The sequence below is a fragment of the Chaetodon trifascialis genome, chromosome 4 (genome assembly GCF_039877785.1).
Source record: "Chaetodon trifascialis isolate fChaTrf1 chromosome 4, fChaTrf1.hap1, whole genome shotgun sequence".
In the NCBI taxonomy this organism is placed as follows: Eukaryota; Metazoa; Chordata; class Actinopteri; order Chaetodontiformes; family Chaetodontidae; genus Chaetodon; species Chaetodon trifascialis.
The window spans coordinates 1,968,875-2,245,950 of record NC_092059.1 but is presented as its reverse complement, the minus strand read 5'-3'; the positions used below and the strand labels follow the sequence as shown (position 1 = coordinate 2,245,950).

Sequence of the window (277,076 nt, the reverse complement as noted above, 5' to 3'; positions counted from 1 at the left end):
ACTGTATTTGACAGGGAGTGTGGACGGAAACGTTTTAATGAGATGACAAAGACGGTTTGTGTAGAACGAGTGTGACTTACTCCAAAACTTAAAAAGAATAAGATTGGGATGTGCTCTAGAAACACAGAAATCCTGATTGTGTAAACAGACACTGAAGCTGGAACAGTCCTCCCGAGTTGGTGGCTGCTGCTGAAATTCATCCTATTTAGGACGAATCATTGCTGCTGCCCGAAGTCGTGCCGCAGCCCGTCTGAAATGTGTTCTGACGCAGAGAACAAAAGCTGTTTCGGGGACTTCCTCCTCCTCCTCCAGATGTTGAACTTGATTCGAAAAGAAAAGGTGATTTTGAGGGGGTGGGGAAAAGGGGGTGGGGGGGCACAACGGCAGCTGCTGTAAGAAAGAGAGCGTTACAGTGAAACGCTGAAAGGTGAGAGAAAGAACACAAAACATTGGAGGGCAGCGGCAGCATTGGGCTAAGTGTGCGCCGTGTTTGTCAGATGTTGTTGTGTTTGATGGATTCTTGTTTTTCTCTCAATGCGTCCTCACATGCAGGAAAGCCCGCACAAACACAGCAGTCTGGAGAGATGGCTGCTTGTTGTTTGATACTGAAATACTTGCAGTACTACAGTAATGCAGCTTGTCGATGAAGTATTGGGAGAATAAAAAGCTGAAGGAGTAGAAGACTGACTGTAGAACACTTGGCCTCGTCCACGCCCGTCCTCCTCACCTGTGGTGTCCCTCAGGGTTCAACTGTAGGTCCTCATTTATTCCACATTACATTAACTCTCATGTGTATGCTGATACGCAACTGAGCAACGTCCTTCTCAGTGGACTGTAATTCTCTTTCCTCGGCCTGAATCGTGCTCGCCTGCAGCTCGTTCAAAATGCAGAAACGATGTTAAGATTTTAACAGTAACATTTAAGGCATTTTTGCATGAGACTCCCAATCACATGATTGATTTGTTGTTCCCTGTTAATCCACAGCGCAGCCACTCACCTTATCAGCCCTCAGGTTTGGAAATCTGCACCATCTTTCATTTCTCTTCTTAAAACTGAAATAAACTGGACAGCTGTTCTAAAATTCTAATTTTCTGTAAATGTTTTTTACGTTTTGTTTTTCTACTTTTTATATGATCCTCATTGTTTTACAGTTTCTGTTTCTTCTTCTTCTTCTTCTTGAATTGGTCATTCTTCCATCTTGTTTTCACTGTTTTACTAATTCCTACTTTGCTTGTCTTTATTACTGTATCACTTCTGCTTTTATTTATTATTTATCTGATCATTTCTATTTTTATGTCTTTGTAAATCACTCTCTCTCTCTTCTTTCCACCTATAATCTTTTGATAAAGTCTAAATGTGTGACAAACCTACAACAGTATTAGTATATAAATATATTATAATGTAACTGGAGATTTACTGTAACATCCCTATTTTGCTACAATTAATAATTTCATGACAAGTTTGATGTGAATATTATTTTGTCGGATGTCAGTTTGCCAAAGGCACAAATATTCTGGAAGTGTGAAATGTCAAAAAATGAACACAGTTTGAGAAGCAGAGTGTCCTATATATATCTCATATAGTTTAATTAAATGACATCCAGTGATTGAAAAAGATATAGTTTCAATTAAAGAGCTTTAATTGAAAAAGGTCATTTCAAAAACTAAATGTTCTATTAGAAATTCAATTACCTCGCAGAGAAAAGGAATATAATATAATTCTTCATAATGGACTCTGGAATGTAATAAGTCGGCCAATTAACTATTTTTTATTTGATTTAGGTAGATTTTATGATCTTTGTTCACAATATCAATTACATGGAGAGCTTTGTGTAGGCAATGTTCATAATGGCTGCAAATGGCAGAGGAGGAAAGAACCCTTGACTAATTAATGCATCCCTAACCAGCTTTCAATTATAACACAAATCATGCACTAACACACATCTAGGTCAGGATTCTCAGCCTTTGTTCAACATTTCCTCCACCTGAAACTTGTCGTTTTCCAACCGAAAGCAGACGTTTAAGTGGAAATAGAAACATTAGAGCAAAATGTGGTAAAGGTTATGAGGCTGTGTGTGCTGGCACTGCGCTGCGCTGGGTTGGCTTTCAGAGGTCGCAGCGATGCTTTCACACATCGTCAGGTGAAGCTTTGCTCCGTCTGGCTGCTCCTACACTTTTGACAGATATCAATCAATGCGACAGATGAGGTCAGCTGTTTTAATTTGCTCACGCTGCGTCCTGGGAAATGAATATTCAGCACTCTGATGATAAAGCTTTGCTGTTTATGCACACTGAAGACAGTAATTTGCTGGCACTGTTACTTTTTTTTTACTGCAACATGCTGTACAGGCCAATTTTTTTCAAAAAGCAGAAAATGTGGACGTTTTGTGGTGGATGCTTTGCTCCTCTTCAGCAATGCTCTGTTTCAGACACTTCAGCTCTCATGAAAACATCTCGCTCAGATACATAAAATCTGAAAGCTGATCGCTAATACAAAGACTTAAGCCACCAATAACATGCACAAGTAATCTTACAGACCCACAAATCATCTGCTTTTCATAGAACAGATATAGTTACTGCTTATTTTTCAGAATAAATGAATAGATTTTTTATTATTGCCTCATACATACATGTCCGTCCTGTGTCGGCTTACAAGACACCGTACATTCATGTAAGCCTGAAGTGGTTAAAATTAGCACATACCTCAACTTTAACTGATGATGTAGATGTGACAATAATCCAAAAACATAATATATAATATAGCCATAGCCTGCTTCCCCAAGTCTGCATGTGTTTGTATTGTTTCTATTAAGTTCAATTCAATTCAATTCAATTCAATTCAATTTTATTTGTATAGCGTCAAATGACAACAGAAGTTGTCTCAGGACACTTTCCATATAGAGCTGGTACAGACCAAACTCTTTATCTACAGAGAACCAACAATTCGTGTTATTTCCCAACACTAAGGTCTAAATGCAGTTTCAAAGCATATGGTAGAGAAATAATTAGCTTTTTTTTTTCAATTATTACTTATCTATTGATTAAAAAAAAGTCAAAAATACAGAGGACATCATAACCTCAGTGTTCTGGGTGCTATCAGTCGCCACTTTGAGTGCTTTTACTTGGGATGTACTTTGCTTCTAATGCCCCTGAACCCTGTTTTTACAGAGTGGTATCACTCGTACACGAGCTGCTTCCACCACAGGTGTGATGTGCCAGAAAGCCATTTTCACTGTGAGAAAACAGCCTTGTTAAAGACATCCTCTGTGACTGCGCTGGTAAACGTGCCGTTCAAGCGATTAGCAGGTTTTGTTTCAAGGCGTTGAAACACGATGAAACACGATGAAACACGAGGACAGCAGAGAGAGATGTTTTAAAACCTTAAGATTTGATCAGAAACTCTCATTTGACCTTGTGCCTCCAGTTAAGTCTTCACAAAAACAAGTCACTTATTTGAAGATATTTAAGAGAAACATGCTCGATTATAGTCAGACAATTAATCGATTAGTGATGGACAGAAAATGAATCTATTTTAATAATCAGGTTTGGTTTCAGTTATTCATTCATGACAGCATCTCAAGTGGGAAGATTTAGTCTTACATGATCATAAATTGAGGGTTTTGGGCTGTTGGCTGACCTGAAGACATCACCTGGACTTTGGGAAATGGTGATGGACAATTTTCACTCTTTTCTTACATTTTTGGACGTAAAAATAAGTTGATTAACCAAGAAAACAAAACATCTCCTTCACTCTGTTTGCAGCAGGTGAAACTACAGAACCAAACAACGGCAGCATCAGTTGTTTTCCAGCAGGGGGCAATATTAACCAGGGAGGGAGGGGGATCAGGGCACGAAGGAGAGGATTTTCTCCTACAAACCAAAACAGTGGAATAAATTTTATGTTGCATGATATCAATTAAACTGTACTCCAGCAACAGAGAGAGATAAACTGTAACGCGATGGGTCGACAAACAGCCGACAAGCAAAGCTTCCCTGATTCCAGCGTGCAGGAATGATGCACAGAATGCAGCGAAGTGCTGAGGATCCACCTCAAACTGCTGCAGCAGAGTGAAGACAGCTTCAAATGATCAGACCTTCTCTGTGAGAAGCAAACAAACACCTGCTTCACAGGAAAGAGGCGCTTTGATAAAGCAGATCGACTGATTGATGCTGCGCACAAACCAACTTTATTACACGTTTAGTCTCAAATCCCCAATGTGAGCATCCGTGTTGTTTGAAAGATGTGTCACACACACTCACACACTCACACGCACACAGTGTGACACTACAAGCTGCATAATTTCATTGAGCTTCCTGAGGCAAAAGGAGTGAGACTACCACATGAGCAGTGGATTATTATCACTGCATAATGTGTTTTCACCTTCGCAGGTGCAGCGAAAGTGTTGTGAAATTATTCTGAAGTAAAACCACCAAAATCAGAGCAGGAGTCCAAAACATGACCTGTGATGAGATGAAGGAGGTGAAGCAGGCTGCTAGCCCTGAGGAAAGCGTACTTTACAATCATTTAAATATTGTACTTTTTATCTGAGCTCTAACGCTCACATTAAGGATTAAAATTTTCATGCAAAACATATCATCATGTATAAAATATGATGCATTTTTATGGAGGAAAATAAGCCCAACACTGCACTAATTAAGTTTAGCTCCATTTAGCTACACATTAATGCATTAATAATAATAATAATAATAATAATAATAATAATAATGATCCAATAATATCATATGAATAACAAAGGTCTCCTCTGAAAGGGACCATTCTGCATACAGAGCAGCCTGCCTACACTTGTGGTACCTTCAGTATTCTCGTATACGTTATATTTAAATTGTAGTAATGCCGTTATGTAAAGGACGTGTGTACTTTGCACATAAATGCCTCTGCGTGATAATTTGACAAAGTGCTAAATACAAACAGAAATAACATAAAAAATACTAATTGGACAGCATGTTTGAATGATTCATGAAGTGAGGCGGAGGTAACATTTTATAACACCTGTGATCAAACTGCCAGTTTTACTCCGAGTGTGTGTTTTATTGTTTCTTCTTCTTTGTTCAGCCTCCATGTCTGAGCCAGGCCACGGGGCGTCTATCACAGTTAAGTTGTGGAGGGAGATTAAGCTTCTGTGTGTGTGTGTGCGTGTGTGCGTGCGTGTGTGTGTACACTGTGTGTTTATGTACTCCTGTGCCTGTGTGTGTGTGTGTGTGTGTGTGTGTGTGTGTGTGTGTGTGTGTGTGTGTGTGTGTGTGTGTGTGTGTGAGTGAAGGGTTGGGGCGGCAGCTGGCCGGGGCTTTTTTTCTGTGCACCCGCCTTGGGGAGCCCCCACTCCAGCTGTGATTGATGCGCTCCTGTTGCTGACCGTGCAGAGGCCAGAGCACAGGGACCCGCTGAGCCTGATGTTTATTTGTGGTCAGAAACCGCCTCGGTCAGGGGGCCCTGGTCGTCAAACATCTTAATCCTCACAAACACAGCTCTGGGTCTGATTTTCTCCTCTGAAAGGACACATCAAGCTCTCTTCGTGCTGTCGACTGGAGCACATGGAGCTAAATCTCTGCTAACTGTAGGCTCAGTGCTTGTTTCCCACCATTATGTGAAATGGGAATAATCTCTAAGACATGTAACAAGGCTCAGGACATAAGCACGGTGTTCTTGGTATTTGTAGTTCTGGAAAGGAAATTGTCTGTATTTAATATTCCCTTCACAAGAAAAAAGGATGTGTGGTGAGAAAGCTTGTGTGTTTTGCTCTGACGCAGCCAGATATAGCAGCAGACAGTGGAGTCTAAACACTCAGGACTTATGTTTCTGTGGGAGAGTGGGAGAGTGCCAAATACACTCTCGTCTCTTTGATCTGAGTGGACGCTGGGCTCTCGGCGCTGAATGAAGAATGCTTTTTGTATGTGACATTCTGGAGCACTTAAAGGAAATGATCGGTCAAAGTGCAATCAACAGGCGAAGGCAGAGCTTCGTAACTCCCTGCGGGGCAATAGAGGTAAAACCAGCAGGTCCCAGTTCACCGGGGGGGGGGGGGGGGGGGTCGAGCTGCGAGGCTTGTTTTTCTTTAAGTCAACTTGTGTTCAGACGGATGGAAGAGTCCATGTTTGCGAAGAGCTGCTAATTATTCAGCTGATAAAAAAGATTCATAATACAAAATATTTCACTGTTTTCTCAGATAATGAGGAAACCGACATGATTATAGTCACACAGTGTGCTGGTCTTTATGTCAGTAGTACAAAGTAAAAATATAGAAATAAATATAAAAAATTGGTATGTGAGTATGTTCAGGTAGTTCTACTTTAGTTTTTCCACTCCATCATATAATGTAATGTGTTAATATAATAAACATATTATACTTTATAATTTTACTCCATTAACCTGCAGAGAGAAATCTTAGACTCATTTCACAGCAGAAGTATTCTGATCCTTTGCTTAATTACAAGTAGAACTACTCCATTACAAGTTAAGTCCTGCCTTGAAAATATCACTTGTGTAAAAGTATGTAAGTATTATTAGCGAATGTACTTAAAGTACCAAAAGTAAAAGTACTCTTAATATGGAAAAATGCCCCTGTGCGTGTTGGGCTACATACTGGATTAATATTACAGGTGCATTAATGTGTAAGTAGTATTTTACTGCTGTAGTTGGTCGACCTGGAGCTCATTTTAAATATTTTATATTCGGTTGAGTAGTTTAATCTATCGCAGTGTGTCATATTTTATAATCTCATCACATGTTTTATAATTTTAAATACGTAAAGAAACTTGTTAATAAAGCTGTCAAATAAATGTGGTGCAGCAGAAGTAAAAAGCATCACAGAGGGAAAATACTCAAGTACAAGTAGCTCAAATACGTCAGCATACTCGAGTAAATGTAATAAGTTACGCTCAAACAGGCTACGGCCACTTAGCAGATTCAGTTCATCACATGTAAAATCTACAGTCATACTATGATGTAAACTACCAGCAGCACAGATACGTTTAAATGCTTCATGTACTTTAAGGCTCCAGTAATCTCTGGATACTAACTGGACCCTCGTCACTGAGTATATTCTTTACTGTAGTATTTGTACTTTCCGCAGTGCTGTGTGCACGCAGAGCGTCTCTGTCTCCTGGTGGAACATCTGCATGTTTGTTTCCACAGAGCGCCGCCTGGCTGTCCCTCTCTCATCCCACATTACGCTGCAGGTTAATGGTTGACTTTTAAAATTAACGACCCCTAAAGACATACAAGCTCCTGAGGTTAAAGGCACGATGTATAATTTCATGTCTTCATTACTGTTGGCCACAGTTTCCAGTCTAACCTCAAAGCAAAGAGAAAAACGTTGTTATTTTGTTTTGTTTGCAGGGTTTGTGTTATCGTGCAACACAGAGATGCTAATTATTTTGCACATTTTGTGGCTGAAAGTGAAGCTGAATATGCATCCGCTCACCTCTTGCCTTTGATTCCCACAACTGTTATCTGCATTGAGTAAATCCTTTGGAAACAAGGGGCCGGTGTGATGGCTGAAATGAATGCAAAGTGATTTCAGCAGTGTGTTATTGATTGAGATCACACCGGGCCTCGATGCTGCGCGGTGACAACAGATGCTATACATCCTTCCAGGTTCAAATTAAGCTTCCTCCTCTTGGCGTGCCGGAGTGTGACAGTGATGCTCTCACTACACTGTCTGAAACATTCAGTGGATTACCAGGAATAATAAAACCAACACCCTGCACTTTAAACTGGATGTGCCTATCTGATGCAAGGGGGGAGATTGATCTCCCATAATGCTTTGTCTTGATGAGACAATGAAAAATGGCCCTAGCCGGCGACATGTCAATATCAGGGCTGGAGATGCACCGACGGTCCTAGGTTCTTATTTAATCCGGTTTTCTTTAAGATGATAGCTCTTGTTACATTTTCACTGCCTGTCTGTCAGCTTGACATCGCAATATTCCCCCTCTCCTCACTTTCCTGCTCGGTTTCATTTATTTTAAAACGCCATTTCACACACGGCTGACTTTAACAAGGCATTATACAGCACTGAGGGAAGGTCTGGGAGATAGAATTGTGACAGATACAACATTTTTTATGGTGGAAAGACAGAATATTGTAAACAGCAGAGTGTATAAATGTGGCAGAGTTCACAGAGGAAAGCTATTCATGTATGTATAGATGTCATTCAGCCTCATCTTCCAGGTGGAAATGACGTCCGCTGTCAATACTCCATTTCTTCTTCATTTAGGGTTCATAAGCAACAGCGGCAGCAATTGTTCAGGCTTCATTCATTAAGATGCAAACGTTAGAATTCAGACATCGCTGATTACTGACTATTGATTATGTGCCATTTAGTTACAAGGTGCTATGGGCAAAACATAAACTGTGTCACACAGGCAAATATATGCAAATTGGCAATTTCACCAGCAGATATTCTACGACATGCAGCATTTTTTCCTGCCAAAAAGCAGCCGATCTACAACAAACACACTGAGAATGAGTGCATACGAGCAATACATGCAAAGAATTCTATATTGTATATGCCATTAAAACCCTGCTAAGACAAAGAGGCGAAACATATAATATTAGTGTTAATGCATAATATCTTGTCAATAATGTAGCAGGTCATAGCAGATTTTCCCAGGAAAAAGCTCCACCTGACGTAGTATTTTTCCCTGTCTGGTCTTGATTTAACCACTGTGAGAGTGCAGTGACAGTAGGGGTGTAGCTGCTCCCTGCACCCTCCACGATGCAGCTGTGGGTGAAACATGCCGTGGCTGACATATCAGTGATGTTTATTAAGAGACGAGTCTATCAGGTCTCATAAGCCAGTTCTCGCAGGCGGCAGATCTTTTGTTTCTTCCGGAGGGTGTCATCAATCTTACGTGGCTGCGCTCTCCTGAGCGCTTGATGGGAGATCACGGATTCCTCCCTCCCATTGCAATGGGTTCAGTGGTGGAGGCAGGTAGACAGTACACACACACACACACACACACACACACACACACACACACACACACACACACACACACACACACACACACACACACACACACACAGAGTGAAGCCTACATGCTCTGCAGAGCACCTCCATTCAGGGATGGAAAACACTGAGGGAGGCTGCTCTGTCGACATGACACTGTATTCTCTCTGTGCTGCTAAGAGGAATAACCTTGCCAATAACAAACAGTAAAAAAAAAAAAAAAAAAAAGAGGCAGCACTTAAATTTGTGTTTTGACACACTGTGAGGACTTTGCTTTCAGTACCAGCTCTTATATATTCAAAAGGCATTCAGTTTCATTTTCAGTGCTGTAACTGATACTGGAGATTTCATACTTAATATATGACTTTCATTTCTTCGGCTGCTGTCTATCTGCAGGATTTTCCTTCCTTACGAGACTCCTAGAATTTTTTTTTGTAGTTACCAGTTTAGGCATCGTCAACTGATCTCGACCCTTCTGCTAACTGTAGGAATTTCATCATGTCTTGCTGAAATGTTGTCGTGGCCTTTATAACGCAGCATCTAAGATGACTTAAAATACAACACTCTGTTATGAACACACTGGACTGTCCTTAAGAAATCAAAAGAGGAAAATACTGTTTCCAAACTGCTGCTTAACCTTTTAAAAAATACTCAACTACATCCATCCAGGAGCTGATCTGGAGCTTTTGACCATGTGACATGTTCTTCATCAGCAGATGTCTTCCCTGCTGTCCACTTTTCTTTTTAGTGTGAGTAATTTTATCATTTCCACAAATGGTCAAACTCCACCTGCTGACGGAGATCACAGGATAAACGGACCAGCTTAATGGAGATTTTATCAAGCTGTTAAATTAAAACCCTAAATTGAAAATAAATGTTCAAAAATTAAGAATGACGCTCGACAGCCTTGGCAAAGTCCACATGTTCAACCAGTCGATGATTGCAGAGATCTGGAGAAAACATAAACTGCAAATATGAAAGGAAGTAAAATGACCTCTGTGGTGCTGTGCTGCTCATCTGCACGGTCACGTGTGAGGAACATATATTGATCATACTTTGCCTCATGTTTTGAGAGAAAAGCACTTAAACTTGGACAAACTGTGTGACTGGGGAATGAGATGGAAAATGATTTACTGATAAAGGTGTCGGTGCAGACTCGTAGTACATCCTGGTCTAAGGCTGGATCAGGTCCTTGTAGTGTGACTTTAGTTATAACATGAGATCTGTAGTGTTTTTTGAGCAAATCCTAAATAAATCCATCTTAATTAGAACATTAGCAGCTCCAGCAGTTATCAGCAGTTTCATATTTTTAAGAAATCAAGTCTAACAGCTCTTTTGCAAATACCAACAGAACGAAACCTAAAGCAGAGAACTTGATATATGATAATATATAAATGTCACATACTGTTCTGGGAATATTGCTCCAATGAGAATTGAGCCTACAGCACATTAATGGGTTCACAGAATATGTTAAAATAAGAAATATAATGTTTAAGTGCTAGTAAAATAGAGGTACATCCAACTAAGGTAAGTACCCATTGAAATGTTTTTATGGTGTGGCCCTGCAGCGAGTGTCTCTTGGCTGTAATATGAAATTGATATACTTGGCATGTAGAGACTGGGATAAAAAGTGCCCTCTGCACCAGCTAAAACCAAATGAAAGTAGATAACAGCATCGACTCGGAGCCTTCTGCAGTGTCATAACTTGTATGTAAATCTCTGTGGCCGGGATCGTAGACCTTCATTAAGTGCGCTTTAGTAGATTTATGAAGTGATCTGTGCAGAAGTCGTTTGTAGACGCTGTTCGCTTTAGACCCGGACATGATGAATATACTCCACTTGGCTCTGGCTGGACTGCTGAATCTGAAATTGGTGCTGTCCAGAGAGCGCTGCTTGTTTCCAGAGCTGGATGGAGCACTCCTGTTTATTCTCTGACTCTGCTCTTCCCCGTTGACCTTTAACAAAATATGCCACCACTCTTGCAAAGGGCATTCATTCCTTTAAGTATTTTTTGCCATTATGATTCTTTTACAGCCTCTGCTGCTACAACATGGTTACCTTTGTCAGGAATATTAACTGTGTAACATTAAGCAGCTCTTAGTGCTCCAGTTCTAACTACAAATGCTATTCAAACCACAGAGAAAGGTTACGTGTTCGCCCCTGATTCCTCATCCTCTCCCAATAGTAATGAATTGAAGGGATCATTTCATACTAATTGCTTTTTCAGGATGATAATCCAAGCAATAAACTGCAAAGAGGCGTTGCTTGTCTGCAGGGAAATACGCCCAAATGAAATAAACACGCGTTCGCTTTTGATTCGAATCTGTTCAGCCTCAGAACAGAAGACACGCCGGTGCCTGGACAGAGCGAAGCCGAGCGAGTTTGAATCAATATTTCCTATTAGAGACGCTGATGCTTAAACCAACAATGACCCGCGCTGAATGAGGTCCAAAGCATTGTGAGTTCAGGTGTGTTGGAGTAATTGAATTCTCTGTTGAAAAGGCTCCTCTGATTAAACTGAAGAATAAAAGGAAAATGCAATCAAAGAGACGGTTGCTTGGGACAAAGAGTTACCTTCAAAGTTTGTCATCAAAGTTATTTTGATTAATGTGGGACTCGGTTCCTCCGGCGGAGCTATGAGAGGAACATACTGGAACATATTATTTCTGCAGACATGGCTGTTTGTGACTTTTTCTATACTCAACCATTCTTTTTTTTTCTTTTGCAAGTTTTTTCCTGGAGTGCATTTTGCACAATGTGCATGCACGCGCTGTGTTCTTATTCATGTGTGTTTATAGCTACCAGGTGGTGTATTGTGTTAATAGACGGATAAAAATCAGCGAGGAAATGGCCCTCCCAGCGCTGACCCTTCCACCACCCCGACTCTATCTGTCAAGCTGTCCTCCCTCTGACTTTTCACCCTCTGATCCCCATCTCCTGCTTTGGAGTAAGAGAAAACAGACCAGCGCTCCCAGAGCACATTGTAAGCCCGTTTAAGAAAAGCCTCGAAACACACTTTGGTAGACACATATAGCACAGCCTGGTCAGGAAAACACGCAAGCATTTTAAAGAAAACTGAGATTTTAAGTAAGCTTTATGGTGCATTAGATTAAAAGTGGTTTGTGATTTTTTCGTGTCCCCCCCCCCCACACACACTTTCTGTGAAAGGAAACATTCGCTTCAGTAATACTGCAGCTATGTTGTATATTTTTCCATCTCTCAAAATAAGGCAAACACATATTCGTGGAAAATGTGTGGAAAATTCAAGCGTCTTGGGAGGGTGTTTCCCACAGCAGCGGCTGACTGACATTTGAGAGCCGGCGTTGCTAGGGGACACGCTGTCAACCACCATGCTGCGGAGTGGAGAGCGTCATCGCCCTGCAGAGCCCACGGACGTTAATACAAGACACTGTCGCCCTTAAAGAGACCCACACAGTGTCGGTTATCTTCGCTGATTTAGACGCACTGCGAGCTAGTTAGCAATCTGAGCTAAAAGGTCCAGTTGGAAAGAGGGAGCTGGTTGTGGTGACGGCAGCTGACCTTTGACCTCAGCTCTCCATACATACATCCGGTGATTCAGACGAACTTCCCGTGTGACCGCAGGAGCTGATGCGACATTACTACACTGATATTATTATTAATTTAGTGCCCACCCACACAGATATTGCACAGCTCAAATCAGACATTTGGTGAGTTCCCATCCACTTAACGTCAGTGATAATTTCCATTTTCAATTTGACCCTGAGTGAAAATGGTGATAATTAAAAAAAAGAAATGTACCAAAACAGTTTTTATGTTTAAGCATTGTGGAAACATTTCCGCTGAATTGGTGAAAAATGTTGGCAGATGAAAACATCAGATCTGTGTGGAGTGATGAGGAGGCTGGAGTCTTTCTCAAATGGACACATGAAACAAAGAAATGCCATCTGTACATTTAACTTCAACATTTTTTTCCCAGTATTTGAGCTTTGACTCTTTTAACCACGTCAGCTCGCTGCACCCTCTTCTTCTGCAGTGGTATAATGACACCTGACGGGAGCATTAGCGCCACCTACTGCTTATGAAGCAACTCCTCATATTTAATATTTAATAGTAGTGGATAAAAACAAATAATCTGTATGAATTTTCATTGTCTTTCCCCAATTTTCTGAGAATTTCAAGATTTGAATCTTAACCTGCTATCAGCTGGAGGCGCTAACGCTAACATGGAGGGAGCTACACGGCAGAAAAATGAGTAAAACTAATTCCTATTTGACTTCAAATGTGCTGCAGTGTTGAAATTGGACTCTGAGGAACAAGGGGCTGACAGTATGTAGCATGCAGTTGTTATTCATCCAGTGCATGATGTGCAGGTAAAATCTGATTTGATCCCAGCTGTGCATTTTCAGTAATCTCTCCCTGTGTCCTCAGCTCCTTGGATATCTCTATATCAGCTGAAGATAAAATTTGCTGTGATAAAATGCTGTGCAGGAAAAAGGTAAGAACTGGCTGCTGTGCTGATTGCTTTCCCCTGCCTGTGTATCAGATAGTGGTCAGCAAGAAACTCTTCAGTGAGCTTCATCCCGTCTCCACCTGCCCATTGCTGTCCACCTGTCCGTCTGCAGCTCCTCATTCTGTCGGCCTGGCGGAGCAGAGAGGAGAGGAGCAGGACTGAATGGATGTCTTGAAAGCTGAGGGAGACCTCTCTTTCTAAACTTCCATCTGATAGGACAGGAACAAAGGAGCCAATCGCGGTTCTGCTGAAGTCAGTATATTGGAGACACATACATTACAAGGTTAGCAAAGTGAAGGTGAGGAACAGAGGAATCAGACAGGCTGCTTTGTAACCCTTTCTGCTTCGGGAGTCCCTGTAAACTCAAACCGAAAGACAGTTTTGATTATTTTCTTCCTCTCGGCTTCTGCTCTGGTGAAGCAATGACAGCGATTAGCAACATGGAGTCTCTGATGAAAGAGCACTGACGTCTTCATTCACAGCCTCACACTTTCTTTTTGCCATTTTTTTAGTTAATGTCTGACCTTGTCTGTTCCATGTTACACACAGTTGCCTCAGGTGGCTCATGGGAAATACTGTGGGAGTGTCTGAGATACAGGTGAAGCAACTGTTACATGAGACAGTAGTTATTTAAATCTTCTTCTCCTCATTATCACAATCACCTCTAATTAAGAGATATACATCAGTTCATTATATATGTACACGTGTGTGTATGTGTACACATATACTGCATAGACAGATTGGTAGATGCTCTTTTTAAATCTTAAAAATCAGTGGTGCTTTTGGCTTGTGAATAAATATTTGTATTATGTGAATACTTTAAAACCTCCTGACTACCTTTCCACGTCTGTGGCCAAGTTACTGAATATGTAATCTCATTAAGAAATGTGCATAATTGCATCGTTTCTCTTTCAAAAAGACATTTTAAAAAACAGCTGGGCGCTGTAGCTTTTGGCAAACTTTACTATAACAGGAGTAAAATGTGTTTGTGCTTTTTGAGGACTATTTTCAGCAATGGATTAATACACATTTGATGCTTTAGTGGGTATTTATGAAAGCAGGACAGAGTATGTGGGATTGATTAGAAATAAACAACAGTGCCCACGTTTGTCGTAATAGAGGAACATGTCACCCAGTACAACAATGTGGCTCAATGATGGGTTTTTCTGACAACAATGGAGCTCTATGGAACACAGCAACAGAGGAAGAAGATATATCAGACTTTGAACACACAGATATCACTCGCTAGTTAGATTAATTCTTCATTGGTTTTAGTCTTTTAATTAAATTTGTTGACTGTGAGATAAATAAATATAGACTGCGGCAAAAGGCTTCCCTCAAGAAATGCATTTGGTGAAACAGGAATATTATGCTGCTTTTAATTCACAGCTCTCTGTAATTTTCGATGGAAGCGTTGAGCACTACAGTATATAATTAAAAGTAATGTGTCGCTAAAGGGTTATTCATTAATAAGGGTGAACTGTTTAAATTCAGATATTTATTCTTTGTACTATGAGCAGCACAAACAAAATTCATTTCACCTCTGTCTTACTGGGACAGAGTACTGCACTGCCATAGCAACCTTCTGGAAATTTAGATTTTTTGAATTTTATGTATGAATGTTTTTGATAGTTTGCTATTTCAAAAACGATTAAAACAAATAAATAAAAATTATTGGATTAAAAAACACGATGAAAACACAGGTGACCTGATTCGGCCAATCGGAACAGCACGTATTGAACTTGTGACCTTACGTCCACTTCCTGTTAGCCGAGGCGCGAACTTTTAGTGGCGCATTAGCAAAGTGATATGACAGACTAACGGGTCGGCTTTTATCACATAACGTCCGCGTGTGGAAACTCAGTGAAATTCTTGAATCGAGGGTGACAGAGAACATAACAGGGCTCAGACAGACGACGTTAACAGGCCCAAAAAACGATATATCTCACGGACCAAGACCAAAAGAAGACGCCATCATGGAAGTCATGTCAGTTATGAGGCCATATATAGATGCGTTCACTGACTTGTATAAACTGCATATCCCTGATACTTCAGTGAGGTTTTCTCGTTTTGAAAGACTATTTGCGGAACCGCAGTGACCGTAACTAGTAACCCGGGACTGTTGGCTCTAAACACGGAGAAAGAGGCCCCTGGACGGCGACAACATCAATGACTCAACCACAACAACAGACGCATCGTTTTGTTTTAAGACATCTAACGGTGAGTTTCCTTTCCCTCCTCTGTTACCTGTTCAGAATTTAATGCATTTGGTGTTTGGGTCACAAATTCTTCTTCCTCGTATGAATGCTGTCAGTTTATTGGTCGAGGCGTTAGTAACGTTGCCTCTGTGGCATGGTTGTGTTGATTTGTGGTGCGTTAAGGGACACAGGCTTGTGGTCCTGTCATCCCATGAGCTGAATATCTGCCTTTGTGTTTCACACAAAATGACACTGAGAAGTCCAGCAACCCCACCGGCAAGAGAAAATCTCTGATTTCATAGTAGATATTTCAAAATCTGGGTCAATTTAACCGTAACTACACGCATGAATACCACTAGAGGCGCGTTAGAAAACGTTTTCTTTTTTTTTTATTTGAGTGACCTGACTATTTAATTTAATTTTATGCTCTTACAGTCACAGTAGCATTAATGATGATAATAGCAGGTATCTATAAGCAGTGTAGAAATGGTGGTTCTATCATTCAATTTATTTTTGGATACAGCTGTAACATTTTGAAATTATACTTTAAACATATATAAAAAACATGCATCTGAATCTCTGGCACACTGTCATGACTGAATTCTTCAACAGACAGTCAGCCAGCGTTCACTCCCAGCCACATCTGAGCTGCCTCTGAGAGGAAATATTAGGCCGAAGCATCTCAGGCGTGATGTGCCTATTAGATTATTCCAGAGACCAAACAACAGAGCTGGGAGAGGGTGGCAGACTGGGAGCAAAGCCTCTCTGAGCGCTGGCAATCAGGTGGTATTAGGCTCTACCAGTTAGAGGCATCAGTGAGGCAGACACAGCTCAGTGTTAGCCGTACATGTGTACATACTCTCAGCCATCATCCCAGACACAATAATGGAAAACCAGATACCTTATCAAGCTCAGCTGTCAGGCTTGAGGCCGAGCCGTGGAGATTAAGTGTAGGATATGTGTGACGGTGCGATGCATGTGGTCGGGAGTCGGGGTGGGAGGAAGTGTATGTGCATGTGAGTGAGGGGATAGAGGGTTTACTTGTAACTTCCTGAGGTTTGTATGGAGAAGGGTCCCAACTGTATTATGTCTGCTTTGTTACAGAGACAGTGCAGCGTGGTTTTGTTCTCTTTATCCTACTGGGAGATCCTTAGAGTGTTTCTTGATTGACGCTGGAGATCCACCCACTCTGGGTTGCTAATGAGAAAAGCCCCGAGGACACAGAAATTCAGCAGACATTACTCCCTGACCTTTGTGAGGTTTGCTGGGGACGCCGCGGCAAGGCGTTCATGCAGCCACGGCGGCGTACGCGCGTCAGGCTCCTCGGGGCTCCGCTCGGGGACGGGGAGTAACACTAGGGAGCCTCGTTATGTGCGCAACATCAAAACGAATCAGGCTCCGTCCGCCACCCCTCATCTCAGGCCCCCACTGCGGGCTGCAGGGTGAGTGTGTGGAGGTAATGAGACCATGGTGCTCCTCGGCCCCCACCGCCACCTCCACTACGAGACACTAACAACTACTGGTGCCCCGGGGATGTCCGTGAGATAGGCAGTGAGAAAAAGAAAGAGTGAAATGGGGGGAAAAAAGAGTGTGAGAGAAAGAGAGAGACCAGGCAGTCCACCTAACCAGCTGAAGTGGAAGTTATCCTTATGAAGTGTGTGTGCATGTGTGTGTGTGTGTGTGTGTGAGTCATGCACTGCCAGGGGTTTTCAGAGGTCTTGAAGGAGCTGTGCCAAGTTGTGTGGAAGTTTCTCTAGTTGCCAAAAGGCGCTGAGCAGTCAAGCCTCCTCCCTACAGTCACACAGAAAGCATTTATGAATCTGTTAATTATTAATTCATGTGCACAATTGACTTTACTGTATTTTTGCTTTGAACTATTGTAATATTGCACAGAATTATCGACGTCCTCTTGAATGCTTTGTTGTGTCAATTTCTGCAACTGGGCGAAGAAATCAGATGTTTAGCTTATTGGAACGCAGTCCCAGGAAGACAAATGAGCACCGAAACCTCCAAAAACATCAAGCCCAGAGTCTCTCGTGGTCCCGAACAGACAATGCATGTTTGTGCCAGTAACAGGCTTGATTACTTCAAGGCTCTTTGCTCTGGTCTAATCAAGAGAGCCTTGGATAACCTGCAGATCAGCCAAAATGCAGCAGCGTGTTTGCCAACCCAGACCAGAAAGAGAACAACACATTACTCCGGTTGCAGAGTCTCCTCAGTGGGTGGACCAGCAGCAGTATATGCTTTTAAGACAGACTGTGTGTTTTATGTAGGATGAAGGTCTGCAGAGAGACCGCTTTAAATCTCTGGAGCAGAATCAGTGCTGTGCCTTTTAGTTCATGCTCATATGGAAATTACACCATTACAGTTTTCTAATTTGTAAATATTATTCTTAACATTTGAACAGAAATTGCACACATGAACATCTATTTTTAACTCATCTTAGCCAGAGCCATTTGTTAAGATAATAACTACATCCCTAATGCTTTTTAAATCACGTTGACCAAAACCCTGGATTGTGTTCATTTTACATCCAATGCCACTACTTTTAAAATTCTCACTTTCTATGCTATCTGCATGTGGAAACTATTGTATGGTTAAGGTTAAACTAAGCTAAACCACTTGATTAAGGTTAGGAAAAGATTGTTAAGGCTAAGAAATGATCAATTATGGTTAATAAAAATGCAAATTTTAATGTGTCTGTGATGGGATGCATGCTGCAATGCCCTGTAGAATATTGAGACATTACACACCATCTTACAATATGCAGTTTGTCCATGTCCTCTAGAATGACCCAGATAAGTGACGCTGCTTCCTGACATACAGCCAGCGAGCCAACTCTGCGGATGGAGTGCCAAAAATTGTTCAGATACGCTACAAGCGATGTTTCAGCGTGAGGAAGGATGAGGGTTTTTTTGGATTTCAGATGAGTAAGCCAACATTCGCTAAAGAACGTTAGCTTGCTGACACACGCTGCAGGTGGAGACATCGTCATTAGGGAAAACTGAAACAATCTGATGTTTGCTCATTAGCGTTGCTTCCCGTGAGGAAGCAGTGTGACGGCGCTATCCGCAACATCAGACATTAACCTGTATTAATGTCTGATGTTTTGTCGCCCCATCCACCTTATCACTGTCTAAAAATGCCGCCTGACTTCCTCTTTTTGTCACAGCCGCTCGACGACTTCGTCACTGGATCTTAAACGCTTTGCATTTTGGGATTGAAGTGACTGATGCTGTGGTTCTTCTTGGGAGGACAGTTCTGACAAACTCTGCTTATCATTTAACTGTAGCTCATCCACGAGTGAGCAAATAACACTGGCAGTCACTATCTTTAGTTGCTCAATAACATGAGTCACAGCTGTGGGAATCTTTTCTATTGCTCGCTGCCATCCCACATGAAGTGAACGCAGTGCTGGCATTCACATAATTAAATGGTTGGTTTGCCCAAGTCACAAAAAACAGATTTTCTCACTGCACCATGCAGATAATTTGGGTGTTTTTGCTCAAGTTTGTGGATATCTGTCTCTGAAATTTCTACCTAACCCTCCAAACCCCAGAATCAGCGATGTGTCGCTCACGAGCAAATCCTTCAGCTGAACAATGGGCAACGTTTTCATTCATTTCTGAATTTTTGTAAATTAATTCAAGACAGAATAACAAGATGACCCTTTCGCCTCGGCCATGCACACGCTGTGCAGTGACTGAATGTCCCTGTGTATGGGCGTTAGACCAATCACATGTGACGATAGAGATCATACCATCAGGCTCAGTGCAGGCAGGGGGCTGAAGGCCTGCAGTTCTGAGGGACTATAGCTGCCCTGTGCTGTTTCCTCTCTGATTTAGCTATTTCATTTAGCATGTTTAACTCTGGCCTGACACTCGGGGCCAATCAGCTTGCCAAGCCAAGCATGGTGGTACTTTTGGATGTTGTGCCGGTAACCCTCAACCGCGTAATTGTGCATGTCTAGCCATGGGGCACTACACGACCGATAAACAGAGAGGAAGAGCAGCAGAAAACAGGATGAGTGAACTCCACGCATGCGAAATGAAATTATATTGGCTTGCATTTGATCCAGATCTTACCCTGTCATTATCCTAGAGATTATTTCTCAGATAAACCTTGTAACCCTCCTAAAAAAGAAGATCTTATGGCTCCGTTCCTTTCTGAGAAGATCTGGCTCCCTTCAAAGAGCCGTAATTACAACCACTAGTGCCAATCAGGCTATTACTGTTGTTAGCTTTGGTCTGTGAAGGTCATAAAGTTTGATTTGTTTGGATCCTTTCTTCTTCTTCTTCCTCATTGTTGCTCTTTTCAGAGAGCAAAAGCCAATCTTGCCCTTGGTGAGTAAGTCTTGGCACACTGTACAACTGGAGCTTTTGTTTGTGTCATAATTAATGGGCAACCGTCTGAGAGGGAGAGATGGCACTGAAAGGCATCTTTTGGAAAATCTTCCCACACATGGTATGTCATGTGTTTTCTTAGGGTACGCCTCTGCTCATCTGACAAGTCATTAGAGATATAAACAGTCTAATGCGATTTATTTATACAGCACCATTCAGGCTGTAGCGTTTTAGTGGATTCATTACATTCAAATGACTCTCTGTCTAGCAGACATCATGTCATGTTACTGTATGACCATCAGGAAATCACATAATGATAGTAATATTATTCTTTATTTGATTTCATATCATATGTACAGATTGTAACTGCGGAAATGCTTCGCGATGCTGTCTACAGTATTATGCCAGCTTTTAAACAGGCATTCTTGAGTTCTTCAGTGTCATATTACGATATACCAGAACACATTATTCTTAAATTAGTTTTGATAGCATGTTATTTCCCTCATGGATACAGCATGGTGTGAAATATACAAGAAAGACTGAACAAAGCAGGAGCCTCGCTCCACTTATCGTAGCTCTGAAGTGTTGAGGGTGAACAAATACGAGATGTTGACGTTAGAGTTAATGTGGAATAATTCAGAAAACTGTAAGCTTTCAACCCGAGTCCTGCTACAAGCCACGTGTTTACTCGCCAATTAGGTAAAGTGGGAGCTAAAGTAACTAACCAGAGCAACTTCAGTTTAAATTAACTGTCTAAACTCCACATCTGTAACCTTCTTTAGTGGTTGGTACTAAAATATTGTCAATAACACGAACAACACTTTGATTTAGGCTCTGTTAATGTGTCTGCCGGCTAACAGGAAAACCAGGACACTTAACATTAACAGTGGCTTTTATTACATTTACCTGCATTAGTTACACCTGTGTTTTTTCTGCTGTGAAGCAGATCTATTGAACAAGACTTTCAGATAATAGATCATAGATAGGAAGAATCATGCTGTCCAAAACACCCAATCTGATGAGCTAAAAGCTTTCTATATATTCAGCGGCTTGAAACCATACATTTTGAATTTCGGGTAATTTTTAGCGTTATTCCACAGTTTTGTTTTACTGTCACTGGTGTCACTGACACCTTGTTTACAGCGGACATTTGATTGCTCATAGCAGAGGAAACACAGGTGTACAAATAACATTAATAATGAGTGGATTCCATTCAGATTTGCCCGTTTTAGGGTCCTGGTATTGTGCATGTGCTCGCAGTATTGTTTACTGGGGCGACTAAACAGAACCATCATTAATATTATTAGCAGCACCTGTGCCTTACCTGGTGAGACAAAATTAAATGTCTGCCTGGAAAAAATGTCTATTTCATTAGCCTGTTCAGTTGGTTTCCAGTTTGCTTCAGCTCTAATTTTGAGGTCTTCCCAAGCACAATCCCTCAAGATTCACCATAAACCACCAAACAGATTGGTAAAGCTTGATTTCTTATTCTATAATACCGTGTTATATATTTTCACGTGTTGATTGTGAGGCTGCACCGTTCATGCTATCCTTACTAATAAACGTTCACGTGTGAATCTGTTGTGGGAGAAGCAGTGGTGTCCTGAATGTGGCTTCTGAAAAACACATCTTGAGCTGTGGAACAATAACCTGCATCCTTCAGACGTTTATTCTCGGTCTATTGTTCAGTTTGCATCGTGGCCTCTGAACGAAGCTCTTCCTGCCGTGAGCAGTGGGACAGTGACAGCTCTTTATTGCTGTGCTGTGGGATGCAGGAGGTCACCGCAGGTCTCACATTTCATCTTCTGCGTGTAGAAGCATTAAAATGAAATTAACCACAAAGCTACCACTGAAATGTGAAAAGTGTTTAACTTACAGAATATGACTGGCCAGTCATTGTGCACCTTCTTCAGCCAAACATCATTGATGAGACACTGGTGGATGTCTGGTGGGTTTTACAGGCACAAGTCAGGCTCGACAGTCAAAATCTGTTTTTCACCCTCAGTGGAAATAACCGGCGTTACCACATTAATTAATTATTTATTAGAATATGAAAAAAATGCTGTCACGTTAACATTCGCAGCTGTTATCTATGTTTCTTATAGGAATGAGAAAATGAAATTTCACTAAAAAACAGATAATTCCACTAAAAGCTTCTGTGCAGCTGATTCAAACATACTGATTCATGTTTTCTATCCATCACATACTTGTACACTGTGTGTTGTACACAATAAAACAGACATACACTAATAGCACCAAATGCAGGTTTTTGAACCTGGAAGGGTTAACGTCTGTTTTTTTGATCCGGTCACTCGTTTTGAACCTGGTAGATTTTGGCTGTTCTCTAATTTCAGCACAAATTAAACTGGCGAACAGGAGGAAGTGTCTCCAGCAGCATGTGGCACAGCAGCTCAAGCTGTTAGCAGCTGAACAGGCGCAGCTGAGGAGCAGTCTCCCCGGGTCTCAGGGGGCTACTGCAGCAGTCTGTCTGTCCTTACCTATTTCACTTCTTCTCTGCTCTCTTTGGGGACTTCTCCTGTTAGTGTAGTGTTTGCTGTAAGAGACGCGTCTGCCTTTCCATCTGTGCCCAGTTTGAGAGTGAGCTAAACTGCAGTCAATGTCACACAAGAAGTTGCTGAATTATTAAGAGTTCCAGATTTGCTGTGCACTGCACATCTTTGATCCATCTGTTGGAGGAGTATTCATATATGGCAAAGTGTACCTGCTGCAGTTGCTGGCAATCTGTCGCGGATCAAAATTTGATGGTTCATACATTTGTTGTCACCAGAAAGAAGTTTGGCTCTCATGGTGTTTGACTCCGTGTTAACCAGCTAGCTGTGCTCCCATTTTCACTGTTCCACAATAGCACTGTGGGTGAAATCCTTTAACTCGGAATATTTCAAAAAAAGTCACCCGAAAGACCATTATCCCACCTTCACCAGCACCTATTAAGAATTTGTTTCCTGAAACAGGGACAAAGAGATAATAAGACAGACAAGAAGGAGAAGCAGACGAGTAAAAATAGCATCCTGCTAACACCTTCCTAATCATCTGGCCCATTTCCTCAAGGTGATATGGTATAGAGGTTCGTGCTGTATGTCCTCACTGAGAGCAAGGGGACATTGTGTCACCTCTGCTTTAATCAGTACGCCTTTAATCAACAGTTTTTTATTAAGTGAACAGCCTTTGTGGTACAAGAGCTGCAGGGTACATCTCAGCTGTCTTAATGGCGTCTTCTGACCTGTTTCTATTGTATGCATCGTTTTAAACAGAAGAGGCAGTTTAGAGGAGTGCAGGAGATGTCTGTTATAAGGCTGAACAAGTTAGCATGAAAAACCTTTCATATCATACTGGATGGCATTTCTGTCTGTTGCTTTTTTTCAGATAATAAGAGACCAGTCATATGTCATAAAAACTCTACAGAAAACAAAAACATTTCAAAAAATTAAACGATTAGAAAACATCACAACAAGCAATTCTTGGTCATCTGCTGTAAATTAAACAGCAGGGGAAAATTTTCTGTCTCTAGTTTTATTCTATTTGGGATCACTTAATTTGTACTCAAAAGACATTTCCTGGACTTGAACACTGAAGTCCTTTTTTGACTCTCTGGATCAATACATGTGACAAAGTAATCGCAGCTCGGGATCTTCATCCGAGCTGTCTCATGAGATCCAGGTGAAAGCTAACACGTTGAGCTTGACCTTTATTTTTGTCAGTAGACGTAATGATAAATCTCCTGGTTCAAACCCTGTTTATATATGACTAATTTGTAACAGCAGATATATTTTAAAGAAACATAATGCAAATTACGTTTTCTATCAGCAGTGAGGAAATGTTTTTAGTCAGTGAGCAGACTGAATGTGAAAAACTTTTCGAAGTTATTTGAAGTACGTGGACATGTTTTCTGTCCTAACATTAAACTGATCTTTCCCAAACCTTAAAGTGCTTTTGGACACACGCCTCGGTCTGCGGTGTCAAAGTCATGCACTTTGTCCGTCCACACTGACCACCTCCCTACAACTTGGCCGAGGAGCCCTTCCCTGGCTGGAAAGCATGGCTAGTAAACATAGCGATTCTGTTTTCCATCAAAACACAACTGGCCAAACAAATTAGTAGCATATAAATGCAATTTCTGCGAGACATGTCCCATGATCTCCAGCATGAGACACAATGGATCAACCCAGCAAACAGGGTGTGTCAGTAGCCAAATGGTTACGCTGCCCACCACATAACCACAGAGTCTGGTTTGATCCCAGCCGGCAGCCATTGTTGCATGTCGAAGCACTCTTGATTAGCCTTCATCACACACCTCTGTTTTGCAGTTTTCCTGCCATCTTCTACTCCTCATTGTGTATTTGTACACACTGAAAGGAAGTGTACTTCCTTTGCATACAGAGACACATTTGGCTTCCTATTGACAGCACTGTAACCCTGCTTCACAAAATCTCTTTTTTTTTTTAAGGAAAAAGAATAATTGAGATAATTATTTCCGTAGCTGCACTGTTGCCGGTGCTGTGGTGGTCTCTGTGCTTGAGTGTGTTGCCGTTGGTGCATCTCAGTATGGAGGCTCTTCGCTGTGTTCTGTGGCAGACTTTGTACTTGACATTTCCATGATTCATGCCTGGTGTGATGGCTGGCCTGGAGGCTCACAGAACCTTTGCTGAGACAGAACCAGGCTGCATTTTTTTTTGCATGGCCAGAGAGCATGGCTAAACCTCTGTATACTGTGTGCATGCACATAATACTGTACCCGTGCTTTAAGACGTGCATTTGGATACTTATCAGTGTTTAAACCTGATCTGTTTTGATCCAGTGTGTAAACCGTATTGTTGACTTTAATTTATGGCTTTATCCCGGCGTGCTGTTGCTGTTACAGTTGGAGTTCAGCACATACAGTTCACAGTGAACTTTTTTCTTTACAGAACTTGTGTTCAGAGTGAGACTCACTACTTTTGAGAAACCCACACAGCGTATGCTCTCTTTTCATGTTTTAGAGAAATCATGAAGTCAGCTCCGCATGCATATGTTTCAGTGCTTTGGGGAAATGATAGTGGCTATGAATAACAAATAGATGTGAGTCAGTGCAGTTGAAAAGCCTTGGCTTTGTTGCCGTTATTAAAGCTGTGGTAGCTGGAGAAATGGATCCAAAGTATGCTGTTGATCTTTGTGCGAGCAGATATCAAAGCCTGGACAGCAAACGAGTGGTAAGTACTGGGGGACAGGGGTGATCCCTGGAGCAAACCGAGGGTAAAGATGAAGGGATGTGGAGGAGATGAAAGAGGGAGAAGAGAGAGAGGGAGGCAGCGAGAAAACTGAGGAATAGAGGGAGAGAGCGCCTTCGTGCCTTTGTGTGTCTGTATACCAGTGTCTGCTGGAGGAAGGACTTCAAAGACCCAGCAGAGCAAAGGCTGCTTCGCTTTTTTACGTTTTTTTTTTTCCACCAAAGCTCCTCTCGCTGTGGATCCCCCTCCTCTCCTTTCTGATTATTCATCTGTCTCTCCTCAAAGGCAGCCAGGCCTATTGGATTCTGTAGGGCACTACTGACATGAATATTTCTGCTGCATCAGAGGCATTGGCTGTCGTTGCCTCACAGTGCTTCAACTGTAATTGAGCGCATGATCCCTGAAGCTTCCTGCAAAGTTTATTGACTGCGATATTGGCTGCATTATAGACTGCAATGCTGCTGTCTGTGGAGCTATTAAAAGGGCAGCCTCAGTGCTAAAAATGCTTTTTTTTTTATATATTGGAAGAATTGTGTTTTTGCACAGGTTTTACCAATTCACAGTCATTTGTGAAGAATGACAAACAGATCTTATCAATGTGTCTTCAGCAAACAGGGTTTGAGTCATGGTGATGAAGACCCCTTTAAGACATTATGGGCCAGATTTAGCTGTGCAGCATTGTCTGCACCTGCATCCTCTCTCCTCAGCGCAAATGTGTTTATCCCACAAATAACAAGTGACTTTTTACTTTGTTTGCATTTGGCTGCGTTTACCTCAGTGTTAGCATCCATATCAATGTCATCTCCACCTCCACCTGCACCAACTGTCTCTCCTTCTCTCTACTCATGAGATTACTATTGTTTTTTTTTTGGCTGGTGACTACAGCAAATCTACCAAGCACCATGCTTTTACTAGCATTTGGCTGGTGGGTGGTGCTAATTCTGTGCCCTGCGATATTGTGATTTATTTTCTGAGCTTAGTGATATAATAGAAATTCCACCTCTGAACAGTATGAGCTCTCCCTCACTGGCAGAAAGCCTCTGGAGGGCAGTACCAGGATCAGTCCAGGAGCTGACTGCCTAATGAGCTGCTGCTTTAAATCCACCACTGAATTCACACAGATTTTAGCCACAGAATCAATGAAACCTGCGGCACATTTGTTCTTACCCATTTGCGCTATTTTCTAAGTGAATCTGGCCTTAAATGTCCCATCATTAAAACCTCCCTGTCCCTCGTTGTCCCAGTGAAATCAAGGCTAGGATCTCTGCTGTTAGGCTCATTTTAATCTCTACGAGCTGCATCAACATTTATTTTGTAGCTAAACCTAGATATATATAAGGCATATATTTTATTTTCTTTCATGTTAAATTTTAAACAAACAAGTGTTCATTGGGAGCATCTCTATGTTCATCCAGTACAAAGATACGTGCTGAAAAAGGAGATGAAAAGCAGGCTAGAACAGGTGACATCCCAGCCTGAATAACAGGACAGAATGCGTTTAAAGTTTTTAGGGGCTTACAGCCTTGCTGTGGGTGTTGACGTGCCTTTTTCCAAGTGTGTCAGTCTTCAACTATGTGACTGATTTACTCTCCCCAGTCATGGAGAGAGTCTTTCAGATGCCATAATGCTGATCATGTTGCTCTTTGAAGAAGAAGAAGCTTCCCCGGAGGTACAGATGGCTACGCGCCTTCTCAGATTGTGTTCGGGGAGATGAGGGGCGGGGGGGTGGAGTGTGTTGTCGTCGTTGTGGTACGCATAGAAAGAGGGGGGTTTACTTTTTGGGGAATTTGAGAAAATCAAAGCTTTGTTTGTGCTTAGAGGCATAGGTGAGTGGGTACAACTGTGCCTGCTGCTGTCATATAAGGATATGCTGTCAGGGCTCTGATGGAGCTCATGGTTGTCTAATTTTGACTGGTTCTCCTTTGCGACACACTCAAGAAGTATTTGTGTCTCCTTGTCTCAAAGCTCGGTGTAATTTTTTATGTCTCCTTACTCGAGAGTCAAAAGGCTCCACAAACCAGAAAAGTCGCAATGTAAGTGGGACTTGAAAGGGTGTCGCAACCAATTAACTTTCCAAAATGTTGAATTCATATGTATGGGCGTTAAGTATCTTTATTTGGCACACTTGGTGCTTTTTGGGGGGAATTCAAAAGAAAGACGTAGTTCGATTTTATGGAATTATCAGTTATTTTCAAATGATTTCATGGCTGCAGCGCTGGCTTAACAATGTCCTTTCAGTCGCACGCTTGCATCAAAAGTCAGGTTGTACAGCAACAGTTACGCTTCCCACAGCTTCTTCTTTCAGCAAGCCGTCGGCCTTCCCAGGATGCAAAGTTGCTGAAGAGCAGCGCAGGCGATTTATCAGGGCGCCTCTTGGGTGTCTCAGTACGGCCCTTGTTCAAACAGTCTGACAGATAGATCTTCACCCATAAGTTTTTAGAGCACTCAAAGGACTTGATTGACTTGTGAGTGCAGTATATTGGCCCTATGAATTTACTTTTAAGACACCGCTTGTCAAGGTGAAACACTCGCAGCTCATCACGCCGTGCACGCTCAGATTGTTATTATATTGCAAACCCGTGAAGATGGGGCTCATCACTGCGGTGGATCAACAAAGGGGACGGGCCATATAGCATGAGTGCACAGTTGTTAACATTTAGAGGGTTGAAATACTTACGAGCGTATAAAATTTGATTGCCCCCTTTAGAGAACTTAGCAGCAAGTGTAAAGTTTGCACTCCATGGGATCAATGGCCCCCTTTTTCTATTGTACACTATATCTCAATATCCGTCTGGTGCTTCTCTCTGGTGGGTTGTAGATCTGAGTTCGTGTTGAAGTAATAGCTCCCTCTCTCAGAAATACTGTCTTTTGATGCTGCATGCTTTAGATCCACTGTGTATTTATTATGGTGAGGATGCTGTAAAACATATATTCTGGGAGCAGGGAAGACCTCTTCCTTGTTTCTAATATCAGTTCAAGTCAAAACCTTAATATCAGTGTGTGAAATAACCATAATTCCCTCTCATTGTCTATAAAGTGATATCTATCGTCTTTATGGCATGTTCGTGCCACAGGCGTGAAGTACATCATTGCAGGGTTGACAAATGAGGCCCTGCGGCTTTGTAAAACACACTACCACGTAGTCAACCTGGGTGTGCCCGATTCCACGCTGTGTGTACATGTTTCCTTCCCATGTGGGGCTTGTAAAGTTTTTATTTGGGAAGGTATGACTGTAATTAGGGGTGAACACAAAGGCAGTTTGAGAGGGGGGCGACGTGTTAATGGGTTGATGTGCGGAGAGCTAATCACCGCTCGGCCGTTAACCACACGCCGGCACCACCGGGCTCATTCCAGGGGTTAACTAAACTGAGCCGTGACACATGGCTGGGCTTTATGGGGTCCAGGCTGGGAGAGGAGGCCCACGGATGACGCTAAAGAGCCCATAATAATGACAGCAATTACCACAATCCGCTTAAACAAATGGGAGCGCGCCGAAACCTCATCATACTCTGATCAGATTGGCCCTAATGAGATAAAGATGCCAATTAATCCTGTGTTAATTGCTGTGGCGCGTTCTCGGAAAACACTGAAATATGCACATGCAAATGTAAGACAGGGCCTGCTGTGCCGTCCAGGATCCAAACTGCTAAATGTTGAGAGCATATTTACATAATGATTATGATGATGATGGTCGTGTGGGTAATGATGATGATGATGCAGCAGATGAGTGTTCATATCAGGGCTGTATTTACTGTAGATTTTGAATGATGACCTTCCCGAACTGATCGCTAGCTGCTCTAATCCGAGCGTCTCAGAGCGATGAGCTATCACGAGACAGAGACATGCCCAAAGTCAGAGCGACATTTGCATTAAGGTAATGTTTGGTGAGTGATGCCGTCTTCTAATGATTCAGAACGCCGGGTCGGGTAACCTCTCTCAACACTGTGTCTGAACCCCAAAGTGCTGAGATGACACTGTACGGTTGGTGACCTCATTATCGCTATTACTGCAGTCAGGAAATTTATAACATACATGTCTGTGATGACAAATTCTATAAATCACTGCATTACCTCCTGCTCAGAAGTCCTCTGCTGTAACATTCTCCTCAGCGCTGATGCCGCCACGATCCATTTTCTTTCATGTTCTCTAATTGCCGTCCTCATAGTTTTGCTCTTTTTCTTGCCTGTGTTGACGTGCAGTAATAGTCAGTCCATCCAAAGTGGCTGCGTTGTCGCTTCTGCCATTATACGGGCCATTTTCATTTCATCTGCAGAGGTCCTGGCTCCTCACCACAGTGACAGCATCCCCTTAAATCATCCTCACGTGTAATTGCTCCCTACTTACCCAAATGGCTATGGCCTTCTCTATTTGCCTAAGAGCATTTACTCAGGAATTCATGTTCCTGGTTCAAACCTCTTTGACTAGTCCTCTATGTCGAACTCGGTGTCAGTTGCTTCATTACTATCATTCATTGCGATGTCAACCTTAATGTGTTGTTTTGCATGTTGTGTCTGTTGAGGGAAAACCTTGAAATTTTCATGTTTTACCCTGAGGGATTACAAGGTCCTTAATGGGTTAAGATGTTTCTACATTGCTATGTTTATGAAATCTTTGCAGAAACCACCCAAACGATAATCCTTAATGGAAAACTATGGTTCTTTAGGACTTCTGCTTTCACAGCTACAGTAGTCAGTTCGCTTTACATGAAACATTGCTGAGGTCTCCTAACACAATATCACTAAAAATAATTCCAGCGTGGCAACAAGCATGAGCTGCAGTGTCGCTAATAATACATTATTGCACAGGAAAATGTTGGATGTTTTCAGTCGACAGATGGTTGTAATTTCACCATTTTCTGTCGCTTATTCTTTGAAATACATTTGAGTTACCGATGGGTTCGTTTTCACCCAGAATTCATGTTATAATGTAGTTTTCCTGAGTATAATTTAATATTTCAGTCCGGGATGATTCTCTGACACCTGTGTTTGCTGGTAGCAACTGCAGGTACGTTTTAGTAACACTGGTCTTGGACATCCATTAGAAATTGCTTTTGTGTCAAATCCAGGGGGCAGCACATACAACGTCAAACGGTCGTATGAGTTAAATGTTCAATGTCAGAACATTTTGGAAAGGACCGCTTCAAGTGAGTGTAAAAACAACAAGCACATCCACATTTAGGACGCGATTGGCCAGGTGCAAAGACATGAGACTAAGCAAGATCTGACCTCTATCTCAGGCTTTTATATTCTATTTCTCACACAGTTACTTCTGTCGCTTTTCGTGCGTACAACCAAGTGCAGTGCCATGAATGTCTTCCAGAAGTGATTGCCATCTGATTGTAGGGTCTTTCACTCCTCCGTGACTACATGCTTGTCACGCTACATTTGAGTATGGCCATTCAGCAGAGCTCTAAACATTTTTACCTGACTGGTTCATTTTGAGCATACTGACCCCTTCAGGGTCTGTGATGTCACGCTGCTTCCATATTTGCTCATGACGGGCAGTAATTCTCGTGGCCTGTTGTCCTCTGTCTTGGGAGTGCAGTTGCAGCTGGAATGACAGAAGGTGAACATACACTGAATGGCTTTTGCTTTTGTGTTAAATCTTAAGGATTTAAACTTAAAATTAACTGGCACCTCCTGTCAAGTTGACATTTTGGAGATTTTTGGCTGACGGCGGTGACATTTGTCTTGTATTTGTGTTTATTCATTAGATAAAAGGTGACACAAGGGAAGAGACAAAGATGGCCCTAACACACACACACACACACACACACACACACACACACACACACACACACACACACACACACACACACACACACACACACACACACACACACACACACACAGCACATCTGGCAGATTGTGGTTATCCCATTACAATGATAATAGCTATGTCCATTGTGATGTCCCACTTTTTAATTTTTATTTCGGGACGTGCGTGAAGTCATTATGTTGCAGCCCTCGCTTGGTCTTATGAACAGTCCGATGCCCTAGAGACTTCCTCCTCTACACACACACACAAACGAGCGGCCATGCGTGGACAATAGACAGGCACACACACATTCGTCCACACTCACACACACGCACACATCACACCAGAGTCAGTCCCTTTCCCCCCAGTGATTTGCCCTGCCATTAGGCCCACCAGTTCCAGAGGGCTGCTGAGCGAATGGGGTGTCCCAGCCCCACTCAGCGTCAGAAACACATCACTTAACCCTAACGCTCTTGCTCGCCTTCGCTCGGCATGAAAAGCCAAAAGCCTTTTCCAGTTAGGCCCTGCCTGTCTTGCCTCTATCGATTTTGTGACAATGGGAAAGTCCAGCGTCAAATCAAGTAGCAAATCATTGAGAGAAAGTTTCAATTAGGTTTTTTTTCTTTCCTCTCTTGAAATTAAAGGCTACAGCGGATTCTGCTCTGTCCTCCTCTGCTCCGGCCTGTCACGGGTAATGGGCTGATGGCAGAGGCTACACAGGAAGAAGAAGAGGTAACAAGCCCACAGGCCAAAACCTTTTGGAAAACATGCTCGAGTAGCTCTGGTGTTGAGAAATGTTCACAGCAATCAGGACATTCATCAGTGAAGCATGTAGCCAACAGTGATTTGCACAGAATCATAATTAGAGACCAGCGTAGTGTAATCTGTCACAAGCGAAGGAACCTGGAAATAAAACCAATATGAATCCGTGGCATTGCTTCTGGAAGAACAATCCAAGTAAAATAGAACCAGCGAAGATAGGAAGTGGCTGAGGTTCTGAATCTGTTTGCGCACACAGTTGCATTTGATTATTTGTCATCCTCACATGTAACGGCACATAAAGAGGAGTGTGGGTTCAGCAGTGATTGGATTAGTCGAGGTTCCACGTCTTTTGACTTCGACGTACTTCTAATGGAGATGGAGCTGGCTCTAAAGTGATTACTGTCTTATTTAATCATTTCAGGAAAAATTTGTTCTAATCAACTCTGCGAGTGTGCAGCCAGATGTTTGGAGTTTCTGTAATTGAGTTATTTCAGTCAGACAAACAGAGACGTGTTTGGTCTAATTAGACTCCGTTGTCAGGGAAATCAAAAATTCTTCAAGCGGGAGCTGAATGCTTTTAATACGCCATTGAGTGATGTATCATTTTTAGAATTAATTTCTGATGCAATAAAAACTTGTCTGATCTTTGGATGTTCCTGTTCATCAAGAGCTGTCAGTTATTTCTGTCATAATTCTCTCAGAACAAACTGTTTAGAAAGTACATTGTTTGTCTCCGTTTGATCTTCCCAGAGCAATCAGGCAGTCACAGATATTTATAGCACTCTTCCTCAATCTTGGAGGGAATTAATATTCGTACAAATGAATGGGCTCTCTGCTTCTGTCAGCGTATGTTGGGATGGAGATGATTTGTGTTGTTGTGATGTTAAAGCGTATCTGAGCATCTTATGGCGTTCTCTCAATGCCTCCATCCGTACTGTACATACAGAGCTTTGAAGGGAAACCATCTTTATTCGAGCTGGAATAACGAGCTGATTTTCTTCCTGGCAGCTCTTAGCCTGTGTGACTTCATTACCCCTGTCAGGCCCGCCAAGCACATTGGCTAATTACTCAGTCAGTCCAGCATTGGCAGGTAGTTGCACACATATTGATCAAAGTGCTTAAGGCTGGACTTTCAAGCAGAAATTAATCAGGCATTATTTTTGCTGAGGGAAAATATTAAATCTCAAACTGTTCCATGTTTGTGATGTGGATGATGTGGTGTTTTCAAAGCATTTTTTTTTTTTTTACTGGATTAATGCCTGAACATAAGATGACATCAGGGAATATGAATCACAGTGCAGTGACGAGGAGACGTGCAGGGTAGAGGAGTCGCTCTAATCACAGTCCAGTCAGGAAGTCAGAGGCTGCATTCAGAGCCGCCTACTGCAAACTACCAACGAACGCAGTAAGCTGAAGGTACTACATACTGCATACTCTTCCTCATAGCAGTATGAAGCTGTTCAGTTCATTTATTTTTCAGTCTGCCAGGCCAGGCTTTGCCAGTTGACGATTTTGGAAAGCTAACTGCAAACCATCGCTAATGTACAGCATCCCCTTTAATTTCTGAATGATTTTCCAAGAGATAAACATTTACCTGAGAAATACATAACGTCTGTCTGATGATTGGAAGGAACCACATTCGCTGGCGTTTTGTCACGTTGCTGCACTTCAGATATAATGTGTTGGCGCTCGTCCTCTTGGATTTTTGTTGCTTTGGAAGCCAGACATCATCCTTGTTCTTCGTCTTTCAGTCAAACACTACGTTTTGGCCAAATAAGTACATACTGTTAATATTGGAGGCAGTTTTGAGTACATCCAAAGAGCCAGATTTCTGGAATTGGACTAACTGGGTCCAGAATCACCACAAACCACCGCCATTGATATTACTATGGAGCTAGTGTGTATTTGGACCACAGCCACAGTTTGTTGGACACACAAAGTGGAACTGAATATAACATTGTGATTTTAACACAATAATTCAAATCAAACATTTTATGCAGTGTGCCATCCTTCATCCTCCCAGACAGATGCACTCTGGGTAAAAAGAGCGTTTAACCCAAACATGGGTTGAGGCTTTTACTGCGGCATGATGCCGATTAGGTCTTAGGTCTGCCATTAAGAGTTTAATGAACACTTTGACACAAAGTAAGTGAACTGATCATCACAAGCTTCATGGGCTTTACTGCTGGGCTGTTGTACAGGGTGTACCTGATAAAGATCGGGGCAGAAAAAGCATCAGAGAAAACAAACTCTATTAGTCTGGAAAGATTTCTGCCATTGTTGTGTTTTGTTCAGAGCCTGTTTGTGTTTAATTAGACCACAGTGCAGTGCATCACATTTTGTGGATGCAAAAATTACAGTTATGCAAAGGCTAATTTCTGAATGTCTAAAATCTGAGTTCACTTCTCACCATAGTAAACAGCTGATTGTTGATCATGAAGGAATTAGTAAACATGAGTAAACAAGGAGCCAATGTATCGTTCGAGTGCTTCTTTGAAAATTGTTCCCGTTTGTTCCGACTATCAATGCAGTTATTGAAACTATTCATTTATTGATGATATTTCCAAAAGCTTCTGGAAGCAGATTAGAGTTGGCAACAGCAACAGCAGCAGGTATCAAATCCAATTTCAGGAAGAACTTGTGATCTCTGCAATTTTCCTCACATCAAGAAGTAAGTGAACTTTTCTGAAGATGGAGGTAATGCTGCCTAAAAACCCGACATCTCCACAAACAAACACAAGATTTAACTTACAGGCTGAAACCTGATTTCTTACTTTAGCTCCAGTCAGAAGTTCAGCAATGCTGCAGTTTGCTCAAACATTCAGCCTTAAACTCTTGAGGAGACTGTTTTGGGTAACGTGTACTCACGTTTCATGTGTGCAGTTTTTAGTCGGTGTCATAATTTGTAGGCTGTGTGCATCTGTCCTGATAAACGGGATGACGAGTTTTAGTGTGCGAGTTTGGTTGGTGTCTGGGTTAAGATGAAGGTATGTGCTCTGTAGCCCTGAGGATTTATCTGAGGTCATTTATGTAGCTTGGTGGGCTGCCAAGAAGCCTGGATTGAAAGGTACGTCAGCAGCGTGATTAACGGATAATGACAGGCCCGGGTGTCGATATGTTCTGCACTCAGATTTGTAGTGTGAGCATTATCACAGGCTCAGGCCCAGTATATCATCCAAAGGGAGTCAGGAGAGAAGTGTGGCGGGAGAGCGGTACAACTATCCTCAGGAAGGGGAAAAAATGAAGAGGAGTCGAGGCTCCCCTGGTGCCGTGTGGAACTTATTTCTCATTTTGGTGCACAGACAGTAAATACCTTGCTTTTGCGCTCGCGCTCCTGACCTGAACCTGTGACCTGCCCTTGGTCTCTGATCATACTCCCATGGTCCCTCGCTCAAGGCTGCCGAGCGGGCGGCACGGCCGGATCCAGGCCTTGTAATTCACAGGCTTCTAGATCGCCTGCCACAGCGTATTGATTTTTGTTTCCCCAATCTCCAGGAGAGAAGCAAAGAAAAGATTAAAAACACTGTCAGTTTGAAGTTGAATAAGAATCCTGCACAGGGGAGATACCTCGGAGAGCAAGGGGTCACAGCTGAGGTACGTATATCTCTTTATAGGTTTAACCCTTCCTTGGCCTGTAATCCAATTATCAGTACAGAGAAACGGCACGGGGAAAACATAATTATTATTTTTGGTATCTACATTTTATCGTCACTAAGGAAAATAGCAGCCATTCATGTCCTGTAATACTAAAACACGCTCTGGGTCACATTGCAAATCTAATCTAATCTGTGATTTAATATTCTAATAAGAGTTTCTCAAACCTCCTAAAATTCTCATGTCACCAGTAATAATGGTTGTCATGTGAGTTTGAGATCTATTAAAGGAGCATGGAGGGATCTTAAAATGAAAAGAATATGTTTCAGAGTATTTAATACAGTTTGTGCTGAAATGGGACAAACAGATGTGAATATCAACCACAGAATTCTGTAACGTGTCAGCAGATCAGGCGACTGCACTTTTTACATTAATAAGTGACATTTTGAAGAAAAATCCAGAAATTTCAGTTTACGTGTTGCTATTTTTAAGAGTCATATTGAAATATTGTAAGTATTTTAAAGCTGCAACAGTCTTTTTTATGTTGACAGTGACTCAAAGGATTATATGTAATGTGAAAAGGTCATTATAGTGGCAAACCTACAGTGAGCTCTTAGAGAGTGAACACTGGACTAAGCAACAGGTCTGATGTGTCATCCACCTGGACCTCCTCTCTGTGTGGACTTCTGGTGACACCAGACGGGACCAAATGAATGCTCATGTTTCCAGTGTTTTCCACCTGCACAGCATCGCTAAAGTCAGGCCTTTTCTGTCTTTGGCTGATCTGATCTGACCTTGATTCACCCTGTTTTTCATCCAGATCTGATCATTGTAACTGTCTGTTATCATGCTGGTACTAAATGGTTCAGAATATTGCAGCTAGAATCAGAACTAATACTAGAAAATTTGACATTTTTCCACTAATTTTGGCTTCCCGTCAGTGGCTCAATTATAAATCTGTGTGATCTCCTTAAGTCTTATTTTGTGTCCCGTGCTCTCAGAGTACAGGGCTCCTCTCTGTGTTAAAGACAAGTCAGCTGGCTCCAGGGCCTTTGCCCATCATGCCTCCCTCCTTGCTGCTGATATCACACAGTCTGACTCCTCTGAGGTCTTTGAAAACCAAAGGACTCACCTTTGTTTACAGTTAGCTGCTTGTTTTTGGTTACCTTCAGCCTGTTATCATCATTCGCTCTGCAGGTCAGTCTCTGTGACCTCATCCTTACACTCCTCCACTCTTTGTTTTCTCCTCCTCCTCTCGTCTTTTCATCTTTTCACTCAGGCTCTCTGCTGGAGTCCTGAGACCCCTCAGCTGTCAGTGCCTCATTCCAGATGTTTGGATCTTTGTCCTCCAGGAGACCTGTCATCACCGCGTGACCACAGTGAGTACCTGGCTTTAAACTCTCATCGATCAGGGCTCATTGAAACAATTCTTTTCAGAGTAGTGTCAAGTTAGACTTTAAGTAGAACTTTATAGAAGTGATTTTAGGACAGTTTAATCACCAAATGTGCTTGTGGCTGCGCTTTAGCTCTAAATCTTGGATTCATGTGATGATATGGAAATCTTCTAAATGCCCCATGCCATTTCCAATGATTTGAAACATACATAAACAGACTGTGTTGCTCAGCCCTGGGATATATTTTTCTTAATCTAAATCTACAGTAGCCTTCAATAGAAGGTCACATTAATCAAACAGGCCCATAAAACAGCATCATTAAATTTATCTGACGCAGAGAGCCAGCAGAGATGTGGCCAAGTCTCAGTGAGAGCTTGAGGAGGGCCCTGAAGAGTCGCCCCTGCCTGTACGTACTTCCACCTTTCTATATTACAGCAAAGTAAGCCATCGTCATGTCAGCTGGTCTCCTCAGTCATCTCCCAGCCTCACTGTTCACACGCTGACCTGATCTCACCCTGTCAGTCAGTTTGTAATATAATGTATTATCCTCAGTAAGTGCTCTTCTTTATCCCACCCATGTGTTTTACATTCCCCCTGTCTGTGTGTGCGTGCGTGCGTGCGTGTGCGTGCGTGCGCGTGTGTGTGTGTGTGTGTGTGTGTTCCTCAGTGTGCACATGGAGCTAGCATTTTGATCATGGCAGTCAGGCCCTATTCATCTCTGTGGTGTTGAAAAGGCTCCTTATTGGCACTGACCCTACATGAAATATTGTCTTATCAGCTGAGCATGAGTTGCCATAAGGCATTAGGGCTGGCACATTTCTCCTGCTCCCCTCCCTAACAATCCCCATCCACTGGAAAGAGATCACAAATACAGCGCTGTCACTGCCTGTCTGCTCTGTTTACTTGATTTCTATCCATCTATGGTCAAAACAAGGATGTCAAATCAAGTCGGGCTCTACGGATGTCTCTTAAATAGTACTGTAGTTTTTACATTATTGAACATTATTAAGGAAGGATGCTTTCCGGTCTTTCCAGATGTAAATTTAAAATTCACAAGCAGCAGGATTAAATGCCTGTGCACCCTCAGTTTTACAGTAACCGCAGACCTACTGTACTCAGGACATTTCAAATACAGGTGATAACTAATAAAAGATGACAGAAGACATAAGAAAACAAATTAGAGGGTGACAATTTCCTCAGATGCTGTCACCCAAGGCTCAAATGGCAGGCACTGTGTTCTATTATTTATTGAGTTAGTTGATGAAATGTCATCTTTGATGATGTGATGTTCACAGGGAAGGCTGTCGTCTAAGAAGTTTAACTGACACGTGTCGCCACAGCCTTGCCAAAAACATGCACTCTTCTTTAAATATTGAAGGCCTACATGAGGAACATGGACTGCTTTGTGCCGCCTGTCATTATTATACACACGTCGGCTGATGTAAATTAATTGGCTGGATAGCGCTCTTTTTTGTATGCTGATTAAAGGAAATAGGATACCTTTCAGAAACGGCTCCTGTGCAGCTTTTCCCAGAAATCACAAGACCAGAAACACGCTGACATTGAGCAGATCACTGCTGTTCTCGTGTGCACTGCCTAATGCATTGCTTTCTGTACCAAAAGCTTATAAATCACTTGAAAAAATATTGTTTTAGTTGTTGTTGTTGTTGTTGTTCATGAATTTGTCAAAAACACTGACATTTAATGTTAAAATTTGTAGTAAATGCTCCAGAAATAGGCAGCAGAGCGCCAAAGGCAACTGACAGGATACGCGGCAGCATAAAATTTCCACAATGTACACAGTATGATATTGTATTTTATGTTATTCATAGGAATTTGCCTTCAGGCAACTTGGTGAGCTTAAAGTCTTGCACAATATGCCGGGCCTCCTCAAAGGGCATATTAGTGTTTGCTGTTGCATATTAATTTAGCATCCAGAATGACTGACTGGATACAGCCCACCATGCTCCTTTATGCCTTCTTCTCTCACCCTGGAGGGGTAATATTGCAGGATTATGAGTCCTGTGTGTTATATTTATACATCCCCTTCTTTCCGCTCCTTTTTATCTCAAGCAATTATGTCTTTCACCCCATCAATCTGTCACTCAACATCTACTTACACCCAGCACTCTGTTTTGCCAGGAGACTCGTCTGTTCATTCACTTCTAAACACTCGACTTTTTGATCGTTTACTTTCCTGCGTGTGGCACACATGATCAGCGGGCTTGAATGGAGGATTGTTATATGCGAGTCATTAAAAGTCAAATCGTATCTTCTTCTTCTTTTGGCTGCTTTCTGTACGGGTCGCCACAGTGAGTTGTCTGTCTCCAGATCGCTGGCAACCCGAGCCCCGCCAGCCCGGCGTGGAGATCTGATGATCCGCATGTTTGACTTGGCATAGGCTGGATGCTCTTCTGCATGCCGGGGCTCAGTGTCTCGCCCAAGAACACGTCCGCATGTGCACATGAGGAGGCTGGAATCAAACCCTATGATCAGTAGATGGACCCGCTGAACCACCTGAACCACAGCCATTCCTCTAAAATCACACTGAGAAGTAAAGAAACACATTTCCTTTGTTGCTATTAGCCAAAAGCTACATTCAGCATTTACATCATGCTCGGCCGTCTCACTGAAAAGTTATTTTCTGCCATGTTGACGTGCCTCCATATGGCTGTACAGGTGTGAGGGGAGAATATGTGAGGAATCTATCACCACTGTACCACAGCAGCACCAGTTATTTTTGTTCGTCCCGTCCTCTTTGGTAGAACACGGGGGGCTTGGGGAGCGCGCTGAGCGGGAAACGTGCGAGCGGAGGATCAATGGAAAAACGCATAAAATGTGCATGTGCATAAAAGAAGACAAACCGCAAACAAAAACACACACACCGTCACATCATAAAGACACACACACACATGCAAACATTATAAATACACAGCATAAGCCCAGGTGGATTTGGTGCAAGCTGTTTTCACTGGCAGCAACCTCCCCCTCCCCAGCCCCCCCGCCCCCATCCCGGCCCTGTTCAGCAAAGCTGTCACAGCGGCAGCACTCATAATGAAGGGTAAAATATTTTATTCAGATTTATTAATTTGAAAATGAAGCATGCCTGTCGACAGAGGGACAGTTCTTCTCAATCTGTCAACGCGGAGCCACTCGGCGCTGACACCAGGATTCATTTGTCTTGTCGGCTCTGACAGTCGGATTCTCCCAGTGCTCTACGGAGAGGGATCGCCCAGGGATTTTTTGAGCTGGATAAAACACATTCCGACAAGGAACAGCCTCTTTATTAATGCAAATTAGGCCAGAAAAATTCCAGCAACAGCTACTTGGCTCCAGAGCCCTGGCTTCCATTCTCTGTTATTTTTTTGGGGGGTGTTAATAAAAGCAGCCTCGGAGTGTTTGTGAGAACAGGGCCTGCAGGAGGACCTGTCACACCACAGCTGTGACACTCTCCACGCACATGGGACCGAGACCAAATTTTGGAGCCTTTCCTGCACTTCTAGGTGTAACGCTCCACTCCAGGTATAATACCTCAAACTCCACTTTCATGAAACATTCCAGAGGCAGAAGATTAAAATCCCAGAATGTGTTTATATTCATTCGCAGCTCACACTCATGCATTCGTTAGGGTTAAGCTACTGACTCGCTCATGGTAAATAAGTCCATGTTAGTCAAACCCTCTGCGCTCTATTCTTCTTTGCGTTCAGATTTATGGATTCCTTCCTCTGCTGTGTCTCCGTGTGTCTTTTTAGACCAGAGGCCAGGAGACTCACGAACTGTGGCTGACTTGTGCTTGCCTGGATGAGTGCAGGCGAGTTGTTGTTTTATTTCGCCGAGAGTCCTTTGACATTTATCTCTCTTCACCTGCTCCGTGATGGTGATTCCAAGTGACAGGGTCTCCTCTTTCTCTTCCGTCTCTGTCTTTCTGTCTGTCCTCCCCCCCCTTCTTCCTCGCTGTTTCCATCTCCCCTCCTCTTGTTCCATCCCCCCCAAGCTTGCCGTTCTCGCTGCAGCTTCGGCTGCGTGCATCGTAACCCCGGCCACTATCCGCACCGCACAGAGTGAATTGAACTTGGTGTGCTGTGGGACCTTTGAAAAGGAAATGCTGTCGGTCAGGGACGTTTGACGGCAGACGGCACAGGATGGGACAGCGAGGGTGAAGACGTGCATGATGGGATTGCTCCCTGATAATGTTTAAAATGAGACAACCTCTCCAACCCTTAATTTACTTAAATGGACGAGATAGGGAAGGAGCGCTCGCTGCCGCTGTAGCTCCACTGTAGCGCTCAGATTAGTTAATTGCTTATCCTCTGGAACAAGGTGGAGGTTGTATTTCACTCAAGCAGACAGGAGGCATCACTTATTCAGAGTCCTCCCACTGTCAATACACTGTAACAGAGAAGGGCTTCTCTCCGGCCTCCTGCAGTGTGGGTTTACTCTTGCTGGAAGATGGATGTAGCCCATATGTAACCACCACAGACTGGAGCTATTTCTGAGAGGCTCCATCGCGGCGCCCGCTGCTGCAAACATTGGAATAAAATGTCAGCAGCAGAGGTGGCTGTTTCAATTTGTTTTTACCCCGTGTATTGACCAGCTCTTATGGGAAAATTCCCCTTAATTGCAAAGGCTTCAATACTTGACCTCACCATCAGTTCATTAACCCGGCAATAAAAGAAGCCCTCATTCTGCCAGAACTGCACCCGGTCTGCCCATTTGAAAACCATCTCACTTCCACAACCCCGTTTCCCCCCAGAGTAAACGCTGGTGCTCGCCACCCACTTTATCAATTGCCTTCATAATTTTAAAAGCCTTTTTTATGTTGTTGTTTTTCTCTCATATAGTAAATGGAGCCATAATTTAATATTTTAATGCATGTTAATGTGTTGTTTAACCTTCTAGCAACAATCAGGCGTCTCTAAAAGGTTAACCTTGAACGTGAGCCAGTGCAGACAGCAGCACAATAACGCGTCAATCTTTGAAAAACATCTCTGTCTAATGGATTAGTGGTTGATTGCACAGCCCCATCTCGAGGTGGATGCCGTATATATTGGATAGGCATTAAAACGAGCATTTCTCAATTTTCTCGCTGCCGGCCCTCAGGGTCAATGGATCGCTGGGGCAACAAAACGCTGAGTCAACGCTTGCCTCTTAATTTATCTTGGGGTTTGATTATAGCTTCATTTAAGACTCCAGCAGCCCACCAGCACAAACATTAAACAGGTTGGATTTAAAAGAAAGGAGGGGGGTCTCTTCAAAGTTCAGTTAAGAGATCTTTTCCCTTTTGTAACACCTCACCGCTTAGAGTATAAGGTATTGTGAAAACATGCCAGACCTGAGCTGACATGAGAGGCAAACAATGTGAGAAATATGACAGGTAGCTAAAAAAAGATGTCTTAAATGAATGAAAGAAAGGGCGTGCTGATGGCTACTGGTGTGTGAAGGGTAAGTGGACTGTCAGTAACCTTTATGTGATGGCTTGACACTGTATCTATCACATTAAGGACTGGTCAGGTGTGGAAAGCACTGATCAGGCACAGACCAACGTGTTGCTCTAAAAAGCAGAACTCTACATCCGTTTTTCTGTACGATCTGAGACGGTTCATTTTAACTGTGCTGGTCACTGCGCTGTGTTTCTACTTGTACCGTCTGAGGAAGTTTAAGGCCTTTGTGTAGCCGCACCTGATTCCTTTCGCCGACTCGCCTGCTGTGAATTCTCCTGACAGCGGCAGGGTAATCCAATCAATGCCACTCTTGTGACGTATGGTAAATATAGAGCTACTGCCGGCAGCAGGTTAGCTTAACTTAGCACAAAGACTGAAAATCAGCGAGCCTGTCTCTATCCAAGGGTAACAAAATCCACCCGTTAGCATGTCTGAAACATATCAATTAATATGTTATGTGTAATTTGTTAAACGCAGACAGATTACAGTGGTTTATGTGCCGGACTGTTTTTTTTTTTTGATCAGGCACGGCTGCTTTATAGTGTCTCCAGTGATTGGCTGGTACAGTGATGACAAACGTATTTATGACATATTGAACATGTGCTGGATGCAAATTTACAAAGCCTACCCTCCTCCCCTCTGTCTCTGATTGGCTTACCCTCATGTTCTTACCAATCATCACTCCTCATGCCTAAACCTGACCAACCCAACCAAGGGGGGCTACTACTACTAGCCAATCAGAGGCGGAGTAGGGCGGGTCATCCCTTCACCATAATAGAATTCATCATTTAGCGTCCTGGATCATGACCAGATGAAATTTTTCATCGTCTCATCCAAAGTGTCAAAGTAGCATCCATGACCAGGAGCAGTGACTGAAATTGTAATTCCTTACACTGCTCGCCACTGAACACAAGTAATCACATTACTCTAACACGTTACTAAATAAGGTTTTATTGGCCAGCCTCGGCTTAAATACACTTTAATTGTGACACAGACTCTGTTCCTGAATACTGTTCTATAACAAAGTCAGCGTGTTAGCCAGAGTAGCTGTTTGTCACAGGAGTCGTTTATCTGTTTATCTGCTGGTTGTGTCCCAAGTTTCCACAGTTTATCCACCCGTCTTCACATCTGTCTCCAGCCTTGTTCTGTAAGACGCATGTGAGATGCCTGTGATACACTGCTGTGACAGTGGCTGAGCAATGGGCTTGTCTTGTTCTGGGGCCCCCGCTGAAGCACAGTTCCCCTTTGTTCTGTGATGTATTGATCCATTCAGACCTCCTCCCAAATGTACTCCACTCTGCTCAAACCAGCTTGTGCCGTGGATCTTTGTGCAGCGCTCGCCTCTGAAAAACCCAACCTTCAAAGACTCTGTTTTCTACTCAGCTGTGATGACTTAGTGCGCAGTTAAAAGCTGGCCAATATAAAACCTTCTTGCTGTCCATCACATCATCTGCATCCTTAAAAGAATGACTGCAGCCGGATCGATTGATTGACTCCTCCATGGCTCCACAGGAATGTATCCGACTCTAGTATAGAAAACCTGAGAGGATTGTCAGACGAGGGCTAATTTTTGAATGTCAAAGTCTTCACACTTTGTATTCTGACATAAAAAGAAAACATGTTGTAAAGCAGCTCCTGTCGCTCGTTGCCAGGCCACTAAAATATCATGTCGCTGCAGCCATGGTGGCTTATTGGCAGTGTTGCACAGAGGCAAATGATTTGCTCATTTAGATAAAAAACACAGGTAACAGTGCAGCCAAACCGTCACCTTCTGCTTCCTCCAGCTCTCTCCTCGTCATTCGCTGCTGCACAGATCCATGCAGCGCTGTGTGTTTGGAAACAGAGCGGACACGGAGCTCCCATGCATTCGTCTCTCAGTCCGAACCTATTAGAATCAAAGGGAGGGTTGTGTGTATGAATCCCTTCCATTAGCGCTGCCTCCACACAAGCCAGAAGCCGTGCAGGATGAAAGGGAGGATTTATCTTCACGACCTGGTCACATGGTGTGACCCGGGGACTGGAGCCGAGAGGTCTTTCTCTCAGGTGCCATGGAAACCAGCCCACCTCTGGCTGCTTGTCCTGTCCTCCAGCCGTCCTCTGTGCTTTTCCTGTAGATATCAGGCCTGTTGAATGTCCGACTTCCAAAGCTGTGAGAACTCCGCTCTGTCGGGTTTTAACTCTTCTGCTGATCTCAAATTGAATGTGCCTTAAGAAGCTACCAGTGCACTGAGCTACTGTGCTAATTTTCATAGCCAACACATTTGTAGACCCTGAGCTGGCCCTGTGTGTCTGTCCCAAATACAGGATTTCAGTCAAGAGGATGTTTGGCTCTCAGCTTCTATGTCGAAATAAAAAAGGGTGAAACCACAAGCTGCCTATGGAGGACTGAATGTGGCTGAACAGAGAGAATAAATAGTTGCTTGTGGATATGAATGTGTCTGTCTGTGTGTAGTACCCACTCACATGATTTAGACAGAGAGGACGGGGTCTGATATGAAACATACAAAGTGTAATTGCAGCTGATGCTAAACCTGGAGAGCAGCAGGTCTCTGAAGATGAGCAGAGCTTTTCTTTGTGGTTATAATTCAGCCATGGTTGGATTTTTCTCAGTGTTTTTGTTGTAACTTAACTGTAAAAGGTGTTTTTAACTGTTAGCAAACAGCTCCAGGTGCATTATCACCACTTTCTGACTGGAGTCAAGTCTGGAACATCAGGACAGATGCAGTAAAATTTATGATGTAGCCAACACAAATTTGGCTAAATGTGAACAAAACTTTATCAAAACACTTTATCAATAAGTTACACCACTGATTTTCTTTCTCTTTGTCTATTCATTTGATAAAGACACTTTGTTTTGGCTGTGTTTTCATGTATGTGGTTTGTTTCCAGTCGAGTTTTGTTGGCTCCACGGCAGCTCTGGTGGATCCACAGCGCAGAGGTGTGAGGGCCAAAACTGCTGCTCTGTCTTCACCTGGGCGTTATATTTGCCACTGCTGTTAGACTCTGCCTTTGTTGCTTTTAATAACTGTGACAGTATCACAGAATCACACTCGTGTGGATGGTGCTCTGCCATGGGAAATCCATGTATTCAGCATCACGCTCCATAATGTACCGCTTATCATTTCTGATGCAAATTTTACAGGACGTCTGTGAGCATTTCCCGCGTTCTGGCGGGTGAGTGGCTGATCATACGTAAGCCTGACAATGAATGGATGAACATCAGCTCTGTGATTTGTTTGCCTTGCCATGTAGCCTGAAAGTATCAGCATATATTTAGATTCCTAAATGCCCCGCTAACGTAACTTAGCAGATGTTGGGGAGTCATATGGATGTTGGTGTAACAGAGACCCCCTCAGGTATTCTCATTATTCTACTACTGAGCAGATGGCAGGGAAACTTACCACACTTACCATTATCCATCATACATATTCTGCTCCCAATTTACATAGCCAGTGCTTCACAGGAGCTCCTACAGGGAGAGTACCTAGCTCCAACATTGCACTGCAGCTCCACCTGAGGCTTGGGAAGACAGTCTGAGATGTCACTGCCACTTCACCTCAAAGTCAAATATGCTAATGGTTGAACAGAGGAATTCCAATGGGTGCACCCCAGTTGTATATTTTGAATGTGAGGAACTAAAATCTGCAGCTTGTTGATTTTTAAATAGCTTAATATCAATCAGGAGATATTTCCCTGTGAAACTGCTTTAATAAGATGGTAAAATAGTGGCTTTTATTGTATTCTGCAAATCCAGCCTGTCACTTATCAGAGTTTCAGAATTGATGCTTTTGCATGTGCTGCATTTCAGCAATATCCTGCAAAATGTGTGAGCCTTTCGTCCTCATGGTAGGAAACTCGCGTTGTCATTTAAAGACACTGAAAACCTACTTCCTTGGTTAGATGAGAGAGTCCCCGTCCTGTTTCTTCTGATGCATGTGCACAACAACATGCGCTGACAAATACAGGGAAGAAGACTTTTAATAAATAAACATGCATGTAAACAATGCACTTTTCAAAATGATCTAAACAATAGGCTCTGCAAATGTTTCATGTGCGAGGCAATGCGTTCGACATGTTTGTTAGGCCTCGAGAACACAAGCTGTTCTACTGAGATACTGTGCATTGAATTTTCAGTCACAGGTAGCATCATCAACGTCTCGTTTAACTCTGCTTTGGTGTTCTCCTGTAGGTCTTTGGTCCCACAGCAAACATATTAGCACTGTTAGTAACGTTATACCTTTAGCTACCTTATAACTAACAGCTACTTGCCAGTCAAGAAAAAAAACTTCATCCCTTTACTTGCCAGAAGTCATCTCCAGCAGTGGAAAGGTAACGCCCATGTTAACTGCTGTTCTGCTTCGGTTTCGTCTCGCCGGGGCAGGTGTATGAGGGGTGGAAGTAATGAAAATTACCTGACGAAACTGGAGGTGATGAAAATGCAGGTGACATGAAAAAAACAGAGGCTAAAAATGGATTTGAAATGAGAAATGGGGCGATAAGATGTCAAGTGATTTTATTAATTGAAAGCCGACTTTCAGTTCACATGCATTTTCATCACCTCCATTTTTACCAGTTCATTTTTGTTAGCTCCACCCTGCATACGGGTGGAGGTGCTGGTGGTGGTAACAGTCGCTTGCTCAGCTCTGACGCTACAGTGACTCACTAGCGCCTCTTGAGGTACAAGTGGTTTTAAGGGACAAGATAGGATGGGGCTAACTGGTTAGCATGCTAACATCAGCATTTATCTCTGCACCACAGTTCATTGATGTCATTCAAAGCTGTTGTTTCTTCTTCTGTTGATAATTTTAGTTAATTTTTGAACTGAAATTCTTCTGTATAGCTTCTTTAAGATGCTCACGATGAACCTCTGTTCCTTATTATGTGTATCACACATGTACACATGCAGGCTGATGATTTGCACAGCACTGTTCATACTTTAGTTCCACACTGAAGCTTTTTCTCGCCCCTCCCCCCCCCCCCCCTCCCCCGCCTCCCCCACCTCCTCCACCTCCTCTCTTCCCTCTGAATGGCTCTCAGTGGCAGTGAGGCAGCGCTGGGCCTGAAGGGCACTTTTCAGCCTGGCCAGACACACTCGGGCCTTGCTGCTTGGCTGCGTAACATGGGTCACCGCCTTACATTAGGAGGACCCTGCCAAAGTCAGCCAAGCGGAGCCCTGCAACATACCTGAAAATGAATGAACAAAGTCGACGCTGCGCTGCCTGCTGCAACAAAGAGAGCGCGTTGTGTTTATGGTGCCGTATGAAAATGAAATAAATGAAAGGTGTTTTTCATAAGGTGTCTCATCAGTGGATGGATTTTTCCAGCCATAAATCTCCACTCACATTATCTGTCTAATAATTATATTAAATGAAAGGGCTGGCCAGTAGTTTTGATTAGTGTGCCTTCCATCTTGGCACTGCCTGGAAATGAAATGGTCTCCTGTGCAGCCAGCGAGGCTCATACCGAGGTCAGGGGGGGGGACTAAAGCAGACCACTGGTGTCAGCTCTGTTATTTATTGGAGTTCAGGCTGTGTTGCCGCTCCTCAGCGTCCCCCTGCATGTAAGCCACATCTCCCAGCTTCTCCTCTCCATCCCACCTTTACAGTCCAATGATCGACGTTTCATGAGAGGCACCTCAAGGTGGGGCTAAATGGTCTTATATTCCCAATCATGTCGCGTAGGCGGAGTCTGGGACTCTCACGCTCTGTGCTGCTGCCTGCCCAGCCTGTACTGTACATGACAAAAGCAGGAGGATGGAGAGAGTGAAATAAACCCACACTTCTTATTTCTCACAGACACTTTTTTCTGTAATTTGGCAGGAAGAGGGGGTTTTGGATCACTGCGCCACATTACGAGAAAACGTGTCCCGGTTCATGTTAGTAGTAGAAAGCAGCAGCCTGTCTGTGTCTGCGCACACTCTACTCCAGAGCAGGCAGCAGCAGTTCAGATCAGATTTCACATTCAGCTCCGACCAGCTGGGAGAGACAGGCAGAGAGCAGGAGGACGCGTATCTCCGCTTTCCCCTCCGATCCCCTCTCTGTGCGCCACAAAAAGCGCCTGCGAGGAGACGCCGAGTGCGCAGCGCCAATATTAAAGCACCACCGGGATTTTTCCCCCCTCCTATTTTTTCTTTTATGTATTTTTGCAGGATTTCAGCAGCGAGAGCGCCACAGAGAATTAAATAGAGAGGGAAGAAGAGATGGACGAGCAGCCGAGGTTGATGCACTCTCACACGGGGGTAGGCATGGCAGGGCACCCCGGCCTGCCGCAGCATATGCAGGAAGGCACCGGAGGAACGGACGGCGACGGGAGGAAACAGGACATTGGAGACATTTTACAGCAAATTATGACCATCACGGATCAAAGTCTGGACGAAGCCCAAGCCAGGTAAAGCCACGCTCCGATCAGCCTCCTCTTCCTCTGTCAGCGGGAGGCGGCGGCAAACTAGAGAGAATTAAAAACGAGGGAATGAAAATGGAAAAAAAAAAAAAAAAATGCAGTGAAATTTCTGAATTTACAATCCAGCGCGCCGTAGATGGAAGGATGATTTTAAAGGTTTTTACAGGTCAGACAGAAACTGGAAAACAACGACGGCGTGCGTGAGAGAGCCGCGCGCCTGGCAGACAAAATCAAAGTGTGTGAACGTGGTGTTTATTACTGAGAGCTGCCAACGTGTCGCACTTTACACCTTCACACGGCCGAGACCAGAGCAGAGCTGAGGATGTTTTATTTTCTAAAAATGAACCGTGATGGCTGAGCTGCAGCTCGGCTGAGCTTTGAGTGGCTCCCAGCCTGTTTACAGCGGGGGTGCAACTTTCCCAACAATTCAGCATTTCATCCGTGTTGTGTAATAAATGTTAAATTCAGAGAAGCTGCCAGTGAGGAAAGTTATGCTCTTAGAATATTTTCTTTTATCGATGCAGCTGGTCAGAAATAAACAACTCATGTATGAATTGTGTAATTTGATAATCGCAGCATAGACGAAGGTTAATAAAATGTTGATCTGGATGTAGCACATGCACAGGTGTTATTCAGCCATCTGAACACAGTAATTGTACTGTAGCATTTATCAAAAAAAAAATCTAAATAAAATGATGCAGTGCAGGCATTTAGAGGCTGAATAAGTCTTAGGTGTAATATATTTTTGTGCGCTTTGCTCATGGAGCCACTCTTCTGTTTCAGGAAACACGCTCTGAACTGTCACAGAATGAAGCCAGCTCTTTTCAATGTCTTGTGTGAAATCAAAGAAAAAACAGGTACGTTCATGTTAATTCTGCACTCCAGCCAGAGCCCGAACCCTGAAGCACCGCTGCTGTCTCCACTCTGCCCGCGAGACACACTCCAAGTGTCTTTAAGCAGGTTAAACGCTGCACACTGTATTTTCCACTAATGGAGCATGAAGCTAAACAAAAATCCACAGAGGCACAGCACCGGCTCTGTGTGGGCTATTTTATCATCAAAGGGTAATTTGCTATTCACACTCTAAGTCACAACCTGATGCTGGATTTTCAGTCACAACACAATTCACCATATAAATTTCACTGACATGTAAGACATGTGTTTCCTCCTGTAGCTATGAAGTCTGCGCGTTTTAACTATTTCACAATAGGAACTGTGGACAATTACCTCGAGCGGTCCTTATCAATTATTGTGTCAAAATATGAATGAGGTTTTTTGATGCTATTGTGGAATAATAGAGAGTATTGAGCAAAATTGTCACAAGCACGTTGATGTCTCCCCTTGTGAGTTAACTGTCAAGTCTGGTGAATACGTCTCTTTCTATTCTGTATTGTGTCTCTCTATTAAAGCAGTTGTGAGAGAGCATGTCAGCAGAATAATTGCTGGGAAGAGAAATAACGTAACATAGGAGGCGTAAGTCATGTTTCCAACTCATTTTCCCGGTGACATTTTTGAAATTGGCACAGATAGAACTCAGTGCACTCCAGACTGATAGCGTGCATCTCGTCTTTTATTTCGCTGTCTTCACGCTGACGTGCTGCAGGACTCTTCAAAACTTGCACTGTTGAGATGTTGAGCCTGCGAGTTTACTGCGAGTTTCACACTCATTAGTGCGTGAAATCACATGGAATGGACGGAGGATGAGGAAGGTATTGTTCTCATCGTGCCCAAAGTTGCACTTGCTCATACTTGACCTTTGTGGCAGCGTCGGCTGGTGCTGCCTTTGTTCCTCGTGCGTGCTTCCACCTTCGCCTTTCAGGGATGTTTTCACTGAAGTTCACCTCTCTGCCTTCCCTCAAGCCCCGCAGTTTATCTTGAATCGGCCACTGCCTCAGGAGAGCAGGGGGCCGTTTGAAGCCTGCTGGCTCGCTCTTCTTTTGTGTTGTCTTGGTAGGTTTTTTGGAGGGGGAGTGACACAGTTATGCGTAGTGTTTTACTCCCTGGCGCTCCTCGGAGTTCATCCAAAGTTCGGCTCTGCTGAGAGTACAAAGTAACTTGGACCTCTTCCTGCCTGCACACCCGCTCTTTCTCTTTCAGCTGGCAAACTATAAATACAAGGTGCAGCTAATGGAGCTCCACTCAGGAGATCTGCGGCTTGTCTTGTTTCTACACTCCAGTTGGCTTTGTTGTAAGTTTCTGGGAGAAACAGTTCGCATTTACTGTCAGTTTCTCTAATCCGGGCCTAATTTTAAGATTGATTGGTTTCATATCACTTTAAATTACACAAGGAGAGTTAATGAAACATGTTTGGTTGCTTGTTGCCACGTTACAAAAACCATCCAGTGTGTTGGAGTAATGTGCCTCACCTTCGTCAGCTCAGCAGTGCGGTGGGGTTTAGTGTAAATAAAACCTGGAGTGTTAAAAAGATCCATTTCCCTTCCAAAACTTGGAAAAAGTCAGGATGCGAATGTGTTGTGTCACTCCTCCTTCACTGGCTCCACTCATCAGACAGAACATGGGCTGGTAATTAATAATTTTTAATAATATTTCACTCTCCTGAATGTTGTGAAGTTCACTTCCACTGGAGACACAGTCCAGATTTTGGCTTTCTCAGTATTATTTTGCTGTGGAAAACCTGCCATCCCTGAACTGAAAATCAATATTAATGGACGTATCTGACATTTCAGGAGAGGCTGCAGCTGCTTGCTCCCTCTAGCGGAGGTCTCCTGTCGAAACTGAGCTAAAACATCTTTTTAAGTCGCAGACGAGGGTTAAGAAATGTTTGTGACTTATTTCAGTTTTTGTTCAGGTTTTCTTAATTTATAGAAATGATGGTTGTGATGGTCAGCGGCTGTTCAGCTTCTCTAACGTTGGCAGTTGAAAGCATCATGATGTTTGTAATTTTGAAGTGGGGTTTCACTGAATTAGTGGAGGAAGTCAGATTTTCTGTCTATATACTGACTTTAGATTAAAGCTTTGACTGAAAATGGAAGAATAAATGATGCCACCTGGTTTGAGGGGTTTACACCCAATTATTAATTTTGACAGATTAAAGACAACATCAGCTGTAATTTACTCTCCAAATGCTGTGTTTTAATTTTGTCAGTCAGTATTTCAGTATTTTAGTGATGGGACTGATGTCACACAGGAAACAAACCTGGAACAACCGTCAGCCGGACTTTCCCAGTTCCACCTTTAAACATGTCAGAGTGCGTAAACCAGCCGAGTCCAGCAGCTTCAGCTGCTCGTCAGAGCTGCAGCCGAGCCGCGGTGACTCTGTCCTGAGCCTCTGAGCGCAGAGCAGTGTGTCTCCACAGAGCTGCTGTTGGCTTGTGTGTGTTTTCCACCCCTGGCTGTCCCCGGAGCAGCTGACAGCACCTGCAGGACACAATGCCAGTGTTGATCTAGGGCCTGAACTTGTGACCTGCTCTGTGTATTTTTACTGGGATGAAGTGAAGGATGGCCAACAGAAATATTGTGCAGCATAAACAAGCACAATGGTTCAGCAACACCCGGGAGGAAAGGACGAGGAAGGAACACTTTATTTAAACCAATGCCTTTTTTGTTGTTTTTTTCCTTTTTTTGACAGATATCGGCTTCGTCTTTACCCGCTTTCATTCCAGGAATATTTGGGTTGTCTTTTTTACTTCAAAGGAATGCTGTTTTTCATACGCCGTGCACGATTGTGCGCGTGTGCGTGGCGTAGTACATTCCTGAGAGGAGACGAAGCATAAAATATATAAAGCGTTTTACTGTGATTGCTCGACGTGTCCGATGTGGAGCAAAGGTAGAAGCAGTGGCTTTGGTCTGTGTTACTGTTGGTCCTAGCAACGCAGAGCGCTCTGTTATGAGAGGCTCTCCAAAAATATATCCAAACAATTTGACTCCACTGCTGTCGGCCCATGAAACCTCATCCTTCCACTAACTGGATGTAAGTTAGCAGGCTGGTAAAGATAGGGATATCAAATAATATGACACAGCTTAATCCACCTCTTGACGTTCTGCATGTAATCCACCTCACCATGCAAAAAACTGCTGTTTTTTAAGGTGGACTTTTTGTCTTCGCCATCAGTTTTTTATGATGGATGGAAAGGCCTCTTTAGATAAGCAAATGCTTGACAAACTGATTTGGAAAATGAGCCGCCTTGACCTCTGTAAACACTTCACCAGCATCATAAATCTCCAGCAGTGTCAAACAAAACCACTCCTTGACTGAGCTGCTCAGTAAATGTGCTGCTCTGACTCGCTGTTTAATTTTTTTCTTCTCAACCTCAACAAAAGGCCAGCTTTCTTGTGGCCCATGTTTGTATAGTATTAGGTTTCAAGCCTAGGGGATCCTCCATTTATAAAAATGACTGGCCGAGTGATGTAATGTTATTTTTTGAAGGGTGAAAATAGGGTGTTTTACAGAGGGCAGCGAGGAGTGTTTGACAGGATGAAATGAGCCAGAGGTCTGATTATGGAAGGTGCATGGAAGCCTACACTGCATTGACTTGTCAGTCCTCTCAGATACTTGGCATCTGCCTATTTGTATTACAGAGGCTGAACTCAGCTCAGCCCTGCCGTCACTGTGCAGACACTCTGAGGCAGCCTTCATGGTGTTCAGGTAAAATCAGATCAGATCAAACGACCCGGTGTGGTGCTGAAACAATTAGTCGCTCGCAATTAGACAGAAAATGAATTGGCGACAATTTGGATGAGTGATTAATTACTGACGACGTTTGTGAAGAAAAATAAATATTCTGTGATTTCAGCTTCTACAATCTGAGGATTTATTGCTTTTCTCTGCTTTCTGTAAACAGACTGTTAATTGGATCAAAGTAGCACTACAGCTAAAAAATATTTTCATTATTGATCTGCTAGTTATTTTCTCCATGAATCAATTCGTTGTTTGCTCAGTAAAACATTTAGAAAAACGGAAAGAAGAAAATCCTGGAGCCCAGCGAAACGTCATCAGATGTCCTGTTTGTCCCACCAACAGACCAAATATTCAGTTTATTTTATCAGTTTATTCAGAAATATTTTAATTCCCACATTTGAGAACCTGGAATCATTTTTTTTACTTACTGTAAACATTCAATTTTCAAACCAGCTGCTGATTAGTTTTCGACTAATCAATTATTTGACTAGATGTTTGAAGGCATCACCTCGGCCTCTGGAATCCTGTCATTGGTGTTTAACAGAAATCTCAGAAATTATTTACAAATTAATTAATATTGATAATAAGCTTAAGAAGCGCTACAATAGTTATTTTCATTAACCGTCAAGCTGTTGATTATTTTATTGATTGATTAATCGGTTCATCTGTAAATTCTCCAAATTTGAGAATTCCTTTGAAGGTGATGTCTTGAGATCAGTCAACGAGGTGACCCAGGACAGAAGTCATTTGTTTAGGACGTCCAGGTTAGCTAACAGCTAACTGGCGTTCTGTCAAACCTCCGTCTTCAGGAGGGTCTGCTGTGGTTCTCCGGGCTCGTCTGGACTCACTGTAAGCCAGCAGGTAGTGAATGCCTGCGTTAGCCTCTCTGTGTTACGAGCGACGTGGATGTCTGCTCTGATAGCGAGTGGCGTGTCACAGGGCCGCGCCTCCCCTCTCGTGCCGTCTCTCAGCGGACGGAGACGACTGATTCGTGCAGCTTTTGTCTCTTGTCCTTCCTCCTCCGTGCTGATGCAGCAGCATTTGGGGGGAGAGAAACGCCGAGCTCGCCGCCACAGCTGTTTCCCCAATCTCTCTGCTTAATCATCCACTGAGGGAGAGGAAGAGCTGAAGTCTAATTCTGCTCCGAGGATGTCAACAACTGTGGAAAAATGTGCTCTGATTAAGTGGCAGAAGGCACGAACGGACTTTTGACTGTATGTGATGCAGAGTCGTAATCACAGACTCGTCTGTGACTGACAGCGTTGTAAATGGCGTCTTAATACTATTACAGTATAGAACAATGTGGTTACATTATACATTATGCAAATTGTCAGTCGCCTAATTGATACATGTTAATCATATTAAGGAGCTTAATTATAGAATCTTACTGTGCTGCGATTTGTTAATTAACACTGACATCACATGTAGAAGGAAAGTGATCTATTTTTTTTTCCAGGCCAAGTTTCTGGTCCTTGAAGGAGCAGCAGCAGCAGCTCTCCATTGTTTTTATATTTCTAACTGATATATTTCCAGAATTTCCTGGACTGATGAATGATTTCTTGCCTCCTTTCTGAAGGCCACTGGAATGCAGTTTGTAGAGAAATCACATTTAGCTGCGAGCAGCCCTGCCAGTGTGGAGATTACAGAATGAAGGCGAGATCCAGGCAGACTTGTAAAAGAGCGCCGGCCTCAATCTTTTACCTGAACGTCGACTCCCGGGCTCCACGCGTGGCTTAAATATCACTGTTCTGCCATTTACCTCGCTCAGGCTCTCTTTGCAATCTCGGTCCCTGCAGGTTCGGTCTGCCTTTTTTTACACCGGCCTCCTTAATATGTTACGAATTTAATCAAGTCTGCAAATTTGTTATGCACGTTAAATTGAACATGCGATGGCACATTTGAATGTGGTTGCCATACCAACCCCCCAGGAGTTCATTTTCCATAATGTAGTGTTTGGAATCTCATTTCCTCCACTTTCCCCCGCCGCTGCTTGCAGACGCCACCTCCAGGCTTCCACTGTATGTTCAGTGTGAAAGAGGCTCTGCTGCCACGGCTTTCAAACGCTGGAGAGGGAGAAAGGAAGGGGAGAGGGAGAGAGAGGCCTCTCTCCACGTAGTGGAAATGACACAAATTAATATACACTACTTAAACCAGACCAAGATTAATGGTTCCCTTTCGCTGCAGCTTAGTCCCACTGTCAGTTGCCGGGTGCTCGTTGGACAAAATCAACACTAATCAACATTTATTCCACTTTTGCCCTGGGCTCTCAGGAGTCTGGCAGGACTGCGCCCCCCCCCCCCCCCCCCCCTTCCCTCCCAGCAATCCACCCCTCCCTTCGTCCGTCTCGCTACGCTTTTCACCTCTCATCCAGCTCCTCCATACATCACCCTCCTCACACCGCTCGGCTCCTCAGAGGAGAGTGCGCCCCCTCCTATCAGGCCACATTAGAGTCATGATAGATTTTCTCTTTTCATTTGCATCTGATATTTAACACAGCAAAGCAGTTGCTCTGTCACTTTACAGTACAGCTTTTGTGCGTGTGTGTTTTTGAAGCAGTCAATTCAGTCAGTAATCTTATCTGCACTCGGTCGCCACTGCATTATGGGAAACAGGATATGCATTCACTGTTCTGTGTGTGTGTGTGTGTGTGTGTGTGTGTGTGTGTGTGTGTGTGTGTGTGTCAGGTAGTGTATTCATACAACACTTCATTTCTGGAAAGTTGCATTTTAAAATACTCGCTGCCAGGAAGCTGAAGTCAGGGTGCAGCTATGAGACCTCAACCAGTGTTTTCTGAAGAGCTTGATGTGTTTTAATGGTAAAAGTACACAGTGTTCACCCCCCAGTTCAAACCAGTGCTGTGGAATATTCTCTTGATTTCTCTGACTGGCAGCCGCGGCGTCCACAGATCTGCTGACTCTCCTCTCAGCAGCAGGCCTCCTCACTGAGAAACATTAAACATGCAGCGGAGGCTCGTAATTGGCCGAGCTAATGCAGCCGCTCTTCCTCTGCTGCTACTCATCTCTTTGTCGTTCCATCAGCTGCGATAAAGCAGGCTCAGAGGGACGATTATTAAGAAATACGCATAAAATTTAACGGTGTCTATATCCTCAGTGTAAATGTACAGTAGATGTAGTTTCCACTCTTTAGAAAACAGCGACTGCATTACGAGTCCTGTCAGCTCCGAGCGTGTTCAGAGAACATCAGCGTTTCCGTTCTGTGACTTTGATCCGTGTTAGTTATTCTTCACTACAGTTGGTTTCTCAAATTTCGTCATTTACGATTTTTGTGCTGATAAACAAAGAACTCATTCAATCAGATGGAGAAGATAACTGTGATGCGAGCAGAGCCAATTTGTCAAAGTAAAAATGCACATTTTCTGGTGTGGTTCTGCACCATCACAACATAAAGCACAGAGTTATTACGTCTCTGCCGCAGTGAGTTCTTTAAATGAGCGGACTCACTCATGCGGAGCCACCGTCGATAAACAGAACGTCAATTCTGCGTTATTCAAATACATTCGAATGAAGAATATTTTGCTTTGAATCTGCTCAAATCTGCTTTTTGATGAAGCATCACTTGATATCTGATATTCATCCCTTCTCTTCTGATATTAAGAAAATGAAAGCATGACGGATTCTACAGTTTAGCTTTACTTACTTTCAGATTTTTTTACCCTCTTGTTCCTGTTAAGGGAGCTCGGTGTGCTGGAGCTATTCCCAGCATGCACTGGTTGGAAGCCAGGAAAACACCCTGAACCGGAGAGCAGTCCGTCACAGCGGTTCAGATTCACGTTCAGTAATCTCAGGTGGAATCCCTCCTGTCTCAGACTTACAGATCGCGTGTTGCTTTATTCCCCCGTGAAGATGAAATTGTGCAAACAGCTGATGCCTCTTTTCCTACTTTGCCAAGATATGCAGCGCAGTGTTGTCCATCTTGTAGCATTGCATGGCCAGCGGCATTGTCATGGCACCAACTGGCCTCATTGAAGTGACACCGAGTGCTTTGTCAGCTTTGTGTCTCAGGTGCCAACCTGCGCTTCCCAAAATAAACTGTCATGCAATGTGGCAGGACAGAAAAATGTAGGAGCATGTTGGGGCCCTGCGCCCCCCTGAAAGGAAACAAATGTTCCATAGCAGAAATGCATTGTGGTTTTGGACGCCTTCCCGGCACCGACACCGGCGGCACGGTGGGGAACTGGAAGCGTGGAGTGTGATTGTCTGCAGCGTCAGCGGGGGTCACAGCAGGTGGGATCACAGACGTAAAAGTTGGCGTTTGTCTGCATTGACATTAGCCTTTTATTCATTTTTAAGTGTTTTTTTTTTCACAGTGGACCTGTTAGATTTTGACAGCTCTTTGTTTTTCGCCGTCATCCTCCTCCAGAAATAGCTTATGCTTACTGTAGTTAGCTCCTCTTCCTGTTTTATAAATGGTCTGTCATTTTCTCTCCACGGTGCGACATTACACCACCAGAGTAAACGGAGGATGTGCACTTGGTTGAAGTCACTTTCAGGCTGATGTCAGGAAGTTGGAGAGGGTGAGCATGTCGAAAGTCACATGCAGAGATTCCTCACGGAGCTCCGACTCGTAGCCACTGGCCCAGTCTGCCCTGTTGGATTTGCCAGCGAGCGTGTGATTCCTGTTAGATCTCGGTGTGCCCTGCGTGCTCTGTGGCTGCCATGACATTTTTATGACTACTGGACTGAGGTAAAGGTGGGAGTCACAAAGGCTTGAAATGGAAGTTCAGTCCTCACATCCATAATGAGGAACCAGCAGCTAATCATGCAGACAAAGGGAAGGATCCTGTAGCCTGACAGTGAGAGAGGTATAATGATGTTCCACCAAACATGGAGCTGGATAGACTGTGATGTGAACAGTGAGGAGAGGGTCGCTGCTCAGTGCAAGTAGGACAGTAAGCCATACTGATGAAGCTGTACATCCACTGAGCTCCACAAGATGAGCTTAGCACGAAATCAGACCTGACGTCACTCATTATGTATGAGCTCATGCTAAACAACTGCGAACTTTCAGGAATTAAAAAAATCATGTGGATGAAAAACAATAATTGATCTTAAATTCATATTTGTGAGACTTTGAATTTTTTTATCTAATCAAAACATTGAAAGGTGGAATTAAATTTACTTGACTGCTGTGAGTTAGCTGCTGATGTTTGAGAGATTCTGCCTGTTATTTGCTACCTGCTAGCATTAGCTGAAGGCTAGTCCTGACGAGCTAAACGCACGGGGCTGCAACATGACGAGCTGATGTCAGAGCATTTGTTGACCGACAGACTCTGCCTCTCTCTGTTGTTCAGTGGCTCAGAGTGATGTTAGTGTCTGACAAAGCAAAGCAAAGCAAAGCACGCTTACTCAGTAACAGCCGGACTTTTAATTTTGTAGAAAGGCTAATTCAACAAAACAAACAACAGCAACAAACTGTTTTATGTCTGCCTTTATGACATGAGCTACAGACATGTCAACAAACTGAATGACTGTATCTGGTTTCATTTTAAGCCAGGTCTGGTAACGCAATGCTGCAAACACATAACACAGCAGAGGAAGCTAATGTAGAACGTTAGCTTCAGGGCTAACACTCTGAACAAAGGCTGTTTTTCCTGTTCTGCTCGTTCTGCCACGCTGCAGCATCACTCAATCAATATTGATACAGCTAATATCAATATAAGAATAAGGCGTCTGCTGGCTGCTTTGATTCTGCCCTTGAATGTTTGGGGAAATGTTGGGACATTTTACGTTTAAGGGGCTCGTGCTGGAAATGTAAATTTAACATGTTTGAATCACATCGCCACTTTTACTATTTTCTGACACTTTATAGATTTAAAGATTAATGAATCGATCCAAACTAAATAATCTGGAGATTAATTGGGAATCAAACAATGATTATTTGCAGCTCTAAGAGCCAGCTGGCCGCCCTGTCACCGCTCCTCCTGCTGATAAATTCACATGGCTGCTGCCTCTGCTGTAAAGAGATTGTGTTGATAAGTTAATATTCCGACAACAGAGATGAGATAAAGAGGTTTTAGGAGTTTGGAGGATAGCATAACCTTGATAAAACGCTCATCTCAGTGACATTGATTTTCACCATCCATCTTCATCTGATATGAAGTATGCAAATGGTGGCATCGGCTGGGAGTGGAGTACAGTGCTGTTAAATGGGCCATTTCAAATGTTCTTTGTACTATGCTGACTTCCAAAAAATTCACTGTCAGCCAGCTCGCCGCCTGCTGAAGTCTATTTGGAGACGTTTTTCCACCTTTACTCTGCATCTCCTTCCATTCCTCCCACTTCTCTTCCCCTTTTTTCTTCCCCTTCCCGTCGTTTCCTCTCCCCTCTCCTCGCATGCCATACAAATTAGGTATATACTGACAGTGTCAAAATGGCTACTCATGAAATATTAACAGCTTGTAGAGAATTTTACATTGCTGCATTTCTCTTCATTTTTAACTATGTCAGCACAGGCTGTGGAACATTTATTTGAGTGAGTTCAGGAAGGCTATTACTCTACCAGCTTTTTTCATGTTTTAGATGGTATCCGTCAACCGTCTTCCACACGCGCCGAGCCGGCTTCACCATTTCCTTTATTCCAGTGCGTTTATTTGTTACATCCCTGCTACATGATGTCAGATCCAGGATGTAACGAGGTGTTTATTGCCTTATGAAGCTGGTAATTATCCCTTTATGAGTAAGATAAGACCAAATACTTTGCATTAAACCACATATGGGTAGTTGTTAAAATGCCTGCATGGAAGGTAAAACCTGAGCTGACAGTGATAAACCTTGAGTCCAATTACAAGCTGCAGAGGATCGCTATTCCTGAACGTAGATGAGAATCTGGAGGTGTGAGAGGCATCATTTTTTTTCTCATTTGTCTTTGAGATGGCTTATTTTGCTTTTTAATCTCAGCCATTCACCGCTGCTCTCCAAATGCATTCAGCTCATTGGGCGGGGATGGCCTCTCTCTTTCTGCCTTTTTGTCGGATGGCCCCTGTAAAGATGGAGCTGTCAATCATCTGCAGGCTTCCTGAGTCCTGCGAGGCGGCATCACTTCTCAGCGAGGGACTGGAACAATGACTTTTGTTGTCACACATGTGCTTTTCTGTCGAGCGTTCTGTGGACAGTGTGCTACCCTTTAATTAAATTCATTCTTTGGTTCTGAAAGAAGCTGAAGGAGGCACGCAGATGGTTGTCCAAATAATTCAACTGATTGAATATAGACATGCAGAGAGAGGCCGTTTAGATCCTGTGATTTGGGCTGAATGCTTTTTTTAAAGGATAATTCCAGTTTATTACCAGTTGGGTCGTATTTTCATTTCTGTCTGTTATGGTAATATTGTTCTCGCTAAACTAACCGTTGAGGTCTGTTAACATGGCTGCAGCGCTACCACAAAGAATCACATCCGGACAGCAGACGGCCAGACAGCTTCTAAACAAGCTAACAAGCTAGCCAGATTGTTCAAACCTCTTCATTTTGAGGTGAAACTGAATGTGTGCACACCCACCGTGTCAGTACTAATCTATTATTGCACAGGGAAACTATGGTGAGCCCAGTAGGTCAAAATTTAACCAGTTCCTTCAATGGATGTTTACTAATCAACGGACAGTTTGGTAAATTCATTTTACAGCTAATGCTAATAATTTTCTCTCGTCATATTGTATTTTTAGTGATTTTTGCCACATTCACAAATCTGCATTTACCTCATTATAGGAATACTGGCTAGAACTTTAAATAATGTTGTAATAAACCAAAAAGATTTAGGGTTTGAAACCCTACAAAGCACACAACAAAGCCAGTTTTCACTTGCAGTTTTCACGGGTTAACAGATGGGAGTGGGTGATTTGGACAACATTTGGACATCAAATCTCAAATGCTGACGAATTTCATCTGTTGAGGACTTTATTAAAACAAAGGAACCTGAGAACATCAATCATTGACAACCCTAGAGGAGGAGCCACGAGTACCCATGGCTGGACTGTAACGGGCCAAAGAGGCAGTGGTCTGATAGACCCGCAGAGGAACGTGTACCTACGGTGCTCTAAAGGGCATAAATCTCTGAAGATGTAGGTGTAAAGTATTCCGTCTGTGATTGCTTTGTTGCTGGAGGAAATAAATGGAGGAAAATTAGTTGATGAGGTGTATCCTCCTCTCTTATCATATGTAGCTGGGGCTTGCTCTCCTCTTGACTAATGATGATGTGTGGCACAGGTAGCTGTCAGCAAGGCATGATTAATTAAAAGGGAAACTAGGCCAATTTGTCATATTGTTCTAACTGTGGTCAGAGAGCAAGGCGAGTCGCACCGCCGATGCCGCCGCACCCTCCGCTCCACCTAGACGTCCATAATGTGCAGGCTCTGCAGCTATTTGTGAAGGGTCTCATCAGCTCCGGGGGAGGTTTTATCAGCGTCTCTCTGCTCAGACTGTCTCAACACAGACCTGACGACAATTAGGCGTCTGCTTTGGAATGGGGGTCAGAAATATGAGCGTGCCAGGCGAGGCTGACACGATGAACAGATCCAGCACAGAGCAGAACTCTCGTGTCTGCAGAGTTTAGAGTCCGAGGAGAAGAGAAGCACGGAGCTTTGTGCCACAAACATAGAGTTAAAGCTGCATTTGATTTTCTGTGTTTGTGTTTTGGAGGTCCATCCACGCAGCAGTGATTAGCATTGTTGGGAAGCCAGCGGCTCACGGCATTGCTTTCAGTGCACACAGGCTGAAGCTTCTCAGCTGCCAGCTGTGGGTCTCGCTGCAGGCCCACCGAAGAGAGCACAAGTCTTGTTTGTGTTGGACTGCAGTGTTGCTCCCAGCGTGCAGCCTGGCCCTTGTCAGCGGCCCTGTCATATCTGTCTCGGGCCTGTCCCGACAGCCAACCCGGACTCCCACGTCACAAAGGCGGGCTCGTCCTGGGAGAGACAGGTGTCAGCAACCCCCCTCCTCACGCTCGTCCAGGCAGATGCCTGCTGCGACGGAGCCACATATTTGAAGCTGAGCAACATGGAAAGAAGGGTCATCTCTGCCACCCATTCACAGTCGCCATATCGCAGGAGACTCCATCAGCGTGTGAGAGCGCTCATGTCAGATATGGAGCATCCACCAGAGGAGACTGTCCCAGTCCAAGAGCATTACAGACTGGGGCTGCGTCCTGACTGACTGACACACTGACTGACAGCTTTATTGTGTCCTTTGAGGAACGGGGATGAAAGGCTCTCATGAAGAGGCCTTACAAACACAGACCATACTCAGTCGTGCTCAGGAGGAATTACCCGTTCCTTTGTATGCATTGTTGTTCCTTTGTATAGAGTCCACGTCTTTTAGCTGACAACACTCTTTCTCTAATTGTACAAAAGCAGCCATGGAGGAATCTGACATGTTATATTCTGACTACAAAGCTTCAGCCTGAGGACACGGGAATCAGGAATTTCATGAGGAATTCTTATTAGCTTGCTAGCTTCTTTTCCTGAGAACTTCCACTGAAAATTGTTCTGCTGTTATTCCAGATAAAAGCAGTGTAATGATGCTACAGTCGTTACAGTTTCCATATGGGTGGGGACACGAGCGCTGAGCCAAGCTACGGTTTGAGAAACCATGTGTAAAATGGATCCAGTGACAAAATAGCCTCAAATATGTCCATATATCATTGTGTAAACCCTTTTTTATTGAGCAGCTGCACTGCTAGCGCAGCATCTCAGTTACATACAGAGTATTTCATAAAGCGGCTTCACAATAACGTCTCCCAGTGGTTCCCCTGCGGAAAGCTTCAAACCCATAGACTGCGTAAAACCTGGATGTCGTCTCCGTGAGATCAGCCGCAGGTTTCGGAGGAGCCATTGTGAAGCTCAACGAGAGTGACTCCGGCCGGCGCCATCTTGGGAGTGCCTGCAAACTCAAGGCAAGTCCAAAAATGGACAAAGAGGTGGAGCATGGGTGGAGCTGAATGGGGCTGGATGGAGCTGAAATCTAGCTGCTAGCTGTCACTCAAAGCTATGCCGAACTTTAACCCTTAAAACTATTTAAATGAGTGAGCTATATAAATACATACAGCTGCCATGAATGGTGAAATTAGCAACCAAAAACTGTTTTTTGTACCGGGCTGTAAACATGTTTATTTCTGCTGTGATGTTGGGCATTTTAGTATGGAAGTCTATGGGGATTGAGCCTAATGGTTGCTAGCATTAGCCTACATCAGGAACCGTAAGCCACTGGTCACACCAGACCAAAAAGACTGCAGCAGCAAAACTCCTGAAAGTTTCATTGCTGATTATTTCTATTTTCTTTTGTAAGAGGAAGATGTGCTTTCTGACACAGTCTTGGTTCAAAAGTGAAGCAGCAGTGGCCGACAAATTACTGCAAATGCAGCTCAAACGTGGCTTTGCAGTAAAGCTAATATCTATTAGACACATACACTAGAACATGCATTTACTGGAACAATCAGGTTAGAAAAGCCGTGAGAGCTGCACCGACTGCAGAAGCATTTAAAAATGTTGCTTTGTCTCCAGCAGCTAACACGACCACTTGTGAGATGTGACAGTGCTGCGATGCAGTGTGTCCATCACTTAGTGGAGAGCAGGAGTTTGTTGTTCAGATGTGGGACACTGGACACCACTTACAACGTTGGACACTAATTTTCTTTTTTGTTAAAACTTCACTTTACCATCGGCGCATATGTGTAGAGGCAAAGAGGGAGAAGGATGCGGAGACGGATGTTCCATCATTTTACAGGCAAATTTGTCCCTATTTTCCTGCTCTTCTACCTGCCAGTATGTGACATTTTATTCAAAGAGGCTTCATGAAACGGTGAAAGCCAAATGACGAACGTCCCCTCTTCTGTCTCTCGTACCTGTTTCCTCACACTGTGGCGAGCATCCCTATTTCCTCTCTGTGTGTTATTTTTGTAGTCATCTAAATTGATCCGCGGTGAAGCCAGACAAAGATTGCTGTATATTTAATGTCTTTCAGCAGCCACATTAAGAGTGCAGTCTGTATGGGGGGGGTGCTTTGACATTAATAATTTAATTGCAGTCGTGTATCTGAATGCTGCAGGAGCGCCAAGTGATGGATATTTTTAATGATATGAAGAGTGAAGCCTAGAAAGATCAATGCAAGCGCACACACACACACACACACGCACACACACACACACACACACACACACACACACACACACACACACAGATAGTGTCTGTCAGTGTGAATCTAAGGGCCTAGTGAGGATGATTGTGCTCCCACACTAATATTGTTTTGGTCCATAACCCGTCTGGTCTGATCTTCCGGGCTGAAGGTCTCCGGCCCAAATGACTCTGTCCCCTTTGCTGCTGCTGTCAGAACTGACAGTCCTCATGTTTATTTCATTTTGCGTCTGGGCTGTCTCGTTTCCCTATCCTCCAATGTCATTAACGCTGCGAGCCAGGACCCTGCAGTGGCGCGCCTAATGAATTCCTCTGCGGCTCCTCACTCCCCACCTAGTTACCCCAGCTCAAGGTGTCAAATTAAAACAGCCCGGGAAAAGAGAGGAAGCCGCTCCTGTTTGTATGTGTGTATGTTTGTCTGGTTGCATGCGTGCCCCTCTGTTGCATTATTGAATTTGTTCAGCGCAGCAGTTTGTTTTAAGAGGTTTGAGAGTGTTGCTTTTGGCCCCGATCATCAAGAACAAACGAGCAAAAGGAACTTTTAACCTTTCAATTAGAAAACGAGGCAACAACAATAGACAAAAACACCTCTCTGCTGTAGAAATGAGTTTGATCTTGCAATACAAGAGCTGTTTCTGATGTCGACGTGCCGCTTTAACCTTCCTTTTGGTTCGTGTTCGCCGTGATCATCGTGCATTACTTGATGAAGAATTGTTGCTTTTAACATTTGGGATCTCTGGGATAATTTGGGGAATGAAATTAACAGCAGTGAGGATGCCTGGGTGACTGCTAATTGTGCTTATTTAGTTGTCATTGTGATAAGCGTAACGAGGCCAGACGTGTTATTGAGCTGTGAGGCTGCAGTGGGAAAGCAGATTTCTTACATTCACCCCACATTAATGGAGCCTTTATGACGAGCATTTATCTTTCTGGGAGATGTAGCGTGAATAATATTTCTATTGATCTGAAGCTGATCATTGTTAAAACATGTATAGCAAACATGCATTCTGTAGAATAGCAGTCACTGGGTTGCACCAATATTTCCGTCCTTCGTGATTATATAGCGTGCACATTGAGGTGAAGCGGGGCCAGTGCCGTCTTATTCAGTGTATGTCCATTTCCCAGTGGAGGCCCTTCAGAAGTGACCACAGAGCTGCTGCTGCCAGTGTCAGAGGAGCAGGCCTCCCTGTGTGGCTCTCTCTCTTTCTCTGACAGCACTGGAAGATGGAAAATGGTGTCAATCAATTCATCAGAGCAACACGGGTGGCTGTGCAGAGAGGAGAGCTGGGGGCGTGGTAATGGCAGCATGCAGGAGGAGCGCAGCACATGATTATGGCTCCCTGCTGCAACTATTTCCCCTCTCCGCTGTAGCTGATGCTGCAGTGCCTTAATGGACTTTTGTAGCTGTGCGCCGTCGGTCCACAGCTACAAAGACTCCTGCCGAGCGTCCTTATTGGACCACGATTGCAGTCAGTTGTTTAGTGGGGGTGTCTGAAGGGCCTCCTTGCCTGCATCTCTGCCGTGTTTTGGACCACCTTGGCACTCAAAGTCCACGGCTTGTTAGACTAAAAGAATGTGCTGCGTTAATTAAAGATGTGTAAATATGCTTGAATGGGCCGCATCTTCACATTAGGAGAGATTTGCTGAATCTGCGCTGTAATATATTTTAATTAAGGATTAATTAAAAAATAATGGGGGTTTTATTTTGCCTGGCAGACTGGGTTTGGACATGATTCTGGCGTCTGCTGTGAGCTCATCAGTGGAATATTGAGCACCTCGCCTGCTTCTCAGGAGCACGGAGAGACTCTCAAGGTCTCCTGAAAACAAAAGCTCTGCCCTCACCTCTTTGAAAAAAAAGAAAGAAAACAGACATTTACTGTGGGAGGGAGTGGCCAACGCGTTGGCTTAATTAAATTTTTTTCCACCCCCCCTCATCCTCAGCATCACCCATCCTCTTCTCTCTTTTTCGGCTGGCAGAGCAGCAGAGTGGCTCTGAGACACGGAACACTAGTTGTGCTGGCAATTATGTTAATGGGATGCTATTAGGCCATGATTCCGTATGAGCGATCGGGGAGAAGAAGAGCCCCGGCGGCAGAAAATGATAACGGAGCGTGCGCCTCGTTGATACCGCTCCAGCAGGATCATTTGCATAATGAACCCTCCCCACTAACGAGGGGTGTGGCCTCGACACTGAGCTACTTAGAAAGCTCAGGAGTCGCAGCGTGAGGCGAGCCGACAGTGAAAGCACCGTGTGACAAAAAGATTCATGGACTTCACTAGTCGTTGCGAAAGCCATTTTGGCACCAATGTAACTGTAGCATGCAAATTCCTCAGTCGGGTCCTTCGCAAACTCAGTTTACAGGCTCTGCTCTGTGTTTCCTGCTGCAGAGAGACATGACAATGCAATTTCTTTGTCGAGCACTCTTGAAGAATGAATGAGGAAATCTCCATATTGCTGGCTCTTTGGTCTAATTTAGTCATGTGTCTTGGACTGACTGAAATCAAAGGTGTTCTGCTGCCTCTGCGTCGTGTTGGCACATATGGCTTGTTGTTATTTCTGGCAGCTACATCCTAAAATGTCTTCAGCTTCCATAAATAGTTACAAATCAAATATTCATTATGCTGCCATTGTCAATTTATTCATTTTTAACTTTGAACCTTTCTGTTCAGACATTTTGCATTCCTTGTGCAGCGTGCACGCTCTCACACACACACAGACGTACCGACACAGTGTAGAGTTTTTGGCTGTATGATTCACTAAGCATTAAGAAGGAAACTACCTTGGGGCACTGAAGCCCTGTGGATTCCCTCAGCAGCTAAAATAAAACAAGCTGAGCAGGGATTGCTCCACTTCATTCACGCTGCTACATTTGCAGAACATGCTGCATCCATGGTCGCCTTTTTTGCCTCGTTTATACAGCTGAGGTTATGCTCTGCTGCTATTGATCCCGATCCCAACAATTTATTATTAATTTGGTTGCACAGTGCAGCTTCTTTATTTATGCATCGCTCCTGTCTCTGGATGTCTTGATGTATTATTTGTGTGTCCACGCAGCGTGCGTGTTTTCCTGCGGCGCGGCCTGTCGTCTTTAGACACAGCCTCAGGATTTGATCAGAATGATCTCGAGGCCCAGGGGAAGACATTAAACACCCAGAATGCCCCTCAGGCTGCTTTCCCCTCCTCTCTTTCTCAACCTTTCATTCTCCCTTAATGAGAAGTCCTCCTAATTATTTCAGTGGCTGGAGCGTGGGGACACAGCCGGAGTTAGATCCCCTGCGCTCGGACGTGACTGCTATGCTGATGAAGGCAGGGGATCAATAATTTAGGCTCTAGCCTTAATGGCGGGGTGAGGAGAAAGCGATACATCTGAGTCAGAGATTACATTTTAAAGGCACAGCCCGAGCTCTGGCCGGGCTGCCGGAGTTAACTAGAAGCCCCTGAATGTGTTTGCTGTAAACAGCTGACACGTTTATGTTTACTGGAATTCTTAGCGCTCTTCCTCTAAAGCTAAGTCTGTGTCTAAGTGCTTGTTTACCTAGCTTTGTATATCCCGCATTCAATTATTGCAGTCTGCAGAGTCACTCTGGAAACGTTTCGCTTGCCAAATGATTTGCATTTGAAGTACATGGGGATATAATTGATTTAGAGGCATGAATATTGATAGTATCTTATCAGCTTGGTGCCCATCCCTCAAACCGCTCTGTGGAGAATAATGGTCCTCTGAGCATTTTTCTGGTCATCTTGCTTTAGCGGATGCACACATAATCTTTAAATGTATAGAGCCTTGGCTCCATGAAGCCCTTCCATCTCCCTCTGGGGAGGCATCCATGCATCTTTTAAGGACTCTTCACATCAAGAAGGCCTGAGCAGAGTACCCTGCAGTCTCTCCCTCAATTATTAAAACTGGGATTTTGATGCTCTGTTTTAACTTAGCCTTGGAAGAGGAGAGAGGAGAAGGGAGCCACATGCAGAGGACAGTAGCCTCGCCAAGCCTCACATCCCTCCCCTGAAGGCAGAGAAGGATGGTGACAATTTTCTATGGCAATTTATTAGAAGATTCTTTTTTTTAGATGGAAACTTGGAGGAGGTCTTGAAACATTCATATGGATTTCATATTGCAGACATTCCCTCTTCAAACAGAATGATTCACTGTGGGTTGCATTACAGTTTTCCAGCGATGCATTCACTGTCACTGTGTGATAGAAAAAAGGGCTGCATCCAATTATAACAGGGGACACATTTGCTCACAATGTTTCCTTTGATTGATGTGTGAGGGCTGCGGTCGGAGCTCTAACGAAGTCCAAATGGCTCGGATTGAAACGTTACTTATTGACTCAGCCTGACAAACAATAACATCAACAACAGACATCAGTGTCCTTGGCGCAGGAGTGGGAGAAATGAGTGATGAATCAACTAAACACGAGACAGGATCTCACGTTATTCTCATCATCACTTGTAAAGTATGAAAACGTAGTTATTGTGCACGGGCTCAGGGTACACAATCCCACTTGGCCTTGATTTGATGTCATTGTTTATTTTTTCATTTAAGTGCCAAGGAAGTCATGCAGACTCCACAAATTGTTTGGCTGATGGCAGTGGCGCTCCATATAAACTCCATCCATTGTCTCCGTGAATTGCAGCTGCCTTTAACTCTGATTAAATATTGATATCCATGTAAACACTCGTGCCATATTGAGTAGTTTATTCAGAGTCACAGTCTCCCTCCGCAGTGTGGAATGAGCTGCTGCTCGCTTGAGAAATAGGCCCATTGTTTCTGAGCTCGCCGTTGATTTATGGTGACAAAATAAAGTGTTCTGACACCGAGCTGAAATTAAGGCACGACCGATTTCCAACTAAGGTGTTGATGAATCTGAATAAATCCTTCTGTGAGCGCGAGCTAACACGTATGTCCTCGCTTTGCGACACGCATGAAGCCGCTGTGAGCAGCCACGGCTGTCGCAGTAATTTAATATTGTCTTCCACAGGCATAAATATTCTCTGGTTGAGAAAAGGCAGAGGATTAGTACTGCCTAATTGATAATTGACAAGATTTATTCAGCATCCACAATCAATCAACACAACACCCTATAAAGTGGTTTGTTAGATGAAAGCCAGTCGTATCTTTGATTATTTGATTTGCGGGCCAAAGTGTGCTCCACACGCTCGTGATCAGAGGTCTGGAGGATCTGTACATTCATCTGTCTTCCTTTACTTACACTCAGCTCAAAGGTAAATAGATGTTCTGTTGGTCATTTAATGCTTTAATGCAAGTACCATCAATCAACAGTGAGTTATTCAGAGTTCAGTTCAGTACATCTTCTGCTACAGTCACACTGCGCTGCCCTGACTTTCTCTCCTTTTAGTGTCATTTACTAATTCATTTCAGTCACTTCTCCTTTTCTGTCAGTGTTAAGATGTGGTCAGTGAAACTCAACACGTCCTGCTCAGATGTTCCACCTTAAAAGCATTACAGTGGGTCAGAGGGCATAGTCCACCCATCCCAGCTCAGTGCTTAATGTGGGAGGTAGCGCAGGAAATGTTGAGTTCTTTGACGAGAACTAGTAATAGTAACAGTACAATAGTAAACTGTAACACACCGACGCTGCAGAGGAGGTTTTCCTGTAACGACAACCAGCTGAGCTCGTGTTGCAGCAAGTGTTAGCTCTGTTAGCTAACGTTAGCTCTGGCTATGAGGGACAACACAAAAAGCTGCATGTTTCCACATCCAACCTGCTGCTCTGGTTATTTAACTGCTTTCAAATGAGACTGAATGTTCACACAGTTTATCTGACTGTGACTGTCCCTCAATATAAAACATACCAACATGGCTCCAGCCTGTGGCTCTGCAATGGCCACAATAGACGTGGAACATGCCAACACCAAATTTAACAGGCTAACCAGCAAAAGAAACACTAAAGAAACATAAAAATGTCAAAACTCACAGGTTTTAAGTTTGAAGTCAATATTGATCAAGCTTTGAGCCTCAGGTTTGAAGTGAAATGATTAGCGCACACATGGCCTAACAGTTTTCCTGTTGTTGTTGTTGTTGTTGTTGTTGTTGTTGTTGTTGTGGGGACATTCCCATCGCATTAATCCACTCTTCACTTCATCTGATGGTGGGACAGATGAAGACTTTTGTGTTGGTTCTTGCAGCCAACAGCAGAGAAGTTTACATGCATTGCTCATGATGTTACTTCCACATCTTCCTGCTGCTGGAGTCGATGTTATATTGAGGAAAATAGTAGTTACTGCATGTAACTCCAGTTCTAAGAGTACATGCGTAGTCCTCTACCTGCATGTTACCACAGCCACAGTACAGCATATTATTTTTGATATGCTAAAATTTTTATCTCAGTAATGAAAGTATTGCAAAATCCAAGCTGTGGCAGAACATGACACATGACAGGGATGAAGCCGATTCACCGCCGACCCCGAGCTGACAGAAGTCTGATTGAAAAAATGGCAATTAGCAGTAATTAGTGAATGAAGAGTTCTGATGAAATCCGTGCGGTGGAATTAACCAGTTTCATTCATGAAAGCCACATTTTCTTCACCCGGCCTGCATTAGCAACTGGCCTTTATTTGTTTGTTTGTTGCTATAATGTGAGAATTTGCTGCACTCCACCATCAGGCAAACTGAGAGAGGATCTGGGGACATCCTGGATTGCATCTGCAGATTAGCTTGAGGCACTGTGCAGCTCACTGCCACCTGCGTCTTTTATCCAACACTGCAATAGTTGCCACATACTGAGATAATTCTACTGCGAGAGGAGACATTTTGCTTCCTGCCTTCTCTCTGTTTTTCTCTGTTTGTCTTTTCTCTGAATAATAGATCTCCTGGCAGTGGAGTTTCTTTTTCATTCCTTGATGTTTGCCTGATATCTCAGGGTCAACGCAACAGCCATGTGGAAGAGAAACAGTATAGACTCTCACTGTGAGACGGTACAAGTGCATATGTGAATACAGTATACCGTGAGCCGTGTCTGAAATGCCATGCTCTGAGGAGAGGGAAGCTATCCACATATAAGAAATGAATGAGGTAATGTGCTGGGAGGTAATGGCTTTATGCAACATACTGGAACAGAGAAGCTCATTAGGAGACTGGAGCCTTAACCCCAGTGCTGCTTGCCTTTACTCCCTTTGTCATAGCAGACTGGTGGAAACCAGGGAATTCAGTGCTGGAGGGGGGGAATCCATTTTGGGAGGTGGAATTCAATACTGGGAGTCTTTGCACTGAGGCACAGGTGAGTTACTTTATGTATGAAATGGCCTGTCTCCAAGCAGCAAACCAGCCATGTCGCTTCCACTGGCAAGGAAGCACAATCAATAGGAAAGCACTCGGTATTAATACTATGTAAGTGACCTATATTTCATGTTAAATGTGCAGAAAAGTCGAAGGCAGTAGTGACTCAAATCTAAATCCTAAAAATGAGTCCTCATGAGGGCCGGGTATTGAACCTTAATGCTTTAAAGGCACCGACCAAAATGTGTCCAGAGCTCACAGATAGCCTCGAACGTCTTCACTCATTCTTTGATGAGTTTGTACTATTTTATTTCTTTAGACGTTTAGCATTCGAGGAGCGTAGCCTTAGTTCTTGTATTAGCTGATTGGCATCAGCTGTCGAATTCATGCTTCACACTCACTGGTTCACTCTAAGATGTGTGGCTATCAGCTGATTGGTAACCTCCAATCACATTCAGATTATCTTCAGAAGCTGGAATTAGTGAGCCTTTGTCGTTTTTGCTTGGAAAACAAACCATTTATTGATTATCACAAAAGACGGAAATGATTTTTCTGTCTACTCAGTAATGGACTTATTGCTTCAGATAATATTCATATTAAATCATCTAATATTTTGGCATTGTTGATTTTACTTAGATTTCATGCTTACGTGTTTTGAAAGAAGTTGAATCCTTGATGCTGCCTTTTCCAGTTTCTAAGGAGTATGGAACGCCTTGTCAGTTGGCACCAAATTTCAATACTTCAGGAATAAATCTCCTCAGTGTCAGCGAGCCAATAAGCATACAGCATGTTTGTAAGATCTAATGTTTATAATGCTGGTGATTGGCTGAGTCCGTTCGCCCCATCGTCACACCAGGATGGAAGGCCCGGCACATCCTGTCCTCGTCATAGCAGGTCTGCATCACCTGGAGCCGAGGCGAGAAGCAACACACCTGAAGTTGCCACAGTGATGGTTGTCAGACCCGGCTAGCTGCTCTTTAGCACCGATAAAGCAAGAGGTCTCACTCCGCCACCACTTCAGAGTCACTCCCTTCTTCTTCTTTGGATTAGGAGGACTTGACACTTCAATGGCTGCTGCATTTTGTTATTAATGTTCCTTTTGACAGTTATTTATATTTTTATGTAGTCCAATACTGTACAAATTGACAGCTCACTCCTTTGAAGAGAGTAATGGGACCATAATGTGTAACCTTGTTTTTGATTTGTTAAATTGATTTGTGGAAGTGGTATCAAAAAAAAAGGATCCTTCAAGAACTGGTGTCCATGTCAACATGTCAGTAACGGTACCAGCATAGAACATTTTTAAGGATTCTCAGCTCTACCTGCAGCAGAAACATCCTCCCGGTTTGATGAGGATTTAGTTGTACAGCGAGTGTAGTGTTTGGTTGGTAGCTGCACACAACACTGAAAAAAATCCAGGGATGGGCTTTGTGCCATCTACAGTGTTATCACACATCACTGGACAGCACATCAGCTGACTGAAGTGTGCTGCAGTGTGTGCACACTCAGTGATGGTGTCAGCATTATAACCCAGTGAATAACATGCTTCGATCATGTTTGCTCTGTATGATTGAGACGTAGTTGGGGGTTCGTCTCTCTGCAGTGGCAGGATTTGTTTGGCAGGCAGGCAGGCAGGCATCACCAGGTTTCTGGCCCGCGTGGAGGCTGACTTTCCGGTCTATTTCCAGCGCTGCGTGTTCATTCTAGGTGACTGGGGGGACTGTGTGTCATTAAAGGCCCGTCCTCTGCCTCTACCCAAGTGTGAAATGCTGCGCCTTGGAGATGCTGGTCTGCTTTTGTTTGTTCGACCAGTGTGTCGCAACTCGGAAATCCTGGGCAGAAGGTTAGTGCTGCTTTTAGAGGTCGAGAACACGGCGTGTTGTTTGAATCCAGCGTTTCTTTGGGATTTTCTTTCCTTTTCTTAGACAAACACCAACCTGAGAGTGTATCTGTGTTATATGTCTGCAGTGATTTTGCTTATTTCCGCTCAAAATATCTCATTTTAGCCACATCCCAAACTTGATATATACATTAATTTGATTAATTCAGACTGATCAGGCTCATTGAAAGGCTTCATTGTATAGTGTACCGTTTTCTCATTTACTGTCAGAAGAGACAAATGAGCCTGTTGGGACAAATCACCATAACAATAAAGTCGGCCAATTATCCCCTTGTTGACAGTTTCCAAACCATTTTATAGTTGATTCAAAGATATAAAACTTTATTGGATAAAAAGATAAGGGACAGAGCACATTGTGGTTTTCTTGGCTCTGGTTTATACTATCTATATTATAGGTCCTTCATGACATTTAAAACTTTATTGGACAGGACTTGGAAATCTGGGGGCAGTATATAAAATGAGGAATTTATTAGACTTTGTGCCCTTTTGTGTAGGCTGTGTTTGAAATATCGTGTGGAGAGACAGATGAGCTCAGTCTGTGTGGTTTTAATGCTGCAGTCAGCCGGTAATGATGTGCAGTAAAGAGCAGGTAACAGATGCTGAAATAAAGGGAGCATGATATATCAATATTTAGCATAACAGATGTGATGTGGCATTTTATAATGCCACTAATCCCCCGCTGACCCTGTAAGAGCTGAGTGATTAGTAAATCTGACAATACGATGGTCCAAAACAGGCTGGTTGATGTTTGTTTTCTGATATCAGATACACAGGAAGTGATTTTTATTTCCAGGGTCATCTTCGGATAATGCACCGAGATGAGGTGTACGTTTCCTGCTCTGAGAGTGATATGTTCTGGACGTGGTTCAGGGAAGGCTATAAAAGCCCCGCGTTAATCCGGAGAGTTTTTTTCCTGAGGCAGGTGCACATCCTCAGCCACGAGAGCAGAATTTAAAAGGAGCCGGGGAGGTAGGCTCTGCGGGGAAACCAAAGTAGGAAGTCAATAAGGCCTGAATCTTTTATGAAGGCAGAGGTATTCAGATCACAGCTCTGCCGACAGAAAGAGCAGCCTGCTGCTTATATGAGGAGACAGAGAGTAGTAGAGGGTCTAAATCTCTCCCTGATTTACCTCAATCCTCATTAACGCAGGAGCTGCTGCTCGTTACGCCTCGTGCCTCACGGAGGAAGAGGTGAAGGCGCGGCGTAGTTTTCTCACACCGTGATGGAATACCAGAAACACTGTCATAATAATAAACCAGTCAGTGTGTTTCTGTGTTGTGTTTGGGTTTTTTAGATGTCATGAGCAAGGTTCAAAGGATGGTCTGTTTTTTTTAAACGTGCCCTGTACTTTGATAGTTCAAGCATCCATCATCTCTGTTATGATAACGACTGCAGCCTCTTTCATTATCAAATAAACCGCTCATTGTTTTCTCGTTTAACTGTATGGTTTATAAAAAACGGAAAGATGCTCATCACAGCTTCCTAAAGGCTGAGGTGACACGTCTTCACTTCTTGTTTAGTCAAAGCCTTCATGCTTCAAGCTGCACTGATCAATATTTACATATTAACGCTGCGTCACATGTTAAGATAAAATGTGTACGAACCCACAGAGAATTATCACCTGACCCTGCAGCTCCCCTCAGATCTACGGAGCGTTTTAGCATCTTTCAGCTAAAAACATTTAGCATTGAGCAGCTGAAGACAGAGTCAACAGTGGACTTTGATGCTTCAGGTGGAGGCAAACATGAACGCGGGTGTTGCTCTGTCTGAACAGTTTGCTAACAATCAACTTTCTAAGATGACGATATGTCAACATTGTGTTCACAACTAGTTCTGCTGCCCCCAAGTGGCCAAAACATCAGTTAGCGCAGGATCAACCTCGACCTCCATTAAAACTAATTGGAACAAAATGATGAGGTAATCCTTAGCCTAAGCTGTAACACTGAAGTAGAAATTAAATTAAAGTTGATTTGAAATATTAAACATGTGCACGGCAGCTCCTGCAGGGCTGAAGTCTGAACTCACCCTCCATCATCTCTGACCGCCGTGCTCAGACTTCCACCGAGTGTGTGTGAGTGTGTGTTTTGTGCTGAAAGACAGAGCATCTGAGCGGCTCTTGTTTACTAAGAAGCATCCGGAGAAGCTTAAGTTTGTTATTGATTATGGGGACAGAGTGCACCAGAGGACTGACGTTCTGTGAGGCATCAGCTGAAGAATGGCCCGTGTTGTGTTGAGAACTGAAAATAACCCATCAGCGCATAATCAAATTAATGCATACTTACTGCTGCCAAGATCTAATTAAGCATGGCGGCGAAATGCACAAAGACACCAAATGACATCAGATGAAAAGGGAAAATATTAATTTGAGTGGGAAACAAATATCCAGCAGGGCTTTAATAGATTCCTGGAAGCGTAATGTCGACGCTGCCCTGCTCGTTCACGCCATCGCCCGAGCGCACAGGAAGGAGCAGGTGCAGCACTGCGGAAAGGTCGAGGTTGGTCTTTGTGAATGTTGGCCAGCTACACCGGGGCTGGGACATGTCCACAATAACAGACCTTTTTTATGTCCTTTTTCTCTCCCAGCGATGCTCCGCTGGCTCTCATTGCAATTAAAACCAAGTGTCCATCAGAGGCTATCTCTGCTCTGTGTGGCCCATATGTTTGGGTGCTGATAGAGCGTGGATTACTCTGTTTGGGACACAGATAACAGGCTGTTTATAACCTTGGCAGAGTCTGGGGCCTAATCTGGCAGGAGCATATTTCCCCTTGCTCCCCGATAAAGGCCTGTTAGCAGCTTTATCACACGGGCAGATAGAAGTCGAGCCAGAGCGAGACGAGCACAGCACTGAGCCCAATCTGGCACCACACACACGGTTCTGCTGCTTTATTTTTAGAAGCCTTGTCACACCCCCAAACACACACACACACACACACACACACACACACACACACACACACACACATTTACACGAACACAAGCCTCGCTCCTTGTCAGAAAGAGCAATTAATTTCTACATCTGCCTTCTTGGGCAACACAAGACCAACAAACAAATGAAAAGGACAATGTCCTCATTCATCATCATAGCATTTGGAGTTGCATTATGCCTGTGCGTGAGAAAAGAAACAAGAGCAGGGAGATGGAGGCCATTCTCTCTTATACGTGTCATTATGTTTGGATGTAGTTTGTTATATGTAATGTAGAAGCTAAAGGTAATTAGCCCGAGCTGGGAGACACAGTGTACCCAAGCTGCTCGTGTGTTTGGGTGAGCCATTCTTTCTCTGTGTATAATTTACAGTATGAATGGGCATCTCCGTTTAAATAAAAGGAATCTTTTATAGCTGTTTTTCTGCTTATACCTCTAAGTCGCTCTGGGATGTGTGCTAGCCTGCTCTGCTATTTTCTGTATCCCCATCTTGATGGCTCTGCGTAGGCACAATTAGAGAGAGCACTCCTTTCACAGCCAGAGAAAATTGTCGTCCTCTGTAAATTGCTTTTGCCGCAGCTTAAAGAAGATCTCTTGTTACCCTCTCATTCAGTCTTTCTCGCGGCCCGCTCTCCCCCTCTTTCAGGAAAATTGCTTTCTCGCAATCAACAGATTGCTTGCTGCACTTAGGGGTAAATACAGGTAGACTAGAGCATTAGCATAACATTATTCAGACAAGTGTCAACCTCTAGGCAGTTACCGCTGCATCTAAGCTCAGTGTGAGGTGAAATGAAGTGCTACAGAGTCGGAAGAGCCGCCGCCGCCGCTGCTGAGAGAGGAGCTGGAATTGGCCAAAAGTGTGAGAGTAAGAAAAGATGATGTACTTCAGCATTTCTGCACTTAAAGGAAAAAAACACAAGTCATCTTAAAGGAATTCAAGCATGGAAATGTGACAGCCATCTAGCTTCAAGGTGACTTCACGTGTACAGTTTGCTCCCTCTCAGGCTGCTGGAGGAGTTAGATCCCGGACTCTCTGGAGGTCTGCAGCATGTAGGTCAGACCGGCCTCATCATCCAACTGCAAAACATGCAGGATCGGCTGGATGTGAGACGCTTTATTGGTGCGGTGGTGATATGTGGTCTGGTGGCACGAGACTGAAAGCAGAGCTGGATGTTGGATCTGTCCCGCTATGGAAAAATGTGAATGCTTTTTCACTCGCGTCAGTAGCTCAAATTAACCTCACAAGCATGAGTCTAATTAAGTTTCCTCATTGAAGCTTAGCACCACTCCCCTCCTCTGCGTATGATTTGATACCCTCTGTCCTCGGGGACGGGCTGTGGAGAGCAGCAGGCACGATCCTTCACCGGGGGAGACTCTCGCTCTATCCTCCTCCGTTACTCCACCCTTTTCTCTCCTCTTCCTTGATTGACAACAGGGGTTCCTTCTGACCTACATTTGCATCTGCTCCCTGACCCAAATAGGACCCACGTAATGAGCCACTCGGCCATTTTCTTGCATCCTGAGCAGGAACTTGTGTGGTTTTCATCCTGGCTACAGGGGGTTGTTTAGCTTTGCTGCGCTAGCTGTGTCCCCGGGGGCTTTGTGTCTGGAGCTGCAGGGCTGCACAAAGACCCTGTCCCACCCAGACCCCCGCCTGCACGGCCACCCGGCCATTCTAGGTCATCTGATTACTCTTCATGGTGATTACTAATCAGCGGCTTGTGCTAATATGCTGTATCACCGAGGCACGGAGGCGAAATCATCAGACAGATTTCAATCTTGTTTGTCAGGCGCGATGTCATCAGTTCTCCTGAAGTGTCGTCCCAAATATGGCAATAAAGCCAAAATCCATTCAGAGTCCTCACCGTGCAGAGCTGTAATATAATCTGACTGTGCAATGAGGCTGTTATTGTTTCCTCCCAAACACCAGGAACAGTCAGGCCTGGCAGCAGCTTGTACACAAACAGAGAGAGATCCCCTGGGATCCCACTGTGGATTCCACGAGCGAGCGTGAAAGCCGTTTGGTACTCTCAAGACATGTAGCTCGTGTTAGTGCAGCAGCCATCACAGCGAAACCTGTCTGATAAACAACCATCACACCGGAAATATGAGCAGCTTCCTGATAAAGATGCTTTGTCAAAAAAATAGAGTTCAGTTCAGAGACACAATAAAGTGTATTCAGAGAACATATTGCCCTTTTTCTGTTCTCTAACAACACTGTCAGATCATATATGTGAGCTTTAACGAGGCTTCACAGTGTTGGACATGTTCCTGACGCTCTAACATTCGTATTGAATACATCACAGTAATGCATGCACACTCATCACACATAGACATGCTGAGGAGATTGAATTCTGCTCCAGCAGAAATATAAATTTAGACTCAGAGGAACAACTCTGGAACTTGTTTCCTGCTTTCATTTCCTGTCTCTTCACTGTGGGATTTTCTCTTATCAGCCTGTGTGATATTATGTGAATAATCTCATTTTCCTGCAGCTTCTTGCTGCTTTCATAATGACAATTTCCCACATTCCTGATTTTGATGAAACACCGTAACACGCCGTAAGTGTTACAGCTGAGCAAGATAAAAACCATCCCTTTTGAGTGAGACGGGAATGAGACGTATTCACCTAGAAATTGCCATTCTTTTCATTCATTTCACTCCTGTTTTAGTCCACCTCATTTCAGATAATATTGCTCCCATCTGTGCTGAACAATCAGAAAGGAAACCTTTCCTAGCGGCTGCGTTAGATGGCCTTTCATTTTCCTCGGGCCTGCAATCATAATGACATAACGTGCACGAGCCTCTGCAGAGCTCTTCTCTCTATCTCTGACTGTGGATTCATACTCAAGCAGCTTCACTGTTCCTGATATGTAAAATACCAAATCCTATTATTTCTCCGGCTAAATAACACCGCTCCCACAGGCGTTGTGTGATGTTTTAATGAGAGCCCTGATTCCCGACGCTCAACGCTGTCTTCTCCTCTGCATTTCCTTAAACTGCCAAGTAAGAGCCCCATTAATAATTCAGCTCATTAAAGTGTGTAATTAATCTGGAGCTGTGTAACAGGGAGAGACTGGGGTGCAGGGAGAAAACTCTCCAGGGGGCACAAGAGAAACATTGGGCTAAGAGAAACAGCACACCCGCTGTGATGGAACCAGTTCCCCGGCACACAACCAGTCCGCCTGCATCATTTATCTGGCAGGAAAAAGCTACAGAGAGGCGCCGCCACCGCCGCCGCTGCTGCACACGAGACATCTTCAGGCAACTCAGCCAATCAACAATGCAGCGCGGGTACACACAGGACGCTGGGGCTGTGTGTGCGCGCGTGTGTGCATGTGTGTGTGCGCGTGTCCTTGTGAATGTTGGGAATCTGCTCTGGTGTCTGCTTACTGTAGATGTTGAAGGTCAGTTTCTGGGTTTCTTGGAAGGCTGTTTTTTAAAGTGTACATCAAAATGTGAGCGTTCAGAAATCACTCATGTATTCATAGACCTCAGCTCATCATTATTATATTGTCAGTCAGAGTCAAGGTGCTACGTTTTCTGCTCATTTTTTCTATTGTGAAATTGTTCTACGTCGATTTATTAGTAGACTTAAGCACAAATAAGGAATAGAGACGTGCAGCAGTTGATTGTAGCACGTTGAATAATCAAAATATATAGAAATGAACTCTCACGTCACTTTTCTAACAGCAGAAAGTACTGAACGTCGTACATAAAACATGTTTTCAACTAGTTTTATAGTCAGTGATCCACAACACACAGCAGGTTTTTTAATTTGTTCAGGTAAACAAGGTCATGCTGACATTTGATTGGCTACAGCAGAAAAAAAGGTCAGGATAGAAACCACCATCTGTATCATCTTACAAAGACGTCCCTCAAAAGATGTCTTTGAAAGAGACACATTTGGACTCACGGCTGGACATCTGATAACGTCCAGCAGGTCGTCTGTGTTACAGCTGAGTGATAAACTGCTGAGGATGATGTATTGGTCGATATTAGCTTGTCACAGATATATTGGTATCGTAGTCCAATAAATGACACGACGTTATTGTAAGAGATGCTAAAGATATGTTTGAGGTCATTTAGAAGCAGCGTCTCCATGACACAGTTTGGAAAGTGTCTTGCTCAGGTCGTTTCTTGGCCACAATTCTCAAAGAAACGCATTAAAAGATGCTTATCAAAATGCTGCTTGTCAAAAATCCTTTATCAGTCAGACTTAAATCAGTTTGTTAGAACAATAATTATCAAAAATAGCTGCACAAACATTTGGGATTGAGTTATTTTCTATTCTATTATTGTCTGTTTTCGGACATTCTGCACAGCTATGAAAGGTTTTTATAGGTACCAGCTGAATTAACACACCACTTAAAGGCCCAGTGTGCAGGATTTATTGGCAGGATTTGTATATAAAGTACATGTTTATGTAGTTGATTTTATTTTGGATGCTTTTCTATCTCTCTTTTATTCCAACCAAATTTCCCTGCCGTGGGATCAATGAAGTTTTATCTTATCGACCTGAGGGGTATTCAGACCCTTCCCGAGTGTGTGGGAGAACCTGTGGTGGTCGTGTAACTCCAAGAACGTGGACGGCGCTCTGCAGAGCCAGTGTTTGGTTTGTCCCTTCAGGGCTGCTGTAGAAACATGGTGCTGCAACATGTTGGTATTTATTATTTTCCGGTGATTCTGCACTATTGAAAACGTACTTTTCTTGAATATTCTGGCCGACGGTCTGCCTCGCACGCGGCCCTTCCACAGCACAGAGCTCAAACAAAGCCGACGACGTGCTGTTTGCGCTCAGATGTTCAGGTAGACCTCAGTAAACAGTGGTGTTCACACTCTGCACGCCTGCTGCCACTCTCCAGCCCTCAGCTGCTCCAGATGTGGCTTAATTTACTGCGACTTGGCTAATCATGGTGATTAAGGATTAATTACTCTTAATCACTTTTACATAAACTGGTTGGCAGTAGGAGAGCTGCTCTGTGAAAAATGCCACACCAGTGTGTGTGTAGTCGGTTAGATGGGATGGGGCAGAGCTGGAGGCTGCCAGGCTTCCCGCTCGGCCGTTTGTGTGGGTTTATGCTGTAGCCTTTTCACTCATGAGCACACCAGTCGGAGGACGTTAACCTCTGATAACTCTCTGCATCACTTCATACTGGTCAACTAATACAAGGCCAGTTTGTATGGAAGCTGTGTGCTGATTGGTTGAGTTTCAGCTCACCTGAAAAGGACTCACCCCGAACATATTTCTTGCTGACAGGGGAGACATTGTCAATATTCAGCGCAGCAGTTGCTCCTGGTCAGCCGGGGCTGAACAGACACCGCTGGGCTGTGCGACCGTCCTGCTGCAGGAGATAAGAATGTGAAGGAGCATAACCACTGCGAGTTCCATTAACACAGACTGACAAGGGAATCACAGGGACATCAGGGGGTCCGGGATGAGGCTGACAACAAAGCCGCTGCTCTGCGCTGCGCTCGTACCCCCACCCGCCCACCCCCACCCTGCACAAGCTGAGGGTGGCAGTGTGGTCACCTTCCCTCCTTGGCCTGGTTTCACACTGACATGCTCGTCTGCTCTCCTGAAGGAATGGCTTTAATAAGGTAGAGCAGATCAAGGCGACTGTTAATGACATGGCAGGCCCAGTCAACACACCGCCCGGGGCCATGGATGGCCTCAGTCTGGTGCATGCTGCTGGACGCTGCTATCTCATGTGGGACACACAGGACACTTGTCTGGATGCTCTTTAACTGCTACCCATCCTTTATGTGGGCTGAGAAGTTGCACAGTGGAATGAAGCCAACCGGACTTCAGCGAGAGATGAACCGGTTTTACTTCTTAATCCTGTTTTATCCTGTGTTTGATCACATGCGGTATAACAGGAACGTCTCACCTGCTTTGAATAAACTTGGGCAGTCCCTTTTCTTTTGTCAGTGTGCATTGTCAAAATTGAGAATTTGGAGACTGATCACATGGATGAAGACATGTTTCACAAAGCCAATCAGAAAGCAGAACAGAGCACCTACGCTGCGGTTTGTGAGCAATACTTTTTGCTAATTTTGGCTCATTTCTGCCTTATATGGACAACAGATTCTTTCGATTCCCTGAGCAGAGGGCTGGTTGTGTTGAACATTCCCATACCCTCAAATATATTTGTCATAGAATATGTTAGAGATGCTCCTGGTAAACGCTGTAAAACAGACTGTAGGAGGGCGATAACATTGATATTATGCAGAAACCAACAGACCCTCTGCTTTATATTCTGCTGAGCTTCGTCCACAGATCAGAGCAGAGAGCCAGAAACAGTGAAGCCAAGTCAAAGCTTTGCTGCTGTTGCATCATCAGCCAGCCAAAGGTCATGATAGCCAATAAGATCGCAAAGTCAGTTTGCCTTTGACAGATGCTACCGGGTCCTGCAACAGACATGTCCACAACTTGGCATTTCAGTTTTTATTTTTGTAAGCTTTTCACCGCTTTGTGTCCTTAATCAGTGACGGCATGATGATGGTAGGCTGGTCCTTCAGTCCAGTAATTCCCAAACTTGACCCGAGAATAAATCTGAGGCGTCGCAAGATAATTAAAATGATAAATGAGCCTTTTCTGCATCAGTGGCTGGAGGCTGAGGAGGACCCAGAGCTGCAGCTGAAAGCTTGTAAGTGGACCTTTAGTCAAGATTATTTTATCAAAGTACGACAGATCAAGGATGAACATTTCTGATACGCTGTTTTTAAGTGCTTATTTTACGATCTTTGTTTTGAGCGGTTGGACAATTTCTCCTCCAGAAACTGAAAAATGAGATCAGAGGAAGGAAAATCACTTTTCAGTCAAACGTCTGAGCTCGCATACAGCTGGTGACAACGAGCCGCGAGAATGTAAAGCATTGATTTTAAAGCTCCCTTACCAAAAAGGTCGATGAAGCCCGGTGCAGTCAAAAAAAAGAAGCACTCTCCTTCTAAAAAATAGTTTTCGCTCTTTGTGGCTCTGCAGACACGAACAGAACAAAGGACAGATGAGAGCCTGAGGCTGATGGCGTCTTAACCTCATCCTGAACACACTGAGATTGGTCAAGCATACTGCTCTTTCATTGAAACAAGTGTGAATGAGAACTATTAAAAAGCATTTTTCATGCAGGCTCCAACAGGAAGTGAATATCCATTGTGCTCGTGTCGTTACCAGTGGCCCTGAGGCCGTGGTGGACCTAATTGTAATTACCTTCATTAGTGGTATCTGCAGATGACAGCAGTGTGTGTGATCAGGATTTCTCAACAAAGGCTGTGCCGCCTCGTTCTCCTCTGAACTGGTGGCTACAAAGTGGAGGGGCCACATCGAGGATGAGGAGGAGGCAGAGCACTTTAATGTGAAGGCTGTCAGCTCCGCTCCCCTCAGTTTTCACCCTCTGAAGAGCACGAGGCCTTATCGCTTTAATTGACTCTTTATCTTTTTGTTAATTTCCCCTTTAGTGCAGTAGCTCCCATTCTACCTTTTGATATGTCATTTTACGTTGGCTTTTGTAGGACTTACAGGAAGTGGCTTTATAAATTACCATATTTCATAAAAAGGCACATTTCTTTGTAGCAACACTGGTAAGGAGCTCACTTCTTCTTAATTGTCCTCATTGTCCATTAACCTCTCTGATATTTGTCTGTTAACCTTTTTCCCTCAAAATGAACTCCATGACTTTGTGTCCACGCTTTGAAAGTGAGTGCAGTGAAATTATTTTATTTTGTACACATCCCAAAGCTCTGTGAGCAAGTGAGGTATAATTTGAAATTGCTGGCAGGAGTTTAAAGACTTGAGTCTTTACAAAGGCAAACAGAGGGGACTTAAGGGGAGCAGGATTTAACAGTTTGATGCCTGTCGTCTTCCTCCTGGTGTATGTTGGTTCTCTTTCCATTCCACTACACTTGCGACTGTATAATGAATTATGCCGATGTTGAATTAGCATGTAGCTGTCGCTTCGGCGCTGGTGCCTGCCTTGTGACAGGACCACCGTAGCACAGGCTGGCGTCGAGAGAGGGGGCTTCCACTGTGATTTATTAACTGCTGAAGCCACAATGAAGTGTGCCCACTGAAGCACCAATGCAAACAAATAGGGCCAGGGCTGTCACTGTAAATCCAAGCAGACAGGGCGACCGCAGCCTCACCAGAAAGGGTTAATTATGCAAAAGCATTTTTGGCTTTCCAGTCAAGTTTTTAAGGATGGACTGATTATTCCAGACAAGGTTACATCACAACCCTGTTTTGCACTGCACGCTGAGGATCATTGTCTTTTAGCCCAATGCTGATTTTTTTTTAAATTTTCTATTAATCAGCAATAATTTTAATACACGTGAAAGGAAATTACTCAAATCTCAGCTGGGTTATGCACTAGAATTTTAAGTGTCACTTTACACTTTTACTGTTGTATATTCCCAAAACAACATAAAGCTATATGTCAAAAATGAGTAACTATTTTCACAACTGGGGAAAAAATCCCCCGGAAACACCAACAATGATCACAGCTGCTGGTGACGACGATGGTGCAATATTTTTGTTCTGATGTGAGTCTCATGTGAAAGGACCAAAAAGGACCAATGTTATAAAATGTTAATATGCCAGATACTCTTTCAGTTTTGTTAATATCTTTAATAAATATAGAATATTATTAGCGAACATGCCTGAAATGAATGCTAATGTCTTTTGACGCTGCTCTTCAGACAGTTTGTGTATGTGCCTCCTTGTTTTTCCTTCTGTTGAGTCTCTTGGGTCCAGTTTTCCAAAAACTCAAGTATGAAGAAATTCCAGCTGACACACAATCAACCCACATCCTAAACAATGGTGCAGTTTTGACGTGGTTCTGGTCATCTGTGGTGCCACCGCTGCCGCTGAAAATTCCCGCCATTAGCCTTGTTTTTCCATCAGTGTGGTCGGATCCGTAATGCGTCCATACATCGGTTGAAAATTCAGTTTTTGTTTGTTTGAAGAGTAGTTTGAGTTTCACATAATAAATGACAGCCCTGTGGGTGAGCTAGCCTAGCAGCAGGCCGGCTTTTAGCCGTCGTGTTGGTTGCAGCTAATGGAAACACCCGACGTCTTTCCCCCTAAACGAGCCACCTTTGCGGCTGCTGTTCAAACACAGGAAGCATCACTTCTGTGCACTGAAGGATTTCTGGACAGCAAATGTTTGAATATACTGAATTTCTGTTGGTGGCATTGCTCTCAAAGAAACATCACAGGTTGTGAGTTTAAAGCCTTGCGCCCGTCACCTTTCTAATGTCAGGCCTGGCAGTTGTTGATCTGCCTGGACACGCTGTCACCTGACCGGCACTACGTGTCACTTTTGGCTGACTCCCCCTGCACCGCTGCCCGTGATGTAACTCTGCGGATCGCATTTCAGCATCTGGGTGCAGAACGGAGGGCCTCCGAAGGTGTCTGCCAGTTTGAACCGAGGCACCCAATCTCTGTCAGGGGCCTTCATGTTTGACCGTCCATCTCGCTAACTGTGACAGAACAGCCCAACATCATTAATTAAACATCAGGCTTTCCCACAATCACCCGATCGCCATGACAGGCTGCCATGCCAACAGTCCCCGTCGACATGCCTTCGAAATCTAGAAGGGGATTACATATGGTAATGGTTTTTGACAGGCTGCCATTTGCCTCTGTTAATCTGATAGGATGGGAGATCTGGACTGCAGAGCATGGTGTGTTGTAACTCTTTGAGTCTGATATTGTTATGCCATGAAAAAACTGAATCATTTTGAAGATGCAGGCAGTGTCCTGGAAGAAATCTTAATCCCCTGACAAGCTTTTGATAGGATCCCAAATATTGTCACTGACTCAAAAGTGTATTTTTAGTCCTGGATCTTGTTTGTATTTGCTGTCAATTTTAATAAGTCTCACTTTCGTGAACTCCTGTCATGTATGGCGAGATGATGTGACAATCTATAACGGACCTGTGTCCTTCCCCGGTGATAACATTTCTCCAAAGAAGCTAGTTATGATGCTCGCCCCGGGCTGCCAGCCCACTTTTGTTTCGCCACGGTTCATTCCCCTTCAGAGAGAAGACAGAGTTTATTCTCTGGTCTTTGTTCAATTGAGACTCACCCCAAACGCAGAGCTGTGATGTGATGTATCTCTGTTGCTAGTCGTTCACTTAATATTTTAATACCCACACCCATCTTCATATGAGGCTGCGAGCCAATCTTCTGGAATGACTAATATATGGGCAACAGAGAGTCTTACACATGTGCTGCCTGAAAACAAGCAACGAGGGGGGAGAAGAAGTGGGTTTAGGCAAGCTGCTTTCCCCCCAAATGGGGACGTAAATCATCTCCGAGCATGATATTCCGAGCTTATCCTAACAGGCCGAAAGCTTTTTCCCTCGGCTGTGTGAGAATGAAATGAATATTTCCAGATAAACAAGTGGACAGTTAAACATCCACCCCTCAAAAAGCCAATTGCCCCGAGCTTTTATTAGATATCGATTTGATTTGCAAAAGGCCAGGTGCAGCGGGGTTAAATAAACGTCGTGTTCTCCCGTTCCAGTTCACTTTTCTGGGCTTCTCGGCGGATGACGTTCTGTCTCGCTGTGTGTGCACGCAGAGCTGCGAGGCCAGCGGCCGCCGCGCACCCGCGCTGACCTGGTCCATCCTCGCAGAGACGCGTGTCAACACGCGTCGAGGCTTCCTCCCAACGTTACACCACAGCCCTGCCTTCTGTGTGTTATTAGCAGATTCATCAGCAGCCCGAGCCGATGCAAGAATCCCATGTTTTTATTCACATTAGCGCACGAAATAAAGAGCGCCATAAAGCCCAGCGCACCTCCTTGTGAGAATTGCTTGTCAACAACAGCAGGGAGGAATAAGGCTTCGTCTGACAACAAGCCATCTTTGAAACGCCTCCAAGAGGGAAATGGCATCCATTAGAGACATACAGAAAATGTGTGTTGACTGTGGGGGAGGGAGGTCCGAATCACACACACTCACATACACACAGATAATTGTTTATCCCTGGGAGAACCTTCAGCGTTTGTCTGCGGGTGGCTAAGTAAGTTCAGCAGCGCTATTGGACAGGGAGTGCCCAGCAGACCCAAGGCTCGAAAAACATTAGGATGAATCAATTAGGCTGCCATTAGCCAATAAAGTGGCCCTCACTGAGTCGTGTAATTATGACCCACAGCAAAGCCAATTTTATGGAGGCACATTATCCCTTTCTTTTCTTTATTAATTTTATTTGTTTGAGATAATCCCTCCATGGTTTTAATTATGTGCTTTAGGTTCAGGGTGGAATAAATAAATCATCATTTGCTTCCATCACTTCTGAACGCTGCAGGTCTGCGGTTTCCTTCGTGCAGGGAAGCTGCCCATCGCAAGACACGAGAGCGCTGCCGTCACGTCTGTCATCGCTGTAAGGATCACACCGATTAGTGGCCTAGATTAAAAATGAACACGGTGGCATCCTTTCTGCAGAATCCACATTAACCCCACTCGGAGCAGGTTCCCATCAGATTGTATGATAAGAGGCGGCAGGAAGAGCTCGTATTATAGGCAGCAGCTACTTAGCTTGTTCCCAGCTCAGAGGACACTGTGTAAGTGTGACAATGTGCTGTCAATGAGGGATGACAGTACACAGCCAACATGGCATAATGCATTGTTCCTTCCTGGGTCCCTCCTGACAGATGCTCTCCAAGACAGCTGGATCAGCAGCACGAGCGGAGCTGGGATGTGGGCTGCGTACGAGCCGAGGGTGTGATGCGCGGCAGATTAGCGACGGTGTACACGTGTCAACACGCTCGGCCCGGGATCACAGCGGAGTTTGTGTTAATTGTCTGTTTACCTGTTTATTTTCAGCGTGGTGCTCGGCTTCACCTCGCCCCGTTGAATGTAGTCGTTTGCTTTCCATTTGTCCGTGACCTTTCTCGTTCCATCTCTTCTAAAATACAAAAAGTCAGCCCGCTGGTTTTTTTTTTTTCTCTTTGCCTTCCAAGAGATCTCCTAAGAAATGACCTTCTCTGCAGCAGCGACCGGAGCTGGAGGTGCTTCAAGCCAACTAAAATAAACACTTGGTGAATGTTAAGCTGGAACTTGGCAGACGCGAATCGAATCTTTTCTGTGGACGCCGGGAGTTTTTATGTTCCATTTTCATTTGACAGTCTAGACGTTTTATGACTTGGGGAAGAAACCTGGCCTCGGTTTTTTGGGAGAAACATCTGAGAAGAGCTTCCTCCCTTACATTTTTGTGCTGCTGCTCTCTGAATTGTGCTTTCGCTCAGTATTTCGTGACATTTTCTGCCTCCACCCATGTATTCATGTTCCAGGGTCAGGTGAGTCGTCCAAAGCAATAGGCCGGATTTAGAGAGGAGACTTTCTGTGAATCCTCTGAACCTCATTTTCTCACCCCTGAAACACTAAACGCAGCTTCTTATTGTGCGCTTTCATCACAATTGTCAGTTTTCTTTCTTCCTCTGTGAGCACAAACTGCCACGAGGTCCTTCCAACTGAAAATGACTTCCAGAACGCGCGGCTCGTTTTCCTCGTGGGATATTGTGGTGTGCTCTCGTTTTAACACCCACTTTAGTCTGGTATTTATGAGGTGGTAACTACAGAGAAAAACTGCCTCTTCGTGCTCGTGAGCGCTCGGGAGCCGGGGAGCGGCGGGGGCCTCTGCTGATGCACGTTAACTAAAGCAGACAGGCGGGTTTAGAGTTTCTGATGGAGCAGGTTTTATCGGGTCATAACGCGGCTGCAGTCGCGGAGGTAAGACGGGTGTGAAGCCATCCGAGAGTTCCCCCTCTAAGCCCGTCCATACATTACAGGAGTGATGAAGGAGTCTGGGTAATGAGACAGGATGTTTGTACAGTCCTGCCATCCCAAGAGACCCCCCCGCCTACCCTCCTCCTCCTCCTCCAACACTCCTCCCACACTCAATCTACCTCCCGCTGAGCCTGTGGCCTGAACCCCTGACCTCTCCCACTCGCCAACAGTTGCCATATTTGCATTTCCAGTCCACTTAAAGGCAGGCGGGGGTGACTGAGGGAGCCCCCTCCTCTTCCTCTGGCAGTACAGCAGGCCTCATTCTCATCCCAGTGACCCCCTGCCCAGGCCTACCAACCCGGACCGCAGTCTGGGGTTAATGCACCAAGCGCTCCCTTTGTCTCTGAATTAATGAAGTGCTCCCTGCCTGTCCCTTCTCATTCAGCGACAACGAGTCAAATGACGAATGGTAACGTTTTAAATGGCTATCGACACACGCGGGGCGCAAAGTCACAGAGTCAAAGCTCGTGTCGGCGCCGCGGCCGAGGCCCTGCGATAATGCCGGCTGGCGTCGATGCGCTTTCGATGTCCACTCTGGGATCAATTTGGATCCTGGCAGCGCGGCGCTCCGCTCAGGAGAAGGTGTTTTATATTGAAATGGATGGCTCTCAGATGGAGGAGGAAGAGTCGAGCCTGGGAGTGTTTTCACCTCAGAAAATGGAAGGTGGGACTTTAATCCTTAAAAGAATGGCAAGGGAGACCTCTAGTGGAAGGCCGAGGCGCTCATCCAGATTATTGTTGAGGAATCTGAAGATGAACGTTTGTTGTGCAGAAACGCTTCACATTGTGTTTAATGTGGCTTCGTGTGAATCACACTGTGCTGCTTCAGGTGTGAATCCGGCTCATAACGTCTCCTCTGTCTCTGTTTGCACATTAACCCAACATGGAATGTTTGATGCACACAAATACCAAATTATTGGTTATATATATTGTATTATTATTACCAATTAGAATTATTATAATAATTAATTAATTAATTAATGATTATGCTTTGTGTCCACTCACTGGACTTTTCCAATTCTTTAATTTTTTTTAGTCATTTTTATTTTTACATTTACGTTTCATGAATACAAAAGAATCACACACTGAAAACTACACCTCATCAACAACTCTGGCAGGTCAAAGAGAAAGAAATAAAACATAGAGTAATAAAATAATACTAAATAAATAAATAATAATAAATTGGAGAGAGAAAGAAAATAAATAATTAGGAGAGCAGCACGGAAACAAGTGAGAAAGTTTCCAGAATAAATAAAAAAATCTGTTCCCAAATATTGAACCTTAGTTTGAGGATGAAGACGCAGGTAATGATTATTTTCATTATTTATTGTTTTCATAAATTTATGATTGCTTGGTTTATAAAATCTCATAAAATAGTGAAAAATATCTCCCACAGTTTCTCGTTTTGTCCAAAACCCTCAAAAACCAAAAATTTCTAAGAATTCTAAGAATGATTCATTGATTGTAAAAATAGCTGCCGATTATTTATTTTGTAGATGAAATAATCGATTAATCAACTATTTGTTTAATCAGCGTCCAGTTGATGTGGAAAGGTTTCATCTTGTGCCCGATGTTATGGATAGAATTAAAAACACATTTCCAGAAAGAAAACAAAATGGGCAAAAATAGAAATGTGTTGAGCTGAATGACTGAACTTCTTCCCGCTCGTCGTCATCAAACCTCCAATCAGTGAGAGCGGCAGAGTCCAGTCATACAGCACAGACGCAACACTCATGTCTGAAACGCCGTCGAGCTGCGTTTCTGGAGGAATTTGTGGGAAATTTGTCCTGAATTCCTTTAAATGTCAGCGCTTTGTCATTAAACAAACAGTTTGGGTGTCTGCGGCGGTGCTTCAGTGTTTAGTCATCAGCTGTGGATGAATCGTCCTCACGTCTCGCTAACAGTCTCTGCTCGTGTGTCTGCGCTACGACAGACTGCATCACTCACAGCGAGCCGGTGGATGCGAGGGTGCAGCATGGCGGCATCAGCCGTGCGCTCGGGCTCTGCAGCTGACAGCTTGTTACGGCGCATCACGCCACCGTAGGTGTGACCTTTATGGCTGACCTGTGACCTCCTCCTGTCATTGCAGTGCTGAGTATCCGCGGCGCCCAGGAGGAGGAGCCCCCGGATCCCCAGCTCATGCGGCTGGACAACATGCTGCTGGCGGAGGGAGTATCCGGTCCAGAGAAAGGCGGAGGCTCAGCGGCGGCGGCGGCTGCGGCGGCGGCCTCGGGAGGCGCGGGGGCCGACAACTCCGCAGAGCACTCCGACTACAGGGCCAAGCTGTCCCAGATCAGACAGATCTACCACACAGAGCTGGAGAAGTACGAGCAGGTGAGAGCCGCACACCTGAACACCTGACGTCTCGTCCAGATGACACGAAGCGCTGAGTGTTACACTGTGATCGTTTCCAATGAGACCATGAGACAACAACACTGACACTGACAGTCCTCTGTGCTCCTGTAGTCTGTCCAAAGGCACGTCTCTGTAATAACAACAGAGTTTAACAATCATGGACTCATGAAGTTTGCAGACTGTTAAAGAAAGAAATGATCAGACTTGATGCAGCAGAGGCTGAAACACGTCTGTGGGTCACATCCAGATTGACTGAAGCCTGTTTTCCATAAAGTGCCTGACCTTCATCTTCCTGTTCGACCCTCGTCACCGTGCAAATATCTTTCAAACACCTCGGCCCAGTTTTTAACGCTGGCTTCCTTAAAATGTGCTTTCTGAGCTCAGGCTGAGACAACCCTCGCGACCTCGTCAGGGTTTAAAGCAGCAGCTGACTATTGCTTCCAGTAAAGATGGATCTGTTTTCTATTAATATTTGTAATAACATAAAACAGAAAAGCAGCAAATCCTCAGAGCTGTGAGTCTGGAAACAACAAATGTTTGTTGTCTTTGTCTTGATGCTAAACTCAGTATTTAGATAATGATGATGTCACGTTGGCCTTTTGGGAATTCTAATGGTCATTTTTCCCCCTCTGATTCTAAATAAAGGTCCATTAACAGCTGCGTTAACATACAGTAGGTTTCGCAGACTGAGCTGGGATCAGCCGTAAATCAAAAGGTTTCCTCAATATGTGTCGCTGTCAGTAAGAACTCGCTTTCGATTGTGTTGTCACCCCAGAATAGTCCAGCACACGCAGTGCGCTGTGTCTGTGTCTATTCCAAGCATAGTGTTGAAAGTCTGGTGGAGGGGGGGTGATTTCCTCTCATTGCCTTGATAACCGATGCATTCATGACAATAGCATCCCTCTCAGATGAATGTGAGTAAGACAGATGAACACGCAGATAGACAGACACACACAAAGCCTGACACGGCTAAATCCAGAGAGAGATCGACAGCAGGAGCGCAAATAAAGAAGTGGAGACAGTAAGAGACACAGAGTCGGAGTGTAATATGGTGGCAGATTCACGCCTGGTGTCACACGGGGGGATGAATAAAACGTCGTGGCATGTTCGTCTCTCAGGGTGGCTACGCTGTGAAAGTGTGCGTCTGAGAAGGGAGCAGCTGTCATTGGCTCCTCTCAACACACTGCCATCACCACTTCTGTTAAATATGAAATATATCAGCGCTTATATTCCCCTCGGCTCTGCGAGGAAGCTTGGCCCAGAACCACGCGAAGCGAAGCGCCGGGTTTTAGGCTCCTTTCATCTGTGAATTTTAAATACTGTACGTCACCGTGTGTGTATGTGCGTGTGTGTGTATGTGTGTGCGTGCATGCAGACGTGTGTTTGGCCTCACTGACAAATTAAAGTCTCACGCGCAGTGTTATTGACCTCAGGCGGAGTGTGTTTATGTGTGTGTTTTCACTCCTGGGTGCGTGTCCTCCTCACAGGCGTGTAACGAGTTCACCACCCACGTGATGAACCTGTTGCGGGAGCAGTCACGCACGCGGCCAATTTCGCCCAAAGAGATCGAGCGCATGGTGAACATCATCCACCGCAAGTTCAGCTCCATCCAGATGCAGCTCAAGCAGAGCACCTGCGAGGCCGTCATGATCCTGCGCTCCCGCTTCCTCGATGCCAGGTGCGTGTCCTTGAATACAGTACACACACACACACACACACACACACACACACACACACGCTCCATGCTGCAAAGAACTCTGCAAATCATCATGTGCTTCCCTCTCAGCCTGATCTCCATATGAATGGCTCATGTAGGAGGCCTATCATGCTACGAACGTGCTGTAACACATGCTATTTTGCTTCTTGCCACACACACTGGGCTGGTTTGCATCTATACGTGCCATTTGGACCAGCATACCCAGTAACACTGGCCAATAAGAGTTTCCTGCATGTTCCATAACGCTAACTGTTTCCCTTTTTTAATGTAATCGCTTGTTCCTTTTGATGCGTGCTCCGGATTTGCATACATTTCTCCAAGGATAAATGTCGCTCAAAGTCTGAGTTGGAGGCATAACATTTAAATGAGGCATGCGCTCCCTCACAAAGCTCCCTATCTATTCTCTTGCAAATGATTGTGGTGGTGCAGCAGCGAGGGGAAGGGAGAGGAAGAGGAGAGCTTTCACTGGTTGAGAGGCACTGCCATGCTCGGCTCCGCTGATTAATCTACTGGCTGCTGGAGCCCATGCTGTGCACATTTACATATTCTCGAGCAGGCTTTTGGAGTGCGGGACAGAGATTTTAGCACAAATCTCCTCACCGGTGGATGCACGCATAGAGATTTCACAGGGTTCCCCTCCAGCTTATGTAAAGCCCCCTTCAGATGTGGCACATGCACGCATGACCTGATAGGTGCAGGAGATAGAGGGTCAGTCACCTCACGGGCGTCAGCCTGCGATGGCTGCCAGCTTTAAGGTGGCGGAAACCGTGAAAAATGTATGTTGGTATTTGATCTACATAGATTCACTCTGAGACGTCCAGGTTGTAGCTGCTGAAAGGGTTTATTAAAATCTCTGGAGTCAGTGTTTGATGTCTGATCAATCAGCCTCGTTTCTGTGCCGCTGTGTATTTTTAGCAGGCTGACACTTGATTTGGATTATCTGTGTTTTTACATTAGACACAATTATTCTGAATCTTTGAGGTCAAACTTCTTCTCCGACAAACTTTGAGTAACATTACAAGTTTTAAGGCTGCTCTAATTAATATGTATATGATAACAATGAATTGAATGAGTGTTTAATGTCAAAGGTTTGATATTTACTCAAATTATCACCTGACTCCTTCTTTCAGCTCGTTGTTTTGGTTGTACAGGCTACAGTTTAGCAGTTAGCAGCTAGCCGGTGAACACAGTGGAGCATTTAGCGGCTGCGTGCCCACATGATCCCCTCAAACATCTTTATGTAACCACAAGGCCTAAAATCAGATCTAAAATTAGCAAAATTGTTCATTATTATAAAATTTGGAACAATCTAAGGATCAGAAAATGAGGGAGAAAGATTATGATGCCGCCCACAGACACCTGACCTTTCAGTACTTGGTGTTACTGACATTTTATTCAGCACTAAAAACACATAAAGTATATGGAAGTACCACAGTTTGGACCCTGTTCTAATTGGCACATACTGCTGTTAAACCTGACTCTTTCAAATGGAAAATGACTGTAAATCGTTTCGATTTTTCCACACCTAATAGTGTATTTTGAGTAGATTATTATGGCCGTCTATGTGCTATTATTGCTGCTGCTAATTCCTTTTTCAGTTGCTCATAAACAGAGCTGTAGTGAAGCAGTTCTGGACCAAATTGTCCTCTGGAGTCCTCACAAAGTGTCTCAAAGCAAAACTGAAGCTAAATCGTACGTTTCTAGTGTGGCAGAGCAACAAAGTAATGTTCATCCAGAGCAACAGCAGGCAGACCTACAGAGACCAAGACGCTATGGAGCTAACGCTAATGCTAAGCCCCAGTTAGTAGAAATAGAGTTCAGATGATTGAATTTAACTGGTGAGTCGCAGCTTTCAAACCACTTCTTCAGCAACAAAACAAAAAAAGTTTAAATCTTCCGAAATGGAGGCTGAATTAAAGCTGCAGCGGGAGACAGATGTAGCCGTCTGAGGGGATGCAGCCAATAGGAACAGCTCTCTGAAATGACCTGCGACTGGTCAAACTCTGCCGTCGCTGCCCAGAAAAAAGCCATGAGCAGGTGGAGAAGTGGAGTTTTCTCTCAGACCTCTTGAGTTTCAGCCTGCTCAAAGGTTACTGTGAAATTTTTGCCCAACAGCAGCAAAAACAAAGTGACTTCTGCAGCCTTAAAGCAGGCGAATCAAACTGTAGCGCTGCAGTCTTACAGGACACGACTGTGTTCATGCAGAAGGGGATAAAATGTTTTCTGGAGTCTGAGACTTACTCAGAATCAGTCACAGCCTCAGACAGTTATGATGAAGGTTAACTGAGTTCTGCTCCTCTTCTCACTCTCGATGCTCCTCTTGCAGACGGAAAAGACGAAACTTCAACAAACAGGCGACAGAGATCCTGAATGAGTATTTCTACTCACACCTCAGTAACCCTTACCCCAGCGAGGAGGCTAAAGAGGAGCTGGCAAAGAAGTGCGCCATCACAGTTGCCCAGGTACGCCCCAGACCGGCCATCAGCGCCGCCCCACCTGTAGGAAACCTGCACACTGAGCAGTGAGACGCACACGGCTTCTGATGCGAAGCAGCTGTGAGCGTCTTGGCAAGAAGAAGTTTCTGAGTGTCACCAGTACAGACAGCTCCTCTAATCTTTGAGCGGTACCTTTCAGCGAGACAACAAAGGGCTCAAAGTAGAAATATGCCATGTCATGAGTCTGTTGTCGTGTAATTCAAACCAGACAAAGCTATTTTGGACCAATGACTGTTTGTTTCTATTGAAGTAACAGGAGCCGGAGACAGCGGTGCTGTCACAGCTCTTCATATGGTGGAATAAATTTTCTTAAAATGCACAAAATGTACAAAATCCAGATCTAAATTTAACCGCTTGTTTTGGTAATTGCTCATTATAAAAGACTTTTCTTTTCTTTGTTTTCACACAAATAAGTCAAAGAATATGACAGCAATATGAATTGATTAATAAAACACACGCATAGGTTAATTAATTGTGAAAATAATAATCAGCCCAACAGTATATGGAAGTAATTAGCGAGACCATTAGCGCTTGAAAATTAGCGCCGCAGTCATTCGAGGCATGTGCAGCGCCGATGATTTACTACAAATATTACAGTAACTTGAGATGTTTGTGCCGAAGCTGCTGACGAGCAAACAGTCAAATATTTAGGCGCCTTGTTTTTGTCTTTGCATTCTAGTTGTTTCAGTTCTGTGAGGGTTGATAATAAGGAAAGCAATGACAACGCCAAGGTAAACAGCAGTTTGTGTTTTGAATCCATCATTTGGGAATGGATTGTTTCCTCAATTGGATTCATTAATTTATACCAAGTGATTTGAGGATGCATCTGGACCTGATTGTGGAAGCTGCTCGGCGGCTGAATGATTTGTAGAGTTTCCGTTTCTTGGCCATAATAAAGGAGAATGTTTACCTTCTCTGTGTATTGGAAACTTTGCAGGATTGATTTGGTTTTCATTTTAATGTTGTTTATCATTAGCGCTGGGATTACCCCCCTGGCTTCATCTGGGAGTCCATTAGCAGTAATGGGTGTTAGCGGATGTTGACTGATTGGTGCTTGCGTGAGTTCTGATGATAGCTGCAGTCATGGTGACATAATGAGACTGTTATTGGCAATCATTCCATTCTGGCACTAATGCGGATTCGCAGCTCCGGCCTGTGCAGCCCCCTGCCTCTGGTAGAGGTTCACGCATGCCGTGAAGTCCTGCAAGCTAAAGGCCTCCCTGGTCCTCTGACCGCTCGCCCTCAGATGTGCAGAGGCTCCGTGTTTTCATGGGAAAAATGTAACTACCTTCTCTTGTTTGTCTGCTCAGGTTTCCAACTGGTTTGGGAATAAAAGAATCAGATACAAGAAAAACATTGGTAAGTTCCAAGAAGAAGCCAACATGTACGCTGCGAGAACTGCCGTGAATGCGGCTAATGCATCCTCACATGGAAGCCAAGCAAATTCACCCTCAACTCCAAACTCTGCAGGTGAGACAGGAAGTCCCTGGCTCTGCTCAGCTATTAGACGTGTACCTCCTCTCTGTGCATTACTCCAACTAAGCAGCGTTACAGTCTGAGGCTATTTCAATGCTGGTGCTGGTGATTCGTAAGGAATGAAAGAGTTAGGGCTCATGAGAAGGCAGTTCCCGTAGCAGGGACGTGTCTATCACCTGGTAATGCACCATTATTACTCAAACTATGCTGAACAGGTCAGACGTTTCCCCTTAACAAGTACAGCTACCGCTCCAGCGCGATGCTGTCAGTGATTAGCCAACCTGAGCCCCATGCCAAGTCTCCCTATGCTTACTGTCCTTTTGTCTTCATCTCAATTAATCATGTTCCTCATGTGTGACTGTTTAACTCATCGTGTTCTGCTGTACTGACGTTCAAAGGATCCGTCTGGTGGTATTCTGTGTTTCCTTCTTATTGTCAACAAATCGCATAAAAAGACAGAACCCACAATGAATTGACTCCAGTAACAGATACAGCCGGACAGACGTCCGTCCTCTGTGCGATGGAGCTCCACTCAAAGTCACCTCAGCGAGCAGTGAATGTAGTTTGTGTTCAGTCTCATCTGGACACACAGAGCAGAGAAGTCAAAGCTCTGAAAGATAAAATAACTGATTTTTGATCTTTTTATGTGACTTGTTGACAATCAAAAAAAAGAATAATGCTAGTCTTATCCTTTAAAGCTACAGTCCTTTATTTGTAGAAATCTGTGTGTTTGCCATTTCACCAGGAGTCAGAATGGGAAACATGTTTAGCCTAGCATAGAACGAGTGATGGGAAGCAGATGCAAACAGCTAGCCGGCTCCTTAAAAAGTAAAAAATACGCATTAAACCACCGCAAAGCTGATTTATTCATATGTTGTGTCCTGTTGTCCAACCCTGGGTCCAAAAAAGTCTGGACGCTGTGTGAAACATGAATAAAAGCAGAATCAGTCGCTAACAAACACGCTGTGTCCACTGACAGCAGTTTCCTGAAGTGTCCCTGAGCTCATGTGTTCATCTCCTTCATCCTTCATGTGTTCACAAAGTGGTGAACTCGCTCCATCCTCCATGAACGACTGAGCCTTTCCAGGACGCCCCTTTCATACCCAACCATGATCCTCTCACCTGTTACCTGAGCCTGTTTACCTGTGGAATGATCCAGACAGGTGTTTTTGAAAAAGATCAATGAAGCTGATGAGGAAGAGCATGAAATATATTGACTTTGACTGTTTGCTTTATGTTTAACACAGCGTCCAGAGACATTCAGGAGTCCTGCAGGTTTTGTTGGAAGCTGCTTTTTGTCACATTTGACAGAGCTAAGCTAGCGGCTAGCAGTTAGCCCTGTTAGTTTCCCCCTGCGTCTGCTGCTTGTCCTAAGCTAGGCTAAATGCTACTTGTGTGTCTGCCTCTGAAATGAAGTGTTTGATGATATGACCTTGGGGTGGGCAGCAGGGAGGGACATTTAAACTGCTTTTCACCTCTTTCTCCTGGTTGTAGCGTAGCCATGAATGACCTCTTCAGAGCACTAACTTACTTGCTTATTTCTGTGTTTGGAGGTTAAAACTTCCGCCTGACACAAACGCCTCTTGTGTCGGGTTCCAGCTGTGCCTCTTCTGTCCTCGTGTGTCCATTAGTTTCCTCTTGGCTCTGCTCCCCTGGTTCAGAGCCTGTCTGGCTGCTAGCTAACCCCCCTGCATGGCGCCCCTCCAGGCCGCCGCCTGGGCCGGCCATCTTGCTTAGCCTGCTTGCTCTCTGTCTCTCTGTGATTCGACTGCTCCCTCTCTCCTTTCAGGTTCTGCTGGCTCTTTTAACATGTCAAACTCCGGGGACTTGTTCATGAGCGTGCAGTCTCTCAATGGGGACTCGTACCAGGGGGCTCAGGTGGGAGCCAACGTGCAGTCACAGGTAGGGCCGCGAGCAGCGCAGCAGATAATACAGAGGCAGGCCCACCTCACCTCCCACCTCACAGCAGACATGTTGGCTTGTCATGCACAGGTGTAAGTCATATTGTCATATTCAGATAATATCAGAACTGTCAGTCAAATCGGCGTTAACTCATTAATCAAGCTAATTCAGGCTGTGACTGCGAGGCTCACAGTAGCGGTAGCCATCTTGGAAAAGCGCTGCCTGTTCAGAATAATCGAGGTTTTCCTTTTTCCCATTCTGACAACATCGCACGAACACAACATTAAGTGTTTGCTGGATTTTGGCTTTGACTGAAACGTTTGCCTGATGAGTGAATTGACTTCATTTTGCGAGCCTAAACATTTCAACCCCTGTTAGCATGAAATCACTGCTGTTTGTTTATTGTTCCCACATGAAACAGATTCATTTCCACTGTATGGTGTCACCCCAGCACCCGCCTGCAGGCCTGCCCCGCCCCTCAAAGGGAGCTAAACCAGCAGGAAACCGCTAGCTCGGGCGGACCTAAATGGAACAGAGCCGTCAGTAATGTTATTAGCTGTATCTGAGCTTTTCCTGCTATGACAAGTCAAGATGTCTGCGTGGAAAAGGGAGCGCGCAGGCTCTGCTGCAGAGCGTCTTCAGTCTCAAGGGCAGACTATTCTCCAGACTGTCTTCAGCACGTCAGTAGTTTTTATTTCAGAGAGCGAAAAGCCAAAGTCGTAGCTAAATCTCCTCTTTGTGTGATTGGTCCTTGGATGTGCTGCAGCAGAGCTCTCTTGTCGTCTCTCTTGTCTTCCTGTCTCTTGTGTTGACTCTGACCTTGCTTTGTTTGTTCTCTCTGAATGTTTCAGGTGGATACCCTTCGCCATGTTATCAGTCAGACAGGCGGATACAGTGAAGGACTCACAGCCAACCAGATGTACAGTCCGCAGGGCATCAATGTAAGGATTCCTTTTCCTTCCTCTCCCTACCAATTATTTCAAAGCCACGGGGCTCAGAATGCCACTTAGTAGGACTTGTCTCTGCTCCATGGTCACCTAGTTGATTGTTTCTGTGCGGCTCGCGCCACCGGCGGCGTGCCGGCTGGCGTACGCGGGCACGCGGCCGGCCGCGCACATGCCGAGCCTGTCACGTCGGATCAGGTCTGCCGCTGCACCTGCAGCCACGTACAGTCGCCCGTGAGCGAACCGCACGACCAGGTGACACCTCCTGCTCCGGACTTCACGTCTGACCACCTGACCTGTGATTAGCAGCCCAGAGGCCAGAAGCTCCCATTAAAGCCTCCCAGCGGACGCCGCCGCCGCCATCCCGCTAAAAATAAAACCTCACAGCTCCTCGTGTGCCACAGGGGCGCGTTCTCCTCCTGCTTGTCTTATTTTGCAGCAGAGTTCGGGGGTAGAAGTGGGGGTTGTGGAGGGGGGGCGGGGGTTGGGGGTTTGCTCGCTGGCGGCTGCAAACAGTCGGGAAATTCACAGCGACAAGCCGTGTCGTAAAGGGGAAAATCGATAAGACAGACACAAGGAGAGCAGAGTGTGGACTTGGGACAGCAATCCAAGCGCATTGCTCAGATCATGTTCCCGCCACACTAATGGCCCTGACAGCGAGCCGCGCTGAGAGGACGAGGACGGTCACAGCCGCGGCTGGGTTCCTCCGCCGCCGCCGTCGTGCCTCAGTGGCCATATGATAATCAGATGAAATGTCTCCCGCATAAAAACATGTATGTGTATTCAAATGGGCTTCCCGGCTGCTCGGAGCACATCCCGCAGCCAGCTGTGCGAGCCCTGAGAGGCCGCTAACGTATTCAGGCCCTGTTCTTCCTCAGTCCTTTGACCTCACCCATGCGGTTCTCCTTGGACGCCTGCTTGCTCTAGCACATCTTACACTGCCACAATATGCTGTGTTATTCACTTTTCTAGCCTGTAAAGAAGCCCTGCGATGCATAATGTAAGAGCAGGATATCTGTCTGCCAGCCTGTTTGCCTGTGATTTATGTCGCTGAGGCCCGTGAGTTCGGATTCTGGCTCCTCCGTCGTGTTTGATATATTTTTCCGAATCGCGGTGTTTCCTGTCAGATTGTTGGTCTTGTAATGTTTCACGCTGCGTCGTCATCAGGCCTTCTCACCCTTCAGTTTTAGGTCCCAAAATTCAGACAGAGGAGCTTCATTCTGTGGAAATGCTGCTTTTTAAACATTTCTTTCTTTTCATTTTTGTTTTTAAAATTGAGAATTGATCAAAAAACGACATCACATCAGCACTGAAGCAGAGGAATTCTGCTCTGTTTTCTGGTTTCTCAGCCTGAAGGTAGATTTTCTGAATGAAGAGTGGAGCAGCTGATGAAGGTTGAGGGAAACTGAGGTAGACCGCCTGGATAATGACGGAGCAGATACGTGATGCGTGCTGTGGGTGATTACAGTTTTGAAGCAGGCGGACCTTCTCCAGTCTGACCTCCGCCTCTGATGACACGCCGCCCGCCGCCTTAAAGACCGCCTGTGGAATGAAAGGCTGTCGTGTTTCCAGCCTTTCTGATGGCTTTAAATTTACTATTAATATCCGAAATGCTCAAACGGGGCCTGTCGGCGCTCGAGCCGTGGCCTCCGTGGATCTTATTGTATGTTAATTCCTGCTGTCATCTTTATAATTAGCGCGTGTGACGCTGATTGTGCTTGTTTTGTTTCTTTTCATACAATTTACATACATTAATCACATTATTTAAAGCGACGGTGACGGCCGTTGGTCTGCAGATGAAATCTGGCGCGGCTCGACTTTCCCTCGCCGTGTGAATCTGAGCGTGATGAGGGAGAGGCTGGAATTCACTCCGTTTCTGCTCGGCTGGAAATTTTCCATCTTATTCTGGAATTTTCCTCCAATCCCAGCAGCAGTTTGGCTTCAGGCCGCGTGCGGCCGTGTGCTGAAGCGCTCGCAGCTTCCCAGCATTCCACGCTGCGCTCACACGCCCTCAGGAGCTCCATCCGCCGCGCCTCCCGGCTGCTGTGAGTGATGAAGGTGAAAGTAATACTCTTCCTCTCCTCTCCCCCTCAGGCGAACGGTGGCTGGCAGGATGCTCCGACCCCCTCATCAGTGACTTCACCCACAGAAGGACCTGGAAGCGTTCACTCCGACACCTCCAACTGATCCTCCGTCCTCTGCTTCCCCACCCCCTCCACCCCCGCACCCCCGGCCGCATCCCCAAAACTCAAACCCACCCGGCCTGGCCGTGGCGTGCTGTATGCGGTCACGCGGTCACGCGGTTGGGGTCCGGGACGACTTTGCCACCGTTACGGACAAACCTTTCACCTCCCGCCTGGACCGCGGCAGCAGCGGACTCACGCTTCACAGTTTGTACAGTTTCCACCTGATGTCCATGTTGCCTCTTTGTATTTCTCTCACGTCACGTATCCACACCGCAGGCACGCCGTCAGCAGCGTCACGCCGTCTGTAGGCACACCGTCTGCAGGCACGCCGTCAGCAGGCACACCGTCAGCAGGCACACCGTCAGCGGCGTCACGCCGTCTGCAGCGTCACGCCCCTCCTCTTGTAAATTGAAATTCACTCTACCTCGATTCGAACAGAGAAAACGACGTTTCAGACGCTTCGGTTTACAAAATTTTTCTAATTATTGGAGTCTCACTGTACGCCGCCCCACGCCCTCATCACGCCTCTGTCTTCATCACTGTCTCCTCACAGTTTGCGCATCTATAGTGCCAAAGTTCAACCCTGGAGGTGAATTTTGCTATTTTACATTACACGTTTTTATGTCACGTCTGTACATTTTTCATGCCATACTTTATGAAGTATTCTTATGTTAGTCCAGTCATGTTAGTCAGGTAATATCCAAGTATTCAGCCTCAATTTATATAGTTTGTATTCAGAACTTCTACAACAGACAAGGACATGTAAGGCATTTTATATTTTATCGCCAGTCGTCGGTTTTCTGCTTGTTTGCAGGACAATAAAGCAAAGAATTCACAGTTTTTACGCAAGCAGTTAACAGAGCGAGCGTCACGGCGAGCGAGCGAGCGCTGGCTGCGTCCGCAACGTTCAAGGAAAAATTGACCTGAAACTAGAAGGATGACGACATCAGCAGCACTTAGGACGCGTTGATAGGTATTAAAGCACAATAACAGCGAGCGATTGAAGTGGAAGGGTCGCCTTTGGAAACGTCTGAGGAGAGAACAGGAAACAGGAAAGTTTAAGATTTAAAGTCATATATGGAGGAAGGAGAGAGTGCGTCCAATCAGAGACGCATCAGTGAGATCAGTATCAACCAAATACTGCTGGAACCAAACCGTGCTGAACTCCGTGCACGTCTTTTCTGGCGAGGCGCGACGGGACGTTCGGAGCACAGATTCTTGTGTTTGCTCAAATTAAATTATTCCACGCTATGTTTCAGCGTCCTCAGAGGACCCAATCAGACGCTGCGACAGAAACATGCTTGTCCCGCCTCTGACAAACAGAACGTCTGAAAGAAAAAAAAACATGTTCTGCATCCAAGAGTCCACGTTTTGATTTGGAGTGACACTAATCCATCAACACAAACGACCCAAAATGTGAAATTCGATTTGTTGTGTGTACAGTTCAGTCTGTGGTTACAGTAGTCCTCATGAGAGATCAGCATTTACATACTTTGATACCAAAAAAGGCAGAATTTCTATCCTGGACGTTGGGATCAGCTTTATCCATGCTTTCTTTTCCTGTTTTGGTGGGATTTAATGATCTGGTACTAGTGAGCGTCACCGTGCGCTAGTGCTCCGCATCCAAAGCCAACCCTGCAGCTGGACAGTCCGTGAAGTGGAAACAACCCTGATGGCACACAAATCCAGATACTGTTTGGATATATTTTTATGTCTCCATTTTGTGAATATCTCATTTTTTGGTTCTTTTCATTTGGTATTATTTCACTTTGCTTTTCTTCTGCTTCCATTATATGTGAATTAGCCCCAGAATGCTCTATATACAGTATGTAGATATGCACCTTTACTCTTCTTTGCATCTTTGGGTTTGGACAGTAGCCATTTTCACACAGACTGATGGATTTGGATTTTTATTTTGTACTCAGACCGCCGAGACGAGCCGAGGTGGCTACTGTCCGAATGAAGGTGACGTGAAAAGTTAGCGTTAGCGTTCAACCTGAGATCCCAGCGGCTCGCAGCGCAGCCCGCGGCCAGTCGGTCTCTGTTTACTGCACACGTATGAAAAGGTGGACGTTTCAGAGCCGCGGTCCGGAGGTCGAGCCCGGCGCCGATCCACCAAACCGACTGGTTTGGACTCACCTGCTCAGCATTGCAGCGGAGGGGCCGTCGAGGGGCCGAGCGGCGCTGAAGTGATTCACAGAAGCTGCCTCCGTCGTGTCTCCTCAAGTCATTGGAGTGAACTGACAGCGGCGGCCATGCAAAGCAAACACAAGGATTGTTTTTGCTTCCCTCAAACAAAGGCTTAACTCTACTTTTCACATTGCCTGTCAAATATTATCGAAGCTTCATGTAATGATGCTTTTTAGTTTTTGAACATAAAAGGAAAAGAGACATGAGAAGAAAAAGGAACAATTTGTAAAACATAAAATGTTTTATTTGTTGCATGTCTTTTTGTTCTTCAATAAAATAACGTACTGCAGTGTTTTGAATGTTAACTTCTTTTTTATAAGGATTTCAGAGTGAAATCGTGGAGCCTTTTTCTTGACAGGTTTTAACTTTTAAGATCTCTGCGTATGTAAAAAGGTATCAAATGGAAAACTATTGTCTTTTTAATTCCAATTCCAAACCTGTTTTCTGTGGAGAAAAATAGCTGAAAGGTGTAGGTTTTATGGTCTCTTCATTTGTACTGGCAATGCGTATCCCAAATAAATAGTTTCTTTTGTTGCATAAACGCGCTTCTGTCATTTTTCCTGTCGCTTTGGTGTTCTTGAGCTTCCTCCTGCAGACTTGTGGAACAGGGTCAGGGTCAGGAGTCACTGTAGGATACAAGTTAACACGTTGTTGACTTGTCAGTCCAACACCTCTGGTTCCCTCTGCGCGCCTCACTTCCACCGACGCTGCAGCGCGCAGGCGTTTTATCAGCGCCGACACACCGCGGAGCTCGGCCGAGCCGCCGAGGGTGTGAAGGGGACGTTTTCACAGTTTCTGAAGTGAAAAGCTGTGTGCTCCCGGCAGACAGACCCCCCCGCCCCGCCCGCCGCCTCCCTCTTTCCTCCCCACACCCTGCGCTCCCTCCCAGGCATAGTTAATGTGCGTTCCCTGAAAGAGGCGGAATCCGCACTTATCTCTCTCCTCCAGATAAACCAGACAGGATGTCTGATTCTGCGCCTCTGCGGGAGGACGGGGCTCCAACACTAACTTGTGGATTAGGTTCCCAGGAGCATCTAAAAAGCAGAGAGCGTGACAGCGGCTGTGGGAGTGACATATGCAAACATGATCAAGTGTAATTACATGGAGAAGCCTCGTTGTTTCTATCAAAGCGCCTCTTTTAGCCACTGTTTGAGCAGTGAAAGGCAAGAAGTGCCGGACGTGTTTAATTTATTCATGTGCTCCTGCAAACCAAAAGGCATTGTGAGGCTGATTCAGTCATTACATGGTGAAAAGGTGTAAATCCCATTCTGAGTGAGATCAGTGTGCGCTCCTTACAGCTGAACAAACGGCGCCTAACGCGCAGCGCCGTGACAAATGCCGCGCGGCTTTTTAAAAACACTGCGCTGATTATTATCCGTTTCACCGTGAACAGATGCAAATCGGATCACAGCAGAATCAGGACGTCTTGCAGCCTTTCAGCCATCAACGAACACCTTGGCTCAAACTGAGGTGGAGAGTAATCAGTGAGGTCGAACCCAAAGAAAAGATCAGACTTCACAGCTGGATTCTGCTCATGGAACCCGGATCAGCTGGCAGATGTTGACGTGTTGATCCAAGCCTCCCCAGAAATCACTGATTTGACGATTTGCATGTGAAAACCTGCTTTGACGTGAGGCTTTCAGGAGCCTCGGGTGGTTGAAAGGTGGATGTTTTTCACTGGTTTGGGTTAAAAACTGTGAATCTGGATTCCTGCGACTCTTCTTTATGTACTGAGGAGCTTCACGGTGAAAAGATGCTTTTAATGCAGCTGAAACAACAGAAACCTTCCAGCCACACTGAGTCAGGCGAACGGTTCAGATGAATCTTGGATGCGCTGAAACATTTGTGCTCGTCGTTGATCTTTGAAGCAAACGTAAAGCAGCTTCACTCATTTTTCCACTTTATGTTCAAGCACCTTTTTCACCAAACACAGTTTGACTTGTCACAGCAGGAACAGACACAAACAATCACATGAACGATGGCTGAATTCCATTTAGCTGTTCAGTCTGAGGGTCCTGGTGTTGCCTTCATGGTCTGCTCTGACATTACACAGACCAAATATCTTAAAACCTGATTTGTTTGAGGCAAAAAATAAATACGTTGATAAAATGATCTAATGTGTGTGAATAAAATGCTATGCTAATGCTAACAGAAGGCTATGAAACATTTGTACTTTGATGAATTAACCGTCAATAATAACTAATGAAACGTTTGGTTGCTATGAGGAAGTGAGGTCAGAGGTCACCTGGGCATTCCTCCACAGTCTGGACGTCATTGTCTTCACGCTCGTAATCTTTTCTGCCCAAAGACAGAGCGAAGCTGAAACCTGCAGCTTAAAGTCCAGCCGACATTTTTCAGCAGAATTTAAGGCCTGAAGGTGAAACCTCGTCATCGTCAGTAAGTCAGAGGTCCAGTTTAGAGCCAAGAACCTGCGTAAGGCTCGAAATGAACTGAGGGTGAGAAGAAAGAAAGAAAACAACCAGATCAGGAGTTTTAATCTGACATTCATCACCCCCCCCCCCCCCCCACTCTGATCGAGACCTCAGTTAAACCACAAAACTAAATTAACTAAAACTGCAGCTTACAAACAGCAGTTTGTTTGTTTATTTATTTATTCAGTATTTATGTTTTTATTCCCCTTTAATGAACACCATTTCCCTGTAGTGGAGCTGATTGTCCTCTGAAAATGGACTGTAAACTTAAAGCTGATGGGGCCCCTGTGTGTTGATGGGGCCCCTGTGTGTTGATGGGGCCCTGTGTGTTGATGGGGCCCCTGTGTGTTGATGGGGCCTGCTGTCACTCACAGCACAGGCAGGCTGCAGTGGTTCGTCCATGTTTTCAGCTCTGGTGGGTTTTTGTCTGGATTTTAGATTTTGAAGAAGCTTCAGAGAAAGAGAATAAATTGGAAAAAGTGAAGATCACAGCTGCTCTCACACTCTGATGTGACGTCACCCACTCATCACTGGAGTTTCATATCAGTTATCCTCAGCGGACCACAGCGTGGCACGTGCAGCACAGCCCAGAGCTCACATTATATCAATGACAGTAACAAGGCTCATGAAGAGGCCGGCCTCACACACACACACACACACACACACACACACACACACACACACACACACACACACACACACACACACACACACACACACACACACACCTGAGGGGAGGGAGGTCTGAGGGCATCACGGAGAGGCTTCGTCTCAGGGAAACCTTCTGCATTAATGAGATGAAACGAGTCTTCCTCTTCTTCTGATAGATGAAGAGGAGCTCTGCAGCATCAGGGTCAGTCGTCGGCGCTCGTGGGCCGCTCAGGCAGCGCCGCAAAGCTCGCATTTGGAAACGGTTCAGTTTGGCTCGGGCTCTGCTGGAAAGCCTCAGCCTGCTCCGCCACCCACAGATCTCTAATGAATTCCTCTGATCCCAACTTTCAGAAAGACGACATTTGGAAAAGATTTCACAGATCCGCGTGCGTCACCGGAGCCTTTCAAGTGACTTCCACCGCGGAGTGTTTCAATGAGGAGCCGCAGAGCGTCTGAGCGTTTGGGTGTGGGAGTTTAAGGCTGTTAACTGTTTCTGAAGATTTGCCTAAAGCCTCCATAATGAGCGAGATACGGACCTTATCATGTCCTTCAATTACGGAGGAGAAGCCTTTCAGACGGTGCCAGGAGACGCTCTTATTAAAGGAGGCAGAAAGTTATCTCTGCAAAACATGAATCAGAAACCAGACAAAGAGACACTTCGCGCTGATGATGGAGGACATTCACAGACGAGGCTGTTCCGATAATTACGGCGCGCGCGTCCAACAACAAAAGTGGGATCATCCACGTCGACGCTCGCGCGGCCGTGGGCTGATTTGATTTGAGTTTGAAATGTTTCCCTGAAGTCATCCGACACGTTTGGTCACTGCGGTTTGTCGCTTTCCTGTCTGTTCATGAGATGGCGACGCTGATTGTGTTGTCAGGATGGATTTGTGTCAGGTAGAAACTGCCCAGTCCCCCCAGTTCCCCCCCAGTTCCCCCAGTTCCCCCCCAGTTCCCCTGCTCTATATATTGTAATTTAGGAGGCAGCTGTCATATTGAGTTTTGCTATTATCCAACATGTACAGTAGCTCAGATTCAGCCCCCCCACACACACACACACACACACACGAATCCACATTAATATTCAGCAGTGGAAACAGACGGTGGTCAGAAATCTGCGGCCTGTGGACGTCTGTGACCCCTGATGGTCTGAGGGCCTGGGGGGTCGATGGGGGGGTGTGAAGGCTCAGTGAACAGTGTAACAGATACACGAGCTGTGAAACCTTCATTTTCGACCTTTTTAAGCAGATTCTTAATTATAACAGACATAAAACATTGAGATTCAGCTCAGGACGCGAGGTCTCAAACAGCCTTGACCGACTGAAAAATAAGAAATGAATGAACTTAATCAATTAGTCTGTAATTAAATGCACGTAAATATATATATTTTTTAATCACATGAAATCATGGAATTGCACCAGAATGAGGCCGTAGTTTTCCTTTCAGCACATTGTTTGACTCACCGTCTGATTCATGTGAGGCTCATTTTCACTTCAGGAAAGAGGAAAAAGTGACGGATTAGCTCAGAGTTGTTTGCTCTGTATCTGTTGTTTGGCTCTAACGGGCTGAATTCACGCCGCTCTTCCGCCAACATGACGCACTCTTCGGTCCATAAGCTGAAGATGAGCCGTGCAGGCCGACAGACTCGCAGGCCTTTCAGACCCGGACGCAACACGTTTCATGACAATGAGCGCATTAATATTGTAATTGCACGACGCAGAGGAGACACGAGTGTGACGGCGTGATGTGACGTCTGTGCTCGAGCTCTGCAGGGAGCGTCATCTACATCACGGCCTGCCGCTCTTCCTCCCCAGAAACGACCAGCTGATCTGTGTTCCCTTAATTGCATCTGTCACTAACGTTTAGGACGCGACAAAGGAGACAACAGAACATGAGGAGAACACGGGAAGCGTCCGACGACCTTTGACCTTTCCACCTTCACTTCTTAACTGTCTGACATGAACGATCAGCGAAGCAGGAACTTTTTGAAGACGTGAAGACGAAGATTTATTGAACACGTTTGCTCGAATGCAGCAATAAAAAACACTTTTACATTAATGTTAAACCAAGACTTACATTCATAGACATTTATATTGATTATTTAGGAAACTATTTTCATTCAGTATCAAATTTGATGAAATAATATTCATGAAAAATACCTGTTGAGTGTAAAAGTTGATTCTCGTCCTCAGAAATAGTTTAAAAACAGCTTCAGTGATTGATAAATGCAGAACTTTCAACAAAGAGACTGAAGTTTGTGTTCTGTTCAGGATTTATTGTTATTCTGTTGACTGATTTTTAGATTTCTCATTATTTATTATTTTCAGGTCAAAGGTCAAGTTCGGTTTAAATACACCTTTTCACAGTGTTAAAGCTCATGTTTTATATCCTGAGTCTAAGCTATGACGTCAGTGTGATCGCTGCTTTTGATTGGTCCTTTTTCATGATCCTTCACTTACAACCACGTGCTCCAAACTACAAAGCCCGGCCTGCTCAGGTGTCCCTGCTGTCTGCTCTCCTCCCTGAACCTGAAGCAGCGAAATGGAATTCAGCCATTTTATTCACACCTGTGGTCCTCTGTGAGGACGTCTGTTATTTAAAATGCACCATAACTAAAAAATGCTCATATCAAAAATCAACTCATGGCAGCTTTAAAGCTTCTCTGGACATCAGACCAGAATTCAGTGTTTTCTTAGAATTTTCTAGAAACTGTGCGATGAAAGCCAAAAATGACTTTACTTCAGTGTTTCTCTGCTTTTTACGAGTAAACATGTCAGAAGAAAACTGTATTTTAATTATTAAAAGCACATCTGTAGTTTGTAAGATGTTCATCAAATGTTTTTTTCTTTCTGGTAAAAGTGTAAAATAATCAAACAATCACTGAATAACATTTGAGCTTTTAGAGGAAATTTACTGCAAAGCCAGTGAGCTTCACATTTCTGATCATCAGTTAACAAAGTGCACCACAGTTTTTCTAAACTGATTGATTGATTGATTGATTGATTGATTGATTGATTGATTGATTGATTGATTGATTGATTGATTGATTGATTGATCGTTGTGAAAATCAACTTGAGCAGCTGGAAAAACAGAAACAGATGCAGGTGTGACTCCGGTGATGGGTTCATGTTTGGTGTACTGACATTAATTTACTTCCTGTGAAGTAAAAAGAAACACACGTGCGCTTTGGAAGCGGTCAGATGCTCAGTGTGTTTGCACTGAAAGCCTCCCGGTCCTTCGCCTCTGCCACAGACCGGAGGCCAGCCTTCTGGAGGCTTGCAGCACGTCGCCTGCTCGCGCTTTGTTTGCGGTTTGGAGCTCATCTGTGGAGCGCAGTGTGACCTCGCGCAGCTTTGAGCTGTCTCAGCAGAGCGTCTCTGCTCGGCGGCTGACGCAGCGAGACGTCCGCCTGTTCGGGGACAGAGGGTGTATGTAGGTCAGCCGCGGCCGCGCGCCGTGACAGCAGCACGGTCACTGTGCCGCGCGGCCGGACGCGGATTGGAGTGGACAGAGAGAGCCGGCGTGGAGAGAGGCCCCCCTCACACGTCAGCACCGATACTCCCTCATTTGGCCCCTTAAACACTTTGACATTATCAGGCCACACTGAGCGACGTCCGCCCTCATTACTCTCACCTTTGGTTCTGCAGCAAAATGACCACAGAGGAAGAGAAACAGCAGAAACGCTGAAGCCGTCGGATCACGGCGAGTTCAGATGGTCATTTGGTGAGTTCTGTCCAATCAGAGAGGAGAGAGGAGCAGCGCTGATGTTCAATCACAGCAGGTTTCCAGCTCTGACAGCACAGAGCTGAAGACTGCAAGAGGTCAACGGACACTACTGACAAACCACTGACAAACCACTGCAACGACCACTTCTTTAAAATAAGATCAGGAGATTGTTCTGAAAATGTGCACAAACAAACAAACAAACAAACAAACAAACAAACAAACATTCACTATATTCACATTTAACATTATAACAATTTCAAATATTACACGACAAAAAAAAAGTCCATTTAACACATTTTTATTGAAAAAGTCAAAGAGCTCCAGAAAACAAACTGTCCCAGAAATGATGACATGCTGCCATCTAGTGGCTCCAACACAGAGTGCATATCAAAAATAAAAATATGTGACCTGAAGATTCAGATTTCAGATCTTTAGAGGAGCAGAGCGACGACTTCACGGCTGATTTAAAGCTGACGAGTGTTTTCTGTGGATGCTGTCGAAGAGTCTCTGATGAGGAGACGAAGCGGCTCATCGGTTGTACGGGTGCATCGAACCCGACGCTGACTTGATGTTCGTCTTGATGCTGCTCGGCATTTTTCCTGAGAGAGAAAAACATCAAAACACAGAAACTAAGATGATCCGAGCAGGAATCAACGACGAACATCTGGAAGCAAAACGTGGCTGAAGAGTCAAAGCGGGATCGATGTGGAGGTGAAACAGAAGCTCAGGAAGCTGAATTTAACATCAGTGTTCTCAATGTTTGACGGGTTTAAAGGGTGAAAAGAAAGCATCATCATCATCATCATCATCACTTTATGCAGGAAGTCACACAAACATTAGCTGAAATGATCTGTAATGAATGAATGAATGAATCTGTAATCTAACATTCACACTTGTAATTCAAACAGTCAACAAATGGTCCAAACAGTCGTTCACAGGAGACGAGGAGCATTCAGGGTTCAACATGAGTCCACTCACACACTGAACGCTCGGAGGAAGGAGGTGAAATACTAACCCAGCTCTCCAGGTCTCCTACCTGGCTGCCCCTGCTGCTGAGGGGCCACCGGTCCTCCCATACCTGCCTGCTGGCCGGACCCGCTGCCGATGGTGACCTGCTGTAAGGTCGGACCCCCGCTCATCATGGGCCCCTGTCCCGGATGTCCGGGGGCCACCGGACCCGGAGGCCGACATTTGGACAGCCCCTTTCCAAACGCGACAGCCCCGACCAACGCGTTAGTGTCGGCGGGGTTGAAGGACGGTTTGTTCTGTCGTATTGCTGGAAAAGGAAAAACCGGTGAGAAGACGTTTGAGTGCAGAGACGGGCTCGAGGTCAATCAGCTGACGGCGAGGCGAACCTGCGCTCTCCGCGTCTCTGTCGTCACGAGGATTGTTGAGCTTCTCCAGCAGGTTGGAACACAGTTTGTTCAACGTCTGGATCTGTTTCTGTTCATAAGAGTATGAGCAGAGGAGTTAAAGCACGTCCTCAGCTGTCCACAACAGAAGCTGAAGGACGCTTTACAAACTACGTCTGGATGAGAGTAAACCAGCGTCTCTGCATCCGTCCACACTGTAACTGACCTGCGCCACCTCTGGGCCGATTCGCGCTGCCTCGGCACTCAGCTGTTTCTCCTGCTCCTCCACCTCTGGATCGGGTTTGGTCCGCAGGTAATCTGGCACGATCTCGTGGCTGAAGACGGGGACACGCTGCTCTGTGAGTTTCTGCGGGGGACATGAAGACGAGGTTTCTTAAAAAATGCCTCTGGGAAACCGACAGGTCGGCCGGCGGCTCCGACACTCACCGCTAAATCCTCGTCTCGGTCTGGAGACAGAAGCAGCGGTATTATGACCTGGTTGCGAAAGGATGGCGTCTTCTCGTTCTTGAGTAGTTTGTTGATGGTGTTCAGCTGACCAGACAGAAGAGCGAAGTTGTCCAAAACGGACGGCCTGAAGGACACAAACACACGTCACACAGGACAAATTTAAAGCTGTGATCGTCATCACGTGTCAGGCTGTTTCACCTCATTGACTATTTATGTTCAAGACGGATTTAAAACCACCTGAACTCTGATTCAGACGTTGTTTTAACACAGACAGAAGTTTGTCTTCCAGAGACAGATGGTCAAACTGAATGTGAAAATGGCTCTTTGGACACTGTTGCTGTGGTAAGGGGACAGTTTGGACGCTCAAATCCTCATTTTAAGAGATATAAAACCAATAAAAACGCTTAAAGCCTGAACATCAGTCATGTGATAACAGCTGAGCCTGAAGTCTTACTGACAATGACTGACAACCTGAACAACACTGTTAGCTGCGGCGCTATCAACATGAAACTGACTATTTAAGAAAGACTTGTCACTTACAGCTCAGCAGGACATAAAATCTACCTTTAATAACTGTTTTACTCACCACGTTAATCGCTCGTATTCGTTTTCCAGCTTATAAATGAAACTGTGAAGAGCGTTTTTGACGTGAGCGACCCGAGAAATGAGAGACTCCACCGACGCCTCCAACTGCTTCTCTTCTCGTTGCTGAAACACAGAAAAGACCCAAAAATCACACCAAATAATCCCACTGACAAACGGACAAAACCACAAGGCCGTCACATTAATAATAGTTCAAGTTTACATCTATTATTATGTCAACAGAGCAAGCCAAACGCTGGTTAGCTGTTTTAGCTACTAGCTAGCGAGCTAGCGTTAGCTACAGCTAGCCCAACAAGGAGGAGACCAGAAGCACCGCGTTTACGAAGAAAATGTTAACGTGACTATGAGTAAAAAATCCAACAAAGTTTCATAATGTAATTTATAACACAGGAGCTTTAAGACTACATTACCTGCATTGCTGAGCCGCAAACAAACTGACAATGGTCACAAATCAATCGGGATAGAAGCACTTCCGGTTCACGTCGTCAAAATAAGAGCATATCTGAATTTGTCAGGAAAACCGTGTTGGGTTTTTTGTTTGTTTGATTTTGTGCGACACTGCAATATTCATATGCACTCAGAACAATAAGCTCAATATATAAAATGACACGTGGGCATCAAGTTTCTGCTGACAGCTTGCAGGAAATACGAGGCTTGGACAAAAGTACAGCAGGACAGGATTTCTAATCGAACTCATGCCTGATATGAGGATCAGTGCTGGTGCATAGTTTTAAATATGTTACGCCTGAATAAATGCTGAGCAGTAATGCAGATTCAACATTTGAGAAAAAGCAGTTTGTGCTTATTTTAGGTGATGGCGGTTACATGGAAACAGTGTATGAATGGTAATAAATACTAATACATCAGCACAGGTACTTACAGTTCATTGGTATAAAATAAATGAGGACAGGTGAGAAGTGTTGTTAAGCAATATCCACCTAATCAGTTACTACAGAGCAGGTAAAACACAGCACTGGAGGGTGAATATGTGCTGATAGAACTGTCACATAACATATTAAACATGCAGATGATCAGCTACTGGATGTTTGTAAAATAATAATTTATATCTGCCCCCCCAACCCTAACCCCCCCCATCACTTATTTAATGAAGAAACAACAAAAAAACAGAAGCAGAAAGTTTTTGGCTAAAACATTTTATTTTGGAAAAAAGAAAAGAAAAAGGTGTTAGCTGTCCAACAGTGAAGCTTTCAGTATAAAAGTTTGACACCAAACTGTGTTAGTTATATTCTTCTAATGCAGATTCACAGTTCACAAACTGCAGCTCTTATTAAGGCTCTTGGTTGTAACACACGCACGCACGCACGCACGCACACACGCACACACACACTCTCTAAGAAGCAGCTATTGGTCTCTAAGTGTGCAGGTGTTCCCGCAGACGGAGCGAAGAACGGAGCGCTAACGGTGCTCGTGTCAGGCGGATGGCGTGTGGCCGCAGGGAGAAGTCTGTTCACAGTTCACAGCCGTGTAAACTCGGCGGCAGGATATTAGAAGAGGCTGTCGACGTCGCCCATTTCCACGACCACCGTCTTCAGCTGGGAGTAGTACTCGATCGTCACCTGTCCGTTCTCTCTGCCAAAGCCTGGAGCAGCACAGCAGAGCTCAGGTCAGGTCTGCTGCCTGCACACTGATGAAATGTTCATCCTGAGCATATTCAGAGTGAAACATCCTACCTGAGCTCTTGTATCCTCCAAACGGCACTTCCACTGGGCTGATGTTGTAGTTGTTGATGAAGCAGGTTCCTGCCTCCAGGTTAGCAGCCACGCGATGGGCTCGAGAAATGTCCCTGCAGGCGGAGGTTTCAGATTTAAAGCACAGAAACGTCAACAGTTTGCAACTTGTTCAAAAGCATCCGTCCTCTGCTGACCTGGTGAAGACTCCGGAGGCCAGTCCAAAGGTGGTGCTGTTGGCCCTCTTGATCACCTCCTCCTCCGTGTCGAAAGGCAGCACCGACATGACCGGGCCGAAGATCTCCTCCTTCACACAGGTCATGTCGTCTCTGCAGTTGTCTGAGGGGGGAGGAAGGCCTGGATGTGACATGTGCTGCATAGATGGTGTGACGGCGCGTCCACAGCAGCTGCACATGAGAGTCACAAAGAATAAAGACACTGGACAAGCTTACCGAGGACGCAGGGTGACATGAAGTAGCCCCCTTTCAGTTTGGGGTCGCTGGGGACGAAAGGCTCTCCTCCACAAAGCACTCTGGCTCCCTGCAAACAGACACATCCATCAATGCTGTGAGGTGCGGTGAAAGTAGCAGAGGCGCCATCGCAGCTGATTAATCCTCAGATAAATGCTTCACAGCTGCTCAGCTCTCCTGCAGGGACCATTAAAGCTTCCTCTCCTCTGACGTGTGACAGGAACACACCTGTGTCTTGGCCTGGTTGACGAATCCCAGCACTTTCTCCAGGTGCGGTTTGGTGATTAGCGCCCCCATACGGGTGCCGTCCAGCAGAGGGTCGCCCACAGGGATGGCCTTCGTCCTCTTCACCACCTCTTCCAGGAACTGGGGCAGGATCTCTCTTTGCACGTAAACTCTGGTCCCGTTGCAGCAAACCTTTAAAAGGCAGAGAGAGATTTGAACCAATCAGAGCTTCAAAGAACGTGTTGATCATCGTGAAACGCGTTCACAATGCTAACGCCTCACCTGTCCCTGTGTCAGGAAGTTTGCCATGAGCGCTCCCTTCACGGCGTTCTCCATCTCGCAGTCTTTGAAGATGAGGAGGGGAGATTTCCCTCCCAGCTCCAGAGTCACCTGCTTCACCCCCTTTGCAGACATCTCCATCACCTGAGAGCGACAGGAGCACACAGGACGAACAGAGCAGGTAAAGAAAGTGTTTACACAGTGTAACACTGAACATTACTGCCATACTTCTTCCAGTACCACTATTCTTTACTGTGGACTCGGTACCTTTTTGCCTGTCGGCACGCTGCCAGTGAAAGAGACCTTGGCGACAGTCGGGTGATGGCAGATCAGGGTGCCGGTCTCTGCTCCACCCTGCACCACACAGAAGAGCCCGTCGGGAACCCCCGCCTCTTTGTAGATCTCGGCCAGAATGACGGCGGTCACCGGCGTCATTGGAGACGGCTTGAACACCATCGCATTGCCTGAACACAACGGCATTTCAGCGCCGCAGGTTATGGTCTGCACGGCCGTTCGTGGGCGAAGGACATCAGAGACAAACAGGCGGAACGATGTCAGCTCTTATAATAACGTGGCTACAAACTCACCACAGGCCAGAGCGGGGGCCGACTTCCAGGCTGCGATCTGGAAGGGGTAGTTCCACGCACCGATGCCCGCGCACACACCCAGGGGCTCCCTCCTGGTGTAAGCAAACGCTCCCCCGGGAAGCTGGACGTGCTGGCCTTCAGTGAACCAAACACAGCGAAACTTTCAAACTCTCAAACCTTAAAATCACGCTGTTCTGACGAGAAGAGGCGCGTCGGTCGGTCAGTGCGCACACCTGCGAGCGTTCCAGCCAGGCCGGCGTAGTACTCAATGCACTGCCAGGCGATATCGATGTCCACCAGAGCCTCAGTGATGGACTTCCCGTTGTTGATGACTTCCAGCTTTGCAATGTTCTCCCGTCTTTCCTGTTTTCAGAGGTACAACAGAAACAAGTTGAAAGATGTTTTTAAAATGACACTCTGCGGTAACGTGGTGTCATTACATGAGTATATCTTTGAGATTATGCAACCACAGAGACAGACTGGGGTTAACATCCTCACCCGCCTGACATAAAAGAGGAAACAGACACACAAAAGGTTTATTTTGTGCAAATGTAGGCCAGCAATGAGGGAGGGGGGAGGAGGGAGTCTGTGCTTTTAATGAGTAACCAGTGTCTTACTGCGTCCGTCAGCTCCAATCTGTGTTGTGCAACCCTGAAATCTGCCTGGCTACTCCTCAGCTATGCAGACGCTCCTGACACAACAGCTCCACCGTCTCACCCTGATAATGCGGGCGGCCTCCAGCATCACCCGGGCCCTCTCCATGCCTGCCATCTTGCTCCATATCAGGTAGGCGCTGTGGGCGCTCTTCATGGCCTCGTCCACCTCCTCAGGCCCGCAGGGGACCATCTGACACAGGACGCGGCCTGCAGGCAGCGACACGTTACAAAAGCCAGTCAGTTATCAGCGTTCAGGCTGTCGATGCTCCGAGAAGAGGAAAATATTCTATTTTGTGAAGGACTTTTTTTCATGCTGCCGTGTTTCTTAGTACTTCACCAGAACTTTACAATTATGAAATCTGACATTATTTACAACATGAATCAGCTAACAAATGCAAAAGGAAAACTTTAAGATTTCCCCTTTAAATTACTTTCACTGATTCAAAAATACCAAAGTTGCTCCACCAACGAAGAAGAAATAAGGTGGGGTTTCAGTTACATAACGACGCGTCCTCATGACCCCGCTGGCTGCACAGAGGAACCACTAACCTACAAACCTGAGAACGGGGCTTTGACATTTGTCCACAAAGGTCTTTAAACAGAGTTCAGACATGAAACATTAACTAAAAAACCGGACTTCAGTCCTCACCTGTCGCTGGTTCAAACACGGGCTCTGCCTTCTGCTCCTGCCTGGGCTTCACTCGCTTCCCTCCCCAGAAATTCAGATGATCCGTGACCACCACGGTCCCCGTGGAGGCTCCGGGCATGGTGTCAAGAAGAGACTGGGACATTGTCTCAGGGAAGTCCAGCAGTGTGTGCCTGAAAGTGACTGTGCAGAATAATATTTCAGAGTTTGAGAGCATTCACTGCAGACCGTTAACTAAGCTAGCGCTAACCGTTAGCTGAGATAGCATTAACCGTTAGTTAAGCTAGCACGAGAGCACGCGCTGCTCTTTTTGAATATATTCATTTAATTCACGGACAGAAAACTGCTGCTAACTCACCGTTAATGTTCCTGCAGGGTGTCTGGAAGAAATCTGAACAACAGGTCTCATGAGAAGGACGTCCCTACAAACGGGGAGGACACGCCTCATTCATCCTACGGGACGCTTTCGGCCGCATCTCATTTCTATTGTCTGTCTCCTCCGAGAGAGACTCAAACACGGAGACATGTTAGTTTTTTCACTTTATTCTCAAAGTAAATGGTTCAAGTGGTACAGAAAGACTTCTTACAAGCGTCCGCTCATCCATTCATTATCTAACCCGCTCACCCGTCCTGTTCAGGGTTAAAGTCTGCAGCATGAGGGACGTTCAGCGGTTTATTAGATTCAGGTTTTCTCTTCACTCTACGCAACATTACTGAAATGTTTTTTTTATTGTTGGCAAGAGTCAGAACGAGGAGAAAAAATTAAAATGTTTACATTCATGATTAATAAATTATGAAATGCTTAAGATTTCATCTCCTGTGATTAAAAAAACATTAATTTATTCGAAAGTTTGTGGATTTGCAGAGTTCAGTCAGTCCGTGAACGTCTCATACCAAAACACCTCAAACAATGGTGGCATGTGACGAAATACATTTACCAAAGTACTGCAGTAAGTGCAACTTTGAGGTACTTCTTGTACATTTTACTCCACTACGTGTTTGGGCAACAGTTAGTCATGAGCTATTTTGCAGCATCAGATTAATATAAAATGAAATAAACGATGTATTTTTTTGGATTAAACCACTCAACAGTACATAAAGTAGTTAAAATTAGCCTTAACCTTTACCAGCTGCGACATTAGTGATGCTTATACAGTAACAAATCATTAATTATGGTACAATAATTTTGTGTAAAATACTTTCACTTTTGGCATATTAAAAATATTCTAATGCTTCTGCTTTTGTACTTTTACTACAGTGAAGTTTTCAATGAAATGAGAAACAAGTCTAAAGTGTAATCATAAAACTTTATTAATATCTAAGAAAGGAGGATACATACAATAATACTGACAAATGGATCAGATGTTACTTTGCCAATTAGTCATTAAAATCCATAAACAATATACGGCATGTTCCGAATACAAGGTAGACGTTTGCATCCTTTGGTAATCAGTGTAATTAAGAACAACTTTTCCTCCTCTAATTTAATGACACAATCAAAGTTAAATAAACAAAACATGACTGAGAAATCAACGTAGCTGCAACGGATAACACGTTCGCTCCAGTGCTGCAGAGGCAGCCATGACGGCATGAGGCAGCCATGACGGCACGTGGCGCCCAGCCAGCCGAGCATTAGGAAAACTTAGCCGCTTGGGGAGGGGGTCCCAGGAAGCCTCCGGCCTGCTTGGTCGCGGCTCTGGAGGGAGCGAGGCCAAGCATCTTCTGAATGTTCTGGAGGAAAGACACGACAGGAAACGCTCAGGACAGAGAGACAGACGTGACACGCGCCAACAGACACACTGGCAGCCTGTGAGGCTCCTGATCCTCATCACACATCAGAAAAAAACATTGGCTGGCTATGAGAAAACTGGAGACAATGTGCAGAGACAATGCTTGGCCTGAAGGTGGCGCCACAGGAAACAACATGTTAGGAAATCAAATCAGCCGCACAGACTGGAAAAACCAGAGGATGCCCCTCCAGAGGTTTATCCTGAGATGTTTGAGTATCTGTCCTCTGAGCTTAGCGTGTCAGCACATGTAGCATGCTAACATACCGACTGTTAGCATGCCTGCAGTCTGTGTGCGCTGGTGCGTTCACTGCTGCTCAGAAACGGTCGTGTTTCCTCTCTAAGACAGCTCTGATCCCGTCCAGCACAGCTGTCCATTAAAAGGCTTCAAGCCACCCTGAGTGCGAGGTCAGTGCGAGTGTGGACGTTACCTGTCTGATGGACATGGTGCAGAGGATATAGAGGAAGATGAAGGAGCAGTCGGTGTAATCCTCGCCCAGCAGGTTGCGGTGAGACAGTCCCTGGATGTAAGACAGCGGCACGAACGGCAATTTGGCCACGACTCGTCCGTCAAAGCTGCACAAGACGAAAGGAGACAGAGGTGAGAGCTCGAAGGCTTGTTGAAATGAAGAGGGGACAAGAGACAGACCAAAGACAGATCTGCTGAAATTTCAATGAAAAGATGAATCCGCTTACATGGAGTTGAACATGCCCATCAGAGCTGTGAAGCAGAAGCCGATCGCGAACATGGACTTCATGCGAACCTACAAACAAACACAGAAGATTAAAATGAAAACCACCAATCTGATTCCCTTTGACTGCTGACGCGTTCACTGACACTGGATTTTCTAATACTGATGATGAGAAAGTGTCAGTAAACCTGTTAATATATGACAATGCATTGATGGATGAGCTACGGATGAATATGTAACGTGAGCTAACACGTTACATATTCAGTGAAGACAAATTGTCTCTCACCATGGACAAGTCTCTGTTGTTGTTCTTCAGCTTCTCTTCTTGTCTTTCTGTAAAATATTCAGAACACTGATGTGAGAAAAAAAGGGCTGTTCATGGCAGCAGAGCGTCTCCAGGTTTTCTGTTCAGTCTATTCATGTTGTTTAAACACGTCTTCTTCTGTCACTTTGTTTACTGGCGTCTTACCAATTTTCTTCTTCTGTTGACGTCCTGCAGATTCTGTGATGGTTTCCTTTTTCTTCTCAACTAAAATAAACAAAAACAAACAAACAAGACAATTAATTAAATATCCCAATAAAAATAATTAAGCATGAGGTTCACGTATGAGTCACTCACGTTTTTTGCTTTGTTTTTCCACTTCAGCCTTTAACCTCTTGTACTTTTCAGTGCGATAGACTAAAACCCAGGTAATCCCTGAGGAGGACACAGGAAGAAGAGGTTAGCTTGTGTGTAAATAATAATAAACTTGAACGATTTTTCTTTTCATTTCTGCTCTCCTTAATTAGGATGGGTCCAATGCAGAGGACAAGTGTCCCAAAGGGAGTGAATAAAGCCTAATTCAAAGGTTTCAACAGGATTCTTTTAAGACTTTTATTGTGGATTTTTTTTTTTTTACCGGAAGTTTTATCTCTTGATCTCTCTGGCACTTTGACCAGAATTAGCACTGTTAGCTAATTTCGCTGGCTAGCTCTCAGAATGCTGGATCTCAAATGAACAGTTGATCAATATTACAAAATTATTACATTTCCTCGCCGTGTGACCCGGAATGGTGTAAATATGAAGTATAAGTGTGTTTCCTGGACGGCAGGACGATGCCTGCCTGTTCAAACAGCCTGTCGAACGGTCACGTTCACTCACCTTCGGCTAACAGCGCCGTACAGACCGAGATGAACACGATCAGAATCGTGTCTGCAAACATGGTGCTCATGGTGGAGGCGTCCCGTTTAGCCGACCGCTGAGAGAAAAAGCAGATTTTAAGTTAGAGGTGATGTCCTGAGCACATCCCACGGATCAGCTCCAGCTCCGCTGAGCTCTGTCAGCATTAGCCACAAGACACGCATGAGAAAAGTACTTCCGGTTCAAAGGCCTCAGCGGAAAAATGTGCTTAAATATTCATAAAACACAGTACTGCTGTGCTAAATATTATTGTTATTATTCTTTTATGTGACACTGGGTCACATAGGTGTTGATTTAATCTTTGCTTATTTTTCAGACCGGTTGTGTGGTGGGGGGCTATTGGATTTTGTTTTATTATACTGGAAGGTGTTTCTATTGTCCTCCTACTGGGAGGTAAAATGAGGACAAACATTTTGGAGGAGTGAAATATTAAAAAAAAAAAAGAGAGAGAGAGAGAGAGAGAGAGAGAGAGAGAGAGAATTTTTTTGAACAAGAACTACAAAACTACTGCAATGATATACTCGGTATTTATCAGTACTTAGTTGTATGAAATTTAGCGTTATTGCAGACAGAATACTGTTGACCAGAAAGCAATAAAATAAATGTCCTAATTTAAATTATTTTATCTCAAATGTGGTAATGGAGACAGGCAATGAAAGAAGGCGAATGGAGAGCAGAGTTTAGCTCATATTTTGGTTTATATTCCAAGAAAACTGTTAAAAATCAGACTCACTATCGCTTCACTGTTTTAATCCACAGGTGAAACAGCAGACTGCAGCTTTTATAATTCAACAATAACTGAGTCACAATTTAAATGGACCATACTCACCTCTGATTTCATCATCATCATCATCATCATCATCATCATCATCATCATCATCATGAAATGGGAGGAGCGCACGCGGAGCGCAGACACCCCCGCGTGTCAGAGGGCCGCATCGCGCTGCAGATGAAGCATGACAGGCGACAGCGAGACAAAGCCAGGTGACCAAGCCGAGCACGAGAGCTCCAGCCGGGAGCCCTTCCTGATCGGCGTGGCCGGAGGGACGGCCAGCGGAAAGGTTGGTGTTTTATCACAGCGGAGGGCTTTTATTTCCGGCCGTGTGGAAGGTGTTTGCTGGGTTTGACTGTGTGAACCGACACGGGTGGATGTGGAACATTTGTTTTGTGGAGAATCAGAGATGACGAGTATGTTTTTTTTTTCTTCTTGTAGAAAACCGTCGTTTCTTATTCAGCATGTTTCTGCTGGATCAATCAGACTGATCGGTTTGCCTGATCAGCAGAGAGCTGAGTGCAGGCCGCCCTGTGCTGCATGCCCAAACAGAATAACATGCATTTTTAAAACAGGCTTTTTCCTAGAAGGTTAATAATAAAACACATGTCTGAGAGATGGAGATTAGACCTCAGGACTCTCATCTGTCTTTTACATTTCACAGTTTTCAACTTCAGGGGACACGAAGGCTGGCGAGTGAGATTTCAGTTAATTGGCATCAGCTGCACAGTCTGCAGGTACAAACTCATGAAAATCAAAAATTCAACTTGCAGACATCCAAAGATCAATAAACTCCCCAGTTTAGCAGAACAGGCTGTTGAATGTTGGCGTGATGAAGCAGGATGTTTGTTTCTGGATGTTAAACATCCAGATGTGTGGATTTCTCTTCTTTGTGACGCCGATGTCACCGCCGGCTCTGCTCGACTGTCTCCAGCTCCCTCATGATTTTCATTCCACAGACTGCCTCATCGGCATTATAACGATGTCCTCAGGGCCACGAGAGGCCGAATATCTGCATTATCATCCTCTATTCTGCACCCAACGCTGTGCAGCGTGTCAGGACTCTCCTGAAGATCGGACGCATCAGCTTCAGATTTTGCAGAGTTGCTCTCGGGTCATCAGGGTACACACCCAGAGGCAAAATCAAAGTCTTGATTCATTCTTCTTAATGTGTGACAAACGTGGTTAATGAAATGTCAGAGAGGCAGCGAAGCCGCTCAGGTGGTCGAGCCTCCAGGCTGCAGCGCGTGACATTTCCAACACCGTAAACCTGGAAGGATCTGTTCCCTCACGCTGTTGTGGAGGTTGATTTTTCAAGGTGAATAAATAACAGAGTTGGGGTTGTGGTTCAGCAGACAGTTGTGGTCTGACTTCCTGTTTTTCCCATAGGAGCAACTGCTCGCAGAACCACCTGTTCTCCCACACGTTATCTGAGCGGGGAGTAAACTGTAATCTGTAGTGAGAGCATCTGTCTGCCAGGCTCAGATGTGATATCACAAATCCACGTCTGCAGCTTTTAAATTGATCCTGATTCCTAATTACAGATCAAACTGTTTCCAGTCCACAAACACACAAGTAAACTGAAGTTAACGTTTTTGTGTTGGTTTTGCACAGACGACGGCTCACAGAAGGCCTTTGAATGTCATCATGCTGCTTGTTTCCTTCTTCTTGTGTGGCCAGTCGTCAGTGTGCAGTAAGATCATGGAGCTGCTGGGCCAGAACGAGATCGACCACCACCAGCGGCAAGTGGCCATCCTCAGCCAGGACTGCTTCTACAGGGTCCTCACCCCGGAGCAAAAGGCCAAGGCGCTGAAGGGCCAGTTCAACTTCGACCACCCAGGTATGTGAGTCAGCCGGCCTCGAACAGCTGCACGAGTCCGCCGGGAGGCTCCGGCCTCGCTGAGTCAGAGGCCACTCCAGAGGTGCATCTGTGTGGGAGTCAGCATCGTGGTGTGAGGTTTGCTTGATGACGTTTCATCCTGCTGGAGAAGTGATCTGAACCGCTTTGTGCTCTTTCCTTCTGTGTAGATGCGTTTGACAACGACCTCATAATCGCAACTCTGTGGGACATCAAGGAGGGAAAAACGGTTCACATCCCCGTCTATGACTTTGTTTCCCACTCCAGGTGAAAGAGTCTTATCAGATCCACAGAGGGACGACATTAGAGGAGATGTTTGCATGTTTCAGCACACGCAGCTCACATGTCCAGTGCATCATAATGCAGCAGTATCTGTAAAGATGTGGAAGTGATAATAGTCAGTTTGCTGGCTAACGTTAACATTTCTAACCGTCATTGTCTTTGCGTGGCAGGAAGGAAGAGACCGTGACTGTGTACCCTGCTGATGTGGTTCTGTTTGAAGGCATCCTGATGTTCTATTCTCAGGAGATCCGAGACCTTTTCCAGATGAAGCTGTTTGTGGACACCGACGCAGACACACGTCTGTCCCGGCGAGGTGAGACAAACGGGCATGGCTCAGTTTTCAAACACAAGAGGTTAAAGGCTCAGTTAAAGAGAGTTTGGCGTTTTTGGGAAATGCGCTCATTCGCTTTCTTAAGAATTAGATGAAAAGATTGATTCCACTAAACATGAAGCTGCTGGTTAGCTTAGCACAGCCCAAGCAGGGAAACAGTTAATAAAATCCAACTTAAATCTTTATTTAATCTGAATAAAAACAGTTTACGCTGACGAATTGTGGTTTATTGATGAACTGAGATATTTCTTATCCACACGCAGTAAATTTGGGACCTCGATCAAACAAACTGGTGCAGCTTCATATTTGCTGTACAGACACGAGCAGGTTCAGTCTCGACAAACTTTCAGGAAACGAGCGAATAAATGTTTCCCAAAAACGCAGAACTTTAATTCAAACTTTCCCCTGGTGTCATTTCTCCAGTGCTGCGGGACATAAGCGAACGTGGACGGGACTTGGAGAGCGTTCTAGCACAGTACATCACGTTTGTCAAGCCTGCGTTTGAGGAGTTTTGTCTGCCGGTAAGTGCTGCTCCTCACAGAGCTCAGATCAGCTCCGAGTGTTGACTCACGGTCCAACCTTTCTGCTTTCCATTGACTCTGTTTAGACGAAGAAATACGCTGACGTGATCATACCGAGAGGAGCTGACAACCTTGGTGAGTATTTGTGCTTTTGTATCCTGGAGGTTCTTCAGAACATTCCAGATGATAGCAAAGAAATGAAAAGCAAATGTTGGAGACACTAAACAGCGTTATCATAAAGGACGCAGCTGTGCGTGTTGTTGACCTCTGAGCGTCTCTCTCCAAACTCAGGAAGCAAAGTCTTCCGCTGGGAGGACTAAACAGTTTCGTCTGTTGATTTGAGAAAAGAGCTTTAAACCACCCAAAACAAACTGCGAAAGAACAGCTGCGCTGCACATCTCTGACTGTCTCCAAGCAGGATGCTCACGCTGACCTCGCCCCAGTTTGGGCGTCTCACGTGTCACATGGTTAAACCTCAAGCTTCTCCACACTTGAACACCTGGCAGTCTTTGAACAAGCAGCCTGCCGCCACTGCTTTGGGCTAAATGCTAACACCAGCATGCTAACATGCTCACAGTGCTAGTCATGTTTACCATGTTGGTAATGTTTTTTTTAGCCTGTTAGCATGCTAACATTTGCTAATTAGCATAAGAAACAAAGGGCAACGTCACACACATAAAACAAAATGTTGGACAAATTTCACCACAGCTGTTTTTGTCAAATGATCTCATTGTCTTTATTTTCATATATCTGCAGTGATGCTGATCTTTGACTCCATCTCTCTCTCTCCCTGCACAGTGGCCATAAACCTCATAGTTCAACACATCCAGGATATTCTGACTGGAGGTCTGACCAAGCGGCTGAACGGGTGGTTTCATGGCTGCGGAACAAAGAAGCAGCCGAACATGGAGTCCAGCAGTCGGCCTCACTGAGCGCGGCGCTCCCCTGACGAGAGGACGGACCCGTCTGAGCCGGATGCGCTCGACGTTGTGGCTGACGAGGCGGGAGCGACGGCGAGGAGCTCAAAGGCCTCCCGCTGACCTGATTCTGCTGGAAGCGAAGAAGAAGAAGCTGGTTTGAAGCCATTGCGTTCAGTTACGTTTGTCTCTTTCGCTTGTGTGCTGTATGAGATGGGAGGGGGAGGAATGCAAAGGGGCTCATTTGTAATTTGATTTAAAGCTGCTGCTTGCCTTTCCCACAGCACTGCACAGAGCCGTTACCACACAATAAACGCAGCGTAGCCACATGCTGTTTACTGGCAGGGCCTTTAAAGGTGCACCCTCCCACCCTTTATCAATGCAAATCCACCTTTTCAGCTCTCTGTGAAGCTTATTTTCACTTATACATAGATTTTGGAACAGAGCTCTGATGGGTGGTTTCTCATGTCTGTCGTGCACCTGCTTTGTCTTGTGTCAATCTAACGAACCGAACGCGTTATCAGTCAAATAAAACAACCGATTCCCACCTCAAGTTATCTGATGTACGACATCATCACCAAAGATCATCGTCTGTACTGTCTCTGTGGAACACCGGTGTGTTTTCATGTGATACTGACATACTGTGACTCATCGAAACATGTCGGCGACAGAAAGCGATTGATTATGTTATGATTTACCACAAAGTGTTTTCTTTGACTTGAATCCTTGGATGCACGTGTATGCAAGCAGCGTTTAAAAGAAGTGAAGCCACGCTCTGAAGTGGTGTCAATAAATGCATCGAGCTGTGACACGTCACCAAGGACAAGGCGCCCGATGTAAACGTGTTCTGTAAATGTTGTTTGATGGAGTTTTTTTTCCTGTTTTTCTTACGATAAACTTCTCAGGTACTCTTTGTTTGCTCGACTTGACACATTTGTTACTTGCATTTGACTTAAAAATGAATTTTGGGTTTAGTCCTCATCGATGCTCAGTGTTAATTTATCCAGAAATGTACATTTTATTAGAAAGAAGCTGCTTGGTCAAACACTGGATGCCCAGAAGGGGCCTGGTGGAGGACCCCGAACGTCACCTCAGACCTGGACCCTGTGATGCATGTAAAATCTGCGGCGGTGTCCCAAATCCAAACTACTTCTAAACCTGACAAATAAAGCATTAGCATACAGCCAGTATGCACACTGAAGAAAAAAAACTTGATTTTTATTTGTATGTGCTGCTGATGGACGTTTCTCTCCCAAAAACATGCAGATCATGAAACACATTTTGACGTCTCACTGAAGTTTCATTAGGTGTCTTCCTAAATTACAGTTTGATTGACGTCTGACGGTGAGAGTGCTGCGTCATTTCCTGTTAGGAAGCAAATATAAAGACCAGCATGCTGAATGCAGCTGATGTTTGTACAGAATTGGGACACAACTTGTATTTTTGGGGCTTTTCACTATTTTAAAAAGACCATTTGAAGTCAACAAACTATCCAAATACCACTCAGATGCTCTTTGTTTTAGTGGAAACGCTCATGTTATATATTTTAATTACAAACGGGTCAACAGGCAAACACAAAGTGAAAATGCTGCTCAGTACAAAGTGTCCATAAAGGTGTCCTCTGAGTCCATATTCTGTCCAATCAGAGCACCAGCAGTGTCGGCCCAGTCTCTGTCTCACTGCTGCCATGCCGCTCCTCCTCCGTCACATCACTCTGGCCGAGCTCTGAGCGAAGAGGCCGCGGTACAGTTCGCTGCGAGCCTCGTCGCTCATGGAGCTGTGATCGATGGGAGCCATGAAGTTGACCAGCTTACTGTGGATGTGGAATCGGACTTTGCGGCCTTTGCTGGCTTTGGTGTCGACCTTCTTCTTGATTTTGCTGCGTAGCTTCTGGATGGCCAGCCACTGCTTGCCCATAGCCACCTGGTCATTGGGGTCGGCCGCGCTCGTCTTGCGCTCGATCAGCTCTCTGAGCAGCTGATGGTAGAAGTCGTCGTCGTCAAATATGTCCTCGTCCAGATCCTTCAGGTGTGTGTTTGCTTTCAGCTGCTGCTCCGCCTCCCCTCCCTCTGTAAAGATGCCCTCGGAGGTGAGAGCAGACGCCTCTTTTTTGCCCAGGACTCTGTACTCAGAGCGCCGGGTTTGGGTGCGACGCACCAGCCGGTCGTTGTCCATCAGCACCTGCTCCACCTGCGTCAGTATGTTCCTGTCGAACGCCCCGAAGCCTTTGCTGCTTTTGCCCATCGTCAGTCTGGTTTTGTCGTGCCACTTCTGGAGCGTGGCGTTCTGGTAAGGCTGGAAAGCCGCAAACCGTTTGGCCATGAAGTCCGGGTACTCGGCCATCTCCAGTTTTCGTTTGGGCGCTCCACCCGGCTGCACCGACCCCTCTTCACCCTCCTCACTGTTTATCTCCTCGTCTTCGTCCTGCGCTCCCGTCCTCCCCGCGGCGATGGTCCTGGTGTCGGCGGTCTGCAGCAGCAGCTGATCGTGCAGCTCCAGCAGGGACCTCTGAAGAGCCTTCAGGGCCTTGTGGGTGTTCTTCAGCCGCCCCGCGAGCTCTGCTCCACCCCTCCTCTTGAACTCTGGGAGTGTCTCCGGCTGCGGAAGCTGGTTGGCGGTCATCAGAGCTTTCTGGATTTTGATCCGACCCTCCAGCAGCTGGTCCCACAGGTCCAGCTGGTTCGTCACGGCCTTCCCTTTCTCCACCTCCTCGTCTACTTTCTCTTGAGAAAACGTGCGGACGGTTCCCTCGTCCTCGCCGTCTTCATCAGTGTCATCGGAGCCGTCGTCTTCATCGCTGCCTTCGGCCTCCTCGCCGCTGTCATCATCTTCTTCACTCACTCCCAGGTCATCCATGCCCTCTGTCAGCTTGTGGAAGTCCACTCCCTGAGGAAAGGTCACGCCCTTCGTCTTAGATGCCAGTTTAGTATCTAGCTCTGCATCACTGCCCACCAACTCCTCCTCCTCCTCCTCCACCTCATCTTCTTCTAAAGAATTTTCATCATCATCATCTGCCTCTTCATCCCCCATAGAATCCTCTTCATCTTCCTCTGGCTCTTCTATGCTGCCCTCCTCCTCCTCCTCCTCCTCCTCCTCCTCCTCCTCCTCATCATCATCATCCTCCTCAGCAGATCCCTCAATATCCATCAGCAGCTGTTTCCGGGAGACCGCCTTCCCCACGTACCGTCTGTCCGTCTCCAACAGCAGGGATGAGTTCTGCTTCCGCAGGCTACTGGAGACGACCTCATCTTCGTCGTCGTCCTCGTGCTCGTTGAACCCTTCTATCACTCTGGCTTTGGTGGCTTCGTCATCATCATCATCCTCCGGATCAGCAAATTTAGGCAAAGGATTCAACAACTCCTCGAGCTCCTGAGAAAAAGAGCCTGCCATGGCGAAACGTTTACAACCACACGTGTGCTCTGCAGTCTGGACGGTAGCTTAGTGCGGAAGGTGATGACGACAGTAAAATGCGACGAGAGGGTAAAAAAACAAACCCTGGGTAACGTCTTTAAGGCGGAATATTTGTCGCGCTGCGTATATGAACATACTCAGACCCCTGAATTACAAAAACTACTTAATCAGAGAAACTATAACATTTCAAGATTTCTGGAAAACCAATGAAATAAGCAAATATTTTTAAAACTGAAAGGACAACACAAAACAGTTCTATTTGGAAGAAACTGAAGAAATCTGAAGATCTAACTTTCTGTGATAAGCAACAAGACATTTAATATTTAACTTAAAAACACAAAAGTAAACGTTTTAAATACAAAAAGAAAATAAACAATAAATAAAAGCCCGTTTGTACAAGAAGCATTGATGAGAAATATCGGATCAAAAGTATATTAATGAAAAAACATAATTGATTGTAGGCATAATACGTCCGCAGAACAGGAGCAAACACACCTGAAAGACAAACCGCGGGGCAAAAATGTCCCCTCTAGAAGGACCCTTTGCGCATGCGCACATGAGTGGCGAGGGTACGAGCTGCTCTTGCTAAATATTGTTACGCGGATTTCACCAGAAAGAGGACTTTCTGGACAGTAAAATGTCGACAAGTGACTTCTATTTGAGATATTATGTTGGGCACAAGGGGAAGTTTGGACATGAGTTCCTGGAGTTTGAATTCAGACCCGACGGTAAGTCCAGTTTGGCGGTAATTCACACGGGTTAGCTTTCCTGCGCCTAAGCTAACGTCTTTAGCCACCCGGCAGTAGCTAACTGTTAGGCCGCAGCGGACACAAAACGAGCTGCTAGCGCCAAACTGCCTCTTTGTTTTCCACTTAATTATGCGTGTTATAAAACTTATGTTCAGTCTGAATTAAAACCGCAAAATGTCTTAATTATAGTTATGTCAGTCTTTGAAATATTAAAGTTTGAGCGTTTAAGCGCCACGCGGCCTGTAGGGATGTTAGCAAACTCCTCTAACTTTGGCTGAAAATGAGCCGTTTTCTCACATTTCTCCTTCACACTGATGATTCTCTTGCAGGTAAACTGAGGTACGCAAACAACAGCAACTACAAGAACGACGTCATGATCAGGAAGGAGGTAACTGATTAGAAACACGTTACTTCTGGAGTAACGTTACTCTTTATCCAGGCCATGCTGTTTGGGCGATTTTGGTATAATTTTAAGTTTATTGTCACCACGTGATGGCAAGATCTCAACAATGAGACCAGAGCTTTTGGCTTTTACTAACAGTCAGTGCTTTCCTGCAGTATTGTATAATAATCTTAATAATAATATGTTTTTAAAGCTTTTCTAGACCCAAAACAGACATGTTTACTGTGTGTAAAGCAGGGTTGGATGTTGTGATCGGTCTGTGGTCTTGATAGTGAAGATCAGCGAAGTTCTCACATCATATCTGCATTTTAAACACTTGTCACAGCTCTTAACATCTCCAGAATCTAACCTGGTTCGCCTGTCCTCTCTTAACCATCTCAGGCTTACGTACACAAAAGTGTGATGGAGGAGCTGAAGAGGATCATCGACGACAGTGAAATCACCAAGGAAGACGATGCACTGTGGCCGCCTCCTGACAGAGTTGGCAGACAGGTTTGTTGAGGCTCCATCCGCAGACAGCGACCACATTATTTTACGCGTTAGCCCAGTTTCCATTATTAGAATAGGTTCGTTCTAAAAATGGTGGCTCCATAGGACATTTTGATAGCTGTGACCACGTTATGACCTGATTTCAGTTAAATAGGGTCACATATTTTGAGAGTACATACAGAGCACCCAACTTATCAATATATGGTCAATCCATTAGTATTTTTTCCCATTGATCACATGGTCAGGGAGTGACAGGTCACGTATTATGATGTCACCAAAGGCACTGCTGTAAATCACCTCTGCGTTGATGAACTTGGCTGAAAACGTCCTTGAAGCCTGAGGAATAACCTGCCTGTCGTCCTGATTTTCACAGGAGCTGGAGATCGTCATCGGAGACGAGCACATTTCATTCACAACTTCCAAAATCGGCTCCTTGATCGACGTCAACCAGTCAAAGTAAGCGCTCAGTCCAGAGCTTTGGAAGGCAGACGATGTGTGTGTGTCACTGACGAACACGTCTAACTTTTAAAACGTGCCGTTTCAGGGACCCTGAAGGCCTTCGCGTGTTCTACTATCTGGTGCAAGATCTGAAATGTCTCGTCTTCAGTCTCATCGGTCTACACTTCAAGATCAAGCCCATTTAAATGTGATTTTGTCTTGTTTTAATTGCTTTAGCTGATGTTTCTGTTGTTGTACTACCGCATTTGTACATTTGCTTTTGGTGGAACCGTTTTTTATTTTGAATAAAGGGTGAGAAAAACAGTTTGTTGCTCATATAAACTTCATTTCAACTATCCTCTGCTGGTGTCAGCACTGAGGAACTGTAGTCTGCTTTAGATGATATTGTAGTGTACACTGTAGAAATGGCATTTTACGTGGGAAGATGTTGGAAATAATAGAGCAAATGCAATTAAATTAAGTTTTATTTCAAAATACATTCAACCACACCAATAAGGCTGTAAATGAGTGATGATAGTTAATTACAGTGAGTCAACAAATGGTCTGTTAAATTCACATTTTAATAAGGCACAGAATCTGACTTCGCATTCTATTTTTATTGCAGAGAAGTTGGATATCTGTAAAGCCCTACTGCGTAAATAATGGGACCAGCGCTCCTGATCTGAGCTGTCACTGTAATATGTAACCCTGCAACTACAAACACAGCGGACACTTGACATTAGGCTTCATTCACTGCTGTCTGAAGCGATGTGGCTGGAAAACTTCAGACTGATGACTGAAAGCCAGCGGACTAAATCACATTAAACTTCTTATGAAATCTTCAGTGTAATAAATGTCTAGTTGATGAGATCACTTGTTTGATACCAAACCGCCTCAAACAATATATTCTTAACCACTTCCTCCCTTAAAATAATTACATTTAAGCACCATGAATCTCCATGTTTCTTTAGAGGTGCATAAAAAATATTACTCCTCACTTTCTTCACGTTTGCCCAGATAATTAACAGTCTGAGGGCTGAGAATAATGATCACACCATTGCTGTAAAATTAGTTTTTTTTCTCTCTTTGGTGACAACAGACACTTGTTTCTTAGCTGAGCGGTTTCCCTTCCAGGACAGTGAAAATGTCTTCTAAAGACTTGTGGACACACTGCAGGAATTCGTGGACGTTGCGAGCCGGGTAGCTGGACACGTTGCAGCCGATCCAGTCGTCGTGGACGCCGTAGCCGACACCAAACCCATCGGGCACCACCGGGGCAAAGCCGCCGAGGCTGACGGCCGGACTGGTGAGGGTGCTGGTGGAGAGGACGTTGTGGTTGATGGCGGCGTACGCTGGATCTGTGTACAGGCTGTGCAGAGCTTGGCCCTTTGAACTGGCCAGGTACCGCAGGGCAAACAGGTGACGGTCAAAACCCTGGCCTGGCGAGAGGAAGTACAGCCAATCACAGAGTGACATGTAATAAACACTCAGTCGTTTGGTTTATAATGAGCAATACAGGTAGTGTGGCGTGGCTGAAAAGCAGTGCATTATGGGATTAGAAAGAAATGTACAAGCTTTTCTTTGTTTCTTCTCTATCTTTAAATGTCACAGGATGCAGGTATGAGCCTAATCATTGCACATTTGCACAGCTGAGCATGAACAGAACTGCAAAATGGTGAGCAGAGACAGTTCCTGTCAGGCTCAACACTCATTCCTGTTAATAAGCTACCAAAGCAAATTATCAACAGTGTTCTGACTGCACAGAGGGTTTGTGGCATCACAGACTGATCATTTACACATGTAGAACTGTCTCATACGCACCCATAGCTGCTTCCTTGGTGAGCTGCCCGTGGTACTTGGAGCACTCGTTGAGCATGGCCTTCAGCTGCTCCACGCTGTGTTGGCCCGGCTGGCGGACAAAGGCGTGCGAACACTGTTTTGTGTGCATGGTGGCCGGCCGGATGGTCTCTGTGCGGCCATGCTTGAAGGCTGCGGTGCTGCAGGACTCGTAAGTTGCCGTGGTCTGCCCATACTGCCTCAGGAAGCCCATCTGGAACGCCAGCTGTGCGATAGCATCTGGACTCAGCTTGCTCTTCTTTAATTGGTCTTTCCCGCCTTTTCTGAACTCCATGGCACCAATGGTGAGTTTTGACACAGCTGACTCAAAGTTCTCCTTGGCTTTTTTGATGCCGTTCTCCAGCTCGCTGTCCAGTTTGAACTGCAGCCTGTGCACGGCGGAGGCTGAATCCACGGCGGCGGCAGAGCCCAGGTGAACCAGCGGCTGCTCCGTGGTGTCTTTGAAGATCTCATTCTGGAAGCGGAGCACAGCTACGCCGTCGCCCCAGGAGTGCTCAAAATTGATGGCTGCCTGTCCGTCTTTGGTCAGAATGACGCTGAAGGACTTGTCGTACCACCGGTTGCAGCCGTCGCCGTGCAGCATGTTGTGGGAGATGTGGATATGGTCCCTCATGCTTTCGTCGTCCAGGCAGAGACAGAAAAGGGCGCTGTCGACAACGCGCAAAACCTCTGCATTTCCAGCAGCTACCAGCTTGTCCCTCAGCCCGGCCCACACATCCCTGTTCTCGCTGGTCAGGACCCCGAGAGGAAAGGCAGGTGCTGGCGTGGGGTCCGACAAAATGTACTTCAAATGGGACTGGATCTCTGCAGGCTTCACCAGGTTCCCGTCCCTGTCTACAATGTCAAACACATACATGTTGCCTTTCCTCATGACTAGGAGGTGTCGCCCTTTGTCATCAGTGAAGAGCTCATCTCGGCCACGCTTGGGAATCCGAGTGGAGTTAAAGAGGCGAAAGTACTGAGACATGTCCAGGGGGTAAGCATTCACCATGTAAGCTCCATACCAGGACAGCGAGGACGGGACCCAGCGGATGAGCTTCTTGAAGCCGTCTGTGTCGCTCTTTGCCGGGTTGAGATGGAAAACCTCCGGCTCCAGAAGTCCAGCGCGCAGTGTTTTCATGAAGCGCACCGCTGAACACACGATATTGGTCGCCCGCACCAGCTGGTCATTGTACTCCGTCTTTGGGTCGGGGTTGAAGGACATGAAGGGGTTGAAGTTCAGCACCACAGGGTCACGAGCAGAGAGGTACATGTCAAACCACGGTCCTGAAAGAAACAAAGATATTTATCAGTGTTTGAGAAGCTCGTTCAGATCAGTAATCATCAGGCAGGTGAATTCACCTGAGATGTAGCTTGTGTGCTTGTTGTTTTTGTCCTGAGCTTCCAGCTCCTCGTGCAGCTGTTTGCCCACGCCAGCCTGGAAATCCTTTGCAAGCTTCTCCGTCGTTCTAAGGAAACACAATAAAGACTGCTGTAGGTAAGCTTTGAACAGCATAGTATTGGTATCAAATAATGAAATGAAAAGGTTTATTCTTCTGTGAGAACTTACCCAAACTGGTTATCGTCCAAGAGAGGCCTCTGGGCGGCTAAATACCTGCGGATGGTGTCCTCCAGTTTTGGTATGGGCAGCCTAAATGATTTTTAAAAGGAGTCGTCAGCCTCTCTGCAGTCCAGTACATATTAGACGTCAGCCGTGTCACTGCCCCCTAGTGGCCACCGAGCTGAAATCCACTGTGCACTTTAACCTACATCTATCTGAAAGCTTGATGGGTCACCTTCTTTAAATCAGAGCACATTACTACATCCACCTGACACTTCCAAGGCAGATTACATTCATATCAGCACAGAGTTATGTTGAGTCAAAGCCAGGTGCTCGCGTTATGTGGAAAAAAGTGCTAAACCAATTCCACCTTTAGCTGAATGTAAATGAATGTAAGAAAGAAAAAGGTTCTTTCTTACATTCAACGATCATGAAAGGATGCAAAACATATGAAGAAGAAAATATGAAAAGGCGAAGAAGAGGAGAAGTTCAGGCATGATTCTGCACTTTGACACACTAACGGTGATAAATCAGAAAGCCACCAGGACTGTGGTCATCCACGGTGCCTTCAGCTGCTTACCTGGGCAAACTCTTCTGATAATGCATCGATGGTACAACACTTTCGTGCAAATACTCGCCCGAAGAAGCTTTTTTGCTGCTGTAGTTTCGCTTATCGATGCCCAGAGCAGCAGATCTGAAATGAATTAGGTGTCCAGATTTCCTCAGAGAGGCCACGCATTGCATTGAAAGCAGGTTGGCCATGATGCGCGCTAACAACCCGAAAACCTAAACTGAATGCTGGAGGCTTATTGACGTGAAGCTCACACGGTCAAGCTGATTGAAGGAGATCAAAATCTACGGACACATCCGCGTCGCAGGCGCCCCTCTATATAAACACGGCAGCTAGCTAACGTTAGCAGCTAGCATTAGCTGACAAACTGCCGTCGGTGACCTGCGTGTTTCCGAAAACGTTTGACACTCGGGCTGCGATTAGCAAACGAAATTTTGTGCCTCGCATGTAAATTCAGCTCGACGTGTTGTAAAAACAGTTGTTGTTGTTTGTTTGTTTTTTTACGTTACAGCAAAAACAAGCAATTAAGAATTGAAACGGCACCAGGAAGTTTCACCGGCAAAACTTGTCACGTGACTTACACGACTCCTTCCGTAGTTAGCCGAGCAGGTGTTCGGTGTAAAGTGTCCAGAGCAGCGAAGAAGACGGTAAGACGACACCGAGTCCACAGCACGGCAGCTTTTTCATCTTTACTGTGAATGAAAAAACATATCTGCATAACACAGACTTCAAGAGGAAAACATGCATCCTATTTTCACAGCAGCACGAAGGCTCAACTCCAATATTACAACTAAATCAAAGATAAAGAAAATGAATAACAAGTAAACAAATAAATCCATCAAAATCAAATAAACTGCAGCAAATACAAGCGCCAGGCTGATATGTCGGCAATTATTATTTTCTAACAGAAATATTAATATTAGTGCATATAAGAAAGTGCAGTATAGAAATTCCAAATAAGTGTTGAATGTAGTTTAGAAACAGTGTCACCATTATAGGTTGTATGTAGTTCTGACTGTCCAATGTCCCACTCAGTACACATCTTCATATGTATCCAATAATGCAGTGTATTGCTTATAATTTAAGAGAGCCTTATGAAAAATAGTTGTTTATAAATGTTTATATTAAAATTGTACATGAGATGTTTTCCAGTGTTTGAAAGTTTCATTCAAATATTGATATATAAGTGTTGGCCTTAAATATTCTGTGTCCGTCCGGCAATACAAACAATACAATACTAAGCATTCATGGCCCAAACTTGAGTTTAACATCAGTGTGAGCGTTAGTATCATTACATGGATGAAATTTAACGTCTTTAATGACATGTGAAAGTTTCCCTGTGTCCTCAGTGTAAGAGTTTATTTCTCCACAGGTATGAATAGTGTCTCTGTTGAGTTTATTTTCATGTAATAATCAAACACTTACTTGAGTTCAGGCTGTCTCCAAAGGGCCGCTCTGTGCGAACATGTCACATCTCAAACCTGCAGTGTAAGTGCTTCATATCCAGCTTGTTATCAGTGCTCCTCTAACCAGCAGAGTGCAGTGTTTTCCTGAGTAGTGGCTGCTCTCTTCACCAAGCTGTGTGGTCTGAGCTAAAAGCCCACACATGGAGCACAGAAGAAAAGACCAGATAGGATCTTATGTGAGGACAGCACCGCCTGGCTTCCCATGGCTTGGCAAGTGTTGAGCTAATCATTTGTAATGAGTGAGAGAGTGGTCGAGGCAGTTGGGTGCTTGGCCTTGAGCCTTACTCCACACTCTGCCACTATGTGAGCATCCTTCCCCCCAGCGTCCCTGCGCTCCAAAAGCATTGAGGGTGATAGTTCACTGCTTCCATTAAACTGATGAGATTTAAACTGATGTTTGCCTCCACTCATACATAAGATGCAGTGTCATTTGCTGGCCTGCCCTTGTTGCATAGCCCTTTTCTGCATCATTTATAATCATTCTGCAGGACGTTATACAGACATTGTGACATTTGCAGTTGTATGTTTTTAGTGATAGTATTTTGATTATAATGCAAGATTTATGTGGCTGGACATGCTGTGGTTAGGCTTTTGCAAACCTTCTGTTGCAGCGCTCTTAAAGGCAGATAACACAATAACTCCTCGACAATAGCCAGCTTAGACAAAGAAACCAAAATGCTTACTGGAATTCGTTGATTTGGCTGTGAAATGAGCACAGAAATCAAATAAACGCAAACACAAACACAAACACAAACACAATGTGTTTGCAAGTTTTAGCTCATTTAATACATTTGCTGAATGATTTATTGATTTATTTTACAGTTCCAGACTTGTATTGGATTCCTTTCATTTCTGCAGTGTGAAAATCAGTGAGCAGACCTTTAAACCTCAAATACATTGTGTAATCCAACAGCACAGTAAACATCACGCCCACATTATTTTTTGTCTGCGTGTAATAATAACTGTGTGGTCCTGATTGATTTAAAGAAATTCACTTGACAAAAATCGAAGCTCTGTGTTGTTACACAATCCAAACAAATTCGCTTATTTCTTTTTACACCGTGAATGGAAACCAATGGCTTAAGGGAAAGGTGGTCAATACAACATCCAAATCTCTGAAACACAGCAGCACGGCCTGCAGGATTGATTGCTGTGTATGTTATGCAGAAAAGTAAGCTGGAGTCAGTGGGCTTTAAGGCACAAAACAAAGGCAGGTCCTTTAAAAAACATATAAACTGAGAACATAGAGGTCACAATAAAAGTGCTTAATACGATGGAGCAGGATTCATGTCAATTTATGTCGTTATGTTGATAGGTTGGTATACAATTAGGGCCGCCCACGATTCGCTCTCTGACATCGACACGTCGAGTCTGAAGATCCCGGAAGAGAGGAAGAAAGGCGGAAGCGCAGCGTTAGCTAGCAAACAGCAGGCAAAGCGCAGGCTGCGACAGTGAGTTTGTTAAAGTGTAGTGAGGCTCTGCTCGTTCACTAAAATGCCTGAAATACAGACACCAAGGTAAGAACATTAAGCAGTGAACGGAAAGCTATGATTGTGAAATGTTTCTGAATGATTAATTGAGGTCACCTTTAGTTAGTTAGAGATGACATGTCAGACAGCTACGTTACATGCATTGAACTCACGTAACTGTATATCTTAGGCTTCAGCTAGCGCGCTAACCCGCCGTTATTGAAAAGCTAACGTTACCGCTGTCTTTAACAGCTTTTTGCGGACTAAGTTACGGACACTCGGCGTTTGTCCACTTTGTCGTGCTGTGTCAGCTTCTCTTCAGCTAGCTGGCAGGTGTTTAAATGTCATGACATGCTGGGTTTGGCTGCACTGGCTGTTCTGATATTCAGACGTACAAACTGTGAAGGTGTCAGATGAGGAGGCCACATCTCGATGAACCTGAAGCCACTCGTTAAAGCGATCAGTGAGGGGGCTTTGTGTTGACTCGTGGGGGTTATTCACGTTATAATGTGAACCTGACAAACACTGAGCTTCAGGGGCGAGATCCATACAAAAGAATAAATGTGCGTCTGTGCAAGAATATACAGATACTTATCAATGTGATTGATCAGGGATTGTTTTGTCTGGAAACCATGTGCTGTGTTTTCATCCATTTCCCACCTTACGTTCTCCTTCTCGTGCCTTCACCGTGTCAAGGATTCAAGCCATGAACACCAGCGCAAGTGGCGGCCTGGAGGGGTTCAAGGCACATGCTGTGTTCGGGGAAATCAACAAGAAACTGGAGGAGGTGATTGCATGACTTACAGCAGGACATAGTGTTGCTCATCACGGGCTTGCGATTGGATATTCTTCTCAGTTTTTACTGGTGTGCATCCTCTGGGACTTTCCTTCCGCTACGTGAATCCGTAGAATGTGGATCACATCCCAAACTTTCATTTTATAACACAGAAATAATTTCAAGCTTATGTTCCCTCATCAAACAAATGGTTTCCTCCAAACCTCCGTGTTTTTAAGCAGTTACCTTTGTGCGACCTCAATCATACCAGATTCATCTGGAGCTCGCCAGCGTGCTGTCTATGTAATGAATGGGATTTGTCATCAGTGAGAAAATGGCATCAGGGGAGACGTGCTTTAGTGTAATATCTCAGGCAACTGATCAGACAAACAGATTTAAAAATTCAGACGCAGAGCTTATCTTCAGTAAGAGAGTCTGCGTCCCACTTTTGTTTCCCCGTATTAGTTAAAGTGGAGAGGGAAGTGGATTTTATTCAGTTTCTATTTAGATCCCAATTTTTTAGGCGGATTTGGGGTCACACTCTCTACCTTTTTGTTATCTGATTTACATTCAGCACCAGTGTGCTGGTATGATATAAAATGAGTAAGTTAACGAAGCCTGAGGAAGAGCGTTAGCTTAAAACATGTTGCCTTTATTTAAAGGTGATCTGTGGAGTTTTCTTGTAAACAAACCGTTTTTTCACATTCAGTGTTTCTCACCTGAAGCTCTGACAAATGTGTTGAATGTTTTTTCTTCCTCATTAATCATTTGCAAAGCGTGAAGCAACGGTCAGAGTCTCCACAGAGGACCTTTAATACAAAGAACCCATGACCTCACATGATCCCTCACAATCATCGTCATCTCGTGCATTTTCATGCTTGATGCAGAGTCAATATCCATAAATTGCTTTTTACCATTTGTACATTTTCTGTCATTGCTTAGGCTCGGAATTACCCGTCAACATGGTTTTTATATCTGTGAACCTCTTTGCATTCATGTACAGATATAAAGAGCTCGCTCACATGTGAAATGATGATTTTTCTGAGTATCGTCATCAATAAAAGAAGCAGTCATACCTAAATTAGACATGCGGTGACTATGCCGTGAAAGTTAATTCAGGTTTTTCATGTGTGTAAATCTGTGTGTGCTCTGAACAGGAAGGGGAGGCGTTGGTGAAGAAGATCGGGGGAGTGTTTGCCTTCAAAGTGAAGGATGGCCCAAATGGACAGGAGGCCACATGGTTTGTGGACGTGAAGAACGGCAAAGGCTGCGTTCACAATGACACGGGTAAGAATGCCGAGCGGCCTGGAGTTCAGCACATCTGGGCTCCCCGAATCAACCAGAAGACGCAGAGGCATTAATTTAAATCCAGTAACAGATGAGATGTCATTTTCTCTCTGTTACATGAGAAACATCGCTATGAAGTTAGCAAATCATCTGATGTCCAAATCGTGTCAGAGATGAGATGAGGAGTTTGGTTTTGAAACAAAAATCTGAACTGAGCCATGTTGGTTTTTAAAAAGCTGAGCTTTCAGAATGAACCATCACAGATCTGTAAAAAATATGAGATCACTGAGACCGCCCTCTGATTTAACCTTCACCTCTCACCTCAGACATCTGCCATGTCTCCTCTGACGTGTCCTGACTGTTAAACAAGGAGAATAAGAACATCACCTGACTTTCCTTCTGCTCACTGCGCCCAATAACATCCCTCATTCAGTCCTCCACATTCGATCATCCGATACTCCCTTCAGACACCATTAATGACATAAAAGCATGTTAATATTCAACTGAGGGTGGAAATGCAGATTAAAGGTCAAGGCCTGCGCGCTCTTTATTGTCCCTGTTTTTGACTGAAGTGTTGCCCCATGTCTCTGCCCTGCAGCCAAGAAAGCAGATTGCACCATTTCCATTTCGGACACAGACTTGTTGGCCTTGATGACTGGGAAGATGAACCCGCAGACTGTGAGTATTCACTGTGCGTGTTGTGTTCACAGTGATTTGGTATGTGTGTCATTTAGCTTTGTCTCCTCAGTCAAAAGTGTGTGGGAGGGTTTAAACTGCGCCTGTCTTACCCTCACTGTCCTCTGCGGGTAAGACGGAGTGACTGTCTCATCTGAAGCTCTCTGTCATCATTACGCACCAGATCTATTTTAGCCAGAGCAGCTTGTGTCTCTTAAAGGACAGGTTGACATTTTGTTGTGACACATGTTTACTGGAACAGTTTTCGGTTGCTGTAATTGTTCCTCCTTGACTTCCTGGCCATGAACCGATCACATCCTAAAGCTAAAATGATGGAGAACAAAATCTATATTTTGAAGTTCAGCAGAAACCGGTACGAGGTTTCAGAGTTAGTCAGGTATAAGTTGTTTCCCTCACAGTTACAGGCGTTGTAATGCTTCTCCTTGTGTTTCCCCGCTGGAGGTTTGGTCGACACTGGGCATCGCATTGGCAGTGCGTCTTCCCCAGTTATGCAGCAGGGGGCGCTGTGGGTAGTGATGTAGCCTCACATTGTTATTCTGAGTGTCTGACAACATTACGGAAAGGATGCCTGCGTAGATAATTTACTTAAATATGTCAGACAGTGAAACCAGAAAACAGATGCTTCCAGGCAGCGTTGACGGAGTGGCAGCTAGCTGTGATGTAGCCTGTGAGAGCTAGTTTCTCTGCCCTGGCTAGCTCAACTTTTAGCTCATCCTCCTTCTCCTCAGTGTTTTTCAGCGTGTCCACTCACAGTAGCTCCTGATGGCATAATGAACTCGGCCTCGAGGCATCGAACTCGCTCCTTGAGTCCCTCGCCCTCGACCAGCATGTGGGTCTCAATCATACGGCATGCCAACTGGGTGGTGACCTCGGGCTGGAGTGCGTCATGCTGAGTGTGTGTACGCAAATGAACTTATTGACTGTTACGCATGACTGGTCAAAAATATCCTCTGTTTTTAAGTGATTAATGATTAATGGTTAACCACTGGCCTCCCTCCTCCGGACGGTGTTTTCCTGCTGAGCTGCTGTGGAGGAACAACGGCATAATGAGGGAATTTTGCGCTAAGATCTTTGGGAGATCCCCTCTTGATTTGTCTGACTCAGACAGCTTTAGCCTCATATTAGCATCAGCTAAGTGTTTGTCGGGGCTGCGGGTCGGCCTCTCTGCAGGTGTGCTGGACTGAGCTGTGACTGGGCAGACGAGTGACTCATGTATTTCTCATAATTGGAGAAAAGATGAATTGAAGGAAAACATCAATAATAATTTTGAGTGTTTATGGAAACAAAAAAAAAATCTATAGATTAGAAAAAGCAGGATCCACAGGCACAAGAAAGACGCAAATTGAAATGCACCATTATAACGTCTTATATTGATTAATGGCTAACAGATAACGTGCACAAATCAAAACTAACCCAGCACGTCCATGCACAGCACTGAACCAGTGCACTATACATCAGCCATATTCATTTACCTGTATAGATCAGGCCTTTACTAACATACCTGTTGTTGTACTCCTCAGTGTAATCACAGTGCAGAGACAGGCTGAGTTGTCGGGTGGCACGTGCTCCGGCTCATGTCAGCCTGTCTCAGCCTGTGCGTCCTGTCCAAAAGCTCTCCTGAAGAGTGGAACAGATTTGCTTGCCAGCTTGTCAGCGCCTGGGTGAAGAGGAAACACCGTGCTGCCTCATTATTCGCTGATTGTACCAATTTACTGCCTCCAGACTAGAGGCAGGTTTAAAACATAATGCAGCTTTCCTGCGTGGAGCTGACAGTTAAATGGCAGAGATGTATCTCATGCCTGATGTCGAGTGCGATGTGGAAAGATGTTCCAGCCTCTTTCAGCATCATTAGAACTTACAGGCTGGAAATACTCGGGGGTCACATCATGACCATGAACACACTGTTTTTATATCGACTCATTTCCACACACACCGTCCTGCTGCTCCACATACTCACCAGAGCACCGAATGTGGATTCATCCGCTGCTGAAAATAGTCCCCAACACATTCACTGTTAACTCCTGTTTGAGCAGCCTTTGTTAAAAACTGCTCCGAGCAGCTGTTTTAGGAAATAAACTGGATATTTGTGACAGTGGTTCACAGATGTTTGCCTTCAGCAGGAGCCAATGAGCTCCAGGCTGAGAAACACAAGCAGGCTGATGTGTTTCGGTCCTTTCATGGGATTTGTTGACAGAAAAAAAATGCTAACTATTTCTTTAGAAGTGAGTCTAAATGATACGCAGCCAGGGTAAAAACAATGATTTTAATAGGAGTGATAAACTTTAAATCTGACTCTTTTTGCAGTTTTTACATACGTGACTCTTCAGTGACGCTTGATTTCCACCGTTCTGCTCTTGAAATTCTCTGCTCGCTCTTGTTTTTCATGCTGTGTGCACAAATCTTTTCCATCTCTGAGTTATTATGGACAAAAGCAGCGGATCATGAGGCCCTCCAAGGTCATCTGTGCTGCAGGAGCGCTGTGACGACACACCTCTCTGTCATCAGCCCATGACCATTTACTCTGATTACATGTATTAAGAGTGGCGAGAAAAGCTGTCGCTGCTTTGTGTTTGTGTCATGAAGGACAGCTGTGCCTGCTCTGAGTCAGGACGTGTTCATCTTTTAGACATGTGGACTTGACTCGGTTGAGTTCTGCATGGTGTTTTTAATACTAAGGCGAAATTGATCCTTTCAGTCCTTCCAGTCTTGTCAAAAACATGAAAAACTTCAATTTTCCTTCTGAGAAGAGTTACTATTGTAAGAATATCTGCTCACACGTTGGTCAGATTATTACCTGCAGGTCTCATTTACCTTTTCATTCCTCTTTTTTCACTCCAGTCAGTCCACAAACATTAATTTCTCCCCCTCTCCCCCCTCTGTGTCCCAGTGCCACGCAGCTTCCTGACATTTTATAAGCTGTTGTTGCCGTTGCCCCACTTTCCCTCAGTTGAGTTAATCTCTCACGGTAACTCTTAAAACCAGCAGTGTGTCTTTCTGTCCAGCACCGACCAAACTGCGCTTCAGATTCAGAACTGTCTGGGTGACGTTTTTCGCCCTCTCTGGTCCACAGGCGTTTTTCCAGGGCAAGGTGAAGGTCGCGGGGAACATGGCGCTGGCCATGAAGCTTCAGAACCTGCAGCTGCAGCCGGGCAAAGCCAAGCTGTAGACGAGACGACGGAGCTCGCCGTGTGGACACCCGAACACTGAGTAGAGTTCATTTAACAGCAAGTCTGGTTTCAGAGAAATGTTAAAGGTCTTTAAACCCTCTCATCACAAGACTGCACCCTACTAATGACCTCACTACCAACCAGGGGATTAGTCCACAGCCCTGCCAATCTAACTGGAGAGTACAAGTAGATGGACAGATCATTAATTCTCTAATCAAGACAGGTGCTCTCCACTAATTCAGTTTATGTCCAGTTTTCAGTAACCTCCTGACGTCTGTTGTTAGTGAAACCTTTCTTTGAGTCCATGTGTCTGGAAACTTTGTAAGTAGAGCAAATTGTTGTCATTTTCCTCAATCATGGACAGTCGTTGAAGTGCCTCCTTGTCTCAGACTCGCAGTTTGCTCTAAAGTTTTTAGCCAGCAGCACAGAGATGTTTGTCACTGTGGCCGCCCAACATTTGAGCTGAAAGGTTTGTGATTTTCTGCAGTGCTGTCACTACTGTATGAAGATTTCTACTAAATAAAGTCTTTGCTGCAGCGTCCATCAGGTGGTTTTGGCTCGGGTCTGTTTTTCTTCAGCTGTAATTGCATTCGGCACAAACCCTCGACTAATTCCACTGACTTAATGCTGCTAATCATTTTGAAGACATAAACAAAAAAGCCAGAACAGTTTATCTGTGATATGGCACATAAAACTGGACGTCATAACAACATGCCGGTCCTGTTTATTTGTCTCCGTGTGAAGGCTTCTTGACTTTTATAGTAAGGCGAGTTTATGGATGGTAAAATGGAAATAATGGCCAGATGTGCTAACTTGAGCTCGAGTGTTTATTCAGTGTGAAGGGTAGACGTTAAACTCACATGATCACACTCCTCCTGGCTCCACAAGACGTTAACACACATGAATGACTCCGGTACAGTTTAGGGGTTCTGTTGGAGGTCACATTAGTGTGACCCTCCACAATAACAGCCTTCTGTTCACACACGACAGGGCTTGGATGTCTCTGTCAGGCTGTCTGGGCGTATGTTCCCCTTTTGGAGGACCTCGCGCTTTTCCAGCACTGCAGCGACCTGATTCCAGACTGCCACGCTGTAGTTTTTCCTTTGTAAATGGAGGAGCATGGCTAAAAGACAAATCTGTTAACTAGCTTTGACCCAGATTCCACTGCAGCTTTGGCTCGGCTCTCGTAGTTTTCTGGGTCTTACTCCGTAGTCGCTGTGGAGTTATTTCATTGGTCACTAGTGACTGCTTTTATGTAAGCAAGAGATTTTGTAAGTTTAACATGTTTTTCAATTGGCAATGTGTCACACATGCACTGAAAACATGTTTCACAGGTAGAAAAATCTCATGAAAGCTCCGGTCTGAACGTGTGAAAAGCATCAGAGCCCAATCTGAAAACTTGTTGATGTTTTTCTTAAAAAAAAAGAGTCCTTAAAGGGGCAGTCCAGCAGTTTTACACATGTGTGGCCCTGGAGCTTGGTCGCTGATGATGTCATTATGATGTCACCAGTATCTCAGTTAGAGGCGACAAATGCTAGCAGAAAGCAGGTCGTGCAAACTGGGAATTTTAAAGACGTAGGTGTTTATTAGGAGGGGAGGGTCTAGCAAAAGATGCTGTTACAGTCAGCTGCATTGAAGCCAGCTCTGTCCGGGGATGCCCCCTCGACCTGGAGGAGGCGGAGGGACAAAGCAGCCCTTATGGAGGACACGTCCCATCCCACTGGAGCTTGACTCATACATGGGACTAAAGGTGAGAATGTCTCCGTCTCCTCTGCGTCAGTGTTGAACATCATTGAAGTGTTTTCTTTGTAAGTCAATACTAAATCAGTGGAATGTCCCTTTAATATGGCACACAGCATTTAATGTGCTGTGACATTAAAGGACCAGTGTGTAGGACTTAAGAGCAGAAATTCAATATAATATCCAGCATTATGTTTTCATTAGTGTATAAATCACCTGACACTAAGAATCAGGTTTACTTCAGAATGATTTCCTTAAACCTCCATAGAGAGCAGGTCCTGATCCACAGAGTCCACCATGTTGCACCGCCATGTTTCTACAGTAGCCTGGAATGGACAAACCAAACTCTGACTAGAGAGCACTTTTTCTGGCTACTGTAGGATCTCCTGTGAGCTCTGAAGGTGGGGGTGAGTGGAGGGATGTTAGTTGGCTGTGATCTGCACCCTCACTGCTAAACTCCTACACTGGACCTTTAAGGCTTTAAAATGTCTTCATGGTTGCGCCATCACAATGACTCTGACCTGCATAAAACGTTTGCTGCTTTCCATGAGTCACTAACACGGCACAGATTCAGCTGCACAGGTCATTGCTGTCTTGGAAAATGATTGTCTGATAAAAAAAAAAACAAATAAACTCTCTGCATCGATGCAGCAAAGCAGAAAAAACAGGATGTCCCAGTGAATACATATCAGACAAACCTATGGACTACAAGCTGTAAATGCTGCGTGATGTAATAAACGTCACACTTCAGAGGTTTGGCGTCACGATGACGACCAATGCCGCAGCTGAGATGCTTTATTGGACACTTTTTACATTACAAACACAATCTGGGAGGAACCTGAAGTCTTGTTTTGTGGGTTTTACATAAGACAAGGGAGCTGCCCTCCAAATAGCAGCGCTCAGGGGAAAGTAGTTTGTTTGAAAAAAAGATGAAAAGTATTAGTTTACGAAACTGCAGACCGCTGTGTGGAAAGAAAGCAGACAACATCGCAGCTGCAAACAAAACATCTTCATGCTGAGGCTGTTTGACTCAGGCAGGAGAAAGTTTGTTCTCGTTTTCTCCTAAAAACTCACACGATCCCTGCTGTTCTGTGCAGCGTCCTGAACGACATGAAACATAAGAACCTGCAACCTGTTCAAATCTGTTGTACAATGAAAACACTGGAAGGGCCATCGCCTCGAGAGAGCCGTCTGAACATGTTCCACTGAAACAGTGGAAACTTATTAAAAACATGTAACAGTGACCGGAGCCCCTCTGAGGCAAAAACAGCCTGCCAAAAAATATGATGAGTAATAACGAGAGCACGGACGGAGCGTGTTTTTTCCCATTTCAGGAGGGGATTCAGGCTCCAAACCGAGGTCTGTCTCTCTCTCAGCCTGAAAACAGCAGTTCAGCAGGCTTGTGATTAGTAAGTGAGACTCCCAGAACCCCATCAGACCGCAAGGGACCCAGTGTCTTCCACCCAGTCCAAGCATTCATCACTGTCTTCATTCTTGTCTGCGCTCGGTGGAAGCAGTTCCAGCACAAATACTAAGAAGAAGAAGATTCATATTCAACAGAGGCCACTTCTAGAAGATTCACTGTGCTCACTATTGAGTCCAGATGCACTAAATAAAAACAGTTAAAAACTGAAAAAACTTGATGGATCAGCAGTGAAGGAGCAGATTGTGTAAATGTCCCTGAAGTGATGGCAGTGAGAATAAAGGAAGCTGTCACCCCCCCCGTCTCTCATGGAGGAGGCACCCAGAGGTTTCTATTATATTACTTCTTTCAGCTGTGGCAAATGAACACTTTCAGCATGATTAGTAGGCTAAATGATTCTGTGGCCATTTCCTGGAAAAATCACAACCATTAACACTTCAATGCTAGATGCTTTCTAGGAAATTATTAGAAGCAATTACAGGAAGTATGTTGGAAAATAAGGGCTGCTTCCTAAAACCTTTGACTGACAGTCAAATATTCTGTGTAAACTCTGTAACATAGTACTTTAATTGTAAGCCTTATTGTTTTACCTACAGAAGCTACTAAATACGTAAAAAATGCAGATACTGCTCTCTGCCTTTGGATGATCTTCACAGAATAAGAAGGCTGTAGCTTTGCCCGTCTACGAGGTTAATTTGTTGGGTTCTCAATCTTGATTGGATTTAGCTGCTGTCTTGTGTAATTATGTGTAAAAACAAACTGAATTACAAACATGTCTGTTCATCAAAATGGACATTTTTCATTCACAGGTAACAACGGGGGAGGAATCAATCAGTAAGCGGTTTAAGTTTAAAGTTAAGGCTAGCTGTGGTTAGCTCGACAGCTAGCTTTCACGACATAGCACTCTTACTGTGTGTTTAGAAGTTACTGCAAATTCTGCATGTTGTTTTCAAGGAAAAGGAATATTTAGATTAAAAGTAACACTAACGTTAAAAAAATACAACCAGCAGCTAGTTAGCTTAGCTTAGCTAAAAGACTGGAAACAGGGGTAGACAGCTAACTTGTTGAGGTTGCTAGGCGACCAGTTCAGAATCCAAGATGTCACTGCTCCAAGCCAAAAAGCAGCAGCACAAACCGAGCTAGCTACAGATCGAGCCAACAAGATACGGCATGCTAACAGGGGAGCTTTAGAGGTACTGATAGCCTGGTTTGTTAGCTTTGGACTGAGACAGGCTAGCTGTTTCTGCCTGTTTCCAATCTAAATGCTACGCTAAGCTACCTGTCTCCTCACTAGTTAAATTTTTAGTGTAGTGACAGTGGTAAAAGTGGTACAGTCATATCTGAAGAGTATATCCCAAAATGACGATGTGGCACAGACATTAAAAAACCCTCATATTTGCTTTAGCTTATACTTTCTGACGTCACATTGCTCTTTTGTTGTGGCGCGAACTGCAGATGGAGGGCAGGAAGTGATTTTCTGCATTGGAAGCTCTTTAACGCACACTCAATGTGCTGATGTTTTGCATCGTTTACGGGTGTTCAGATTGATCAAATCAAGAAACCACACAGAGCTTTTAGCGAGTACCAAATGTTGTTGTTCATAACCGTTTGCTGCTCGGTTAATCCACAGGACAATAAAGGCTACGCAGTCGCTCCTCTTCATAACATAAACGTCACATCCAGCATAAGTTCTGATTTTCTGTTTGTGCCTTTCTCTCATAGTTTCATATAAACTAGCCCAGTAAGAACTTTCCTTCAGCTCATCCATTGCAGGTTTCACTTCCTGCCCTCATCTGAATTTAACGTCACATGACTGCAAACAACAAGCAATTTCAAATCATTCCACATCAAAAAACCAATATCAGCTGTGGAGGAGAGAAGCCTCTCATACTCGCACACAGATTGTTGAAACTGTTTTAATCAGAAGCAGAAGGTCAGAAGTGAGGTGTGCAAGTAAAACAAATAAATAAAACAGACAAAAACAAATATTTTTTGCTGAAGCTTGCTGAAGAGCTCTGGCACGTGTAAATGTGGAGTTCAGTGAACTGTGCTGATGCATCGTAATGGTAGCAGATGTTCACACACTGCGTCGAGCGGGAGGTGGGCTTGTTGAAAAAGAGGCCTAATCTAGAAACACGTGGAACATTAGATCATATCCTGTCGGCCCTTTTTGGTTGGCTACTCATGCACTTTTTAATTTATTGCTGGCATATTTGGGACAACTCATCTGCCTCTTCCCCCGAATCAAAGCTATCTCAGAACATGTTAGCAGGCACAGATTGTTTTTTTGATAATATACTTTATCAATAATCTCCTGCGTTTCAGCGGTTTAAGATTTAGCGAATGCCACCATGTTTACAGCAGTGATCCGGCCTCTTGTTCTGAGTCTATGATCGGAATCTCGCTTGAATCATGCGGCTTTGGAAAGTTTTTGTTGTATCCAGAGGAACATTTACCAAACTCCATCAAACCAAGTAATCACAACACCAACTCAGACCATTAAAACTGGAAAGACCTGCTACACCGAGGGGGAAAAAAAATCAAATCTTGGGAAAAAAATATGTGAAAAAAGGAAAGAATTTGTGTTCTTGGCTCCCGTTCAGGTCAGAGCTGTCTCTCTTACTCACTCCCTTCCTTTTCACTCTCGCCTGTTCCCCTTCCTTTCTTTCTCTTAACTTTCCCTCTCCCACTCCCACTCTCTCTCACATCTGGAGGGTATCTGGTGTGACTGTGTGACTCCTCGCCTGCTATGGGACAGCCTGTGTTGGGACTGGACGTCAGACTTCAGTGCGTTTCTGCAAACGTTGGTCGAAGAGGTAAAGTAGCAGACCAAAATGTCGCTTTAGCAGATTTTAATGCTGCATGTTTTATGGATGGCTGTTCTGTTAGATGGAGCTTAAAGTGAGCTTTAAGTGTCAGCGTCACTCATCCATGCATGGCAATCCTGGCATGTGTTCTTCAGACGATCCGGGCTGCCTCACAGCCTCTGCTCGGCCGAGAGAGAGCAAGAAAACAACATGAGGAGTTTGGGAACGCTCAGCATCTCTGCTAATAAAGACGATTCTCACTTCAAGCCTTTGAATTATAGGGTAACATGAGAGTGCTGCTGCCTTTAAACTCCCCTCTGACCTCTGGGTGCTATGATGTTTTTATTCCAGCCAGGGTCAACATCATACAGTAAGTGCAGGGAAGTGCACCGGCTTTTATTTTTCATTCGCTGTGGGAGTATGCATGCTGCTGTCTGGATTTGTGTGTGTGTGTGTGTGTGTGTGTGTGTGTGTGCGTGTGTGTGCCACAGCCTCTCTGGTAGAAAAGGCTCTTCTGATGGATAGCTTTCAGCAGTTTGCCTTGAGACCTGCCTTGAGTGCCCATTTGGGAAATTTCCATCAACAACGCTGATTAGAAAGCTTTTCCTGGCTTCACCAAAACACGAACCTCACAGAAATACTGCTGTCCTTGTGCTGGTCAGACACTCACAAAAGGCTAAATTCATAGGACAAGATAATCCTTTACTGATCCCCCTGAGGGCAAATTTGGGTGTTAAAGCAGCACAAGGACAGAAATAAAGAGTGAAAATAAATAATTGTGAGTATAGAATAAAACTAAGAATAGAATAAAATCAAAAAGAAATGACACAAGAACAAACTTAAATTACAGGAAATAGCAGTACACATGAGTACTGGTGTTGTACTTGAACTACTGCAATACCATCTCAAGCAACACGTGATTAGTAGCAGCAAGTCAGGGTAGTGTATATGTAAGGCTGGAGCATTATAGCATCATTATGTGATTAAACTGTCTGCGTTAGCATCAAGATAATCTGTAGCACATTTTGCAATCAGCAGTGTGACACATTATATACATGTTTATTTACTGTGGACAGCAAAGCGAGCAGACTGTCACAGCTGATGCTTATGTCCTTTTCTTTTTTCTTCAAATCAGCCCTTGGACGTCACAGTTGGTGAGGACCGAAACTTCGGACTCGTCAGAGAGAGGCGACAGAGAGCCGGCGGTGCGTAAACAATGCAGACCCTCCATCAGTTCAATGCACTTTTAGACGTAATGATCCAGAAAAGGCCCTGAGGTGAAGCGCAGAGAAAGGATTTGAATCGAAGAGATGCAGTGTGTAATGACACTTCACATGAATGTGCAGCAGGGATGAGGATGGCGCCCTTGTTCTGGGCCAAAGCGGTGCACATCTCGTGACATGCTGCTCACATGGGCTAAAGAGGCTGGGGCTGGGATAGTGTAATGGGCATGTAATGTGTTATATATACCCGCTAAATGAAAGCATGGCTCAGTGTCTGAGAATATTCTAGCACCTGTCCTCGCCTGCACGCTGCACATAATGGAGCTTTTTCACAGCACACACTTTGACTTGTCTTTGAAGGAAAAGAGCAGGTGTTATTAATGACATCATCAATGCCTCTGCTCGGTTCAAGTGTCCCATTGAGCCGTGAAAGTGTGACAGAGAGCCCGCATGAATAATACAACAATGCTGAAAGTGAAGCAGCTAAATGGGATTCAGCCAGCATTAATTTTATCCTTGACACTTTTTCTGCTGTGACCTGTCAAAATGTATTTCAGGAAAAAGGCTCATGGAGTGACAGTCACAGCTATGTTTACTCATCAGTCCAGACTCTATTTTTCTGACCCCAATGAACAGTCTGTCTAACTTAATCTTGCATTTCATGACTTTAACTACAGTTTTTCATGAATTAGACTTCCCTTTATTCTGAATGTTGTGTGTATATATATATATATATATATATATATATATATATATATATATATATATGCCAGAAAACCTTGCTTCACATTTTCCCCTGAAGTACAATCTATGTACACAGATATCCATTCCAGTATTTCTAATACCATTTCACCCCTGGTGGTCTCGGTATCCTCCGGAGCCACAGCGGATCTAACACAGCTGTTTCCATAGACGGAGCTGTTCTCTCTGGGACTCATAAATTGGTTTTGACATGTAAATCGATGCAGCTCCGCTTTAAGGTAACCATATACAGCTTTTTGTCTTGAAGCAGGGTTTGTTTTCTCACCCTCCAGTCTCTCCTTTAGGATCAGTCTTCCGCCAAAACAATCGCCTGCCGTCACGATGAGCCAAGTTTAAGGCTGAGCTAATTGCTGTGCTAAAAGCCAATGGGAGGCAAATGCAGGAACTATACAATAAAAAAGCAATATGATCAGTTCTGTTTCAGAAAATGTCTCCCTGCTGCTCACAGAATGTCCTTTGTCTCCAGCTTGCTGCTGCTGTTTTAAGTCTCAGCTGTGAACTAAATTGAGGTTTGAAACATTAATGGTGAGCTGGGAGGAAAAACGGGGATGTTGCAGCGCTGGTGTGATAATAAAATCAACATGTTTTCAACCTTGTCAGCTGCAGAGCTTCTGCTACACATCTACCGTTGACTCCCTGACCTGGATTTGATCCTTGAGCCTTGATTGAAGTGAACGCATCGGCAGCTGCTTGCTCAGATGCTGGACCTGACTGCTGCATCAGAAACACTGCTGAGAAAGCAAATGTGTGCCGAAGTTCTGATGATTCAGAGGAACACGGCACAGTGGCTTTGCATGATCAGTCTTAATAGAAAAGAATTTAGAAATATTTTTGGGTTTATGGGTTTGCTGGTGGAGCCCAAAACTGAGGAAAAAGGGGTTGACTATAAGTCCCAAAACACAACTCCAAATGAAAGCAAGTGTTGCTCCGTATCTGCTGCATGTGTTAACAATTAGGCGACTATTTGCTAACAAGTTCACAGAATCAGCTCTTATAATATATATAACTGACTGGCAGTAGGCACACCTCCTCTCATGGAGGAGCTGTAGAGCATTGAAATGACTCACCGATCCAACATAATTTACTCATTATAGTCTCAAAGTATGAAAACCACCAACGACAGCTTCACTGGCCAGAGAGCTGCAGATTGCAGCTTTCACAGGTCCCGTTTCCAGGAACAAAACACTCACGTCCTGATGTTTTTGACTTTACTGTCTGTGTGCTTGTGCAACAGGAGTCTCAGCAGTGGACATGGCCTTTCCCAAGCATTCCATCCTGCAGGCCCTCAGTGTGCTGCTCTTGGCCTGGGTGTTGGTGCGTTGCCAAGCCCCTCTCGAACCAGAGGAAGAGGAGGAGGAAGAGACAAACATCACAACAATGGGGACGAAACCCGAGCCGGTCGAATGTCCACCGGAGTGCAGCTGTACGGTAGAGGGGGCAGTGGACTGCGCTGGAGTCGACCTCATAGAGTTCCCCGCCGGGCTGTCTTACAAAACCCGCCAGCTCTCTCTGCAGGTCTCTCACGCAACTGCAAACAGCACAGCCATCAACAGTCACACCCACACGCACTTTGTAATTCTGTTACCGTGCAAAAGTGTCCTCTGCCATTGAACTTACTGTCTGTGTTTGGTCTCTGATGCCAGAACAACAAAATCGAGGAGATAACAGTGGAGCACATTTCCCATCTGCATCAGCTCGAGACTCTCAACCTTCAGAACAACTGGCTCACCACAGACGGTAAACACTGTGAAGCAATCTAAACGGCGAGCAGGAACCTGATGTACTGCGGGGGAACAGATTACAGACACGTCTGCCAGCTTGTTTTGTCGAATTCCAGCTTGTCAGGCTCAGCTGTAGGTCTGCGGTGACTCGCTCTTTACCGTGTTGGAGGTTTAACTTTTGGGTCAATTTGGAGCAATTTTAGTTTTTTTAGTTCTTTTTCTGCCTCCTTGGTGTTTGCTGAAGAAGAGCTGTTGTTTGGCGTGTGTCTGAATTGAGTTTTATCTAAATCTTCTGAGTGGCAGAGCAAAGGCAGGTCGTTTCGCTTCCTGTCAGCTGCTGCTCGGTTCAGCTGGTCCTTTAGCAGCCGGTGGTTTCATCCAGGGAACGGTGGATAATCGACATCAGCATCCAAAGTCAGTGACCAACGAAGATCAAACCTTCTCTGTTCGCTCCCTCTGGCTCAGCCTGATCTGATAGAGCAGTGGTTCAGTGCCAGTTGGTCTTCATCGTTCTGGCTAACAGCGCCGCCAAGACGCACAGATAGCTTAGTGGATTTTTGTCTCTGCTGCTTGATGTTTCTGAGTCAAGCTGCAGTTTCCCAAATCATTGTGAATTAAGCATTTTATTGTAATGGCACCTCTAAGAGAGCAGCGTAAGGCCATAATCCTCCTTTGAAAAAGACTTTATGTGCCATAACGCCGTACGGTGAGATTGTATACTGGGCTGCAGTGTTTGTATAAAGAAGAAATGGCTTGACTTTGTTTTGAAACCAGTCATTTTAATACATTTCCAAACTGGGAGAATTTCTCCTGAAATCCACATGAGGACCAGAAATGGCTGAACTCAATTGATCAATACTTGTTATATTCCAGCTCAAACCTCTTCTTCAGCCTCTCTTTTCCACTGGCTCAGACATTATGATCTTCTGAAGCTGCCATATAGTTGCTAATTATCAGTGCTTGGTTCTTCATTAAAGGCTTGAGGGGGAGAAACTAACGGTGTGTTTGAAAAATGGTTTCTGGCTGAGTGTAAGGGTCTGAGCCAGGTTTGGTAAAGACTTAGTGTTGATTTACGAGGGTGGCTAGATCCACTTCTTTGATCCACTGCACCTCCAGAGGAATCATCAGCGTCACTGCAGTGATGTGTCGTATGTTGAGTCCATCCCCTCACGTCAGACACTCGCAGCTCAGTCTAAGTCTAAACTAGTCTAAACTCTGTTTATGTGCTCCGTGGTCCTGTGATAAACAGCCTCCGCTGTCTGAAATCAGAACCATTTTTCTTGAAATGTCTTAATAGATTTTGAGATTATTTCCACATGCAGCATGTGTTGATGAAAGCACACTCTGTGTACTTGTTTACTGGCTCGTGATGATGTGTTCTTCTCTTTATAGGCCTTGAAGATGAAGGCTTTGAGATGCTTGAGCAGCTGGCTTATTTATACTTGGCAAATAACAAGGTGAGTCACACACAGAGACTCTGAAAGAAGTGGACAGAGCCTTAAACCTGCGTTCTTTCTAATGGCCAGTAGAGGGCGACTCCACTGGTTGCTCATAGAAGTCAGATCATATAGAAGTCTATGAGAAACTGATCCTTCTTCTCACTTGATTTATTACATCAGTAATCAGTTTCCTGGGAGTTTAATCACTAGTTTCAAGTCTTCAGTACAGCATGATGCTCATTTTGTAAATTATCCGCTCTGCTCTGCTAACAAAGCCAGTGGTAACGTTAGCTAATAATTTAGCATGTTCTAATGGTACCTGGTCCCACTGGTCTGGTGCAGTGGCTGCGTCCACTTCTTGTATTCAGACTTTCAAATTTGTGGTTTAAAATCCGCTGACATGATTCAACGACAAGTTTATGTTTTTGTGTCCAAGTCGTGATGATTTCTCTCCATTCTACTCTATTCTGCTCACGCTGACAAGCCAGCTGGCAGAGAGGGGTGGCAGCCTCCTCTCATACACTCTGTATGAGCTTATGCTTGTAATCACTTCCAGTATGGCTGTGCCAGCTGGTCAGAGCTAAAATGTTACTGACCCTTTTGGACACAGACTGAGAGAGAAAGGATGGAGAGATTTGTTTGTGCCTTCACAGGGATGAATAGGCAAACGGGATGCAGGAAGAATAGGGGATTTTTAAGTGCTCACTAAGCCTCAAAGACACCCATGCTGCTTTAATCCATAAACCATGTTATAAAGGAGAGAGCACTAAATGAACATCTAATCTCACCAGTGCTTCTCGGCTTTCTATATTCTCTGCTGTTTTGTACAACGGAGGAGTAACAAATGTGAGGAAAAGCCTGCTTTTATTCAGGGGTGCACGGCTCGCCTCGCAGCATTTCGGCTTTTTAGCAAATTGAATAATGCTTCTTTGCAGAGGTCAGTCTGGCACAACATTGTCTGTCGTTGCTTTCAAAACATCCTTTATACCAAATGCAAGAACTGCTTCAATTTAAGCAATTAAAGCTAAGTTTGGGATCATGATTAGAGGCAAGCACATAGGCGGTGCTTTGAGCTGGATGCAAACAATATGCCGATAACCTTAGCATGCTAACATGCTCGCAATGACAATATTACATGCTGTTGTTTAATGATATTTTTACCACAGTCACCACCTCAGTTTCATGCATTAGCATGCTGACATTTGCTATTTAGCACTAAACAGCTGAGGATGGAAATACCAATGTTTTGCAGGAATTTGGTCAAAATATTTTACAAATTCAAAGTTTTACGCTAAATGAAAAGTCAGATAATCACTTCAGTCATTAGTGTACTGTACAGGATACATCAGCTGGGGACCATGGATTCACAAAATATCTATAAATTGTAAAATTTCACAGCAATTCATCTGATATTGGTTGACAGAGTCCACTCAGGACTGATGTGGTGGACATTGCCTTCTCTACAGTGTCTACAAGTACTTGTTTAACCTCAGGGGAAGGTGGAAGTCATGGTTTAAAGAAACAAACGCTGGCTGGTGGTCGGAGGCAGGATGCAAACTGTGGACTCTGGTTTCAGTACACTTTGAGCGCTCACCACCCGCCCTGTCCTCTCAATAATGTCACTCTACTTCCACCTTTGCCTCTGGGAGAGAGCATTCATTGTTTGCTCATCGCAGCTCATTTGAATGCTTCTTCTGTGTCAGTGGAATCACAGTTTTCTAACACTGTCCTGTCCGGCTTCTTTTCAGCTCACCGCAGCACCAAAAGTCTTACCGCCCTCTTTGGTTAGTGCCGATTTTGCTGCTAATCACCTGACAAGGATCTACCCATATACGTTTGGCTACAAACCAAAACTGAAGTAAGAACATGTGTTTGTGCAAATTTACCCCTCGTTCCTGCTGTTACGTCCATTTACACGTTGCAATGTCCCTCGATCATGGCTTCCAGGTCTGTGTATCTCCATAACAACAAGCTGACGGATGCAGGACTTCCTGATCACATGTTCAATGGCTCTGACAACCTGGAGATCATCACCATGTCCAGCAACTTCCTGCGGGTTGTGCCCAGGAATCTGCCCTCCACCCTTTACCGTCTTCACCTTAAGGTCCAGCACGTGTTAAGTTTGCCTTTAGATGTGAGGTGGATGACAGACATCTTATCACTTGTCAATCATTCACTTATGATTAAAACATAAAGACTGCTGCTGTTGTTACAGAGCAACAAGCTGGAGAAAATCCCAGCGGGGGCCTTTGATAACCTGCCAAACCTCAGAGAGCTGTATCTGCAGAACAACCTCCTCACGAACGAGGGCATGGACAACGAGACTTTCAGGTGGACAAAAATCCTCACTCACAAACCCTCAGGGGTTAACATAACCTCGTAATAATTACAAGACTGAATCTCACGTTGCAGCATCAGAGAGAAAACACAAGCGCAGCGTCAAAGAACTGACTTGTTGACTTCCTCTCCTCCCTTGGCAGCCAGCTGAGCAGCCTGGAGTGTCTGGACTTGTCAAACAACAACATGACCATCGTCCCTAAGGGTATGCCTCGCAGCCTAGTGCTGCTCCATCTGGAGAAGAACTCCATCCGCAGCATCCCTGGAGACGCTCTGACTTCAGTCCGAAACCTGGAGTACCTGCTCCTCCACAACAACAAGCTGCGCTCACGTTCCATCCACCCGGCTGCCTTCCAGGTACATTTCTTTTGTGACATGCATAACTCAGACATGTTGACCTTATGCGTAACAATGGATCAGCCTTTGAATCTTGCATTTCCATCAGGGCTTGAAGAAGCTGCACACGCTCCACATGTACAACAACTTGTTGGAGCGGGTTCCCAGGGGTTTGCCTCGCCGGGCCAAGACCCTGATGTTACTCCACAACTTAATTTACGAAATTGGCCGCAACGACCTGGCCCTGCTGTACACCCTGACTGAGCTCAACCTCAGCTACAACAAGCTGACCAGCCCCAGGCTGCACCGCGAGGCCTTCAGGAAGCTGCGTGTGCTGGAAACCCTGGATCTGTCGGGCAACAGCCTTCACTCGTTCCCCCTGGGTCTTCCTCGCAGCCTGCAGGTCCTCGAAATCAAGAACAACCAGCTGAACACCGTACCGGACGGTGCACTGACGGGCATGCAGAAGCTACGAAAGCTCATCCTGAGCGACAACCAGATAAAGCTGAATTCAGTCTACCAGGGAGCCTGGATGGAGCTCAGCGCGCTCACAGTGAGTGAGCTGGGGGGTTAGCCCTCATCCACTGCAGGGTCTTCCTTGCACTTTGAGTGTGTTTTACAAACTGAGAGCTTTCAGATGTATTCCATTAAAAAGGACCAAGACACAGCAGATGCAGCGGTGCTGAAATCGTTAGAACATTCAGACAGTTTCTACAGTGTAAGTGAAAGAGGGAGTGGGTTGTGGTTTGGGCTCAGCTGCAGAGGAGAGATGGGGGAGTGTGAGCAGTGCCAGGGTTTTAACTGGCACAGGTGTTACCTGTTGATGGATTGCACCCCCTGTCATGCATCAGACCTGGGTTCACACATGCTGGATGAGAGAAGCTGTCCTCCTTCCTGAGATGTTTGTGCTTTGAGTTTGTGCTATTCGAGAGAGGGATTAGGTGCCCTTAGGAGTTATCGGGCAAGGTTTATGTTATGGAAGCATGTGTGTGAGCACAATGTGAGCAGAGAGCGAAGCTAACTGAAGCATGTGAGACTGTTGTGAGTGACACTGTCCCTGACACAAGATTGACTGAGAATCCAGAGAACTGCTGAAAAACGAACTCCAGTGCACATTCAGCCCCTTTGAATTTCTTTTTTTTTCCATTACATGCATTGTGATCCTTATTCTCTCTAAAAGACGCGCTGCTTGGCTGCATATTGCATCTCCACACGCCGAGTGGAGACAGGCTGAAGTGAACGTGTGGGTTTGCAGTGCTGAACAATCGCAGCAATGAGTGCATGTGAGGGGAAAACATGAACTCTGAGTAGCAGAGGTGTGCTTGTTTACTTTCTGCCTGCTTGAGTGCATCACCAAGCACCCAAATTTAGTTCCAGGAACTCGAAGCCAAAGTGGTTGGAGTAGCAGGGAAGGAGAAGCAGAACCATGACAGTGGTTAGGTTCCTGCAGTGGAAGAGGGACATTATTTACACATATGAAGCATATTTCTGCACAATTCCTCTCAGTTCACACACAGATTCGTAAAAAAAGTTTCATTTTGCTCTTTATTCGCTTCAGACGCTCGACCTGTCTGGAAACCAGCTGTCACATGTCCCCTCTGACCTGCCCGAGTCTCTGGAATACCTTTACCTGCAAAGTAACCGCATCTCCAGCGTTCCTGCCTCGGCGTTCGAAGGCACTCCAAACATCAAAGGCATCTTCCTTCGGTAAGGGACGCACAATCCATTTCCTTCAAACCAGGAGATAATTATAACAACAGTAATTATCTGACTCATTTTACTGGTAATTGTCAGTCCTTCATTTTCTTTCCAAACACTCATCCTCCATGAGTGTTTGCACAAGCTGTTTCACTCTGAAGTAGCTGCACAGCTCCTGCAGGAGGGGAGAAGTCCTGAAGTGACACTCTTCACCTTCCTCAGGGCTTTGTGGAAATCTGGTTGGTGGCTCCTTACATAAGTTTCTTTTCCGTTTGGATTGATCTCCACTCAGGAAATGATTATGCAGGCGACTGAAGAATGGCTGTGAGGAAATTGTTGCTTTTGTTTATGCTGCCATGCGTGAGCAGCTGCAGTCGGCTAGACGTACGTCAGCGTTCAGTTCCTCTTTTTCACAACACGTTTTTACAATTTAGGTACAATGAGGAGGTTTGGGCTGCTGCATAAATCACATTCACAGTGCCTAAAATCACAGTTTCTGAAAGAGGCCTGCAGAAAGCATTCAGACACTCTAAATTTAAAGGAATGCTTTGACTTTTTTGGAAATGCGCTAACTCATCTGGATGATATGTGAAGCTGCAGCTAGTTAGCTTAGCTTAGCACACAGACTGGAAACAGGCAGCTAGCCTGGCTTTGTCCAGAGGTAACAGAATTGGCCAACCAGCTTGAAAAGCTCTTTTATTAAAACATTACATCTTGTTGGTTTAAAAAACTGATAATTAAAAGCAACAGAAGTTATGTGTTGTGAGTATTTCTTGGCCAGGCTCAGACTCAGCTCGCCTGCTGCTGGCGTTAGCTTCACAATGACCATAATAATGAATAAGAGAATAAGTGTGTTCAAAAAAGTCAAACTATTCATTTGCAGCCTTGTAACAGTGCAAACCCGATATTAACGATGTTGACATGTTGGTTTTAAGCCCTCAAACCCTACTCTTACCCTCTCACAGCAGAGTTTAAAATGATCGTCTCTTTGTTTTGAGAATCCGGTCGTACTCTGTAAAAGTGAAGCTTGTGATAAAGTTTTAGAAAGATATCCTTTGTGTTGTGGTCTGTTACTGATCAGCTGATTTGACTGTTTTCAGAGGTCAACTGTGCTTCATTTTGCAGAGTACTGCAGCGTCGGATCTAATCTCTCCATCTCCTCTGACTTGCGTTCAGCAAACTTTCCACTTTGCTTTATTCCACATAGTGCAGACTAATGCCGGCAAGCTGTGGCTGAAAGCAGCGGCCACGCAGCAGAGTAAAGAGGTTTCGGTCAAGTGCTTTCAAGGCTTTTGTTCTGTTTGGTTTTCAGTCTGACCTGCTTTATGGCTCGTGTTTGCGGCCTTGACCCCTTCCAGGCTGTTGTGCTCTCTGGGTTGTTCATATCAGCCGCTGCCACTTTTTTTTTCCACCAAAATCCCCCTGCAGATGGGAGCCTTTGTCCTGAGCCAATTTAGAGCTGCTGGAATGCATCAGTGGGGGACGTGGAGGGAGGATTTATATGTGTGTTAATACCTGCATGTGCTGCATGTTGGCCAGTTGTTTAAATTCATGGGCAGCACACGCAAGCGTTCGCACTGATAAGAGATAAGAGCAGCAGATTCCAGGTGTTTGATGTGAAGGTTAACACACCTGTGACTGTTTGATCCGCTCCAAACGTGCATCGCTGTGTTCCTATTCCACAGTCGTGTGCCACTATCTGATCCCTGAGTGGAGACACTGTCAGACGCTGATCCTCCCGACAGATGTGGTTTGTAAGCGTCACCGGCTGCCTGTTAACCATCTCTACATGCTAGGATTTTTGCTTTCTGCCATTTTGATCAGCTGTCAAGTGAGGAAAAACACCTCTCTTCTTCTCCTTCGAAGGTTTAACCGCCTGTCTGTGGACTCTGTGGACGAGAGCTCCTTCGCACACCTGTCCAACTTGCAAGTGCTGGACATCAGCACGGGAAACACCGAGCTCCCCTTCAAAAGAGAGGAGATGGAGGGTGATAAAACGATGGAGGAGGAGCAGGAAACATAAGACACGCACAATTAAACTGACATTGGACTGCATTGCGTCAAGGACAGAAAGCTTTCAGATGGGAATGAACCTGGATGTCTCCTCTCAGGTCATCGTTGTGTTGAGCTGAGCGACAGAGCTCCATATTTCTGGTGCAGGATACCGGATGTTCCTTTAGTTTCCAATTTTTGGGCTGGTTAGTACTTCATATCTTTATATCTGAGGTAACGTGTGTTTTTGACTGCAGCATCTATCATCTTTATTCTCGCTCTGCGCGCCTTCCTCTGCTTTACGTCGTCTCGTTAATGGCTGCTTCGTCTCCCTGCCTCGAAAAAGTGATTTTACTACAAATACTGTGAAACAATTTGTGCTTTAACACCGAGGGTGGCGAGATAAGCAGTGTGAGTCCACTGAAGCCGATGAAGCCTGAGTAATCTCAAACTGTTGAATAAAACACTGCAAGAAGCAATCTCACACAGGGCTGCAACTCAGTGTCATTATCGAGTTATCGTTTATTCTTTTAAAATAATCGATTTAAAATGTCAAAATGCTCATCGCAGGCCTGAAGCGATTTTTCTAATCGGTCGTTTTGTCGGATCAACAATCCAAAAACATCAATTTATAATGATACTGAAAGGAAAACATAAGAGCAAAATCTCATATTTTAGAGCTTTAAAGTTACAATCCTTAAAATGTTCATTATGTCAACATGTAACAGCGTTTGCTTGATTACAAATGAAGCAGAAAATGATGTGTAAGTACTGAAGGCGATGCGAATGTTTGATCACATTTTACTCCACAAAGCAAAAAAAACCCCACAGCGCGTCCTCTCAGAGCGAGTGCGCTGCCCCCGGTGGCCGACACGTGTCATTTCAAACAGAACTGATGCGTTTCCTCATTTTAAGGATTGTAATTTAAGCCAGAAAAAGCTGATAAATGATTTGTGTTATTCATCCTCATCAAAACGATGGCTTTCCTTTCAAAGGTGAAGCACACCGGTGAGGCGTGTTAGACAGCAGTAACACAGCGACAGCGTGGGTCATCGTTTTTATGTTACTGCTCTGCCGTGTGCTTGTGAAAGAAATATTTCAACATATCTGAAGCTTCAGTCCGAGCTGCTGCTGCTACTCCAGTCCATTCCTGTTTTTTTAAAAAAGATAGCAAATATTTTTATATGACATTAAAAATACTCATCCTATTACACTCACTATATTGCTATGAATACAGTGTCACTTCCACATACAGCAGTATAGTATTGTCACATATACAGTCATTGAACACAGCAATAAATTATTTGAAAAGGCTGAAGAAGACTGTGCATTTCCTAACATTCACCAGAGCGTCTGATCAATATTTCAGCTCACAGGGCAGCGCAGAGAGGCGATCACAGCCGCCGCCACAGAGCCACAAACTTCAAGACAAAACGCATCTCAGAGTACAAACTGTTACCCTCCCGTGAGACAAACTTCAGAACACAAACGGCCTTTCCTGTGAAAAGCACTCTGAAAACACATAAAAGCGAGTTTCTGAGCAGAGCAAACTGCAGCGTTTATGTTTTAATGTAGGCTTACAATAAAGAAACAGTGTATGTGAACATTCAGGTTGATAATGCTCACGCGCTGTAATGATCCCTCCTGATTGTTCTGACCATGAAGCAGCTCTTTGTGACCACGTTGAAAAGGTGAGTTCAGACCGACACGTTCGGGAGGATTTCAGACGTCATTTCTTTAGAAAATTGAAGGAAAGACGCAGGCGAGCGCAATTAGAAGCGCATTTTATGAATCTACTTCATAAAGCTCGGAGATGTGAGGGAAAAGAAAATAGGGTGGAGGAAGAAGCGCGCACACACACACACACACACACACACACACACACACACACACACACACACACACACACACACACAGTGGGAGCATACATTGCTAGCTAGCTACAGCTTCTCAAATCAAGCCAAAGCTAATCTGAGTTCCCCAAATCAAGAAGACATTTTCCAAATGCTCAAAACTCGTGTGGGACCTTTAAGAGCATCTGGAGGAAAGTAAGACCAACAGCCAGAGTTCCTGGCAGGTTTTGTCCTCCGTCCAATGGAAGGATTCTCACACACACAGGCGGAGGTGGAGTGTGTTGTTAACTAGCTGGAGCTGATGTGTGTGCTACTGCAAAAACTGCTCAAATTCATGCGAATGAAATCTGTGTGAGGACACCTCGAGCAGTGAGCTGAGCATTAGATCCAGGACACGTCCTGCTGCAGCAGCTCAGGAGACACCGTCCAGTGGAACAGGAAGAGGCCGTTAGCCACGATTTGGTGACTCAGACTGCTGCAGCCTCTGATAGGTTGGACTAATGAGGACTGTAAGGCCGTGTCTGAAATCGCTCCCTGTCGTCGCTAAATTTACTCTCCACCATTTTAATTTAGTGTCAGAGGGAAAAAGCAGCGTCCGTGGTGTGAACACCATTTCCAGTTCCACAACGCCGTCATAGAGACAGGAGTGACCGCGCTGTGACCATGGATACTGTGCATGAATAGAGCTCCATACAATGCCGCCACTCAGCCATGCTGCCAATTTGTTCCTCGCCAACAAAATCTATGGAGAAACGCTAATGCACATGTGAAGTGGACCATAAGACGAGGAAGACGGCGATCTAGCTGACGCAATTAGAGAGCGATTTTTATTCAAGTGAGCGGCGGCCATTGTTGAGTCGGGTATCCAGTAATAACGATGATTCGTTAGTGTCTAAAATTTCCATTTTCCGACCACGACAGAGTAATTTATTCAGAAATCAGATGAATGAGCAGATGTCACTTCATGGCCAGGGCGGGAGGAACGATTACAGTCAGCAGGAACTCGTTCCTCTCACACCACATACGAATATTGCGTCAAGACAGACCTGAAAAGATCCAGCCCAACCTTCATGTGGATGACAGCAAGAAAAGCTCCAAAGCAAGTTCATGTTTGACTCCAAAAAAACTCCACTCAGCCAGCAAACAGGGACCACGTGGTTTATGCTGAATTACCAGTATTTGTTTTGAGGCTGTTCAAGTGGCAGGAAAGCTGCTCCTGAGATACCCGAGAGCATGCAAATCTCTAGTTTTCCCCTGTATTAAATTTAGACCCACAAGGGAAAGTAAAGTTTCTGATCTTCTTCAGCCGTCAGCCTAGCACCACCAGCTTTGTTAAGGCAAAATTAAACAAATTAGGGCATTTCAATTTGCCTCCTCATCGTTCAGCTCAAACCGGACACTTGCGATCCCGTCTTATCTCGTATATGACGCAAACAACTGGTTGCTCGTAGTAGTATAAAAGAAAATAAACATGCGTCTTATTAACATCACACAGACAAAACAAGTTGATAAATCATATAAAATGTAGATATCAAATAGAAATCAGCGTATCGGCGCGAGTACTCACACCTGTATTCAGAGTCTGGGAGTTTGGGTGCGAGCTCACGCTGCAGGTCCACGTGAGGGACGAGTTTATGAATGTCATCGTTCCACCGTCAGCGTGACCTTTGTCCAGTCCTACAGGAAGCATTTCACTGCTGTGACGACCATAAACCAACAGGCTCCACACGGAGAGGCTTTCCTCCTGGTTTCATCTGGAGTTCTGCCCCCATAACAAGCTGAGAGATGAAGGTGAGCCGGGCCGCTGTCCTCCCACCTGTGCAGGTGTCCAGACTCGGACCGGCAACCCGTCCAACAGAGACAGCCTATCGGACTCCAGGAGGAGGCTATACGTTGGTCTCAAGGCCGTTCATGTCTATGGTGCAGTGCTCTTTGCTCTTCTTCAGGTGCCTCGGGGGAATCGGAGGCTTCTTCCTCTCCGCTGGCGGCCGGACGCCCTCCTCCAGCTGCATCAGCCGGGCCACGTCGGAAGGGATGAGCTCGTGTTTGACCCCCGAAGAGGGGGGCCGGTAGTTGCCGTTGTTGTTGTGACAGTTCATCAGAGGTGGGGTGTTTATCACGGGTTTGGTCTCACAGATCAAAGGCACCTTGGGGAAGAGAAGCAGGAAGTGGAATAAAAAGATGACGTCAGGAAGGAAATGGACAGATGAGAAAGAAGCGTGACTGACAGCCAGAGTGCTCTCTCCTTTCCCAACTACAACGGCCACTACAGGTCGCGCCTAACAATACACGGAAATATCAGTCGTAATAAGCTGCTAGCACTGACGACCCATTATTACATTTTTCATTATAATTTGATTATGTTTATAATTACAGACAAAAACATCCTTTCTTCCAAAATGTCTTCTGTTTTGGAGAGTTTGACATTTAAGTAAACTGTGATTTTCAGTTTCAGGAAGCAGTGCTGACAGCACCAACAGCTGGATCATTCACAACCACCTCTGCAGCTCACTTTAACGTCTTTCTGTCACATCTCCTCGTTAGTTTTGTCACTTTCTGCAGAGAAAACAACTCTTTCAGGACTGAAGCCAAGTTCGAACTCACCCCATCTCCCTCCTTCATGAAGTCTTTCCTGCAAATGTGTGCCATGATGCCTGTGGCCAAAGCGTCCCCCATGACATTCACCATGGTGCGGAATCTGTCCCTGTGGACGAGGAGGACATTTGACAAGGAGGACGAGTGAGACGAGCTGAAACGTTTCTGGGCCTTTGCATCAGTTCGACTCAAAGGACGCGGACGTGCGCACACATGCTACTTACAATGCCCAATCGACTGCGATGATGAGAGTGATGTCATCAGTTGGCAACCCAACGGATGTTAGCACGATGACCATGGTGACCAGTCCGGCCTGTGGTATCCCCGCTGCGCCGATGCTGGCTGCTGTGGCTGTGATGCTGCAGAGTGAGGAAGTCGGTGTGATTACGGGGAGAAGCCTGGTGTGAATTAACGAACATTATGAGGAAAAACTGCGTTTTCTGTGGATGTCATAATGAACTGAAGGTCGCAGAGAAGAGTTTTCCCACTGAAGGCTTGTTTGCACTCTCCTCCTCCAGATGCAATCTTCTATCCATCGATTTTACTCTCTCCTGTTACTCCAGCGCCATATTTTCTGATACCTCAGTGTTGAAATTTCGCGTGAAATTTGCATGTGCAAATATTATCCCAGAGTTAATTTCTGACTCGGCGCTGCCATCAGAGACACCCTGACAAACCAGCTCAGTATTGTAGGAATTATGTGCATAGTGGATGATTTGTGACCCTTCATAGATCTACACGTAGCATTTTTTAGCTTATGTACACATTTACAGAACTAACTTGAAGATAAGGGAAGCTCCTGGATCCTTCAAGTCCTCTGAAGGCTGGCAGGAGACCTGAGCTGATATAAAACGGATGTCTGAGGAGGTTATGAGGCCTCTTCTGGCCTGAAGGGAGCACAACTTTGGAATTACACAGAAAAACCAGAAGCAAGAACAACGTCACTGAAAGAAGACGGAGGCGTCAGATGGCGTCCAAAAGGCTGAACATGGTCGCCATGTGCAGAAATTATAATAGGAAATAAATGTAAAATCTTTGCCACTGGACATATCCCTCATCTGATATCAGAGTTTATGATATAACATATATATACATATAATATAATGTATTCACTGCTGCTGCCATCATCAGAATGATTCAAAAGATATCAAAGATATCAAAGATAAAGATATCAGATTCTACCTTTAGCGGCCTTCAGGGGAAACTCCTACATCATAACCCACCTGCAGGTCTTTTTCAGTGCTGCACGTCAAACAGCAGGGGATCATTAATTGGTCTCAAAGATCATTTGAGTGGGCAGCGGCAGACAGCAGCAGACTGACCGATAAGAAGCATCGTCTCTGATGTTCGAAATGAGACGAGCGTGTAACAGCAGAGGCCGTGTGGACGGTGAACTACATCACACGAACGTCTGATATCTGCTGCAGATCCAGAGGTTGAAGATGGGATGATCCCACCACTCATCACAACACACAACATGATGGTGGGAGGTGATGTGTGTGTGTGTGTGTCAGCGGGGGGGTTGGGGTCAGAGGTCCAGCAGTGGCGTGACAGGGATATGCTGGTTTATCGAGGCCACATGGCCATTTTTCAGAGATAAGCGGATAGTTTCAATCTACAGTTGTATGGAATTATACAGAAAGACGTTCAGCGGTAAATATGAGGCTGACAACTGAGGGACGAAGCACAAACCCGTTTCATTTGTTCCTGTGATGATGACGTGGTGACGATATCAAAACTCTTAGCTGATAGTAATTTATGACGCTGCTCTTCACAGGTACGTCTAAATATGTAATTCTGGGTTAAAGATTTGTCCTTGAATGCAGCGGACATGTGCGAATGAGCTCCTCAGAGATTCTCCTTTGTCCTCACAGCGTTAAAATATCAAAAAAATTCTCCTCACGTGCATCGTGGAGACGTCTGCTGACCAGAGAGCAGAGACATTCATTCATTCATTCTGCACACAAACAACAGAACTCAGGACAAAGCGCAGTGGTTTCCACTGTCTGACATGTGACCAGCGTGGATGGAAACGTGCATTCATTGTGATTTTCTTTTGCAAATTTTGTGGAAATTCCATTGAAATTTGCCCGTTGTTTGGATGGATGTCCATCATTTGACAGCAGGCTTCACCCTGCCTCCGAGCGTTGATTCAGATTAGCTTCAAACAGGTTTGTCTGAACGTGTTTGCACACACGGCTCACTTCAGGCACACAGAACAGCTCAGTCAGGATCCACCTAAACGGAGTAAGAAAGAGTTTTATCCTAAACACATTAAACACATTCGAATGTGTTTGGATTTCCACCTGAAGGCAGATCTGGCTGCCTAAACATTCATCAACATATTATCCCTCCTGCATCTGTTTGATCAGGCGTCCTCTCACTGCTGAGCCTGGCCAGAGGCTTCAAGACTGTATCCTCGGTTCAGCTGCTCGTCAATGACCGTCCATGTGTTTACTGTGATTCCTGGCATTGCTCGAGGAGAGGCAGGACCTGCTGCACCCGATGGAGGCTGAAGCTCGGCCTTCTTTGATCTGTCACTGTTTTCGAGGAAGGAGCGATGACTCAAAAAGCGCTGACTGATGCTCGTATAACAGTGGGTCCAAAACAATGAAGGCACCTCAGATCCATCGTCACTCTTTCCGTCCTCACTGTGTTTATGTATGGAGTTCAAAGCTAGCATTTATACCAGTGAGACACCTTCCTACATCTGCACTGCAGCAAATCAGGTCAGAATATCACAGAAAACACATATATGCACATTTCTGCAGTTCACTGTAAAGGATTTATTGTTGTTAATATCATTGCTTCAAAATCCCAACCATAATGAGCTTAGAAGCACAGATGGGAGAGAGCGAGGTCCACTGACCTGATGGTGATGATCTGGCCAAAGTCCAGCTCGTAATTATTAACTTGTGCGATGAATATTGCCGCCACAGCCTCATAGAGAGCGGTGCCGTCCATGTTGATGGTGGCGCCCACAGGGAGCACAAAGCGGATGATGCGGCGATCGATGTGGTTGTTCTCTAAGAGGCACTTGAAGGTTATAGGCAATGTGGCAGAGCTGAGGAGGACAGAAGAAGACGGAGATCACTCAGAGCGGAGGGGAGAGAGGAAGAAGCTGAAACTGAATGGGAAGACATGAGAGGAGCTACCATGATGTTTTTCAGGCACACAGCAGATGGCTGAAAACTGCACATGGAGTGTGTGTCCGGCACCACGAGCCGAACACACACTCTCCAGCGTGCCATGAGGGCAAGGATCGCTTTACAGCGTTACACCGCCGAGGAGCATTTTCCACAGCGCCCTGTTGTTTGTGGCTTCTTACCTTCCAGGCCGTCGCAGCATTTCATTCATGTCCACATGTGTTGAAAATTAAAGCAGCCTGAAATCTCCCACAGTGAATGTGGTGTTTGCTAACGTGAGCGAGCTGAAACATGTAAAAACACTGTGACCGTCGTCTAAACCGAGCTACATCCCACACATCAGAAGCACGCGCAGACCTACGCACGCACGCACATGTGCACACGTACACACATGCACGCACACACACACGCAGTCTAATCGAATGTGTGGAATGCCCCTTTACATTCCCATCTCTACCCACACACACACGCACACACACACGCACGCACACACACACCAGATGTTTTCTCAGCATCGCTTTGTTCCAGTAAAAGAAAGGATGTGTGCTGTCAGGACTCAGGGATGAGGGAGAATAAAATCTTTTCACATCAACAGAGAACGAGTGTAACGGCGAGTTTGTTCACCCTGCACCTGTTTACCTGGAAGAGGTTGCCAGGGCGATGAGCAGGGCTTGCAGAATTCCCCGTATGTAAACGATGGGGCTCTTCTTGGTGATGAAGAAGTACATGGCAGGTAGGATGAACAAGCCGTGCAGCACCAGGCCAAACACCACGGTGACGGCGTAGAAACCCAGCTTCTTCCCCATTGCCGACGGATCGCTCATCTCCAGGATCTTACCGGCCACCAGGAACACGATGCCGAACGGGAAGTACCTGACAGGACGAGGGGAAGCTCAAAGTCAGCAATGGTGGCTCACACTGGATTCATGGCTGTTTAATGAAAACCATAAGAATGAATCAGCCTCAGTGATCAGTGCTCTAATGATCAGTTTGACCTGCGTCTAGTGTCAGCGTGCTATTCAGTGGCAGCTGATGATTGACTGATTATTTTTAACATTCTTGATTACTTCAATATCAATTAAATCCTGACACAGTTTAATAAACACACACTGCAGTCATCTTATATGAGCTTTGATGTCATTTGAGTCCTGATGTTCATCCGTGTCAGAAGGAGCCTCAGCTATGGCGAGGCGTAGCCTGCAGATACCCGGATAACTGATATCCAGGCCATGACGTCCTCTTGGCGCCGCTCATTGATCGACCACAACTCAACATTTCGGTTCGTCTCTGTAACAGATATCTGCATATGAATGCAGACGAACTTAAAAAAGCTAAAAAACACTGAAGTTATCTTTTGCTCTGAATATGGTCTGTTTGCATGCAACCAAAGCCCGATCAAACCTGATTGGTCAATTCTACTCGGACGACAAATAATATTTTGTCCCTTGCCCACAGATTCATGTGCAGATGTCTGTTTAAAGACATTAACAGACTCCTTCAGTAAAACAGTCTCTTTAAAGAAATCATTACCAGATAACAATGGCAACAATTCTGAGGACGGCCTCATTCAGGCTCTGGCAGAAGTTCACCAAGGCGCTGCCATTGGGCCCCATCCTTCCCAGCATAATACCTGTGGAAACACACCACACGGTCTTTAACGTGGCTGCTGACTCCAGATGACAAAGGACACATCAGGATTCAGGGAAGAACTTTTTACCCATAGTGGCTGAAAAAATGACAATTCCAAGGACGTTCATCCCATCGCTTGTTCCTTCTCGAGTGCGTATGAGTACATCAGGAGGCGGCGTCAGGTCAAGGGCAAAGTTCTGGATGTCAGTTCCATTATCGTCCTGGATGCCGTAGATGAGCGCTCGCCGCGTGGTGGACTCTGATTGGGCCTGACTCACCGTTGGTTTAGGCTTCACAATGTACTCGCTACTCGTTCGATACTGTTGCCAGGGAGCAGAAGCAGAAAAAGACCTGAATTAAGACCTTGAGTCGGAAAAAAAGGGGAGCCTTTGTGTTTGAGAGTGCTGTCAAAGGTGTTACCTGCTGAAATGTGGCCTGGACCAGATTGGATGGGAACATGTTGCTGCAAAGCAAAGATGCACACTCGTTAAAACACTCAGCAGTCGGGTGAACAGTCAGAAAGCAGGCGAGCTTCCAGGGGTGGAGAGACTTTTCTCCATCAGTTCGATGGAGCGTTGGTATACTGGCCTTTGTCTCCACAATACGTGACCTTTTCACATAAAGAGAGCCTTCTTCATGACAAAGCTGAGGGGAAGTCACATGTTTCAGAGGTTCTTGCTTTGGTGTAAATAAAAAAATCAATGACTCATAATCAGCAGGCTCCAAATGAAACATCCAGCGTTTCTGAGCAGCGAAGATAACGCAGAGCAGGAGGCGCTGTCACCTCGCTCCAGGAGAGACGCGTCTATCCCAAAAACATGATGAAAACAAGCGACAACAGCAAAATGACATTATTCTATTGAGAAAAACTCCTGCTCTGTAATATCATACAATCCAGCGACATTTAACCTCCTGTCTGAACAAACCAATCGTACTGGAATAAGCTGCATGCTTGCTGGTCTGTTTGTCTGCAGAAACTTAGAATAAAACCTTCAAACTACTTTATGACCTTCTTCAAATCAAGAAAAACAAGACAGCGGGGCTCATTTTCAGCGAAATTTGGCTTATTTAATGCTCTGACCTTATCCAGGTACCTTTAGTTACCCTGTATATATTTTAACTTTTCTCCCACACAACGAGGGAGTAGCTTTCCAAAAAGAAATTTCCAAAGCAGCCACTGCACTCCTCCAGCAGACACCCCGCTGTGTGCAGAAAGGGGAATACATAAAATACGATAAGCTAGATGAGGTCTGACAATAATGGCTCAGTAATGACTCTAGTAAAATTACCAACTGCGCAGCTGTACAAAATTAAAACTTAATTGCACACAAAGGTGCGATAACTCAGAAATGAAATATCGATCTCTTACAGAAAACCATACGTTTACAACTGAACAGCTGAAAAAAGGTACTTTACTGGAATGGAGGCTTTGTTACTTTTGAAGGAAGAAATAATCAAACACATTCTTCCTCTTACAAATTAAAAGTTCAGTTTATGAGCAGTAAAATGCTCCTTTACACAGATCAGTACATGACATTACTGTACAGTATCTACAACAGAAACACTATGAAAGCACTTACACACATCAGATTTCCTGACACTGAAACATTGTTGACTCACAGATAAACCTATGACTAACTGTGAAAACATCAGGGGAACAGAACATCTCTAATGCGACACAGGCACTCTTTTCAATCTTTACACCAAAGGCAGCTTCATGTGCACTCAATGATCCAGACTTGATGTAGTGCGGACCCAACTCTCACTAACCGCGCTGCCATCACGGCCAACAGGATTTCTAATCGTGCTTCTCTTCATGTCGTGTTTTACGGACAGAGCTGAGATCAAAGCCGACGGTTCTGCAGACTCGGTGCCTTCGCTGCACAGCAGGAGAGATTTTTCCCAAATGTCCAAAGTGGAACTGTTTGTTTCAGCCCTTTGGGACAAATACAGGCTGCAGGTTCTTTACTACCAGACTGTTATGTAACTGTAACTCCAGCCATGTTCATTGATAATGGGCTCTGAATATGCAATAAGTTGCATAGCAGCCGTAGACACACACTAGAATACTGATTGGACAGTTTTATCAATTCCCAGTCCGGACTGCTGACTGGATGAATCGGCTGGAGATCCCTCGCGGTCTCACCTGTGGTGCGTCCACACCTCTGACATCTGGACTTTTCTGATGCTCCTGTAAGCTGAATATCGTTGTTACGGTGAACAGAATTTCCTGCAGACCTCAACATTTTGGCTATGGCCTTCATAGACTCACTGATGTGAAAATGAGCACGTCATAAAACGGTAAACACCAGCTGCAGCTCACTGTGTATATTGAAATCTCACAAATTGTTCTTTCTTTGCATGATAATTTCCTTTTCACATTGGAGTTAAGATAATGCTGAATCATCTTTGTTTTGTCTCTGAATACCAGCGTACGATTCTCTGTTTATATGTGATTATCCACGCTTTAATATCTTTATTTGCTTATTTCATACAGTTTCTTATCGGATTGACGGACAAACTTTGTTTGTTTTTTTTTCTCTTGCTCAGTTGTTTGTCATGAACCCGTCAGCAGTGGAGAGGAAAAGCTGAATGTTGTCCATCCTGGCGGAGGACTTGCTCCTACATGCTGGACCTTTAACCCTGACTTTCTGCTCCTACGGGATCCCCAGAGGGAAAAACTGTGAATTTCATAACCTTTGTACTATGCAGACAGAAAGAAGCTGCTGAAGCCAAGACAGGTTTTCCATGAGAACAGGGGAAAAGCCAGCAAGTTGATGGATCATCAATTAAGGCATTCAGCTGCCAAGAGTGCAATTTCAGAGATCAGCCCGACATCTGCTGATGAGAACAATTTCATGCAGCATTTTCCTCAAAACTTACCCTCATTCTTAAACTGATGCATGATAAAATCTTCCCTAATAAGAGGCGACCCGAGACGCTCACACAGACCACAGTTTCTGGACTGTTAGAGAAGGATGAAGAGCCTCTGGACTGTAGCTCCTGCTGTCCAATCCGGCTGATGTTCATACGATTTTAACCAAGGCCCCTCCTCGCTGTCTGGATTTTCCAGCATTACTGACCCTCACACAGGCTTTAAAGCAGCGTACGGGAAAGGTACATCTGGAAAGGTCGAAGCCAGAAGCCGGACATGGTCTACAGTTGCCAAACCTTCACAACAGACAGATCTTATGACTTGTGACATTTAAACTGGTTGTCAGGGAGTTACATGTCAAATCAATATGAAGCCCCCCCAAAACTTTTGACACACGCAAAACCAAAGAAAGAAATACACCTGAGAAGTACAACAGTGCCAAGAACAAGAAAGGTCAGGCCAAAGGTTAGAAGCTGCACAGTTAGCAACTCTCATGGCAGCAACTATAATTACAGCCAAAAACACAATTCAAATGAAAAATGTCCAGATTAACAAATAGTAAAAATAAGACTTTCTCATCCAAATATTATGGCTTTTTTTTCCCCTCAGGCCATTTTTCTTGTGATATCATAACTTACTCTCCAACTCTATTATCTTTCATGGGAAGCGTCATTTCCCTGCTGAAAAGCGCTTTGAGCTGCATTCCTTGTATGAAAGCTGCCATTCAAATGAAGGTGATGGTTACTGTTAGTAGTGACAGCCACAGAGGATTACCACCTGATGTTTGTGTGGTGCACTTCACGTCTTCTGCAGAGACTTTTAGCCTCTTTCAGCTCATTCTTTTGGTTTTACTGGCATTAGTTCAGCTCTGAGCAGCACGCATAAAGCGCTGATAAACCCACTGCACGCGACCTGACCAAAACACAACGGCACGCAGACAAGTTAGCAAAATGAAAGCATTTCAGAGCTGCGTGTTTCCCTCAGCAGCTGGTGGAGACTAAAGCAGAGGGACGGAGACTATTGGACTTACATTCATCAGAGCGAGACTCAAAACGAATGCTAACGTTCCCCCTCGTCTGCTGAATGTGTTAATATGTCAGTGCTGTGTTTAATGCAGGTTTCCGTGAGTCCGAAAAGTCAAATATAAACTTTCTAATATTTCTTTTCAAGGGCTCAGCTTCATTACATTTGGAGTAAACATGCATTTTTGAATAGAGTTTATACTGACTGCATTCAGCCTGCCTACACAAGCTCTGTGCTGTGTGATTAATGGCTGGACTTTGACACACCGCAGCACTCCACCAACAGCATGAAGTACGCTTGGCTCAGACTACCAAACAAATACTTACAGAGGCACAAAGCATGACAGGTGACTGTTAATAGTCCTGTTTACTGACACTGGGTCTGAGGAACATCTCCTATTAAAGAAGATTAAATGTTTTTCAGTCAACAATGAAGTCATCCCAGAACACGGGAACTGAAGAGCTTAAGACAAACAATGTTTTTAATCCTGTCTCGGGATTTGTGGCAAATCCACACTTTCTGGAAAAATAAATAAAATAATAAATAGAAGAGGATGCTGTGAGGATGACGTCTGCTTCAGAGAGGTGTTATTACTTCCTATGAATTGATTTTATGTGAACATGGGAATGAGGGGTGGACAGTGTGGCAGCACTGACTGCTAGAATCACCTTCAGCTCGGCTAAATAAACTCCATAAAAAACATTTTTAAAATGGCCTCCACTCCAACGCCATGGTCATTAAACAGTAAGTGCAGTCGCAAAGTATCCTCGACGCCGAGAAAGCGTTCAGTGATTAATCACCAACTACTTCACTGTCTGCTCCAACTTTCCAGGCAATTAGTCCTGATGTTGTTCTTGTTCCATCATGCACAAAGCATGAAGTGCTAAAAGCACTCAAACAATATAAGAACATATACATAACATGATGTTTTCAACAACAAAATTCAGAACCACCACAGCTTCTCTACTGTGTGGAATCCCAGGAGGTTTGTTTCAGACGATCCGCAGAGCTGCAGTCACAGCGCAGCAGAGGTCTCACCATGGGACTGCGTACACTCAACATACGTTTCCATACTGCTCTCTTCTTACAGACTGGATGTAACATGCTGGTGTGGCTGTAATTAGGGTCACTGGAGCCAACTGAGAAGAAAATCACAATATTATGAGAATAAAAACAGACTTCTCCAGCTGTTCCTTCAAGCCCAGCTATGCCACTCAGAAATCACCTAATTTGTTCACTTTCTTCTGGTTGATGAGGAAAACCTTTTAGAAACTCGTCACTGAGCTTGTGTTAATTTGTCGGAGGTGTGGGTGAAAATCATACGTGAAGTTCAGTGTACCTGAGCAGCACTCAGTCTGTGAATCGAGCTGTGTAACGACCTCTGCGGGAAACTGACCGAAGTCAGAGAAAATAACCGCGATGATGTCATCAGTTAGCGCAGCTTAAGCTCAGCGATCACTGACTTTTGTTTGGAAGACATGGCGTCTCGGCAGGAAGCGAGGCTTTAATGAATGACGCTGCCCAGCAGTGAAACATCTTGTCCTGAAACATACCTGCAAGCTGAGACGCTGCTCTCACCTGTTTACTACATTCTACATCTGCTTTTCAAACAGTAAGACTTTTACCCCAGAATATTCTTCTTTCGTGTGTTTTCTTGAAATATATTCTAAATATATTCTATATTCTTTACGTGTACACACACTCATTGTTGGTCCTCTCCTGTATGTCCTTCTCTTCAGATTTCAGCAACATCCCCTTTAAACCTTGACAACATAAATCTGCTGCAGCACAGAAATAATCTGTGTGCAGCTTTCAGTGGTTGTTATTTCTGAGGATGGTGGCTCACTGCAGACCTCCCCAGCCCTGGCTGTTCTCTGCTAATTATCCTCTCTCTGATGTGAATGAATTACAGACCAGCGAATAATGCCTTTTCCTCAGGTCACTGGTTTCGGGGCCGTCACATGCTGCCTCTTTTGCATGCACAAATTCTAATTATTTTCAGTGTAGATGTGCATCAAGTGCACTCAAAATGGGATGCATTGAACAGCATGTGCTCCACTTTTACTCTTTCAGTTTGCCATCATTTGCATGTTGCTCCTGTATTCTAAAATCACAAGCTAGGAGGTGCAGATGGATGCTGCGGCGGTCTTACCGGATGAGGTCCAGCAGAGCATCGGCAGAACTCATGATAGGCTTTCCGCTGTCCTCAGAGTCCTCTTTCTGGGCTGCACCACCCGGGTGGATGATGGAGACCATGATGATCCCTACTATCACAGCCACAAAGGTGGTCCACAGGTAATAAGACACCGTGATCAGACCAAGACGACTGGAACACTTGGCGTCGAGGGCTGCCAGTCCTGACATCAAACTGGAGGAGGAAACACTGGAGTTAGACTGGTGGCTCTGATAATTCACCAAAGGCTTCATTATTTTCATGCCAACTTCTCAGCAGCTTGGTAATGGATGTCTGAATGAAGCCAATGCATTTAGAAAGGAGTTTATGAGGCTAAAACCTTGGGTAATATTCTTGGGCTAAACAGGTGGATGTAATGCTTCAATCTACCTAAAAACTTCAGACATAAGACTTGAGAAAACAACCACTTGGCTCCTCTGCAAAATTTTGATCATTTCAAACAATCTTCCTCGGCAAATGGAGTTTGCCCACTGTTTCCAAGGCCAAGAATAGCGCTTATTGTCATCTGAATGACAACTGAGATGACTCATGATAAGATCCAAAGCTCTAAAAACATTACTGCTGTGGTGAGAAGGTTTCTCAGCTGCTGTCTTCCAGATGAGGTTGGAACTCCAGCCGGACATTCGAGGTTAATACAGTGCTTTTTAACAGGTAAGGCTTTTGACAGGTCCTCCACATACCTCGTTCATTCCTTCCAGAACTCTCAATCAGGAGGACAGCGTCGCTTTTATGGTTAAGGTTTGGTTATGGTTTGGGTTGTTGTCATGGTTACACTAATAAACATGTAGTTAAGGACAGGGAACAATATTGGTCACGCTATTAAAAAAACACCAGTCTTGACAGTGACAGCGAGCCCTGGCTTTAAAATGCTTAAATCCCTGCAAAGAAAAGGTAACTGCTGCTAGCTTGTTCATGTTCGTAATGTTAGCGACCAGGTTAGGATAACTTTTGGGATTTTTAGGATAACCATTTTCAGCATGTAGGCTGCTAGCTCGGAGGTTGTTTCATGCAGGTTGGACACAGGAAATGAACACTAGCCGCCCGTGTTAAAGTCCTAACCTACGTGAACTTTGTCACCTGTCTTATTACTTTTCTCCAGCCATAATCACGACAGCTGCCAGAGGGCTTTGTTACTCGAACATGTGATTTTGGTGCATTTGTGGTTATAACTCATTCAGCAAACTGGTTCATGTTTAGCACACAGAGATTCTCCACAAACCAGACCTGCAAGTGTACTGGCCAACGTCGCCACCTTCAGGCAAAGAGCGAACAGCCGCTGTTAGGGTTTGACAATCAACGCACCTGCTGGCTAAAATTAATGGATGTTTGATATTGGACCGTCAGGCAAGTTGGGGATGGTGATAAAGTAACTGGATGTTGGTGATTTCAATAGCACTTGTGTGTATGGATCAACAGCAAAGACAAAACTACTTCAGCCAACACTGATAATTTTGCCTTGGCGCAGACCAACCTCATGTCGGCCTGATGTTATGAAATGTTCATTTTTTCATTCAATCATTCAGCTTATTCAGTGTTTTGTGTTTGGCTCACTTTGCCTGCCATCACTTAGATTTCCGTTGCTGAGGTCAGTTCACCTTTCAGACCAAGCACAGCATCCTTCATCAGACCAGAAGGAGACTGACTGCATCCAAAGAAAACAGATCAAAAATAGCAGCTTGATTCTGTAAAGAAAGAAGCGGCAACACATTTCAAACACCGTCTCTTTCTTTAGGGCATTGCGTCATGCGCCCTGATGGCTGTTTGCACATGTTCTTCAGGTCTATTTACAGGTCTAAACTGCTGCTGCTGCTTCTAATCCGTTCATTAATCCATGATTTATCCACACTGCATGAAACGAGTTGGAGATGAAGCAGAATGTTTTGAGAAGCACTAAACTCACGCCTGAATGTTAAATTTGTACATCAATCGCCAGCAGCCACCAGACGATCCACATAATCACAGCCAAGCTGGCATCACGTCAGGGTCGGTGGTGTTTGTTGGATTTCTCTTGTGAATGTAAGGATCAATGCTTAATCCCCCACTGCTTTCATTCAGGGACAGAATGCAACACGCACACCATCACACACAGTGATGAATACAGTAGATACTTCAAACAGCTGTGCTGATGACAGAATTTCACCACATCATTCAAGGTGACCCAGTTGAGTTGTGTTGAGATGTGGTGTCAGTTTATGTCCCTGTGATACACTACATGAGATAACACAATTTAGTTCCCAGCGCCCTACGCCTGTCTGACGGGATGATGGTGTGAAGTCTGAAGCTGGTCTGATTCACATCCAGCTGTGTTTCCCCTTTAACCTGCATCCAAGATCACAGACCGAGATGAAAACTGCAGCACACAGAACATCAAGACTTCCTTTTTTCAATGAACAAATTAAATTCCCTCAGAGCTGCAATCTGATGAAGATGGTTTTACATCAAAGCATCAGTTAATTTGTGCTTCAATCCTGCGACTGCTGGACGAGCCGCTCCACCGAGCCAAAGCTGCCCAGTTTTAGCAAGTAAGTCATTGCAAGAAATGTTGTAAATGTTCAGGACTTAGCCCAAAGCTAAGGGGGGTCTATATCTGTATCTATATTCATATTCAATTTGTACCTCTATTTGGCTATATCTTTATATTGATGCCATTTTCTTTATTTTCTACTTCAAATTGTGTGTAATATTCCTATTAGCATTGAAATCCTTCATTTGAGTTGAAAATAACCCACTGGAGGAGGCCGGTCAGCATATTCAGAATTTCATTGGCTATTCAAAACGTCAGTCATCTGCCATCTGGTCAACTCAGACTGTCATTGGCTCAATAGTTACTAGGCCTCATATCATTGGAGATGGCGCCCGTCTGTATACCTTTCTGGAAGTTCTAACCCGGAAAACACAAAAAACAAGCAGAGGACAGCGCATCACCTGCTAATTAGCAAGGAGAAATCTTTCTGTGGATTATTTTCATGTTTTGGACTAAATATTTTTACTGCAGTGGATCGCCTGGACGTTTGTGGACGTTACCGGACCGTTTGTGTGGGAGTGTTATCGCTCTGTGATCGCTGAGAGACGTCAGCGGTGAGTCGCCTCAGTTCAGCATGAATTTAAAAAACGCTTGTTTGTCTACTGTTTGTGTTTACTGTCTCCTGCTGAGATTATAGCTTGAAACGGTTTGTTTCAATGGATTAATTCGAGTCTTAGCTTTCTAACGGTGTGCAGTATCAATACAAACATGAACACAGCGTTTGTGTTAACTGACGGGAAGAAAAATAATGAATTCTCTGACGGCCGTGGGCGGGCTAGCTAACGTTAGCTCGCTGTCGACATTAGCATAGCCGCCTCACCGTCTCAGTGCTACCAGCTTAAGTGTCACAGCTGCGGATTCACAAACCTGAACGCTCAGTCCGCGGTTCATTGGCTGATGCTCATGATCCTGAAACACTTTCTGTGGATGGAGGAGAAATGTCCTGTCTATTCAGGAGCTGGTTAGCAACCTCGCTGATGTGATTGAATGGAACACAACACACAGAACAGCTACCCCTCATGACGGCGTTAGGACCTACAGATGGCGCTATTTCCACAGAAATAGACCCTTGCTGCTGATTTGCCTGTTCAGTCAGAGAGCCTGGAGGGAAATTATATTTGGATGACAGCCCTAAATTTAACTAACTGATGAGTTTTCAGCGATCTGCTTTAGATCTGCATAAGATGGCCCCACTGTGTGCCACAAACGTCATCAGTTTGTGACAAAAAGTGAATTCTCACCCTTTACATTCATTCAAATTACAATGTGGAAATGCACATTCAAATGGCCTTTTCCATTGCAAGACACATATTCTTACTTGTGTGATTTAGGATTCTCATTATATCTTCTATTTCCACTCCGCTGTGAACCTGCAGTGTATGAATTGACTTACATGCACTGTCATAACACACATCACTGAAATCTCCTAATGTGTTAAGCCAAAGGCTGAACGGGTTTCAGCTGTCAGGGCTATGAGAAAGACATCAGTACCTGGAGACAACGAGTGGGAGAATCAGCATCTTCAGCATCCTCATCAGCAGCTCTCCGGGAAACTGGAAGTACTTCACTTCCTGTCAGGAAGAGAGAAGAAATGGTGGTGACAGGTAATTTGAAATAGACCATTAGACAGCCAGCGGAAAGGACCTTGATGTTACCAAAAAAAACATAATGAAGAGGAACAAGGCATTGTCAAGATGTATGGAGCCTGCTGGAGCTGAAAATGAGCACGCTGACTGTAACAGCATGAAGAGACATTCAGAACGACAAGCATTCACTTCCAAGGAGGTGGACGAGGACCTGGACAATTTTCCTTCATCCTCTGTCCATTATGCCAACATGCTTTTTAGTTATTTGTGAAACTTGCCTTGTGAATGAATCTGTGCTTAAAGAATATGTTCACATTTTTCAAGTGTGTCTGAAACTAGGGATGCACCGATCCACTTTTTTCACCTCCAATACTGATATTTAAAGTTTAGTAATCAGCCGATACTGATCTAGTAATAATAAAAGTGTAAAGTGTAAAATAAAGTGAGCAACAATCTGTCTCCCACTTGCAACGGCATCACTCACAGCACTGTGATAGACGTCCCTGGTTGACAACCAGCTGCATTGTATGTGCAGCGCAGCCTAAACTACGCCCTCTCATGCTGTCCATCGCCTTTCACATGTTGCTGTGTTGTCCCTCAGAATCACGTGGACTTCACTCAACATACGTAACTCTCATCCAGCCAGTGTGCAGTTAAACTTAAAGTGACACGGGGCATCCTCTCCATGATTTTTGTTGCCTGCACACTATTAGGTTTAAATTTTCACCTCTTTCCTTCATCTCCTTCAAAGTTAGCTGCATCATACTTCCACCTTTTTGTTTATTCAGTTCAGTGAAGTCAGCGTCCTCCCTGGCCTGAAATCTCTGTATGTGCTTGATCAAGTTGGTTGTGTTATAACTTGACGTTTTACCGCCGCCCCTCGGAACATTTACTGCGCGGGTATTGCAAGTAGCCGTCGAGTTTGAAGGCTGAGGTAGTTAAAAAAGTTCCAGATAGCCGATTCTGTCGCTCGCTCTATTTTGAAAACGGTGCGGTCCACATCATGTGGGCTTTAGCACTGTGTGTTGCTTGCGCATGACGCCACTCACAGCGCCTACAGCATAGCGTTAGACTGAATAGATCAGCCCGATCTAGAATTTTCTTCAATATCGGGACCGATACTGATACCAGTATCGGATCGGTGCATCCCTATCTGAAACCAATTTACATGCTCAAATGTACGCTGACAGCGCTGTTGGTCATTTTAATTGTTCCTCGTGTCCATACTGGCTGCAATCAGATCCCCTCTTAAAGCGATTTCAGTCTAAGTGATGAGAGATGATGAAGATGCTGGTCAACATTGTGGACTATGAAGACCACATAACGCAATTTTACTGTGTATAGTTCAACGTCATTGACCCTCGGACGTCATCCGACGAACAGCTCCTGTGCAGTCGCTCTGTTTTAATCAGAGGCTCTTCATCATGATGCTGCATAATTAGTTTCGCTTGAGTGAATGAACTAGCTCACTAGCTAATGTGAAATCCATCCACACTGAAAGTTGAAGTGCTCCTCTTTCCAGTTCAGTTTGTGTAAAGGGTTGAAATTCATTTGACCCTGAGTTTACTCTGTTCACTGAGACAGATGACAATGAAAAGACTCTTTCAGTCACAGCTCAGCTTTGGGACGGGAAGATTTAAGGGAGACTGAGAGAAAAGGAAAGAGAGTAGGCGATGGAGATGAGCGCGCTTATTGATAAAGCCGTTCATTAAATAGAGAGCTGAATATTACAGTACTCACTTAACGCCATTGAAATGTCATTTAACTGCCTATAAACTTAAGTGCCATACACGTGCCACCAAACTGTGAGAAGATTATGTTTAGATGATTTGAGTAACAGTTTGTCTTGAGAGAAACTGGTTAAACATTGTGTCTCTGATGTGGAGCTCAGGCGTGGACATACTGTTGGGAAACATTTTGGCCTCCAACAGTTGACCTTTTTGTGTTTTTCAGACGAAAACTTTCTATTTCATTTATTCAAAAATGAAACCTGCAGTTAGTCAGAGACAAAAAGAAGCGTTATTCACACGAAATGATGTTCTTGTTTTCGCTCTGTCCCGCTCAAATGCTCGTCCTGCCCTTCAGCTTTTCATACTGTATGTAAAGTCTGTGGTTGAGCAGCCTAAAAAGTTTTGATAAGAAAAACGTTTTATGGAATAAAACAGTCCCAGTGCAGCTCCACCTGCACAATCTCTGAGATGCTGTGTTAGAGGGCTTGATTAAAAGTCTTACCGTGAATAAAATGCAAGCTCAAAAGCACCATTTCACCATGCAACAGACAAACGTACCACAGACACAGTGCTTTGTGAAATCACTTCCCACTTACTTTGAGACACTCCTGAAGCAAGACAACAAGAGCCTGTTGTTTATTCCAGTCACAGTCCTCCATTACTCAGTAGGCTGTGTGCTTTGCCAGGGTTGTGTAGGTGGAAGCAAAATTTTTTGACAAGAGGTGGTTTGCACTTGTCAAAGAAGTTCGAGGAAGCTCATAGATCAAAGCTATGAAATATCACAGGTGAAACTCCAGTGGCATGTTTCCAAGACCAAAGGGGTTTGGGTGACAGTTTGGTGGCGGTCTGCAGATCTCACAGGGTTTTTGTGTATTTGTGTCATGTCCACTGGGTTTACACTGGCCTCCGTCCAGAGCAGCAGTGTACAGCTGTTCTCTATCAGCTCTGCTGTTCCATCACCTGCTGCCAGACCTCGTATCTCCACGCTGTCAAAGTGAACTTGGCAGTGTGTCCAAAAGTGTGAAAAGGCTTCTTTCCTCCCAAAGCATCTCTGTGGTTTCACTGTGGGTTCGCTTATCAGTGATTGTCCTTCACACACCTGTCAACAGTTCACGGCGAGAAGGAGATTTGGTGGATCGTGCCAGAAAAAGGCTTGTACACGTTTTATTACTCTGTCAAGGCATGAGTCATATGGACTCATCTTTGTTCATATGTTGATTCGTGTCTGCTTCCTGTTGATGAAGACTTCGGTGTTATAATATCTTCCTCAACAATCACTAATAATCAGAGAAGGTGCAAAAGGTTTGAATCTTTTCTTTACCGCAGTGAACTGTGTGATTCAGGTGAATTTTCAGTCACATAAATGGCAGTTAAAAAGGTGATCATCATTCTTAACAGAGTGAAGGACAGGAGGGCAGAGACTTCCTCTGTTCACTCCTGCTGCACTTTCTGTTTTTGTGACCTTGACAGTTAGTTAGTGGCATGTTGTGCACACATCAGGCTCATTGTGCAGCAGTGGCGCACTGTGATTCAACACGCCCGTGTAATGAAGAGCTCAGGGAGCACAGAAGTTCATCAGTGGTCATTGCCCTCACTGATGTTTGTGAGGCACGACGTCACTGTGGCTGCAGCACCGATCAGCAGTCTCACATCTAACCCTGTCTCCCTGAAAATACCTTTATATACAACTAATTTGCACCTTCAAATACCTTCTATAAAACCCAGATGCCACTCAGATTAGCAGCTGTTTCATGAAATATCTGGTTGCAGGATTCATTTCCACTGAATGTAATACATCAAACCGTATTTGGCAAAACAATTAACTTACAAATGTCATTACTAGGAGACAGGGTAACATGACCTCCTGTATAGTGCTTTGTGTTTTCTATGTTACCTTAAAGCGGCTATAATCAGTATTTTTATATCAACCATGGATCATGGAGAATTAGCATTTCTATCATTCATCCCTCAGTGCTGTGTTGTTTTACTGTGACTTTCGGCTGACTTGGTTTACAGCTTGTAACTTGTAGTTCATTTTTACTGCTCTCATGATGCCGTTTCTGGCCGTAGTGGGCATCAAAAAAGCCCTAAAAACCAGCTGTGCACTTCCTGCTCAGCAGACAGACGCTGTTAGCCACCAGCTGGTGAACATAGTGAAGCATTTAGCAGAAGAAGAGGCAGATATTTCCCTCAGGAGACCAAAAACAGCTGAAAATAGAGGGAATATTGGGCTTCGTCGGGTGGACGCTTGTTTCAGCTTGTTTCCACTTGCCTCACATGTCAAAAGAAATCAGTTAGTTCAGGTTTAAGCACACTGACAAATCATCTCAGAGCAGAGCTGCTCAGATCAAACTGAACTGTGTGGGCGTATTCAGATTCACAGTTCCTTTATTGATAAAATTGTTTTTTGTAGCAGTGCTCCATACAAGATAGAATTATAGATTAGAATAAAATTAGAAAGAAAGAACAAGAAAGAAATATATATATAAAGGCAATATAACCCCCCCAGAATATTAATACTAAGGATATATGTAAATAAGAAATATACAACACAATAAAATGTACAGTAATAAAACAAATATGTATACACATGTGTTGAAGAACATGGAGGGTAAAAAGCAGCCATGAGAAGACTTGTAAGGACGTAAAGAACAATAACTGCAGCCAAATTTAGAATAAATATTGCAGAACAAAAACGGCAGTGCTTTCACAGATCAGCTGCACATCTAAGAGGAAGCTGATGCTGTAACAGGTGAGTGACCGAAGCAAACGGTCAAACAGACTCTGCTCTGGCTTTAAAACCGTCCACGAGCAAGGTGACGTAGAATACAGAGGAAGGTCTGGGTCGAGGCCTGGGTCATGCACATGACCTTCACTCAGGAGACCGGGGTTCAGGGGTGCGAGAAACCAAAATGAACAATCTTTTCCTCAACCTAGCCAAGCAGTTTTGATGCCTCAAGGTCGAACTGCGACCAACATTGAGCTCATGTTAGAGGGACTTTCCTGTAGGAAGAGAACGTGTTAGACGGTCAGAGCATCTATTATTAGTGCGAGTGTTGGTGTTTGATGCTGTGGGAAAGAGACAGGTGTATGACGGCATTGCATACCCAAGGAAGCAAATTTAAAGCAACACAAGCTCAGGGATTTCTTTCCTATATTCTAGTGTCAAGTCTTGGCTGCGACGTCCAAAGTCAAGACCAAAAAGTCTTTAATCAAGTCAAGTTCTAACTCCTCCATCTGTTTTTTGGTGACCAAAGCTTCAGTCTTTATGTCTAAATGTGATCATTTGGAGTATCATCTTCAGTCCGACTGGATTCTGCCACTGTAGTAATGTTGTATTCAGACATTATACGCTGCTGTCTTATGCCTGATTATCACAGAAGCTTGTTCAAGTGAGACCTCTGCACACACAGCAGGCTGGATGAGCAGGAGGCAATGGCTGCTGCTCATTAATGACCATGTACAAGTTGTGTATTGTACAGAGCTGGTGGGAGTGAGAGTGAGGTTAGGGATGTCAGGGGAGATGGGACGGTGGATTGAGGGGTTGCAGGGCGAGGCGGCTGCATAATGACAGCTAAAGAGCTTTTCTGCTGGGCATTAAGCAGAGAGAGCTTAGTTTACTGTATAAGAGCAGGATCAGCACTCGCATACAGCCGGCAGAGAAGGTTTGTCTCCGCTCATCTTCCACTCGTGTGTGTGTGTGTGTGTGTGTGTGCGTGCGTGCGTGCGTGCGTGCGTGCGTGCGTGCGTGCGTGCGTGCGTGCGTGCGTGTTTTACCAGCCAAGTGTGACACAAAATGAAGCAGCGAAAGCGACAGAACAGCATCACTGGTTCCAAACATACAGCTGGTGCTCCAAACATGAATTGTCCATCAGAAATACAAACACTTCAAGACTTCACGTTTGCTTTTAGTGTCCTTTCAGCTGTTACACTGGACGGGTGACAGGATGCTCTATGAGTTAGCTTAGCAATTTCTTCCTCTTACAAATGAAAAAAATTACAGTTATTAGCATTAAAATTCATCCTTCTGTGATCTCTGGTGCTACAGCCTTTCTTTGGCTGATCATGAGCTTCAGGTGCAGATCTTAGCTAATGCTAACTCTACACTATGTTTTCTCTGCCTCCCCCATCATCACTCTGGTTGCATAGTTTAGTAACAGTTGGTTTTCCTCACTTTAGACTTATTAGAAAATATAAACAGAAAAAGGCTGCTGTTTTCTTCTCTTCCTAAAAAGGTGCTGCACTGCTGACTGAACACATCAGGTGGATCAACAAGCTTTCTGTCATGAGTTACTTTAGAAACATGAAGATTTTGCTTGCATCTTTTGCTGAACAGCAGCCATTGTGGCCAATTATAAGATAATGGTGGGTGCCAAGACGACTGCAGAGAGAAGTGATGAAATGAGTGAACTGACGCAGTAATGTGGATTATCCAAAGTTTGGCTGAGGCCTGAATGCACTGAACTGAGCAGCGTGAATTACATGTTTCATTATATCTTCTTCCAGACGTTATGGTCTACTTTAAAGACTTTGGCTGCTGTTGCTGGTAAGACAGTGGAAGGCGAGCTTAAGTCAACCCACTAATACTGATGCTGCTGCTTATGTAACCTGTGTCATAAATCTCTGACTGACTTCATACTTCCCATGCGGCAGCACAGAGCGAGACGAACGCTCAGAGTCAGTGCAGCTTGTTTCAGGCGGGCAGAGCAATCACACCGCTGCTGCAGATGCTTTGAGTACAGCAGAGCTTCGACAGTCAAGTCTCATCTCAATAGTTTTTGCCAAGAAAAAGAAGAAAGAAATCAATCTACTGCATCTACCAACAAAACCACTGTCTCCCATTGTATGATTTGCTGTAGTTTCAGCCGTTTAACAGCATAAAAGCTCTCCGACTCCATGACTGAGCAAACTATAGATTTTCCTTGCTGGAGCTTCATTGAATTTGCAGCAAATATATGAATGGACAAGGCTAAAAGCAGATGTGAGGCAAAAAGTCAATGTCAAGTACCGTATGCTTTGGATTGATTTCGATGTACTGCTTATTAACAACAACTCAGAGAACTATGAGCAGAGTAACAGAGACACTGCACACATCCTGACACGTAACACAGGGAAGCCTGAGAAGTTGCATCTGTAGCGACAGAATATTCCTGCATTGCAGAGCGTCCTCCCTGTGGCTGCTGGACGCCGCCAGCGGCGAGCGGTGAGCTCACCTGCAGCCTCTCACAGGTGCTCTGTTCCAACTCTCTCTCCGTGCCTGCCTCCACTTTCTCATTTTCCATACTTTCTCGCTCTCCTTGACGAGGCCGCTTGATTGAGAGATGACGCATTTTCATCACACTGCAGTTGCCCAAGAGGGAACTGAAACAGTTGGCTGGAGCAGCTGAATAAGAGCATTTTGTGCGTGAATCGTCTGGTAATGTCTGGGTGCAGATACAGTGAAGATATTGTAATATTTGTCCGTCTCGCAGGCTCGTCCAGCCCAGGTCTAGTGCTGCTTTTGGAGCAAACTGCATCTGCTGATGAAACGTTTGACGTGAGGTGAAAAGCTCGTAAGGATCACAGTGTCATGAGCGCATTGTGCAGGAGAAAGTGATGATGAGGGTGAGAGGAGCTCAGATTTCTGCTCACACTTAAAACGCCTCAGAGCTGCAGAGGGCAGCTCTTTTCTGGTCTTACCAACCACTCAGAGCAATTTAAACACACGCACACACACTGGTGCCTGAGACTATCATACAGGGTGCACATCAGGTGTGATAACCATTCACACACACACACACACACTCACACACTCTCCAGCATCTTGCCTAAGGACACTTTGCCGTGTAGGCTGCAGGGGCCTGTCACTTAAGCTGAATTCAGTTAGACAATTATTGAGTGTTGCAGGTCTTCTTTTCTTTCTTTTCACAGGAAATCAGGGATGCAGCTGCAAAGCCATGGCACCTTTAGATATCAGCTAATAGCTAATATAGATATTAGCTGTGACTGTCCTGATACAGGCCTGAAACTCCGAAACTTCATATTATGCCCTCTATGTACTCTATTTTATTTCTAGTATTCAGTGGATTTGTTTTCCGTCTTATGCATTCTCTTTATTCTATTTCACTATTATCTTTATCTTAGTTTTATCCATCTCTATCTTATTTTATGTTCATCCGTGCACTTGCTGCATGTTATTTCTTTGTTGTGGAGCACTTGGCGCCGCCTGTCTTGTATGAAATGTGCTGTACAAATAAAGCTTATTGCTATTACTGTGCTGTCTCAAACCCACCTCTCAGTTGACAGTAGTTGATGTCTACACACCCTTAAAGCTACTCCACAGGTCACAGCAGGATAGATTAGATTCAGGTGGTGACTGATAGGCTGTGGTTGTCCACCAAAGCACGGAGGTTCGAGCTTCCCTGACAGAAACATATACACGTGGTCGACGTCTGTGATCTGATGTGAAGAAAGTTAATGAGGTTTTCTATGAAGATAATGAGAATTTAGATTCAAGGTGCTGCTGCCGTGCGTGGAGATCATTCAAACGAGGCCTTGTGCCGTCAGTGAGGCTGTCTCACTCCTACACATGCCTCGCTTGCCTCCTTTTAACATGGACAGCTTGAACAAAGTGCAAAGCCTTGAATTGCTGATTGCGTTATCTCTGAAAACTGAGTGAGCCCCAGCTTTGTTTGCTGCTGCCGTTAAAAAGCATATAAAAAACATTCCCATGTAAACATAGCAGAATATTTTTCGTCAGCTCCAAAGCATTGTCATCTGAGCACCATCACAGCTTTCAGAGCAGCTGCAGTGGAGCTTGTACTGGTTTGCTAATGCTCGTCTGTCTCATTCGGCCGATGTTCAGATGGCCACTTCCAGGACGCAGACGTGGCATCGCGCAAACAGTCTATTCTGCTCGCTGAAGGACTCAATGAATGCAGATCTCTATGAAAACAACCTTATATTGTGCTGTTTGGGTTCTCGTCTCCAGGTTTGGACTTGTGCTCTACGCTGCAGGAAGCAGATGCTCTCACAGGTTAGTGACGTGATTTCTGTTTTTGGTTGTCGCGCTTGCAAATATAGTAACGAGATGTGCTTTCACAAAATAATACATTCAGGGGAAAATCTTTTAACTACCGTTATTCAAGCACAATATAAGGCTGAATAATATCGTCTGAAAGGAGAACCTTCAGTCCTCTGTTTCTTGTGATTGAGGAAGGCTTCAGAGGACGAAGCATGTGTCTGACTGCCTGTCTGTTGCTTCCAGAGTCTTTTCTGTGGACTCCAGGAGGAGGAGCTACAGAGGTAAGGGAATGACCAATCAGAAACTGCTGTGGACTTAATACTGCTCAGGTTTAATGGACATCATCGTTTTGATCTCAGCTGCACACCTGTGAAGTTTCACGTCTGCATCCTGTGACACTGGTGAGGATGTTTGCATAATTTTTATATTTGGGTTAATCCCTTCACATTCTGCTACCGCACAGTGTGACCTCTCCTCAGAAATAAGCCACTTTACATCTTAACTAATGCCGCCAGGTACACACACACACACACACACACACACACACACACACACACACACACACACACACACACACACACACACACACACACACACACACACACACACACACACACACACACACACACACACACACACACACACACCTCTCTCTGCATTAAACAGGGATCTGAGCCTCCAAATGATCTGAACACAGGTCCGTGCCTCTCGTGGCCCTCGTCACGCGTCACCCTGACGGGTGCCCTTGTTTGATGTTCAATTAGAGAAAGCATTTGTTTGATTGGATTGTAATCCCTGATTGTGAGAGTAAAGGAGCCACAAGCTATTTTTAGGCCTATTTGAGAATATGACAGAGCTTTAGTCAGAGGGGTGATGGGAAAGAAAAGGCTGCATTTTGTTTGTGGAGCCCCTCCATAGAGCCGCTTGGTGGGCTTTAGAGCGATGTGCTGAGGCTGAGACATGTCAGGATTTGTGCCTTGAACGTTTCCTTGAAGCCACCAAGAGGAGATGTTTGACGTTTGGTTTTCAGTTTTCATTTGACAAACCTTCCAAAAGAAAAGTCAGAGCTCTTTTACCTGACAGTAAGTGAAGGGACGCAGACAGTTTCATTTTTGGCTGATATTAATGATGTTGAAAATGTTTCAACTCTGAACTGTTTTGGTCTTTTTGCATGTTATAAAAAGCCTTTAGCAGACAGTTTTTCACAGTTTATCCTCTTCATTTCTTTCAAAAGTTTGCTTGAAGTTCAGTTTCCACTGACAGTGTTTCCTCGATGAGCTGAAGTGGAGGGAAAGTAACAGAAAGAGGGAATTTTGTGCTAAAACGATTTTAAAAGACACTCTTGTCTTATTTTTCTGTCTAACTCGGACTGCTGAAGCCTCGTGAGCCCTCAGATAAATTATGGGATATATTTTTGTTCGAACGTCGCAGCCACAGCTGTGCCTCTCTCCCTCCATTGTGTTTTGTGTACCTCACTCCATTTCCACTGAAGTGCATTAGGACAGGATCTCTTAATGGCCGGTATGAATAAGAGGAAATAATCAAACCCAAAGATTTGATGTTTCATAGAGTTGTATAATTTCAGCAAATGGACATTTTCTGGTTTTACTCATTTTGTCCGTTATCAGCCCCATATATTTGGTTTCTTTGGAAATTATTGGGATCTTCACTTGAGTTTAAAACAAACGTATCAGAGTGTGAACAGTGTTTGATTGCAGAGCGAGAGTTTGTGATGACGGGCTGACCAGCAGGCTGCTGCTTGTTAAGGCTTTAACCAGTCAGGTCACGCTTACTGTTGGACTGTTTCAGACTCTGACAGCTTACAACACAACAATAGTACACTGGTATCTTTAGAAAATAACAGCCAACATGATTACATTGATGTTTTGTCTTTTCCAAGCAGTTTTTAGGTCTATGATTTGATTTTCATGCTGTAATGACCTGAATGGTTGGAAAAACATAAAACAGTGTGCAGCAGTGAAAGCAGCACTCAGACAGACAGCACCAATATATCAATCCAAAAATACTCCATTACAAAAAAGTCCTGCATTCAAAATCTTACTAAAGTCAAAGTCCAGAAGTATTACCAGAAAAATGTACTTAAAGTATCAATACTCATTCAGACATTATCAAACGAATACTGGAGCATCAACGTTTGAGCAGCATTTTAGTGTCGGAGCTGCTCGAGGTGGAGCTGGTTTGAGCTACTTTGTATACAGCTAGTTAGTTTAGTCCAGTGGTTCCCAACCTGAGGGTCCGGCCCTTCCAAACGGTCACAAGATAAATCTGAGGGGTCCTCAGGTGTTAAATGCTTTATGAAGGAAGGGAAAATCAAAGGTCTGCAACACAAATTTATATGAATTTTTTGGACGTTTCTCTAATTTTTTTTTTTTTTTTTTTTAAATATATGTTTGAGCTTAAAGCCCTTATTTTAATGAAACCACGTGAGAAGTTTAGTCAGGGGTCCGAAACATCAGCCCTGACAAGACACAGCTGATTTCATGTACTTTTCTGGACTATGACAATTTAAAAAGTAGGACTACAGGTGTAAATAAATGCAGTGGCATAAAAAGTGCAGTATTTCCCTCTGAAATGTAGCGTTATAGAACAGGAAAGTATGTAATGTAAACGTAATGGGCAGAAACCACAGCAGTGACATGTGGCCTGGTGTCAGTGTGAAACACGCAGTGAAGCAGCAGAAGCACTGTGGAGAACGGCTTTCCGCCAAAGCCCCTCTCCTGCCTGCATGACGTCACGCTGGCTCACAGGGAGGAGACAGACTGACCTGCTCTGTGAGGCGTCGCGTCCTCAGAAAGAACCCCAAAAGACACCCAATGACCACAGCCAGCACCGACATGATGAGGAGCCCATTCTGTTTGCAGACGTTCTTCACCCGCACCCACACTGCATCCAAAGCCACGGCCATCGTGAGTCGCCTGTCCCGCGTCCTACCAGCAACCCATAAATGTGCCCGACCCAAAGCCTCAAATCCAGGTGAGAGGATGAAACCAGGAGCGAAAAACAGTGGATGAGGAAAAACTCCAGGACTGACGGGACGCTCTGTGAAATATCCAATCCTCCGTGATGTTTCAAAGCACCTTCGGGCTCAGCATCCCTCCCGTCCTCTCGCTGCGGCAATCTGCACTAAGCTAAGAAGATCCTCTCACTTTCCAGGCATCCCCTCCCACCGTGCTCCACCCATCAGCGGCCCTGTGTGTGCTGACCCACCACCAGGGGGATGGAACAGCTGGCAACCGTGTCCCTGAGGGTTAGCATCACCAATCCTGTTAGTGCGCTACTGCACTAAACAGGTCTGAGGCAGGATTAAACATCCATGACCAATCTGACAAAGGTTTGCACCGTGGAGCAACTTCTCCGGCCCTCTGGAGCGACCGTAACAACGTCTAAAAGAGCCTAACACAGTTCATAACTGGACAACCACTTCATGTTGTTGGTGGATAAAAGCAGCTTGTCCATCACTGACCTGCATTATTCAGCAAGATGACATCCAATATGTCCATGAGAGACAATACAGCTAACACACCTCACCGCCGCTAATGATGACAACTCATACTGACAAGCTGCCTTCATACACACACTGCTGTCCTGATGCGCTGCACGCTCCAACATTTCAGCCTTTTTCACACCCTCTCCAGTCCTGATGTCTTTTCAAATGTTCTTCAGCTGCCAAGGTTGCAGATATGAGGGTGGACAAGAAGAAAGGAAGTGAAAAAAACCAGTGTGCACGCACCAAACATCACGCAGACAAAGTTAGCATTTAGCTGGTGAACGAGACAGAAAAGAGACAGAAAGTTCCCCTAAATGTAATGAATTTTGTCCATACATTTACCATTTGTTATAATTCCAAATGAATGCTAACGTTGCTCTGACTGCTAACGCGTTAGCCATTAGGATATATGCAATTAAAATATGTCATGTTGTGTTTACCTTACAGACAAAATTCAGTGTGTTTACAGCCAGTCAGACGAGTACCTCGAGAATCAGTTACTCGGTACGCATCACTCTGTGAATCCTGCACAGCGACACATGACGCATTCTGTGTTCATCACGTGTAGAAATAGAAAATGAGACATCAGGGTTCAACATGCAGCCAGCTTCTGCTTCAGAGGTATTTACTGACCAGCAACAGCTGGTCCCAGTTCACACACACAACAACAACTCTGAAGGAAACCAGCTGATCCCTTAATGTGGGTTTACCGCTGGCTAACGTTAGCCATTCAGCTACGAGTGTGGAGGTGTGACCTTTCTCTTCTTCTGGTAGAATTAAACGCCATTATTTCCCATGATGCAGCTCCGTAGCGTGTCCTCATTAGATCCTCACTGCCTGGAAACTGCACACATCTTTTAAACTCCGTGTCCTCAGCTTGTAGTTGATGTGGTTGTCTCTGTAGACGTCGTGCAGCTGGATTCAGAAGTGTTAATCATTTTGCATGATTTCATAGAGGATAACATTCAATATAAAAACAAGAAGAATCACAGACAAACACATCAATCATATCAATAACTGTGAAAATTAGCATTATCATCTCCGCTTTAGAATAAAAACTGCTGCAGTACTTTTATTATCATCGTCAACGTATCCTGTCATATTAAAGCGTTGGAGTGGTCCAGTCACTTGATGAAAATAGGTCGGTGCTGTTTTCACTCGACTCATCTAATCAGAGGCTGTTAAACCTTAAATTCCAAATGAATGCATTTTAACTTAGTGAGGGGAAAGAGAAGCGGCACTGATTGGTCCTGTGAGACAATTCGCTGCAGTTCATTTGCTCTAATCCTGAGGGTGACAGCTGTGATTTGGCTGCTTAACCTCTCCTTAATGAAAATAACTTGGAGATGATTAAGGACAAAGAGGAAAGTGTGTCATTGAAATGCACCTCATACAGACCAAAACTCATTCACTCCATTCAGACAACTTCTGGCACACTGAGACAGATTTTCAATCAGGCCTGTGATCGGTTTCACGCTGACGCTAAATATTTATCTCCGCTTTCACTGTCGGCCAGCATCCAATCTAAGACAACACTATGTAAGCTTTTGACTTCTGTTTACAAACGCATCTGTAATACAACCGCGACAGGAACGTATAATGTTAATATAAATGTAGTAAAATTACAAGCATTGACTGCAGCCTCGTCTGGTTTCCTGGAGATGAATGGAAATCTGAGGAGACGTGTTTTTGTCCTCGATCGCTTCATTGCTCATTATTCAAATTCCGATCACATCAAACTAAGATGATGATGATGAAACGTGAAAATGTGTGAGACGAAGGCCGAGCCTTTGTCTCCCTCTCTGTGCCTCTCGGAGATAAAGCCGTCGCCTGAAGCAGATTTGTGCTCTGCGCTTCCTGAAGATGTTTTTTTAATAGTCGATGAATGAATGTAATATTACAGCACAATGAGAACGCTCTCACTTCCACAGCTCAGTCTGTTTTCACCACTGTCAAAGTAATTTCACTCTTTTGTGGAAAAAAACACATTCGACAGAAGTTATTCTCCCAAGCAGAGTATTTCTCCATGTTCTGTTTTCATATAGATGGAGGGGATCTTTAACTTCTCATTGTCACATCAATTACATCTCAGACTTCTCAGTCATTCTGAAAGAATGGGCCTCTGATTACAGACAGATGTAGATGAAAGCGGGCTTCTCATTTCTAGCCAACAGCCGTTTATTTTGTCTGCTGAAATGATAGTGATCATCTCTGGCTAGCTGGTAATTAAGCTCACGTCCGCTCGTTCATTTGAAACCTGAAGCCCGCAAACAGCCTCTTGTGAATGCGCCCTCGCTGGCTGTTTGCATGATATGATGAAAGGCTCAAGCTCAAGCCATCCAGAGCAGAAAGGCTGGCCACCACCTCGGCAGCTGATGATCCAGCAGCCTCATCAATGTGTTACGGCACAGACCGTCTTAGTGTTATATAGGATTGCTAAGGTAGAAGAAGAATCAGAGGGTCAATCCCCTTTATTTGTCACACAGCAACATCCACATGCACACATCCTGGTCGTCCTTCCTCTGTGGAGCGGTGGGCTGCCATCCACCCCGCGCCCGGGGACCCAGTTCTCTTCGTCACCATTGGTCAGGTGGTGATCTTCTTGGGTTTTTTTTTGGAGGACACCCCAGGTGAACACGGGGAGAACATGCAAACTCCACACCTTTCCTCGAGCAGCAGGCACCTAAGGCATGGTGGAGGACACGCCTCCAGCGCCAACAGCGAGAATCGAACCCAGGACCTACTAGCTGTGAGGCGACAGTGTTATCACTGTCCCACCGTGCCCCCAGGTAGTCCACCAGGTAAACACCAGTGTGGCCGTTCAGCTTTCACTTTGGGTGTTAAAAGAGGAAAAGCATTTCGGATGACGTTTGGCAAACAGAGCACCTCCTCTGCTCATGTTGGCTGAGTGTGAACTGTACTGTCAGTTTATCACATAACTGTATTTAACTCTGTGTGACCTGAAATGAACTCTGTGTGTTACCTGTTGTGCTTTCACTCCCTTTTAATCTGCCATGTTGGAGGAGGCAAGCACATTGTGTGCCTTCAAATCATTTATCCTCCCACTGTTCGCTGTTGTCAAACTGAGAGTAACATCCATACAAGCAAGGATAAATCAGTCTAAAATCAGGATAAAGAGCAGTTTCTAACATCAAACTCTGCTGTGTGAGTTCTGTCCTTTCAGCTGAAATTTGGTTAGCTCTCTAAACCTCTTCAGCATCTTTTATCAAAAGGTTTCTCACAGGAAATACGATCATTTCGACCACACCACGCGTCCCTGAATGCAACAAAAAGCAGAGCTGACCCTGAACTCTGAGAGCGTCCAGGTCCAGCTTCCACACAGCTGCTGGTTTTGTGTTGTGTGGTCCACCTGCAGAACCACCTGACTCTCCAGAGAGACCCTCTGAGTCCAGGAATCAAATTCATGACAGACGTTAATCTCCAGAGCCTTTTGGTGAATTATAGATTATTCTTTGAATTCACTCCTGTTTATTCTGATGACAGTGAAGTGTAGAGCAAAGTCAGTGCATACAGAGCTTGAAACAGGACCACAGACACTAATGCATGGCACATTCACCAGATGTAATAAACATTTCATATCCATTAAGCCCTCTCTGTATGAGCACCCTCAGCCAGCTGCTGCTGAAGGTCAGATCATTTCAATGCCAAAAGAAAACTGGTTAGATAAACATAATAATAAGACAGAAAAGAAGATCCAAAAGAACAACTAGAACAGAGAGTACACCGGTCAAGAGGGAGCACAAAAATACAAACTGAGGTAAAACTCAGACTCTGCAGTCCTCACTTGGTCTATTTCCTGGAGATTAACTGTCCAGTTTTAGAGAAAGGTTGTTAATTATTGTCTCATTTGGAAGGAAATTGCCAGCTGCTAATCTCTGCTGTTTTGTATTGTTCTGAAGGGAAAGCAGTTAATTGAGTTTTCACTTCCCGACATGTCGACATTGGAAGCTGCTCACCCAGAAAGTCCTGCAGCTGTGTCCAATGAGGATAAGTGACTGTGTCCAGTAACAGTCTGTATTTAAGGGATCACTGTCCTCTGCTGCGTGGCATGGCAGTGGCGTGCATGAGGTCTTTACAGTTCAGATGGATTTCATTCAGTAATGTATAAATAAATGCCTTTTGAGAATAGCCGGGGGGATTAGCACAAATGCATTTGACCGGACCTTCACGTATCTGCACAGTAGCTGTTTGTTGACTGGACTTCTGGACTGTCACATGAGATCCATGACATTTCCTCCTTTTTGTTGACACAGCTGTCATCCGCTTGTGGTCTGTGGCAGGATGCAGTGTTGTTGAGCCCACAGGCAGCGTCGTTACAGCTGATGTCGGCAAACCTTTACGCGAGGAGCGACCCCTCTCTCCAGTCTGCGCTTATGGAGGTTGAGTAATGGCCTCGTCACACCAGACACCTTTACGAAATGTTTTGTTCAAGAGTTTGGCAATGTAGGAACTGCCCGAAGGACAAGCTAACGGCTAACACACCCACATGCTCAAGCGAGTTGGTCACAGCGGCTTCAGCGTTGCCAATTTAGGCATTTTAGACCACCTTAGCAATGTTTCCTTTCTCTTTTCTCTAAGAGTTCGTGGAGTGTGTTTTTGGCATTGATACAGTATTTAGTTACATCGTGATCAGATATGCAAATTAACGTGTGAATTCAAGTTTCAAAGTTTACCAGAGTTTCATTCAATTGCCCCCATGGGTGAATCCACTGATTGTGGGGGTTCTTTAAACGTGACCAGAGCTTTAGGATGTGGTTAGCCTAGCTTAGCATAAAGAAACAGAGTGAAACAAAGCTCACTTATCAACGCGTCATATATGCTTTGTTTAATCAGGAGACTGAAGATAGAAAGTTCTGTGAGTCGTGTGCTGGAAGTAGATTGTGATTGGCGGGCAGCTGCAGTGACTTCCTGAAGTCTCTCTGCTGGTTTTCCTGTAGCAGGAGCTTCACTTAGTTTAGACTTTTTGTGTGTATGAATTAAACAACAGCTGCATTGTGTTACTGAGTTAGCTTTAGGGGTGTTGGTAGGTGTATTTTGGAGGACCAAAGTCTGAAACCTAGCATAGTTTTTAACGTATTTCCCAAAGCGTAAAACTCAGGCAGCTTCCAGCTGAGTCTGTGAGCCACGATGCTTGTTTTCAAGCCGCAGTCCTGCTGTGTGTTTGCACAGGTTCAGCCGTTCTGTTTGCTGCACAGATTTGACTTTATTTATTTATTTCACCCAGAGAGGAGTTTTAATCTTTCGTTTGCCCAAAGCTCGAGTGATTCAGGTCACTTTGTCCTTCACAGTCTGTCCTCAGGATGAGACCATGTGTGCGGCGGTGAGGTCACAAAGATTCGGTTTGTCAGTTCGTCCCACTCGTTTTCTTTTTTTTGCCTTCCTCCCATTGGGCCTGGGTTGGACTTGCATTGAGGGACTTCTGTGTAAACACTCACACCCCCCTAATAACACACTTCCTGCTCTCTTTCTTTGCCGTCACATATGGAAGAATCATGAATGGAGGCGAGTGCGGTGGCGCGTTTGTGAGCGCCGGGGGAGAGCTGCATATGTGTGAGTAAAGTATGTGCTCGTGCTGCAATCACATGTTTTGCCAGACTCCATGGTCACTAATCCCTCTCTTTTGCCAATATTTCCACTCTATCTGGTTTCATCAGGCTGGGATTACACAGGATTAGACAACCTCCCAGAAGCTGACATGCATTCATTCATTAAAAACCCAAATGCAGATGCTCACACATCCCCATTTCAGCCAAAATCCACCAATTAGGCTTTAGAGCAAGCACATATATGATCCACATGTTCGAATACTTTTAATACATGTACTTACATCTATGTCAGTCACACTTGACTCTTTTGCCAAGATTGCTGTCTTGTGTGCTCTGGGATTATGTAACGCAGCGGTGATGACAGCACGGAGCCCGGATGTCATCAGGGTGGGAGCGCTATTGAGGGTGTAGTTTAGCAACCTTAGCCTGCCCTTTACCCCGCTGCAGCAGGCGGTCAGCTGAAGGGGAGACAAAAGTCCTTAACAATACTGTAAAGCTGCATCCTGATCTCACCTGAAATGTTTACCTGTTATGAAATCTAAAGACATGTATTTTAATGTCTGACATACATAGTCTATGTATGCGGATAGTGAAGCAGCTTTGATGGAACCTGGACTCAGCCAGCTTTTCTTTCTCCTCACAAAGCCAGGCTCTCATTGTGCTCTGCTCAGCTCATGAAGCATCTGCTTGGGACAGATGTCATTTCAAGCAAGCTGCACACTGGATGATTGACAGCTCTCTCCTTCAATCAGGCATCAGCTGAACACCTACTGACAGCTGGATAAACACACCACTCGCCAGGCTGCGATTGGCCTCTTTTCTTTCCTCTTTTCTCATTTACAAAGTGGAAAAAACATTTGTAGAAAATTTTAAACACAAGCAAACTCTTAAAACATCTGCCAAAATTTGATTCTGACAAATCTGAGTTTAGAAATGGACCACACAGAAACCTAGTTTTGTATTTAGAATATCTCATTTAATCTTAAATCCAAGTGAAAGTGCATGCATGTGCAGCCATGCTAGCTGGTCTGGTACATGTTCTTTAAGCTAAAGCTAAAGCTAAAGCGCAGTACATCTGAGGCTGATGCAGAAGTCAGTAGTAGTTTCAGCCATAAACCAAAGGATTGGAAAAACTGTGATTTTGACCTGATGGTGGCACGATTTGGACAGTTAAGGGGTCACTAAAGTTGCTTCGTCATCCTGATTGGAGCATGAGTGTTTGTGTTGTGGAGATGTCAACCTCATGGTGGCGCCAGAGGAACAGTGAGGGGATCACCAGAGTCAGTAAAGCAGCCAGCATCAGACCTGTTTGCCAGCTGGTCGAACAGCTTCAGAAGCACCTTGAACACCTCGGCTTTCTGAGGTCAGGTGTGTCTGAGCATCTCTAAAAGCGACACTGACAGCCCGTTCGCAAAATGAGCGCTCAGCTGTGAGGAGGTTTGAACTCCTCTCTGTAGACACTTTTTTCATTCTTTACACTCGGTTTCATGTGAACAGCTGAGTGCATCGCTACGCACGCCTCCCTGCAGAGGCCGCCTGACAGTGTGTGCTGTGATCTCCATCTTTAAATGATATTATGTCTCCCTCCTCTGAGACAGCCGCCGTTCGGATCATCATCTTAACATACATCACATCAGCAATTCATATCAGCGTTCTGTAAGCAGGCAAGATGCAACAAAACTGAAGCTTTTGGAACATTTTGTGTGTTTCAGCTCGTTAAACCATTAACCTACGACTGATCTGTCAGCAGAGAAGACAGCGTCAACACTTTGCTTGCCAGGCTGGCAGCAGTTTAAGTCATGGTGGCCGAGCAGAGAGAAAAAAAAGAAAACAGCTTTTAACAGTTTTCAGTCATTTGAAGTGAAAGTGAGTGCACAAGAAAGAGAAAGAGTTAGATGATGTTTGCATACGTGCCACAAGCAAGTAAGATAAATAGAATCAGACAAGATGATGATGATGATGATGGAAAGTTGAAAGTTTAATGACTTTTTCATTAAAAATGGCACTAATAAGTAGTGAAACACACGATGGCTCCATGTCACTGCCAAAATTCAGTGACAGCGAGCCCGAGTGGGGAAAGTGTGATGAGAACAAAGGAACGAAGACCCTCCTCCTCCTCCTCCTCCTCCTCCTCCTCATGGTGGACAGCTGCAGGCTCAGTCTCAATGCTGATGCTTCACTTTCTGCTGAATTTGTTTGCACAATAGCACAAGGTCGAGTCACGCTGATGCTTTGCCTGAATAATGTAAACAGAGCATCGCCCTGTTCGACGGTGAAGAATGTAAATGCTGTGCGGAGGCACGGCGGCGACCACACGGCGCGGTGCAGCTGAAGCAGCATCATGTCCTCACCGCCAGGAGTAATGAAAAGGCTTTCTTCTTTGTTAGTATTTATTTATTTGTTTCCCTCGTCTAAACACCTTCATGGTTACCTTCGTACAACTTTTGTCCTTTGCATATGTGTGTATATGTATACTGTATACGTTTGCTGTTTGCTGTATTCATGAAATGCCGTTCTTATATCTGGGAAGAAAATAATCAAATTATAAACTGCTCAAAGAAAAAGCTGAAGTGCATCAGTTTCTAAGCATGGCCTTATCCAATCAGAACGTGTCATCCTGAAAGTGTCCGGGTCGGTCTTTGGCCTTGTGTTGTTCCTGTTTCACATTATTACACATTATTCTTCAGTGTCTAGTCCAGAGCCATTTACTGCAGTACTGTACTAACATTTTACACCAACAGTGAGGTTGTAAAATATGAGCAGTTCTTAAAGATGCAATGACAACAACAGAATAATAGTATAATAATTAAAATTACACCCACTGTGGCGAACTATGTCATTAAAATGCTGCATATACTCTAAATTTATCATTAAATGAATCCTGTGAAATATCATGTATAAATGATACTAATACCAAGAGTCTGAGTACTTCTTTCACCCTCTCACTTCTGATTTGTCCTCCTCACAAATATTATTGTTTTATTTTTGGAAAAAGTCTCAGTAATTTCCTGAACCAGCTGCTGTTTTAGTTTTTTTTTTTTTTTTTTTTTTTTTTTAATCAAACAGGAGGAAAAGGTGCATCTGTTGGGGACTACTTTCAGTGGCGGATTAATCCACATTTGGTGGTGTAGTGAGTGTGTGTGGCAGTGGTACGTTTCCCCTCGAAGAAAAACTTAAATGGCGGTCGCTGGTAGGAGAAACTAACAACAAACAAACTGCACTCAACACAAAATGGGTCCCTTGAGGTTTAAAAGGTGATGGGGAATAACTTATCCACAAACACCCAGCAATTCTATCAAAATGACAGAAGAACAAAAGAAATGAGCCCAAAAACAAAAAATTGGGAGTCACTAAAAAGGAGGGAGTGAAGTTCTGGAAAAGAAAGAACACCACAGTTCAAGAAGATTCACACACTCATTCACAATGCCACACACAAAACCAGCTGAAGGTGTTCACCCTCCGCTGTCACTCAGCCAACTAAAGCAGAGCCACAGGCCTCCTTCCATTCAGCAGCCGGCTGATTAGTCCCAGCTGCGCTCATGAGTGCAGGCGCCATCAGTAGGTGCACATCATTGAAGGGGTGGAGCTTACTGCCTACCTTCCACCGTCACAGGCAGCAGGACGGTGTTCGTGGCAATGAAGGACGATGTCAGCGTGTCCTCCTCACTCATGTGTTTTTAATAGTTTTTGAAGAAAAGTGGAAAAAAAGTGCTCAGGCACAGAGGAATGAAATATATCAGGATTTCATACACACAATGCTTTATTCAGAAAGGTGAGAGACGAAAACATCTTTATCGGGAACAACAGTATGTTCAGGAATGTCTGACATTCACATTGTTTGACACTGTCAGTGTACTGAATGCAGTAATCACCTGGTGTTTGTACTGCAAAGGTCAAAGTGAATCAAGGTCTTTTTTACTGATGAAAAATTCCACCATTTCATTCTTTCTTAGACTCAAACTCATACGTCCATTCTGAAGTCTGCAGGGCCTCACTCCCCTCTGATGTTGTCAAAGCCAGACCAGCAATGTAGAGATTTAGCCTTTTAGGTACAGTGCCCCCATCAGGCGGGTCAGTGTTACTGCTGAAGTACAACACACCGTCATCATCATCATCATCCTCCCTCCAGTGGTCAAATGCTTTGGTCTCTGCTGCCTTAAACAGTTTCTTCAAACAAAATATGAATACCACAATGGAAAAATCAAAGTTAAGAGTTTCACAGAAGTATCATCACCTGCAGTAAATGTGCGTGTGCAGCAGCTTTTAGGTTGGCCCCCCCAGTGGATGTGACTGACACCCCAGTGTGGTGAAATGATGTGTAGAAAGAACGTTTTTTAAACACAGATGCAGTCTGTAGATGCAGTAGTGATGTCTTCATATCTTCACATTTCCTTTCCTGCAAGGAACAGGGCGGACTTGATGTCATGTGACTCTTATTTTTGGGAGCCTTTTACCTTTTTTTTTTTGATGGCGACATGCAGCAAAGGACCCGTGATGGAATAGAAACTGGGCCGCTGCATTCAGGACTCTACTCTTCAGGACTAATATCATCATCATAATAATATCAAGTGACTTTATGAGAAAGTCCCATATGGCTGATGCACTGCGCTGTGCCCCCTTATGTGATGAAGTAAAGAAATGTTTTTTGTATTTTTTTCCATGCATCACTTAATAAAAGCCCTTCCTCCTTTCTGCCATCGCTTGTATCATCATAAATATTATACTATTGGACTATTATTAACTGATGTATGAACATGTAAGCAGCATTTTATTGTCCTGGCTGGACGAGGTGGAGCTAATTTTAACATGTTTATAATCTTTTGGATTGAATCTATATCAGTGCAACGTGTCTTATAAGCTCAGCTAAGCGCTGAATGTGCTGTAATATCTTAATATGCAGAGTAACCACAGCTGCACATTGAACCTTGAAAATGGATCAGAGGTGTGAAGGAGCAGCATGTAGATCTTCAAGTGTCACATTTTCCTTTTCACCTGGTGATGAAGTTCTAATTATTTCTCAACTGTGCACTAACACTGTTTATTATCCACACTGGCAGCAGTATTTTTATAAACTGTATTACTGTGCATGTACATAGACATATACAAATATACAATACAAATATACACCGGAAAAAGGTGGCTTGCTCCCTTCAGGTTGGGGGAGAGTTCCTGCCTCAAGTGGAGGAGTTTAAGTATCTTGGGATCCTGTTCACGAGTGAGGGAAGGATGGAACGTGAGATTGACAGGCGGATCGGTGCAGCGGCTGAAGTAATGCGGTCGCTGTATCGGTCTGTCGTGGTAAAGAAGGAGCTGAGCCGAAAGGCGAAGCTCTCGATTTACCGGTCAATCTACGTTCCTACCCTCACCTATGGTCATGAACTTTGGGTCATGACCGAAAGAACGAGGTCCCGGATACAAGCGGCTGAAATGAGTTTCCTCCGCAGGGTGGCGGGGCGCTCCCTTAGAGATAGGGTGAGGAGCTCTGTCACCCGGGAGGAGCTCAGAGTAGAGTCGCTGCTCCTCCGCATCGAGAGGAGTCAGCTGAGGTGGCTCGGGCATCTCTATCGGATGCCCCCTGGACGCCTCCCTAGGGAGGTGTTCCAGGCATGTCCCACCGGGAGGAGGCCCCGGGGAAGACCCAGGACACGCTGGGGTGACTATGTCACTCGGCTGGCCTGGGAACGCCTCGGGATCCCCCTGGAAGAGTTGGAGGAAGTGTCCGGGGAGAGGGAAGTCTGGGCGTCCCTGCTCAGACTGCTCCCCCCGCAACCCGGCCCTGGATAAGCGGAAGACAATGGATGGATGGATGGAAATATACAATATACAATATAAATAAATAGACAATACAAGTTCATATACAGTTCAATGTCCTTGGTATGCAACAGTATTTCTAAAGTGCAGTACAGCACATGACATTGGTAGTTTTCTCAGAAGAATAATGACGAAAGTATTTCTATGGGCAGGAGTATTTTTATGGCATTTAGTATTTTTATAATTCTTACATAATGTACACACACATAGTTGATTTTCTACTGTATCCTGTACACTTTTTTTATCTGGACCCTTCTGTCCCACTGTTTTTTGCTTTTTTGTAATACTTGCTGGCTGCTACAACTGCAATCTTATCACTGGATACTAATGTAGATGTAGATGCACTCAATGCATTGGCTGAGATGTCTTAACTCTGACTCTAAAATACTGGATCCCTCATTTCCCATGATACAGTTTGATAGTCTTGTTCGACCCTCCATCGTCTCCTCCATGTCTTCTACATGACCGCAGTCTCTAAAGCTGTCTCTCTGCTGCAAGTTTGTCTTCCACACACCCAATTAAGCCAAACGACATCTTGAGGGCTGTTTTCTCTGACTTTATAAACGTCCTGTAGAGCCACAGAGGTCATTACGGGGCTGCTTTCACAGGCTGAGGTGTTCTACCTTAATGATGACTGTTCCTCGTGAGGGAAGCTTCAGGCCATCCCACACGGACGACACACGCAGCAGAATCACCACTGCTCAGTGGCGTCCGTGGTTGTTTGCATAGCGTGACCTTTGCCGTCCTACATGCAGCTCAGTCATGTGGTATTTGATATGTCACGCCCGGGTTATTACGTTTGAGTTAGTAATTTTGACCTTTAATATCTGCTCCCTCTTTGGGTCGTTAGGCATAATTGCATTAAACACTGCAGCGTGTGGAGACTCAGATATCACCTGAGCTTGAATCAGAATGGACTGAAAGGAAAGTTCATGCAGAATCTGGACATTTAGACATCACATTGAGGCGGGAGGCGCTTTGCGTCCGCCTCAGTTTACTGTGGAGGGAGTGATGCACGCCGTCTAAGATGGAGTTTGTCGGTATCGTGCTGTCATCGTGCTCTTCTTGTGTTCCTCCTCTTTAGATTGTTAATAAATCCTTCCTGTCTCCTGGATCCTCCTCATTACTACAGAGAGCAGCAGGTTTTCACCCACTGATAAGTACAAGATGTTGTCTAGTTTGCTGTAATTTATCCCAAGGAGACAAGATAGGGTTCTCTTTTATTGAGTGCATCAGTGAGCGTACATACATGTTTAATATCCTTTAGTATCCTGTAACACGTTTGATTCATGCAGACACCTCGTCCTCCCTGGTAACTCAACGAGCCCTCATCCTGGTCAAAATTAAAATCACAACATGCACTCTCTGTCTCTCTAAACCAGGATATTGTGTCATGCACCCTTTCCAGGGTGAGGCTGATTACCAAATCTGTGTGCTGGCACATCTTCAGGTCAGGTGAAAGGTGATCTGTGCTGCGTGGTATTAATGGCAAACACGTTGCCACAATGTCGTGGTAGCTAACGGATGATTTTGCTTTGTAGTTCCCTGACTTGCTAAAATCCAGTTGCTCCTGTCCACATGAACAACTGTCGAAGTTTGTCCGTACGACCCATATTTATGATGACTGTTAAAGGGGATTCCAGTGATTCAGTGAGCATCAAAAGAACGAGCCCAGACGAAGCAGCGGAGTCCCTAAAAAGGGTGAAGCTCCGTGAACGCTGCATCTTTCCTGTAATGCAGTAACTGCCCCGGAGCTTTCGGCCATATTACCTGACCCTCCTCTGCAGCTGGAGCTGGCTCAGCTGTCCTGGAAATATCAATGTTCAAATTTCCATTTTTCTGCGTCAACGTAAGCTTGAAAGTGGACACTGAAAGCTGATTGTTGACTTTGGAAGCAGCTGGTCTGGAGGGTCGGCTCCGCTGGGACCTCTCTGGAGTGGAGGACGCTGCGCAGAGTGTTGTCCATCATAATAATGACCTGAGGGTCAAACGGCGGAGCAGAGACGCAGCCCGGAGGACTCGTCAAGGACAGACACACTCACCTCAACTTTCTGCGTTTATTCATCACATCTGTCACTGATTCTTCTGCTCTTAATCTGTTTGGACTTCAGACCCTGAAGACACTCGCCAGCGCTGTATATCAGTTATTCATTTATTAGACATATATTCAATCTAGCATTTCTTTTGTTTAACTTAAAATTTGTAGCGATATCTATACTGATGTACAGTGTTTTTTCAGTTCATATCAGAGTTAATGTTGGTCTCTATTCTCTGTTTTTTATTGTATTTCATATTTTATTTAGTCTGCCTTTGTCATAATGTGTCAAGGAGGAAAATGGGATGGAACCCAAATGCAGACCAAACAAAAGGCAGAGTTTAAATTAAACTTCAGTTTAACTTATCTGGCAAACAAACGGACTTACGGAGGGCGAGGCTGCTGAGGGTCAAAAGCAAAGTTAGAAACCGAGAGGGAAATGAAAACCAAAGAAACAGAGAACAGAGTCCATAAATCCAGCAAACATAAGCGAGGCCCAGAGAGCGAAAACCCAGTCACTGAAAAGACCTCTTCACGAAGGCGTCGTCACAGTGCGGCGTGTTTCCAGCCGTCGTGCAGGCCGATCACTTTTCAGCTGGTTCATTTTGCCTGTGATTGAATTATTCTGACCTGATGTGTGCAGGTGTGTGTGTGTGTGTGTGTGGCTTCGTAGTCTCTAGCTTCACAGAATGAAGTGAACGTGTGACACCTTCAGTGTGAACACACACCGGCTGCAGGGAGGTGCGTTCACGGTCGCTGAAACGCACAAGAAAAGTCAGATTGTTCCAGAACAAAAGATGTGTTACAACATACAAATGGGCCTGTTTGATGTACTGCAGCAATAGAAGCACACTAGTGATTTATTTTTATTTTTTATCTCATCTTTATTTAATCAGGCAGTCTCGTTTCCAAGAGAGAATAAGAAACTAGAAGACAAACAGAGACGACACAGTTACACAGTAGACAAGGAATTAATCCAAACAGGTGCAAAAATCGTAAAAAACATCCGACAAATCAAGCTTTAAATCCTCCAGAGAGGACGAAGGACTCTCATTTGAGGAGTTTGCGGTTGATTACATTTAATCATTTAATCAGCCGGTTACCTGACAGATCTGCCAGCATCAGTGCGTATGAGAGATGTCTGAGGCTGGTGAGTTACCTGATCGTGAGTGGTCCGCTGGGTTTGAGCGGGGTTGATGGGAGGTTTTCTGGAAGCTCACAGCAGAGCTTTAGACATCGTCTCACCGTCCTACATGGCAAATGTGGATTATTCTCAGATTAAGAACATTTGACTCTGACTGTGTGCTTTCTGGCTGCACGGTGGTAGTGCGCGTGCCTCACAGCAAGAAGGTTGCAGGTTCGATCCCCGGGTCAGGCGGGGCCTTTCTGTGTGAAGTTTGCATGTTCTTCCCGTGCATGCATGGGTTCTCTCCGGGTGCTAGGTGTGAGTGTGAGTGTGAATGGTTGTTTGTCCTTGCGTGTGGCCCTGCAATCGGCTGGCGACCGGTCCAGTACCCCGCCTCTCGCCCATTGTAGCTGGGATAGGCTCCAGCCCCCGCAACCCCGAAAGGGATAGGCGTAACTGCGTAGTGTTGCGTTGAGCCAACCAAAAAATAAAAAATTATAAGAATATACTGAGAAATAAAACGTGTCTTCAAAACATCATTAACATTCGGCTTCTGTACAGATTTCTGTAGAGATATCTGCACCCATGATGGCGGCTCTGTCACACTCATGGTCCTCAGAGGATGACCGATGATCACTTGACTTTACTGCAGCGCCACCATGAGGTTGACGTGTGCTTTTGAGTCAAACAACGACTGGATGGATGGCCGTGACTTTTGGAACAAGTCAAAAACAGGTTTCATGTCCCCAAAAGACTACGAGAGCTTCTGAGTAAATAATAACACACACAAAAAGACGTCAAACAAAGCAGCGCGAGCAGGCGTCAGCGGACTAGCGCCATCATCAGGTCGAAAGTGTAATTGGCCTAATTTTGTGAAGTGTTTTGTGCACCGTGCGCGCTCCCACCCAAACACATCAGATCCTGCCCAGCTTCAGTCATTCATTAGACAGTGAATGCGTGAGAGCCAACAAGTCAATTCGTGTGTGTGTGTGTGTGTGTGTGTGTGTGTGTGTGTGTGTGTGTGTGTGAGAGAGAGAGAGAGAGAGAGAGCGAGCGAGTGATGGGTGGAGGTTCGCGGAGTCTCTCAGCTCCGCAGCCACTCTCTCTGGCGGTCATGGGCAGCTGCGGCAACGGGAAGCAGGCGGCATGAGAGCGGCTTTTAATGTGCGCCACACCGCGTCCGGCTGTCCACGTGCGGACAGTCTGCGTCTGATATGAGCTCGGACTGCGAAAGTTACTACAGCAAAGAAAACGTGTTCGTGGAGGGCTTCACGTGTCCGAAGGCGGACAGTGACACCACGGCACTTTTCTGCTGCGGGTTCAGTGACCTGAAGTACTGTTGCGATGACCCCAACAGCTTCTTTCCCTACGAGTATGGATACATGTGGTGGCTGAGGTAAGACTGCGCGCATTCTCCCATCTGGGCTCGTGTCAGAGACGCACGCGGGAGGCTCAATGTCCCCGGAAACTTGCGCCGCATCCAGAGCGCATTGCGCATCACCAGGCGTGATTTCTCCCGCAGCAAACACGAGTTCCGCAAAATGGACTTTCCAGGATTCTTTTTAAAACTAAAAACACACATGCCGGGCTAGAAAATCTCTTAACCTGCTGCTGATCTCAGCGTTCAGAAACCAACCTGTTGATGGCTCTAATCAGGCGCGAGAGGGAGACCGACTAATTAGGACTTTAGATTTGGAAAACACAGCTGGCCTTCAAGAATTGATCTTGAATCAATAAGAGAGGAATTTTAATATCACCTTGCTTCTTGACGTCAGCCTGTGTGGAGTGATGCAGAATGAAATACAGAATTTTCTCCAAACAAGCAATGGAGTCATTGTTTAATCCATCTCAAACTTCAGGTTTGTGCACACACACTGTGAGGACCATCAGTGTCAGCACTGAAGCTCATTCAGTAAATGACAAAGAACTCACAGTGTAACTCACAAGTTACCAAATCACGTGCAGGAGCTCGGGTGAAGCCAGCAGACTGTGGGCAGCATGCATCACTATGTGTTATTATGTGTAAGTAGAATTCCACTGAAACGCTGCAGAGCAGACACTCATAAGGCTCGAATGCTCTCTGCTGCTCAGGTCTGAAGCACAGCAGCCACAAAAACAGATGATCCAGAGTGTCTGGAAGCACAAACACGTCAAACCAATCTGAATGAAATGAATGATGGCTGAATGAGAGCTTTTTGGGAAACTACAGTGCTGCTGGATTCAACCTGCATTGCACGCAAGCATATTTAGTAGGAATAATGTATTTTTTTTTCTGGATTAATGTACATAAACTGGGGCCATGCAGAGCAGAATGAACAGCTGAGTCTCACTAAAACTCACTGAAAAATTCTTAAACTTCACTCTTTTTTTCAGCTGTGGTGTGCCATGACAGGTAGAAGCAGACAGAGGAGAAGTGCAAGAAAAGTTCAAAATAGGTTCGACTTGAAAACATTTACACTGTGAACTTCTATTCTCTATTTATTTATTTATTTATTGAAGTATTTATTTTCAGTTTATTGTTTGCTGTAGTTCTTAGGACACTCTGTCTTTATTCTCTGTGCCTGTGCACTTTACTGTGTTTAATGTACTTCAGAAATGTCTTGTCTCACCGTGGGATAGTGGGAAACATAATTTTGAGTCCTCTGTGTGTCTGGTACATGTGAAGAAATTGACAATAAAGCCGACTTTGACTTTAAAAATAAAGAAAATGTCACGTTCCATTCAAGACCAGAGGGCAGCTTATGACAAGAAAGATCAGACTGCAGAGTCTGCAGCAGCTCTGTGAGGCTCGGCACACTGTTGGTTTGAGCTACATGCTAATGCTAGCAGGCTTACATGCTTAAAATGGTGATGATGGCATGCAAATGTTCACTGTATTCGCCACATTAAGCTGAATGTGTGAGCAACGTAGCATTTGTTAATTAGCATGACTGAACATGGAAGTTGGTTGTGCAGGTGTTTGGTCATAAACTAAAAATTTGACCTGACGATGGCACTAGATGAAGAGTCAAAGGATCACCAAGGTTTTCACAGTTCAGCCTGAGGGGACGATGAACATCTAGCAGATTTCATGGTAATCCTTCGCACACTTGTCGAGGCTCAAAACCACAGACCTCACTGTGGCGCTAAAGGAAAAGTCAGTGGGATTCATCCTTTGCTCACCATGAATGCTGCTTCATAAAGTAATGACAAATACCATCCAGTAGCTGTTGAGATATTTCACTTTGGACCAAAGTGGCAACAGAGTCTGAGTGGAGCTGGTCTGCAACGTCGCCAAAAACACTAGAGAAGAAGCAGAAAAGTAGATTTTAAAAATAAAACATGCACAAGAACTGCCGCCTTATTGAAAGAAGTGGTCCATTAAACACCAAGGAACAAAGAGCTGCATTTATTCTGAGGAAAAACACTTCAACATCGTCCCTGCGTGAAGGGTGGACAGAAGTCCCTTTGAAGGGACATTCAGTTGTTTTTCAGTCTGACTGTTATTTTCTTGATTTGGTCCATTATGACTGTCGCTCAGTGGGATCTCCAGCAGGCCCTTTCTCTAAAGGATTTGTGTTCTGGGTGTTATGAGCAGTGACGTTCTGTAGCTCGGCCGTTTCTTCGTGAACGGAGACTTTCAGGTATCATCTACTCTCCAGCCTACGCTCTGTTTTCAGGGTGACTTTCTAACGTATGTTCAGGAACTACAGATTAGCCTTTTGGCTAACTCAGCACATTTACAGCAGCCTTTATTAATGTGCACTGGCCCTGTTCAGTAAACCAACAAAGAAGTAGTGAGCAAACATGTGATCAATAGTCATTATGGACCAAAATATGAGAATAAAATCTAAGATGACACTTCCCTTCTAAAAAAAGAAAAGCAGCATCAGTTCTAATCTAGTTTTAAATGCAGCCGGGCGCGTTTGTTTGCGTCTCCTGTGTGTTGTTTCCATTGTGTGTGATCCTCCTGCTGCGTCTGGTTTCTGTTTTCCAGCCTCGGAGCTCTGGTGGGTCTCTCTGTCGCAGCCGTGGTTCTTCTCGCCTTCATTATCACTCTCTGCGTCCTCTGCTATCTGTTCATCACCACCAAACCCAGAGGTCTGGACAACGGGCTGCCACTGCGAGCGCCAGGTACTGACTGCAGATCAGCCTCTCTGCAGGAGGCGTCCGCTAGCACATCGATGAAATGCACAGGGTTATTCAGGAGTGGCTCATTAACTGCTCGTCCAAAGGTTTAGGAGGAAAGACGCCGGCAGACTGTGCGAGCTTGTTGTTTCCTCATTTAAAACTTTTGTTTATTTCATCAACTTTGGCACAAGTGTTGAATGACCACAGAGCAAATTCGGGCTACAGTCAACCGGAAAGATGTGATTTGGAAGCATGCAGGCTTTTATTCATGAGCACAACAAAGTGTTTGAGTGCAGCATCTCAGTTTTCATGCTTTGTATGTTTGAAGGCTGCTGCGCTGTGTTTGTTCAGATTCAGATTCAGTGTGAGATCAGGTGTGTCTGTTCACCTGTTCACAGTTACACCAGCAGACTGGGCCACACTGGGAATTCATCTGATGTCAGTGACGTGTAACAGGCAGTTACATGTAATCACATTATGAAAGTTTAATTCCAATCTTTTACAAATAAAATGATAAACTCATTCGTATAACACCTTTCATGCAGGAATTGCAGCTCAAAGTGCTTCATAAGAAAGAAATCACATGAACCAAGTTAACCAAACACAACAGTTTTAAAGAAGTGCAGCCGTGCATCAGCACGAACAGTTAAATGTTAAAGTGAAGTTTTTCCCTTTTGAATCTAAATGATTACAAAGTTCCAGCCAAATAAATTCTTCTTGGTCAAAGTTTAGATTTAGAATATAACGTTCTGTCTGTCTGTCTGTCTGTCTGTCTGTCTGTCTGTCTGTCTGTCTGTCTGTCTGTCTGTCTGTCCATCCAGTTGGACACTGTCAAGTCAAACTGGTTCTCTGGTTTGACTTTGCACCGCCTCCTGTCTGCCCACCATGTGCGATCAGCTTTATCACCTCGTTTCAAACGTTCTTTAGAGACGTTTCAGTAACCTGTAAGCTTTCAAAGTCAACGTCCCATCACTGCTCACAGGACTCCGCAGGTGGAAGCTGCTTGCTCTCACTGTGAACTTACCTGTGAAAAGAGAGAGCAGCGACAGGTTCTGATGAGGTGGCGTCATTTTAACCATCTGGGTCATCTGAAGTGTTATTTATGGAAAAATGTGAACTGGCTCGTTCTGCAAACCAGTTTAAGCCTGCTGCTAAGGTCGCTTTCACACCAGAGCTGTTTGGTCCGCTTTAAAAGGACCAGAGTTCGTTTCCTCGGATAGTCTGCTTCGTTTGGGCAGGTGTGAAAGCTCGTCCGAACTCTGGTGCGGACCAAACAAGCGAACTCTGGTCCGCCTGAAAACGTGGGTCTTGGTCTGCTTGCAAGTGAACGCTGGTTTGGTTCGTCTGCAGTGTGAGAGCCCACCTGACCAAACACAGGACCAAATGTACGTAGTGACGCTGTACGCAGTGCATACGCATGCTAAAACACAATGTTTCTCATCTGTATTTATAATATAGCTTGATTCTGCATCTCTGTTTACAGCTCATTAGTCCTTACGTGAATGTTTACTGTTGCTATGGCAACAAGTGACCGCTGACATTAGCAGTTGCTAGCTAGCTAGCTTCCTTAAACTCTGAGCTCATATGTTATCACACGTTAGATCGTCAAAGTTAGAAAAATAACAGAATCAGTCCCTGACGAGCTACGATAGCGTTATAGGAACAGTTGCGTTCACTGTTGTTTTTCCGGGCCAGGAGGGAGGGATTTCCCCTCCTACTTTGTCCAATCGACGAGCGCCCCTTTCAACCACGTGATGCTGCTCAGAAAGTTCAGTGCGCTTTAGAAATCACAGCGTGAAAGCAGAACCGAAACAAGAGATAAATGCAACAATGTTGCGAATTTCAGCTCCCCAATCGAACCGAGTCCACCTGGTCAGGTGTGAAAACGACCTGAGACGTGCAGAAAGACTTAGTCCTGTTTAGTGATCACCAAATGTGGGGTATGTTTAAGTGTGAAATTATGACCCAAACAGTTTGTTAGAAACGTCTGTTGTTGAGTTCTCGTGCGCTCTCAGTGACGGATGAATGGATGAATTACTGCTCATGTTTGCTTTTACCTTTAAATGAAATGTTAGCTAATTAAGCTAAACTGCCATCTTGTTTAAAACATGTATGTGGTCCAATTTCCTGCCTTTCAGGCTCAACATCAAGTCCACAACGACCGGGGCCAAGCCACACCGTCCCCGCTGGCCCTCAAGGCCTCAGGAAACACTTCCTGAGGGGCAAGCTGGACTGTGACAACCAGCCCCCGGACCCCGATCGCCTTTTCCAGCGTTGCTTCACGGCCACCGTGACGTCTATCAATGTGGAGGGTCCCGCATAGACCGGGGGACTGTTTGAGCAGCTGCTTTAATGTCGCGGCCGCCTCCCTGCCACCACTGCGCTGTAGGTTTTCTCATCATGAGAGAGCAGCTTGGGCTAAACATGAATATCTTTGTGTGAGAAGAAAACAAATAAATCCTGAGAAAAACTCTGTTTAAGGATTCAGCCGCTTTACGTTTCTTAGCTTTAGTTCGGATCTGTCGTCACGTGTGTTTGTGTAATGTGTCTGTTGGACGCCATCGAAGCAGCACTGCAGGGCTTTTGCTCCTGAACTCACAGAACTGAACTGTCCTTTCTAATCTCCGTTGTTTTGCCTGTTGCATCGGTGCAACAAAGCGTGATGATTTGGAGCTTGGAGGGAAGCTGACAAAACAAAACAACACAGTTACAGCTGTGATCGTGCTCAATCTTCATGCCGTTATCTCAGCAGAAGAATGATGTTTGCTGACTGCAAAATCAGGAGAATTGAATGCAGATTTGAAATACGAGGTTTTAATTGGCTTTCGATAGACGAGACGAGCCGAGTTATTAGAAATGCATTAGAGCTCATTCCCCGAAGTCCACAGGTTGTTTTCACCGCTCGGCCGTGCATTTTATGTTTCTTTAAAAGATTCAAAAATGTTTTTCTTAAAATGAGCCCCCCTGAGAAATAATCTCCAAACGTTCCCTGCATGATGATCAGCTGCTCACTGCGACGTGTTTTGTTGAACAGCAGCAGCGTCTCAGTGTGAGGGCGCCGCCTTTCCCCACATGCTCTGTTTGATAGATGTGTGCCTGCTCTGCTGTCTCCTTATTTAAGCAGCAGCTGCCTTTTACAAAGCAGCAGAGGTCAGTGACGACGCCTGAATAATACATTTTTTTAGGTGTTGTTTGAAAAAAAAAAATCTGAACAGTATGTTTATGCACCCCCCGCCTACAGAGATCAGTTTACTCAGCATGAAATCTTATTTTGGAGCACGAGCCTTCAAATTTTTTCACTTTGGATTACAACCAAATCGCATGGACACGACCCCATTTAAAAGCAAACACACTGAATACATGTGTGTGAGCAGTATGAGAGCAGGCACTCTGTGGATATACTCGTTTTAACGACCGTATGCACGTCCTGTTGTCTTTGTTTGTGTCTGTATTTCCTGAATGTCATCATCAGAGGAGCTGACTTGTAGCATAAAGTGACGTAAAGAAGAAAAAAGAGTTTCCTGTATTTACAGAAGGAGCCAGTAGCCAATGAAATGCACACTGACAGCTTTGTACGATTTGTTTCCCAGTTTGTTTATGTCGCACTGTTGTTGAAAATGAGGGACACGTCGTCTGCTGCGTTCATGGATTCTGTGTTCAATGTGAAAGTTGTGTTATCTGGATGCATCTCAGACCCGGCTGGAACAGTTGTTTTGTGTTTCGCTGTAAATTGTCATGTTGTGCAACGACTGCTCAGATCACTGTGAGAATATTCACGTCCCTTTATTAATACGTGTGTGAGATCATGAGGGACCTCGTTAGCAAGATATTTGGCAGCTCAAGTGCCTCTTACTGATAAATGTGTATTTTCCAGAGTTATTAAACTTATGACCTACACATGCTTGTGTGCCATCTCTTGCTTTGGCTGTTGTTGCTGTTTGTGAACACACCACGTCGTGTTCCGACGCTCACACCTCCACACAACCCAACTGAAACACACCAAAGCTGCAGCCGATCATCAGATCAATAAACATCCAACAATCAAACCTGCTCTTATAGTTCAGTACATTCCCTCATTTGTTAGCGCACTTTCAGGTCCTCACATTTGAAACTCAGGTGCATTGAAATCTGGCTGAATGTCTGAGAATGTCTGCATTCTCTTCAAAAGTGCCCGTCACATTTGGACAGCCACCTGCCACCTCATCCCATTTCAGTCCCAAATTGTCCAAACATGCATTCACTCCCAGCTGTTGTCCCTTTCATTGACTGCATGGCTGCCAGCTCCTCCGTCATTTTAAAGTCTGTAGTTATCCCACGTAAGAGGAGGAGTAGCTGGGCAGCGTCACGTACATCGCAGCTCTCATCCAAAGCCAGGGGCAAAGAGTCAAAGTGGGCCGCTCTGTTCTTCAGCTGAAGCTCCAGATGTCCCTCGATGTCCTCAACCTACCTACCTACCTAGTTCATGCTACCGGTAACTGGTAACGGTCAAGATAAAAATAAGTTTGGTACGTCAGTTAGCGAGCATTAGCTTAGAACTAACATTAGTTCGCTAGTGCTAGCTGCAAACTAATATTATGGAGTCAAACTGATGTTATCTAGCCTCTAATGCTAGCGGTTATCGGTAAAGGTAACGTCAACAAACGGGAGGATGCGGTTACCGTCAAGTCGCGGTGAAGCTGCGGACGGTCTGGAAAAAACATTGAGAAACTGAGTCAGTTGCACTTCAGCCTGACAACGAAGTAACTCAGGCAAATATTGAAATAAAACAACTGGGCCAGTTAGCTAAGTAGTTAATGCTACCGGTAACCTAACGGTCGAGGTAAAATTACGTTCAGTACGGTTAGCTAGCATTAGCTAACTAGTTAATTAGCTACCGCTAGCTAAGCAGTAGTGTTAAGCAGAGGGAAAGCCTGGTGATGTTCTTATTCTCCTTGTTTAACATTCAGGACACGTCAGAGGAGACATGGCTGATGTCCTGAGGTGACAGATGAAAGTCAGAGGACGGTCTCAGTGATCTCACAGATGTCTGAGTATCTAGTCTAACTGTTGTTTTCTAGTTAGCTAACGCTACTGGTTACCCAGGGGGTAACGTAAAATGGCCAGCTCTGGTGTAGATCGTAACTCCTCCATCACACTTCTCAGCTCCATCAGCAATCACATACCTGAGCTGTTTTTGTCACACCTGGATGTCCAGACCGCCAGCGCTCATGCAGCTCTCAAACGCTGCTGATGGTAAACAGAGGGGTGGCTGTCTGGACCTAGATAATTGCCCCCTCTGGTTGTGTAAAATTGAATCTGCGCTCTAAGGGGGATCCAACAGAGCTGGAGTCATTTTCCTGCCAGATACTGCCTGTCTGTGCAGATACTGCCTGTCTGTCCAGATACTGCCTGTCTGTCCTGATACTGCCTGTCTGTCCAGATACTGCCTGTCTGTCCAGATACTGCCTGTCTGTCTCTCTGCGTGATTTCAGTTGCCATGGAAGCTGCTAGGAGTAGTTTGAGTTATTTGATCTCATCTACTCGTGTCACCATTTTTTTTTGTTGCTGTGAAATTTTTTCAAGAGACTAGCTGGCCAGCAGGCCATGGAGGAGCTTTGAGGGTGGATGAGGGTGGATGCCTTCACTCTTGTTAGCGAAATGGCTGATCCTCCTGGTTAAGGTGCCATCTCCGCTCTCCATCCTGTGGTAGCAGAGAGGGCAGAGAGGTTGTTTTTACTCTGTCTGACTCATTGATCTTTCTCTGACTGAGGTTTGTGCAGGTTGGAGTCTGTGAGTCTGACCGTGCTTCGCCGTGATGAATCCATGCTCCTGAAGCAGCAGACGGATTTCTAATCGCACCTTTTTCTCTCCGTCCCTTCTGTCAGACTCATCTTGGATTTATAATATGATACTCACTTCATGAAATACTTCATGAATAAAGTATCTATCTATCTATCTATCTATCTATCTATCTATCTATCTATCTATCTATCTATCTATCTATCTATCTATCTATCTATCGTATATACTCTGCTGTATGAGCCTCGTTCATGATCTAAGTGGCAACTGTGGAAGAGTGAGAGGATCATACAGACACAATGCTGTCTGAAGCAGTCCTCTAATATTTCTATGATCATTCATTCAGTAGCATCTGTGCTGATGAAAATACAGACCAGACCACCTCTGTAATTAAAGAGGGTTCAGGCCGTCCTCCCTCCTCAAGACCAACAAATCACTGACTGACAGCCCCCATTAACAGCTGATTCTGATGCTTAAAAAACAACCAAACTATTAAAAATGCTTGACGAATCTGAAATGTGGGCATCAATTCAGATACGTGGAACCAGAGGAATCTTCTTTCTGTTTTGTGAATTACTCTTTGGACTTATGGACAAACGACCACAATTCAGATGCAAAACCCCCAGTGACACATCGCTGTGGGCAATAACAGCAACAGATCCTGACGTTTGGGATTCCTCACATGTAGATGGAGATGGATTCAGGTGACAGTGGAAAGGGGACTGATGAAGATGAGTTGAGAAGACTGTGGAGTTGTGTCAACTCAGAACTCATCCTCACACAGGTATGTTCATTTACCCAAGAGGCCTTTTGTCGGGTCAAATAAATGTAATCTTCCTCCTTCATTCTCTGAATGCAGGCAAAACTTTGCTTTTGGCCTGGAGTGCACGACACTAAAAGTAACTGTGGCACAGGTATGCTATTACAACTCACCTGTCTGCTTCTGAAAACATCTGCTTGCTCCATTTCTGCATCGCTGAATCCCCCAGTGCTCAGAAAATTCCGACCAGATGCCGAAAGAAAGTCTGTAATTACTCTGAATTATTTGGATTTTTCATATTTTATGCATTCAGCTGATAAATATGCTAAAATAAATATTTTCCATCATTAAAGCCGAAAACTTTCTGTTTAATTATGTTGATGACATTCAAGGTTTTCACATCCAAATATAGTGAATCTGAAATCGTGTCACATCTCAGTCTCACTTCAGATGTCGTCTGGAAGTGTTCCAGGTGTGGAGCATCTTCGGATGGCCTGTTCTCCAGCAGCCAGTTTTACAGCGTAGCTGCCACTAATTGAGTCATGCTGGTGGCATGCGTGGCGCTGGGAATGTCAGTGTCAGTCAGTCAGTTTGGTCCAGGCTCAGTTTGGTCTGACTGCTATGAAAGCCCTTCAGAATGAATTGTAATCACTTTACTGATCCCTTCTACTTTCCCTCTAGCGCCATCATCAGGTCAAAAATTTAATTTGTCTATTTCATTGTCTTAAGATGAAACCCCTAAAACTAAAGGCATTTCCATCAACCTCATCTGTGTGTTACTTAGTATTATTACAGGGACTGTGCTGTTCTGCTTATATTGCTGTCTCACACACACACACACACACACACACACACACACACACACACACACACACACACACTTCATTAACATTAGCTTTCTTCTATGTGCCCCTCCACTGCCTTGCCCGGTCACTCTGGAGGGCATCCAGTCCAGACTCCTGAAACACACAAACTCAAAACAGAAACAGCCCTTTGTCGCTCCAGTGGGTGTGAGCCCCAGTCTGGAACACTACTGCATAAAAGAGGGTGTAGTCACTGAACAGGTTGCTCCTGTCCTGTACCATTTTAAATCCCTGGCACTGCTCCCACGAGCCATGCCTATGTTCCTCCCCTGCAGCTACTGCATCCACTGAAGTGGATTTGAGGCACTCTTTTGGGTCAGGTCTGTCCAGGGGCTGACCTGGTCTACAAAGTTCTGAATAAGCCACTGACAGTAGACCACCAACCCCATGAACTACCTGACCTCTGTTTGGACTGACGCCTTCTTCACAACGTGTTCACGCGCACACACACACACACACACACACACACACACACACACACACACATTCATATTATTATATTATGAAATAATCACAGCTGACTGTGAAACGGTGGAGAAGAAGCTAAAAAGTCACCAGATTACACAAAGTCATAAAAACATGTTTTCTTTTTAATATGAGCATAATTCTGTTCTCCCAGTGACTCTTAAATGAACTTCAAACAGTAGTATTTTATTATATTTGTACAATTTGCAACAAAACTAAATAAATAATAATCCAGTTGAAATACAGACAGTGAAAACCCCCAGCAAATATGTACAATGTCAATGAAAGCTGTGAAGAAGTACATGTACATGTATAGTTTTTTCTATTACACTGCTGCCTCCTCGTCCCACCTCAGCTTCACCCAGACTCTGTCCCCTTTTCCCCTGAATGTGGTCTAGCCCCTGTAACTGCCAAAGATGGCAGCAAGAAGCGAATCCAAGTCCAGGTTCAAAAGGTCCAGTCAGAGTCCTCCTGGTGGCTTCAAAGGTGTTTCCTTCATTTTTGTTGTGTTCTAACACAATGTAAAGATTAAGAGGCCGAGCAGCAGATGGATCATAACAAGTCTGACACAGCAGGCGGCACTGGCAGCAGTTGTGGTCGTCGGGGCGGCAGTTGTGGTTGTCGGAGGGGTAGTTGTTGTTGGGGGGGCAGTTGTGGTTGTTGGGGCGTGGGTTGTGGTCGTCGGGGCAGCAGTTGTGGTCGTTGGGGTGGGGGTTGTAGTTGTAGGGGAGGGGGTTGTAGTCGTTGGGGCGGCAGTTGTAGTTGTTGGGGCAGCAGTTGTTGTTGTCGGTGCTGGGGTTGTGGTTGTTGGGGCGGCAGTTGTGGTCGTTGGGGCGGCGGTTGTTGTCGTTGGGCTGGCGGTTGTTGTCGTCGGGGCAACAGTTGTTGTTGTTGGGGCGGCGGTAGTTGTCATCAGGGCAGTAGTTGTGGTTGTCGGGGTGCCAGTTGTGGTTGTCGGGGCGGCAGTTGTGGTCGTCGTGGCGGCAGTTGTAGTCATCGAGGCGGGGGTTGTTGTCGGGGCAGCAGTAGTGGTCGTCGTGGCAGCAGTAGTTGTCGTCGGGGCAGCAGTTGTGGTTGTCAGGGTGGCAGTTGTGGTTGTCGGGGTGGCAGTTGTGGTTGTCAGGGTGGGGGTTGTGGTCGTCGGGGCGGTGGTTGTTGTCGTTGGGTCGGCAGTTGTTGTCGTCGGGTCGGCGGTTGTTGTCATTGAGGCGGCAATTGTGGTCGTCGGGGCAGCGGTAGTTGTCGTCAGGGCGGGGGTTGTTGTTGTCGGGGCGGCAGTTGTGGTTGTGGGGGCGGCAGTAGGGGTCGTCGTGGCGGCAGAAGTTGTCGTCGGGGAGGTAGTTGTGGTTGTTGGGGTGGCAGTTGTGGTTGTCGGGTCGGCAGTTGTTGTCGTCGAGGCAGGGGTTGTTGTTGTCAGGGCGGCGGTTGTGGTCGTGGGGGTGGCAGTAGTGGTCGTCATGGCGGCAGAAGTTGTTGTCGGGGAAGCAGTTGTGGTTGTCTGGACGGTAATTGTGGTTGTCGGGCTGGCAGTTGTGGTTGTTGGGGCGGCAGTTGTTGTCGTCGGGGCGGGGGTTGTTGTTGTCAGGGCAGCGGTTGTGGTCGTGGGGGCGGCAGTAGTTGTTGTCGGGGAAGCAGTTGTGGTTGTCGGGGTGGCAGTTGTGGTCGTCGGGGCGGCAGTTGTGGTCGTCGGGGTGGTGGTTGTTGTCGTTGGGGCTGGGGTTGTGGTCATTGGGGTGGGGGTTGTAGTTGTAGGGGAGGGGGTTGTAGTCGTCGGGGCGGCAGTTGTAGTTGTCGGGGTGGGAGTTGTAGTTGTCGGGGAGGGGGTTGTAGTCGTCGGGGCGGCAGTTGTAGTTGTCGGGGTGGGGGTTGTGGTCGTCGGGGCGGGGGTTGTTGTTGTCGGGGCGGCGGTTGTTGTCGTGGGAGCGGCAGTAGTTGTCGTCGGGGAAGCAGTTGTGGTCGTCGGGGCGGGAGTTGTGGTCGTCGGGGTGGCGGTTGTTGTCGTCTGGGCTGGGGTTGTGGTCATTGGGGTGGGGGTTGTAGTTGTAGGGGAGGGGGTTGTAGTCGTCGGGGCGGCAGTTGTAGTTGTCGGGGTGGGAGTTGTAGTTGTCGGGGAGGGGGTTGTAGTCGTCGGGGTGGCAGTTGTAGTTGTCGGGGTGGGGGTTGTGGTCGTCGGGGCAGCAGTTGTAGTTGTCGGGGTGGGGGTTGTGGTTGTCGGGGCGGCAGTTGTAGTTGTCGGGGTGGGGGTTGTGGTCGTCGGGGTGCGGGTTGTAGTTGCTGTGAGAGTATTACACAAACTTGTGTCACAGCAGGATGATCCACTGACGTTGCCAACACTTTGTAGGAAGGGTAGGCTGCCCAGGGCGGCAGCAGCTGTACACAGGTTTGTAGAAGCACAGCCAAAGGCTGAGGAAGTGGTGGAGCCACTCGTCACTGCAGATGAAGAATCATGGTTTTACAATCACAATTCCAATTAGTCATTTGGCAGACGCTTTTATCCAAAGCAACGTACATATGAATTCACACACCAATGGTACTTTTGGCACTTTTGGGGTTCAGTATCTTGCCCAAGGATACTTCGGCATGTGGACTGATGAGGCCAGGGATCGAATCACTGACCTCCTCAGCCTCAGCAGCCCCGTTTTACTAGACAAACTCTATTGCTGTTAGTTCGAAAATTTCCCTTGATTGAAATAAGGAAGACCACAAAGTAAAAATGCTCTATTTTGAATGAAGGTCGTCCATCACAAAACTTACTAAGTAAAAGTAAGAGTAACTTACTAAGTTACTTACTTAAGTAAAAGTTCATAAGTTCTAGTGTCAGAATGTGAGATGATCGTCTCACAAAATCTTAATCTGTAAAGTAACTGGTCCCTTTAAATGTGGTGCAGTGAAATGCAGAGGATTCAAAGTATAAAGTAAAAGTACATGAGTTGATTTTGCAGATCTCACATGTAGTAATTTGTGTACTTTGAGGTAGTAAATCAGGACTCACCACTTGCTTTAAAGCAGCGGTTCTCCTCCCCCTTACACTGTAATGCAGTGTTGCACTGAGGGGTGCTGCAAGAATTACACTGTAGGCTGTTTGGTGTCTGAGTCCCAGGGACTGAAACAGAAAAACACATCATTTATTAGAGGAAGAGAGAACATTAAAGTGTTAGAAAAGTAAACAGAACATGTCATCATATCTGAAAATAATTTACTGATCCTTCTGTACGTACAAGATAATGTTTCTCCATTGCAGTTATCTGTGTTGCAGCACTTAGCAGATGCAACTGCACCTGAACCCCCCAAGTTGACTGAATATGTGTGCGCTCCTGCAGATGGACACAGGGAGGACAGTGCACACGCCTTGTAGATTTGCTGTGCTGATGTTCCAGATGTAGTGGCTGTTAAATCAAAGTGCAGATTGTTAATGTTGGCAGAAAGAACACAGAACTTCACAGCACTCATACTTGACTGAAAATAGAGGACATGATGAAATGACTACCTTGAATGGCAGCTGTTACACACATCGTCTCTGAAGAACATGGAGTCAGTGCTGTGCTCGAACACTGTTCATTTACGCATGTTTGACACTGAAGTGCTCCAGCTGTAGAGAGAAAAACAGTCAGTGAATGATGATCACATCTGAAATGTCAAATCACATGTCTGAAGTGTTTCTTCTTCTTCTTCTTCTTCTTCTTGTGCACAAAACTGATTTCTAAAATTGGTTTTGTTAAAATGACAAACTTCTTAAAAGTTTTAAATTAGACTCTTTAGCACCTGCAGAAACCCTCATGTCAGAATAAGTGGAGTTACCTGTGCTGGAGAGTGCCAAGATGAGGGTGAGAGAAAGGATCATCTTCATCATGAACAGGTAAATGCTGCAGACTAGTTTTCCTGGATGGTGATACTCCAGCCGCTCAGCACCGCTGTCCTTTATATACTGTGCAGGTGTGGAATAAATGTACAACAGATGCATGCGTAAAAACTCAGAGATTGGGTGTGTTCCCATTTTAACAGTCTGACTATCTATTCAGACATTCATCTTCTCTTTTGTCCGAATCATCACGTCAGCACACCTTCCCACACCCTCTTTTTATTTCAGTGATGTTTTCTAGTGCAGGAATGTCAACCAAAATAAAGAGCACAATATAAATACTTTTAATTTCCATATTGAAGTCAGTATGATTTCTTTTTGGGTGTCTTTGATACTCTTTACCTTCTTTCAGAAAAAATTTAAAAGATGTTTTTTTTCTTGTGACTCATCATCCTGATTGGCAGCATGGAGTCCAGACTCTGTTGTTGGCTGATGATTCTGCTAAGACTGAGGTCGATGAAATGATGAATCTGCCAGTGGAGGGGTGCACATAACGCAGCACCAACAAGGCAATGATGAAAGCAACGAAATAAGTCACATGCCCGAGAGAGTGAATGTAGGATAGGATGAAAAATAAACTACAGGCCTAAGTATACAAAAGAATCAATTCCTCACTGAACTCCTGCTTCATGATTTAATTTCATAACCCTAATGAAGGCTGATATGTTGTGTTTTTTAAATTGAATTTAGAATACAATAAACCAACGATGTTAATCAGGAAAAGTGTTAAAAGTGTATAAAAATGATCAGATCTTGTGTGGTACTGACCAGTGTCACGCTTGACTTTTGATCATTTTTAGAAAGTAGCAGGAATGAAAAGCAGGTAGATTGTCATTCATTGTTTGTTGTTTTATTCCCTTGATACACATTCAGTGATCATGTCATCATGTTCAACGTTGTCCAGTCAGGTCAGTCGGGAGGCTGACCAGGTCTGCAAAGTTGAGAACAAACCACTTAAAGTAGCCCACCAGCCCCAAGAACTGTCTCACCTCCTTTTTGAATTAGGCCTTGTGTCAGTGTTGCACCACTTTCCGGTCGGACCATCATGCCTGGGTGAGTTTCCACATGATGTTAAATGAGGTTTGTGCGCCCTGGCATGGGGTGAACAGGCACCACTGGCACCACTGGACCACCCAACTGACCTCCATCAGAGGACACTCACTATCAAAGTGTCCAAGCTGCCTGCACCTCCGACACTCCTGCCCAGACACCTGAGGAGCCCCTTGTGGGTTCCGAGCAGTACCTGTAGCAGCCAGAACCTGGAGAGGAGAGGAAACAGATGAAGGTCAGAGTGGGGAAAGGGGGGGGGGGTGAACTGGGGAAACAGACTAATACATTGACAGGGTAAGGGTCTGCTGGAGTTATGTGGGTAGCTCCTCCAGCACCTGGCTTCTGGAGTGGACAGGAAGGTGATCGTCAGCAAGCGTGATGGCAGCCTCCACATTCCCCTGGCTCGCCGCTGCATCCCTCAGCTGCCTGCCATAGGAAAAGGGATGGTCGGCAGGTCCCAGCTCGGTGTTCCAAACTGGTGGAAACTCCCCCTGAATGAGGTTTAAGACCAAGCACTGTTCACCAACAAGAGAAGCAGGTGCATGGCCCAGTCTGCAGTCGGCCCATTGCATGTTGCCACCTTCGTGTCTGAGGATCATCCATCATGGTCATCTTACGTAGGGTGAGATCAGAGAGTGAGGGAGGTGGAGGGATGGATGACACTGCCCCCCCAACTAGGACAACAGCTGTTCCAGCACTCACATCTGCCTCTCCATGTGGGCATGGAGCGCCAACAAATGCTGCTGAGTCACAGCCATCTGCTTACAATGCATCACCGCTATTTCCCTGAGCATCTGTGCCAGGGTGGCCACTGGCTTGGCTGGATGCACCTCTGACATTGTTGGATCACTGGCCACCAGGTGAACTGGGACGGTGTTACTCAGGATTCTCCTGAGCGCGAACAGTCAGACATAGTTCAGTTGCCCTATCTGTTGCTTATAGTGTTCACACACATGCATGCTTCCATACATAAACCTTCTTCGCATTCTCCGGAGGGCATCCAGTCCAGAGAGGAGGACAGCCAACATAAAGTTTCAGCTTATCTGTGGTTTGCAGAAATGTCAGTGTTCAGTCTGGCAATTGGGTTGAGATGCCTCATCACTCATTTTCCCACAGGAAGTCAGGTACACCACTCTTGAGTCACTCCCTTATTTAGGTATGTGATGTCGATGCTGAAACAATATATTGTGCAGCCCTACTCTGGACCTGGACCTGACACCAATATCTGGGCCATGTGGTGACCCAGCAGCAGCAGCAGCAGCAGCAGCAGCAGCAGCAGCAGCAGCAGCAGCAGCAGCACTGTTCACAGCTACAGTTGTGTTGTTCAGGTGGAAACAAATCCCCTTCAGGCTCTGGTCATTGCTGGACTATAATGAGAGTTGCACAGAGGTTTCCAGAGACTGGATCCCAAGTCTGTCAGGTTCTGGCCCCTGTCTGACTTGCTCATGGTTTGAACCAGTCTACTGATAGGAGCAGTCTGGATGCCACACAGGGATGATGAAACATTTCTGATGAGAGGGGGTGAATGAAGAAAAAGCACAAGAATTGAGTTTCAGCAGCAGGAGAGGTGAATACGAGAACTGGACATTTTGAGTGCAATCAATGGATCAGGTGTGAGAAAACAAGTGTAGTGTCGTGTTTCATATATCATTTGTTACCTGGGTTCAGACACCTGCTGCGTTTGGCTGTTGCTGACAGGTGACAGGCTGCTGTTGGTTGCAGGTGGACTTAGATTTCAGTGGTAGGGCTTTTCTGTCAGCGTCTCCTGCAAATGCTGATTATGAAATGTTTTTATTGCATATTTGGACATTTTTAACACATAAAATGTTTCATTTTCATGTGTAAAGTGTGTGGCAGTCAGTTCTGCTTATTTCACACCAAATTACACCTCAGGGCACTGTCGCCAAGTGCTTGCTCATGGGGGAATTGTTGGTTTCTTTGTAGATAAAAGAGCTTGGTCTGTACCAGCTCTATATGGAAAGTGTCCTGAGACAACTTCTGTTGTGATTTGGCGCTATACAAATAAAACTGAAAATTGAAAAAAAAAACAACAACAAAAAAAACAACAAAAAAACAACTATGCTACGATGGTCCAGTTTTGAATTTGGCAACGATATACTGAGGTGGAGATGTGAACCTTTCAGGTGATCTGTCCTATAATTCTACAGAATATGCAGAAAATGTGTAGAAAATTAAGATGCATAAAAGTTTGGTATTTCAGTAACATTGTGTGGGTTTAAAATGCAAATAAAGCCTTTCAGAACAGTGTAAGAGAAGAGTGTAACAGTTTTCCCACCATCTGTGAATGTGTCTGAGGGTTAAAGTCAGCCATGCCCTCAGTGGGAGGCACTGCTGTTTGCATCCTGACTGTCTGAGTGCTGTGTGAAATCACTGACCTTGTTTTTACTTTACTTTGCCATCAACAAGCTGAAGGAAAAGGTCACTGTTGTTCCCAGTTCCCTCTCCAGTTATTAGGTATTTCCCACAAAATGTTTTCACCAATCTGGCTTTGACATTGTTCCTGTGTTATTCAGCATATGTTGGTCTGACCTTGTACACATTATTCAGTACCAGCCTGTATGCACCATCACCGCCTGTCCTTGTGTCAGGCTGTTGCTTCTACACTGACAAGCATACTCTTCCTAAATTACATCTTTATTAGTCATGATATTGAAATAAGGCTCTCAATATTTTTATAGGATTTTGGGTGTGGTTTAGGCTCAGCTGCAGGGCAGCCATAGGGCAGTGGTTCTCAGGAGCAGTGCCAGGGTTTTTAAACTGGCACAGGTGTTACCTGTTGAGTGACTGCATTTTCTTGTATGCAGAAGCATGCCAGACCTGGGCTCCACCACATATTGGAATGTCTATTGGAATGGCTGTCCTCCTTCCTGAGACATTTAGATGTTGTGTATTTCAAGAGACTGAACTAGAAGCCCAGAGAATGAGCAGAAGGTTTATGTTATGGAAGCCCAATGGTGAGGGGTGGATGGTGAGGCAGGCATCGATCCCTTTATGGAGGGGCTCCCAGCTGGAACCTCCAAATAATTTCTGTGCCATCGACCTGTGAGTCTGAAGGCTGCCATCATGTTCGCTGAAGATCACCTTGACATCCATCCCAGAGGCCAGGCGCTGGAGGAGCCACCCTCAGAACCCCGGCCCCTGACAGGGAGTCCCATACCCCATCAATGCATCAGTCTGGTTCCCCAGTCCCCCCCCCCCCTTCTCCACTCTAACCATTGTCTGTATCTTCTCCTCTCCAGCTGCTGCAGGTGCCTCAGGTGTCTGTGTTGGAGGTATTGGAGGTGCAAGCAGCTTGGGCACTTTGATAGTGAGTGTCCCCTGGTGGAGGTCAGTCGGGTGGTCCAGTGGTGCCGGCCCACCAACAAACAGGAGTGACATAGATTATTTTGCTGTTTTCCCACATGCCCGGGCGCATAAACCTCATTCAAGTTCAAAAAGGAGCTGGTGGGCTACTATCAGTGGTTTGTTCACAACTTTGCTGACCTGGTCCGCCCTCTGACTGACCTGACTGAACAACTTCCAACACAATGACACCATCACTTAGTGTGCATCAAAGAAATTCTTATCTTGTATTTCTTTCATCAGGGATTCACTGATGCATGAAATAAAACACCAAACAAATTCTGAATGAAAATCTAACTGCTGCACATTGTAAAACGGATCAAAAGTCCCCAAAATCAAGAGTGACATGGTCCACACAAGATATGATCATTTTTTAAACCACTTTTTACACTTTTCCTGCTCAAATTAATTGGTTTATTGACAACATTCATGAGAATGATCCAGGGGGTAGATGTAGATGTAGATGTTGCACAACAGGTATATTTCTGTGTATATCCATCCATTTTCTATACCCTGACTATCCCTTTCGCTGTCAGCGGGGGAGAGGCGGGGTACACCCTGGACCAGTCGCCAGGGTGCTGCAGGGCAACATATATAGACAAACAACCATTCATGCTCACACTCACACGTAAGGACAATTTTAGAGTCACCAATTAACCTGATGAGCATGTTTTTGGTCTGTGGGAGGAAGCCGGAGAGCCCGGAGAGAACCCACGCATGCACGGGAAGAACATGTAAACTTCACACAAAGGCCCCGCCCGGGGATCTGGCGACCTTCTTGCTGTGAGGCACGCGCACTACCTGCTGCCCTACCGTGCAGCCCTAAACACACACACACACACACACACACACACACACACACACACACACACACACACACACACACACACACACATCAGATTGTGTTAGCATATTTGCACATATTCTCTGAGATATTTCTTATGTCGTAAATGTTCTGAGTCTGATTCTGGCGGCTCCTTTGTTTGCTTTGGCCTGGTGTCCATTTCTCACACCATCCTGCGTTCACATGCTCAGCCATTGTTTCCTTACTGTCATCATCTCATCACATCACCTGCCTTTGTCTTTGCTGCTGTGTGCGTCCATCGAACTGGAAGAACTTGTGTCACAGTTTAATATAGTCCCAGGTACATTCCTTTATTGTGATGAGGACTCTTTGCATCTTTGCAATTGCACCCAATTAAAGGCAGGTTAGTCTTTGAAATGCTGGCATTCACCTGCGCAGCCTGGGCGTAATTGTACTCCATTACACGCTGTTTGCATTGGTTGAAAGTCTCAAAAACTTAATATCACTTGTCAGACACGTAGCTGGAATTTAACTGTTGAATTCTGCCGCCTTAGATAAATAAGCTGTTGTTGCTATTTGGCATCATTGTGTCTCATAGGACTTTGTCCATCAATAAAGTTCTCTTCACTGGAACCTCTGGACTATTTTTGATTTAGTCAATCACTTCAGTGGTGGGCTGTGATTCCAAGGAGATGAGGAAGGCCACTGTCAGCCCTCCTCTTTCTGTCAGTGTTTAGAAATAAGACCAAGAAAACAAGAAAAATGAATCACCTGAACAAAGCATCAGAGGGAAGACACCCAAAAAGAAATCATCCTGACTTCAGAGCAGCAGTGAAAAATATATTGTGCTCTTTATTTTGGTTGACATTCCTGCACTTGAAAACATCACTGAAACTAAAAGAGGGTGTGGGAAGGTGTGCTGACGTGATGATTCGGACAAAAGAGAAGATGAATGTCTGAATAGTCAGACTGTTAAAATGGGAACACACCCAATCTCTGTTTACGCATGCATCTGTTGTACATTTATTCCACACCTGCACAGTATATAAAGGACAGCGGTGCTGAGCGGCTGTAGTATCACCATCCAGGAAAACTAGTCTGCAGCATTTACCTGTTCATGATGAAGATGATCCTTTCTCTCACCCTCATCTTGGCACTCTCCAGCACAGGTAACTACACTTATTCTGACATGAGGGTTTCTGCAGGTGCTAAAGATTCTAATTTAAAACTTTTAAGAAGTTTGTCATTTTAACAAAACCAATTTTAGAAATCAGTTTTTTGCACAAGAAGAAGAAGAAGAAGAAGAAGAAGTTTTCAGCCTTTCCAGACCACCGAGACACTTCAGACATTTGATTTGACATTTCAGATGTGATCATCATTCACTGACTGTTTTTCTCTCTACAGCTGGAGCACTTCAGTGTCAAACATGCGTAAATGAACAGTGTTCGAGCACAGCACTGACTCCATGTTCTTCAGAGACGATGTGTGTAACAGCTGCCATTCAAGGTAGTCATTTCATCATGTCCTCTATTTTCAGTCAAGTATGAGTGCTGTGAAGTTCTGTGTTCTTTCTGCCAACATTAACAATCTGCACTTTGATTTAACAGCCACTACATCTGGAACATCAGCACAGCAAATCTACAAGGCGTGTGCACTGTCCTCCCTGTGTCCATCTGCAGGAGCGCACACATATTCAGTCAACTTGGGGGCTTCAGGTGCAGTTGCATCTGCTAAGTGCTGCAACACAGATGACTGCAATGGAGAAACATTATCTTGTACGTACAGAAGGATCAGTAAATTATTTTCAGATATGATGACATGTTCTGTTTACTTTTCTAACACTTTAATGTTCTCTCTTCCTCTAATAAATGATGTGTTTTTCTGTTTCAGTCCCTGGGACTCAGACACCAAACAGCCTACAGTGTAATTCTTGCAGCACCCCTCAGTGCAACACTGCATTACAGTGTAAGGGGGAGGAGAACCGCTGCTTTAAAGCAAGTGGTGAGTCCTGATTTACTACCTCAAAGTACACAAATTACTACATGTGAGATCTGCAAAATCAACTCATGTACTTTTACTTTATACTTTGAATCCTCTGCATTTCACTGCACCACATTTAGGGACCAGCTAATTTACAGATTAAGATTTTGTGAGACGATCATCTCACATTCTGACACTAGAACTTATGAACTTTTACTTAAGTAAGTAACTTAGTAAGTTACTCTTACTTTTACTTAGTAAGTTTTGTGATGGACGACCTTCATTCAAAATAGAGCATTTTTACTTTGTAGTCTTCCTTATTTCAATCAAGGGAAATTTTCGAACTAACAGCAATAGAGTTTGTCTAGTAAAACGGGGCTGCTGAGGCTGAGGAGGTCAGTGATTCGATCCTTGGCCTCATCAGTCCACATGCCGAAGTATCCTTGGGCAAGATACTGAACCCCAAAAGTGCCAAAAGTACCATTGGTGTGTGAATTCATATGTACGTTGCTTTGGATAAAAGCGTCTGCCAAATGACTAATTGGAATTGTGATTGTAAAACCATGATTCTTCATCTGCAGTGACGAGTGGCTCCACCACTTCCTCAGCCTTTGGCTGTGCTTCTACAAACCTGTGTACAGCTGCTGCCGCCCTGGGCAGCCTACCCTTCCTACAAAGTGTTGGCAACGTCAGTGGATCATCCTGCTGTGACACAAGTTTGTGTAATACTCTCACAGCAACTACAACCCCCACCCCAACGACCACAACCCCCACCCCGACAACTACAACTGCCGCCCCAACAACTACAACCCCCACCCCGACAACTACAACCCCCTCCCCTACAACTACAACCCCCACCCCAACGACCACAACTGCTGCCCCGACGACCACAACCCCCTCCCCTACAACTACAACCCCCACCCCAACAACCACAACTGCCCCCCCAACAACAACTACCCCTCCGACAACCACAACTGGCGCCTCAGCAACAACTGCTGCCAGTGCCGCCTGCTGTGTCAGACTTGTTATGATCCATCTGCTGCTCGGCCTCTTAATCTTTACATTGTGTTAGAACACAACAAAAATGAAGGAAACACCTTTGAAGCCACCAGGAGGACTCTGACTGGACCTTTTGAACCTGGACTTGGATTCGCTTCTTGCTGCCATCTTTGGCAGTTACAGGGGCTAGACCACGTTCAGGGGAAAAGGGGACGGAGTCTGGGTGAAGCTGAGGTGGGACGAGGAGGCAGCAGTGTAACAGACACGTGCTCTATATCTACATTTTCACAGCTTTAATTTACTCAGTACATATTCACGTGGGGATTTTCCGTGTCCATGTATTTCAGTGTCCAATATTCTGGATTGAATATTGTAATATTATTTATTTAGTTTTGTTGCAAATTGTACAAATGTAACTCTCCATGATCAATTATACTGTCTGAAATGAATTTCTGTGGACTATGTGGGAGAAGAAGAACTATACCAGTCCAGAGGCACCAGTAGCCTCAAACATCTGTCCAAGGCATACCTGAAGTGAACTGATAGCTTTTCGTGAACCGTTTGGAATACCTGCATGGTTTTAGTCTCTTTTGAAACGTAACACTCGGAACTTATATCCCCTGCAGTCAAACGCACTGTAAGTGCTGCTGGCTTTGAAATATGGAAGTTTGTACACACTGAAGTTTTTTTTTTCTGTCTGAACATTTATGACTTTGTCTGGAGTCTCAAGCTCAATAAATGAAATGATACCACAGAAATCGAATATTTTCATGTTTTCTCTAATCTTTTATGTAGATGTCATCCAAACAAAGACAATTTAATATATAAATATATATTTAATATATTTATTGACATACTTATCTATATTTATATTCATGAAATGTAAGTTTTGGCCATCTATATTAATATTTAAGATATTTATACCTATCTTTTGGCTATATAGCATTATATACGTCATTTACTCTATTTATGTTAGTCTTCATTGGCCCCAATTTATAAGCTACTGGACTCAATGTACAGACCAGGAGACAAGAGTGAAAGACATAAAAAACCAAATTTATCCATCCATCCATTTTCTATGCCGCTTATCCCTTTCGGGGTCGGGGGGGCTGGAGCCTATCTCAGCTGTCAACGGGCGGGAGGCGGGGTACACCCTGGACCGGTCGCCAGCCGATCGCAGGGCAAAACCAAATTTATTTACAATAATATTAACAAAAGGTGCACTCACGAGGAGTGGAAAAAAAAACTAAAAGCGCACTCAACGAGTGTAACAAACAGTTTCCCCACGTGGGAGGCTGAGGCTGGGCAAAGGCTGAGAGTGGCTGGTAGGCACTGTGAACACACAAAGCACAGCTGAGGCAAAGGAAAAAGCCACCGACAAAAATACTGAGATCGCAACCAGGCAAAGACTGAGAGTCCTCACTGGGCAAGGTTCTGGATAACTCATGGAAGAGATGTGATTGTCATTTGAAAGCTGCGACCCCACACAGTCATGGCAGTTGTGTACGTTTGTGTACGTTTAAGGAAGTTGTTACCGGAAAAGGCAAGCGGACGAGGAGCACATCGCCTGCTAACTTGACCAGATTAAGCACCTTTCTGTGGATTATTATCATGCTCTGGAGCAGATTTTGACTGCAGTGGATTGTCTGGACCTTTGTCGATGTTTCCAGACCATTTTTGTCCAAGTGATGTTGTTCTGTGGACCGCTGAGAGAATTGCCTCGATGTTGTTTTGATTTTTAGTTTTTAATACTGAAAAAGGGTTCCCTTACTGTTGGCAGGCCGTTGGATAGGTAAACAAGAATAAACAATGTTTTAATTTTTTTTAAACAGGAGCCTGAATGTGATTTTTATGGTGCTCATACTTTTGAAGGTGTACTGTAGAGGATTGAGAAGATAATCCTTCTCAATCATCACTTAGAAACATGCTGTATTTGTCTGTGGATATTTTCTTCTTTTGCAGCGGCCAGGATGTTTCTGGGCTGCAGCCTTTGGGCAGTGGCTGTGTAGTAAATAGCAGCTCCTAAGATTTTTTGTTGCTTAAATTAATTTATTACCAAACATAACATAAAATTATGTGTAAAATGAATTACTAATGTACAAAACATACTTTATATCAAATGTTTATTATTTATATGGCTTATTATACTCAACATGGAACATGGAGTGCTACAAAAAAATAAATTTTTAAGTACAAAAACAACAGATCCAATCCAAATTGTATTTATAATATTTATAAACCTTTAACTATTTACAGTGAACAACATAGAGAACCTTAGAAAATCACACAACAAAATATAAACATAAATGTGCTAATCAAAAAGAAAAAAAGCAGCATCCAGGTAACAGTTTTAGCTAGTCTTTAGTGAAGATTGGCATTAAGAAAAAACCAAGTGCCTCAGCTTTGAGGGGCTGATCCTGTTTCTTCTCTCTGTTATTATCTGCCCTGTTTTGGAGAAGACATGTCAGTCTCCGTACCATCACGTGTCTAAGACGTGGGTAGACTGAAGCCTTGGTCTCCCACCAGCTCAGTGGGTCTGCACTTCTCTGAAAAAGAGGCTCCTTGAGATAAGATCTCACTTCCAGTATTGCATCTGCTGAAGGATTCCTTCTTGTAGTGTCTCCAGTTGCTCGCTCATCAAAGAACCTCCAAATAGCAGATGCTTGTGGCTCCTCTTGTTTGTCCTCTGTTGCCTCTTCTCCCTCTTGGTCCCCTGGCAGTGGAGTTGGCTGGCTGTATCTTGCTGCCGCTGCAGATATTCTTTGAAGAGCTTCAGTCGCTCTGTTTTCATTAAAGGCCAGCTTTTTGAATCTCGGGTCAAGCATGGTGAGAGAATACTGTTGTATTCCATTCTGTGGACCTTTCTATCCATGGATGCAAGGAGAGCAGCCACTAACTCTGTCACTTTCCCTGCAGTTACTCTGGTCTGGTGCTCAGCTGTCACTCTGCAGACTCTTGCACAGGATCAGCATTTTGGAGGCTGTAACAAAGCTGAAAAAGAGTAAACAATAAATGTTAAAATTATGTTTAGTTTTATTTGGCAGTATATATTATTATTTCCATTCATGTCCAATCTGCTTTTCAAATCAATAATGCAACAACTAAGAAAAAAAAATGCAATAATAATTGAATAATAATAACAATAATAATATGATAACATTTGTACCTGTCTGCACTGATCTCCACTGTGACTTGCTCAAATGGCTCCACCAGTGCATGCCTCCTGCAGTACCTCCCATTCCTCTTGGCTCAGAGGATCAACAGGTGCATTGATGACAGCCAGGGTAGAGATGACTGTATCATTGGACTCCAGAATCTGTTTTAACATAAGAAAGGTTGAATTCCACCTTGTAATAAAGTCCTGTTTGAGCCTCAGTTCAGGTATGCCCATCTGTTGTTGGGTATAGCTTCTCTGTGGCTGCTGTGCTCCTGTGGAAGAATTCCACTATCACCTTCACTTTGTCCACAGTGGGCTTCATCACCTTCAGAGCATCTCTTACAAACAGGTTAATTGTGTGTGCAGGACATGGGTGGCGGGTCCATTTCAGGATTTTGATTGCTTTAGTTATGTTAGCTGCATTGTCGTTAACACAGCAAACCACTTTGTTTTCCATGTCCCCCTCTTTTGCCACTTTGAGCAGCTCCTCTGCTAAGTTCTCAGAAGTGTGTCTGTCACCGAACTGAAAACAATCCAGAAGACAGGACACCATTTTGTAATTTTCCAAAAAGTGGCATGTAACTGACATGTAGGATGTGACGGTTCGGGGCGTCCAGCAGTCAGTTGTCAGGCAAACTGCAGTGGCTTTTTTAACTCTCTCTTGCACTGAAGCACGTTCTCTGTCATACAGGCTTGGGAGAGAGTTTTCCTGTTTGGAATTACATACATTGAATTGAGAGAATGAGTGAAGCTTCTGAATCCTTTGTCATCCATGATTGAAAATGGTAGGAAATCACATGCAACCCTTTTAGCCAACTCCTCATCAATTGTGTTCTGTCTTACTGGGGTCATTGCCTTTTGCACAAATTGTCTCATAGAGCTTTGGGTTGTATGTCTTGGTGGTTGTGGTGGTGAACTGGATGACGCTGTAGACACTCCAGCAGCAGTGGCTCTCGCTCCGGCTCCCAGGCAGGAGCCGGCTCTCATCGTTCACTTCAATGAGTCGGCTGTAGGAGCCATTTTGTTCGCGAACGACACATCATTAGTAGTAAAGTAGAGACCAATCATAAGTTGTTTGGACATGACATGACATCACTCTTTTGTTGTGGCGCAGAACTGCAGATGAACGGCAGGAACGGCAGGAAGTGATTTTTTTTTCATACGAAGCGTAATAACACTCAAACTGCTGATGTTTTGCATCTTTTACAATTACTCAGATTGATCAAACCAAGAAACCACAAAGAAATAAAGTCAAGAAAGCATGATTTGTTTTTAACGTGAGCATAATTTTATTCTCCCACTGAGTCTGAAATTCATTTCAACACTGGTCTTGTATTACAATTAGCAAAAAAACAAGATAAATAATGATCCAGTTGAAATACAGACAGTGAAAACCCCCAGCAAATATGTTTTAAGTCAATTAAAGCTGTGAAAAAGTACATATAGTTGTATAGCTTTTTCTATTACACTGCTGCGTCCTTGTCCCACCTCATCTTCACTCAGACTCTGTCCCCTTTTTCTTCAATGTGTGTCTAGCCGCTGTAACGGCCAAAGATGGCAGCAAGAAGTGAACCCAAGTCCAAGTTCAAAAGGTCCAGTCAGAGTCCTCCTGGTGGCTTCAAAGGCATTTCCTCCATTTTTGTTGTGGCCTAAAACAATGTAAAGATTAACAGGCTGAACAGCAGATGGATCTTAACAAGTCTGCCACAGCAGGCGGCACCGGCAGCAGGGTCTGTAGGTGTGGTAGGGTTGTCGGGGTCTGTAGGTGTGGTTGAATCGTCGGGGTCTGTAGGTGTGGTCGGGTCATCGGGGTCTGTAGGAGTGGTTGGATCTTCAGGGTCATCGGGGTCTGTAGGAGTGGTTGGATCGTCAGGGTCTGTCGGAGTGGTCGGGTCATCAGAGTCGTTGGGGTCTGTAGGAGTGGTTGGGTCGTCCGGGTCGTCAGGGTCTGTAGGTGTGGTAGGGTTGTCGGGGTCTGTAGGTGTGGTTGAATCGTCGGGGTCTGTAGGTGTGGTCGGGTGATCGGGGTCTGTAGGAGTGGTTGGGTTGTCAGGGTCTGTAGGAGTGGTCGGGTCATCAGGGTCATTGGGGTCTGTAGGAGTGGTTGGATCGTCAGAGTCGTCGGGGTCTGTAGGAGTGGTTGGGTCGTCCGGGTCGTTGGGGTCTGTAGGAGTGGTCGGGTCGTTGGGGTCTGTCGGTGTGGTCGGATCATCGGGGTCTGTAGGTGTGGTTGGATTGTCAGGGTCGTCGGGGTCTGTAGGAGTGGTCGGGTCTTCAGGGTCGTCGGGGTCTGTAGGAGTGGTCGGGTCGTCTGGGTCGTCAGGGTCTGTAGGTGTGGTAGGGTTGTCGGGGTCTGTAGGTGTGGTTGAATCGTCGGGGTCTGTAGGTGTGGTCGGGTGATCGGGGTCTGTAGGAGTGGTTGGATCGTCAGGGTCTGTCGGAGTGGTCGGGTCATCAGAGTCGTTGGGGTCTGTAGGAGTGGTTGGGTCGTCCGGGTCGTCAGGATCTGTAGGTGTGGTCGGGTCGTCGGGGTCTGTAGGTGTGGTTGGGTCATCGGGGTGGTCGGGGTCTGTGGGAGTGGTCGGGTCATCAGGGTCATTGGGGTCTGTAGGAATGGTTGGATTGTTAGGGTCGTCGGGGTCTGTAGGAGTGGTTGGGTCGTCCGGGTCGTCGGGGTCTGTAGGAGTGGTCGGGTCGTTGGGGTCTGTCGGTGTGGTCGGATCATCGGGGTCTGTAGGTGTGGTTGGATCGTCAGGGTCATCGGGGTCTGTAGGAGTGGTCGGGTCGTCAGGGTCTGTAGGTGTGGTTGGGTCATCGGGGTGGTCAGGGTCTGTGGGAGTGGTTGGATCATCAGGGTCTGTTGGGGTGGTCAGGTCGTCGGGGTCTGTAGGTGTGGTAGGGTTGTCGGGGTCTGTAGGAATGGTCGGGTCGTCAGGGTCTGTAGGTGTGGTTGAATCGTCTGGGTCTGTAGGTGTGGTCGGGTGATCGGGGTCTGTAGGAGTGGTTGGGTCGTCAGGGTCTGTAGGAGTGGTTGGGTCATCAGGGTCATTGGGGTCTGTAGGAATGGTTGGATTGTTAGGGTCGTCGGGGTCTGTAGGAGTGGTTGGGTCGTCCGGGTCTGTTGGGGTGGTCAGGTCGTCGGGGTCTGTAGGTGTGGTAGGGTTGTCGGGGTCTGTAGGAATGGTCGGGTCGTCAGGGTCTGTAGGTGTGGTTGAATCGTCTGGGTCTGTAGGTGTGGTCGGGTGATCGGGGTCTGTAGGAGTGGTTGGGTCGTCAGGGTCTGTAGGAGTGGTTGGGTCATCAGGGTCATTGGGGTCTGTAGGAATGGTTGGATTGTTAGGGTCGTCGGGGTCTGTAGGAGTGGTTGGGTCGTCCGGGTCGTTGGGGTCTGTAGGAGTGGTCGGGTCGTTGGGGTCTGTCGGTGTGGTCGGATCATCGGGGTCTGTAGGTGTGGTTGGATCGTCAGGGTCATCGGGGTCTGTAGGAGTGGTCGGGTCGTCAGGGTCGTCGGGGTCTGTAGGAGTGGTCGGGTCGTCCGGGTCATCAGGGTCTGTAGGTGTGGTAGGGTTGTCGGGGTCTGTAGGAGTGGTTGGATCTTCAGGGTCATCGGGGTCTGTAGGAGTGGTTGGATCGTCAGGGTCTGTAGGAGTGGTCGGGTCATCAGAGTCGTTGGGGTCTGTAGGAGTGGTTGGGTCGTCCGGGTCGTCAGGGTCTGTAGGTGTGGTCGGGTCATCGGGGTGGTCGGGGTCTGTGGGAGTGGTTGGATCATCAGGGTCTGTTGGGGTGGTCAGGTCGTCGGGGTCTGTAGGTGTGGTAGGGTTGTCGGGGTCTGTAGGAATGGTCGGGTCGTCAGGGTCGTCAGGGTCTGTAGGTGTGGTAGGGTTGTTGGGGTCTGTAGGTGTGGTTGAATCGTCGGGGTCTGTAGGTGTGGTCGGGTGATCGGGGTCTGTAGGAGTGGTTGGGTCATCAGGGTCTGTAGGAGTGGTTGGATCGTAAGGGTCGTCGGGGTCTGTAGGAGTGGTTGGGTCGTCCGGGTCGTCGGGGTCTGTAGGAGTGGTTGGGTCGTTGGGGTCTGTCGGTGTGGTCGGATCATTGGGGTCTGTAGGTGTGGTTGGATCGTCAGGGTCGTCGGGGTCTGTAGGAGTGGTCGGGTCGTCAGGGTCGTCGGGGTCTGTAGGAGTGGTTGGGTCGTCTGGGTCGTCGGGGTCTGTAGGAGTGGTTGGATCATCAGGGTCTGTTGGTGTGGTTGGATCGTCAGGGTTGTTGGGGTCTGTAGGAGTGGTCGGGTCGTCAGGGTCGTCGGGGTCTGTAGGAGTGGTTGGGTCGTTCGAGTCGTCAGGGTCTGTAGGTGTGGTAGGGTTGTTGGGGTCTGTAGGTGTGGTCGGGTCGTTGGGGTCTGTCGGTGTGGTCGGATCATCGGGGTCTGTAGGTGTGGTTGGATCGTCAGGGTCATCGGGGTCTGTAGGAGTGGTTGGGTCGTCCGGGTCGTCGGGGTCTGTAGGAGTGGTCGGGTCGTTGGGGTCTGTCGGTGTGGTCGGATCATCGGGGTCTGTAGGTGTGGTTGGATCGTCAGGTTGGATCATCTCAGGGACTGAAACAGAAAAACACATCATTTATTAGAGGAAGAGAGAACATTGAAGTGTTAGAAAAGTAAACAGAACATGTCATCATATCTGAAAATAATTTACTGATCCTTCTGTACGTACAAGATAATGTTTCTCCATTGCAGTCATCTGTGTTGCAGCACTTAGCAGATGCAACTGCACCTGAACCCCCCAAGTTGACTGAATATGTGTGCGTTCCTGCAGATGGACACAGGGAGGACAGTGCACACGCCTTGTAGATTTGCTGTGCTGATGTTCCAGATGTAGTGGCTGTTAAATCAAAGTGCAGATTGTTAATGTTGGCAGAAAGAACACAGAACTTCACAGCACTCATACTTGACTGAAAATAGAGGACATGATGAAATGACTACCTTGAATGGCAGCTGTTACACACATCGTCTCTGAAGAACATGGAGTCAGTGCTGTGCTCGAACACTGTTCATTTACGCATGTTTGACACTGAAGTGCTCCAGCTGTAGAGAGAAAAACAGTCAATGAATGATGATCACATCTGAAATGTCAAATCAAATGTCTGAAGTGTTTCTTCTTCTTCTTCTTCTTCTTGTGCAAAAAACTGATTTCTAAAATTGGTTTTGTTAAAATGACAAACTTCTTAAAAGTTTTAAATTAGACTCTTTAGCACCTGCAGAAACCCTCATGTCAGAATAAGTGGAGTTACCTGTGCTGGAGAGTGCCAAGATGAGGGTGAGAGAAAGGATCATCTTCATCATGAACAGGTAAATGCTGCAGACTAGTTTTCCTGGATGGCGATACTACAGCCGCTCAGCACCGCTGTCCTTTATATACTGTGCAGGTGTGGAATAAATGTACGACAGATGCATACGTAAAGAGAGATTGGGTGTGTTCCCATTTTAACAGTCTGACAATTCAGACATTCGTCTCCTCTTTTGTCCAAATCATCATGTCAACACACCTTCCCACACCCTCTTTTAATTTCAGTGATGTTTTCAAGTGCAGGAATGTCAATCAAAATAAAGAGCACTATATAAAAACTTTTAACTACAGCTATGAAGTCAAGATGATTTCTTTTTGGGTCTCTTTACCTTCTTCTCTTTGCAGAAAGTTTCATTCATTTTTCTTTTTCTTTTGTTCATATTTCCTAACGCAGTACATTTTAAGGTTCAGTTCAGTCAGAAGAGACAAGTGAGGTCAAGATAATTATTATCAGATGATACGAGATAATCAATAATCAATACGGTTTTTGGCGCTGAGACTCTGCAGGGAGATTTTGTAATTCTAAGTGAGGAGGCAGAGAGAGAGAATTACAACAACAGCAAGATGATGGACTCACAATGAAGCTGCATGGCTGTGCCATTGAATGATGTGACCAGCTGATGAGAAAGGCTAAAATAAGCTAAGATAAGATAAGCTATTAAATAAGCGTTTTGATCCCATGCCGGTGACATTTAGTTATTACAGACAGCAAGAATAAAAACGATGCAGAATAAAATCAATTGCATATATGTACTTTACATACATTTGAAACCAGAAGTTTACATACACTGTAAAAAAGATACATAAACCTTTTTTTTCTCATTGTCTGAAATTAAATCAGACTAAACATCTCGTGGTCATTTAGGATTACCAAACTTATTCCTATTTGCTAAATGTTGCAATAATGAAAGAGAATATTTCAGTGAAGTTTTTATTACTTTCTTCAAAATCAGAAATTTATATACAGTTCCTTAGTATTTTGTATCATTGCCTTTAAAGTGTTTGTCTTGGGTCAAGCATTTTGGGTATCCTTCCACTAACTTCTCACAATTGTTTGCTGGATTCCTGGCCTGGCCATAAGATATGAATAAGAGAAAACAGTGTTTTTGTACGTTTGCATGATAGGACATATACAACTCAGTACAAAAGATAAAGCACATGAATGACACTTGACGTGTGAGAGGAGGGAATGAAGGATGGGATGAGAAAGAAGCTACACGCCGAAGCACAAGAATCATCTTCCTGACTCAACTTCTGCTTCCTGGTTTAATTTTATATGCCTGATGGCGGCTGTATGTATGTATGTATATGTCATATGTATCAATAAATCAGGATGTTCCCAATAAACCAATTAATTTTGGCAGCAAAAGCGTTAAAAGTGGATCCAAAATAATCCAATCTTGACCAACGTCGCTCGACTTTTGTGACTTTTGATGATTTTTCTGAGGTTGCAGGAATCTGCAGCAGGTCCTCGACATTTGTTTCTTTGTTCTTTGATTTCATGCGTCAGTGAATTTCCTTGATGCACGTGCAGCGCTTCATGTGGTCATGCCCTCCCTCACACATCATTACATGTTCACTGTCTCGTGTCTTTCATGTTCTTCATCGTCTGGAATGTTGTGAAACTGGCAACCCGTCAGCACACTCAGTGATGGCATGAACTGCGTAACCTGTGCTTTGTGTCACGAGTTGTTAAACTCAGAATTGTTTGTATCTCACCCTGTTCTGTTGCTGTACTGTAATTTTCATTGTATTGTTCAATGTTCTTTTTTTTTTGAGCTTGTTATCTTCTAGTTTACTCATCGTGTCTGATGCAACTTTGAGTTGCCTCGTTGTCATAAGATGCTACACAAGTAAATCAGTACCCGTCAGTACATCAGCCTCAACCGATACTCTTGACAGCTTAATGCAGTGAAGCGACAGGTGCGTTGGGAGGTGGTGGCCTTCAGCACTGCAGGCTGTTTCCCTGAGTGATGTTAATATGGCCAACATTTCAGAGTCGCGACATGAAAAGAGAACATGAGAGAAGTTGGCAAGAGGCCAAGTTTCTTAATTTTTTTAGGTGTGGTTTAAATGAGATACACATCCATCTGCACTCAAGTCTGCCCTGCAGACAGTTTGTTGGTGCTCTCTGTTAATAAATTTGCAATCAGCTGACACCATAATGCCACAGCTGCTCTGACAATGCAACAATATATTTGATCATCCATCCATTTTGTATACTGCTTATCCCTTTCGGGGTTGCTGGGGGTGCAAGAGAACCCACGCATGCACGGGAAGAACATGCAAACTTCACACAGAAAGACCCGACCCAGGAATCGAACTGGCAACCTTGTTGCTGTGAGGCACGCGCACTACCTGCTGCGCCACCATGCTGCCCATACTTGATCATGTCATCTGATAATGTAAAGCAGTGTGCATAATGAGTGCTTTCACTGTAGATATTTGAATATTTTTTTTGATGATAATCTCATACTTGATGCAGTTGTTCTAACCATAACCACTGGCACCACCACTCTGTAAAATGTTACTGAAGTAAAAGTGTCTAAGTATAATCATGAAAATGTATTAAAAGTACTCAATGCCACTTGTGACTGTTATACTATTGTACCATTAGACTATTATTAGCCTAGTGGTGGATTCATATAAAAACAGGATTTTACGGTCTTACTTGAACAGTATTTTGTGTCTGTTTCATTATGGATCAATCAGAAAGGATCAAAATTATTAGAATAACCAGAGAAGCAGCAAATCCTCAAATTGAAGAAGCTGGACTCATGAAAAATCTGATGCATTTGTATTGACTGTTTGGCAGTTTGATGTGTTGGCTCTGGTTTTGTGGCGTTCTCTGGAGTCGCACCAGAGCAGCACTGCAGGTTAACCCCTCGAAGACATCAAAATGCTAGTTACAGGAACTGCATCTGTCCAGGGGAGCGACTGATGGTCGCCTTCAGGATTTTGGCAGCAGGTTAGCAGCAGTTAGCCTTAATTCATCAGGTCACAGTGGAAAGAACTGCAAAACAATCTGCCATGTAAGCAAAATGAATACACATAAGTGTTAATAAATCTCCATTTACAGTTCCAGTGGACACCTTCCAGGCCGTCCAGTAAGAAACATTATTCCAGAAACCTGTGAAGCTATCAACAGAATCTTGTTTTGAAGAGGCTCAGAAACAGCTGGATTCTGTGCTTTTTAGCTAAAGTTAGACAAAAAGCTGTGCAGTAAGAGTACTGCAAATTGAAAGTACTGCAAAGTGACCGCACTTCAACATGTCGAAAGTGAGTATCAAACAGTTCCAGTTTTTAGTCTTTTATTGTTTATAATCCCTCCAGTTACATTAAAACCTGCCAATAAACTGTTGAGATGTTCCTGAATTGGAGTGTTTATTTGATTTGACAGTCAGTTGTCGACACATAGACACTGATACAAATATTCAGCAACTGCAGTATTAATGGCTGCGAGTCGTACTTCAGGTTACACATCATGAGGAGACATCTCCTCCACACTCTTTCAGGGAAGCAGGAATACCAACACCTTCACATCAAAGGTTGCCTTCTCCTTACTGTGTTTCTCATGGAAATGCTAATTCTTTCCAAGAATTAGCCCCATGGCAGATAAGAGCGGGTTAGGGTTAGGGCCAGGTCCCAGAGGAACCTACAAAATCAGATAATGTTGATGGGTTGTAAATTAGACATTCCTGAAGCAAACTGTTTGTATGTCTGTGTGCCTTCTTTCTAATACACCAGGATAACTGAATCTCTATGTTTGATTTAACTTTAGATTTTCTTACAGTGCCAAACCCATAATCTGGATGATATCAATGCTTTTGCGGTGGTTCTAGGTTGTAAAATGACAAATCTGTGATTTTAACTTTCCTACAAAGTTGTCTGAGTTTCTACCATGGAACCATGCTGCCATCTATTGGTCTGTAGTTACACTGTTGTTGTTACGTTAGATACTTGATATAAGACCATTATGATAAGTAGTAATAATCATTTTGGGCAAATATAGTCTGCCTTTCTTTATCTCTTTATATTGTGTTAGTTATACCCTGATTCATCTTATACATAAGGATGAGTATTAGAAATTGTTATCATGATTATTGTTGAATGTCGTCATTTGTTCATAAGAATTGTCTAACGCATGTTGTGAACAGTGTCAAAATGCCATTGAAAATTGATCATTTGAGATATATCTGATTGACCATAGTGAGAAGCAGATGAGCCCCTTTTTCGAATCATTAATTAATCCTCCTTTATAAGGTGAAATCACATCGCTCGCCTGAAAGCCATCCGCAGCATGGTAGCGCAAACGCAGTTTCTATTCTGTTCTTGTTTCTGTCAAGTCTTAATTTCCTCGTCGTCTCTTACAGTTGTTTTCTTCGCTGAGTCTCATCCAGCCTTCTTTTTCTTAGTTTTGTCCAGTTGTTTTGTTCTTCAAGTTTCTTCGTCTTCTGAGCTGCTCAAAGCAACGCTGAGTAGCGTGAGGTATTCTTCAGAAGACGTGTTTTCTTTTGTTTTTGTCGTGAAACTTTCATTTTACTCTCCACGTTAAGCCGCATGATTTTTTTTTATTAGTAAATTTTAGTCAAGTAATAATAATTTTGGAGACACTTTTTGACCGGCCGTCGAAGAGATTATCAATCTTATTGTTATCAGTCTAAAATTGTGCTTCATGGACACAACTAATCTGAAAACCTGCAGCCAGCTGTTGAACCTTTGGTTCGGGTTAAAACAACCACCCGGAGCCGTTCCTCGCCTGCCACCGACACCGTCAAGTCTACTTCCTGAAACATCACTGTCCAACATCAGCTCTCAACCTTGGTGTGCCTGGGTCTTCCACCGGACCACCGAGCAGATGGAGCCAGGACGAACACTGGAAGCATCTTTGTGCCAGTTCGGAGCAGGCCTCGATAGGAACGCCGCCAACCAAGTAGGCATGCTAAGCGGGTTTGAATAAGAGTAGGTCCGTGAGGTTATGATACTGTTATTTTGCCTAAATTCTCTCAACTATTCGTTCAGTAACTTAACCTTACATTTGCGTCCCTATTATTCCCTTAAAACTACTTCTCACTATCGCCAAATTTATTTTGCCATTGTGTTGCCATAAGTTTCTCTTTGTGTTATGCCATATCACCAATATCTTCTGTCGTACTATTCATGATACATTATTCATTATCCATAATTGTGTTCTTTTGAGTTGAATATAAACGATCCCTGTATCTAGAATTTACGCTTCAGATTATCAGACTGGTCTACTGTTGGTTCATTCGCTAGTATTTCATCAGTGTTATAGCAGTTAATCCCTGCAGTCCTTCTTAGCTGAGGAAGGTGGTGCCCCAGTATTTTATCAATGGATTCACATTTCCCATATTAATCGATGGGAGAAAAGGCTTGTACCTCCTCCTCTTAGCCTCCTCCTCTTAGGCCACCGAAGGGTTTCCTCAGCTCAGGTGGGATAGGGTGTTTAATCTCATATGATGTACGTCGCAGCATAAGGAGGTTCATCCCTTGAGTATCTAAGACACTGTAGCAGAACTGACCTGCAATTGACCCTCTTTCCTCCTGTTTGGCATTCCTTCAGGAGAAATGGAGTTGTAAAACATCCCAAGTTTCAAGAGCTATTGACCAGCTGAACTGTTGCAGGAGGTGCTAATTTGGAGAGAGACAAGATGTCTGGCTTAGAGACATCTCCTCCACACTCTTTCAGGGAAGCAGTTGGTTCATTCGCTAGTATTTCATCAGTGTTATAGCAGTTAATTCCTGGAGTCCTCCTTAGCTGAGGAAGGTGGTGCCCCGGTATTTTATCAATGAATGCAACATCAAATTAGGTTAATTCCCCTACAACACATATTTTCCGCTTTCAACTTTTCAGTCAAACAATCATTAGTTAACCGCAACAAACAACAACACGGAGCTACTCGGACTCGCAGCCTCTTCCGTTGGCGCATGATCATGGCTGCTGATGTTTTGCGTCTTTTATGATTACTCAGATTGATCAAAGAAACCACAAAGAGTTTTTTTGAGTACCAGAAGTTGTTATCCATAAGGGTGAAAAATGCAAGAAATTGACAGAAAAATGCTGGAAAAAATGTCTTGTTAACTGTCTGCGGTCGGGCGCAATCGAGTCGCCTAATGAGCAGAAATGGTGTAACATTAGCTATTGTTTTAAATCTATGGCGACAGATTTAAAGTAACAGCTACAAGCAACACAGCTAACACTTGTCTAAGTGACTAATCAGCATTGACAGTTTCACATTAGACAAGTCAAGGTAAATAACAAACCCCGTGCTGTTTGGAGACGATCCACGTCCAGCGACCTTTGCGAGCAGTTAAACTCACAAACAACCGTAACATAAACGTCAACATTGAGCACCGCAGCGCTGAATGTTTGCTGCTCGGTTAATCCACAGGAAAATAAAAGCTACAAACCCTCGAACAAACCAAACAACAGTCATCCCGGAGCACTTTGGTCCTGAGGTCTTGGACCCAACCGCCCCCAAGAAAGTTGTTTCCCTCCAGACTTTTCATTTGTTTTCTAGAACAGAACGACGTCTGAATGAGCAGCTAGTTGTTTTATCTGCTGGCTCAACAGCAGCAAAACTTTCAGTTCAGTTGAAAAACTGTTCCTCGTCTTAATGTAAAATTCACATTAACATATGTTCTGATTTTCTGTTAATACCTTTCTTTCATAATTTCATCTAAACTGACCCAATGAGAACTTTCCTCCATCTCGTCCATTGCATTTTTCACTTTCACCTGAATTTAACGTCGTGACTGCAAACAACCCATTTCATGACTTTGTGTCACAGCCTGATACATGATGTATTTTCTTAATTTTCCACACATTTTTATGCACATATACACAGCTATATATAGCTGGTGTGAGAATGGATACTCTGACATTATTCACTGAAGCTAGCTAGGTATGAAGCTTGCACATCTAAAATGCTGGGTCTGCTGGAGCTCTGGTCTCTGCAGGTTCATTGTATCACCAGTGGATGCACTTTACTTTCAGACCTGAGTGACTTGTCCTCAGTCAGGTCAGCTACTGAGGATGGAGCTGACACCATGGGCTCTGCTGCTGCTGGGAAGGAGGGGATTCTACCCAGATAAACACCTTTAGAAGATATTACTAATTGATGCTGTTTTGCTCACTCACTACACAAAGGTTGCAGCCCACAAACATCCTGACTGCAGCAAAATAAGAAGTCAATCTCTACAGATAAACACAGCAACACACATTTCTAGTGGGTAATAAGTGTTGATTGAGAAGGATTACTTTTTTATGAGTCTACACATTGTTTTTTAGGAAACTCTTTCATAGCATTGATTGTCTTATATTTGATCTGAAGAACCCTGTAGGAACCCTGTCCGGTAAGCGTGGCTGTAAACAGAGCAATAATACAGCAGTGTAGACGGCAGCATGATTAGCACTGCAGGATGTCTATCTTATGCGGACTTGCCATCATGCAGTAAATGTTTCTATGAGGAGAGGACACTGCAGTAGCTTTGTTGTTTGTGGTTGCTCCTGTACTGTGAAACTATCGAGAAGAAACTAAGAAGTCACCAGATGAAACTTGAAGTATGAAATAAAGTCATGAAAGCATGATTTGTTTTTAATATGAGCATAATTTTATTCTCCCACTGAGTCTGAAATTTATTTCGAAAGTGGTATTGTATTAAATTTGAACAATTTGCAACAAAACAAGATAAATAATGAACCACTTGAAATACAGACAGTGAAAACCCCCAGCAAATGCGTATGGAGTCAATTAAAACTGTGAAGAAGTACATGTACATGTATAGTTTTTTCTATTACACTGCTGCCTCCTCGTCCCACCTCAGCTTCACCCAGACTCTGTCCCCTTTTCCCCTGAATGTGGTCTAGCCCCTGTAACTGCCAAAGATGGCGGCAAGAAGTGAATCCAAGTCCAGGTTCCAGACAGAGTCCTCCTGGTGGCTTCAAAGGTGTTTCCTCCATTTTTGTTGTGTTCTAACACAATGTAAAGATTAAGAGGCCGAGCAGCAGATGGATCATAACAAGTCTGACACAGCAGGCGGCACTGGCAGCAGGTTTTGCTGATGAGGCGTCGGTTGTGGTTGTCGGGGGTGTAGCTGTTGTTGGGGGGGCAGTTGTGGTTGTTGGGGTGGGGGTTGTAGTTGTCAGGGCGGGGGTTGTAGTTGTCGGGGTGGGGGTTGTGGTCGTCGGGGTGGGGGTTGTGGTCGTCGGGGTGGGGGTTGTAGTCGTCGGGGTGGGGGTTGTAGTTGTCGGGGTGGGGGTTGTAGTTGTCGGGGTGGGGGTTGTAGTTGCTGTGAGAGTATTACACAAACTTGTGTCACAGCAGGATGATTGAATGAAGATCTCCAGAGGTTGTGTGAAAGGTAGGATGTACAGGTCGTCAACAATTGTACACATGTTTTCAGATATACAGCCGAAGCGTGAAGAAATGGAGGAGGAACTCGTCCCTGCAGACGAAGAATCATTGGAGACACAGCTGATTTTGCAGATCTCACATGTAGTAATTTGTGTGAAGTACTTTGAGGTAGTAAATCAGGACTCACCATTTCCTGTCAAGCAGCGGTTCTCCTCCCCCTTACACTGTAATGCAGTGTTGCACTGAGGGGTGCTGCAAGTGTTACACTGTAGGCTGTTTGGTGTCTGAGTCCCAGGGACTGAAACAGAAAAACACATCATTTATTAGAGGAAGAGAGAACATTAAAGTGTTAGAAAAGTAAACAGAACATGTCATCATATCTGAAAATAATTTACTGATCCTTCTGTACGTACAAGATAATGTTTCTCCATTGCAGTCATCTGTGTTGCAGCACTTAGCAGATGCAACTGCACTTGAATCCCCCAAGTTGACTGAATATGTGTACATTCCTTCAGATGGACACAGGGAGGACGGTACACACGTCTTGTAGATTCTCTCTGTATAAGTTCCAGATGTAGTGGCTGTTAAATCAAAGTGCAGATTGTTAATGTTGGCAGAAAGAACACAGAACTTCACAGCACTCATACTTGACTGAAAATAGAGGACATGATGAAATGACTACCTTGAGCGGCAGCTGTTATGCACATCATCTCTGAAGAACATGGAGTCAGTGCTGTGCTCGAACACTGTTCATTTACGCATGTTTGACACTGAAGTGCTCCAGCTGTAGAGAGAAAAACAGTCAGTGAATGATGATCACATCTGAAATGTCAAATCAAATGTCTGAAGTGTCTCGATGGTGTGGAAAGGCTGAAAACTTCTTCTTCTTCTTGTGCAAACAACTTTTAAATGACATGAATGTGTGATGATTAAAATGGTTTAAAGTTTACACCACAATATCCTAAATTGTCTTCATCTGTCCTGCAACGTGAAATCAACCTCTGGGATTCAGTTAAATTATTTCCAGGATATGAGATTTGTTTTGGTGATATTAGTTGTAAGATTTCAACTGATTTCTAAAATTGGTTTTGTTAAAATGACAAACTTCTTAAAAGTTTTAAATTAGACTCTTTAGCACCTGCAGAAACCCTCATGTCAGAATAAGTGGAGTTACCTGTGCTGGAGAGTGCCAAGATGAGGGTGAGAGAAAGGATCATCTTCATCATGAACAGGTAAATGCTGCAGACTAGTTTTCCTGGATGGTGATACTCCAGCCGCTCAGCACCGCTGTCCTTTATATACTGTGCAGGTGTGGAATAAATGTAGGACAGATGCATACGTAAAGACCACAGAGATTGGGTGTGTTCCCATTTTAACAGTCTGACTATTCAGACATTCCTCTCCTCTTTCTCTGAATCATCACATCAGCACACCTTCCCACACCCTTTTTTAATTTCAGTGATGTTTTCAAGTGCAGGACTGTCAATCAAAATAAAGAGCACTATATAAAAACTTTTAACTACAGCTATGAAGTCAAGATGATTTCTTTTTGGGTCTCTTTACCTTCTTCTCTTTGCAGAAAGTTTCATTCATTTTTCTTTTTCTTTTGTTCATATTTCCTAACGCAGTACATTTTAAGGTTCAGTTCAGTCAGAAGAGACAAGTGAGGTCAAGATAATTATTATCAGATGATACGAGATAATCAATAATCAATACGGTTTTTGGCGCTGAGACTCTGCAGGGAGATTTTGTAATTCTAAGTGAGGAGGCAGAGAGAGAGAATTACAACAACAGCAAGATGATGGACTCACAATGAAGCTGCATGGCTGTGCCATTGAATGATGTGACCAGCTGATGAGAAAGGCTAAAATAAGCTAAGATAAGATAAGCTATGAAAAAACTTTATTGATCCCATGCTACAGACAGCAAGAACAAAGAGGATGCAGAATTGAATCAACAGTGTATATGTACTTTATATACAAACCAGTGTAAAGGGTAATACTCCCTTATGAAGAATGGTTCAGGTTCACAGTGGAAAATTTGGAAGTAAACATGAGTAAGATATGAATAAGAGAAAACAGTGTTTTTGTACGTTTGCATGATAGGACATATACAACTCAGTACAAAAGATAAAGCACATGAATGACACTTGACATGTGTGAGAGGAGCGAATGAAGGATGGGATGAGAAAGAAGCTACACGCCGAAGCACAAGAATCATCTTCCTGACTCAACTTCTGCTTCCTGGTTTAATTTTATATGCCTGATGGCGGCTGATATGTCATATGTATCAATAAATCTATCAGGATGTTCCCGATAAACCAATTAATTTTGGCAGCAAAAGTGTTAAAAGTGGATCCAAAATAATCCGAACTCGACCAACATCACCCGACTTTTGTGACTTTTGATGATTTTTCTGAGGTTGCAGGAATCTGCAGCAGGTCCTCGACATTTGTTTCTTTGTTCTTTGATTTCATGCGTCAGTGAATTTTCTTGATGCATGTGCAGCGCTTCATGTGGTCATGCCCTCCCTCACACATCATTACATGTTCACTGTCTCATGTCTTCATCTTCATCGTCTGGAATGTTGTGAAACTGGCAACCCGTCAGCACACTCAGTGATGGCATGAACTGCGTAACCTGTGCTTTGTGTCACTTTATTGTGTTGTTGAATGTCCTATTTTATTTGAGCTCATTATCTTCTAGTTTACTTGGTTCAAACCCTTAAAAATCTTATGTATTTGTGTATTTGTGTCATCTTTTCATATTGTTTTGTGTTTCTTTGTCATCGTGTCTGATGCAACTTTGAGTTGCCTCGTTGTCGTAAGATGCTACACAAGTAAATCAGTACCCGTCAGTACATCAGCCTCGACTGATACTCTTGACAGCTTAATGCAGTGAAGCGACAGGTGCGTTGGGAGGTGGTGGCCTTCAGCACTGCAGGCTGTTTCCCTGAGTGATGTTAATATGGCCAACATTTCAGAGTCGCGACATGAAAAGAGAACATGAGAGAAGTTGGCAGGAGGCCAAGTTTCTTAATTTTTTTAGGTGTGGTTTAAATGAGATACACATCCATCTGCACTCAAGTCTGCCCTGCAGACAGTTTGTTGGTGCTCTCTGTTAATAAATTTGCAATCAGCTGACACCATAATGCCACAGCTGCTCTGACAATGCAACAATATATTTGATCATCCATCCATTTTGTATACTGCTTATCCCTTTCGGGGTTGCTGGGGGTGCGAGAGAACCCACGCATGCACGGGAAGAACATGCAAACTTCACACAGAAAGACCCGACCCAGGAATCGAACTGGCAACCTTGTTGCTGTGAGGCACGCGCACTTCCTGCTGCGCCACCATGCTGCCCATACTTGATCATGTCATCTGATAATGTAAAGCAGTGTGCATAATGAGTGCTTTCACTGTAGATATTTGAATATTTTTTTTGATGATAATCTCATACTTGATGCAGTTGTTCTAACCATAACCACTGGCACCACCACTCTGTAAAATGTTACTGAAGTAAAAATGTCTAAGTATAATCATGAAAATGTATTAAAAGTACTCAATGCCACTTGTGACTGTTATACTATTGTACCATTAGACTATTATTAGCCTAGTGGTGGATTCATATAAAAACAGGATTTTACGGTCTTACTTGAACAGTATTTTGTGTCTGTTTCATTATGGATCAATCAGAAAGGATCAAAATTATTAGAATAACCAGAGAAGCAGCAAATCCTCAAATTGAAGAAGCTGGACTCATGAAAAATCTGATGCATTTGTATTGACTGTTTGGCAGTTTGATGTGTTGGCTCTGGTTTTGTGGCGTTCTCTGGAGTCGCACCAGAGCAGCACTGCAGGTTAACCCCTCGAAGACATCAAAATGCTAGTTACAGGAACTGCATCTGTCCAGGGGAGCGACTGATGGTCGCCTTCAGGATTTTGGCAGCAGGTTAGCAGCAGTTAGCCTTAATTCATCAGGTCACAGTGGAAAGAACTGCAAAACAATCTGCCATGTAAGCAAAATGAATACACATAAGTGTTAATAAATCTCCATTTACAGTTCCAGTGGACACCTTCCAGGCCGTCCAGTAAGAAACATTATTCCAGAAACCTGTGAAGCTATCAACAGAATCTTGTTTTGAAGAGGCTCAGAAACAGCTGGATTCTGTGCTTTTTAGCTAAAGTTAGACAAAAAGCTGTGCAGTAAGAGTACTGCAAATTGAAAGTACTGCAAAGTGACCGCACTTCAACATGTCGAATGTGAGTATCAAACAGTTCCAGTTATTAGTCTTTTATTGTTTATAATCCCTCCAGTTACATTAAAACCTGCCAATAAACTGTTGAGATGTTCCTGAATTGGAGTGTTTATTTGATTTGACAGTCAGTTGTCGACACATAGACACTGATACAAATACTCAGCGACTGCAGTATTAATGGCTGCGAGTCGTACTTCAGGTTACACATCATGAGGTTGTGTACCTTTGCTGTCAGACTCAGATTCCTCTTTGAACTGTGTTTGCTGCGTTTAAAGTCAAATGTTTGTGTCGTCTTCGTACAGGCGTGCTGTACAGACACACACACACACACACACACACACACACACACACACACACACACACACACACACACACACACACACACACACACACACGCCCAGTTATGTGTGTCATTCCTTTTAACTCATTCATTGCGAGCATCGTGCAAGTAACCAAAAATGAAGAATCATTTACTGTTGCTAGTTCCCTCTGTCAAAAGTAATTTAATTACTAATTACTTTATTTTACTGTTTATAAAAGTAACTAGTTACAAGGGAAAGCAACTTTTGCATTACTTTTAAATCAGTATTATTTGAATGTGTGCGACCGCGTGGGATAATAGTCAAATATAATCACAGCACATCTGATTCTGCTGTTCTCAGTTAAATCGATTAATGAAGAAACCAATCGGCAGATTGATCGTTAAGCTGCAGCTGTTCTGTGAATACAACGTCAAGATCTGTGAAAAGAAGAACTGCTTCATTTTAGGAAGAAATGTCCAATACTTGCTGCAGTTTCTCTTGTGTGCGGATTCATTGCTTTCTTTGTCTTGTATGATAATAAAGTGAATATATTTAACTGCTGGTTGGACAGATCATGCTCAGATTAAAATGAACATTTTTCATTATGTTATTGATTAATAAAGAAAGCAAACAGCAGTGGATTAAATGTTGGAGTGTGCAAAGGCCACGGCTACACAAGGTGGACTTACACGCCATCGCCTCATACAGAACCTCACACAGTCACTGAGAATCGGACTGGGAGTCTTCCTTGACAAGAAGGGAAGCATACTGAAACTTTAGACTATAGACTGCTTCTTTATAGTTTCCAATTATGGAAATTATTTTGTTGCAGTAGCAATTAAACATACAGGCAAACACAGAATGTATCAACAATTATTTAGAAAAAGTAACAAAAAATATAAACAGGAATAAAAATCAAAATATAACTAAGTAAAACTGAATGTATAAAACTAAATATATAGTTTTTTTTTAAATATGTGTTATAATGTATAATACAGGGCTGAGTGGCACAGCAGGTAGTGCGCGTGCCTCACAGCAACAAGATCGCAGGTTCGACTCCCGGGTCGGGCCTTCCTGTGTGAAGTTTGCATGTTCTTCCCGTGCATGCGTGGGTTTTCTCCGGGCACTCCGGCTTCCTCCCACAGACCAAAAACATGCTCATTAGGTTAACTGGTGACTGTAAAATTGCCCCTAGGTGTGAGTGTGAGTGTGAATGGTTGTGTGTTTGTGCCCTGCGAGCGACTGGCGACCGGTCCAGGGTGTACCCCGCCTCTCGCCCGTTGACGGCTGGGATAGGCTCCAGCACCCCCCGCAACCCCGAAAGGGATAGGCGGTATAGAAAATGGATGTAAAATACATATTATATAATGTTATATGTTACTTTTTTTGACAAAGCGAATAGCGACAAATCTAGCTACTTTTTCTGGCGTTCTTACAGACCTCTGAAGACTCTGGCGTGATGGCATGAACCGTCCCTTTCTATGGCTGTGTGTGATCACCCCTCCTCCTCCTGCTGTCTCTCCCCCGGCTGCAGTGGTAGCTCTGCTCAGTGACTGCTGCGAGACAGCGGTCGGTCTGGATTCTGGCTGCTCGAACACAAAAAACAACACCAAAAAAGTAACTCCGCCAGAGTGTCTTTTAGTTCATGTCTGCCAGTCCCAAGCCTGGGCAAAGGAGGCAGGTTCAATTATGCAAATCATGCGATTATGTCATTTAGCGACTTCTGGCAACTTTTAGGACAGCCTCAAAAGCTGACAAGTGGACGCAGCGAAATGTGTCAAAATCACAGACATGTTTGCGGCCACAATGTTGACTGTCGACATCAAGTGCAGAGGCAGTCCCTGGTGCAAAGGCTGCCGAAGAGGCGCACAGCTCTAATGAGTCGTAGGCAGAGTCGTAAAACAGACGGAGGAGAAGTAGCTATTCAGGTTGATTCTCTCTCTCTCTCTCTCTCTCTCTCTCTCTCTCTCTCTCTGTTTTTCATACTTAAAGGTGCCACTTTGAGGAGCTCTTTATTTTACATGGATGCATGGTCTTACTGTAGGCCTAATTGTCTTATTTGTATTTGTAAACAGTACATTTCATTAAACTCTAGTCTAAAAACATCTCCAGTGTTTCTTTGACAACCGCTTTCACTTCAAGATGGGAATTGTAGCGTCTCTCCCAAGATGAAAGTCTCTGTGAGTAGTCAAAGAACATGTCTTTTTTCTTTTAGGATGGTTACTCTCTTCCATGGAGGCTACTGTGCTTTATTTTGATTTTTGAAACAACACAATGTGCGCATATATCCTCTGGTATGTCGTGTGGCTCCACATATCATATGCCAGGGCCATATTTTGGTCGCAGTCCAGCCCTGGCAGCAGGTAAGACTGCAGGTGACACTCGAGCCTGATGGTGGCACTTTTAAATGGTTAAGCAAACCGATAGCAAGAGGTCTTCACTGGGCTCGTAAACAGGGCCCAGGTTGAAACCTCTGTTAGAGTCCATCAAAACCGGACAACACCAGGTAAAAGTCTTGTTGAGATGCAGCATCATAACAATAATACAACAAACAGCATAAACACAAAGACACAACACAGTGAAGGTGTGATTTCCCAAGACTGACATGCAGGAAGCTGCACAGTTTGATATTTTCAGGAGAAGACTTTATTAACAATCAAAGACTGGTTAATCTGGATCAGCAGCTGTTTCCTCTTCAGGCTCTGAGTCTTGCCAGAAACGCCTCAATTTCTCCACACATTCGGTTTCTGTTTCTGTCTTTAATCCTCTCCAGAATCCTGATGCTCTTCTCTCGGTAGAAAGAGTGTAACGGTATCTCTGCGGCTCTCATGTGATATTCTATCGCCCTGTAGGTCTCCTTTCGGATGAAATTTACATATTGTGCGTAGTAGCTGTAAAGCATCTGTAGCCCTGCAGGGTCCAGGTCGCTCTCTAGCAGTTCCTCGAACATCTGGTCAGCTTCAGCTTGGTGGTTCGCCTGCCCGTGTATATTTGCAAGAGCTATTTTCCTCTTCAGCGAAGATTGTGGGTACAGTGAGATCACTTCTCTGCAGAGTGTGATTGCTCTGCTGAGCATGCTGGTCTCTGGGGGACTGTCCCTGTGCAGAAAGATCCTCATCTTGTAGCAGAGTGCAGCGCACCTCTTCACGTAACGTTCATCCGGATGTCTCTCCAGAATCTCCTCTGCCAGATCAATAGCCTCATCCAAAGATACGTAGATTCTGTACAGCCTGAGTAGCGGTTTGAGTCCACTGTAGCTGCTGACGGGCTTTCTTAAAACCCTTCTGGCTAACGCACGTGCTTCATCTTGTACTTTTTCCCCTCTCTTAGCGCACGCCTCAAGGTAAAGAGCAGCAAGGTACAAGTTCTCTGGATCGTGCTCCTTGGCGATTTTCATTTTGTCCAAGACATCAACCTCCAGCTCTTTGCTGCGGTGGCTGGCAGCACTGACCAACCCAATGACGTGGCTGGTGTGCCACTCCACCATGTCCGGCTGCATCCTGATGGCTCTCCGGAAGCAGTCTGCAGCCAGCTGCTGTTTGTCTCCGCTGAACTTCATCAGGGTCCAGGCTTTTTCGGCGTAGATCTCTGCATGGAGCTCGTCCTGGGATGGAGATGGATATTCGCTCATCAGGGCGTCGACCTTTGACAGGTAAGCCTGACACTCTGCTCGTTCTCCCAGGTGGTGGTGCAGCCAAGCCAAGTTCCCGTAGTTCACCACTAACCAGGGACCCTCATCCGAGACAGTGTTTCTCATCTGGCGGAAAGCCTCTGCGGCCCTGCTGAAGAAACGCCAGGCATCATCTGTGAGCCCCAGCTGGTCGTGGATGTACCCCTGCAGGTTGTAAATGTGACCCAGCCAGCTGTATCCCTCCTCAGTGCCGATGTCCTGCAGCTTGTCCCTGAGACGGAAAAGTTTGGACCCGCTGGGGTCCAGATCCCAGGTGAAGTGACACTGCAGGGCCTCCAGTTTGGACTCCAGGGTCGACTGACTCTGAGCAGCACTGATGGAGAATGACAATGACAAATATTAAATCACATCTATAGTACAGCCATATAATGTCCTCTGTGGAGTGCTAGGCTAATCATCTCATGCAGAGGAAGGAAGGAAGGAAGGAAGGAAGGAAGGAAGGAAGGAAGGAAGGAAGGAAGGAAGGAAGGAAGGAAGGAGTGTGTGGAGGAAGGAAAGGAGGAGAAAAAAGGAGAGACAGACTGTGGAAAAGGGGGAATAAGGTGGGTATAAAAGTAAGAAGACGGAGGAAAGTACCAAAGGAATCAGGGAAGGAACAGAGCAATCCATAATATGAAAAATATCAACAATGTTACTGATGACAGATGTGAAACGCAGACGCTGACACTCACCTCATCATGCAGCTGTTGGTTGTCTAAATATGCCTCTCTGCTTTCTGGTCTTTATGTACGCTGCTGCTTTTGGGTGCAGCATTATAAAATCATTAATGTTCAACTTCTGTGGCGTTGTAAATGATCTCATGTTGAGCGCTGGATTTGGACTCTGTCTGGACTCAAGCTGGAGAAGCACAAGAAGTCATGACTCACCGGAGCTGCATGGAGCTCAGGTGATCTGGATTTTTCCTAGAAATTCAAATCTTGGTCTTCAAATCCCTCCGACCATCAGAATTTTTAAAAAATGTTGCCAATATAAAAGATTTTTGAAGAGTTTTCCACATTGCAACTGCTGTTCAGTCAAAGATCGGTGCTAAAAATGTGATACCACTTTGCTCATAAAAACTTTTAAGTTATTTGTTCAATGTCCCTGTGGTTGTTTTTTTTTTTTTTGCTGTTGTTTGTTTGTTTTTTTATTACCTTAGTTCAGACTTGTTAATTTGTTAATATTCTGGAGTTAATATCTGGCATATTGTGCTTTATTTGTTAATTATGAGCTTTATTGATAGTGAGGTATGCCTGGTCATTCATTTTCTCTCAGGAATATTAAAATGATGGGGCGCTTTAAGCCACTGCCATGGGGGGGGGGGGGGGGGGGGGGGGGTGGTAGTTTGGCTTTGAACAAGCAAAGAGAGATGGAAATATAATAAAGAAGGTTTTTTCAGTCTTTGAGGACACGTGGAAACACGTGCAGTTAAACAACCTTTTCAAAGGTCGCCGGTGATGTACCCTTCAGAGAGGGTATGATAATAACCTGCTCGGAAAAATGATTGAGGCAACTTCTTATTTGCTCTGTTGAGGTCAGTACAGAGCCCAACAGCGTTGATACTACAGAAAATCGTAGAAGAAGAAGGTGGAGACGGTCTTTTTTAAAAGAAGAAGAAACTTGATGACGTTGTTTGCCTGCGACAGAGACGCCGTACGTGTAGCATGTAGCAGCAGTTATGAGCGACTTTGCGGGATTGTGCTGCTGGTTGCGAGATTAAAAGGATTATGTGAGTTTTCGTGACGACTTTGTGAGGAGTCACTTTAATATCTGAACGGAAAAATACAACTGGACTGTGTTAAAGTCCGGCACAGTGAGCTGGAAGTGCACAGTTACTTCGCTGGTGTAAAAACAGTCAGCTAGCTATCGTTAGCTGAAGTTGGTGATCAGCTAACTTCATTTCTGAGCCGTGTCGTGCTTTGTCTGTTCTTCAGGTGACGATGTGACAGCCAGACGTGTCTCTGTGCTGTTGCGGAGCAGTGCATGTCCCGGCCGCAGGAGGTGGAGGAGGGCAGGCGGAGGGTCTGAGCTGTGCGTCGGCGGCTGTCGGTATCCGGGATGGAGACCTGGACCCCCAATCCCCGAGCCAAGCCGTTCATCCCCCGCCAACAAAGAAGCTTGTACCTCACCTGGAAATACAAACTAACCAACAAGAGGACGATTCGTCGGTTGTGTCAGGTAAGTCAAGAAGCTGTTGATGGTTTGTGTGGCTACATGGAGGTCCCATTGACTTCATGTCTGCAGAACATCCCGCGCTTCGATGTGAATAATAACAAAGACACTTTCAATTTATGAAATAGCACTCGGCCACATTTTCTTCTTTCCCACGTGGTTGTGCATTCACCTAACCATTTTTGCATTTTTAACGTTTTAACCGCCCAAAATTGAGCCTCCATAGTGTTTCTTTGTCTTGTCGAAGTTACAGCAAACATTACTGCTTCCAGCCTCATTCACATTTACATTCAGCCTTTGCTCAGTCATGTATGCAGACAGGTTTAATTACTGTAATCTGACCTGAATGCTTTCTCAGTCTGCTATGGGCATGTGCACACACTGCCGCAGGCTGTAACATCAACCCACACGTCAAACAGAACTAAAACATCCTGACGAGAAATGAAATAAGGTCAGATTTGGAGGCGAACTCTGTTTTCTTAAAGACAAAGAAAAAGCACAAAGCTTTCTTCAGGCACTCCGACCGAGCCAAGGATAGTTAAAAAGCCTTTATTAAATTAGGGCATATTGATATAAAATATTCTAAACGCCGACCGGTTTCGACCACGGCGGGTCTTCATCAGGACGTAAAAAACAGATAAGGACCCGAGTCAGGTGCACTGATTGCTTATATAGTGCCAACGTCAACAGCAATTAGACCAGTTAATTCTCACATAACACAAGATGAAATGTTTCATACAGCCAATCATCAGACAGAACAGGAGTTCCAATTACAAAGATAAGTTATGATGATTTTTTTCAAAGAACATATCAACAAAGTAGCCACCGACCTGTGAGATGAGACAATTTCAATATCAGTCAAGTGATTAAACAATTATATAAAAAGGTTACATCAACAGTGATAAACCCATAATGAAAATATATATGTTTCAATCACGGAGTAAAGAGAAAGGGCTAATCTTCAACTGCCTACAAAATAATTACAGAAATGGTCTAAAATCCATCTCTTCATTAAGACCAGGATATATACAGGCATCTAATTTGAAAATCCAAAAAGTTTCCCTTTGTAATAATTTGTTGAGACAGTCTCCTCCTCTGATTGATGGTTCTACTTTTTCTATGCCCTCCACTTTTAGTATGTTATCATTATCATTGTGGGCTATATGGAAGTGACGTGCCATAGGATAGTCATTATTGTTAGTTCTTATCGCATATTTCTGCTCCGCCACTCTGTCTTTCAGACGTCCTTTTGTGCGTCCTATATAAAAGCAGCCACATGGGCAACTAAGACGACCACATATCAGATTAAGGTCTTGTAAGGTATTGTCTAGATAAACCTTTAGACAATACCTTAATCTGATATGTGGTCAGTTCTACTGGTGAGAGGTTGATCACAGTGTTTTGTGCCTCAGGGTCCCGCTCCGCAGACCCGTCCTGCGTAAGGTCTAAATGTTTATCTTTTGCCCCCACTTCATGCCAGCCATCGACCTATTCAGATTCTATAGGAGTTTACATCTCAAAGTGTGGTATTCACAAAGGCCACCTGGTGGACATGCACCTCAGCCTCCTTCCCTTACCTCTGGAAAAACTTTCAAACCGAAGTCTCAATTTTTCCCTTTGAGCAACAACCCCAGTTTGGTGGCGTTCACTAAAAAAGTTGATTATGATATTAAGAGACTATTTGACAAACCCCTCCCACCTCCACGTAAACACAATCTGACACTCCCTGAACGTACAGCTTTAAATGAACTTCAAAACAATAAAGACATAATTATAAAATGAGCAGACAAAGGTGGGGCGGTGGTAGTGTGGTGTTATGATAAATATGCGTGTGAAGCAAACCGCCAACTGCAAAACACCCAGTATTACACTGAACTGAGTTTGAATCCTCTCATACACATGAAGGAGGAACTCACAGCTCTTTTAAATAGAGCTAAAGACTGAGGTTGGATCAACACCAGTGAACATGGCTTCCTATCATGTGAACATCCAAGGCTTGCGACTTTCTACATGTTACCAAAAGTGCATAAGAAACCTGAAGACAACCCTCCTGGCAGGCCAATTGTATCTGCAAATGGCACTCTTACTGAACCGGCCTCACAATTTATTGATTATTATTTAAAACCGTATGTTCATAATTTACCTTCATATGTGAAGGACACTACTGATGTTTTAAATAAACTGAGCCAGGTTGATAATGTTATATGGGACTTTATGGTCACGTTAGATGTTGAAGCACTTTATACTAACATCGATCACTCTGAAGGACTGAGAGCTGTCAATCACTATTTATCCGACAGCGAAGGATTAACGCCCCCTACTGGCTTCATAGTAGAACTGACCGAATGGGTTTTGAAAAATATTGTGTTCTTGTTCCAAGATAGACTGTTTAGACAATGTAAAGGAACCAGCATGCGAGCTAGTTTTGCCCCTGAATATGCCTGTCTTTATTTAGGTCTTTGGGAGTCAGAATACGTCTTCAATCAGGAAGAAATCCTCACTGCGATAACATTAAAATGTATTGTAGATTCATTGATGACATTTTTCTTCTTTATAATGGCAGCCAAAATGAGCTTATAGATTTCTACCAATATCTTAACAATACAAATAAAAACATCAAATTATCTATGGAACACTCTACAGAAAATATTAATTTCCTAGATTTAACTATTTACAAAGGGAATGACAATAATTTACACACCACTCTATTTAGAAAACCGACTGATCGCAATTCTTTATTGCATTATGGGTCATTTCATCCCTTTCAACTTAAAAACAATATTCCATTTGGTCAGTTTCAAAGACTAAGAAGAATATGTGATCGGGATTCTGATTCTGAGACACAGTCTCAACATATGTCAAAACGCTTTCTGGATAGATCATATAATAGGACTAGTATCTCTACTGCTCAGACCAAGGCAGCCTCTATTAGGCGAGACCATCTCCTAAAACAGTCAAAGAGACAGAAAAAGAATACATCAGGTATTCACTTTGTCACACCGTATAGTTTACAAGCCCAGCAGAGTAAAAACATTATTTTGTCCAACTGGGAAATAATTAAAAGCAACCCCTCACTCTCTGAAGTTTTCCAGTCTCCTCCTATTTTCTGCCATAAGAGAGCCCCCACCATAAAAGACAGACTTATGCACAGCTACCTCCCAGTAAAGAAAGGAGACAGCTGGCTAAAGAGGCCTAATGGTGCCTACAAATGTCTGCAAACCAACTGGAAACACTGTTCCAATATCATACAACAGAAAGAATTCATAGATTTGAAAACTAAGAAAACATATAAAAATATACATTTCATCAACTGCAATTCAACTTATGTAGTGTACCGTCTTAGTTGCCCATGTGGCTGCTTTTATATAGGACGCACAAAAGGACGTCTGAAAGACAGAGTGGCGGAGCAGAAATATGCGATAAGAACTAACAATGATGACTATCCTATGGCACGTCACTTCCATATAGCCCACAATGATAATGATAACATACTAAAAGTGGAGGGCATAGAAAAAGTAGAACCATCAATCAGAGGAGGAGACCGTCTCAACAAATTATTACAAAGGGAAACTTTTTGGATTTTCAAATTAGATGCCTGTATATATCCTGGTCTTAATTTCAATTTCAATTCAATTCAATTTTATTTGTATAGCGCCAAATCACAACAGAAGTTGTCTCAGGACACTTTCCATATAGAGCTGGTACAGACCAAGCTCTTTATCTACAGAGAACCAACAATTCCCCCATGAGCAAGCACTTGGCGACAGTGGCGAGGAAAAACTTCCTTTTAACAGGCAGAAACCTCGAGCAGAACCAGACTCTGGGTGGGCGGCCATCTGCCTCGACCGGTTGGATGAGAGAGGAAGAGCAAGAGAGGGGGAGTGAGACAGACAGACAGACAGACAGACAGACAGACAGACAGACAGACAGACAGACAGACAGACAGACAGACAGACAGACAGACAGAGACAGAGAGACAGACATGCAGTCACAGTAACAGTGACAGTGGATGTAATAACAGCAGTAGCAGTTGCAGTGGATGTCAGGCAGGGCCAAGGCAGGAGACGCAGCTGAAATCCACAATCCAGATTCAGCCACTGTCCATGGGAACCTGCAAGACGACAAAGCACAGAGACTCCGGGGAAGGAGCTAAGTTAGTAACACGCCGTGGTAGGACATGAGAGCGTGCGGATGGAGAGGGACAGAAGGACGGAGGAGCTCGGTGTGTCTTTGGATGTCCCCCGACAGTCTAATCCTATAGCAGCATAACTAGGGGCTGGTCCAGGACCAGCCTGAGCCAGCCCTAACTATAAGCTTTATCAAAGAGGACAGTTTTAAGACGACTCTTAAATGTAGAGACAGTGTCTGCCTCCCGGACAAAGACTGGAAGATGGTTCCACAGGAGAGGAGCTTGATAGCTAAATGCTCTGACTCCTGTTCTGCTTTTTGAGACTTTAGGAACCATAAGTAGAAATGCATTCTGGGAACGCAGTGTTCGAGTAGGGCAATAAGGTACTATGAGCTCTTTAAGATAAGAAGGTGCCTGGCCACTTATGGCTTTGTAAGTAAGGAGGAGAATTTTAAACTCTATTCTAAACTTTACAGGGAGCCAGTGCAGAGCGGCGAGTATTGGAGAAATATGATCTCGCTTCCTGGTTTTTGTCAGAACACGTGCTGCAGCGTTCTGGAGCAACTGGAGAATATTCAGCAATGAATTTGGGCAGCCTGATAGTAAAGAATTGCAATAATCCAGCCTGGAAGTTACAAATGCATGGACTAGTTTTTCTGCATCATTTTGAGACAAAATATGCCTGATTTTTGCGATATTACGTAGGTGAAAAAAGGCAGTCCTTGAAATTTAATGAAGAGATGGATTTTAGACCATTTCTATAATTATTTTGTAGGCAGTTGAAGATTAGCCCTTTCTCTTTACTCCGTGATTGAAACATATATATTTTCATTATGGGTTTATCACTGTTGATGTAACCTTTTTATATAATTGTTTAATCACTTGACTGATATTGAAATTGTCTCATCTCACAGGTCGGTGGCTACTTGAAAAGTTGATATGTTCTTTGAAAAAAATCATCATAACTTATCTTTGTAATTGGAACTCCTGTTCTGTCTGATGATTGGCTGTATGAAACATTTGATCTTGTGTTATGTGAGAATTAACTGGTCTAATTGCTGTTGACGTTGGCACTATATAAGCAATCAGTGCACCTGACTCGGGTCCTTATCTGTTTTTTATGTTTGATGAAGACCCGCCGTGGTCGAAACCGGTCGGCGTTTAGAATATTTTATATCAATATGCCCTAATTTAATAAAGGCTTTTTAACTATCCTTGGCTCGGTCGGAGTGCCTGAAGAAAGCTTTGTGCTTTTTCTTTGTCTTCAACTTCAAGAGCACCTGACATTTAACTGGAGTCCACCACGTCTTTTACCTGCGAGCACTCAGTAATTCCCTCCTGTGAACTCTGTTTTCTCTTCTGCTTCCACAGGCTGGCGCTGTGCTGTTCCTGCTGATCACTGTCATCGTCAACATCAAACTCATCTTGGACACGAGAAGAGTAGCAAATGAAGATGCAGCAGCTCAAGAATATGGTGAGAAATGCGTCCAGAAGAAAAGGTGTGACTGTCTTTGTGTGGTTGGACCACCTGTTTTTATCTCACAGTTTAACCTCATTAAGGAGCCAGCTGGTCCGAACTTCTTGGAAACTTCAGGGTGGCCGCTGGATTTAGTTTTCTAGAAGTTCAGTGAGTTTCAACAATGATTAGTGTCAATATGATGATGTGAATGTAAATCTGTAAAAATAGCTTTAAAAGAAAGTATAAATCTGACCTTTTTAGTGGCTTTTCTAAATCTGTTGTTGAGGGTAAAACTTCTGCTTCTGCTTACAGAGATGTGTCTTATCAAACCTGTATTGTGTAACTGTTTGAGACAATGTTGTGAAAATGCATTTCATCTCAGCGCGGCTTCACTGTGGTGAACCTAATCTTGTGCTCCTACAGAGGACGCAATACCCAACATGGAGACGCCACGCAAGCCGGCTAATGGGCGCAAGGTCCTGGACATCGAGGTGTACTCGAGCCGCTCCAAGGTCTACGTGGCAGTGGACGGCACCACAGTGAGTTCAACTGGTTGATTGACTGAATGACTGGTGTCCAGTTAAAATCAGTAATCCTGAATCCAAATCCATCATTCTGAGAGATCTGGGAAAGCAGCAGTGTCGCACTGTGGGAGGGACAGCTTTTAATCCTGCGTTAGGGTTAGCTCCCACCCTAAAGTGAGAGGGCACATCAAACCCTGTAACTGTGGTTTCAGCTAAACTAGGCTAAACGCTAGCTGGATCTTTGTACCAAGGACAATTTGTCTACTCATTTGACTCTGGGCATGATGGTAAATAAGAGGATTTACCTGTTCAAACTTTTACCTGTGCTCTGAAGTCCAGCACACAGGTAAAACCTGTATGTTTATCCCCTGCAGGTGCTGGAGGACGACATGCGGGAGCAGGGCAGAGGCATCCATGTGATAGTCCTCAACCAGGCAACTGTAAGCGTTTAACATTTATTCTTTATTGGAAATGTTCAAATATTTCTGCCTGTTTCCCAGCAAGATCAGATAAATCTGTGTGTGTGTGCATTGATGCGTGCTTTCCTGTCTCAGGGTCATGTGATGGCCAAGAGGATATTTGACACCTACTCTCCTCATGAGGACGAAGCCATGATCCTCTTCCTCAACATGGTGACCCGGGGTCGAGTCCTCATCTTCACCATAAAGGTCAGTCTCTGCTGCTGCCTCAGCGCTCATGTTGTCTTCATGCGTCATGCAGACAAATTGAAAGAAACCTGACTGAATTAGTGGAGGAACATGTGTTTGTGCTGCAGGATGAGGGAACGTTCCACCTTAAGGATGCTGCTAAGAACCTGCTGAAGAGTCTGGGCAGCCAGGTGTCCCCCAACCTCAGCTGGAGGGACATGTGGACTCTGGTGGTGAAGAAAGGAGGTAGAGGAGCAAACCTTCACTTTCAAGTTGATGTCATTTCCTCATGTTTTGAGATCTCCACCCTCTGCTGTTTGTGATGAAGTTGTCAAAGCCTGACTCATAGCACAGCGTTTTGGTGTTACTCACACTCACACTGATGTTTGTGTGTGTTCTGGGATTCCAGGTCAGGTGTATGGAGAGAAGCACTCCAAGTCTCCGGCTCTGTCCACCTGGGGAGACCCAGTGCTGCTGAAGACGGAGGTGCAGCTCACTGCTTCTGAAGGTACGATGCAGTTCAACGTCCTGATGAGTGTAAAATATGTCTACAGCTGCTCACCTGCTGGCGGTAGAAGATTTCTCATGATGTCTAACGGTCCGTCCTGCAGAGGCGGAGTGCCACTGGGCAGACACCGAGCTGAACAGGAGGAGGAAGATCTTCTGCAGCAAAGTGGAAGGATACGGCAGCATCTGCAGCTGCAAAGACCCGGCGCCCATCGAGTTCAACCCTGACCCGGTAAGACTCAGCAGGACTCCTTCCCAGTTGTCTTCCTGAGCTGCAGGACAGAGGAGACTGACCGCAGGCAGCCCGGCTCAGTCTTCATTTGCTCATATGGGCACCTGACTGTTTCAGGTCCTTTAAACAAACCAGCTAGTGAGCTTCAGAGGTGCTGATTGGTGGATTCTGCCTGTGTGTTGAAAGTGAATTTTGCTCTAAATAAAACTCATCTTGAGGTCGTTACAATGTGCAGCTGACGGCCAGTTTGTCTTTCTCCAGCTTCCCATCAATAATGTCCTCAACGTCCCGGTGGCCGTCATCGCAGGGAACAGACCCAACTATCTCTACAGGTAAGACCTGAGCGCGAACGACACCACCCATCGCCACTCTTAGATTTGTACTTTTGCTTTTTTGCATTTCAGCAGTTGAGTTTTACCCTTAAACCAATGAAGATAAATGTGGCGCCCGGGTGGTAAATATTCCTCCAAGTCGACCACTCGCTGCTGAGGAGCCGCTGCTGAGGAAAGATGGCAGCCCCTCCCTGACAGACACATTTGGCCTTAACGTGAAGGGATATCGCAGTTGGCCTGTCACAGTCACACCGCGGTGCCGTTACTCTCGTTCGTCTCCTGTGACTGAAAGATAATCACGACCGTTTGTCGTCTGTTTCCAGGATGCTGAGGTCACTTCTCTCTGCTCATGGCGTCAACCCACAGATGATCACAGTCTTCATCGATGGATATTATGAGGTACCAGGTTTCAGTTTCTTCTTGGCAGTCAGTTCTCCGCTGACGCCAACACGACGCCACTGTGGGTGTAATCCTCAGCGCTCAATAAGAGACGGTCATGGTCACGCCAGCGATTATACAGGACCCGAGTTACCGCACCGATACCAAAATTATACTTTATTTGGTACCTCACTGTTTTTTTTTCTTTTGACAAGAAGTAAAAGTCAAATATTAGATGTTGTCTAAACTCAGCAGCCACACAGGAAGTTAAACTAGACAAAAAAATGGCAAAATGTTGATTTGGATCAGGATATTTTAGCGCCAGCAGTGTTCGATTCAGACCTCCAAACTGGGCTTCAGTCCTCACCCTGAGCCGCGCGAGGCAACCGTACATCTGACCACAGGAGATCAGATCATTTCAGGCTGTGCTGACGCTCACCGTCTCTGCTCCAGGAGCCCATGGACGTCGTCGAGCTGTTTGGACTGAAGGGGGTTCAGCACACACCCATCAGCATCAAGAACGCCAGAGTGTCTCAGGTAAACTCAGGTCACTTCACTGCAGGACTTTTTGATGATCTGAGCTGAGACGTCAGCGAATGTTTGGAGGTTGAGCCTCGTTTCACATCAGTAAAGTGCGACCTGCAGCAGCTCTGCTTCTGTTTCTGTCGTGCAAATCAACTCGTCTCTGCTCTGTCACAGCACTACAAGGCGAGTCTGACTGCGACCTTCAACCTTCACCCAGTGAGTGCTTTGGTTTCCTTTCACCAAGACAAACAGTAAAACCGTTCACTGACGAATGAGCAGTAAGATGTGTGTGTGGCTGAAGCGATGCTCAAACACAGGCTGTAAACGAGGGTGACTTTTTAAAATTGCTTCTTAATGAACGCGTTATGCTTCGTTCTCACCAGGACGCAAACTTTGCCATCGTCTTAGAAGAAGACCTGGACATCTCCATCGACTTCTTCAGGTACGTCCTCCAGGTGACGACTGAAGTCATGCTGAGATTATTGTGATTATTGATTATTGCAGAGTGGAAACAGCAGATTCATTGATTTAAAACAAACTAACATGAGGTGCAGCCTGATGTATGAGAGCTGTCTTCACCTCAAGGTTTTATTGGATTTTATAGAAGCTCTGTTTATCACTACTCCCTTTATGTCGTATATTCTCTTGACAGCTGACAAGAATAAAATCTAATTTAATCAGTAAATGTGTAAATGTGATTCTCTGATGGTAAGTTTGGTTTTGCCTGGACGTCACACGATGAACAGAGAAGGCCCTTAAACTCTTCTGGCAGCCACCACTAGGTGGCAGTAGACCCTCAGAGATGAGGCAGCCGTTGGCTCTCAGAGACTCTGCCCTCCTCGGTTGGACAGCTGCCTGTGAAAGGTGTGTTTGCTGTAAAAGCTGCAGCTTCCCTCCTGGGCAGAACGACCTATTTGAGGTGCCTTGCAGGCGTCACTTCGCTCGTTTTAATGCCAGTTTGCTCTCTGAAGCGAGCGTCAGGCTCTCTGTTAGTGTTCTGAAAAGCAAAGCGTGGCGTGATGAAAACAAGCCTGTGGTTTTTTTTGCTTGCTGTTCTGAACTCAGCTCTCCAGACGGCTCAAATATGAAATGATCTCATCTTCATTTGCATTCATTTATTGACACTTTTTCGTCAGAATGACAGAATGTGTCGGCTTCCCTCTATCACACAAACTAATGTAGTGACTGTGTCCTGACCTGCAGGTCCAGGTAAACCTGACTCAGTCCCAGTGAACTCAGCTCTTCATGTTACACTAAGGAGAGTGCAAGAGGACAGTTTGTGTCATGATGTTGTTCATTATACTGATGACGCTAATGTTGCTGTTTTGTTTTGTTTTGTTTTGTTTTTTTTTTGCAGTTTTCTGAGTCAGACCGTCCACCTGTTGAATGAGGATGACAGCCTGTACTGTATCTCCGCCTGGAATGACCAGGCGAGTACTGACCACTTCACCTGTTCATCCTGAAGCCTCCGCCGTCCTTCTCCATCTCATTCATCCGTCTCTTCTCTGTGATTGATCAGTTTAAAAGTCTGTTGAGAAGCAGACGGGTGCGTGCGTGCATCTTCAGCCGTGAACAGTTTCATAGCTGACATCTGACTCTCTGGACATCTGGTGCTTTTAGGATTGCTTGAGGTGACTTTAACAATAGAACATGTGATGAGGTGATCAGTTTTCTTTTGACCTGACGGCATCACGTAACCACAGGATCTGTTGATCTTGTTCTGTCCTTAAACATGAATTGACTGCCTTTTCTTTCCTGGTGTGTCACGTTAAACGTCGTGAAAACAGAGCAGTGGGGGGCAGCGTGGGGGGCCGCTGTTGCGTCTTGACTGATACGAGAACAAAATGACAGTCGCAGGTTGTTCCCATGTCAGTGGCGTTCGAGGCTATTTCCACGTCTAGAACTTCAGTGCACGTCATAGCGTCTCAGGGGAATAAGGGTGAAGTTAGCATGTCCAGCCAGGTGTGATGTGTCTGTCACTGCAGGCAGGAGCTGGAGCCGATGACTGGGGCCTGGGAATGAAAGATGGTTGTACTTTTCCCACTGAAGACAAAAGCCAGATGTTAGTGGGTGTGTGTGAGTCTTGTGTCGAGTGTGAAAGGGGCATTAGCTGCGTTTTCCTCCTGTCCAGATGTCTCATTCAGTTCCTGTCCGCTGGATGACCTGCAGGAAGACATGATGTCCACGGAAAAGCTGCTTGTGTTACTTACAGCTGCTGCTGCTGCTGTTGTTGTTGTTGTTGTTGTTGTTGTGCAGGGCTACGAGCACACCGCGGAGGACCCGGCCCTGCTGTACCGGGTGGAGAGCATGCCCGGCCTGGGCTGGGTGCTGAAGAAGAGCCTCTACAAGGATGAGCTGGAGCCAAAGTGGCCAACACCTGAGAAGGTGAAGGATTTGTCTTTTATGTATTTAAAAGGATGTTTTCCTGCATTGTGTTGCAGGTTATTTTACATTCAAGCTGACCAAAGTTAGTCCATCACAGTCGCTTAGTCACACCAAACCAGAGCTGTACGCAGAGCAAAAATTAGACTTCTCTTCATCCGGAGGACACAAACGCTTTCACAACAAGGATTTCATCAGGTGATAATCTGAATTTAATCACCTAAATCCAGGTTTAATCCACTGTAACATCCAGAGCTGAGAGCCTGTTGGTCAAAAAGCTTGATGAGCTTTACTGTCAGAAGGAAAACGACATCAAGCATGTCGTGAAAACTTTGACATTGAAAACGCCAAATGACTGCTGACTGTGAGGGATGATAAATCTGTCAGATAGAAAGGAAAACAGAAGAAATGATGCCTAATTTAGAACATGTGTGTCTTGCAGCTGTGGGACTGGGACATGTGGATGCGAATGCCGGAGCAGAGGAAAGACCGAGAGTGCATCATCCCCGACGTGTCCCGCTCTTACCACTTCGGCATCATCGGCCTCAACATGAATGGCTATTTCCATGTGAGATCTGAAAGAAATTAAACTCCAGGGCAACACAAATCGGCATCAGTCGACCCTGAAAGACCTGAAACAAACGCTTACTGTGAAGTGTCGATAATTAAACATGAGAAGCGTTAAATCTCTGACGCTCAGCCAGCAGCTGGAAGGAGAGCAGGTGTGTGTTTTCACGTCATTTTTCAGGTGAAGCACTCTGAATTTTTCATCGTTTCTGTCTCACAGGAAGTTTACTTCAAGAAACACAAGTTCAACACTGTCCCCAACGTGCAGCTGAAGAGTGTCGACAGGTGTGTGCACGCAGGTCACCTGATGTCAGCTGACCGATGATTGTGCGTTTTTCATATCGTGAACTGTGTGTGGAAACGCAGTGACCGTCTGTGTGCGCCTGTTTTCACAGCTTAAAGAAAGACGCTTATGAAGTGGAGATCCAGAATCTGCTGAAGTGAGTGGGACACGGGGACACAGAGGGACACAGGGGGACTCAGAGAGACACAGAGCTGAGATAGATGTCACACTCTTTATGATCTGTGTGTGCTTGCAGGGAAGCGGAGGTTCTGGACCACACCAAGAACCCGTGTGAGGACTCGTTCCTGCCAGACTCTGAGGGGAAGACCTACGTCATGTTCATTAAGATGGAGGCGGAGACAGACACATCCACCTGGACAGAGCTCGCCAAGGTACTGGCTCGGAGCAGGAGTGTTGGTTGGTGGACTTTTAAGAGGCCCGTGCTAGCGCTCGTGCGTGTCTTTGCCCGTTAACCGTCGGTTCTTCGACGTCCTGCACTTCTGTGTCAGAGCTGTCCAGTAATCTCCATTTGACTGTCATGCTGTCCATATTTGTCTTTGCAGTTATTGATATTGTCTCTTCAGTGTCTCGTCTCTGTCTTTGCTGTGAGGGACAGGATCACTCTGATCCGTCTTTTCTCTGTCGTCCGCTCAGTGCCTCCATGTTTGGGACCTGGATGTCCGGGGGTACCACAGAGGCCTGTGGCGGCTCTTCAGAAAGAGGAATCACGTCCTGGTGGTGGCCGTGCCGATCTCCCCGTACTCGTAAGTAAAGCTCGAATTGTACTCGTCCAGCCAGGCAGACACCCGGTATGATACAAACAGAGAGGTGTGCGTGTCCGCTGTCCAGTTAGAGGCATATTATAACCTCGAAACGTCCACCTGCGCACACACAGGTGCAACACCTCAGCTAACGTGAGCTCGAGCTGCATCGATCCGCCTTTCCTGTGCAGCTCAGCTCTGAACTTGTATTCTGTTAAGGCAGGTCGCGGCGTGGCCATAGTTAGCTTCACAGCTTCATCTGCAGGATCGAGTTCTGTGAAAGTCCAGCTTCACAGTTTCTCACAGCAGTTTGGTCCCAGATGCTCCAGACGTATGTCACTGCTGGAAATCCGGTCTTTCATAAACCTGGGCTGGCTGTGCCGCAGGAAGATGCTAAATCTTTCAAACTGAAGCGACATGACCAGAGAAAACAGACAAGGGGCCGTGGTGTTCCCTGCTCGAAACGTAAAAAACCAACAAAACCCAGAATGCACTGCACCGCACCAGACCACTGAACTCTCCCGCTGGTGGCTGACACACAACACGGCGGCCGCCTGGTCACAACCCTGAAATCCGAGGCGTGAGCAGAATGACTCGTATCTGCAGCTCTGTGTGCCGCCAACGTGTTCATTTACATGTTCTGCTCACGCTGCAGTGACACAGATCTGGTTGAAAAGTTTCCTTTCATGCACGAGAAGCGTAAGAACACGGCGGCTCTGGCTTTTACAGCTTATATGACGACAAAATGATAATAAAGCTGCTGTTGAAAAGCAGGAGACCTCGTGACGTCGCCCTCTGAGCACGTCCTGGTTCACTCACTGTTTCTTTCAATGGCTGTGTCCTGAACCTCGGCATTGTCCTTCAGCTTCAGAGTGTAGTTTTTGTCCTGTATTGTCTTAACTTTAGTTTATTTGTAACAGCTCTTGATTCATGTCTCAAAAGCCTCTTTTCTTTGGAGACATGAGCCGGTAAACGTCTCCGTCTCCTGCAGCAAACAGGACAAATGTCTCTCTCATCTTTGACCACTTCCTGTCCACTCTGTCTCTGTCCTCCTGTCTCTTTGTTTCATGACCAGTGTGAAGAAACCAGTCAGTGTCACTCCCATTCACTTAGAGCCTCCGCCCAAAGAAGAGGGAGCCCCGGTGGAGCAGGTGTAGACACTCAAACACACACCTCAGTCCAGGCCTTAACTCTTCTTCTCTCCACCAACAACCACTAATAATCCAGCCTGGACCAGAACCGCACAGCTGACTGGTCCTCCATGTTGAACTTGTGTCTGAGAGGATGCTGGGAAATGGAGTCCTAATGTTTGCTAAACAAAAGAGGGATTATCCACAGCTGGAGGAGGACGGTTAAACGTGACCTACAACCAAAACACCACATATGACGCTACGCCACCGTCAGCCGTGGGCTGATCTGAGTTCAGTCCTCGCCGCGACTTTTCAACAAGGTACAAACACTCGTTTTCCTCCGTCGGTTGTGTTTTTTTAACTCCTGAGTGCTTCGACCATTTTGTAAATACGTTTTAACTTATGGCTATTTATTTTACACCTGTCAGTCAAAAAGGACTTTAATGGTTTGTTTGCTTTTTTTTTTTTTTTTTTTTTTTTAAAGATCCACTTTTATCGAGATAAAAGCATTTTTTAAGAGCCTAACGTTTACAGATAATAATGTATATACATGCCTATATATATTTTTTGATGAAAAATTTAAAGGGTCAGCATATTTTTCAGCGCTCAGTCTGGAGTTTGAGCGAAACCTTGTGGGTTGTTACTGCGTCAGCGTCATGAGGGGAAGTCAACGGTGGCTGAAAGAGACAAAAAGGAGAAAATATTCACAGATTTGACAGCATGTACTCGAGTTAGAAAGAGCAAACTGAAACTCTGAAGCGCATCATGGTACGACACAGCGCCGCTCTGCGCTGACAAGAACAAACAGGAAGTACTTTCGTGTGTGAAACATCTTTGATCAGTTCCTGGTTTAAATTTGGAAAATATTCATGAAGTTCTTCCACAGCTGTCAAAAATACAGAAATGTGGCTCCTTTTGTAAAATATTTTATCTCTTCCTTCAGGAAAAGTGTTGTTTTGTCTCAGTATTGAAAATTTAACATTTACACTACAAAATAAAAGTGGAAAATTACTGAAATTCTATGATTTTAAAATGTAATTTTCCTTTTCCTTCATCATAGTTTGCTTTTTGTTTGTGAAATTCTGCTTTTATTTCTCTAAAAAAAATGCGCAATTGCGTTTACTGTGTGTTCCTGAATGCAGCACATGTGTGAAGGAGTTTTGGCTTCTCTCAGCCACCGTAGCAGCTGGAGGCTCAAGCATTTGAACAGAAAGCACCGACCGTTGCCGGCTGAACGCTCGACGTGCAGACAGAATCCAGGAAGCTCGTTTTTAGCCGTCAGACGCTGAAACGTTCGGGAGCGACTGACGGAGTCTCGATGTCTGTTGTGACTTCAGACGTCTGCAGTCGCTGAGCAGAAAACGGCAGCAGCGTGAACTCGTCTGTGTGACGGCGGCGTTTGTTCTGCCATTCGCCTTCTTTTTCACTGTCCTTCATCTGCGGCCCGTTTTTTCATTTCCAGATCCGCTCAGATATCTTTCAAAACAACGAGCAGCTCTTCACCTTTTACTTTCATCAGATCAGTGACATTTCTGTGGTCCTTGCTGAGTTTTGAAACCACGTTTCCAAGGCGACAGTCGCCTGCTGATGTTGGTGCTGTGCTTTGATTGGTCAGCATCTTTCGTGGCCTCGGCTCCATCGCCCGCTGTCAGCTGACGTGCACGCTGTGCGTTCGTCACGCTTCGTCCACACGTGCATGGGTGTTTGTCCAAACGTAGCTTTTGTTGGTCTTTGGTCCACACGCTCAGGAAGACTCCGTCCAGAGTCTCTGGTCTGTGACGTCAGAGAGTCGTCTTCTTTAGCGTGGGGACATGTTGTGATGGTGGATGTGGTCAAAGTAGTGCAGATGCTAACGGGGCTTTTTTTCATGTTGATGCACAAACACAGTTCCTCCTCCTCCTCCTTAATTGGGGAGCAGAGGCGTCAGAATGTGCCTCAGAGTTCACTGGACGTCATCTAACAGACCCACATCAACACATCGCTGGTTTTGGGTGAGACCTGGTCGGAAATTTACGAATCCCGCGATGCAGGATTCCATATTAGGACTCGTAGTTCAGCTGTTGGACTTTAGTTTCAGGGAGCCTGCTGGTAACAGCTCTTTTCAGGCTTCTGATTGGCCAGCGTGGCTTACATGGACTGTCAGCATCTGCGTTCGTTACTGTGCCGTGCTTCCAATCAGGGGTCACGTTCATGTGCTGGGGTCACAGGACCGCCTGCTGCTGTGAGCTCTGATGCTCTTCATGTTTGCCATCGGCTCGTTTGGATCTGTGAGAGAGAAACGGCTAACACCAGCTAACCCTGCTAATCTTTATAATGCAGGACAAGCACAGCACTGAATGCTGCCGATGACTCGAAATAACAAAGAACTCAAAGTAACACACTGGGAATCAGCGCTAATGTTAGCAAGCTAGGCTAACTAGCATCCACCTGGTTAGCCTAGCTTGTTAGCTTCCACTTCAGCCATAGAAAACAAATTTAGCAGCGTGCACTGATGAATGTTGTAAAGGGGACAGACGGGGACAAAAACCGTCTCATTGTTCAGTGGACGACCACAAGCAGAGTCCAATCCTCCCGTGAAAACCGGCCGAATGTGTCCTGTCGCTGCTGTATATGGAATATTTTTTACTTTTTACGACTTACAGTGTTAAACAAACTCATTTCAATCAGTTTGAAGAAGCTGCTTTTTCATTTCACTCAGTTTTTGTACGTCTCTCTGTGGGATCGAGACGGTGAAACGAACTCTGCGTCTCCTCAGCAATACGGCTGTTTAACGCTGTGAGATAATTTGGAAAATACTGGAAGGTACGTGGTTTGACGATGAGGGTGTGTGAGCATACTGTAAGTTTCTGACATGTGTGAGTTCCTTTATCTTTTGTCCTGGAAATGAATAAAGATGTTTTTCCTGAGGATTCATTGTGTCGCTCCTTTCTTTCATTTCGAGGCCTCAGCACGCCGTATGATGCCGAAATAATTCACACAGAAGGATTTATTATTGCTGCATATTATTCATGGACAAACTTGGAGCGCTTGTTATTCTTAGCTCAGGTTTTTGTGCTCATGCAGCCTTGTGCTGCCTGCAGATTTCCCAAGAGAGCTGCAAGCAAAGCAACGGTGAGAGGAAGCGTACGCGGCGAGGGAAATGTATGCAAATCCTCGGTGCTCTGCGGGTTTCCGCTGCCGCTGCGGTCTACCAAGGACAAACGCGGCTTCCTGCCCTTCCAGCTCTCACTCTCATAACCTGTGATGTAATAAAGCGGGAAAGCTTTGGCTCCGGGGCGGAAAACTTGGTTTTATTACATCTCGAATCGATA

At 44.8% G+C, this 277,076-nt stretch overlaps 14 protein-coding genes across 17 annotated transcripts; 7 read left to right on the top strand and 7 right to left on the bottom strand.

Annotated features, from left to right (window-relative positions):
- Nucleotides 1–47,904: 47,904 nt before the first annotated feature.
- On the top strand, nucleotides 47,905–105,010 carry LOC139330297 (pre-B-cell leukemia transcription factor 1). 2 transcript variants are annotated; one of them, XM_070961136.1, is made up of 9 exons: nucleotides 47,905–48,564; nucleotides 49,360–49,433; nucleotides 91,300–91,544; nucleotides 93,053–93,243; nucleotides 95,609–95,744; nucleotides 97,088–97,247; nucleotides 99,043–99,155; nucleotides 100,007–100,096; nucleotides 102,194–105,010. In XM_070961136.1, exons 1-9 carry the CDS (start codon nucleotides 48,377–48,379, stop codon nucleotides 102,284–102,286), a joined length of 1,290 nt encoding a protein of 429 aa, XP_070817237.1. In that variant the 5' UTR covers nucleotides 47,905–48,376; the 3' UTR covers nucleotides 102,287–105,010. The 2 variants fall into 2 exon arrangements, with proteins under 2 accessions (XP_070817237.1, XP_070817238.1); XM_070961137.1 differs by lacking the exon at nucleotides 99,043–99,155 and having other exon boundaries at nucleotides 47,912–48,564.
- A 6,557-nt stretch (nucleotides 105,011–111,567) lies between these two features.
- med8 (mediator complex subunit 8) lies at nucleotides 111,568–114,174 on the bottom strand. 2 transcript variants are annotated; one of them, XM_070961159.1, is made up of 7 exons: nucleotides 114,118–114,174; nucleotides 113,691–113,812; nucleotides 113,084–113,228; nucleotides 112,863–113,003; nucleotides 112,640–112,727; nucleotides 112,300–112,560; nucleotides 111,568–111,883 (listed from the first exon to the last, which is right to left on the bottom strand). In XM_070961159.1, the coding sequence occupies exons 1-7, from the start codon at nucleotides 114,121–114,123 to the stop codon at nucleotides 111,813–111,815; spliced, it is 834 nt and encodes a 277-aa protein (XP_070817260.1). In that variant the 5' UTR covers nucleotides 114,124–114,174; the 3' UTR covers nucleotides 111,568–111,812. The 2 variants fall into 2 exon arrangements, with proteins under 2 accessions (XP_070817260.1, XP_070817261.1); XM_070961160.1 differs by having other exon boundaries at nucleotides 112,321–112,560; nucleotides 114,118–114,169.
- A 675-nt stretch (nucleotides 114,175–114,849) lies between these two features.
- Nucleotides 114,850–118,907, bottom strand: LOC139329845 (4-trimethylaminobutyraldehyde dehydrogenase). Of its 2 annotated transcripts, none has more exons than XM_070960417.1 (12): nucleotides 118,617–118,907; nucleotides 118,262–118,441; nucleotides 117,674–117,819; nucleotides 117,190–117,319; nucleotides 116,957–117,091; nucleotides 116,637–116,833; nucleotides 116,373–116,513; nucleotides 116,094–116,282; nucleotides 115,848–115,935; nucleotides 115,593–115,734; nucleotides 115,399–115,511; nucleotides 114,850–115,307 (listed from the first exon to the last, which is right to left on the bottom strand). In XM_070960417.1, exons 2-12 carry the CDS (start codon nucleotides 118,401–118,403, stop codon nucleotides 115,213–115,215), a joined length of 1,518 nt encoding a protein of 505 aa, XP_070816518.1. In that variant the 5' UTR covers nucleotides 118,404–118,441; nucleotides 118,617–118,907; the 3' UTR covers nucleotides 114,850–115,212. The 2 variants fall into 2 exon arrangements, with proteins under 2 accessions (XP_070816518.1, XP_070816517.1); XM_070960416.1 differs by having other exon boundaries at nucleotides 118,262–118,431; nucleotides 118,617–118,711.
- On the bottom strand, nucleotides 118,796–122,320 carry tmco1 (transmembrane and coiled-coil domains 1). Its single transcript, XM_070960418.1, has 7 exons — nucleotides 121,879–122,320; nucleotides 121,357–121,434; nucleotides 121,207–121,266; nucleotides 121,024–121,070; nucleotides 120,742–120,809; nucleotides 120,477–120,621; nucleotides 118,796–119,989 (listed from the first exon to the last, which is right to left on the bottom strand). The coding sequence occupies exons 1-7, from the start codon at nucleotides 121,946–121,948 to the stop codon at nucleotides 119,891–119,893; spliced, it is 567 nt and encodes a 188-aa protein (XP_070816519.1). The 5' UTR covers nucleotides 121,949–122,320; the 3' UTR covers nucleotides 118,796–119,890.
- A 482-nt stretch (nucleotides 122,321–122,802) lies between these two features.
- Nucleotides 122,803–127,797, top strand: uck2a (uridine-cytidine kinase 2a). Its single transcript, XM_070960415.1, has 7 exons — nucleotides 122,803–122,978; nucleotides 124,370–124,529; nucleotides 124,718–124,814; nucleotides 125,000–125,142; nucleotides 125,584–125,681; nucleotides 125,768–125,816; nucleotides 126,480–127,797. The coding sequence occupies exons 1-7, from the start codon at nucleotides 122,874–122,876 to the stop codon at nucleotides 126,611–126,613; spliced, it is 786 nt and encodes a 261-aa protein (XP_070816516.1). The 5' UTR covers nucleotides 122,803–122,873; the 3' UTR covers nucleotides 126,614–127,797.
- A 297-nt stretch (nucleotides 127,798–128,094) lies between these two features.
- Nucleotides 128,095–130,032, bottom strand: aatf (apoptosis antagonizing transcription factor). The gene has a single exon (XM_070960414.1). It carries the CDS (start codon nucleotides 129,986–129,988, stop codon nucleotides 128,303–128,305), a length of 1,686 nt encoding a protein of 561 aa, XP_070816515.1. The 5' UTR covers nucleotides 129,989–130,032; the 3' UTR covers nucleotides 128,095–128,302.
- A 521-nt stretch (nucleotides 130,033–130,553) lies between these two features.
- Nucleotides 130,554–132,412, top strand: magoh (mago homolog, exon junction complex subunit). The gene is made up of 5 exons (XM_070960197.1): nucleotides 130,554–130,737; nucleotides 131,088–131,146; nucleotides 131,543–131,653; nucleotides 132,024–132,106; nucleotides 132,195–132,412. Exons 1-5 carry the CDS (start codon nucleotides 130,647–130,649, stop codon nucleotides 132,292–132,294), a joined length of 444 nt encoding a protein of 147 aa, XP_070816298.1. The 5' UTR covers nucleotides 130,554–130,646; the 3' UTR covers nucleotides 132,295–132,412.
- A 138-nt stretch (nucleotides 132,413–132,550) lies between these two features.
- On the bottom strand, nucleotides 132,551–136,646 carry cpt2 (carnitine palmitoyltransferase 2). The gene is made up of 5 exons (XM_070960160.1): nucleotides 136,066–136,646; nucleotides 135,495–135,575; nucleotides 135,287–135,393; nucleotides 133,910–135,211; nucleotides 132,551–133,527 (listed from the first exon to the last, which is right to left on the bottom strand). Exons 1-5 carry the CDS (start codon nucleotides 136,245–136,247, stop codon nucleotides 133,199–133,201), a joined length of 2,001 nt encoding a protein of 666 aa, XP_070816261.1. The 5' UTR covers nucleotides 136,248–136,646; the 3' UTR covers nucleotides 132,551–133,198.
- A 2,238-nt stretch (nucleotides 136,647–138,884) lies between these two features.
- Nucleotides 138,885–145,463, top strand: scp2b (sterol carrier protein 2b). The gene is made up of 5 exons (XM_070961098.1): nucleotides 138,885–139,039; nucleotides 139,688–139,778; nucleotides 140,924–141,053; nucleotides 141,652–141,731; nucleotides 144,820–145,463. The coding sequence occupies exons 1-5, from the start codon at nucleotides 139,017–139,019 to the stop codon at nucleotides 144,913–144,915; spliced, it is 420 nt and encodes a 139-aa protein (XP_070817199.1). The 5' UTR covers nucleotides 138,885–139,016; the 3' UTR covers nucleotides 144,916–145,463.
- Nucleotides 145,464–154,115: 8,652 nt separating this feature from the next.
- Nucleotides 154,116–163,515, top strand: podn (podocan). The gene is made up of 10 exons (XM_070960162.1): nucleotides 154,116–154,386; nucleotides 154,515–154,608; nucleotides 155,985–156,049; nucleotides 157,780–157,889; nucleotides 157,979–158,135; nucleotides 158,247–158,362; nucleotides 158,512–158,725; nucleotides 158,814–159,257; nucleotides 160,263–160,411; nucleotides 162,269–163,515. The coding sequence occupies exons 1-10, from the start codon at nucleotides 154,123–154,125 to the stop codon at nucleotides 162,423–162,425; spliced, it is 1,770 nt and encodes a 589-aa protein (XP_070816263.1). The 5' UTR covers nucleotides 154,116–154,122; the 3' UTR covers nucleotides 162,426–163,515.
- Nucleotides 162,888–193,667, bottom strand: slc1a7b (solute carrier family 1 member 7b). Its single transcript, XM_070960163.1, has 11 exons — nucleotides 193,338–193,667; nucleotides 181,725–181,804; nucleotides 177,668–177,883; nucleotides 172,038–172,080; nucleotides 171,706–171,937; nucleotides 171,519–171,618; nucleotides 170,628–170,861; nucleotides 169,712–169,906; nucleotides 167,067–167,201; nucleotides 166,852–166,951; nucleotides 162,888–166,394 (listed from the first exon to the last, which is right to left on the bottom strand). Exons 1-11 carry the CDS (start codon nucleotides 193,476–193,478, stop codon nucleotides 166,134–166,136), a joined length of 1,737 nt encoding a protein of 578 aa, XP_070816264.1. The 5' UTR covers nucleotides 193,479–193,667; the 3' UTR covers nucleotides 162,888–166,133.
- A 15,961-nt stretch (nucleotides 193,668–209,628) lies between these two features.
- Nucleotides 209,629–216,605, top strand: LOC139330515 (protein shisa-like-2A). Its single transcript, XM_070961456.1, has 3 exons — nucleotides 209,629–209,995; nucleotides 212,576–212,712; nucleotides 214,848–216,605. Exons 1-3 carry the CDS (start codon nucleotides 209,814–209,816, stop codon nucleotides 215,030–215,032), a joined length of 504 nt encoding a protein of 167 aa, XP_070817557.1. The 5' UTR covers nucleotides 209,629–209,813; the 3' UTR covers nucleotides 215,033–216,605.
- Nucleotides 216,606–256,762: 40,157 nt separating this feature from the next.
- Nucleotides 256,763–258,434, bottom strand: LOC139330053 (interferon-induced protein with tetratricopeptide repeats 1-like). Its single transcript, XM_070960782.1, has 2 exons — nucleotides 258,430–258,434; nucleotides 256,763–258,071 (listed from the first exon to the last, which is right to left on the bottom strand). Exons 1-2 carry the CDS (start codon nucleotides 258,432–258,434, stop codon nucleotides 256,763–256,765), a joined length of 1,314 nt encoding a protein of 437 aa, XP_070816883.1.
- Nucleotides 258,435–259,368: 934 nt separating this feature from the next.
- pomgnt1 (protein O-linked mannose N-acetylglucosaminyltransferase 1 (beta 1,2-)) lies at nucleotides 259,369–276,672 on the top strand. The gene is made up of 22 exons (XM_070961488.1): nucleotides 259,369–259,466; nucleotides 259,672–259,915; nucleotides 265,410–265,512; nucleotides 265,921–266,036; nucleotides 266,396–266,461; nucleotides 266,576–266,689; nucleotides 266,797–266,914; nucleotides 267,078–267,176; nucleotides 267,280–267,407; nucleotides 267,669–267,739; nucleotides 268,063–268,138; nucleotides 268,571–268,654; nucleotides 268,817–268,858; nucleotides 269,026–269,084; nucleotides 270,000–270,072; nucleotides 270,899–271,027; nucleotides 271,467–271,592; nucleotides 271,812–271,876; nucleotides 271,987–272,031; nucleotides 272,131–272,266; nucleotides 272,529–272,638; nucleotides 273,711–276,672. The coding sequence occupies exons 2-22, from the start codon at nucleotides 259,796–259,798 to the stop codon at nucleotides 273,790–273,792; spliced, it is 1,962 nt and encodes a 653-aa protein (XP_070817589.1). The 5' UTR covers nucleotides 259,369–259,466; nucleotides 259,672–259,795; the 3' UTR covers nucleotides 273,793–276,672.
- Nucleotides 276,673–277,076: the final 404 nt, after the last annotated feature.

Excerpts from the sequence above, each read along its gene's own strand:
- pomgnt1 (XM_070961488.1), top strand. The coding sequence starts at position 259,796 with ATGGAGACCTGGACCCCCAATCCCCGAGCCAAGCCGTTCATCCCCCGC. Across the intron at positions 265,513-265,920 it reads TGCAGCAGCTCAAGAATATG|AGGACGCAATACCCAACATG; the intron begins GTGAGAAATGCG and ends GTGCTCCTACAG. Across the intron at positions 267,177-267,279 it reads GCAGCTCACTGCTTCTGAAG|AGGCGGAGTGCCACTGGGCA; the intron begins GTACGATGCAGT and ends TCCGTCCTGCAG.
- tmco1 (XM_070960418.1), bottom strand. The coding sequence starts at position 121,948 with ATGAGCACCATGTTTGCAGACACGATTCTGATCGTGTTCATCTCGGTC. Across the intron at positions 121,267-121,356 it reads GGAAAAACAAAGCAAAAAAC|TTGAGAAGAAAAAGGAAACC; the intron begins GTGAGTGACTCA and ends TGTTTATTTTAG. Across the intron at positions 120,622-120,741 it reads ATGGGCATGTTCAACTCCAT|CTTTGACGGACGAGTCGTGG; the intron begins GTAAGCGGATTC and ends CGTCTTGTGCAG.
- scp2b (XM_070961098.1), top strand. The coding sequence starts at position 139,017 with ATGCCTGAAATACAGACACCAAG. Across the intron at positions 139,779-140,923 it reads TCAACAAGAAACTGGAGGAG|GAAGGGGAGGCGTTGGTGAA; the intron begins GTGATTGCATGA and ends TGCTCTGAACAG. Across the intron at positions 141,732-144,819 it reads GGAAGATGAACCCGCAGACT|GCGTTTTTCCAGGGCAAGGT; the intron begins GTGAGTATTCAC and ends TCTGGTCCACAG.
- med8 (XM_070961159.1), bottom strand. Across the intron at positions 113,004-113,083 it reads ACCGAGACGAGGATTTAGCG|AAACTCACAGAGCAGCGTGT; the intron begins GTGAGTGTCGGA and ends TGTCCCCCGCAG. Across the intron at positions 111,884-112,299 it reads TAGGAGACCTGGAGAGCTGG|GAAAAATGCCGAGCAGCATC; the intron begins GTTAGTATTTCA and ends TTTCTCTCTCAG.
- LOC139330297 (XM_070961136.1), top strand. The coding sequence starts at position 48,377 with ATGGACGAGCAGCCGAGGTTGATGCACTCTCACACGGGGGTAGGCATG. Across the intron at positions 48,565-49,359 it reads CTGGACGAAGCCCAAGCCAG|GAAACACGCTCTGAACTGTC; the intron begins GTAAAGCCACGC and ends CTTCTGTTTCAG. Across the intron at positions 91,545-93,052 it reads AGCTGGAGAAGTACGAGCAG|GCGTGTAACGAGTTCACCAC; the intron begins GTGAGAGCCGCA and ends TCCTCCTCACAG.
- uck2a (XM_070960415.1), top strand. The coding sequence starts at position 122,874 with ATGACAGGCGACAGCGAGACAAAGCCAGGTGACCAAGCCGAGCACGAG. Across the intron at positions 124,530-124,717 it reads GTTCAACTTCGACCACCCAG|ATGCGTTTGACAACGACCTC; the intron begins GTATGTGAGTCA and ends CCTTCTGTGTAG. Across the intron at positions 125,143-125,583 it reads CACACGTCTGTCCCGGCGAG|TGCTGCGGGACATAAGCGAA; the intron begins GTGAGACAAACG and ends TCATTTCTCCAG.
- magoh (XM_070960197.1), top strand. The coding sequence starts at position 130,647 with ATGTCGACAAGTGACTTCTATTTGAGATATTATGTTGGGCACAAGGGG. Across the intron at positions 131,147-131,542 it reads ACGTCATGATCAGGAAGGAG|GCTTACGTACACAAAAGTGT; the intron begins GTAACTGATTAG and ends TAACCATCTCAG. Across the intron at positions 132,107-132,194 it reads ATCGACGTCAACCAGTCAAA|GGACCCTGAAGGCCTTCGCG; the intron begins GTAAGCGCTCAG and ends GTGCCGTTTCAG.
- cpt2 (XM_070960160.1), bottom strand. The coding sequence starts at position 136,247 with ATGGCCAACCTGCTTTCAATGCAATGCGTGGCCTCTCTGAGGAAATCT. Across the intron at positions 135,576-136,065 it reads TATCAGAAGAGTTTGCCCAG|GCTGCCCATACCAAAACTGG; the intron begins GTAAGCAGCTGA and ends AAAATCATTTAG. Across the intron at positions 135,212-135,286 it reads GCACACAAGCTACATCTCAG|GACCGTGGTTTGACATGTAC; the intron begins GTGAATTCACCT and ends TGTTTCTTTCAG.
- slc1a7b (XM_070960163.1), bottom strand. The coding sequence starts at position 193,478 with ATGGCCGTGGCTTTGGATGCAGTGTGGGTGCGGGTGAAGAACGTCTGC. Across the intron at positions 181,805-193,337 it reads CGCGACGCCTCACAGAGCAG|GAAGTGAAGTACTTCCAGTT; the intron begins GTCAGTCTGTCT and ends TCTTCCTGACAG. Across the intron at positions 172,081-177,667 it reads GCTCTGCTGGACCTCATCCG|CAACATGTTCCCATCCAATC; the intron begins GTAAGACCGCCG and ends TTTGCTTTGCAG.
- LOC139330515 (XM_070961456.1), top strand. The coding sequence starts at position 209,814 with ATGAGCTCGGACTGCGAAAGTTACTACAGCAAAGAAAACGTGTTCGTG. Across the intron at positions 209,996-212,575 it reads GGATACATGTGGTGGCTGAG|CCTCGGAGCTCTGGTGGGTC; the intron begins GTAAGACTGCGC and ends TCTGTTTTCCAG. Across the intron at positions 212,713-214,847 it reads GCTGCCACTGCGAGCGCCAG|GCTCAACATCAAGTCCACAA; the intron begins GTACTGACTGCA and ends CCTGCCTTTCAG.
- LOC139329845 (XM_070960417.1), bottom strand. The coding sequence starts at position 118,403 with ATGTCCCAGTCTCTTCTTGACACCATGCCCGGAGCCTCCACGGGGACC. Across the intron at positions 116,834-116,956 it reads GGCCCCCGCTCTGGCCTGTG|GCAATGCGATGGTGTTCAAG; the intron begins GTGAGTTTGTAG and ends CGTTGTGTTCAG. Across the intron at positions 115,512-115,592 it reads GCCTCCGGAGTCTTCACCAG|GGACATTTCTCGAGCCCATC; the intron begins GTCAGCAGAGGA and ends CTCCGCCTGCAG.
- aatf (XM_070960414.1), bottom strand. The coding sequence starts at position 129,988 with ATGGCAGGCTCTTTTTCTCAGGAGCTCGAGGAGTTGTTGAATCCTTTG.
- podn (XM_070960162.1), top strand. The coding sequence starts at position 154,123 with ATGGCCTTTCCCAAGCATTCCATCCTGCAGGCCCTCAGTGTGCTGCTC. Across the intron at positions 154,609-155,984 it reads CAACTGGCTCACCACAGACG|GCCTTGAAGATGAAGGCTTT; the intron begins GTAAACACTGTG and ends TTCTCTTTATAG. Across the intron at positions 156,050-157,779 it reads TATACTTGGCAAATAACAAG|CTCACCGCAGCACCAAAAGT; the intron begins GTGAGTCACACA and ends GCTTCTTTTCAG.